General features: G+C 48.3%; 7 protein-coding genes across 11 annotated transcripts; 4 read left to right on the plus strand and 3 right to left on the minus strand.

Moving 5' to 3' along the window:
• The first annotated feature begins 9168 nt into the window (after nucleotides 1–9168).
• Nucleotides 9169–18174, plus strand: FANCE (FA complementation group E). Its single transcript, XM_040983238.1, has 10 exons — nucleotides 9169–9502; nucleotides 10690–11323; nucleotides 11860–11904; nucleotides 12287–12355; nucleotides 12602–12745; nucleotides 13034–13157; nucleotides 13357–13435; nucleotides 14862–14928; nucleotides 15623–15748; nucleotides 17720–18174. Exons 1-10 carry the CDS (start codon nucleotides 9255–9257, stop codon nucleotides 17819–17821), a joined length of 1638 nt encoding a protein of 545 aa, XP_040839172.1. The 5' UTR covers nucleotides 9169–9254; the 3' UTR covers nucleotides 17822–18174.
• A 907-nt stretch (nucleotides 18175–19081) lies between these two features.
• RPL10A (ribosomal protein L10a) lies at nucleotides 19082–20979 on the plus strand. Its single transcript, XM_040983241.1, has 6 exons — nucleotides 19082–19133; nucleotides 19322–19396; nucleotides 19535–19615; nucleotides 19932–20080; nucleotides 20502–20674; nucleotides 20781–20979. Exons 1-6 carry the CDS (start codon nucleotides 19129–19131, stop codon nucleotides 20949–20951), a joined length of 654 nt encoding a protein of 217 aa, XP_040839175.1. The 5' UTR covers nucleotides 19082–19128; the 3' UTR covers nucleotides 20952–20979.
• A 1313-nt stretch (nucleotides 20980–22292) lies between these two features.
• Nucleotides 22293–41550, minus strand: TEAD3 (TEA domain transcription factor 3). The gene is made up of 15 exons (XM_040983040.1): nucleotides 41492–41550; nucleotides 40600–40688; nucleotides 40193–40507; nucleotides 32435–32686; nucleotides 30976–31040; nucleotides 27573–27635; nucleotides 26670–26681; nucleotides 25820–25957; nucleotides 25651–25700; nucleotides 25198–25259; nucleotides 23613–23746; nucleotides 23328–23501; nucleotides 23066–23206; nucleotides 22822–22974; nucleotides 22293–22699 (listed from the first exon to the last, which is right to left on the minus strand). Exons 1-15 carry the CDS (start codon nucleotides 41548–41550, stop codon nucleotides 22586–22588), a joined length of 1821 nt encoding a protein of 606 aa, XP_040838974.1. The 3' UTR covers nucleotides 22293–22585.
• A 111-nt stretch (nucleotides 41551–41661) lies between these two features.
• Nucleotides 41662–55717, minus strand: TULP1 (TUB like protein 1). The gene is made up of 14 exons (XM_040983041.1): nucleotides 55671–55717; nucleotides 55495–55546; nucleotides 55014–55104; nucleotides 54652–54813; nucleotides 54161–54295; nucleotides 53447–53554; nucleotides 53246–53366; nucleotides 52973–53084; nucleotides 49903–50073; nucleotides 49691–49803; nucleotides 48769–48883; nucleotides 48576–48674; nucleotides 45646–45817; nucleotides 41662–41795 (listed from the first exon to the last, which is right to left on the minus strand). The coding sequence occupies exons 1-14, from the start codon at nucleotides 55715–55717 to the stop codon at nucleotides 41662–41664; spliced, it is 1632 nt and encodes a 543-aa protein (XP_040838975.1).
• Nucleotides 55718–86558: 30841 nt separating this feature from the next.
• FKBP5 (FKBP prolyl isomerase 5) lies at nucleotides 86559–204728 on the minus strand. 3 transcript variants are annotated; one of them, XM_040983242.1, is made up of 11 exons: nucleotides 204626–204728; nucleotides 153367–153492; nucleotides 145049–145193; nucleotides 126685–126827; nucleotides 125679–125793; nucleotides 109912–110068; nucleotides 104901–104991; nucleotides 102621–102704; nucleotides 93907–94092; nucleotides 90153–90392; nucleotides 86559–88894 (listed from the first exon to the last, which is right to left on the minus strand). In XM_040983242.1, the coding sequence occupies exons 2-11, from the start codon at nucleotides 153469–153471 to the stop codon at nucleotides 88787–88789; spliced, it is 1374 nt and encodes a 457-aa protein (XP_040839176.1). In that variant the 5' UTR covers nucleotides 153472–153492; nucleotides 204626–204728; the 3' UTR covers nucleotides 86559–88786. The 3 variants fall into 3 exon arrangements, with proteins under 3 accessions (XP_040839176.1, XP_040839178.1, XP_040839179.1); XM_040983244.1 differs by lacking the exon at nucleotides 204626–204728 and adding an exon at nucleotides 160595–160758; XM_040983245.1 differs by lacking the exon at nucleotides 204626–204728 and having other exon boundaries at nucleotides 145049–145170; nucleotides 153454–153492.
• Nucleotides 204729–240065: 35337 nt separating this feature from the next.
• ARMC12 (armadillo repeat containing 12) lies at nucleotides 240066–246323 on the plus strand. 3 transcript variants are annotated; one of them, XM_040982952.1, is made up of 6 exons: nucleotides 240066–240675; nucleotides 241238–241383; nucleotides 241531–241665; nucleotides 244363–244536; nucleotides 244657–244728; nucleotides 245955–246323. In XM_040982952.1, the coding sequence occupies exons 1-6, from the start codon at nucleotides 240432–240434 to the stop codon at nucleotides 246285–246287; spliced, it is 1104 nt and encodes a 367-aa protein (XP_040838886.1). In that variant the 5' UTR covers nucleotides 240066–240431; the 3' UTR covers nucleotides 246288–246323. The 3 variants fall into 3 exon arrangements, with proteins under 3 accessions (XP_040838886.1, XP_040838887.1, XP_040838888.1); XM_040982953.1 differs by having other exon boundaries at nucleotides 240066–240594; XM_040982954.1 differs by having other exon boundaries at nucleotides 240066–240594; nucleotides 245985–246323.
• Nucleotides 246324–249628: 3305 nt separating this feature from the next.
• Nucleotides 249629–251514, plus strand: CLPSL2 (colipase like 2). Its single transcript, XM_040983042.1, has 3 exons — nucleotides 249629–249694; nucleotides 250347–250469; nucleotides 251419–251514. Exons 1-3 carry the CDS (start codon nucleotides 249629–249631, stop codon nucleotides 251512–251514), a joined length of 285 nt encoding a protein of 94 aa, XP_040838976.1.
• The last annotated feature ends 21069 nt before the right edge of the window (nucleotides 251515–272583 follow it).

Here is a 272583-nt window from a genome sequence, read left to right on the forward strand (position 1 = left end):
TGACCATAATAGTATGTGTTCTTGCAACAAAAATATTCGTGAAACAAATTCAGTTTTTTTCTAGGCTTAATTATTAGTGTTACTCAATTGATCAAAGCAACTGAAATATATTGTACACATTAACACTTAATTTTTAAAAAAACAAAACGGTTTTTGAAGGGGCCAGCATTGTAGCATATCAGACTAACCCTCCACTTTTGGCACCAGTATCCTGTATGGGCACTGGTTGGTGTTCCAATTGCTCTACTTCTGATCCAGCTCCCTGCTAACTGCCAGGGAACATAGCGGAGGGTGGCCCCCACACACGTGGGAGACACTAATGAGGCTCCTGGCTTCAGATCAGCTCAGCTCTGACCATTGCAGCCGTCTGGGGTGTGAACCTGCAGATGGAAGATCTTTCTGTCTCTCCTTCTCTGTGTAACTGCTTTTTAAATAAAAATGGACAAATCACTTAAAAATGAATAGTTGTTTTTTTTTTTTAAGTTTTGTTTGGTGCTCTCCTGCTGAGCTGGGAGCCCTTCCTTTTCCCTTCAGTTCTGTATCCTGCGTAAACAGTACTTCCTCGCTGAGATCCCCCAGGTTTCATCTTTAGACGCCGCATGTGCTCAGATGGACGTGCACAGATGGACAGGAACGATTGATGTTCTGCTGCTGCAGGGTCACTCGCGCTTTTTAATTTCATCTGATAAATGCCCCCAAATAACATGGTGGTCTGTTGTCACAAATAGCTATTTGGTAATCCAATCCCTCAACGGTGGCACTAAAAATAACAATTACTGTCCCCCTAAGCACATCATTAGGAACTCTAATTGCACTCATGTTGAACACCATCTCAGCAGCTCTCCCTGCCTGGGGGAGGCTCCATGCCCTGCCTGGCACTCCGGAGCACTGCCACGGCCCATCCCTGCCTGGCTGCTCCTGCTTGGCTATGACCCATGCTGCACGGGGGAATCATGTGGATTGAATCCCCCCCCCCTTTTTCTTTCTTCCAAGTTTTTCTTTTTATTTGAAAGCCAGAATTACAGAGAGAAGAGAGCCAGAAAGAGATCTTCTATCCTCTAGGTTACTCCCCCACATGGCCAAACATCCAAAACTATGCTAATCCGAAAACAGGAGCTGCTTCTGGGTCTCCCACATGGGTGCAGGGGCCATCCTCCAGTGCTTTCCTAGGCCATTAACAGGGAGCTGGATTCCAAATGTAACAGCCGGGATTTGAACTGGTGCCCATTCGGGATGCCATAAGCCACAGGGGAGGCTACGCCATGTTTTGTTTTGCTTTGCTTTGTTATTCCCTGCCTGAGTTTTGGTCCTTTGAAATACTGTCCCATGATATTGTTTCTCTTGCATTCCTTAGCTTTTTGACATCCCCTGAAATTTCACATCCCTGGAAGAGTGCCTTGTTCACTGTTGACCTGGCACCGTCCTGGCTTCTTGGTTTAAGGCACTGGGCTCCCTCACCCAGGGGTGAACTCTATAGGCAGGTATCCTGCAGAACCACTAGGCAGTGGTTCCTATGAGAACCAACTGGCATCTTTGGCAGGAAAACTGAGACCAAGAGCAGACACTCATCACCAGCCTTTTCTTTCCTCTGTCTGCCTCTCTGTCAGTGCCTTGCCCCTGGAGAAGGAGCATGACCATTCCACAGCAGATCTTCGCTGTGGACTGGGATACAGCCTCCTCCCTCATCTGCTGCCCCAGCCACCTCCCATGTGGACGCCACGTGAACAGGGCAGGGCATGCCAAGAGCAGAGTTCCTCATACCTGCCCGAGAGCCATGCCCAGACTTGGACACGTAACAGACTCTGATAAGCACCTGCCAGGGTCACCTCTGCCCCCTTGCCCCCACCTCCCACGCTGACTCTTCAGAGCCACTGGACAGAGACAGTGATGAGCACAGCAATGACGACACCAGCTCATGTTAATTGCAGGCCTGCTGTGTGCCAGGCCCTCCCTGTGTCATGCCTCATCTAAGCGTGATGGAGCCTTACAGGGTAGGCATGTCATCATCCTCACAAACAAGGAAACTAAAGGCATGGAAAGGTTAAAGGTTTGTCCAAGTGCTCACTGCAAGAAGTAGAGTGGTGCCAGGCAGAACTGGCTGCAGAATCTGGGAACCCTGTGTGACTGTACAGGGCTAGACCCCTAAAAAAAAGCTTCATCTGGTGGCACCAGCATCCCAACTGCTCACTTAAGATCCAGCTCCCCTGCTTGTCTGCTCAGGAGAGCAGAAGAAGGTGGCCTAGAGGCTTGGGGTCCTGCAGCCATGTGGGAGACCCAAATGGAACTTTGGGCTTTAGCTTGAACCCCCCACTCTTCGCTACTTGAGGTCATTTGGGAAGTGAATCAGTAGATGGAAGACCTCTTTCTCCCTCTTTCTCATTCACTCTGCCTTTCAAATAAGCAAGATAAAACTCTCATTGTTGTTTTAAGATGTATTTATTTTGATTGGGAAGGCACATTTACAGAGAGGACAGACAGATCTTCCATCTGCTGCCTCACTCCCCATATGACCAAGATGGTCAGGACTGAGCCAAACAGAAGCCAAGAGCCAGAAACTCCATCTGAGTCTCCCACATTGTTGGTGTGGGTCCAAGTATTGGCCTATCTGCTGCTGCTTTCTGAGGTGTGTCAGCGAGGAGATGAATCAGAAGTGGAGCAGCCTGGACTCCAGGAGCACTCTATTCCAGGATGGCAGAGTTACATCATCTGTGGTGTCACAGCACCAGCCCCCTGAAATTAACTTTAATAATGTGGTTTGTTGACCCCAACACAAGTATGTAAAAATCATCTATTTGGGGATGGTGTTGTGGCAAATCATATTAAACTGCCACCTGCTGTGCCTGCATTCCCCACATGAAAGCCATTTGGAGGCCCAATTGCTCCACTTTGGATCCAGCTCCCGGCTGAATGCGTGCGACCCATAGTTCTACCAGAAGCTGAGCTCCCGAGGGAAGACTGCAATCCCCACTCCTTAGTCACTCCTTGGATGCCCCACAGCGGAATGAGCAGATCCATTTCCCCTACAGCTGCTGGCAAAGGTCGCGGCAACTCCCGAGGGTCCTGCCTGGAGACAGACCTTGACCAGCCGGTCAGGGTTCCACTTCCAAGCCCAGACCTTTAGATGCAGCAAGCAGCCGGGCATGGAGCTGGGCAGCAAAGGATGGCATGCAGCATGGATCTCTGCAAAGCCCTTTCCTGCTTGGGGGATGGGTGCAGGGGGAGGGCTCAGTAGCTCCCAGACAGCATTTAGGGTGGTAGTGAGGGTACCTGACCCCACCTGTGGCTGCAGGGACAGCCAAGATGTGATGTGTGGTGCCTGCATGGACAGAGTGTGGGTGGCACAAATTCTCGGTGGAGCAGGTCCTTGGCATTCTACTCTGTTGTACCCGCGCTCCCACCAGGGCAGCCCGCGATCTGGCAGCAGAACCAGAGGCCTTCGGGCTGGAGGCCATCAATGCAGTGTTTCAGGGACTGGCAGGCAGGAAGAGACATGACCTTGGGTGGCCTTGTGACTGTTCCTCCACCTGCCACGCACCCTACTGTTCAGAGACTGTTCCCAGTGCTGTTTGTTCAGTTGCATCGGCCCCCACAGGAGATTTAAGGTGGGTGAGGCTGGCTGGTGACGGAGGTGGGGAGGGAGGGGAGCCCCTTGCCCACTTTAGCTCCAGCCTGGGGTCCCTCAATTCCTGGATTCCAGAGCTGTTTTGTAAGGTGCCTATTCCATGAGCTTTCTGGAGACTCTTCAGATACATGGATTTCAGGTGTTTTTTTTGGCATTAACATAGAGTTTGTTTTTTATGTGTTTGCTTGTTTTATTCCAATATCAACTTTGTTTAACTCTATTTTCCGTGCACTTTCTGAGGCTGTACTGTAAGCACCATTTGCTTTGATGGTCTTTGCAAACACAGGATTACTGAGAAGGGGGTTGAAAGGCAGCCCCTCAAGATGAGGGATGGGCTGAGAAGGTTTTACTCTCTCGGGGAGGGCTGAAGATTAAAACTCTGGAATGAGCCAAAATTCCTTTTCTTTTTTTCCACCATCCCAATGGTGCTGTCTTGTGAGGGTGGGCCAAGTGTGGGGTTCTGTGGGCTCTCTGCACAGAAGAGGTCCTGGTCCCAGGCTTGGTTCAAGGGTGGCAGGGGAGGGTGTACAGAGTGATTGCCAGGCTTGGATGTTCAGTGGGCGCCTGCGTGCCCACAGCGGTCGTGGGAATGCCTCAGCTGCCTGCAGGAACAAGACAACTCAAAAAGGCGATTCACGTGCTTGCCACCCTTTCCTCCTGCTCATTCTCCAAGGAGAAAGATGATCTTACAGAAGCCAGACCCAAGTTATTCACCAACCTCTCCTGTAACAAACGTGTCTGGGGTCCAGCCCTTGGAGTGGGAAACTTTCAGCACATTCTTTTATCTTTTTAAATTCTTTTTATTGGAAAGGCAGGTTTATGAAGAGGAGAGGCAGAGAGAAAGATGTTCCATCTTCTGGACCATTTCCCATATGGCTGCAACAGCTGGAGCTGATCTGATCTAAAGTTAGGAACCAAGAGCTTCTCCCAGGTCTCCCATACGGGTGCAGGGTCCCAAGGCTTTAGGCTGACTTCAACTGCTTTCCCAGGTCACAAGCAGGGAGCTGCATGGGAAGTGGAGCAGCCGGGATATGAACTGGTGCCCATAGGGGATGCCTGTGCTTGCAGGCTGAAGATTAGCCAATCGAGCCATCACACTGACCCCCCACTGCATCAGTTCTTTAGCCCACCACAACCCAGCCACGAGGCCATCCTTCAGAACAGAGAGCATTGCTCTGATTTGGTTATGAAGCCACATTTTCAGGTGATCCACTAGCCACCTCCCTGGTGATACAGTGTTTAGACGCCTTCTGGGACACATGCATCCAAGGCTGGAGCCCCCAGGTTTGTGTCCTGGCTTCACCTGCAATTCCAGCTTCCTGCTACGGTGCAGCCTCAGAGGCATCAGGTCCATGCCACCTACCTGTGAGCCTGGATGAAATGTCCAGTGTCTGGCTTTGGCCTGGCACAAATCCTGGCAGTTGTGTGCGTCTGGGGAGCAAACCTTGTGTCTTTCTGTTTCTCTCTCGTCATATTTTTCTGCCTTTCAAATAAAATGAAAAGATAGGACCTGGCACTATAGCCTAGTGTCTAAAATCCTTGCCTTGCATATGCAAGGATACCATTCGGGTGCTGGTTCGTGTCCCAGCTGCTCCATTTCCCATCCAGCTCCCTGCTTGTGGCCTGGGAAAGCAATAGAGGATGGCCCAAAGCCTTAGGGCCCTGCACCTGCGTGGGGGACCTGGAAGAAGCTCCTGGCTCCTGGCTTCAGATTCAGCTCTGGTCATTGTGCCTATTGAGGGAGTAAATCACCAGTGGGTGGAAGATCTTTCTCTCTGTTTCTCCTCTCTGTAAATCTGACTTTCCAATTTAAAAAATTGGTAAGATAGATTTTTACGAATGAGTTGCAAGGAGGAAAGGAGGGTGCTTGGGTCACGGCTGTCCAGGTGGAGACCTCTGTAAGTTTTGGGTTTCCTTAAGGCACTTTACTGCCATCTGCTGGAAGATGGCGGAGAGCAATGTAGCCTCTACACTGGACCCGGCGCACTTGTACTGTGCACAACCTGCCCAAACTCAAGTCTCCTCGTTCCTGGAGTGACACGACTGTAAGGGGGGTGGTCTTCTCTTCTGGCCCCTCCTCTCCTAGCTGGATCTAATGCTGGTTCTTCACGTGGATGGTAGCCCTGCCCTCAAATCTGATTGCATCTACCCGCACCAGCATCCTGCTAAGACCCAGGCCTTGGCCCCCCCACCTGGCCCACGAGTATGCAGCTGACCTCCAGGAGCGGGGAGCAACAGCAGGGATAAGGGACACAGGAGGCCACTGGTCACGGCGGCCAATAAATGCTGTGATCAGTGTGGACCCTGCTATGATGCCTGTGTCAGCACTGCGTGGGGAGGCTGCAGCACCTTTGTGCCACTTGTAGCTCCCTTTTTTCTTAAAAACTTTTTTTTTAATTTGAAAGTCAAAGTTACACAGAGAAAAGGAGAGGCACAGAGAGATCTTTCATCCACTGATTCACTCCCCAGCTGGCCACAACAGCAGGACCTGAGCTGATCCAAAGCCAGGAGCCTCTTCTGGGTCTCCCACTTGGGCCATCCTCCATGGTTTTTCCAGGCCATTAACAGGGAGCTACATCAGAAGTGGAGCAGTTGGGACTTGAAGCGGAGCCTGTATGGGATGCTCTTGCTGCAGGTGGAGGCTTAGCATGCTATGCCATTACATCAGTCCCAAACTGCCCTCTTATATGTGAACCCTGGGTTTCCCTGCTCCTGGGGTTACTGGGCTTGAAGCTGACGGACATTCACTACTTCCCCTCCTCATCCCAGGTGCTAGGATTCTGCGGGAGCCCCAAGTCAGGAGATGATGTGTTCTGCATGGACTACGCCCTGACCAGGACTTTCTGGGGCTCAGAACTCCTGTTGGACTCAACAAAATTCTGCCGCAGTCAAGATCAGCTTGCACCGTCTCGGGGAAAGAGTGTTAAGCCATAGATTTTTCTTTGAGGAGGCTGAATGGGGAGCAGGAGTACTGGTCCTCCATCCCTGTGCCGTGCTGCAGAGACCGAGCTGGGGACCCGGGGTGGGTGGGAGGCCCCCACGAAGGAAGTATTCTTGCCACAGCCTTGACTGCTAGCGGTCCCCTTATGTACAAAGATGCTGATTGGTCCACCGTGTCCCTGGCCTGCCTGTGAGTGGTCAGCCATGCTGCGTCTTTTGGTGATGGCGAAGTAGGCTTCCGTCAACTGGGTGGTGGCCAGTTCACTCAGGACCTGGGGTCCCTGGAAGAATCCTCAAGACCAGACCCACATGACATGATGTCATCTTTTTGGGGCATGAAGGCCCTCGAGTGCCCCGAGGCCAAGGACCCTGCAGGGCAAGGAAGCTCTCTCAAGCTCCAAACCAGGGCAAGGAAACTTGGCAGAGAGACAGGGATCCTGGGGGAAATTAGGGTGTGTTAGCATCTGGCACCTGCATTAGAGGCACTGTAACGTGGGCTTGATCTCACCACCAGGACAGACCCTGGGAGGCAGTGGGGACTGGCCCAAGAAATTGGGTTCCTTCCACCCACAAGGAGACCTGGTTTGAGTTCCCAGGCATTGCAGGAGGTGTAGGGGTTTGAACCATCGGATGGGGGGGGGGGTGTTCTCTCAAATCATTTTTGATTTTTAAGATTTATTTAATTTTGGGGGCCTGGTAGCTTAAGTCCTCGCCTTGAATGTGCCAGGATCCTATATGGGCACTGTTTCTAATCCCAGCAGCCCTGCTTCCCATCCAGCTCCCTGCTTATAGCCTGAGAAAGCAGTCTAGGACGGTCCAAAGCCTTAGGACCCTGCACCTGCATGCGAGATCCGGAAGAAGCTCCTGGCTCCTGACTTTGGATTGGCTCAGTATTGCCCATTGCAGCTGCTTACGGCAGCTTGTGGAGTGAACCAGCAGACGCAAGATCTTGCTCTCTGTCTCCTTTTCTCTGTGTATCTGACCTTGCAATAAAAACAAAAGCTTTGGGCTGTTCTCCCAGACCACAAACAGGGAGCTAGATGGGAAGTGGAGTCAGATTTGCAGAGAGGGAGAGACAGAAGGATCTTCCATCCACTGGCTCATGCTCCAAGCGGCTTTAACAGTAGGAGCCAAGCCAATCCAGAGCAAGGAGCCAGGAGCCTCCTCTGGGTCTCCCACATGGGTGCAGGGTCTCAAGGCTTTTGGCTGTCCTCCACTGTTTACCCTGGAGCTGGTTGGGAAGCAAAGCAGCCAGGACATGAGCTAGCACCCATATGGGATCCTGGCGGATACAAGACAAGGACTTAGCCACTAGGCTACTAAGCTGGGCCTTTCTCTCAAAACTTTTAAAAAAGATTTCTTTATTTGGGAAGTCAAGAGTTGTAGAATGAGAGACAATCTTCTAACTGCTGGTTCACTCTCCAGATGGCTCAGAGGGGAAGCAAGGGATCAACAGCTTCATCCTCCATCCTATGTAAGTGGCAAGGGCCTGAACAGTTGGACCATCTTCTTCTGTCTCTCCACCCCCCAGGCCACCAGCAGGGAGCTGGACCGGAAATGGAGCAATAGGGACCTGAACCAGCATCCATATGGATGAGGGCTACCACGGTAACTGGAGAAGGGTGGAGTGTGCCTCCAACCAGACCCGGATGGCGGAATTCTGACAGATCCCTCAGGCGGTGAGACTACCGTTGCACCAATGAGGGACACAGACCTATACCCGGCACTGATAAGGGCCAGGGCGACCCCCGTTTTGGCTTCTGTGTCAAGGATAGTTTAAAAAGCACCTTCCCCTTCTCTTTCAGCTCTTCTTCCCCTGCAGCTCACTCCTTTGAGTCTCTTTCTGCTGCATGGGGAAGGGAAGCCCGTGTCCGTGGTTCCCTGAAATAAAAGCCATCTAAATTCCTTTCATGTATTTGGCTGAGTTATTGTTCCCTGTTGGCCCGCATGGAATCTGACAATGGGGATGCCAGCATTTCAGGCAGTGGCCATTTTAATTAAATAGCTTTGACCGTGTCAATGCCATTGAGCTTCCATTCTCTGGGATATCAGCACATCCAATAATATTTCCTAGGAAATGGAAACCCAAATGATGGCCTGCAGAAAGTTGAGCAGGCTGGTAAATCCGTGATTAAGTTTTATCACAAAGCCTACCATCTCCAGACAACCTGGGCGTTAGCTACAATTGAAATACAGTGACGACCCGTGACAGCCATTGGGTTTAGCACTTCAGGAAGTGAGGGACAAACACACTTAGGGTCAGACCCGGGGATCCGCCTCCACGAAGCCCCGCCCACTTCCGTCTCTGCAACCGAACCCCGCCCCCGACATGCCCTCCGCCCCAGCCCCGCCTCACCTTTTGGCCGGGATGGTCGTGATCCCGCCCCCGACACGCCCTACGTCATAGCCACGCCCACTCAGGTTTCTGAAGCCTGGCCCCGCCCCCGACACGCCCTCCGTCCTGGTCTCGGTTCACTCTTTGGCCGGGACGGTCTTTGACCCCGCCTTTTCCGGCCTGCCCTCGCGCCCCGCCCCCGCTCAGGCCCCGCCCCCTGCTGCCATTCATCCGTTCCCGGTAGCCGGCAGTGGCGGGTTGAGTCGTGCACCTTCCCCAGACTACTGCTCTCCCAGATCACAAGCAGGGAGCTAGGTGGGGAGTCCTTGAGGCCCTCAAAGCAGAGCGGTTTTCGGGATGGCGGCCCCACACGCGGAGGCCCCTCGGGCCGAGGGCGCGGAGTCGGCACCCTGGGCGCGCCTGGAGGCTCCCGAGCGTCTCCTGCTGCAGGCTCTGCAGGCGGGCCCCGAGGGGGCGCGGCGCGGCCTCGGGGTGCTGCGGGCGCTGGGCAGCCGCGGCCGGGAGCCCCTCTGCTGGGGCCGCTTTCTCGAGGCTCTGTGCCGGGAAGAGCCGGTGGTGCAAGGGCCTGACGGCCGCCTGGAAATGTAAGTGCCTCACGGCCTCGGGAGGCGGGGAGCGTGGCGCCCTCTGAGAGCCGCGGGGAGAGGAGGGCTTGGAGAGGGTGAGGAGGGGCCTGGAAGGATGAGGAGGGTCGAGGAGGGGTCTGGAGGGGTGAGGAGGGGCCTGGAGGGGTTGAGGAGGGGTCTGGAGGGGTGAGGAGGGTTTAGAGGGGCCTGGAGGGATGAGGGGGGCCTGGAGGGGTCTGGAGGGGCAAAGAGGGGCCTGGAGGGGTGAGGAGGGGCTAGGAGGGAGCATGAAGGACACCCAGCAGCCGCGGGAGGGAACACGGGGTTTCTGGAGATGACAGATGGATGGATCACGTGTTTCCTTCTCTAAAAAGGTGGTGCATCTACAGGTTAGCGTTTGTGCATGGTAAAATGCACAGAAATGGTTCAAACAGTTCAGTGGAATCAGCAGCTATGCAGGGTGGCTCCAACCAATCCCCTTTGAGATATAATTGCTTTAAGGCAAGATCACTTTCTTTAACAGGATGGAATCTCTAACTTCCAGTTTTCTGGATAATATTGATTTTTTAAAATGATTTACTTATTTTGAGATGTATTTATTTTTATTGGGAAGGCAGATTTACAGAAAGGAGAGACAGAAAGAGCCTCCACCCACTAGTTCACTTCCCAAATGGCTGCAATGGCTGTGGAGTTGCACCTGCACCTACCTAAAACCAGGAGCTTCTCCCTGGTCTCCCATGTGAGTGCAGGGTCCCAAGGACTTGGACCATTTTCCATTGCTTTCCCAGGTCACAAGCAAGGGAGCTGGATCCACAGTGGAGCAGCCAGGACATGAACCGGCACCCATATGGGATGCCGGCATTGCAGGCTGAAGCACAGCTTGCTATATACCACAATGCTGGTTCCTTGAGTTGTTTTTTTTTTTTTTTCCCTCCCCTAATACCTCTAGTGGGAACCAGCTGCTCCCACGAGCAGAAATGCTGCTTGACCACGTTCCCATAACTATTGTAGTTGAGGACAATACACAGAAAGTAGCAAAGGAGCAGATGAAACATGTCAGCAAGATGAGGGCTGGGTGGGTAATGGATGCCCAGGCCTCTTGATTAACACTGAAGCTGTCCTCAGGAGAGTCAGCCAGCACTGCCTGCCGGTCCCAGTGATCCCCCCCATGGCTTCTCGCTGCTTACTTTCCAACTGCTCCCCAGGAAACCACTGTTGCTGCGGTTGCCCCAATTATGCCAGAGGAACCTGCTGACCCTACTGCTGGCCATGAGACCAGTGCTGCCTGAAAGTGGACTTCTCTCGGTGCTGCAGATAGCTAGGCAAGCTTCGGGCTCAGAGTCTGATGCCTGGCTCAGGGCCCTGGGGGAACTGCTGCGGAGAGATGCCGGGCCACACCTCCAGGCAGTCTGCCCACTGTCTGAAAGATGCCAGCAACAGCTCCGAGGTCTGTGCAGGCGGCTGGGGCAAGGTGGCCGGGGGCTGAAGTTGCCCCGTGTGCCAGACCCTGAGCAGGGAGAAGTGGAAGAGGACGCGGGTTCCCAGCAGCCACGTGGGACACGCAGGAAGGAACCAGAGGGAGAGCCTTCCACAGCTAATGGGGAGAGGACCCTCAAAAGATTCCGGTGTTCAGAATGGGAAGACGAGGAAGAGGTGATGGTTCAGGAGGAGGAGAAAGGAGGTTCTGAACGGACGTCACCAGGATCCCTGGCAGATGCAGGAGCCACAGTGTCCACTGAGGATGACCGTGTTGTGGGAGTTGAGACCAATGAGGCTGGCCAGAGACTGGAGGCCACCCAGGGCCCTGCGGAGAGCTTAGAGTTGCCCAAAGCTATCCAGGTACTCCTGGGTGGTGGTAGTGGTGGGGGGTAGAGGCTGGGCTCAGAGGGACCCCTCAGAACTGGGGCAGTTGTTTCCCAGTGGGCTGAGTGGTCTGTGGATCCGAGGTAGGGACTGGGGGTGGAGGGCATCCAGCTGTTACTCCACACACGAAGGAGGAGTGAGGAAAGGGGCCATTAAGACTCACATCTGGATGACCTCTAACAGGGGTCTAAGTAAGGGGAGAAGTTCTGGAACTGGCCCCGCCACCCCATCCCAGAGGGGTGGAGGAATTGATGCCAGCACCCACCTGTCCTGCTGGCCCCAGGCCTGGCTCCTCCCCGTAATGGTTGGGCGCACAGAAGACACGCCCAGTCGGTCTTGCCTAGTTTGGATTCTTGGTCACGTTTTCAGACACAAGCTTCACGGTCTTGCTCTTTTGAATCGTCTTTGCCCACTGGCTCCCACCGACGGGTGGAGGGTGGCAGGGAAGGGAGACAGGCCTGGGGCATCATGCTAGGATAGGGGCTTGGCATTGACTGGGCTCTCCTCCACAGGACCAGCTTCCCAGGCTTCAACAGCTGCTCAAGACCCCTGGGAAGGTGACTGGCCCTGCCCTGCTCGTCGTTTGCTTCCTTCTGCTCCTGCCCAGGCCTCAGCTGTGCCCGCAGAGACCCGCCGCTGTGAGGCAGGGACTGGCCTGGGCAGAGGCAGGGTTGGAGGGCTATCGTCAGGCAAGGGCGTCATGGTATGACCATCCCACGTGGACCACACTCGGCTTCACTTGGCCCCTGGGCTGCATCTGATGCCATGAGAACGCTGTCGCAGGGGTGGCCCTGTTGGCACAACTTCTTTATGCAGCACGTGTCTTGTCACGTGTCACCTTCCGGGAACTCAACCACTGCCTTTACTAACAGAAGGGGTGGCCCCAGTGACTTGCCACCCAGGCCTCTGCCCACCCTGACATGAGATTTGCCTCCCTAGGGGTTGGAGGGGCTAGAAGACGCTCCCCCAGTGGAGCTGCAGCTGCTGCACGAATGCAGTCCCTGCCAGGTGAGTCCAGGAGGGCAGGCCAGCCCGAACTTAACACCATGCTTGCCTGCCTGTTCCCATTGACATTTCCTGACTTCATGGAAGATTTGGGGGCACGGGTTCAGGGAGGTGGTTCCTTTTGGGCTCAGGCCCTTCTCCCAGGGCAGGTAGCTCAGCCTTTGCCCTCCCTCAGTAGGGTACCCTTGCCTGGTCCCTTCTGTTGCCTGGTGTGCCAGGGACAGACACACCTTCCTCCCGCTGTTGCAGATGGAGCTGCTGTGTGCCCAGCTGCAGCTCCCCGAGCTCTCGGACACGGCCGTCCTGCGGCTCTGCAGCTGGCTGCTGGCCCTGTCACCGGATCTTAGCCTCAGCAATGCAACCGTGCTGACCCGGAGCCTCTTTCTGGGGAGGGTAGGTAGGCCAGGCACTCAGTGTGTCAGGGACCCTGGGGAGGGGGGTGGGTCTGTGCCCTCTGAAGGGAGTGTCAGGGAGCAGGGGTGCTGGGCAGTCTGTGGGAGAAAAAGGATACCCTGCTGCACTGCTGCCCACCTGGTACCTGACTTTTCCTGGAAGCTGACCAAGTTGCTTTTTGCCCCCGGGAGCTAGGGGTGGGTGGCACGTGTCTCTCCCGCCAGCTGGGTCCATGTGGTGAGGCCTACAGAGAAACCCTGAGCCCTTTCCCTTGCCTGTTGACTGCAGACCTTGGCCCTGACCTCCTCGGCCTCCCGCCTGCTCACAGCTGCCCTGACTGCCTTCTGTGCCAAGTACACCTACCCTTTCTGCAGAGCTCTCCTGGGCCCCATGCTCCAGGCCTCAGGCACAGGTAGTTCTGGGCCCAGCACCTGGTCTGCTGGCTCTTTCCTCTCTGCTCCCAGCTTTCACCCTGGGTTGGCCCTGGGAGGAGATCAGTGAGAGAAGATGCCCGTGGCTTCCCTGGTCCTGCCCCTCCATTCTGTCCCCCCACCCCATTTTCTCCTGCTGTCTCTTTCTCCAGTCTTCTCCCCTCTGCCCTCCTCCACCAGGTCTACCTCAAACAGAATTGCTGTGTTGTCTCATGAAGGACAAGTCCCTGGAGCCAGCCACGCGGGTGCTAATGCTGGAGTGAGTGCAAGCATAGCCTCCATTCTCATTTGACATTCTGGGGTTGGGGCTGGGCACCAGGCTTTGGCACAGCCCATGCATCCCTCACAGTTTCCTGGCTGGGCATTCCACCTGTGAGTCCAAGAGTTGCCGGTACATGCGCCTCTCAGAGTCCAGTTCTGTCTGCCTCAGCGGGGTGCAGGGGCTGGTAGACCCTGCTGTGCGGCTGTAAATGGCATGGCTGTCGACCACCTTGCAGTTGGACAGAAGCTCTTTTTTTCTGTTTTAATGTTTAACTTTTGCTTTTGACGATGTTTACATAGCTGATCAGGGTGGGAAGGATCAATGGTTACGGAAAAGTGTGTGTGATCATTGTTTTCAATTTTTCTATTTCTTTCTGTATCTGGGGGAGGGGAGAGACAAGAGGAAAAACCACACCCAGCCTCCCAGTTGCCCCAGTACCCGGGGATGGGGAACGGCCACCCATGGACCCAGGTTCCCAGTGTGATGTATGCTCCGAGGGTTCTGCCCAAATGGTTTATATAGTTTTGAAACGCTGCCGATCTTACCGATTGAAGGATGAGGGAACCCATGCAATGTCCATTGACTGACACAGTCGGCCTTAGAGCCTCCATTCACCCCAATTTTTGCTGTCATCGTTTGGCTGGGGTAGTGGACAGATGCACTTTGGCATCCCAGCCTTGCCAGCTGTGTAGTGAGCTCACACAGCTCACTGTCTCTCCCCGTGCCTCAGTTTTCTCATAAGGAATGAAAAGGAGCCTCACTTTTTTGATCCTTTTAGAGATTCAGTGCGCTAACATGTGGAATGCATGCACACTTCTTGGCGTCTAGTCAGTGCCGGAAAGCTGGTATTAAATTAGTGTTGAAATTGGGTGAAGACACAGCTACGTGAAACAGGATGATTCTGTTGAACACAGACGTGGAAAAGAACATGGGGCGTATGAGCTGGGAACAGCCTCTGAATTGTACTGGCCCCTGCTTATCCAGCACCTGCTCTGGGCTTTGGATTCTTAGTCTTCAAACCCTAGCCCACCCAGGAAGCCAGCGTCAGCACTGTGACACTCTGGCGTTTCCAGCAAGGTGACGCTGGGACATGCTCCTCCAGGAAAGACTCCTCTGCCCCCATGCTCCTCTCCTGGGTCTCCTTCTCACAACACAACTTCACCTCCTGGTCATCTTTAGGGGACTTTGTACCTCATTATCAAATCCTTCCTTGCCAGCCCCTGCGCTTCTTGGGGTTGCCATCTTTCTAGGCCACGCTCAGGCTCTGCAGCAGAGGCCACTTGCCTCCAGCACTAGGAGACCGTGACTATCCTGCTGCTGCTGTGGGGCAGCAGTGGGCTCCCCAGAAACCCCCTCTGTCGGGGGCAAGAGCAGTGGACGCCCACCAGGCTCAGGCTTCACTTCCCCGGCCTTTGGTCTGCAGGCACATGTTGGATCTGCCCTGGAAGGAGGAGACATTCTTGGTGCTGCAATCACTCTTAGAGCAACAGGTGAGCAGGTGGGGCCGCAGAGGCTCGGGGGCTCCTGGGTGTCTGAGCCCCTCAATGGTGATGGGGCGCCCTCTGGACTTGCCAGGGCGGTAGCTTAGAGCTGACTCCAGGGCCCATCAGGTGCCACTTTTAACTGCCAGGGCCCACCCAGTGCCACCTTTCACTGCTAGGGCTACCCAGTGCCACCTCTCACTGCCAGGCCCACCCAGTGCCACCTCTCACTGCCTGTGGATTTTACAGAGAGGAGAGAGAGAAAGATCTTCCATCTGCTAGTTCAGTCCCCAAGTAGCCACACTGACCAGAGCTGAGCTGATCTGGAGCCAGGAGCCAGGAGCTTCTTCTAGGTCTCCCATGTGGGTACAGGGTCCCAAGGCTTTGGGCTGTCCTCAACTCTTTTCCCAGGCCACAAGCAGGGAGCTGGATGGGGAGTAAAGTAGACAGGACATGAACCAGTGCCATATGGGATCCTGGTGCATGCAAGGAGAGGATTTAGCCAGTAAGCTATATCATGCCAGACCTGCATGTCAGGTTTTATGTGAATTATCTCATTTCTCCAGTCTGCAGGGTTAAGTTTTATCTGAGCTCCACTTTACAGATGTGGAAACTGAGGCCTAGCTTGAAAGTGGTATGTTGAGAATCTAGTCCTGGTGCTGGCAGGATGAACTCAGGTCCTTCTCGCCTCCCGATGTTGCAGGTGGAGCTGACCCCCGAGAAGTTCGATGTCTTGATGGAGAAGCTCTGTAAAGGGGGGCTGGTGGCCACTGCCTCCATGGCCTACGCCAAACTTGTGCTGACTGTGCTGACCAAGTACCAGGCCAGTGTGAGTGGGACAGGGGCTGCCCTGGGCTGGCCACGAGGGGCCACAGATCCTTCTGTCAGGCACAAAGCCCTTAGTTCTTCACCTGGAAAACCACACGTTCAAACCCAGACCTGGGGACTGGGCTGGCTTCTGAGTTCACCTCTCTGAGCCACGTGCTGTGTGCGGGACCATAGTGACAGAGCCCATAGTGCAAGGCCACTGCCCTTTGAGTGACCTGTCCCCCAGTGCTGGCCACTCAAGATGGACAGAGATGAATAGTAGACACCTGTGATGTCTAAAAGCCCAGTGGGAGGTGTACACAAGGGGTGTCCTGGCAAACAGAGGGGTCCTCCTGTTTGTGGGTGGGAGTTGGGATGGCTTCCTGACACTTGAAAGGGCCAGTGGCAGCCAAGAGCCAGAGATGGTGGCAGGGACACTGCAGGGAGTAGAGCTGTGGACATGAGTGGTCTGAGGGTAGTCGGTGGGGCAGGGTCTGAAATGGCAAGCGTGGATGGGGTAGGGGAAGAGGTCGGACTACCCGCTGCTAATGCTTCCATGGCTCCTGCTGGCTCAGGCAGGGTTGAGGCTCACATACGCCGACTTGCTCGTTTGTTCTGCATGTCAGTCCCAGGACAGACACTGTTATTCACTCCATGGCTTAGGAGGTTGAGGTTCAGAGACGTTAAAGGTACTTGCTGGGGCTGACACGGTAGCTCAACTGGCTAATCCTTAACCTGTAAGCACTGGCATCCCATATGGGCACCAGTTTCTTGGTCCCAGCTGCTGCACTTCCCATGCAGCAGCAGAGGGTGGTCCAAGGCTTTGGGACCCTGCACCCACATGAGAGACCCAGAGGAAGCTCCTGGCTCCTGGTTTCTGACCAGGTCGGCTCAGTTCCAGCCGTTGCGACCATCTGAGGAGTGAACCAGCGGATGGAAGATCTTTCTATTTTTCCTTCTCTCTGCAAATCTGGCTTTCCAATAAAAATAATTAAATCTTAAAAAAAAAAAAAAAAAACACTTGCCCAGGGCCACCCAGCTGGAGCTAGCAACAATTTACAAAGGGCTCTGTAGGTCATAGGTTCCAGTTTTGTTTGGGACTTGACCTTGAAGGCCAGGTGTTTTGGGCTATAGGCTTTTTACCCTTTATGTCTTTTAAACGTTTCTTTCAACATTTATTTGAGAAGCAGGCAGAGATCCTCCACCTGCTGGCCCACTCCCCCTCCCTCACACATCCACAACAGTTAGAGGCAGGGTTAGGCCAAAGCCCGGAGTTTGGAACTCATCCTGGGTCTCCCCTGTAGACCGCAGGGACCCAAGTAGTTGAGCCGTGAGCTGCTGCCCCCCAGGGTGCACATCAGCAGGCAGCTGGAGTTGGAAGTGGAGCTGAACCTGAACCCCCGGCACCCTGATGTGGGAAGTGGCTTTGTGGCTAGTGAACCCCAGGCTTGCTCCATTCATGCCCCTTTTTTCTTGGAGTAGGGATGGTGGGTGTCACACACCTAGATGATGCATTGCATCCACAAACATCAACACTGAACAAGCATGTGTTGCACAGGGGTTCTGGATGCTGGCAGGACCCTCTGCAGACCTTAGAAAGCAATCGGGCATCTCAGGGCCTTCAGCGGGGTAGGGACTTAGGCACAGCTACATGCAAAAGAGCCCCAGCTGTGTCAGGAGGCAGCTCAGTGCAGCACAGCTGTGTAGAATGGGTGGCTTGGCGAGGTGATGTGAGAGTGCTATGTGTGTGAGGAGGGCGGTGCTGTGAGCGGCGAGCACCTGCTGACTGGTGTCAGCTCTTAGCCATGAGGACTCCTGGTCCGTGTCCAGGGTGGGTTCCCTGAGAGGTGAGGAGATGAGGTGGCCTGTTGCCTCCTCTTTCCCCTCTCCTGGCCCTGGCACCCTGGCTTCCTCTGCCCCCCAAGCAGGTGGACAGATCGGGGACAGGGGTGTGTGTGGCAGGAGTTCTGACCTGCCTCTTCCTTCTTCCCAGATCACAGAGACCCAGAGGATGCGCCTGACCCCGGCCCTGGAATCCAACACCACCTTCCTGAAGAAGTCCTTGCAGGCCGCCCTGAGACATTTGGCCCCCTGAGCACCCTTGCCCTCTCCCGGAGGACGTGACTGCTGGCACCTCTCTGCTAGGAATGAAGGCTGAGCCTGGCCATCCCAGGGGCCAGCTGCCTCCCCACTTCAGGCTCCCGGGGAGTGAGAGAGAGCAGAGCCAGGGCTTGCTCACCGAGGGGCTGGATGAACCCTCCGTGCAGGGCTGCTCCCCCTGTCCACTCCTCACTGCTTCTCAGGCTGCGGGGGCAGAAACCCTCACAGGCCTAGGTGTGCCTGAGGCCGACCCAGGCTGGAGAGGCCACATGTCATTTCTCTGAACTCCTGTACGCTGTACATGACTTGAATAATTTATCAAATGGTACTTAATAAAAAGGAGGATATTCCTCAGTGTCCTGTTAGAAGCTATGCCTGCCCTACCATGAACTCAGTGTTTATTGCACCCTCAGCCCCTGCTCGACGACAGGGGCAGCTTTCTCAGAGCTTTCCAATAGTTGTCGAATTGTCTGCAATTCATCCAGTGTGTTATGACAGTCAGTGAGGGGTGGGGTGGAAATGGGGGAACTTAAATATGGGAGATTCTGGAGTTGGAGAGGGTTTGGGCACATGACACGGAGGGACCTGAAGGGCACTTGAAGGTGAGAGGAAGAGGGCCTGCTGGGCAGGGGAGAGGGGAGATTATGCTTATCATTTATATAGCTGAAAAATATGTATCTATTTGAAAGACTGTAAAGGCCCGAGCTGCACCCATGAGGAGCCAGGAGCTTCTTCCGGGTCTCCCACGCAGGTGCAGAGTCCCATGGCCTTGGGTTGTCCTCTGCCGCTTTCCCAGGACACAAACAGGGATCTGATAGGAAGCTGAGCAGCCAGGACATAAACCCGCGTCCCTATGGGATGCCATTGTTGCAGGTTGCAGGGAGTAGGGGAACTTTGCTGGCTGTGACCGCTCGGCTCTATGAACAGTGCCCAGCTCTGCCGCCCTGCAGGTGGTGAGGCGTCCCCGCTGGAGCAAGCAGCTGGTACGGAGGACACACGTGTGCAGACATCGGGGTGCAAGCATGCACGCTGTGGACGGCCATCTGGGTGCTGAGGCGGGCGCGGGGCGCTCCTGGCACCCCTTGCCTAGTGCCAGCCTGGGCAGGTCCCGGCTAGGACACCTGCAGGTCCCTGGGGTCGTCGCTCGGGCCTGGCGGCGCCCCCGCTGGCCGCAGGCGGCACTGCAGCCCCGGGCAGCCAGCCGGCCGCGTCACACGCACTTCTCGCGAGAGCCGCAGCGCTATTTGAGCGCATGCGCCGGCGACGAGGCCTTCTCTTCCGGTTACCGCGGCCCAAGCAGCCATGAGGTACGTGGAGCTGCGTGTTTATATCCGCGTCCATCTGCTTTCTCCCGGTGCGCTGCTGGGGCCGAGCGGAGTCGAGCGGGGTCCTCGCGCCTCCCTTTGTCGTGGTTCCGCTCTGGGCCCGAGTCAGCCGAGGGGTTTGGGGTGCCGGCGCCCCGGGTCCTGAGCGGGTCCTATTTGTGTCTTTACAGCAGCAAAGTTTCTCGCGACACCCTGTACGAGGCGGTGCGGGAGGTCCTGCACGGGAACCAGCGCAAGCGCCGCAAGTAAGGCGGGCAGGCGGCGGGGCCCGGGGGCGGAGGATGGCGGGGCTGCGGGCAGGGCAGCCGGGGGCCGCAGGTGGCGGGCAGAGGGCCGGGCGTCCGCGGGCCTCCGCTCACCTCGCCTGTCTTTCCCTTCCCTAGGTTCCTGGAGACGGTGGAGCTGCAGATCAGCCTCAAGAACTACGATCCCCAGAAGGACAAGCGTTTCTCTGGCACCGTCAGGTTGGCACCGCTTGCACCCCACCCTGCCCCCCATGAGCCGAGGCCCGGCACGCGCGGGCTGCTGCTGCGCCAGGGGAGTCCAGACGTGCCCCGGGCGGGCCTGGCTGGACGGACCCCCACCCTGGGTCGTAAAACATGAGGGGAGGCGTGGGGAGGCCTCGGCCGAGCCCGCCGGCCTAGCCCGGGAAGCCGGGCTTGGCTGTTCGTGACACTGGACGCTCTGGGTAAGATTCCCAGACCCTCCCTGACCCGCCTGCTCCACCGGGGGCAGCAGGACACCTGACACGTACGTCTCCCCTAAACCTGGCAACCGCAGGCTCAAGTCCACCCCGCGCCCCAAGTTCTCGGTGTGCGTCCTGGGCGACCAGCAGCACTGCGATGAGGCCAAGGCTGTGGATATCCCCCACATGGACATCGAGGCGCTCAAGAAGCTCAACAAAAATAAGAAACTCGTCAAGAAGCTTGGTGAGTGCTGTGGTGGAGGTCCCGGGCAGGGACCCGCTGACCCCACTGGCCTTTGAGGAGGGGTTTCTGCCTACACTGTGAGGTTTTCCTGGGGATACGCTGCGTGGCCAGCTGCTGGGGAGCCGTGGGTTAGGACTCTGTGCTTCCTGAGTTGGTTCACCTGTGGCGTTTGACATCTAGGGCCAGGTGTTCTGGGTTGTGAGATAGCCAGGGGTGTGAGCATGCAGGCTCTCTCCTACGTGGACTGCAGTGTTCATTGCGTTGCACGTGGGTGTGGGCCAGATGTCAGGATCACTGAGGTGGGAGCTTAGTATCAGGCAGAGCCGGGTTGGGGGGGGCAAGCAGGTGGGTCCCAGTGAGGCCTGGAGGGAGTTGGCCTCTGTGCATGGGTCCTGAGCACCCAGGGGCTTCTCATCACCAGCCAAGAAGTACGACGCCTTCCTGGCCTCGGAGTCCCTGATCAAACAGATCCCTCGGATCCTGGGCCCGGGCCTCAACAAGGCAGGCAAGTTCCCCTCCTTGCTGACACACAATGAGAACATGGTGGCCAAAGTCGACGAGGTCAAGTCTACCATCAAGTTCCAGATGAAGAAGGTAAGGTGCACACGTACAGTTTGACAGGGAAACGAGTTCCACATAGCCTTGTCCCTGAGGGAGGGCAGGGTGCCCATGGTCCGAGCTGGTCCTCTGCCTCCCCTAGGTGCTGTGTCTGGCTGTAGCTGTTGGCCATGTGAAGATGACAGACGATGAGCTTGTGTACAACATCCACCTAGCTGTCAACTTCCTGGTGTCGTTGCTCAAGAAGAACTGGCAGAATGTGCGGGCCTTGTACATAAAGAGCACCATGGGCAAACCTCAGCGCCTGTATTAGGCTGTCCAATAAACCTGTGTGTGTCTGACCTCCCTGCGAGTGACCGGCCCTTGGGGTGGGTGGGCAAGCAGGGTCCAAAGTACCTCAGAGAAGCTGGGGTCTTCACACTGATGGCTGGTGTCTGTGTCCAGAAAAGTGCCTGGCTGTGCTATTTAAATGTTGACAACATCTCTAGTTTTTAGCCTGGGTTTAAGCTAAGCAATGGATTGGGTAACTAAATATTCTACAACTGTACCTGATGTACCTAGGTAGAGTGCTTGCACTTCTCCCACCTTGCATTTCAGTCTGGGATGTGCTGGGCATGCCACCTGAGTGGTTCTCCAGGACTCCAAATGAATAGAACTTGAAGCTTGGCCTTCACAGTGAGTGAGGAGCACATTTAATCCTACCAACCTGCTGGTTGGGCCAGCATGGCAAAGGACAGGGCAGCTGCAGCCCTTTAACAGGGAGAGTTTGGTCTTTCCTAGACTGCCACAGCAGTTTGCCCTATACCAGTCCTGGTGTAGTAGAGGGGCCCCAGAGCTCAAACTGGGCAGCAGGAAGGTGGGAATTGGCCAGGTCTGCAGGGCTCTTGGCTGTGGCTCGGGGCCCTCCCTGGGCAAGAAGTGAGCACAGTGGGAATGACCAGATAGGAGCCTCATCTCAAGCTAACCAAAAACGTGGCACATGGCTGGTCATGTGACTGACCCACTGAGAAATAACTTTAATTTTTGGAGCAAGAGCTGGGTCTTCAGGACCAGTGCCCTAACCTAGAGTCGCATTTATGACAACCCATCACAGCCTGACTTAAAAAATACACAAAAATATAATATACATTATAAAACCTAGGTGGGGCTTGGAAGTGGCCTGAGCGATATGCAAACTGTGAGGGCCTTGGGGGGGGTTGGGTGGGGCACAGTACTTCATATGAGATAAATATCCAGAGGTGGCTGGTGGCAAGGGCTGGGAAACGTGGGAAAGGCCAGGAGGGAGCAGGGACCTTCCAGGGTTCAGCAACCCCAAGTCTGGCCGAGAAGAGTATCAACTGCTTGCACCTCACTGCAGGCTGGGGCCTGTCCTTGCACAGTGGCTCTTGGGGTGGGGAGCACCCAATAAGTTGAGTAGCTGCTGTAGAGCCCCCCTGCCACATAGGGGTGCTCTCCAGGCCCTTGGTGAGGCACCACACCCTGCCACAGGGAGGTAGTGTAAGACAGGGCTCTGTCGCTCCCCCTGGGGGCCTTAATGGACCCAAGCTTGCTGCAGGTTCTGAGGACAGCACCCTGAGGGGGACAGGGAAGGAGGGACCCCTCCTCATCCTGACCCCACCTTGCCATTCCTTCCCATTGCGCACCCCTAGGGTGGCCAATAGTCACTCCTGCAGGAGCCCAGAAGAGTCCTTCATCCCCAGCCCTCTGAAGTCATTCCAAGTTGAGCAGAGCTGTGTGGCAGTGGGCTTGCTGCCCATGGCAGAGCCTCCCTCCTCTTCTCCCACTTTAAAGCGCAGAACAGTGGCAGGGAGTGTGTGTGCTGGGCTTGGGTGGGGAGGCCGCCTGCGTCCTGAGCCTGAGGCTTCATGGGTGGATGGATGAATCCTCGATCCTGGGACCCCCCAGGGGTGCCAGTCCTGCATCCTTGTGATGGGCCCTGAGGGAACCCTAGTCTTTAACAAGCTTGTAGACGTGGTGCTGGGCCCCGTGCTCGCTGGTGGAGACTTCGAAGACAAAAGCAATGACTAGCAGGGTCTCCTGGGAGTCCCGGCTTGTGACCACCTGGAAGGCGGGCAGGAAGAGTTACAGTCAGGCGAACAGGGCTAGGGGACAGTGGCTGGTCCATATTCCAGTCTGGTCTCTCCCGGAAACCCGCCCCCAGGCCCGCTGCCCGCCTGCCGCACCTGCAAGATGGTGAAGTTCTCCAGGACGCTGTTCATCATATACTTCTCTGGCAGGTGCTTGAGCTTGTGGATGAAGTTGATCATGTACTCGCACATGGGCGACCGGTGGATGCGGTACACGAAACGCCCATTCTCCAACCTGGCATACTCGGTCTGCAGACAGCCACAGAGGAGCTGCCCTTTAAGCCTGGAACTTGCCCACTCCTCCTGGCCCTGCCACACCACCCTGGAGGCCCCCACTCACCTCCACCTTCTCCACCACCTGCTTGCCGAAGGAGCACACCTTGGTGGAGACGCTGATGGTCATGCTGTCGGCAGAGCTGTACTGGGAGCTGACCCCATAGAAGGCGCCGGGGCCCTCCTGGATGGTGCTGTTGAGGTCCGCCTGTGGGGGAGGAGGGCCTGTGAGGTCCCCGCCCCAGCACCTGCACACCCTACCCAAGGTCCCCAGCCTGGGCTGTCGTGAGAAGGTGGCCTGGTGAAAGGGCTGGTGGTGGGCGGCTTACCCAGAATTTGACGAGGAAGAAGGCATTGGGGGGCCCTTTTTCATAGAGCTCCTTCAGGCCTCCCTTCTTCTCAGGGAACTTGTCATAAATCTGTCGCACATCCACGGCCTCCAGGGGCGGGTCTGAGAAGGCGGGGTTGGTCTGGCCGATGTGCACAAACAGGTGTTTGCTGTACTGTGGGGAGGGGGACCCAGATGGGGTCAGGAGAGCAGGCCAGAGCCCCACCCAGTGGCCCTAAGCTGCAGTGGCACAAAGCCTCACCCCCACCCCCACAAAACACGTTACCGTGTCAGGGTCTTGCTGCACCTCCATGAAGGCTGAGTATTCGAGGAGCCGTAGCCGGGAGGAGGCGATGGTACGGTCCTGCCACACAGGCACAGAGGCAGCAGCCGGGGGCAGTGGGGCCAGGGGCTCGTAACCTGGCAGGGAGATGGAGCCTGGTGTGCACATGCGCAGGCTCTGGTTCTGCCCTATTCCATCCTAGCCCTTGTGCACATTGTGTAGGGACTTAGGTTCAATTTTGAGTCCCCTCCAGCTGTGCTTGCACAGTGAACAACCTGTATAACTGCCAGCGCTGGTCTCAATGGTAATCTTCAGGGACATTTTCCCAGGTTGAACATTGTGGTACAGAAGGTTAAGTGGCTGGCTGAGACATTCACAACCCATGCAGGAGTTGCCAGTTCTAGCCCGTTATCTGTGCTTCTGATTTGGCTTCCTGTTAATGTGCCTGGGAAGCAGCAGAGGATGACTCAAGTACTTAGATTCCTGCCACCCACCCCGTTCCTGATTCAGCTTAGCCTAGGCCTGGCTGTCACCAGAATTTGGCAAGTGATCAAATGGAAGACCTCTCTCTGTTGTTCTGCCTTATATACTTATATAACATATAATATAAATGATTTAGGGCCCAGAGCAGTAGTCTAGTGGCTAAATCCTCACCTGACATCAACCAGGATCCCATGTGGATGGCAGTTTGTATCCCGGCTGCTCAACTTCCCAATCAGCTCCCAGCTTATGACCTGGGAAAGCAGTCGAGGATGGCCCAAAGCCTTGGGACCCTGCACCCACGTGGGAGACCTGGAAGAAGCTCTGGCTCCTGGCTTTGGATCAGCTCAGCTCTGACTGTTATGGCCAGCTGGGGAGTGAACCAGTGGATGGAAGATTTTTCTGTTTCTCCTTCTCTCAGTATATCTGCCATTCCAGTAAAAAAAAAAAAAAAAAAAAAAAAACCCAAAACCAAAACAAAACCTTAAAAATATATATGTGTGTGATTTATTTTTATCAGCAAGGCATATTTACAGAGAGAAGGAGAGAGATCTCCCATTCACTGGTTCACTTCCTAAGTGGCTGCAATGACCATAGCTGAACTGATCTGAAGCCAAGCAGGAGCTGCTTCTCGGTCTCCCACGCAGGTGCAGGGTGCCAAGGCTTTGGGCCATTCTCTACTGCTTTCCCAGGCCACAAGCAGGGAGCTGGATGGCAAGTGAAGCAGCTAGGATATGAACTGGTGTTTATATGGAATCCCAGTGCTTGAGGGGGAAGATTGGCCTGTTGAGCCACCTGTGACACAGATTAATAGGAATACAGAACTCAGGAAGGAAGCAAAAAAGGAAAACAATGATTCCCAGAATCCCACCACTCAGAGAGGCCTTTTAAGGTTTCAGGGCACTTCCTACAGCAAGGCCATTTCTGACTCACAGAGCTATGAATGTGCTACACCCATAGTGGTGCATGGGCTGTGCAGGGTTCTGGAAGCCACACGGTGCAAGGTTAGAGGTGGTTCTAGGCCAGTCCCACCCCTCACCCCTGTTCTTACACACGCGCGCACACACACAGCTGCCCACTACCCCTCTCCTCTGACCGGGACACTTACTGCTGAGTGTTGGTGGCAGGGGTGGCTGGATGGGGTAGGCTGGCTGTGCAAAGGGCTTGATGCTGCAGACAGAGGCAGAGCAGGGTCAGAGGGCACTCCTTCTCCATCATCCGGGACCCCGGTGCATGGTCCCCATACCGCATACCAGCAGCTGCCTGCACAGTTCCACCTCCAGGAAAAGCTGCTGTGTCTCACAGGTGATATACAAATGGCATGTGTATACCACCCCGTCCCACTCCTCAGGGCACTGGGCCTGGGCCTCGTCTTGGAACTGAAGAAAAACGCAGCATCCAGGCCTGCCTGTAACATTACCTGAGGCACCGAGTGAGACACCCACACTCCTCCTGGGTCCCCTTCTCCTTGCTCTCCCCCGCTCTGCCTTGGAATATCAGCCTGGCTCAGCAGATGCCAGAACCTGGCTGAAAAGGGAGGAAGAATGAGCACCGTACTTACTCCTGAGAGGGTCCAGGCTGCTGTCCCAGGAGAGGGGGGCTGCTCCAGAACTGCAAGGGTGGGACAAGCCAGGGCCGTCAGTGTGCAGGAACCCAGCAGGCACACCCCCACCACAGTGACCTCCCACCTCGCCGCCGCCACCACCATGGCTACAGTCAGGCCCCTGTACCCGTGAGGAAGTGGAGAAGACGGCCTGGGGCAGAGGGGAGGGGGGGCTGAACTTGTTCTGCAGGACACTGGCGGAGACGATCTGGGCAGAGGACATGGACGCCATGCTCTGGAGGGCTTTGTCCTTGGAGACCTGGTCCTGGAGAAGAAGGGTGATGTGAGGCCAGGGGGTTCCAGGTTCTGGGGGTCCCAGACTGGACATTACCCCACTCACAGCAGAACCCAGTGTGCACAGGATTAACCCTAAACAAATCTCCCACACTCTTTGTTCTGGGTTAGGGTGGATCCAATGGCCCAGCCAGCATCAGAGAGGCCGAGGCCCGGGGCCCACACCTGTGCTGTGAGCCCCTCGGGATCTGGAGCACACACAGCTCTGGGAACTGACGAGTTCCCTTCATTTACATATATTATATATAGGGGCAGGTGCAGGCTGCACACTCAACAGGTTGAGCTGTACCTTGGGACTCTGGCATTCCATGTTGGAGTGCTGGTTTGAGTCCCTGCTTTCCCCCTTCAGATCCAGCTGGCTCCTTGTTAACCTGCTGGGAGGCGAGGCCAAGGGCTAAAGGACTTGGCTTCCTGCCACCCTCGCGGCGGGCCTAGAGTGCCTGACCCCTGGCTCCAGCCTGGTCCAGCCCTGACTTACTGCAGGCACTTGGGGAGTAAACCAGCAGCCGGAAGGGCTCACCCTCCCTCTCTTGTCACTCTGCCTTTCAAATAAATCTTAAAGTTTTAAAATAAACCAATAAAATTAAAAAGGTGCTTGCAAACTGTGAAAGCTGATTTCACAACCCTGTGTGACGCAGAGGCCCTCTCCTTGCCCTCCCTCCGGGGTGGGAAGTACTACTCACCAGGTTCATGGCCTGTGAAAAGAGAGGGAGGAGGATTCATCAGTGGGGCGGGGGACAGGGCTTCCGGCCTCCTGCCACCACTCCCACCCGGCTCCAGGCACGCCCACCTAGGGAACCTGAGGAAGCTTAGAGGCAGCTGTGGGCCAGCACCCCGCCCCCCCCCGAAGGGGCTGCCTACTCTGGGGCGTTGCCCTGGATGGTGGGCTACACTGGGGTGCTCAGGGGTCGCCTCTGTTCTCCGGTCCCGTGCTTGGGCAGTAGGGGAACGGGCGCTATGCCCCAACAAGGGACATGGCGAGAGATCAGGGCCGTCACATCCTCATCTGCCACAGCAGACACAGACACATGGGCTTGTCACAGCATGCCCCCCCCAACCTGCTCACAGCCCACTGGCCAGCACCCAGAAGCCCCTCGCCCTGCCTGCTAGAAGTCCCTGTGCAGTTGGCAAGCAGCGTTTAGGAGGAAAAGAAAAAAGAAAGCGTAGACAGGCAGAGGTGGGCCTTTTGGGGACGCTCAGACATCCTTCTACTACTAGGCTGGCAGCCCCCTGGTTCCTGCTGCCGCTTGCACTGTCCCCCTGACGGCATCTCAGCCCCAGGCCTGGGGCCAGAGAGGAGCTGGACCCAGTGGCAGGAGCCTCCCCACCCCCTACCTTCAGCTTGGACTGAATCTCCCGAGATTTCCGCCTGGCTAGAACCTGCAGGTGGCTAGAGACCTGCAGAGAAAGAGAGAGAAGAGAGAGAGAGAGAGCAGAGAGAATGGCAGGAGAGGCCAGGAAAGAGCTCCAGTCGCAGAGGAGGCAGAGTGGGGGCCCAGAGCGGCCCAGCCTGCAGACAACAGCAGAGGTGCTGTGGGGAAGGGCCCGAGGCGGGGCTGGACGCCCCGGGCACGTGCCCAACGTACCTTGATGCCAACCTGGTATTCGCGCACTTTCTTCCGAGCTAGAACCTGTATGTGGCTGGACACCTAGGGGCCGGCCCACGCCCCGCCAAAGAGGAAAACACAGACAGTGAGGAGGCACGCGTGGGGGCCGCGGGCACGGCGCACCCCAGCCCTCTGCTGCGCACAGCACCTGGCCAGGAGGGCGCCCGAGGACTGAAAGTCGGCCTGAGCTCTGCTAGCCAAACTACATGCCCGGGCACAGAGCTGGCCCTGGCCCAAGGACAGGAGTCTTTCCACCCGCTTCCTGTCCCCTTGGGAAGATAGGGCCGCCTCTTCTGACTGGCAATTTCAGGGATGTGGACTCTAACCAGCCAGTCATGGGCAACATGCACTTGCTGGCCAAGCTCTCCCCTGTGCACCACTGCCCAAGTTCCTTTCAACAGTCACTGGCCTAGATAAGCAGGCCTGCTCCTACTGCTGCTACATAGCAAACAGTGTCTCCCTGACACACCTGCGGACCCTCCACTCTACTATGGATGCACATGACAGGGACAGGGACACACGTTTGGACTCAAGAGGCACTTTCCTTGCAACCATCTCCTGGCACACCTGGGCTAAGCCCACTGTATATAGGCATGCCCCTGGTCTGGGGCACTGACTGGCACACAGACCCTTCCTTGCTGTGGGGGCTCTGACCCAGTGCATCTAAGAGCCTCATGGGTCCCTGCTTCCCCAGCAGTTTCCAGAATCCCTGGATCCTCTCGACTACAGCCCACAAAGAACACTCTCTTTTTCTTCTCCATCACAGCTTGGAAGCCAATGTTGTGTGAGGCTGGGCAGCCCTGAGGCCCTTTGGTTAGAGTGTAGGAAGGTGCTGCAAAATGACCGATGATATCACAGTGACATCAGAGATACTTCTAAGCACGCATGCCTCTGTGCTCCACGTCACACAGATGGGTTCAAATGCCCTTTATAGCCAACATCACGCACATGGTACGGACACATCCACTGTCCCTGACTTATAGGCGACAGAACTACTGAAGCATGAAGAGGGAAGGCAAGGCAGGCATGTCACACAGCCCGTGCGAGAGCTCGGACTCAGAGCCAGGTGGCCTTGGCTCAGAACCCCTTGAGGCTTCACCACCCAGCCACGCCAGCACCATGTGTCAGATACTTGAAGTCGGCGGGGATTTAGCTCCCAAGGGATCTGCTAGCAGCTTTGTCAGTACGGAGACACGTACTTGTTACAAACTGCTGCAGGGGTCTGGAAACAGCTCACGCTCTCTTTCTTTGCAAAAGTAAAATAAAAACTACCCCAGAGGTTGGTGCTTTGGTACAGTGGGTAAAGCTACTACCTACTTGCCAGCATCCTATATGGATACCTTTTAGGGTCCTAGCTGCTCCACTTCCCATCCAGTTTCCTGCTAATGACCTAGAAAACAGTGGAAGATAGCCTACATCCTTAGAACCCAGCACCCACATGGGAGACCTGGCTCCCAGGTTCAGGCCAGGTTCAGCTCTGACCATTGTGGCTATTTGGGCTGAACCAATATGAAAGTTGTCTCTCTTTCTCACTCTTTCTCTCTCTCTAATTCTGCCCTTCAAATCAATTGATCAATCTTTAAAAACCAAACCAAACATATGTTGTCGGTTACTCTGTATAATACATGGTGACTCCTCACAGCCATTGAACAGAGTACATAGAAGGAGTATTAAATATAAAATCCAGGATGTGAGGAAAGAACAGCTAGGAGAGCCTCATCCCAGCAAAATGGTCAAAATCAGTGTTTTTTCACATTCTGAACTTGCTGACAGCCGGCCTGGAAAAACTCATCATCTGGGATGCCTGCACAATGCTGCATGTGGAGTTAAGAGCCTGCTGAGGGCTGGCACTGTGGCTGGCTGGCAGCCCATCCAACCGCTGCTTCACTTCTCATCCAGCTTCCTGCTCATGTACCTGGGAAAGCAGTGGACGGCCCAAGGGCTTGGGCTCCTGCCACCCACGTAGGAGATCTGGGTGGAAGTTCTGACTCCTGGCTTCAGCCTGGCCCAGTCCCAGCCATGTGGTCATTTGGAAAGTGAACCAGTGGATGGAAGATCTCGCTCTTTCTCTAATTCTGCCTCACAAATAAACAAAAATAAATCTGAAAATAAGAAGATGGACTCGCCCCAGGCCTCAGTTCAAAGTGACAAAGCTTAATGATTACTTTGACAAGCAGGTCTCTGTGACCAGGGAGAGCTCCCCTCTGGAACAGCAGCCACAGCAGCGGTTCCTAGCCAGCCTCTTGGTCTTATTGACTCACCAAAAGCCCATGGAACCAAGGCTAGGCTGCAGTTCAGGTGGAATCTTCCAAGAAGCTCATGAAAAATGTGCATTACAAAAACACTAGGCATGGGTTTCTTATGGCATGGAACCCATGGACCAGTGTTGCTGGACCACTCTCTGGACCAGTGTTCCTGGCCACCAGGCCCCAGGGGACAGGATGCCGGGTGGGGCCACCCCCTTGATGTTTCTCTCCCTGTTGCCTGAAGCTCAGAGGTGGGGAGACGGGGTTTTGAAGATGAAGCCCAGGCTGGGCAAGGGAGGGGTAACTGAGGCTCCTACACGGGAGGGCAGGCAGACATTAGGCAGGGGCGTGAGCAGGTCACACCTGCCCTGTGCACAGTCACAGAGAGAAGTGGGGAGGGCAGAGGGCCAGCACTGATCTCTGTTCCCTCGCCCAGCCTCCCTCCTGCCCGCCGCCCACCAGTACCCCTCTAGGCTTCTAGCACCCTTTCCAGGATGGGAAACTGTCATCCCCTAGTGTGCCCAGTTCACCTTCACCTTCACCTGGCCCTTTTAGTTGCCTGCCCACCACCTCCACTCCCAGTATAGTACCCTTCTGATTGGGGGCACCCTCCTGCTGCTCCTGCTGCTCCTGCTGCCTGGAGCAGGGGAACTTGTCCCCTAGGGCTCTTGTAGCAGGGCCTCCACCCCTCAGCCCTATCCACTCACCTCTGCAGCCCTGGCTCTTTCCTGCCCCATGGGTTGGGTCCTGCCAGCCAAGTAGCTTTGAGGTAACTAACTTCCCTGGGTCATGATTTCCTTCTGTGCAACATGAGGATAATGACCTCAAAGGTGGATCTGCTCCCTTCCTTCAGCCTGGCAGACTCCCAACTTCTTAAAGACACCTCTGCTGGGAAGCCTTCCCAGCCTCCCCTGGCTTAGACTCTTGTATCTTGTTGGACCGTGCCCTGCTGCTCAGCCAGGCCTCCCTCCTCTGTACTTGTTCTCCATCTTGCTGGTTAACCAGTAAACCACCTGGGTCAGGCTTCCTGGGCAGAGTACCTGGGTCCCTGGCAGCTCTGAGGAGGGCAGTGGGGCAGCACGGCAGCTGAAAGGGCTGTGTGGGCAGAGGGGCTTCAACACAAACTGTCTCCCTACCTGCTTTCTCGTCCGAGTCTTCCCTGTCCTCAGTTTGATGTAGCGTGCGATCAGCTCATTTCGACCTACATTGTGGGAGGAGAGAAAAAACACAAAAAGTGGGCAAGGGAGGAGCTGGGGCTAGAGACACGCCCCTCCCTGCAGGAAACCCTGCAAGCAGGGTGGCAGAAAGCGGCAGCAGAGTCGGGGACCCAGGGGTACACAGAAGAGGGGGAAAGAAGGGCAGGACACTTGACAGGCCACCCTGTAGACAGACTGGGGCTGCAGGTTGCAGGACACTGGGCCCACCAGGGTCCAGGAAGACATCCCTTGCCCCCTGCACACCAATGAGACATGGACTGGGCTCCTGCTATGCAAGGAGACCCTGGAAGAAAGGTGTGGACAGCCTCCAGCGTGCCTCCTACGCTGACAGTCTGTGTCAAGATGTGTCACTGTGACCTTGCCTGTCACCCCATGTCACCGTCACCAGTTACCAGTGTCTGCTGCCCTGGGAGCCTGGGGCCAGGGGCTCCAGTCTGAACCATGCCTGAGGACCCAGCTCTGCAGGTACTGGGGCATGCAAACATGTAGCTGGGTTTCTGTCCACCTCTACCCCCAATTCAGGCTCCCTGTCCCCCAACTCCATGGTCTCCCCAGAACAGCCACATTCCCCAAATTCCTCTCCTATGACAGAACCAGCCAAGTTACTCCTCCAATCCCCCCCAACCCGTCCCCCCCGCCCCGCCCCCCCCCGCCCGCCGTGGACCCTGCCCTGCTGGGCCCCTCTCCCCCTTCCTCCACCCTGTCTAAAAATACCCCATGGGGCTGCCCCAGCCATTGGCACAGCAGTTGAGGGGGGCAGGTTCCCCTGCCCTCCTGAACATCTGCCTGCCCCCATCCCCCACCCCAAGTGGGCTCTAATGCTAAGAGCCAGCCCCTGGGGTCTCCACACCCGCTAAGGTCCTGGCTGCTGACAGGGTGGGCCTCCATCAGCCTGGCACTGCTGGGAAGACCTGGGGTACAGGATAGCAGGAACCAGCCTCAAGGTCAAGTCATCTCCAAAGTGCAAATCTGTCCACCCTCTGAGGGGCACCCTGCCCAAAAGGTGACTGTGTGACCTGCCAAGCCTTGCCCCTGGCCATCCTCCCTCACCTCCTTCCCCCCAGGGCAGGGACCCTCTTCCAGGCTTGGAGCAGACTGGACTGACTGACCCAGTTTCCTGGGCCCACTGAGTCACTCAGGCCAGCTCGGGGAGGAGCAGGCGGGCACGGGTGGGGGTGCAGATTGCACTGGATGGGGGTGGGGGGGCAGCCTTGTTTATGAGGAGGATCCGGACACACAGGCTCACACGCCCAGACTCGCCCCGTGGCGGGCTGGCGGCCTCCAGGTCTTCACCAAACCGGTTGGGTGAGGGGCTGGAGAGCAGGGGGAAGGGCGGGGAGGCCAGTGCAGTGTCCCCGCGTGCCTCCCGCGCACGCACCGTACATCTTGCCCTCGTCCGACAGGATGATCTTGCGCCTGCCACAGGGCGGGTAGATGGCCAGGGCCTCCTGGAAGCTCTGCTCGATGTCCGGGCTCCACACGCCCTCGGCATCGTTGTCCAGGCCCTTGTCCAGGCCCTCGGGCCCATCCTCCCGGGCCTCGCCGGGGCTGCTGCTGGCGTTCCAGCTGTTGGACGCTATTGTGCTGGTTGCTCCGGGCTCTGGGCCTGAGCCCACTGGGCTGCCTGAGCCTATGAGGGGTGACACAGAGGATGTTAAGAGCCTGGGGGTTCCCCGCCCCCGATTCTAGTTATTCTCCCATCCCATGCCCATCCAAGGGACAGGTGCTCCAGGTTGAGATGGAGGGAAGATAGGGCGTGGTTTATTCAGAGCAGTGTGACCTTAGACAAGTTTCTTCAGCTCTCTGAAAAATTAGAAGGTCTGTCTCTTTGAGGTCATGAGGGCTAAGATTTAAATGGCCACAGCCACAGCCCCTGGCATAGGACCAGAGGTGACCAATGGCAGGATTAACAGAGCCTAGCATCTCATGCTGGTTTGTTCTTCTCCATGCCATCAGGAAGCAAGCCGAGGGATGCCCAGAGGAGCCAGGAAAGAAGCAGCAGCAATGGCAGGGGCTCCCCCAGGAGTGCTCAGCCCCTCCTTCCAGCTGCCGGGTCCCCAGTAGGAAACTGCCCCAGTCTCAAGAGCCAGGTGTGGCTTCACCTTCCCCTGGATAAGCCATTGTGGAGAACCCTGACTGGGCAGAGTGGACTTAGGAGTTCCTGCAAGAAGGGAGGGCTGGCTGGCGATGGAGCAGCTGAGAAAAAGTGCCCGGTCAATAGCTTCTCAGTACAGCAGCTCCTCCACCCCACTTTCGGTGCCAGCACCTCCAGGCCCCGCAGCAGTAGTCTAAAATGCCTGAATGGCTGCCCCTACCTTGGCCCACACAGTGGATGGGCCTGGCTCTGTAAACTTGAGTTCCCTGACTGTCTCTGCCAGGCCAGGCAGGGGTTACTAATCCAGCACACATCCACACGCAGCCTGTGCCCCCAACACACTCACCCCAGCGCCCCCTACAGCAATACCCCCAGCCCCATTCTCAGTGTCCATCAGGACCCTGGGGGATGGCTAGACCCTGAAACTATTGGGAGAGGTGCAGGGTGGACAGGCGGGGGCTGTCACACCTGCAGGGAGTCCTGTTGGGTACGTAGGGTTGGGTTCCTGGGGAATGCCAGCTTCCTTGGGAGGGCCTTAGGGACAGGAGAGGGTACTGGGAGGGCCTAATCTCAGGTGTGGAGTTAGATTTCGCATCCCTACTACTAATACTTGCCCCGTGGCTGGTTCAGAGCCTGTGTCTGTACTGCCTCATTTTATCCTCGCAGTAACCCCACGGGCAAACGCTATTTCCACTTTACAAACACAGCAAGGAAACAGCTTGCCAAGGATACACAGTGTGCAGGGCTAGAGATGAATTCTGGACCTAGGGAGTCTGGCTTCAGTCTGTGACCCAAGAGGGACAAGGCAAGGCTGGGGTGGGGGTTGGAAGGAACTGGGGTGAATGGAGGCCTGGCTGCGAGGGCAACTACAGGGTGTCCAGACCCCTGCACCACAGCACACGGCACACCAGGGCCCTCCTCCTGAGACCCCTGCGGAGTCTCTCCCATGGCCCGTACTCAGTCTGGTGGGGAACTCTGGCACTGGACAATGTTGTGGGGGTAGAGGCTCGCCAGGTACCCATGGGACACTGCCAAGGGGCTGTCAGAAGGGGAGGAAAAGAAAGAAGAGCTGTGATGGGCTAAGACCACTCCCCTCCAGCCGGGCCCAGCGCCTGGGGGGGGCCTGGCAGCCCAGAAGACAACTTGCCTGCCTCCCCCGTAGCAGCACCCCCCCTCCGGGTGATGTCAGCCCCGCCCCGCCCCCCGCGGGAGCACTGTGGCCAAATATGGCGAACGCTGCTGCGCTTGGGAGCTGGGACAGAGAGGGGGGGCAGGGCGGGCGGCCCCTGGCTGGGACCGCTGGCAGCTGCTGAGGGGGAGGGGAGGCGGGGGCGGCCCACGGGTCAGGTCAGGGAGACTAGCGGGACCACCGTGCCTCTTGCTGGCTCCTAGGCACACGCCAGACCCACTGTCTAGAACAGTGGTGCCCACTGATGTGGCAGGCAGGTGGCACCCCCAATCCACAGCTGTGTATGGGTGTACACATGTGCAAATGTGTGTGTCTGTGTGTGCTTTGCACCCTCATGCAAGGCACACAGGTGGGCAGAGGCAGGCAGATAGCAGGCCCAGGGTCCCTGTGTGCAACCTCCACACAGCCTGGGCAGAAAAGAAAGGTCAGCTCTGCTGGGGATGAGGGCAAGCTCGCCCCACCCTCGCTAGATGCAGCCCCAGGTAGGGTGGGTACGGGTTCTCTGACAAGTGTGGGGCTCACCGTGAGCAAGCAGGAGGGTTTGAGGAGGGGTCAGGAAGGCAGCCAGGCAGGTGGAGAGGGCCAGGTTGCTGAGCCTCACCTGGCTGGGAGGAAGGAGTGGTGCAGCCAGTGGCCACAGAGCAGGCTATGGGAGAGAAGGCTGGCCTGGGATGGCAGGGGAGCGTGTGTGAAGTGGAAAGGCAAGACCACCAAGCCGGGGCTGGTGGGAGAGTCACTCAGAGGCTGGGGAGGTGGGTTGTGCCAGGGCCAGAGCAGGATAGAGGGAGACCAACCACACTCAGTCTGGGATGCCACGCTGGACTGGGGAAGAGAACAGAGAATGAATGCCTTCACGAGATCCAGAGACCCAGAGCTCTGAGCAGGGCCACAGGGACAGAAAAGAAAGGCCAATAAACTCAGACAGGACAGGCCCCAGCCAAGGAGGGGTGGCCAGGAAACCAGAGGCCAGAGCAGACCCAGCCAGAGGGAGTGACAAGGCTTGCGGGGGAGGGGGCGCATAGCTAGGACAGGAGTCAGCAGTCTGTCCCCCTGTCCCCCAGGCCCCTTGCTCTATACCTCACAGCCAGGCCCCCTGACCCCCTGCAAACCCACTCTCCTGGTGGGTTCTCTTCCTGCACCTCCATCTGACCAGCCCCACCTGCTTTCCCCATCCCCTGGCTGGGCCCTTTGGGGCTCACAATGTGCCTCACGGTGGGGGCAGGGAAAGGATGGGGGTTAGAAGGCTGGGTGAGCAGGCTTTGGGGCTTTCTGGGAGATAAGGGGCATGCTGCTGCCCACTCCCCAGCCCTGGGGCCAGATCTGCCGGAAGAACTGGCCAGACAGCTCCAGGGAGGAGGCCAGAGTCAGGGCAGCTGCTGAGGCCTGGACCCCTACCCCCATCACCCTGCACCAGGTCTCCAGGCCTCTTCAGGTGAGGAAGGAGGGTCAGACGGTCTGAGCTCCACAGCAGTGCTGCCCTGCTGGGGGGGGGGAGCCGGGACTAGGTGGGCTCCTCCCCACGGGAGCCCAGGCCTTGCTGGGTCTAGCAGGCAGCAGCTCTGGGAACTCCGGTCTCCAAGGGCTCTCCCTGAATGTGTTTGATGTCCTCTCTCAGAGAAGACTGGCCAAATCAGCAGTCCTCCCCGCCCCCCGCCCCCGCTGAGTGCCCCTGCTTGCCCAGGCCAGGCTGCACTACCCTCGACTCCCTCCACCCAGACCAGGGGGGCTGGGGATGGGAGGGCAGCAGAATAAGGCTCTCCACCCCCTCCCCGCTCCGCCCCCACCGCAGGCCAGCTGTTCTCCAGCTGCCAGAGGCTCCCACCCTACAAGTGGCTGGGGCTCTGCCTGGGACCCGGCTGGGGTAGAGGAGGGGAGGAGAGGGGGAGGCGTTAGCCATTCCCCCTTCCAGCCTGAGGACCCCAGAGGGACCGTGCCAAGTGAGCCACACCCCACCAGGCTGGGGAGGACTCTGCTCCCTGCAGTGGGGGCTTGAATCTTCCAGGAGGAAGCAATTTGCAGAGGCCAGGAGGAGGGAGTGGGGGCTGTCTCCTCCTTCTCCTCCCCCTCCCAGCCCGCCCGGTTTATTAATGTGCTTCTAATTTGGGAATCAAGACTGGGGGGCCCTCCTCTCCCACCACATGGGACAGGATGGCTTCTCAGGGTTTCCTTCCCTGCTCGGCGTTATCATGTCTGATGTAGAGAAGGGGCCCAGCTCCCAGACCCCCCACCTCATCTCCTCCTGGGACACCCCTCACCTACTCCTCCTTCCAGGGAGCTGGGGTGGGGTGGGGTGGGGAGTCTCAGGTAGCCAATGGAAAACAGGCTAAGGAAGTGGGGGGAGCGTCAGCTGCAGGTTTCCCAGCTCTCAATCATCCTGCCTTGCCCCTGGTCACCCCAGAAGCTGTCACCCTAAGAAGCTGTGTCCCTGGCGAAGACCAGCTGCTTGGTGCCGTTCCTCTTCAGCTCACAGTCATAACCTCACAACCACATCTGGAAGCTGCACTCCGCTCTTTTTCCAAAGATGGACCATGTTAGCCATTTTTACGGGCACAATTCAGTGGCATTAATCATTCTCCCAGCCTTCACGGTTACCTTTTCTAGAGTATTCCATGTCGTCACGTGCACTGGCGCCCAGGCCCTGTCTGGCACAGCTGCCCAGGGTGTCACCCACACACCACGCTCAGACAGTGACCACCCAAGCAGCCGTCTTGGGCCTTCCCTACGGTGTGGCCCTCACACAGAGCCCCCCACACCGGGTGGCTTCTGACACACAGCTGCCGTGACTTCTTCCTGACACACGTGCCCCTGTGTCCGGGGACACGGTCCGCCCGCATGTCGTGCCATGGTGAGCGGATCTTGTCATTTCACTTGTCACAGAGACAGACCTGTCATGAACTCGTCACACACACACAGGTCACATACACCACAGGATCAAGACACACACACACACGCACATCAGCACACAACGGTGGAACTGTTTATACCACCGGACACATCCTGTGTCACCAGGAGACACACGTGTGCAGTAACACACCGCAATGCTGGTGGCACACGCTGTGTGTCACAGCGACTCACACCTGTCTCAGCAGCACCCCCTCCTTGGCCTTCCCTGTTGTCCCCACACCCTTCCTCCACCCCCAGCCCCATGGTCCCCCTCATGCTCCCGTTGGCAGAGCTGCGCTCCTATTTCCCTCTATCGCTTCCTGTCCTCTCCGCTCTGGCAGGGAGCACAGGAAACAATCAGCACTCTAGGAAACCCCGAGGCCTGGGCTCTGGGGATGCCTCCCCAGCCACAGAGGGAGGTAGATGGGCAGGGGAGCCGGGCCCCAGGCCACGGAGGGAGGTAGAGTCCACACTCCTCTACCGCCTGCCCGGAGTGGGCCGCAGGCAGCTGTGGACAACGACCTCAGCTGGCAGGAGGGGCAGGCAAAGCCGTGGGGGGGGGAGGGGGGAGTGCCATGTGACCCACAACCCTCCCCAGCTTTGGCTGGGGGAGCTGCTGTTGCCCAGAGGCCCCCTGGGAGGCCTGGGCTTCTCAAGACCACCCCAGGGACCTACTATTTCTGCTGTCACAGGGAGCACCTCCCCGCTCCCTCCTAGGAAGCTGCAGCACTATGCCATGAGGGCTCCCAGCTCTCTGGGGCCTGGGACCACCAGCTCCCTGTCTCTGCTCGCCAAGCACTGACCCCTCTGCTCCTCCCTTCCAGAGCCCTGAGCTGGGGAGCCTGACAGCCTGGACCTCTACTCACCTACCACACAGAGCCCCTGGTGTGGGGGTGTCCCAGGAGAGGCTGGCAGTAGGACAGATACACAGACCATCTAAGTGGCCACTGCACAAGAGTCACCCCTGGGTCCTGCTGCCACATGAACAGCCATGTTCCCCCAGCGGCCCCAGGCCTCCCCATCCTTTGACACCTGCTTTCGGCAGCCTCTTCCGCCACATCCATCTGCTTTAGCCTGTCTTCAATCACCCCTGCCTCCTTCCCTGGGTCACCCCCGGATCCACCACCCACTCACCTCTCCAGAACACACTGCCTTTGGAGACAGAATCTCTGGGAGGCACTCAGAGATCCGGGGCCTGAGAAGTCATGTACTCCAAGCAGGGAGACTCTGAGATGGCCCGGCTTGACAGAGGACCAGACAGGAACACAGCCCTAATCCCCTGCCCTTCTCTGCTTGCTCTCCCTCCCTGTCCCAGCACCAGGGTCTGCAAACCCCAAGGCAGGGGGGGTGGAAGCACAGGACTACACACACACACACACACACACACACAAATGCAGCTCCCTCCTGCCAACCAACCACTGACCAATCCACTCAGCCATTCCCCAGCCCAAATGCACTCATTAGCATTAATTACGGTGCTCTCCCTAGGATGAGTGGAGGAAAGCAGGGGAACTGGAGACTCCTTTTGGATCCCGGCCCCTCTCTGAGGAGAGCCATCCATCCTGAAGCTACACTAACCAGAAAACCTATTCCTGAAGGAGACACCTGCTGCCCAGCCTTGGAAGAGCGGGGCAGGGACCCAGAAGAATAGGAAACCACATTCTTGCTTCTTCTTCTTCTTTTTTTTTTTTTTTTGGTAGGGGGATTAGGTCTAGGGGAGGGGGTCTTAGAGCAGGAGGCTGCAGGAGTTTGGAAGGGAGAGACATATAATTCCCTTCCCGCCACCCCCACCTCATGGACAGCAGAACTGTTCCTCTTTGCCCCAGGCTGCCCCCAGCATCCGGCCTAGCACCGAGGTTGGACGTGTGTTCCCAGAGCCGGCCGCAGCAGGCCCTGCTTACAGGCACCAGCCCCTCTGCGCCGTGTCCAGCCCCCACCCTCAGCCCCTGCCTCCTGGGCTGCAAGTCCAGGCCTGACACGGTTCTGCCTTTACCTGGAGAGCAAGGTGAGACACGGAAGGAAGGCAGGAGCCCCTGAAACACCCTCCCCAAAGGCTGCCTGCCCCCCACCCCACTTGGTCTAGACCTGCTCCGGCAGAGGGGGCAGAGTGGGGTCTCCATGACACTGTCCCCGGGGCCTGGCTGGCAAACAGAGGCAACGCAGTCTCCAATTCTCCCTCCCAGGCAGGAATAGAGGGTAGGACAGACAATGGAGGGGTCTGGAGTGGGCCTGGGAGTTGAGCCTCCTTCTAACTCTCTGAAGTTCAATCTGGACCCTGAGGACGTCGTGGGGCGTGGGTATAGGGGGAACCAAAACCCCAAAGCAGCCCTCTCCCGGAACTAGGCGCCCTGGAACCCCACTCGGAGGCAAGCGGCAGAGGCAGGGGGAAACCCAAGCCCCTGACTCTCGGAGGGGCACACACCCAGGGCACCCAACTTTACTTTTAGGCACCCTCCAGCCACCCAGCGCCGCCGCGGGACAGAGCGCGCAGGAACCGGCCTGGGCGCAGGCAGCCGGGCCCGAGGCCTGCGTGGAGCTGGGGCCCGGCGGGCTCCAGGAGTCCAAAGGGCGGCGGAGACCGGGACTGGGCGCCCCGGATGCGAGCTCCGGGCTGCCAGGCCCCGGCCAGCCCTGTGCCCCCACAGCCCGCACCCCTGGCGCGGCACGGTGGCGCCGGGGCATGGCACTGGGGGGACACGATCATCTGGCTTCCCTAACCTCCCCCGATCCACTCGTCCCGGGCGCGGGGCGGAGGGGTGGGGGGGGAGACGGACGGTGGGGAGGCGGGGCTTCCCGGAGAGTTCGTCTCCCCCTTTGCCTCCCAAACTTCCCGGCACCCACATCTGGGGCTCGCGTTCTGGCTGGACAATAGCTCGGGGATCCGGCCCCTCTCGAGAGCCCCCCATGCAGACCGACCAACCCACTCCCTCTCGCCAACAGGGCCTCCTGCCGGCGTCCGCCGGGCTTACCTGGTCCGAGCTCGGGGGGGCGCTCCGGCCGGGCCGCTCCGCCGGGCCCGAGAGGGGCTGAGGGAGGCGGGCCGGGGAAGGGGGGTCGTGGGGAGGGGGCCGGCCGGAATGTGCGGAATGAGCCGGGCTGGAGCGGGAGGCGCCGGGCGCGGAGGAGGGAGCGAGCGGGACGGAAAGTTTGTGTTGAGGAGCCGGGGCGGGGGGTGGGGGTTGCGGGAGAGGAGGCGGGGCGCGCGCGCGCGGGGGGCCGGGCCTTGGCCGGGAAGGCGGAGCCGCTCGGGGGGCCGCCCACTCCCTCGACCGCGGGACCCCGGGCTCCGGGCGGACCGGGCCCGGCCGGGACACCCCCTGCTTGCCTCCCGCCACAGCCACGCACCCCACCTAGCCTCGGCGCCCCGAGCCCCTACCACACCACTCCAAGCACTGAGCGGACACTTCGAGGCTCCGGCCCGGGGCGGGGTCCAGGGCGGAGCTCCCGCCTGGCGGGCCGGGCTGCCTGCGGTGCGGGGGCCGCGGGTGCCGCGTCACGAGCACCCCGGCGGAACCCTAGTGCACGGGCCGCCTCGGGGCTTGCCTGTCCCCCACCCCTCGCCACGTCCCGAGCTGCCCAGGCGGAGCGCCCCCTCTCGCTCGCCCGGCCGCCCGCCCGCCGCCCCCCAACTCCCGGGGGCCCCCCCAAGCCCGGCTCCGCCCTTGACGGCTGCGCCCGGCCTGCCCGGACCCGGTTTGTCTGGTTCTCCCCGAGAGGCTTGTTTCTCGAATTTCTGTCTGTCGCTCTCTTCCCGGACCTCCAGGGCCCTCCCTCTCAGCCCGGCTTCTTGGGGGCCCCAGCCGCGAGGGGGCGGGGGACAGGGGAGCAGGCGCGGCCCGACGCCGTGCGCCCGCCCGAGGCTCGGTGGGACCCGCGACGGGCGCGCCCGGGGCCTGGGCGGGAAGGTGGCGCGGAGCCGCCCCGGGATCTCGGCGCGCCCGCGCCCTCAGGAACCCCTCACTGCTCTCAGCCAGGAGCTCGGCTTTATTGGGGGACGCGGGCGTCTTGCCCTGGCCCGGTCACCCAGGCTCCCCTCCCACCAGCCCGTCCCGACTCCTCGGCCTCGTGTTGTCCAGGAGTAAGGGTGCGGAGGGGGAGGCGGGTTAAGACAACACCGACTACTGCTCCCGACAGGAAGTGACTGGGGCGCGGCGCAGGCGGACTCTGCGGCCAGATGTGCTGTGGCCACTCCAGATGTTCTTCGTCTCTGTCCGGGGAGACGGCCCGAGCCCCTCCTGCCGGGGGTTGTGCCAGGCTGGGGCGAGGACCGGAGGTCGCCAGGAGGCAGGGAGGGCTCAGCCCCCCTGGCCGAGGAGGGGTCTCCCATCGAGGCTGCAGTTGCAGGGGCCGTATGGGACTTCCCTTGAACCGGATCCCTCTCTCGCGCTGGCGGCTGGCGGGCCGGTGGGGGGTGGGGTGGCGCGCGGGGCGGCAGGGGTCACTCGCAGGCCAACTTCCCGTCGAAGCTGGAGAGAGCAATGGCGAAGGCCTGCAGGGCGCACAGTGGGTACCGGTAGTCGAGGGTGAAGGCGTCTTCCGCCACGCGGCCGAACTGTAGCACGATGTAGTCAGCTATGGAAGCCAAATGGGGAGCGACTGAGAACCCCCCTTATATCCCGGCCCTGGCAGGCAGAACCCTCAGAATTAAGGGGCGGGAAGAGCTTCTAAGCTTGCATTTGAGTCTTAACCTTCAGCCACCATCTCTGTACTCACCGCTCCCCCCTTATCTCACACAGCACCCCCATCTGTAGCTTTGCGGCTCCTCAGACCATAAGCCCCCAGGGCAGGGACCAGCTCTTACCACTCGTGCCCAGGGACATACCTCAAGCATGAAGCACTTTAGGACCCTGTCTAGGCTACCCAGGTTTTGTTCACACTGGAGATCTTGGACACAACTTACTAGCCCTCCTCCCCACTGCCCCCTTCCTGACTTCAGCGAGTGCTCCACTCCTATCCTGTCTCAGATCCAGGTTCCAAGTCCCAAACTCAACACCTCTCCCCTGCACCCCCATGGCAAGCTGCTGACCATACAACACCCCCAAACTACTGACCATAGGGCATCCCCAAACCCTGGGCTCCAGGACAGATGACAGCGGGGACCCATTCCTCGGGGGAAGTGTGGATGGCATGGCATGGACCCAACGCTATTAAGTCAGACCTAAGCCCTCACCTAGTGGGGACCCTCTTGTCCCAGATTACAACAGGGACGCTGCTGCTTAGTTGTGTTCTCTGTGTAGCTTGTTTCCCAAACTCCTTCAGGGTTGTCCTTTGGCCTTATTTGGGTAAAGATGGAGTTAGCCCTCAAGTGATTCCCTGCCATGGGTGCAGTGGGTTAAGCTGCAGCTTGGGGTTCCTCTTTTCCCATGCTGGAGTTCAGGTTTGGATCCCAGTCACTTCACTTTGGATCCAGTTCCCTGCCAAGGCAGCTGGCAGGGCAGCAGAGACTAGCCGGAGAGCTTCTCTCACTCTTGGCTTCTGCCTGGCCCAGCCCAGGTGTTTGTAGTATTTGGGGCCTGGAAGGTCTCTCTCATTCTTTCATCTTCTTTCAGATTAATTTTTTAAAAAAACTGTTATTTGCGGGCCCGGCGCGGTGGCGCAAGTGGTTAAAGGTCCTCGCCTTGCACGCCCGGGATCCCATATGGGCGCCGGTTCTAATCCCGGCAGCCCCGCTTCCCTTCCAGCTCCCTGCCTGTGGCCCAGGAAAGCAGTAGAGGACGGCCCAAAGCTTTGGGAACCTGCACCCGCGTGGGAGACCCGGAAGAGGCTCCTGGCTTCGGATCGGCATAGTATCGGCCCGTTGCGCTCACTTGGGGAGTGAATCATCGGACGGAAGATCTTCCTCTCTGTCTCTCCTCTCTGTATATCCGCCTTTCCAATAAAAAAAAAAAATAATAAAAACAAATCTTTAAAAAAAAAAAATAAAAAAAAAAAACTGTTATTTGAAAATCAGTTCTGAGGGGAGTGGAAGGACAGAAAGAGATCTTCCATTTCCTGGTTCACTCTCCAGATGACTGCAACAGCCTGTGGTGGTCTGGGCTAAAGCTAGGAGTTTCATCCAGGTCTCCCACATCCATAGCAGGGACCCAAAGACTTGGGGTGAGTTCTGCTGCTTTTTCTCAGGCCACTAGCAGGGAGCTGGATCAGAAAAGCTGCAGCCCAGACACGAACTGGTAACCATCTAGGATGCTGCCGTGGCAGGCAGTGGCCTTACTTGCTGCACCCACAATGCCACTCTTCAAATAAGAAATTTTTTTTTTTAAGATTTATTTTTTATTAGAAAGTCAGATTTACAGAGAGAAGGAGAGACAGAAGGATCTTTCATCCACTGGCTCATGCCCCAGTAGGAGCAGAGCCATTTCAGAGCAAGGAGCCATGAGCCTCCTCTGGGTCTCCCTTGCAGGTGCAGGGTCCCAAGTCTTTGGGCCGTCCTCCATTGCTTTCCCAGGCCACAAGCAGGGAGCTGGATGGAAAGTGGAGCTGCCGGAATTAGATAAATAAAAATAAATAAATAAAAATAAATAATAATAATAATAAAATAAAAATAAATAAATAAAAATAATAAATAAATAAATAAATAAATAAATAAAATAAAAATAAATAAATCTTTGCAAAAAAAAAAAAGACCCTCTCTGCTACAATTATGTTTATTTGTGGCCAGCATTGTGGCATGGTAGAAAGTCGCCTCCTGTGACGCTGGTATCTCACATGGATATCCACATCAAGTTTCGGCTGCTCCACTTCTGATCTAGCTCCTGACTAGTGGCTTGGGAAAAGCAACGGAGGATGATCCAAATGCTTAGGTTCCTGCACTCATGTGGGAGATCCAGAAGAGACTCCTGGCACCTGGCTTCAGAACAGTCAAGCTCCGGTCACTGCAGCCTTATGGGGAGTGAACCAATGGCTGGGAGATCTGTCTGTCTGTAACTCTGCTTTTCAAATGAATAAATAATAAATAAAAAGATTTACCTAGTTATTTGAAATCCAGAGTTAGAAAGGAGGGGAGAGAGAGATCTTTTCCACCACTGTTCATTTCCTAAATGGCTCCAATGGCCAGGTCAAAGCCAGGAGCTAAGCAGAGAATTGGATGGGAAGTGGAACAGGCACAGACTGGAAGCAGCTTAACCCATAGCACAACACCATAGCACTAGCCCTGACAATCATCTTTTTTTATATATAGATTTATTTTATTTTTATTGTAAACTCAGATATACAGAGAGGAAGATCTTCCATCTCTTCTGTCCCCAAGCAGCCGCAATGGCTGAATCTGTGCCTATCTGAAGCCAGGAGCCAAGAGCTTTTTCTGGGTCTCCTGAATGGGTGCAGGCTCCCAAGGCTTTGAGCGGTCCTTGATTGCTTTCCAGGCCACAAGCAGGGAGCTGGTTGGGAAGCAGGGCTGCTGGGATTAGAACCGGCGCCCATATGGGTTTCCGGCACATTCAAGGCGAGGATTTAGCTGCTAGGCCACCACACCAGGCCCCCTGACAATCATCTTAAGGAGTAGCTTTAAGAACCCAAGCACTAGGCCAGACAACCAGGATTCTAATCCCAGCTCTCCCTTTGACTAGCTGTGTGATTTTGAGGAGTTTACTCAGTCTCTCTGTGCCCTCCGTGTTTTGTTTTTTAAGCTGTAGAATGGGGATGGTAACAGCGACCCGCCACAGACTTGTGGGACAGGTTTAACACACTGAATGAGAGCAGTGCCTGGCAGCCGCGAAGCACTGTGTGTCTGCAGGTTATGTTCCAAGGGCCAGCACAGCTGCCTGGAGGAGCTGAGTGAGAGTACAGTCACCTCTGTACCATCTCCATCACCCTCCAGCACCATCTCACCCAGAATGCTCCAGGTTGCACTCCATGGTCTGACCAAATCAGGAAGCAGGTGTCATGGGTCCCAGGACACACACTTTGGGATGGACAGCTGAGGCTCCTGGGAACGGTGTCACAGCCAGAGAGGAGAAACTGACCCTAGACCCAGCACGGTAACCTGGTGGCTAAGGTCTTCGCCTTGCATGTGCCAGGATCCTATGTGGGCACTGGTTTGTGTCCTGGCTGCTCTGTTCCCTTTCGACTCCCTGCTTGTGTCCTGGGAAAGCAGTGGAGAGTGGCCCAAAGCCTTAGGATCCTGCACTCACATGGGAGATCTGGAGGAAGCTCCTGGCTTCACATCGGTTCAGCTCTGGCCATTGTGGCCACTTCGCGAGTGAGCCAGTGGATGGGGCATCTTTCTGTCTCTCCTCTCTGTAAATCTGACTTCCCAATAAAAATGAATAAATCTTTAAAAAAGAAGAATGTGACTTTGAGGTTAGGGTCAGGCTCATGAAAGAGAAAGAGGGGATGGTGGAAGCATGAGGGAAGGCCTGAGCCAGGGATAGAGTCCTGGGGTGGGGCAGAGGAGCAGCCCAAGCTGGGGCCCTTGGGTACTCACGGTCATCCGCATGGACGATCTGGAAGTTCTTGACGGAGGCTTGCGTGACGCGGCCTTGGAAGTTGAGTGTGTAGGAGCCGCTGTCTTCATTCCACACGGGTGGCTTGTTGTGTAGCTCAATGAGGCTCTCCAACGTCTTGTTCTGCCAGCGCACCAGCAGCCCATCACTGGCCTGGGGTCCCCCAACCGGGGGCGGGGAGATAGGGAGAGGACAGTCAGAGGCGGCCAGGGTGGCTCAGGACTGCCCACAGACCAGGCCTGGGCACCTGTGCACCTGTGCCCTGGCAGGTGTATGCAACCTGGGTCTGGATACCCATGAAGCACATGCCAGGGCGGCAGGCTGGCAACACACACATGTGTGAGTAGGGGGCTTGGTCTGCAGGATGCCAAGGTGGAGGGGTGGAAAATAGGCAAGGGACATCTGGCCCACAGCAGGCACTCACTGTTCCCCTTACTGAGTTGTTACTCTGCTGTCTGTTCCCTCCATTACAATGCCAACTTCAAGAGGTCAGGTCTTTGGGGTAGGCCTTGTGATGCAGTAGGGTAAGCTGCTGCTTGTGACACCAGCATCCCATGTCAGAGCAACAGTTCAGTCCCAACCACTCTGCCTTTGACTTGGCTCCCTGTTACTGTACCTGGAAGGCAGCAGAGGATGCTCCAAGTATCTGACCCCCTGCAACCCACTTGGGAGATCGGGGTGGAGTTTTGAGTTCTAGCTTCAGTCTGACCCAGACCCAGGTGATGCAAGCGTATGGGATGTGTGGAAAATAAACCAGCTAGTGGAAGATTCTCTCTCTCTCTCACTTTCTCTTTTAAGATTTATTTATTTTTATTGGAAACTCAGACTTACAGAGAGAAGAAGAGATAGAAAGATTTTCTGTTGGCTGGCTCACTCCCCAAGTGGCTGTAATGGCCAGAGCTGAGCCAATCTGAAGCCAGGAGCTTCTTTGGTCTCCCACCTGGGTGCAGAGTTTTGGGCCATATTCCACTGCTTTCCCAGGTCATAAGCAGGGAGCTGGATGGGAAGTGGATGATAGGAACTGGCACCCACATGGAATCCCAATGCTTACAAAGGGAGAATTAACCAGTTGAGCCATCATGCTGCTTTCCCCCACCCCAACTAAATATACCTTTAAAGGAATTTAAAAAGATGGCAGATCTCTGTTCTGTCCTGTATATCCTGTGGGTGCTGGAATAATACTTGGTGCTCAGCATGTGTCTATTCAGCCCATGGCACCATAGGCACCCAGGAGACCCTGGGGGATGGCCACAGGCTGGCCCTGGTCATGGGGATGCTCCAGTCCTCCTGGGAGCCCCAAGGCGCTCATGGTTGATCTTGGGCAGGTGGACAGGTAAGTGATGGTGAAAATATGCTGGAAGGAGAGCTTCTGAGAGGAAGGGGCCGGGTCTGCGGGGAGGTGGGAGAGTGGGGGCTGTCTTGTTTCCAACTCTCACTGATGGCTGAAAATGAAGTCTGTCACGGTCACCTCCCGCAGGGCTTTGGGGCCCCACAGCTGGTTGGGATGTCTCCACCTTGAGCTTGTGGGAGCCTGGATCTTCCCACCTCTCCCACTGCACTGACATGGACAGAAGGAGATTTGTATCCATGCAGCTGTGCCTCAGTTTCTCTGCATGGGGCATCGTGGGGTTCCCTAAGTTCATGGCACATGCAGTGTTATGTCAAGCGGGTCCTGCTATTACTGTGATGACCAGGGTGTTGTTCTCAGCCCCTACTGCAGAATCCTTGCATCATAAATGAACGTGACAGAAGGCGCCGTTGGCTGATGGCAAAACCCAAAGTGGCATTGGGCGCTTCTTGTCACGCCCAGCTGGGCAGGTGATGCTGGTTTCAGAGGACTTGTGTGTGCTTTTCCAGGCATGGAAAGAGCAGATGAGGGACCTACAGGCAGGGCAAACCTTCCAGGTCAGCCTGGCCTCTGATGGCGGTGTGACTTTCCAGTGGGAAGGATGTGTGATCAGCTGACAGGCGTATTATTTTTCATTTTTAAATGAGTAAAGTGACATCAGTCTGCTATGAGCACAGGGCGTGCAGTCATTACCTCTCAGAACTCCCGGGCCCACTCCACCTGCCGTGTCCGGGAGCAGAGTGCCATGGCAGGGGGCGGGCATGGCTATGACCACAGCCACACACAGTGTGGCCACACCCTGTCTACCTCTGCACTTGACACACATACAATGTTTGCCTTTAAAAGTCCTTCATGCCACTCCCTTGCTCAAGATTCTGTTGTGGCTTCCCATCTCTCAGGGAGTAAAAAGTAGCTGGTAGATGGCCCTGTCTACCCCTGGCTTCCTTCTGACCTCGCCTTCCTGCAGCCACACCTTGCTCCTCAAGCCCACCGGTCTCCCTTCTGCCTTTGCAATGGCTATGCCTGCCACCCTGCCAGGTCCAGGCAGGCTCACTCCCTCCCCATCAAGACTTCATTGCATCTCCCCATGTCTCCCTTCTCGTACACCCAGTGTGAGCACTGACGACTTCTCTCCTGCTCTGCACCTCCCCAGCCCCCACAGGGACTGTCTTGTTGTGTCCCACTGATGGGTTTCAGGTGCCTGGAAGTAATGAATGCTCAGTACATGTGTGTTCAATGAGTGCATGAATGGTTGACTTGATTCAAGCGTGTGAAAACCAAAAATCCTATTGTGGCTATTTGAGCAAATTCAGTGACAAAAGTTCAGGCTGTTCCACCAAGAGCCAGAAAGCACTGTGGTACAGGGATGCGCTGGGTGGGGTGTGTGTACGCGTGTGTAGTATGTAGAGGGTCAATGTGCAGGGATGTGTGTGTGTGTGTGTGTGTGTGTGCATGTGCATGTAGGGGCTGAGCACACTGTTGTCTCTGGGGAGTGCAGCCCTCACCCCCTGCCTCCCTGCAGTGGGCCACACAGAGCACAGGACCCTCAGGGGTGGGGCTCACGTTTCGGGGCCGGATCGGGACCCTCTCGTTGTCCATATTCATGCCTGGAATGATCACTGTCATGCGTCGGGGACCGCGGAATCCCAGCACGTTAGTTTCCTGGAAAGGAGGGGCTTGTTAGGGAGAGGGGCTGCTGTGCAGGCGGGCAGGGGACAGCAGAGCTGGGGGCACGGGGAACAGGAGGGGGCCTCACGTAGATGACGGCTGCCAGCTCCTGCCGAAGGCTCGCTACGTCTGCACTGCTGCCTCCACGCTGCGGGTTCCGCCCATTGTCAAAGACGGTAAAGCGATTCCCCAGGAGGTTTGACCTGCAGGCAAGGGGAGGGAGACTAGAGGCCAAGCAGGCTGTGAGCTCCTGTGTCAAGGGTGAGACCTGAGCAGTGAACATCCCATACCCTAAGGGACAGCATTCAAATCCTAGTCCCGGCCCCTACAAGCTGTGTGACTTTCAGTGAGTAACCCCAACTCATGGAGCCTTGACTTCACCATCTATCAAATGGGTACAGCAACAACATTTCTCTCATTTGAGTGGTAAAAGGATTAAGTGAATTCATATTTGCAAGTTGGGGTGGGTGATATGCCACGGTAGTTAAGTCGCCTACATGCCATATCCGAGTGCTGGCTGGAGTCCAGTACTCCACTTCTGATCCAGCTCCCTGCTCACGTGCACCCTGGGAGGCAATGGAAGTGGCCCAAGTGCTCAGGCCCCTGCAGCTATGCGGGAAACCAGGATGGAGTCCCAGGCTCCAGATTTCAGTCTGGCCCAGCCCCAGCTATCGCAGGCTTAGAACTCTGCCTGACACAAGCAGGCGCTGTCACTTGCATGAACAACAGAGGGACGTAGCTCGGGCACCTTCCCCCTGTGCCTCTGCCGGGATGACTGGATGACAGCTGTGCTGAGGGGCTTCTTGATTACCTACTGTGTGCTAGGCACTAGGCAGTCGACCATGAGCCAAACAGGTGTGGACTCCTCCCTCATGGATGGAGCTTATGCCCAGTTGCCGGCGAGGTTCCTGGGTCAGCCACGTGGGCCTCCCCCTCATGGTCCTCCCCCAGGTGCTGGCCCTTTTGCTGACCCCCCCGCCCCCCGCTTCATTCCTCCTAGTCTGGCCCACCTCAGCTTCCCGATGAAATTCTCCCCTCCTCGAGACAGATTGGTGGGGTCGCTGGAGATGAGGTAGTTGGCGGTCTTGCTCCGTTTCCGTTTCCTGCCAGCCAAGAGGAACACCTGGAGAGAAAGAGAGGCAGGTAAGAAAGACAGCATGAGAACATGGGGTGAGGGGCTGGTGGGGGGCAGGTGCACTTCCCCAGCCACCTCTCTGCCTACCTTCTTCTCCGTGTCCAGGTGCAGAAAGTAGGAGGGGTACATGCCCCGATCCATGCCCTTCTTGTCCCTGGTCAGCCGGCAGCGCACTGTCCGGCCCTGGGGTGCGGGGCGTAGCACAAACTCCTGAGGGTCATCCACCTCCACGGGGGGAGACACGGGCCTCTCTTCCTTCTGTGTAGAGCAAGGGGTGAGTTAGCCTGGAGCACTGGCTTCCCCGCCCCAGCAGGTCATGTGCTGGGACACAGGTAGGGCAGGACCATTCACTACCTTCTATGTGCAGGGATCCCCTCTGCCCCCCACCTCTCCCAGCAGCCCAGCACGCCCCTTCTGGGGCTCATTGGAGCTTTGCTCTGTGCTTCAGCTCATGGGCAAAGGCCCGAGCTCTGGAGCCCGTCTGGGTTCCAAATCTGGTCCTGCCACCACCTGTCCTATTTCCATCTTAACCACACTGTGACTCAGTTTTGTTCCTCTCAGAAATGCATATGGTAAGGCTGGCAGCCTGGGACAGGCCTCCCTGAGTTTCAGATTGTCGCCAACATTCCTGAAAACCTCACAGATGTGGCCCATGGCTCTAAGTACTTTCCAAGTTTCATCCTTTTTCAGGCCCGGCAATACGATTTTTCCCACTGTTCAAGCGAGGCAGTTAAAGCTCAGAGGAGTAAAGTGGCTGGCCTAAGCTCACACAGGTGGCACAAGGCAGAGCTGCGCTTAGTGCTGTCCAGCGTATCAGAGCCAAAGCCTTCCTTCTCTGGGGACACCTCTGTGCTCCCAGCGTACAACAAGCCCATAAAAGTCTTGCTTATGTCTATGATTCTTATTTTTAAATTTTATTTTGATTTGAAAGGTAGAGTTTCAGATACAGAAACAGAGAGAAAGAGAGAGAGAAAGAGAGAGATCTTCCATCTTCTGGTTTATTCCTCCAACGGCCACAACAGCCAGAGTTGGGCTATTCTGAAGCCAGGAGCCAAGAGCTCCTTCCGAGTCTCCCATGTGGGTGCAGGGGCCCAAGGCCTTGAGTCATCCTCCACTGCTTTCCTATGCAATCACCCGGGGAACTGGACTGGAAGTAGAGCAGCCAGGATATGAACTGGTGCCCATAGGGGATGCTGGCATTGTAGGCAGAGGATTAGCCTGATATGCCACAGCACTGGTTCATTTCCCCCAAAAGCTGCAATAACAGGAGCTGGGCCAGCCTTAAGCCAGGAGACAGGAGCTTCTTCAGGGTTTCTTACTTCAACCCTGCTTTCCCAGGAGCATTAACAAGGAGCTTCATGGGAACTGGAACCAACACCTGTATGGGATACCAACATCACAGGTAGAGACTTAACGAGCTATACCACAGAACCGGCATGACTCTGAATCTTAGCATGCAGCAAACACCCAAGGACTGTGGGGGCCAGCTTTCCCTGATCATTTCTGCTTCTGGAGGTTTCTCCACCCAATCCCAGTCTGTGGGCTCTGGTGAGGTCCCTTTTCATACCATATCAGGCCTGGCACTTCAAGGCTGCATCATAATGGGTGCAGCTTCTGCCTGGCTCTGTGTTCCAGGTCCCGAAGCCATTGGCTGCCATGCCCAATGGTGGGAAGGAACCGAGACCTGCAGCCAACAGCTGGGGCGGTGAGACAGTCCCTCCATTTCCAGTCATTCCCAAGATGACAACAGCAGCCTTGCTGACCTCACGTGAACAACTCGAGCCAGAACTACCCTGCTCAGCTGCTCCCAGAGGCCCAAGTGGGGGCTGGAGTGGTAGCAGAGAGGGTAAGCTGCAGCCTGTGATGCTGGGCTGGCATCCCACATCCGATCCTGCTCAGCCCTGACTGTTGAGGCTGTTTGGGGTGTGAACCAGCAGATGGAAGATTCTGTTTCTCCCTCTCTCTGGTAACTCTGCTGTTCAAATAAACATAAATCTCAAAAGAAAAAAAAAAGGTGCAGAGATGAACTGTTTGCTGTGGACAGACCCTAAGCTTGGGGGTGCTTTGTTATATGGCCAGGCATAGCGAGTACATGAATGAATAAGTACTCTTCCTTTTGCTTTTACAGACAGCTCAGTAACACCACTGGCCGCCCTGGTAACGCCCCTTGGGCTCTCAGCCCAGCTCTCCCCACAGGGGCCAGCATGCCCTGCAGCCCGGGCCTGGCCTTTCAAAGTCAGATGCTATTTATGAACCACGGGCAGCCCTGGGGTGCGCGTGAGAGAGGGGAGGCCGGTGTGGACAGCAGGGCTCTTGGCCCTGGGGGCAGGCGAGACCATCTCTTCTCCAGCCCAGGCTGCTCCAGAAGAAACTTGGGAAACACACAGCTATGCTTGGAATGTGACCTGAGGAAAGCTAGAACTGATCCCAAAGCTGCGGCAGCTGGGCAGCTCAAGGCCTGTGGGTCTGCAGGCGGCCCTGCAGCTACAAGCCCCTCCATCTCCTCCCTGGGGTGGGGGATTATCAAATGGACTTTCCGTTTGCACATACATTAGCACCCGGTGAACTCAGTTAATGTGAGTCAGTCCTGCTCCTGTACAGACCAGCCAACCCCTAGAGTGGAGACCCTAGTCCTGCCCCGTGGTAGCCTCTCTCTCCTGCTCGCCCCTGCTCCTATGGGCAGGGCCCACAAATTTCCAAGATCCAACAACCTCTTCCGAAACTTAGGGGATGCCCAGTGGGCTCCAGGTAGAGCCAGGAGGGTTCCGACAGCCAGAGCTGAACCCCTTGGTTGCTGGGTGGGGGCGGAGGGTTTGAGTGGGAAGCTCAGGACAGTAGCACAACGTGCCTAAAGGTGCCTTGGTCTGCATGCTCCACTTTCCGTGCGTTGGTAGGGACCTCTTTGGGTGTGTGTGTCATGGGGTGACAGGGGCATCTGTGTCTGTGTCTGGTGATTACCCACACAGGGGAGTCCTCAGACACCTACCGAGGTGGCCAGCTCTAGCTGGTGACCCCACAAACGCCTCTCCTGATCTCCCGAGGCTGGTGGTTTGTCCTCACAGCCTGTCACAGAGGCCAGTCCCACTCCCAGGGCCTCGGGCCCCTCCGCCAGCCCCCGGGGCACTCAGGCCCTGGTCCCACGGCCCTCACCCCCCACAGCCCTCACCTTTTTGCCTTTTCCTTTGGCTCTACCCTTCTGATTGCTGTTCTTGGTTGCCACAGCCGCAGCCTCCTCGTCCTCACTGTCTTCCTCCTCCTCCTCTTCCGGGCTCTTGGGCATATCTGGGCATGGAGGGAGAACCAGGGCTGTGGTCCTTCTGCATGCCCATGACAGGTCACCTACACCCACGCTGGGGGGCGTGGTCACACATCTACCTACCTATGTGAGACCCAGGCAGCCCGGGAGTTTCCCCTAGAGGCACCCCAGCACCCACCTTTCTTCTTTCCAGCTCTCTCAGTGGAGCCACTCTCTCCGACCAGAAACAAGGCCGCAGGGCTCTTCTTCATGGCTGCCGGGCTGGCTGGGGGGTCCTTGTCAGCCTCCCCGGACCCTGCAGATGTAGGAGTGACAGGCCACTTTCTCCCCTTCCCCGGCATCCCCAAGGTCCTGCTTCCCTCAGGTCCAGCTCACCTTTCTTCTTGGTCTTTCTCATTTTCGTCCCCTCCCCGGCTGAGGCTTCCTTCTTCTTAGCACGAAGAGGTTTCTTTTTGGTCACCAGCTCAGGGCTTTTTGTGTCTCCTGGACAGGGAGGACGGGGTGGGGCAGGACCAAGAAGGAACCTATGGTGGCTCATCCTCTGATTCCCGGGGTCACCTAGGGCCTCATCAAGGCTCTGGACCAGCCAGGAGCTGAACCAGCTGCTACCCAATGGGTGAAGGAGAATGAACAGACACCAGGCTTTCTCTGCCTCCTGTCCCCCACACAAGGACCTGCTGTGGAGATGGCACTCTCCCCTCCACCCTAGGCCCAGGTTCCCCGGGGGCTCGTGTAGACTCCAAGCAGAGTGACTGGGGGTACCTGGGGGTGCTAAGCTGGCTTTGGGGAGGGTGTCAGACGGTGGCCCAAGTCCTTGGGTTCCTGCCAGCTCTAGGAAAAACCCGGATGCAGGTCTAGGTTACTGCTGTGACCCGGCCCAGTCCGGATTGCTGCTGGCATTTGAGGCAGTGGGTGGAAGGTGTCTCCTCATCTCTTTGTCTCTGTCTCTCCATATTTCAGAATGAAAATATTTCCTTGCTCCTAGCCCTGGGTGACCTCAGGGGGTCCCTGCCTGTGCACTAGCAAGGACAGGGGCTGTGCTGGCTGCCAGGGGGTCCCCGCTGTGCACCCCACACCCAGTGCGGCTACCCTGGGCCTTAGCCTTCCTCTCCTTGGGTGCCGCAGAAGTCTTCTCCCTGGGGGGCCTCTTGGGAGGTTGCTCCTCATCAGCATTCCCGTTGTCATCTTCTTCCTTCTCCTCTTCCTCCTGCTCCTCCTCCTTCTCTGCTGTAGATAGAAACCCTTCATAATGGGGGACAGGGCTTGGGTGGCCACCCTCCTTTTCAGGAAGCCCAGTCCCTCCAGATTGTTGGGAAGTGGGAGTACCTGGGGCAAGACAGGGAGCACTGGCACCTTGCTGGCACCCTGGGGAGGAACCCCTCCACCTGCCACCTGCCCCATCTCACTGCACCCACTTGGCTTCTCCTGCCCACCTCTAACTTTCCATGCTTCAGCTTCCCCATCTGTAAAATGGAGAAGGCGCCAAGCGACTCCACCAAGTTCCTAAACTTGGTCCTTCGCATTGCCCCTGCTCCAATGCCTCTCTGGGTGGCTTGCCAGCCCCCCTCTCAGCCTCTCACCGTCTTTGGCACCTGGAGCCCGGGCTACCAGGAAGGTTTCCCGGGGGTCCCGCTTCTTGGCCTCGGGGTCTCGGAGGAATTTAGTGTAGATGCTCCGCTGGGGCCCACCGGGCTGCGCGGGGTCGGGAGCAGGTTCCTCCCGCAGACGCCCACTCCGCCCCGCTGAGTCGATGCGTGCATGGAGGAGGGGGTTCAGGTGGGGCCCCCGGGGTCGGTGTGAGGGTGGTGGAGACAGCCCAGGATGCAGCGCTCGCTCGGTTCCTCCCTCTGCCCCCCAGGGGTGCTCGGATTCTCCCGGGGGTCCCATACCCTGTGCCCCCCCACCCCTCTCTCCTTCGCGTTCCTACCACCTCCCCGCCCACCTCCAGCTCTCCGAGGCTTGGGTCCCTGGGCGCCGGGGGATCTAGGAGCCTCGCTCCTCTTCTTCTTCAGCTTCTGCCCAGCTGCGGGTCGCTGCAGGATGGCGGTCAAGGAGGAAAGGGGGGCTCCGAGGGCTGCCCGCCACCCTCTAATCCCTTGAGCCGCCAGAAATAACCGCAGCTTATCCGGAGGGCGCCTACAGCCCCCTCTTCCTTTGCACTAACAGGACTCCCATTCCTCGGTTGTCCTCCTGGCCCCAGAGCCCCGATTCCTTCCACGGAGCCTCATGCCTGTAAACATCGCCTCCTCCATGCCCGCCACCCACCCGGGAAAAAAAAAAAAAAAAACACCTCGAGTCACACAATTGCCGGACTCCTGGCGCGTGCGCCCTCACCCAGCATCCCTCCCCTTCCCCGGCGTCCTGAGGGATTGAGGGGCGTAGGGGGGGGACCTCGTTCTGCCTCTCCCAAGGGAGTGACAAACCTGCTTGGGGCGCCGCTCAGCCTCCGGACTGGGACCTTCCTCCTCGTGCCCACTAAGAGTGGAGAAGAAGTGACCTGCCTCTCTCCCCGCTCGTCCTTCCAACCCCGCGCCCTGGGTTATTCCTGGGGTCCGGGGGCGGGTGGCGGGGAAGGAAGGCTGGAGAGTGGGGGTCCCACCTGTCCGAAGCCCACACCTCCCGGAGGGCGTCGTCGTGCAGCGGCATCGTGCCGTCGCCTGGGGCACCGCGGCTATGGCCATCGGTCTGGCCAGCGCCCCAGCTAATCCCGGCTCAACGCTGGCTGCCCCGCCTCACCCCGTCCTGGCCGCCTGCGGGGCTGCCGCCGCCCCCCTCAAGCCGGGGCCAACCTAGGGCCGCACGAAGGGGCCTTCTGCTGTCACAGAGGCAAGGGGAGAAAAGAGGTTGTCGGCCGTGGGAGGGGAGTTGAGTTGATGGAAAAAGTTCACGAATGAACATGCATGAAGTTCAAATTTTCTTGGGCCAAAATGCAGGTATTTTTAAATTCTAGTTTCCACTACCTTGGTGTTGAGTCTGTGACTGAAAGATGTTATGTGCAAGTAATTCATAAACAAATAGGCCTGTGGGTCCTGCATGATGGCTTAGTGGCTAAATCCTTGTCCTGCCTGTGCCGGCATTCCATATGGACTCCGGTATCCCATACGGGCTCCGGTTCATATCTCGGCTGTTCCACTTCCCATCCAGCTCCCTGCTTGTGGCCTGGGAAAGCAGTCGAGGATGGTCCAAAACCCTGGGACCCTGCACCTGCGTGGGAGACCCAGAGGAGGCTCCTGGCTCCTGGTTTGGGATCGACTCAGCTCTGGCAGTTGTAGTCACTTGAGGAATGAAAGAGCAGATAGAGGATCTTTCTGTCTCTCCTTCTCTCAGTATATCTACCTTTCTAGTAAAAATAAAATAAACTGAAAAAAGAAAAAATAGCCCTGTTCCAAGGGGGGGGGGTGGTTTGCTGGATAAGGGGTCCTGCAGGTTTTGGCATGGGCTTGGAGACCAGTGAGATCATGTCTGGCGGTTGATGTCACCAGGAGCAGGTGCCCAATCAGGGGTCCTGGGAGCTTCTGGAAGTTGGCTTTTAAGCTGAGTAGAACCCTCAGGGGAGGAGCAGAGTAGGGAGAGAGATGATTAGCTCCCAGGAAAAGGCTTGGGGTGGGTCTGGGGAGATGAATGCCCTTGGTAGCTTGCGCAGCCTCTCTGTTTAGGAGCAGGTTTGAGTGTGAGGTCGGTGGTGTCCTACAGACTGTGCACACACAGTAAGCACTCAGTGAAGTGTCACCCTGCGTCCCCTGCTGCCATGCCTCTGTCTGCCCAGCGGAGAGGACCAGACTGTTGGTTGGGGCTCCGTTTTTGGGTGAATGCGTTCTTGGTCTTGGGAGTCCAGTGGGGCAGGCTGGGCAGAGATGCTGTCAGCTCCGTTTTGTAGGAGGTGATGTTCAGGCCCTGGGAATGGATGCGACCTGCTCCGTGGCAAGTGGGGCACAGTTGCTGGGTCCAAGCTTAACCTGAATCTATCTCCTGTCAGAGTGCTTGCTTCTCATCTCTTGGTTTATTTTAAAAAAGATTTATTTATTAAAAAATATTGATCCAGGGCCCGGTGCGGTGGCACAAGTGGTTAAAGGTCCTCGCCTTGCATGCCCGGGATCCCATATGGGCGCCGGTTCTAATCCCGGCAGCCCCGCTTCCCTTCCAGCTCCCTGCCTGTGGCCTGGGAAAGCAGTGGAGGACGGCCCAAAGCTTTGGGACCCTGCACCCATGTGGGAGACCCGTAAGAGGCTCCTGGCTTCGGATCGGCATAGTATCGGCCCGTTGCGCTCACTTGGGGAGTGAATCATCGGATGGAAGATCTTCCTCTCTGCCTCTCTCTCTCTCCTCTCTGTATATCCACCTTTCCAATGAAAAAATAATAAAAATAAATCTTTAAAAAAAATATTGATCCATTTTTATTGGAAAGGCAGATTTATGGAGAGAAGGAAAGAAAAAAAGCTTTCATCCACTGCTTCACTCTCCAAGTAGCCACAACAGCTGGAACTGAGCCAATCTGAAGCCAAGAATCAGGAGGGTCTTCTGGGTCTCCCATGTGGGTACAAGGCCCCAAGGCTTTGGCCCATCCTCTACTGCTTTCCCAGGTCACAAGCAGGGAACTGGATGGGAAGTGGAGCAGCTGGGACATGAACTGGCACCCATGCAAGATGCCAATAGCTGAAGAATTAGTCAGTTGAGCCCTCACATGGCCCCTCCTGGCTCATTTTGTAGAGATGCTGGATCACGGAAATGAAAGTTGAAGGAAGCAGTCATATTTTTATTATTTAAAAAATGTTTTTACAGTGGGAGGACAGAGACAAAGATCTCTGTCTGCCTCATTTCCCAAACTCCTGTAACAGCCCCAGAGCTGGGCCAGGCTGAAGTCCAGAGCCTGCAACTCCATCAGGCTTCCCGTGGCAGTGGCAGAGAACCAAGCGCTGGAGCTGCCACCTGCTGCTTCTCGGGGTGGGCGTTAGCAGGAAGGTAATCAGAAGCAGAGTTGCCGGGATCCAGACCCAGCACTGCAATTAGGGAGTCCCAAACAGCATCCTACACCACTGGCCAGATGCCTGATTCAGCAGCCAGACTGCACCTCTCTTTACTTCCTTGGTCTGCCTGATACAAATTTGCCATAATCAACCTTTTTTTTTTCTTTTTTTAAAAAAGATTTACTTATTTATTTATTTATTTTGTTGGAAAGTCAGATATACAGAGAGAAGGAGACAGAGAGGAAGATCTTGCATCTGATGGTTCACTCCCCAAGATGCCACCACAGCTAGAGCTGAGCCAATCCAAAGCCAGGAGCCAGGAGCCTCTTCCAGGTCTCCCATGTGGGTGCAGGGTCCCAAGGCTTTGGACCATCCTCGACTGCTTTCCCAGGCCACAAGCAGGGAGCTGGATGGGAAGTGGGGCTGCCAGGATTAGAACCAGCGCCCATATGGGATTCTGGCATGTTTAAGGCAAGGGCTTTAGTCGTTAGGCCACCGTGCCAGGCCCCTTTCTTTTCTTTTTTAAAGATTTATTTATTTTTATTGTAAAGGCAGATTTATGGAGAGAAGAAAATACAGAGAGAAAAATCTTCCATCTGCTAGTTCACTCCCCAAGTGGCTGGAGCTGGGCCCATCTAGAGACATGAGCCAGGAGCTTCTTCCAGGTCTCCCACATGGCACAGGGTCCCAAGGCTTTGAGCCATCCTCTGTTACTTTCCCAATCCATAAGCAAGAAGCTGGATGGGAAGTGGGGCAGCCAGGACATGAACTGGTGCCTATAAGGGAAACTGGTGCTTTAAGGTGGAGGATTAGCCTGTGAGCCATTACGCTGGCCCCCATAATTAACCCTTTACAACATTACTTCTGTTACCTCCTTTGCTCAAAAGCATTCATTGGCTCTAAATATTATAGAAAAACCAAGTTTAAGCATATTGGCTTGAAATTCAAGGCTATCTGCAATTTGGCCCCATCTATCTTTCTAGTAATTAATTTTATTGGAGAGACAGAGAGAGATCTCCCATCCACCCTAATGGCTGGGACTGAGTTGGTGAGTAGGGTGGACCCTTTAAAACACTAGCAGGAGGGGGCCCGGCGCGGTGGCGCAAGTGGTTAAGGTCCTCACCTTGCACGCCCAGGATCCCATATGGGCGCCGGTTCTATCCCGGCAGCCCCGCTTCCCTTCCAGCTCCCTGCCTGTCGCCCGGGAAAGCAGTTGAGGACGGCCCAAAGCTTTGGGAACCTGCACCCGCATGGGAGACCCGGAAGAGGCTCCTGGCTTCGGATTGGCATAGCATCGGCCATTGCGCTCACTTGGGGAGTGAATCATCGGATGGAAGATCTTCCTCTCTGTCTCTCCTCTTTGTATATCCGCCTTTCCAATAAAAAATAATAAAAATAAATCTTTAAAAAAAAAACACTAGCAGGAGGCTGAAGTCTGATGCCCAAGCCTGGTGTGGAGGCCAGGCATGCTGACGTGGGCTTCTCACCCATGTCCTAACCCTGATGCTAGAGGCAGACCCTGCTCTCCACCAGCCAGGGGCTTCCTGGCCCCTGGGCACTCTCCCTGCTCCTCCTCCACACCTCTGCTCAAGCTGGTGCCTCCTGCTCGCCCTTGCTGTCCTACAACACTGTTCAGCATGAGCCATCATCCAGTCCCTGCCTCCAAGAGCCCTCAGTCCTCCCCTGCCTCTGAATGTACAACATGAATAACTTCTATTTTTGAAAACGTGTAATTGTTTTCATCTACCTGAGGGTTACAGCAAGAGATGGGGACGAGGAGAGAGATCTTCCAACTTCCAAATATTCACAATAGGTAACGGTGGGCCGGGTGAGATCAGGTGCTAGGACCTCCCTCTAGGCTTTCCATGTGCATAGCAAGGCGCCCAAGAACATGAGCCATCATCTGCTGCCTTCCAGATACACAAGCAGGAAGCAGAACAGCTAGGACTGGACCTGGCACTGTGATACACAGTGTGGGCATCCCAAGATAGCTTAGCTCAGTGCTGACCACGTGCTGTAAGCCAGGCACCTTGTGCCTAGACAGTGATGCTGATTTAAAGGTAAGGAAGCTGGCAGCTTGAGGGAGTCAGCTGCAGGAGTCTCCTTGAACGTCACCCTGTGCCAATCACGGAGGCAGGCACTGTGGCGTAAGGTGACGGACCCAAGGACGTGGCCCTGCGGCAGCTGGTGGAGGCAGAACTGTGCAACCCGATTACGGTGACGTCGTCGCCCTTCACTGTGATAAATGGATGGGGCTCCCGTGGCACACCAAGTGGGGTGCAGTTGGATTTAGAGATGGGGCGAAGCTGTCTGAGGAGGGTAGTTTAAAACAGATGGGAGACAGTGGATGTTATGCTGTTGCAGGCACATCTCGGCCTCTGGGAACTGTTGCTGGCAGCGAAGAACCTGATCCTCTGGTGCAAGACCACCCATTGGAGCAAGGCAAGCGAGGCCCTGCCCGAGCCCAGCACTGCAGACCACAGGCGGCTGCTGCCCATCCTGGTCTACGGTTTCATAGGCCCCGCAGGCAGCCCCAGTCCAGGAACAAGCACCCCCAGGGCTGAAGCTGTGTACCTGCATGCGGTGAGATCTCGTGCAGTGTGAGCCACCACTGCCTCCAGGGTGCCCATGCCCTACCTACGCCTGTCTGCTGTCATGCAGGAGTCTGGAGTTCAGTCTGTGCCTTGCGTGTGACTGGCAGGGACCCAAGGACTTGAGCCTCTCAGGGTGTTAGAGAGCAGGGGAAGCAGAGACGGAGAATCTTCCATCTGCTGGTTCACTCCCCAAATGGCTGCAATGGCCAGGACTGGGACAAAGCCAAGAGCTTCATCTCGGGGCATGTGAGGGACAGGCAAACAAGTCCTTAGTCTGTAGTTCTGCTGCTTTTCCAGGTGCAATAGCAGGGAGCTGGATCAGACGCAGAGCAGCTGGAGTGCAAACTGGAACCAAAATGGGACATGGACACTGCAGGTGAGAACAGTAACTGTTCCACCACAACGCTGGCCCCCTGCCTTTTAATTTTAATAGATAATTTTGAGGAAAGTCATTTTTTGAAGGGATAGGTGAAAAAAAATTTTTGTTTGTATTTGCTTTTCAAGAGAGTATGTGCAAATTTGTACTTTGAGTGCAACTGCATTTGTTTGAATCCCTTGAAACTTACTACAGATGGAGAGCATGCAAAAAAAAAAAATCAACATGGACCTCAGAGGAACAGATAAATGAGCTTTGAGTTTTGGGTTTTGGTGAGGCTAGCATGATGAGCACGTGAGGGAATCTAGGGGCAGTATGCAAGCTCAGATTTGGGTCAGGGGTGAGGTTAGAATTACAAGATGTCAGTTACATCGAGGGGCAGGCATCCGGCCTAGAGGTTAAGTCACTGCTTGTGATGCCTGCTTCTGATAGAAGAGCACCTGGGTGGTTTAGGCTCCACTCCCACTTCTAGCTTCCTGCTCATGGGGCCCCGGGTGGAGGCAGCCCATGAGGCATCAGGTGCTTGGGGTCCCTGCCATCCACATGGGGACCTGGATTGACTTTCTGGCTTGTGACTTTGGGCTGCCCTTGCTGGAGTTCAGAGAGTAAGAGCTGTGTCTGGTTGTCTGTCTTGTTGATGGAAAGAAATGGGCTCTGTAAAAACATCCACCTAACCCAGGTTTATTCAGGGCAGTGTGTGAGTTGACACAGGCTGTGGAGACCCAAACTGGTGATTTCCACGGAGTTTTGGGCTAGGTCCCACAGTGATGACGCTGTAGGCAGTTTCCACTTCGTAATGAGCTTGCCCTGGTCCAGCCCCATGAGGTAGGCATAGGTAAGGTTGGGGTGTGTGTGTGCGTAATTCTTGCAGGCTAGAGATGATATTTTCAGAGCACGATTGGGTCCAGACATTGTCTATGAAAAGAGGCTCCTGATGCATTTGGAGAAGGGCCTTGCTGGGAAGAGATAAGGGCTGGACAGATAAAGGACAAAAGATTGCGCAAATTCCCTCCGGAGGCTGCGATGAAACCAACCCCACCTGCTTGGCAGTCCCGTGGAACTCACCTGCAGGTGAGGGCCCAGCCCTGGGCAGGCTCCACGGGCTGTGCTCTGCCGGGTTGCTCCTGAAGGCTTAATAAAGGCCATGGGCTGCCAGGCTCCCAGACGAATTAACAACAGCTTCACAGACTGTGGCTAATAGGACAGCTCAGTGTAGGAACATAGTTCAGATCTCACTCTGTGACCCCATAGGAGTGCTCAGAGATGGAAGGTCCTATAATCACACCTGGTTTTGGTTTGAAAGCGACATTCCTCATCTTGGTCACTGGCCTTCATGACTTGACTCAGTGTCACATGAATACTAGCTGTTCTTGCTAATTAAAATGCACCTTGCCATGAAGTAGCAAGTTGAGTCACCTCCTGCGATGCCCAAGAACCTGGGCTCCTGCCACCCACAGGGAGACCTGGCTGGAGTTCCTGGTTCCTGGCTTCTTGCTGGAACTTTCTGTCCAAGCCACAACCACTGCCACCGTGGCCATTTGGGGAATGAACCAGTGGATGATGGATACATCTCCCTGTCTCTCCCCTTCTCTCTGGCATTCTGCCTTCCAAATGAAATGGATCTTTTCAAATGAATTGTACTTTCAGAGAGAAAGATTTGCTACCAGTAACTTTGGAGCCACAGATCAGAAAAGCAACTCACCCAGGGTGCTGGCTAGAGGCCAGCCACTGACCGACACCTACTGTGCGCCTGGGGTTTCCTTGTGCTACTTGCAGTCTCCATGCAAGCTCTGAAAGCCCAGTGGGCCCCGAATTCATTTCTCTGGATCTGCCTTGGGTTTTCCAATGGGTAAAACAACGGCCGAACCTCCTGGAAGCCATCGTAACAGTTACACAGCAGGTGCACATTCCAGGCACCAAGCTTTGGCTGGTATGGCACACAGGTGGGAGAAGGGGAAGCTCTGGATGTGGTGGCATCAGCTGGTGCTTTGGACCAGGAACCTGCTGTGTCAGACCGCAGCCAGAGCACTGGAGGCTGACTCCTTTCCTGCTGGCTTCTCAGGCTGGCGCTGGTCAAGGGTTCTGTGTCTCCACTCAGGAGTGCCCTGCTCACCCCCCGAGGGTTCCTGCAGCAGACAGTGCAGGTTTGAGCTTGGAGTCGGCAGGTCCTGACGGCTTGAGCGTGTGGTTGTATTATACACTTCTGATGGACTGGGTAGCCCTCTTGGTGAACCCCAGGGCTTCGTCTCAGCCTCGTCGCCTCCCAGAGAGCTTGTCCCTGTCTGGGGTCTGGCAGGTGGGCAGGGAGGGAACAGGATCCAGAGCCGGGACTTCATGGTGGCTGTGTGAATACAGCCTGGGTGACTGCTGACCAGTGACCCACTGCAGGTGGGTGGAGCCTGGTGTCCACCTTCCTGGGGCTCACAGCCTGGGAGGTGAGAGCCGGCTGCTGGATGACGGGGACAGAGAACAAGGGGGCATTCACATCCTCTCAGGAAAGGTGGATGGGAGGAGGGCATTTGGCACAGCGGATGAGGCTCTGCTGGGAGCGCCCTCTGCCTTAGGTTTGAGTCCTGGCTCAGCTTCCTGCTGATGCAGGAGGTGGCAGGTGATGGCCCAAGGACTCAGGTCCCCGCCGGCCCTCATGGGAGACCTGGATGGAGTTTTGAGCTCCTGGGTTTGACCTGGTCCAGTCCCGGTTCTGGCTGGTCACTCTCTTTGTCTCTTGCAAAGTAAAGTAATTGGATGAGTGAATGGAGAAATACATAAAAGCAAGTTAAACATAGCAAGTGATGCTGTTGGGGGAGTCCGCAGTTTTTACAGAAGTCAGTGAGTCTGACCTCCGGGGGCTGGGGGTCCCCATGCAACATACACATAACATACATGCACCATGTTCCCCCGTGTTTACACCTCCAGCCCTGCACTCACTGCTTCTTTTCTTCTTCTTCTTTTTTTAAAAAAGATTTATTTATTTTTATTGCAAAGTTGGATGTACAGAGAGGAGGAGAGACAGAGAAAGATCCTCCATCCGATGGTTCACTCCCCAAGTGAGCCGCAACGGCTGGTACTGAGCCGATCTAAAGCCAGGAGCCTGGAACTTCCTCCAGGTCTCCCACGTGGGTGCAGGTTCCCAAGGCTTTGGGCTGTCCTCGATTGCTTTCCCAGGCCACAAGCAGGGAGCTGCTGGGATTAGAACTGGTGCCCATATGGGATCCCTGTGCGTTCAAGGCGAGGACTTTAGCCGCTAGGCCACGGCGCCGGGCCCACTTACTGCCTCTTGAAGCTGCATGCTGCCAGGCACTGCAGCAGGGGCTCTCTGTCTCTGGGAAGCCTCCCTGCCTTGGGGGGCCTACCCTGCCCAGAGGCACTGACATACTCTGAGTTCACCCAGGGATGGGCCTCGTCCTTCTAGCTCCCAGGGACCCAGGTTGCAAACAGCATGAGCTTCTGATCTTGAGCCCCGGGGCTTATGGGAATGAGGCCCAGAGCTGCTGCCAAGCCGGGGAAAGGAGGAGCCTTGAGGGCAGAGCCAGTTGCCCTGGCACAGGACAAGGCTCTCTGGGTCATCGACGGCAAGTCCTCCTGTGTGCCAGGCATTGCCAGGCAGGCAGCCCTCAGTGGGGTGTGGGACAGAGAGAAGGCCTTGTAGGCTGACATTCTAAGTGACCCTGTGGCTTGTCAGAAGGTGATCCCATTGTGCAGAGGAAGGAATAGGAAAAAGGGAAGGTTGCAAGTTGGAGCCGGGCACTGCTTGTCCGCTATGGAGGATAAGCAAGGGAGCCAGTGCCACTGGGGCCTGGTGAGTGAGCCCAGGTACAAGGAGCAGCTGGGCAGCGAGGGTGAGGACCCTGAGGGATGCAGGGCGTGGCAAGCTTTAACCAGGCCACCCTGGCTTTTGTGCAGTTTTTGGGGAGGCCCCTGCTGATTTCCAGGTGGAGACAACGGGCTGTGCTGGCCCACTGGGGGGGCATGAGGGAAGTTCGGGGTGACTTGAGACTTGGGCCTGAGCCACTCTGCGGAGTGACTCCCTTAACCAGCTCTAGGAGGACTGTGGGAGTTGGGGAGGGACAGTGCCAATCTTTAACATTTGAGAGGCAGAAACTGGCCCAGGGAGAAGCCAGCAACCAGGAACTCCACCCGTGTCACCCATGTGGCGGTAGAGCCTAAAGGTCCATCCTCACTGCTTTGCAGGTTCATGAGCAGGGAGCTGGACCAGAAGTGGAACAGCCAGGATTCGAACCTGGTGCTCTGATAGGGGATGTTGGTACTGCAGCTGGCAGCTCAACGTGCCATGCCACCACACCAGCTCCGGCTGTGGGAGCCTTAACTAGAGCTTTCCCACTGGGTCAAACGCCCATGCAGGATGCACGGGACGTGGAGTCTACATGCTGTACTGTGAGACACCCCGGTGGGGGAGCCACACAGGCAGTTAGACACGAGGAGGAAGGAAGGCCCCCAAGGGGGTAGTGAGAGCCAAGTCCCTGAATGAAATGGCTGAGGGTAGGTGTGACGGCGGGGACAGAGAGGGGATCCAGGGCTGTGTGGGGGTCCGGGCATGTGGAGGGGCAGCCAAGGATTCTGGGAAATTGCAGGGGCAAATTGCAGGAGCCCACCCTGGCTGATGGGAGGATGCAGGCAGTTGTGTTGGAGGCTTGCTGTCCTGTGGAAGAGCAGGAGGGGCAGTGTTTGTCCCATAGCTGTGCCCAGGGCGGTCCAGGGAGGCCTGCCTGAGTCCTGCCCACACGGGCCTCGGAGTGCCCTGAAGTTTGCCGGTGGCCCCCCCTCGGGAGAACAAGAGGAGAGTGGGTGGGGTTTTTCCTGGGCTCCAGGGAAGCTTGGTCCATGCTGAGCTGGTTTAGGGCAGTGGTGCCTACCATGGGGGTGCACGGGCCATGGGAAGGCTGGCAGCATCCTGGGCCTACTCCAAGAGGCCTGAATCTCTCACTTTTTATTCTGGATTTAAAAAAAAAAAATTCCGTTGAGAGAGGAACAGAAAGAGACGAAGTTTCCAGGGGTTGGGTCCCCAGATGCCTGCCAGGCCACAGCAGAAGCTAGGAATACAGTCCAGGTGTTCAGGTGAGTGCCATGGGCCCAGCGACTGGCGCCATCTGGCTGCTTCAAGAACGTGGAGTGAGAAAGGAAGCTGCACCCAGGAGCGGGCACCGGGACTTGAACCCGGCATTGGGACAGGTCCCAGCTGCTCGCCCTCTCACTTCTCGGTTCTCAAACGGAGGGGTTTAGTTCAGTCACAGGGCACCCCTCGGGGACACAGAAAGAAACATGCATGATGGGACCACGCAAGTACTTCTAGGGTGGCCCAGCCAACACGCTCAAGGTGGCGGGGCCCAGGAATGCCCGGCCGGCTCTGCACTATGCACCCAGCTCCAAGGGTGCTGCCAGCTATGCCGGAGTCTCTGCCTCCCCTGCCCACAGCTGGCCCCTCACCCCTCCGCCAGAACAGGTACATGTCCCTTGCTCACTGCTGACGGACCTGGTGGCAGGGTCAGGACTGTGCAGGGATACCCAGGGCAGGGCAGTGTCAACCACGCAGCATGCGTGGGATGAGGCTGCCAGGTGGAAATCTGACCAGGCCTTCACACCTTGTGCTTGGCCGCAGGGAAGGAGTGTGTGTGTGTGTGTGTGTGTGTGTGTGTGTGTGTGTGTGTGTGTGTGTGTGTGTGTGTGTGTGTGTGTGTGTGTGTGTGTGTGTGTGTGTGTGTGTGTGTGTGTGTGGCCGTGTGGCCGTGTGATGCACCGACACAGCCTCACCACCAGGTGGCGACACAAAACCGGCCATAGGAAGGACAGCGGGTGGTGGCGGCCTCTCCTGTCCTAGGGGCCTGATTGGGTTTTTGTGGGTGTGTGCCAAAGCCTTTCTTTTCCTTGCACTTACTCCATGCAATTGCCCTGTGGCAGCAGCCTCCCCTCTTCCCCGCCTCCCGCTCCCACTTGCCAGGGCCTGAGCAGACTGTGGCGGTAGTGGTGGTGGTGGTCACGGCCCTGGGCTGGTGGTCATCGGAGGCAGGTCGACAGTGATGGGAAGCAGGGCTTGAAGATGGCACCCGAGTTCACAGCAGGAAGGTGGGTGTAGGCATAATGGGCAGGATGCCGCTCCCAAGGCCTGCCTGCCTCCCACGTCCTGCTGCCAGGGTTCGAGTCCCAACTCTGCTAGCAATTCCAGCTTCCAGCAAGCACCCTGAGGGGCAGCAGGCCGTGGCGCGGGGTCCTTGGGTCCCTGCCACCTATGTGGAAAACCTGGGTTGAACTCACTCTCCTGGCTTTGACCTGGCCGGGCCCCGGGGGGCTGCTAGAGGGTATTTGAGGAGGGAGCCAGTGGGTGAAAGACCTACCCTCTTTCTCTCTGCTTTCCAAATAAATCAATCTCAAAAATAACTAAAAGTAAATACATCTTTTAAAAAGAGAGATGTACTAATTTTTATTGGAAAGGCAGATTTAAGGAGAGACAGAAAGTTCCCCCATCTGCTCTTTCACTCCCTAAGTGGCTGCAATGTCTGAAGCTGAGCTGATCTGAAGCCAGGAGCCAGGAGCTCCCTCTGGGTCTCCCATGTGGGTACAGGGTTCCAAGGCTTTGGGCTGTCCTCGACTGCTTTCCTGGACCAAAGCAGGGAGCTGGCTGGGACATGAACTGGCACCCTATGGGATTCCAGCATTGTGCCAGGCCCTTTTGAATGATTTTTTTATACTGATTTTTGAATCACTTTCACATCATCTCAAAGCTGACAAATTTTAAGTCAGAAACTGTGTTCATCAGAGGTTCTTTGATGAATCTGTTATATTTGAAAGGCAGAGAGAAATCAAGAGATCTGCCACCTGCCGGTTCACTCCCCAGAGAGCCGCAGCAGTGGGGGCTGGGCCAGGAATGCGAGTACCTGGCCATTACTTGCTGCTGACTGATGTGGCACACATCAGCAGGAGCGGATGGGGAGAGGAGCGAGCCCCAGGAACTTGGGATGGGATGCCAGCCTTCTAAGGCAGCGTCAGAACCGTTGCTGAAAGCCTGTCCCCTCCCGCCCCGCCTCTCGTGGGAAGCACTTTGCGAGTGTGAGTGGAGAGTGAGATGATGGGGGTAGGTTTGGATAGCAGCTAAAATGCTGCTTGGAATTCCCGCATCCCCTAGCCCAGAGCCCAGGTCCCCATCCCGGTTCTGCTCTCGGCTCCAGCTCCCTGCTGAAGCACCCAGACAGGCAGCAGGTGCCAGCTCAGGCACTGGGAGCCCTGGATGGAGATCCACCTGGACTAGCCCGACTGTTGTGGGTCTTTGGGGACAACCAATGGATGGAAGATCTGTTCGCCTTTCAAATTTAAAAAAAAAGTATAAATGATTTTTTCCCCATTACTCTAGGTGACTGTCATTCTGGATGCATTCCAGGAGAATCCCTGGGACTTGGGCCTGACTGGAGCCCCACCCTGGTTCAGGAAGACGTGGGCCCGGGGCTCCCAGACACGTCCTGGCTCTGCGACAGCGCGGCCACCCACTGCCCCGGCCACGCCTGTGCCCTGTCATCACCTGTAAGCACCCCACCCCTGTGATTAGGGAAGTGAGCATCCATCCCACAGGGCTGGCCCCTCCCACCCCCTCCTTCTCCACCACACCTTGGCCTTGACCCCGTTGGGACTGGCGGCCCACGGGTCCCCAGGTGCCCCAAGCATCTTCCCTCTGTCCTTTTGGAAACAGCACCCAGCCTCTTCCCTTTCAGGAAGACACGCAGCTTCTCTGTGTGAATAATACAATTTGTCCAGGGTTGGGGAGCTGCTTCTGGCTCCCCCAGCTCTCGGCCGGCTCAGGGCCACCCCTGGACAGACACTGGTCAAGGTTGAGGGGCTGGCACTCGGGCTGGTCCAAGCAGAAGCCAACCACAGAACCGCAGGTGGACTTGGGAGAGGAGAGCTTCGTCTTGGTGCTCTGTGTCTCTGCGGGCGTGTCCAGGCCTCAGAAACCACAGGAGACCACCGGTGTCCGTCCAGCCCTTCGAGCCATCCGTTCCCGCAATGGCCTTGGATTTTCAGATGTGTCAAATCACTGTTGGAAACCCGTGTCTCAGGGCCATTTTCTGTTATTGGAGACAGAACTATCATCGGGCGTCTGGCGTGGTAGCTTAGCAGCTAAAGTCCTCACCTTGAACATGCCAGGGTCCCTTATGGGTGCCGGTTCTAATCCCGGCAGCTCCCCACTTCCCATCCAGCTTCCTGCTTGTGGCCTGGGAAAGCAGTCGAGGACGACCCAAAGCCTTGGGACCCTGCACCCACATGGAAGACCTGGAGGAAGCTCCTGGCTTCAGATCAGATCAGATCAGCTCCAGCCATTGTGGCCATCTGGGGAGTAAACCAGCAAACAGAAGATTTTTTTCTCTGCTTCTCTCTGTAAATCTGACTTTCCAATAAAATAAAATAAATCGTAAAGAAAAAATAAAAAGAAAAACCCGTATGTAGGGGCAAAATGGTGATGCAGTGGGTTAAACTGCCTGTTGGGATGCCCACATCCCAGCCTGGGGTTGAGTTCTGGCTCTGCTTCTGCTCCAGCTCCCTGCCGCTGTGTACCCTGGGAAGCAGCAGGTGAAGGCTCAGCTACTTGGATCCCTTCAACCCCGATGGGAGACCAAGCTGGTGCTGTGGACCCTCAGCTTGAGGTCCAACCCTGGCTGTGTGGGCATTATGGGCATGATCTCTCTCTCTCTCTAGCTGTCTTTCAAATAAATGTAAATAAATAACCTTACAAAAAATAAAAGAGGGCCAACATTGTAGCTCAGAGAGTTAAGCCTTTTTTGTGACCAGGGCATCCTGTTGAGTGCCAGTTCGAACCTCAGATGCTCTACTTCTGATTCCGCTTCCTGCTAATGCCCCCAAGAGCAACAGATCCAGTCCAAGGATTTGGAAGACCCAGGTGGAAGATTTATTTATTATTATTATTTTTTATTGCAAAGTCAGATATATACAGAGTAGGAGAGACAGAGAGGAAGATCTTCTGTCTGATGATTCACTCCCTAAGTGGCTGCAATGGCCGATGCTGTGCCAATCCAAAGCCAGGAGCCAGGAACTTCTTTCTGGGTCTCCCACGTGGGTACAGGGGCTCAATGCTCTGGGTCATCCTCTACTGCTTTCCCAGGCCACAAGCAGGGAGCTGGATGGGAAGCAGGGCCGCCGGGATTCGAACTGGCACCCATATGGGATCCCGGTGCGTGCAAGGTGAGGACTCTAGCCGCTAGGCCACGGCGCCGGGCCAAATACATCTTTAAAATAACATTAGACAAAGAATAGCCACGCGCAGAAAGAACATAAAGCATTAACCTACAGATTCCTGCATTGCCCAGGCCGGGAGCTCTGGCCACGCCCCTCCCTTCCCAGGAGCCACCTTGCCCCTCCCACCCCTCTCCCGTGGGCAGCTGTCATTTCCAGCTTCCTGGCGGTCCCAGTGCTTTTCCCTAAACACCAGGGCTCAGTCCCGCCCGCTTGAGGCTGTGACGTCAATGGGGTCGCACGTTCATCTTTAAGATCAGTTTTCTGAGTCATGAGAAGAAATCGGTCACCACCCTGTAGCTTGCATCCTAGAGTTGCTCTGCATTTCCTTTTGTTAAACTAGATATATATTTATTTATTTGGAAGGCAGAGTGACAGAGAGGGAGAGGCAGAGAGAAAGAGAGGAAGGGCGAGAGGGAGAGCGTCCATCCCCTTGTTCGCTTCTGAGCTTCCCACAACAGCTGGAGCTGGGCCGGCCCAGGCAGGAGCCAGGAACTCGTGGTCAGCCACGAGGGTGACAGGTATCCGACACGTGGTCAGCAGCTGCGACCTCCCAGGGGGTGCGTTGGCAGAAGCTGGACCCGAGGCAGGACTTCATCCCAGGCAGTGTCCACGGGAGGCAGGTGTCCCAGAAGCTGCTATACCGGCTGAGTGGACACCTCCACTCGTGTTTGTTTGCTTTCTGGGGGTTCTATTGCTCTGTTCATGGTGAGGCTTCCCAGCCAGCTGGAGTGCATCTGTTTAGGGCGTGAGGGAAGCCTCAGGTCCTGTCTTCCCACACATCAACACCCAAGCCATGTAACCCCTCCCTGCTCCCCACGGGGTTCCTGAGTATCACTCAGGTCCCACGCCACAGCATGGCCACGTCCATCTGCCTGGCACACTCCTGTCTGTACCCCTGCAGATACCATGATGCCCTCGCCACTCCTTTGCCTCCCTTAGGGTCTCTACTCATTGCCTTTCTCTCTTTTTAAGATTTATTTTTGTTTGAAAGGCAAATTTACAGACACTCCAAGATCTTCCATTTGCTGGTTCATTCTCCAAATGACCTTAACGGGCAGAGCTGGACAGGAGCAAAACCAGCAGCCTGGAGCTTCTCCAAGGATTCCCATGTGGGTGCAGGGGCCCAAGGACCTGGGCCATCTTCCATTGCTTTCCCAAACCACATGAACAGAGTCAGATTCCCCACTTCTGTGGGGAAACCAGGCATACATATGGGATGCCAGCGCTACTGGACGCAGCTAAACCCGCTCTGCCACAGTGCCAGTCCCCACAATATATATTTTTAAGACTATAGAAAACCATTTATTCCAGATTAAAAAAAATTTTTTTGTCCTTATTTGTTTCAAACTGAATTTCCCCATGCTTGAATATAATCTATTTTCGCCTCAACATTCTACTTTTCCAGGCAGTGTTATAAACAGCAAAATACATAAAGTGAATTTTTAAAATTCTCAACAAATGTTACACCTCAAATCACAAGCAAGCAAATGCACCTCAAATTCCTGTTAAATTATTTAAGTGAAACCAGTTGGTGTGCTCGCTGCGTGCTCAGCTCTGCCACGTGGAGACAAGTGTGCTGTGAGAGCAGCAGTCTAATTGGGATTAATACTTAGAACCAACTCGGAGTTCTCAATTCTCAATTCCACAGTATTTTTGATATAAATAAACATGTCTACCTTTGCTTTTACAGCTTGTGGCTCTCTGGTTTTAATTGAAACCATCTTGAAGAAGAACAGAAATAGCTCATCTGTAGTCTTCATGACTGTGGCTAGAAGGAGGGACCAGGTCCCTGCTAAGCGACATTTAGGATTCAGTGGGCCATCCTGTCCCTAGCCTATCCCACTGCTGTCATGTGCTACCTCAGATCTCAGGGGTCTCGGTCCATCTCTCCCCATATTCCTGCCCAGACCGGAAGGGTGGTGACCCCTCTTGCTCTGTGTGGCTCCTGCAGCCAGTCACCCCACGACCTGGCCGCAGGGCAAGGTTAATCTCATCATCTCATTATCCCTGTTTATAGACCAGGCCCCAGCTCTCCAGCTCCCCACGCATAATCCCAGTCTGGCTCTGCTTCCCAACCCTGCCAACCACTGACGGCCCCTGCTCTGTCCCCAGCGGGCAGGGGGGAGCCTGATGCCTCCTCCAGTGGACGCTTGTTTCCCAGGATCACTCCTGTCCTCCCTCCTACCGCCAGGAGGTGGGGGTCTGCGCCCACCTTGCCCGCGTCCAGAAGTGTCCTCTCCCACACCTCCCCACCACCTGCTTCGAATCTCCTGAGATTTGACAAAAGCACCCACTGCAATATTCCCATGGTCCCGGAGCCAGGCCTTAACCTTGGCCGTGAATGGCACCAGCCTTCCCCTCAGCACTGGGCCATGCGGTCAGCTCCAGGCAGTGCCCATGCCATAGATGGGCCTCTCCCCTTAAGGGGAGACCTTTTGGGGTCTGTGTTTCTAGGTGCCGCCTTCACCCACTTTGTTGTAGAGTGTGAGTCCCTCGCTCCAGCAATAACTTTTCTGTCCCTGCATCTGATTTGTCCCATGGAGGCAGTTGGGCCAGGGGCCGTGGGATGAGTGCCCAGGGCTGGGACCACACAGAACTTGGTGCAAAACAATTATCATTTCAAACTACAACCTGCAAGGCGGGGTGATACATAGAAGCCTTGTGTCCACTAGGCTACTCCCGGAATGGGTACCACAGCTGGAGCTGGTCCATGCTGAAGCCAGTAGCAGGGAACTCCATCTGAGCTTCCTGCATGGGTGGGTGGCAAGTACTTGGCCAACACCTGCTGCCTCCTGCAACACACTAGCAGGAAGTTGGAGACAGGAGCCAGAACTAGGACTCGAACCTGGGCCCTATGATGTGAGACCAAGCTGTCTTTGCTGGAAGCTTAACTCAAATGCCCACCCGGGTGCTTTGCAGTTTTTAACCAGAATTTTGTTTACCAGCACGTATTTTTTTTTTCTTTCTCCATCCCACCTTCCTTTTTTGCCTTCAGGTAATCAATCTTGGCTCCCCATCACATTCAGCTCTTCCAATCACCCGCGCTGGGCAGGGCGGGGCTAACCTCAGGTAGGAGACACATGTACTGTTTGCAGGTTTTCTATGTGGCTCCATGTTTTGCTTCTCTCTCTTTTTTGTATGTCTCTCTGTTGCTCCCTTCCTTCCTTATTTGTGTCACAGCATTTGGGGTGGGTGCTGAGGGGCAACGCGCTAAGCCGACCCTGGAGCAGAGAGCCCGCTTGGCCTAGCTACTCCGTGTTTCTGATTCAGCTCCTGATTCATGGGCCTGGAAGTAACGGATGAGCCCCTGCCACCCACGGGGGAGGCCCTGATGGAGCTCCTGGCTCCTGGCCTCAGGTGGCCCAGCCCCAGCTGGGGAGTGAATGGGCAAATGAAAGGATCTCTCTCTCTCTCTCTCTGTAATTCTACCCTTCAAACAAAATGCATACAGGTTTTAAATTTCAAAAGTAATCACAAAAACGACTGCAAAATGACCCAAGCTGTGTGTCATCACTGTGTCATCATTTTTATTTTTCTAAAAGTGTATTTGTTTTTATTGGAAAGGCAGATTTACAGACAGAAGGAGAGACAGAGAAGAGACAGAGCTGGAGAGCTTCCTTTTGCTGGTTAACTCTCCAGAGCCAGGAGCCAGGAGCCTCTTCTGGGTCTCCCACAGAGTGCAGGGCCCCAAGGCTTTGGGCCATCCTCCTCTGTTTTGCCATGCCAGAAGTAGGGAGCTGGATGGGAAGTAGAGTAGCCGGGACATGAACCAGTGCCTGTGTGGGATGCTGGCACTTGCAGGAGGATTAGCCAATTGAGCATTACACTGATTGCCCCACTCCATTCCACTGAGTTTATTTTACTGTGTGAAATGTGGGACTGTTTATGACTCAGAGCTGGGGACAGCTCCTGCAAGCAACTCCTGGAAGACCATGTGTAGCTGACATACCTTTAAGGCCCCCTCCTCCCAGGAGACTCCCAGGTGGCCAGCGAGGAGGGCTAGTTTGTCCTCCACTCGGTTCCACCCTCTCTATCCTGAGGATTTGCTGTTCTCTTGAACTTGATAGAATTCAGATTTCATCCATTTTCTCATGGGTTTCGTGAGAAGCTTTTCTTTTCCTTCCTGAAGTTCTGCAAGATCTCTTGTGACATCTTGCAGTATCTCCAGAAGGAGTGGTCGGCCTGTGCCTTCTCTGTAAGCCTCCTTCCTGCCCTCCTGCCTCGGTTTCCCCAGTCACACACCAATGTCCTTACTCTTACGTGCAGGTCTTCCGAGACCCTCTCCCTTGAGCGATCCCTGCCTTCCACAGACATCGCCACAGGGTTGTGATTTTTTCCCCTGCAGGGTCATCCTTGACAGAACTTGAGCTCTCAGAACCTGATGTTCAGCCACTGAGCTCTTGCCCAGAACATGTCCCGACTCTCAGGAAGGGGTACTGATGGACGCGGGCTCCAGGGGTACTCGTGACTTTAGGGATCCCCGCCCACTGCACCATCGGCTGTGTTTGGAGGCACTGGTGTCCTTGAGCTTATGAGACAAGCCCCACCCAGCCCCATTTCTCTGGGAGATGTCCAGGTCACAACCCTCCTGTCCTCAGTGGATTTGGCTCCGGTCCCGGAGCCTTCCAGGGTCTGGTGCTTGAACCACTCAAGGCCCCCCCCATACCTTCCCTGGGCATTGACTCCAAGTAGAAGATCACCCCCCTTACCTCCCAACAACCGGAGCTGCCAGGGGAGGGAGTTAGGGTCAGGCGAGAAGGCTTGGCGAAGCCCTGGGGTCCAGGCCTAACATAGGTGTGAGGTGAGCAGGGAACAGGTGCCAAGGACCCAGCTGCCTCCCACAGGTGTTGCAGCCATCCGGCAGGCCCACACAGCCACCACCCACCCCAAGGTGCTTCCCTTCCTTTCTACAGCAGGGCATGGCTATGCAGCCCACTCTGGCCCTGCTTATTTTTAAAGATTTATTTATTTATTTGAAAGTCAGACAGAGAGAGAGACCTTCCACCCACTGGCTCTCTTCCGAAATGACTGAAACAGCCCTGGTTGGATCTGGCTGAAATCAGGAGCCAAGAATCTCTCCCAGGTCTCCCAAGTGGCTGCAGGGGACTCAAAGGCTTGGGCCATCTTCTTCTTTCCCAAGCACATAAGCAGGGAGCTGAATCAGAAGTGAGGCAGCTGGGGCTTTAACCAGCATTTATATGGGATACTGGGGGTAGCAGGTGGTGGCTGAATATACCATGTCATGACACTGACCTCAGGCCAGCCTTGTGTGTGACTCCATCTGTTCTCCTCCCAGGGTGGGCAAGGTGTGTCCAGTCAGGGGGCACCAGTCCTCTCCTCTACAGTCCCTGTGCCTCCCACCCTCACTCCATCCTCCCTGCTAATGCCATATCCTGTCTCAGCCATCTGAGTCTTTTAAGCAAAACCAATTGGCTTGCTTGGTTTGCACTGGCTTTCCTAAAAATGGCTGAGACAACATGTCTGTCTTCTCAGGTCTTTTGTTAGGATCTAACCAAAGTCAACTTTGGAGTCAGCATGGTGGCGCGTGGGCTATTGTAGCCTGAGAAGGTGGTGTCGCACATCAGACTGGCTTGAGTCATAGCTGCTCTGCTTCTGGACCAGCTCCCTGCTAATGTGCCTGGGAAACTAATAGAAGATGACCCAAGTGCTTGGACCCCTGCACCCATGGAAGATCTGGGTGGCCCAGATCCTGCCATTGTACTCATTTGGGGAGTGAACCAACAGGTGGAAGATCTCTCTGACTCTCCCCTTCTCTCTGCCTTTCACATAAATAATAACTCATTTTGGCGGGTCTCGCCCCGTGTCTTGCAAACCCAAGTGATTGCTCTGGCTGTGGTTGAGCGCCCTCTATTGGTAGGCGTCTGATCAGCACCCTTTGGTTCCCAGCCCAGTGTGTTCTGCCCAGAAGCTGAGGACTCCCAGCCAACCCTCGCATACACTGCTACACATGGTCTTCCAGGAGTTGCTTGCAGGAGCTGTCCCCAGCTCTGAGTCATAAACAGTCCCACATTTCACACAGTAAAATAAACTCAGTGGAATGGAGTGGGGCAATCAGTGTAATGCTCAATTGGCTAATCCTCCTGCAAGTGCCAGCATCCCACACAGGCTTCATGTCCCGGCTACTCTACTTGGGTCATTTTGCAGTCGTTTCTGTGATTACTTTTGAAATTTAAAACCTGTATGCATTTTGTTTGAAGGGTAGAATTACAGAGAGAGAGAGAGAGAGATCCTTTCATTTGCCCATTCACTCCCCATCTGGGGCTGGGCCACCTGAGGCCAGGAGCCAGGAGCTCCATCAGGGCCTCCCCCGTGGGTGGCAGGGGCTCATCCGTTACTTCCAGGCCCATGAATCAGGAGCTGAATCAGAAACACGGAGTAGCTGGGCCAAGCGGGCTCTCTGCTCCAGGGTCGGCTTAGCGCGTTGCCCCTCAGCACCCACCCCAAATGCTGTGACACAAATAAGGAAGGAAGGGAGCAACAGAGAGACATACAAAAAAGAGAGAGAAGCAAAACATGGAGCCACATAGAAAATCTGCAAACAGTACATGTGTCTCCTACCTAATGATGGTGTTTAAATATAAATGGGTTAAACATGAAAATGGGCAGTGAATTGAAAAAATATTCCATCTATGTATTGTCTAATAAGAGCACATTTTTAGATTCAAGTATATACTATAAAATGGTAACTAACAGACGTTGAGTGGCTAAATTAATATAAAATTTAAAACACCTTTAGATAAAAATCATTACTCTAGACCAGAAAATTTTGTAGACAGAAGCAACAAATACAAGGGTTGGGGAATGAATGTGTAACCTTGTGGCTAAGCTGCCTAACTTCCATCTTCTGTATTTGAGTGCCTGGGTTTGGGTCCCAGCCCCAGCTCCTGGCTCCAGCTTCCTGTGATAATGCACATACTGGGAGAGAGTGGTGATGGCTCACGTGACCCTCGTGGGAAACCTGCCAGAGACCTGGAGGTGTCCCTGCTCCCAGCCCTGACCTTAGCCCAGCCCTGGACACTGTGCCTATCTGGGGAGTGAACCACTAGCTGGGGGAGTTTTGTTTCTCTCTCTCAGTTGACTTCAGCAGCACTGTGAGCCCAGCAGACCCACAGGACGTTCATCACACCGTCTGTCCAGGTTTCTTTCAAGCGTAAGTGAAGTGTTGCCCAGGACAGGCAGGCTGGGCCACCAGACAAATTTCCCATGGATGTACAAAGAGCCACATGAAGTATGCTAACCACAGTGGAATGAAACTGGAAATTAGCAATGAGGAAGCCTGGAAATTTTACAAATATGTGGAAATTAAACAACATGTTCCCAAATAACCTATGATTCAAAGGGGGAAGTCACCAGGGAAATTAGAGAACACTTTTGAGGTAAATGAAAACAAAAGTGTGGGAAGCAGAGGCAGCAGCACTCAGAGGGGCTCTCTGGGGGTGCACGCTGGGCTCCCCCAGGAAAAACCTTCCACCCCAAGAAAACAGAAAGTCCCAAGCAAGCCGAAGAAGCGAAGCAGCAAAGACTGGAGTGGAAATAAAAACAAGGCTGCAAAATTAAAACCAGTAGAGCCAAAGTTGCATTTTGGGATGGTAGTGGGTTTTAATTAATTTATTTTGAAACAGAGAGAAAGAATCTCCCATTCACTGGCTGTCTTTTCAAATGCCTGTCATAGCCAGGGCTGGTTCAAGCTGCAGCCAGCAGCTGGGTACTCAATCTGGGTCTTGCTTATGGATGGCAGGATCCCAAGTACTTTAGTCATTGCTATTGTCTCCCAGGGTAAATAAGGGCAGGAAACTGGAATGGGAAGCAGACTGGAACCCAAACCCAGGCACCCCAATCTGTGTCCTATTTGACACCTGAACTGTTAGTTCAAATGTCTGTCCCAAGAGCTGGCCTTTGAAATTGTCAACAAACTTGAGAATGTAAAGCTGCTTTTCTCACATCATAGCTCTATTTCCAAAAATGCATTATTTCTGTTATCTATTGTTGCATGACCAATCACCCCAAAACTTGGTGCTTTAAAATAACAGACTATGTATTTGCTCAAACCTCTGTGTTGGTAAGCAGTGCTTGCTTTAAATGCTCGGAACAACGCAACTCTGCCGCCATGTGGTGATGTCTGGGATTGCAGCAGCTCAGAGGCTTCCCTGGTGGAAATTCCAAGCTGATGTTCTTCAGGGGTGAACGTCAGCTGGTATAGACCGAGCTGGGGTCACGGCACACCTGAACGTGGGTCTTTCCTTGTGCCACCATGGCATACGGGGCATAGCATGGCAACGGGGCTCCAGGGAGGACCGTTCCAGTGGTGAAAAGTGCAGGGGGGCCGGCCCTGAAAGTCATGGCGTGTCCCTTCTGACACGTATCATTGATCAGAGCGTGTCACAGAGTTGGTCCCTGCCAAGGAGGGAAGACAACCTCCACTCTTTAAGGTGAGGAGAGCGGGAAGATTGCGCCACCTCCTGCCTGTCACTGACGGCTCTGCCGGAGGACTCTGAATCGATGCACCCTCTGTTCTTGGAGCCAAGCAGATCTAGGCACGTCCCCGCCAGTAGCTGCATCTGCTCATTGCTGCCAGTGAGGGGCTTTGCTTTTGCACATGCTAGAGTGCTTCTCACATGTATGTGTATGTGAGCGAGGACATCCATGTGCTTGTATGTGTGCATGTGGGCGTATGCACACACATGTGCATGTGTGTATATGTTTATGTGTGTGTGCATGTACAGAGAGAACTTTCAAGCATCACTTTACTCCCCCAAATGATGTGACAGCTGGAGCTGAGCCGATCTGAAGCCGGAAGCTTCTTACAGGTCTCTGACAAGCAGGTGTAGGCACCCATCCTCTGCTGCCTTCCCAGGTCATAAGCAGGGAGCTGGATGGGAACTAGAGCAGCTGGGACAGGAACCAGTGCCTGTAATTGGACACCGGTGCCACAGGCGGAGGCTTAGCTTACCTCGTCACGCCACTGGCCCAGAAATAACGTCTGATGCTGGCATCGTGGCACAGCAGTTTCAGCTTCTGTCAGTCACAGTGGTATTGCATCTGAGTAGTTGTTGCAGGGTCAGCTGCTCTGTTTTTGATCTAGCTTCTTGGTAAGAACGCATCTGAAAAGGCAGTGGAGGAGGAAGGCCTCTGTGCCTGGGCCCCTGCCACCCATGTGGGGGACCTGGAGGAAGTTCCTGGCTCCTGGCTTTGACCTGGTGTAGCCATCTATGGGGAGAGAAAGACTTCCCTCTGTCTCCTTCCTTGCTTTGCCTTTCAAATAAATGAGTGAAATGAAGTTCCTAATTTCAACTGAAAAAAAAAAAAAGCGCCAACAAAGCAGAAATTGGCGCCAGGTGGCTCAGGTCTCTGCAGGTGCCTCCTTATGTCACTGCTCCAAGGTGAGTCACCCTGAGACCACCAGAGGAGGTGAACAGCCTGGCTGGCAAGGACCCACCTGTGGCAAGGGCACCTGCTGGTGGCTGGCAGAGATGCTCAACTGCACCTGGGCATTGAGTGTGGTGCCTGAGACCCCGTGGGAACCACCTGCCGTGACTTCCTACACAGTCTCCGGTTTGGACCATCAGAGACAAAGACAGAAGACAGAACAAGAATCCAGGAAAAACATGGACATTCTTGTTGAAAAAGTTTTGTTCTGGCACTGATCCTACCGTGCTGGCACAACCAAACTGCTGAGTCTGTTTTTGTGAGTCCGAGAGACCTGGAAGAAGCTCCTGTCTCCTGGCTTCAGATTGGCTCAGCTCTGGCCATTGTGACTACATGGGGAGTGAATCAGCAGACAGAAGATTTTTCTCTTAGTCTCTTCTCTGTAAATCTGCTTTTCCAATTAAAACATAAAAAATATAAAATAAAATCTTTTAAAAACTGCAGGTGGGGCTCTGTATGGACATGAAGATCCTTCACTGCTAGGCCCGATGGCTGCTCCCCGTTTATAGTTTTTAGTCACAGGAAAGCAGGTTCTTATCTTACTGTCCATATAAATGTTCAGCAAACATTGAAGCCACGAGTTGAAAAGGACACCAAATCATTAGCCTGTCAGGGATATGTGTCTTAGTTTGGTTCTGAGCAGACTTTCTGCTGTACAATATGAGCTTAACATATATTAGCTATGAGGCTGGTGCTGTGGCATAGTGAGTTAAGCTGCTGCCTGTGGTGCTGGCATTCCATTTGGGTACCAGTTTGAGTCCCAACTGTTCCAGTGCCCATCCAGTTCCCTGTAAACAGCCTCGAAAACTGGAGAATGGCCCAACTGCTTGGGCCCCTGTAAATATGTGGGAGACCTGGAGGAAGCTCCTGGCTCTTGGCTTCAGCCTGGCCCTGGCTGTTCTAGTCATCTGGGGAGTGGACTACTGGGTGGAGGATCTCTATCTCTCCTTTTTTCCTCTCCTTCTCTCTCTGTAATTCTGCCTTTCAAATAAAAATAAATAAAAATAAATTTAAAATCAATACTATTACTATTTAACAGCAGAATCAATAATAGCAGCAAATGGAGGGCCAGTGTTGTAGCACAGAGCATTAAACAACTGCCTGTGATGCCAGCATCCCATCTGAGTGCCGGTTCATATCCCAGCTGCTCCACTTTAGAACCAGCTTCCTGTTACTACATCTGGGAAAGTACCAGTGGGTACCCCGTGCATTCCATTCAGAAAAGTTCCAAGTTCTTGGCCTCTGCCTGGCCCAGTCTCAGGTGTTATGGCCATCTGGGGAGTGAACCAGTCAGTGGAAGGTTTCTCTCTGTTTCTCTCTCTTGTTCTGTAATTCTGACTGTTAAGTAAATAAATAAATCTTTAAAAATAACCTGAAAAAATTGCCTGGATAAAAAGTGGGTAAAAGGTATGGAACTGCCATCACTTACAGGTAAAGGAACCAACAACAGTCTGGGCAGGTCAAGGCAGCAACACCAAATGTGCATCCTAAAACAGGACTTGGGGTATGCCGAGCTGCAACTGGAAGGGGGCAGACTGGGCAGGGCTGAGTAAACCTCAACTCACAAGGAAGAACAGAAATCAGGATGGAGCACAGTTCATGCCAAGCTAGGCTCTTACACCGACTGGTCTGCATGAGCCAGGGATACTAGGCCACAGCATCAAAGGCAAAGGGTAAGACAGGTGAGGGGTTCAGCCAACTGGGTCAGAGCAACCACTGGCACGTGAGTAATCTAGGGCTAGGAAAAGGCCCAATTGGGAAACTGTGAAAGTACACCCTTGCTGGGTTGGGGTTCTGACTGTTAAGGGCAAGGCCCAGAGTGGGGGCTGCATTCTGGTCTGGATATGGCTGCAATCTCCCTTGGCACAAGTGTAAACTGGGGCTGGGCTCACCTAACTGGGCTAGAGTCCAGCACCATCTGGTGCTCTGGAGGACCAGGGTAGATGTAGGATGGACTAGGCTGGGTCTCTGCCCCTACTGAGCCATGTGTGAGCAGTGTCTGGGTATGGATGAGCCTTAACTGGGATGAAATATCCAATAGTAAGAACCAGAATGGATTGAAGGCCAGCAAGGAAAGGCCACTGTTAATTCTAGGATAGGAGGTGGACTAAGTTGGACTGGCCCATGGGCCCACTGGTATGTGTAAGATCTGGCATAGGGAGAGATTCTGATGGAGGAACTTGGAAAACTCGTCTGTCGGGACACAGTCCCAGTAAGTGACTGCAAGAACCACACTAGGGAGCAACCCAGACAAGGCCAGAGAAAGCTACTCACCAGCATACATTTGGTATAGGTCAGTGGCAGACTAGGCTGAATCAGTTCATATCACCCATAGGCAAATTCGAGTACCAGAACAGAGTGTGGGTTGGGCCAGGTTTGGTCGCAACACATACCAGTGCACATTACGGAAAGCCAAGGTGAGGTGAGCCATACCAGATGTGGCTGCAGCATCAAAGCAGCACATGTGAAAACCAGGGAGGGAGGGGGCAAAGCCAGCGGGGGAATGTGGGCTCCCCTCCTGGATAGCCACTCCCACTGGAGAGCTTCAGTTGGGATGGGGGCAGACCAGACGAGGCAGGGCTACAACACCTGTGGGCCTCATGTAAGCTAGATCAGGGAAAAGCCAGGCTGGGCTGTTTCCTGGTGCAAGCATAAATCAGAGTGGGTGAGGGTTGGTTGGGCTTTGCTGTAGCATCAGCTGGTAGAGGATGGCTCTGGGGGCTAAATCTGTCAAGTTAAACTCCAGAACCACCTGGAAAGGGCATAATCCAGGAATAGGAGTGGCCTAGGAGGGAAATAGTGGGCACCTCCCTCTTGGGTTGCACTCCCACTGGAGAGCATGAAATCCAGGATAGGGGCAAGGGTGGCTAGACAGAAAGGCACCCGCCAGTATGTGTGTGGGCTGGATAGTCTGGCTGGTTGGGTTGAACTAGGCTTCAATGCCCAATGACATGTATGAGAGCTAAATGGGATGTGGGACAGACTGAACAAGTCTGCAGTGCATAGTGGCAACCCTGGGAATCAGGGTAGGGGGCAGGCTTGCGGGGGAGTCACCCCAACTAGGCTACAGCTCCCACTGGCTTGCGTGAGGGCCGAGTATGAAGTGGGTAGGATCAGGCTAGACTGCTCGCGTGGAAGACGGGGCTGGAAACAGAACTGACTCAGCAATTGCAACTACCAGCATGTGCATAAGCTGATTGGGGAGACAGATTGTGCCGGATCCTGTACTGGCAAGCACACACAATAATCAGGTCTGGGATCACCTCAGACAAAGATTCTTTTTTTTTTTTTTCAAGACGAAGTTTCTTTGGAGATCCCTCCAACTGAACTGCTGATCTCAGAACCCCAACCAAGAAGAGACTATGTCAGCCAGTGGATTCTGAAGAGATTTCATAGTGCTTGGAATGGCGAGATTGGCAGGAATTTAGAACTGTTGAACTATAAAAACTGCATGAGCAGGTCCCTTAGAGCATACCCCACATCAGGTACCTGGGATGGGTGGGAGGCTGGGTGGGGCTTCTCCCTTTGTTTCTTCCCTGACCCCAGATACAGAAAAAAAAAAAAAAAAGGTGTTAGTGTGGAAACAATGGTCTTACCCACTTTCCTGTAACCCTTGACTCTTTGTGCCCTAATCAACTATGTAAGATTATATATTTAAAAAAGTGGGTAAAGGTGCTTGCTTCAGCAGCAGCCTATAGACTAAAATGTGGGCCAAGGTCTTGAACAGACTTTGCTTCGGAGATGACCAATAGACCTACTTCGTCGGGGAGAGCAATCAAAACGCGTGGAGACACAGCCTCATACCCAGAGAAAGGTAACTACTGAATCCAGCCACAGGGGTGGGCACTGGACCTGGCAGCCGAGGTGCCTGCCTTCCACGTTGGCATGCTTACACTGGAGTCCTGGCTCTTGCTTGGCCCCAGCTTCTTGCTGATGGGCACCCTAGGAGACAGGAAGTGATGGGAGACTTGGATGGAGCTCTGGGTGTTTGGTTTCGCTTCCTCCTGGCCCAGCATCAGTTGCTATGGGTCCATCTGGGGAGTCAACCACCAATGGGAGTGCTCCTATCTGTTTTCCTTTCACAGAAAAATAAATACATAAAATAAATATAGCTTAGAAGACCTCAACAGCACGAAATTGACAAGGACTCATGACAGGGTGCTGAGATCGGAGCCCTTGTGCACCAGCAGCAGTGGAGGGGTCGGGGATATGCCAGAATGTAGCTGCCTTGGAAATCCTCTCATGGCCCCTCAAAATGTAAACCGTGACACATGAGAAGGGACTCAGCAGTTCTTTTGTGGACACACGGATGTCCACAAAGGGTGGGGAGCAGGGCCTCACAGGAATACCTGTATCATGCTGATGACCATGCAGCACTGCCCAGTAGCCACAGGGTTAACCAGCATGAGATCTGCTGACAGACAGGTGTGAAGGCCAACGGTGACAGTCAGACAAATGATGGTGGTTGGATGGGGAGGTAGCTATAGATGTGTGCGAGATAGGTAGATGATCCAAGCAGATGCTGGATGCTGGATTCGGTTCTGGATTGCTCACAGGTAGATGAGACATACGAACACACAGGTGACAGGCAGATGAGAGCCACAGGTGAGGGATGACGTAGATTTAGATGCTAGAGGATACGTGATGATGCAGACGCGACACAGGTAGCTGTAGGTGGTTGGGGAGATGACAGGTTTGTAGACGTAAGGAAGTTCTGACAGCACCACAACCCGGAGTGTCTGGTCATCACCCTGCTGAGATGGCCCAGTCTGAGACAGGTCCTGTGTGGCAGTGCGTTCATGGGGGAATCAGAGGAGAGTGCTGCGGCGGTTGCAGGGGCTCAGGGGAGAGGGAAGTGGGGACCTTTGTGAGCTGGGGAAGGTGGCCGGGACCATGGCTCTACTCAGTGCCCACGTGTGCAGGTTCCAATGGCTAGCATGGCAGGTTCTGTTAATTTTTTCCATAACTAAAAATTTTTGAAAACCTAAAATAAATGTTGGCAATTATTATTTTATAGACGAAGAGGCAGGTCCCAGGAGGGAGGAAATGAATGAACTAAATTACTTCCTGTCCACAGGGAGCCACACCTGACCTAGGCCTCCGGGCAGCTCACGTGGGCGTGGTGTGGAGGCACCAGGATGCCAGAGGCAGGCAGAGACGCCAGCGACCTGCCCACAAGCAGCTTTCTTTGTTGGTTGGCTGGCCAGGCCTGTGGGGAACAGCCATGTTTGGAGCACATGGCATCTACAGGTCTCATTTAAAAAATTAAAATTTATTTGAAAGACACACACACACACACACACACACACACACTCTTTCATCCACTGGTTCACTCCCCTGCAATAATAGCCAGGCCTGGGCCAGGCTGAAGCCCAGAGCCTGGAACTCCAGCTGGGTCTCCCAAGTGGGTGGCTGGGATGCGAGTGCTTGGGCCGTCCTCTGCTGTGTTGCAGGCACATTAGTGGAGCTGGGTAAGTGTAGAACAGCAGGGACTTGAACTGGTTCTCCCATGTGGAATGTTGGCCTAACACAGTGCACCACTCATGCCTGCCCATGTTTAGGCAGACTTTGGTATGCACAAGTGGTTTATGTTTTTTTTTTTTTTACTTATTTTTATTACAAAGTCAGATGTACAGAGAAGAGGAGAGACAGAGAGGATCTTCTGTCCGATGATTCACTCCTCAAGTGACTGCAACAACCAGTGCTGTGCCGATCTGAAGCTGGGAACCAGGAACCTCTTTCGGGTCTCCCACGCGGGCGCAGGGTCCCAAAGCTTTGGACTGTCCTCGACTGCTTTCCCAGGTTACAAGCAGGGAGCTGGATGGGAAGTGGAGCTGCCGGGATTAGAACCGGCATCCATATGGGATCCCGGCATGTTCAAGGCGAGGACTTATAGCCGCTAGGCCATGGCACTGGACCCAGTTTGTTTTTAAACTGAAAATATTGGGTGTCTCCAGTGTGGCCATGTGGTTGTGAGCACATAGAATGCATGATCATGGAGTCACGCACTTTGTCAATATGCTCCCCGAATCTTCATTGCTGACCACAGAGAGAGGTAGATGAGAGAGCTTCCATTGCGGGTTCACTCCCCAGATGGCCACAGTGGTCAAAGCTGGGACAGTCTGAAGCCAGGAGCTTCCTTTGGGTTTCCCACATGGGTGCAGGGGTCCAAGCATTTGAGCCATCCCCTGCTGTTTTGCCAGGCACATCAGCAGGGAGCAGCTGAGACTTGAATTGGCATCCATGTGGGATACTGACATGGTGGAAGGTGGTTTTTTCTGCTATGCTACAGCACTGGCCCTTAGAGAATGTCTCCTCCCTTTTTTGTTCTGGGCTAACACAGCCAGGTTGAGATCTGTTGTTCTGAAGATGTTGTTCTAGGCACATTCTGTTAGTGACTGCTGCCCAAATGTATAAGCAGCCAGTTGATGGAAAAAATACTCCTTTTTCAAGTCCTCAGTTCCCAGATGATGGCCACACTAAAAAGGGTCATGGCCACATACAGCCTATCCGTGGCACACTGTACTCTACGCGTTCCCAAAGACAAGGCCATCACAGAGTTCATCACTGGGCCCTGCATGATGACTCAACCGGCCAATCCTCCACCTCTGAGTGCTGGGATCTCATATGGGCACCGATTCATGTCCCGACTGCTCTACTTCCCATCCAGCTACCTGCTTATGGCCTGGGAAAGTAGCGAAGGATGGCTTAAAGCCTTGGGACCCTGCACCCGAACGGGAGACCCGGAAGAAGGTGCTGGCTTGTGGCTTTGGATTAGCTCAGCTCAGGCCATTGCGGCCACTTGGGAAGTGAACCAGCGCATGAAAGATCTTTCCATCTCTCCTTTCTGTATAATCTGCCTTTCCAATAAAATAACTGCAAACCACTCTTGCTTTTCTGTTGATCTGGTTTACTCTAATGAACACACTACCAGACTGCCTTCAAGCTGCTACTGACTTCGGGTGACACACCCTGTCCCGCTGATTTGGGGGTGTCATCAGGACAGAGCAGACTGATGCCGGCTCCAGCCAGTTTTCTCACATCTCACTTCTTCAAGTTGGCCCCCACCACTGTTTTCCAGCCCAAAATAACTTTTCCTGAAGACCGTTTAAGCAAAACCAAGAACAATGGGGGATCATGTTTTGTTTTTCTGGATTTACTTAAGGAACACACACAGAAAAATGCGTGTAAATGATTTTGAACAAAAAAATGTTCTGAATTCATCATTGGCTGATTCACCTCTCCGTGGGCAGTCTGGAAGCTGACTCATGCATCTGGCGGTCTCTATAGATATGTTTGTGATTCCAGATTTGCTCTAGGAATAGATGACCCTTCTTTCCTTGGGTGGTGACAAGTTCCTGGTCCTCCTCTGCCCCAAGCCATGCATGCCCTCTTGGGAGACAAGGGGATGGGGCCTGGACTGGTCTAATATTTGCAATTATTTTCTTATAACCTGCAGAAGGCTAACTTCCCGTCTTGGTCTCACTGGAGTTTGGCACTGTTGCAAATCCTGAACAGTTAAGCAAAACCCATTTTGGCTTTTCCATGTTTCTAAGACAAGACTGGGCCTTTTGAAGAAATCACCGCATGAGAGAAAGTGTAGGTGGCATCAAAGGCAGAAACTCAGAATTTAATCTGATTTGTTATGGAGAACTGTCTGTATAAAAGGAAATGACTTTGAATTTTGGGGTGAAGATTGGTCCTAACCTAACAATGGGTGTTTTGTTAAAAACTGCCATAAAAATAAATGCTACTCTAAAATGCAAATGCCAGTGTTCTTTAGGACTGAATGGTGTGAGCTGCTCCAGGCTTATGCAAATATTTCCTTGGCCAAATGCACCCCTAGTGAGGGCTTCTCAGACTGGGTGGGGATCGGTTCACCTGTGAGGACTGAAGCTCCACCACAGGCGGGGTGGGCTGCTGACTTCCCTGAGAGCAACGCCTGAGAACTTCCTAAGACGCACCAGCCTGGGAAGCTGCTGCAGACCTTCCTTCAACCCACCAGGATGGAGACACCATCAGAATGGGCAGATCCAGCATCAGTGTCTCTACAAGCCGCAGGTAAAACCCACAGGAGAGTAGCTGCTGCCTTCTTGACCCCCACATATTTTGTTTTTCAAAGTTTAAAGCCACTTAGTAACCTCTGCTTAGGAGCCAGTGACTGAAGAGACAGAAGGTGCCGCCAAGGTCCCAGTGTGATTCCGTCCCCTCCAGGCCAACCCACGGCAGAACAGGAGTCCAAGGCACCAACAGCCAGGATGAGAACCGAGGAAGAGAAGCCGGGGCAGGAGTGGGATGGCAGGAAGGACCTGACAGAAATGGAGGAGCAAGCAAAAGCATGATCTGGAGGCTCTTCACGCACGGCCCGCCACCTCAGGACCCCAGAACTGCTCGTAACGCTGACTGAAGGGGGGCCTGGGATGGACGGAACTAACCTCGCCTGTGAGGGGAGGCAGGCTGAGAGGGGGCTGAGCTGGCAGCCAGCGAGTGGCTGCTTCCAGGTCTGTGACACTGCTGCGGGGTGAAGGAAATCCCCCTGTGCCTTAGGGTACCAGCATGGCAGGTGGCATCCACTGTACCTCAGTCTTTTAGAAACCGAGACCCCACTCCCTGCCCCCATGTATAGAAAAGACAAAGTTCAGCGAGTCTCTCTCTCTCTTTTTTTTTTTTTAAGATTAAATTTCGTTGTAAAACCAAACGGTCCTAAATGGTTAGGATTATCATAAGGGACCCTACATCAGCTATGGAAAACGGACGTAAGCTGCGATGGGCTGGACGTGGGCTGCTGCCTCAATCTCCATACCAGCAGCCACTGCCGTTCTCTTCCTCCGGGAGTGGTCCCACACCACCTCTCAGGGGACCCACGGGGCAGCCGCAGGATGGCTCTGTGTGTGTGTGTGTGTTTGGGGGTGGGGGGAGGTGAAGGGTGTGGAGAAGCTACTGGTTTTCCATGTGCTCCCAGAATCACATAGACTAAAGCAAATTTGACATTAAACACTGTTTAGTCCTGAGTTGGGTGACCGTCATGGAGGAGGGGCCGAGTTCACTAGGACTCTTTGCCCTCCTTGGCGCGGCGTCATACATGGCCTGTGGGTTTCTCTTCTCCCATCACTTGACTTCCGGCTGCTCTTTCGCTGGCGGCCCCTTCTGAAGTCTTCTTGCCCATTGCTCTGTTGGCCTCTTCCTGAGGAAGAAATCAGAAACCATGAGGGCCCGAGCAGAAAGCAGTGAAATAAACTGTTCATCGAGTCCCAGGTGAAAGGGTATGGCAAAGATCTATGGGCTACCTCGTTGGGTGGGTTGGAGACAAGCCCCTGACGCTGGTATTGAGCAAGTGCTTGTCTTTGGGTGAACTGACTAGCCTGCTAGGACAAGCGTTTGGCTTGCACCCATCACTGGCGAGGCTGGGTTCCACGCTTGCCTCTGGCTCTGGACTCGTGCCTCTCACTCTGAAGAGCCTGAGACCGCAGTGACGAGTTAGGTGACTAGGGCTCTGCCACCCACTTTGGGGGGAACCTGGACTGAGTTCCTAGCTGCTGGCCCCGGCCCTGTCCCAGCCCTGGCCCCTTATGCACATCTGGAGAGTGAACTAGCAGACGGGAGCTCTCTTTCTGTCTCAACCAAAAATTATTATTATTATTATTATTATTATTTTACTAAAATGACTAGCTTGTTGGTCCCAGCAGGATGGCTCAATGATTAAATCATTACCTGCAAGTGCTGGGATCTAATATGGATGCCAGTTTGTGTCCCAGCTGCTCTACTTCCTTTCTATCTCCCTGTTTGTGGCCTGGGAAAGCAGTTGAGGATGGCCTAAAGCCTTTGGGACCCTGCACCCCTGTGGGAGACCCAGATGAAGCTCCTGGATCCTGGCCTTGGATCGACTAAGCTCCAGCCATTACAGCTATTTGGGGAGTGAACCAGTGGATGGAAGATCTTTCTCTGTTTCTCCTTTTCTCTGTAAATCTGCTCTGCCTTTCCAATAAAAAGAAATAAATCTTTAAAATGACTAGCTTGCTAAGTGGAACTCATTGATGAAGCACGAAGCGGCTCAGACCAGGGAAGAAGGTCCTGCAGGGAGGCCAACTCCTCCTGTAGGCTCGCCGCCCCTGTCATGCTTGCCCTCGACGCAGGGAGAACAAGGGAGTACTACGATCTTTCAGGTGAGACAGTCTGAAGAGTTTTTAAGCAGCACAAGCTTTGGTAGGGAGAGTGCTTCCTCTGTGACCTGCGTGGACCTGCCAGGACCTCCCATCCTGTAACTTTGCAAAGTGGCGTGCTGTCCCTCAACCTCCGGTTCTGCACCAGCCTCTAGTAGATGGGATGTGAACTGACCCTGCTCCTGTGCCTCTCTGGTCGTCTGCCCATCTCCATCTCCCATCCTGAACTTTCTCAGAGCACACACCGAAGGGGCAGGGAGTGCTCCCGATTCCCACACACACCTTGGCGTCCTGCTCTGCGAACTTCTTGAACATGTTGGCGTAGATCCTGCGGTCCCGCTCGTTGTGCTCCTTCGCCTTCCGCTGGCACGTGGAGATCTGCAGCCGTGCAGCCTTGTTCTGGGGGTTCACCTCCAGCACTTTCTCAAAGTCACCCTTGGCTGACTCAAATTCATTCATGAGTAGCTGGGCTTCACCCCTCCTGTACAAGCCTTTCTCGTTGGCACTGTCCAGTCCGAGGGCCTGGGAACAGAAAGCGCATATTTTAGAAGGGCTGAAGGTAACCCTTCGTGTTGGTAGGAATCTTAAAAAGGAATTCAATAGTTCTCTGGCCAAAAGAATTAGGCAAGATGAAAAAAACGGCCTCAAGATAATTGTATATCACTGATTAAAAAATGGATGTAGTTACTTTCTGCCTTGAATGCAGTTTTTAGAAAAATTGCAAAGATGTTTGGAAAAAAAGAAAAAGAAAATGATTAAATCCTTACCTGCAAGTGCTGGGATCTAATATGGATGGCAGTTTGTGTCCCAGCTGCTCTACTTCCTTTCTATCTCCCTGCTTGTGGCCTGGGAAAGCAGTCGAGAATGGCCCAAAGCCTTGGGATCCTGAACCCATGTGGGAGACCCAGATGAAGCTCCTGGATCCTGGCCTTGGGAGAACTTTTTGTTTCTCCTTTTCTCTGTAAATCTGCTCTGCCTTTCCAATAAAAAGAAATAAATCTTTAAAATGACTAGCTTGCTAAGTGGAACTCATTGATGAAGCACGAAGCGGCTCAGACCAGGGAACAAGGTCCTGCAGGGAGGCCAACTCCTCCTGTAGGCTCGCCGCCCCTGTCGTGCTTGCCCGACGCAGGGAGGACAAGGGAGTACTACTACTTCTACCACAGGACAAAAGTAAACTGTGAAATGACAGAAACTTAACTTGCTCAATGTAGATGTAAATAAAACTAGCAAGTACTCAGGCTGCAATGTCAATCACTGGGGAAAGGACGAGTTCAACAGTGGCTAGTCATGATGGGACAGAAGAACTAAATTCTTGGGGCCAGAGCTGTGGCGCAGGAGGTTAAGCTCTGCCTGTGGTGCCAGCATCCCATGTGGGTGCCAGATTGTGTCCCAGCTGCTCTACTAGCTCCCTGCTTATGGCCTGGAAAGGCAGTGGGGGATGGCTTAAGGTCTTGCCTCAAGTACCCACATGGGAGACGTGAAGGAAGCTCCTGGCTTTAGATAGGCTCAGCTCTGGCTGTTATGACCCATGGGGGAGTGAACCAGCAGACGGAAGATTCTCTCTCTTTTTCCTTCTGTCTGTGTTTCTCTGCCTTTTAAATAAAAATAAATCTTTTTAAAAAAGAGATACATTCTTACTTCACATCATAAACACCAAAATTAATTCCAGACCAATTATATTTACATGTTAACAAGGGTTTTTAAAATTTAATTTAAATTGTATTTGAAAGACAGAGAGATAGTAATAGAGACAGAAAGATCTTTAACCTGTTGGTTCAATTGTAAACACCCACAAAACCAGGTTTAGATCAGCACAAAACCAGGAGCCAGGAACTCAAGCTGGGTCTCCCATGTAGGGTAGGAATTCAAGTACTTGGGCCACCAGCTGCTGCCTTCCAGGGCGCCCATTAGCAGCAGACTAGATTGGAAGTAGAGTGACCAGGATTCAAACCAGGCCCTCTGACAGGGTGTCCCAAGCAGTGCCATAACTTCTGTGCCATGTCTGTAACAGGGATAGCATAGGGAAGACTTTTTCAATTAGAACGGAAAGGACAGACTTATTATGCAAACAGTAAAACATTCTTTACTGAAAAAGGTACAGTCGCAAAGTTCAATAAGAGAGTGCGGGCTCCCCATTGCAGATGAAAAGGTAAGAGTGTTAACGGACAACCACCTCACACACCAAGGGAGACAACTGCCTCACACAAGAAGCTGCTCAGTTCACGGGAGACATACAAATGACTAAGAGGAAGATGTGATTCAGTTGCTGGGTGGTGCATCCCATCTCATATCAAAGCGCACGGATGGGAGTTCTGGCCTTGTTTCCAACTCAGCTTTCCGCTAACGCACACCCTGGGAGGCAGGCGGTGATGGCTGTAACGCGTGGCTCACTGCCACCTACATGGGAGTTCCCAATTCAGTTTCATTTGGTCCAGCCCTGGATGTTGTGGGCTATTGGGAAGTGAACCAAGTAACTGGAAGCTTTCTCTTTCTTTTCACCTTTCAAATAAATAACTAACAACAATAACAACAGAATTTTTTTTAAAGAAAAGATTTGCAACCTTACTAGTAGCCAAGACATAAAAAATGAATGTAAGAATGTTTTTTGTGGCCATTAACACCAACAAAAAGGAAAACCAGTGATATTCAATAATAACATATATTAAACATTTTAATGTTTATGTCTTTTGAACAAGCGTGTCCACTTGGAGAAATTTATCCTATGAAAACAATCCCAAGAGTAAGCAAAGAGGATGCTCTGTGATGGCAATATTAGAAGCCTGTCAAGCTACCAAGGGGATGGGCTAAACAACTTATGACAAATGCTTAGAATTCATTAGGAACCTAAAGACAATGAGGGGAGCTGGATAAGACTGGTCAGGTGCAGAAAGATGTTGTTTCTTTCTCTCTTTCTCTTTTATTAAATATTTGTTTTTATTGGAAAGGCAGATAAGATTTACAGAAAGGAGAGACAGAAAAAACATCTTCTATCCACTGTCTCACTCCCCAAATAGCTGCAACAGCCAGAGCTGAGCTGATCCCAAGCCAGGAGCTTCTTCTGGGTCTCCCACAGGAGTGCAGGGTCCCAAGGCTTTGGACTGTCTCCTGCTGCTTTCCCAGGCCACAGGCAGGAAGTTTGACTGGAAGTGGAGCAGCTGGGACATGAACTGTCACCCACGTGGGATCCTGGACATGCACACAGGAGTCCGAGGACCCAAGCTGTTCTCTGCTGCTTTCCCAGGACATAAACAGAACACTAGATCAGAAATGGAGCAGCTGGGACAAAAACCATGGCCCACATGGGAAGCTGGCACTGTAGGCAGAGGCCTAGTCTACTGCACTACAGCACTGGCAAAGACTTATACATATTCTTAATTAGTGAATTAAATACTATAATAATAAAAAGCTAACCTGCATCAATCTTTTAAATGAGCAGTTGCATTTTGCCGTGTGAAAGACAGGCACCTGCCCCTTTATCAAGACTTATTCCTGGGCCCGGCGCGATAGCGTAATGGTTAAGGTCCTTGCCTTGAATGTGCCGGGATCCCATACGGGTGCCGGTTCTAATCCTGGCAACGCCACTTTCCATCCAGCTCCCTGCTTGTGGACTGGGAAAGCAGTTGAAGACAGCCCAAAGCCTTGGGACCCTGCATCTGTGTGGGGGACCTGGAAAGAAGTTCTTGGCTCCTGGCTTCAGATTGGCACAGCACCGGTTGTTGCAGCCACTTGAGGAGTGAATCATCAGACGGAAGCTCTGTCTCTCCTCCTCTCTGTACATCTGCCTTTCCAATAAAACAAATAAGTCTTAAAAAAAAGAGACTTATTCCTAATACATTATGATAGTCTGAGTACCAGCAAAGTCAGTACTACAAGTCTTTCTGGATTTCCCAATTGATAGTGAAAAACAATTCCAAACTGACCAACAAATAAAGCAAAATGGAAACCTTCCCAACAACTGGCTAAGAGGATGGGGAAGATCATCACTTAAAAAGCCAGGGGGTCTAAAGCCCATTCCCATCTTTCCGCTCCTTACCTTATCGCAACACTCGACAGCTTTGGTGTACTCTCTCAGCTTCAGGTAGCACATGGCCAGGTTCAGAAAGGCGGCCAGCAGAAACGATTCTGAAGCTTTGGATTCCTTTTCTGATAAGCCATATTCCATCTCTAGCCAGGACACTATCTTTCCATACTGGATCACCGCCTGCAGGTACTTGCCTCCCTAGGAGAAAAAAGCTGTTAAGTTCTTTCTGTGTTGCACTCTGGAGTGGTGCAACCATGGCCTTGAGTCAGTAAACCATACCCTCCAATCAACACCATCCCTCCAGTAAGCCCTGGAACGGGTGCTTCTTTCTGCCCCTTCCCTACCTCTCAGAAGCTCCAGCGGCCCACTTCTTGCCCTGGCGCTGCCCAGTGTGGGCTCTTGGAGGGCCACGCCGTCCAGGCAGCAGTAGGCCCTAAGCTTTTGGGCTACCAGCTTCGGTGCTAACATGTGTCAGTCTTTATAAAGGAGGGTGACACTCCCAGGCCCCACCTCTGGTGTGGATGGTGGGGATGGCACTTCTCTCTTTGCCCCTGCCTTTAAACAGCATAAGGTAAATACTACATTGTGGCAAGTTCCAGTCCCAAACACAGTAACCCTCAGTTACTGAAATCGGTGTCAGCCGCAAACACTGAGTTCTGTCACTTGTAGACCGAAAGCCTCTCCAGGCAGCGTACAGAAAGGGGTGTGGCTGGACCTGCAAGCACTTCACTGAGGCAGGGAAGTAGTGTGTGGTGGAGGCTTCCTTTCATGGTAAGAGCAATCCGAGTGGCAAAACGGGGAGTACAGGTGGAGGCTCCGTTTCAGGTAGGCAAACCCCAATGAACAGGCGGTAGAGAAGAGCCACATATGTCAGGACATCGAGGTCAGCGTTTATGTGATGGGTACTGTGAACCAGGAGGGTAGTCTTCATCACAAAGCACTGACCACACCTCGACCCCACACACTGCAGCCCTCACCCAGAGATGGAGCAGCAAGGACAAGGACATACAGCAGGTCTAGAAGAGTATTCCCGGGACACAGGCTAAGCCTGCAGGATGGAAGCCCTGAGGATGGTTTCTGGTGAGGATGGAGCAGACGTGCTTCGCAGAGGGCCTGGGTCTGTGCTAAGGCACGTGGTCAGGAAGGGGAAGATTCTCTCAGCCCATTAGTGTGGCTTCAGGCAGGCACGAGGAGGGCAGCCATGCCATCAGCCGATTATCCTCTCTGTCTCAGAAATGTGACATCAATGATTTCTAAGACTATGAAACCACGGGTTGGGGTTGTGGTGCAGCACATTAAGTTGCGACCTGCAAAGCTGGCATTCCACAATGCAGTGCTGGTTTCAGCCCTGGATGCTCTGCTTTTTTTTTTTCCTTCTTTCTTTGGATACTCCACTTCCCATCCAGCTTCCTGTTAATGAGCCTGGGAAAGCAATGGATGATGGCCTAAGGACTTGAAACCCTGCACCCATGTAGGAGACCAGGACAGACTTGGCTCTGGTTTGGTCCAACCCTGACTGCTGAGGTCAATAGGGAATAAATCAGCAAACAGAAAACGATCTCTTACTCTCTGCTATTTTTTTTTTAAACAAAGAAAAAAAAAACCTAGAAAAAAAATCAAAAGTTCTCTTTTATAGAAACAGTACATGCACATGGGTGAGTGTGTTAAGCCATGATTTGCCACACTGGCATTCTGTCCAAGTACCAGCTCAAGTCCTGGTTGGTCTATGCTTCCTCTCCAGCTCCCTGCTGATGGGAAGGCAGTGGGTGATGGCCCAAATACTTACGCCCCGCCTCCCAGCTTTTATTGGAAAGGCAGAGTTACAGAAAGGAGAGACAGAGATCTTTCATTTGTTGGTTTGCTCCCCAAGTGGCCACAACAGTCAGAGCTGAGCTGATCTGAAGCTTCTTCTGGGTCTCCCATGTGGTACATGCTGGGTCCCAAGGACTTGGACCATTCTCTGTTGTTTTCCGTTAAGCAGGGAGCTGGATGGGAAGTGGAACAGCTGGGACATGAACTGGTGTCCATCTGTGCAGCTGGTGCTGGCCACCACACTGGCCCTGTATTTCAGACTTTGGTTTGACCCAGACCTGGTGTTGAGGCCAGTGAGCAAGCAGACAGATCTTTCTCCTTTTCAAGTAAATAAACAAATCCTCAAAATATATATATATATGTAAAACCAGACCCAAAATGCCAAAATTTTTGGGAAAAGTTCACCTGCTATGGGTGAATTGCGTTAGTCACCCTGATTTCACATCTTGCAGCCCTAACTCCAGATATCATGCATGGTATTTGGAGATGGGCTTTTAGGTGGCAATTAAGTTATTTTAAATTTTTATTTACTTATTTGAAAAATACTCCCCAAATGCCTGCAACAGTGGGGTTGGACTATGCCAAGCTGGGAGTTTCTTTCCAGGTCTCCCATGTGAACCACAGAGACCCACGTCCTTCAGTCATCACCTCTGCCCCCAGGGCGGTCATTAGCAGGAGGCTAAAACCAGGAGAGTTGAGATGCAAACCCAGGCAGTTCCATTTGGGATGCAGACACCAAAATGGGGGGAACTGATCCAGGCAGGATCCAGCATTCCCCCTGGGGAATGCTGGCATTTCAGGCTGCGGTTTTACCTGCTGTGCCAGGGTGCCGGTCCCCCATCATGGCCGTCTGATCTTGGATTCTGAGTTTCGGAATCGAGAGAAGCTGTTTTAGCTACGCAGTCTACGGCAGTTTGTATAACTGGTCGGACACTGAGCTGAGGCCCGTTTCCTCACAGCCTCAGGCCTACCACTCCTTCTGCAGTAACCCCAAACAGAAGAATGAAACCCTCCGCAGGATTTCACCTCTTTGCGAGTTGAGCATTTTCTTCTTGCCGCTGCCTTGTCCCACTGGATCGTGACTCTCCTGGGCTGTGCAGCCTGTCCTACACTTTCTGGTCTACGCGTGGCATTCTCTAAAGTCACAGGGTAAGCACTGAGGTCAAGGAGACCATAACGATGCAATCGAAACAACGCCGGTGCAGGTGGAAAGGAAGGGCGCCAGGCACGGTCTGCCTCTCCCCTCTCCTTCCATGTGTCGTGGTCCCTCGGGCTGCCCTCCCAGGGAGGATGGGGCTGAGATCTCACGCCTCCCTCCTGAGGAAAGAACAGTCCCAGACCTCTCACAGCTTCTTTGCACCCACAGAACATCTGGATTTTTAAAAAGCCCTTTCACTCACATAAGTTTTATTTAGCTTGTTATTGAGAAAGACTTTTTCAGGATCTCTGCTTTTGAGTTTCTGCAATTGTAGTTTTCAGTTGTAGGTGACTTTTGGACTCCCTTGAGGGCAGTTGGCCACGCTGGGAGATCTTTCACAGTCATCACCCCTGGGGTGTGGAGGAGCTGGGAAGCAGTCAAGCAGGCTACTGCACACAGGACAGTCCCGTGACAAAGGATTCCCTGACCCTGAAGGTCAACAGTGTTAAGGTTGAAAATCCTGTACTGAAAGAAAGGAAGGAGGAAAAAAACAAAACAAAAACAAAAACACAGAGGGAGTAGGTTTTGTTTACGAGCTTTTTAAAAGCCCAGTGCCTAGAGTCAGAGAATGACTTGTTTCCAAACTGCATGACTGGTATCCTGGATCTAATCGGGGCCAAGTCTGGTTTGTCTGAAAAGGGTTGGGTGGCTGAGTCATGTCTAACAACGTGGTTTTAGGAATGCTGTCCCCCCAGAGCAGCACAAGGGGGCGCACCAAACCCACACCCCGACCGCGTCCCTGGGGCTCTTCCTGCTGCACTAAGCAGGTGTGACAGCTAAGGCTGCTCCGCTCCCTGCCCCTTTCAGTCCTGCGGATACTGTCAACTCTGAGGGCAAAAATCAATGTCTGTTTAACCGGCTTGCACAATGCCTGGCAGGGTATCATGTTATTACCTGCTCTTAATTATTCTGAGTCAAATGGAAGGCAGTCCTCTCTTCTTTTTCTTCTCAGTGTTCAGAGGTTGAAATGAAGACTTTGCAATCTAAACAGCACAATCGCTTCCACTTAGAAGCTGAGTTCTCTTACCAGGGGAGGGAGGGAGGGAGGGATGGATCCCTTAAACACCACGGTGACAGGCCAATGGAAAAGCTCCAACGTGCAAACGGCACAAAATGTAGATTTCTGTTTTCAGTTCTCACCCACACATCTGGACTCTGTGCGTGTGCACAATGTGCCAAGTCAAATACCCTGGAAAGCTGAGGCCCAGGAGGGCAGTATGGCAGATTGGAACCTGCCCTGAGGTTGGAAACTGAAGGAAATGTGGGTACAGGAAACAATATACCAACCAACTTGAAGTTTTAGAGCAAAGGCTGGGATCTTTCACCTACAGTGAGGACGGTGCCCCCGGGGAAGCTTGTCGTAGGAACACAATGTTCAGAGAGTTCTGGGAGAAAAGGCTTAGGTCCGTGGTTTTGAATCTTTTGTGAATTTTTTCTCCCCCGATGGACTCATGTTTTGAAAGATTTCTTCTATCAAATTGCATGTTAAAGATAATTTGTTCCATATGTGTGACTGCTGATCCAGGCTTTATCCCCAGATCAGGAACTTGAAGACGGCTCAAGCGATGTTAGGAAAGGCACCCGGCATGACTGCCTTGGGACGTTATGAAGCCACAAGGCTGAGGAGCGTGCAGAGACCTAAGCACTGCATTGTGCTACTGATCAAACGATGGACCGTGAATTGTGGTCCTCTTTCCATGTGTATTCAGGACACGGGCATTGTCACACATGGGCTGGGGACATGACTTTTGCTACCATAATGTTCTCTATACCATCAGCGACCAATGAGAGCTTCTGGGAAGCTGTGCTATGTTACTGTACTGAGCCGATAAAGTGTTAGTCAAAAACCTCGAACCTCCCAAAATGCTTCAGAAGTTTCAGGAAACATAAAATATGGTCATGCATTGAGCACTGATGAGGAGATGTTTTGAGAAATGTGTTAGGTGATTTTCTACTGTGGGAAATAAGTGTATTTCCAGGAACCTAACTGGTGGAGTCTACCACTTACCTAGATGATACAACCAATCTGTACGGAGCCCAGACTCCAAACTTGACAGTGAGTTACTAGGCTGTAGCCTAGTAGGGCAATGTAAGTATTTGTGTTTCTAGCATGTCTAAGTACAGAAAAGCCCCAGTAAAAACGCAGCAAAAAAGATAAGCAGTGGCACCTGCCTAGGGCACTTATCCTGAATGGAGTTTGCAGGGCTCGTAGTGGTGAGTTACTGTGAAGGACAAGGACACCGAGCTGGACTGTGGACACGCTGGACGCTCAGGCTGAATTAAATACATACGAGGATTTTTCTTTCTTCAGTAATAAATTAACTTTAGCTGGGTATAGTTTTTTTTTTTTTTACTTTATAAGCATAAAAATTATAAAACATTTTGACTCTTTTGTAATAACATTTTGATTAAAACAGGATAGCAGTATAAAAACTCTGTACATCCTGACTTTATCAGCTTTTTCTATTTTACTTATTTTTTTAAAAAAGATTTATTTATTTATTACAAAGTCAGATATACAGAGAAGAGGAGAGACAGAGAAGAAGATCTTTCGTCCGATGATTCACTCCCCAAGTGAGCGCAAAGGCCGATGCTATGCCGATCTGAAGCCAGGAGCCTCTTCTGGGTCTCCCACGCGGGTGCAGGGTCCCAAAGCTTTGGGCCGTCCTCAACTGCTTTCCCAGGCCACAAGCAGGGAGCTGGATGGGAAGCGGAGCTGCCGGGATTAGAACCGGCACCCATATGGGATCCCGGTGCATTCAAGGCGAGGACTTTAGCTGCTAGGCCACGGCACCAGGCCCTATTTTACTTATTTTTATCTTTTTTTTTTTTTTTTTTGCTTTTGCTTGGAAACTAAAACACATGAGTTGGGCACAAGGCTCAACTGGCTAACCCTCTGCCTGAAGTTTTGGTATTCCCTTTGGGCATCAGGTTGTGACCTGGTTGCTCCACTTCCCATCCAGCTATGTTAGTGGCCTGGGAAAGCAGTGGAGGATGGCTCAAAGACTTGGGATCGTGCACCAGTGTGAGAGACCTGGAAGAAGCTCCTGCCTTTGCAGGGCTCAGCTCTAACTGATGTGGCCATGGAGGGAGTGAAGCAGCAGAGTGAAGATCTTTCTGTCTCTCCATCTCTCTGTAAATCTGCCTTTCCAATAAAAAACAAATAAATTCTAAACAACAACAACAATGACAAAACTAAGTCAAACACACAGGCTTTAGTCTAGGCCTACACAGAGTCGGGACCAGGACTACCACATCCCGGCCCAGCAAGGTTTTCAGGGGCAGTACACATGTGCAGCTGTCATTCATGACAACACAACCTCTTCCCCTCTTCCCAAGGAACCTGCCTGAGTTTGTTCTACAGTAAATGCTTTTTTTTTTTAAAGTAGAAGGAGTGTATGCTGAAAGTGATCATAAAAGGATAGCTCAGCAAATACATAAGCCAGTAACATCGTTATTTTTACTATCAAGTAAGTGCCCTACACTCAGTGGTTGGCAAACACCACGGGAAAAGTGCTGCACTATAAATTCATAAAGACTGTAGGAATCGCTTGGCTCCATCACAGCTTAGGGTACCACTGACACAGATATTGTTATATAGATTGTGGCTCCAGACCTGCAGGAGACATGGTCAGGACCCAAGGTCTTAAGGGATTTGATAGGGGGAGTTTCTTTTTTTTATTGTTTATATCAGTGTCTTGTGCATTTGGGTACACAAATAATCCATTTGGGACGTTATTTGAGTAGTTTAGAGTACTACTTCATTGAGAATTTTTTTTTTTTTAAAACAAGACTTGCTCTTATGAGTTTGGAAATTTAAGAGAAATTGAAAACTGGAAAGAAACTTGGGGATTATCTAGTGTAATTCCTTCACTTTTGATGTGAAAATATAACCTCGTTGGACCCTTTTCAATTATTTTAAATCATCTAAATAGCCTTTGGCCCAGTTTTCCAAAATTCCCCAAGGTTTCTGGTCATCGTTATTTTAGCATATTGTAAAGAAGCAAATATAAAAGCATAAATTATTCTATATTATTTTAAACTTGTGGGTTTAAGATGTTTGACTACAACCTACAGAAAGGAATGTTTTACATTGCAACCCAATACCCACTCATACTCAATAAGCCAAGGTTTTATGCAGAAAAAACTTACTATGTATTTCCCCAAATTAATTTTACATCCTAAAGTGGGGCTCGGTGTGAAGTCTGAAAGAAACCACACGCTTTGCTTGCCCTGCCTAGGTTCTCTTTGCACTGATGATGGTCTCGCGTTAACTCTGTCCTGGGTTAATGCTGCTTCCACTCCCTCAGCTGAGGCCATGAACCACACAGATGCTTGCTCAGGTTTGTGTGTCGTGGCCTCGCACTGCGAAAACCAGCACCTAACGGAAAGAGGCCTTGACAGAACTCTGTGTGTTCATGTGTTGTTTTTTTTTTTTTTTTTTCTTTTGCGGGGGGAGGAGGGTAGGGAAACACTGTGTAGGGCACTCTAGGCAGAATCACATAAAATGCTTTTTCCTTTTTTTCTTGTACCCAGGGGTTTAAAATCTAAGTGAGAAAGTCCTGCCTTCCCACATACTGGATGGGCTTTTAGCTCAGAGGCTCACACACTGCTGAGGACATCCACACCCCTACTGGAGTGCCTGGCTTGAGTCCTGGCTACTCTGCACCTGCAGAGGCAACAGGTGATATAGCTAAAGTCCTGGGTCCCTGTTGCTCCCACGGGAACGAGATAAGACTTCCTCTCTCTTGGCTTCAGCTGACCCAGCCTTAGTGTGGGCATTTGGGTAATGAAACAGAAGATTCACTGTCTTTTAAATTAAGATTCGCTGTCTTTTAAATTAAGATGAAAGTAAGTAAAGAAAAAAGGAATGCTGTTTAAGATATATTTAATTGAGAGGGAGGGAGAAAAAGAGAGAGAAAGTGAGCGAGTAGTTCATTTAGTGGTTCATTTTTCAAATGCCTACAATGAATGCTTGGGACTGGGCCAAGGCTGCAGCCAAGAGCAGAAAATATAATGCAGGTTTCCCATATGTATATCAGAAACCCAATCACTTGAGCCATGACTACTGCCTCCTAACTCTGCATTAGTGGGAAATTGGGAATCGGAGCTAAGAATTGAACCCAGGCACTCCGGTGTGTGACACGGGTGTCTTAACTGCTGGGCTACACATCCTCTTTGAAAGAGAGTTCTTCAGAAGCAATCTACGATGAAGATCATCCAGGACCTCCTACGGGCTACTTACATGGGTTGTCTTTAATCGTTATTTTTCTCTGGAAATCTGTGCATATTCTCTTTACATTCATCAGGTGCCCTAGTGTTACCAAAGTGGTGGAAAGAGCAACGGTGTGAAACTTACCCCAGGGTGAGTTCTATTTCTTGCTAACAATTATTCTATGCATTCTTCTCTGATTCCACACGTTTGCTGAGTGATAGCTAAGATGGCAACCAAGATGCTCTAGGCTCCAAGTGCTACAGCGTAAGGAGGGAGGTTACAAGCCAGAAGAGAATGTGTAAAACATATTTGTCTTCTCTTCTTCACATTACTATTATTGTTATTTTAACCCATTTCTTACACTGGAAATGACAGACTTTTAAAATCTCAAGCTTATTGTTCTAAGGAGATGTCAATCAAATTCAGAGTAGGGAGTTATCAGCACAACTCATTGATGGGTGAATTCTTTTGATGAACAGGATTATACAGGGGCTCACACACCTTGAAGTACACAGTTCCCTTCTCTTTGACAATGGCAGCTTGCTCCAATTTTTCTTTGGTATCCATCTCCCAAGATTCTTTGGCCTGCGTGTAAATTGGGGACAATGGTTAGAGGAACACAGAAGGAAAAGCATCAGGTGATTCCAGCAAGAACAAACAGCAGCTACTTGCGCAGGGTATGCCCACAACGTGAACCTCGCTGGCTGGTGACTTCAGGTGCCCTTGCCAGTTTACTGCCATGTGAGTGCTCCTGCTACTGTTTTCAGAACACACTCTGCTGACCCAATGTCACCCAGGAGGTTGGAGCAGGCAAAACCACAGTGAGGAACCGGCTGAAGAGGCCAGTGAGGCCATTTCAGGAAAGCCCTGCTACCATCACCTGACAAGCAAGTTGTTTCCTTCAGGCCTCAGGTTATCAGTTCTAGGGTTGGAGTACTAACCAGAGTGTATCACCAGCTGTTTGGTCCTGTAGAATCTTTAGAAGGTCAGGTTAAGTCTCTGAGCTCTGAGACAACCAGACATACATGAAAGACTGAAAATGTATCAGTCCACAGATGTATACTTGGGAGATTTCAAGAAAAATGTAATTAGGAGAGAAAGGTTCATGCAAACATGTCACTTTAGGGCCGTGGGAAAGTGACTTTGCCATTGTCTGCTTGCGTGTGCTATTACTCGTCACCTTCATGGATATAATCCAGAAACAACTGAACTGTCCACGTGAATGGCTGGATTTAAAGGATCATAAAAAGTCAACAGAATGATCTGTAGTCCTCAGGAAAAGTGACAATGGACAAGGCCGGTGCCAGTTACCGCATGCACGTCGCTGGGTTTAAGAAGAGAACTGCAAAATGTTCTCTGTTTAGCAATTAAGCGTTTGTTCTTGATGTTACAGCTAGCCCATCTTCTACTCTTTTTAAATGATGATACTGCTTTCTGGAGATCCATGTTGCTTTCTGAACAATATTGATCAATTATTTTAAAAACCCAGTGAACAGGGGCCCTCTGCAGGATTTTTTTTAACTTCAATTTTTATTAGTCCTACAAGGCAGAGAAGCAAACCACACTGCCCCATACACTATCCCACCCCTTGCACGTGGTTTCACACATCAGTCTAGTCAAGCAGTGATGACTGACAACAGCTTGCTGGGACAACCAACCAACCCCCCAATCCTGCCCGCTGGGGAGAATCTGCAAAATCAGCAGCCATGCCCAGGTCAGGGGAGGGAAGGAGGTTATCTGCACAGATGGAAACAGCGGAGCTCAAAGGCTGAGTGGTCATATGTTACAGGGCTGTGGGGACAGCGCTGGGCCTCCAGAGGACAAGACAGACATGACAGTTGCTGGTTGATTGTGGCAGGAGCGTGTTGCTTGTTTGGGGGAATGGGAAGCAACAAGATATTAAGAAGGCCCTTCCCTTACTTTCTTAGCCACAGGACGAGAGTAGCCTAATGAACCACATACCATCACAAGTGCCTTTTAATAGCTTTCTGTCCACACCGTGGAGGTAGCCCTGTGTTGGATTTAACAAAGGAATCCAGAAGGCTGCCCTTGTGGCATTAGCTGTGTGTTGTAGGGGGAGGCTTTGGCCCAGCTTGGGGAGGCAGCTAGGATGGCCCCACAGCTCACTGTGGCACCCACAGTGTGCGTGCCCAGGTAATCTGCTCTTGGCAAGCCTCCAGCGATGGGCTTGAGAATGGAAGCAATGTTCTAGGAGGTTTCTGGAGCCCAAAGCATTTGAAAAATTCTCTTTTATCTTCACAAAGGAGGTATAAAAAGGTCTGTGGTTACTGGGCTTCTCTCCTCGGGTCCTGGTCACATGGCCTGGTGGTCCTCAAGGCCTTGCAATTGGGCTGAAAACAGAGCCACAGTGCACGCCTCTTGGTGACTCCTGGGAAGGTACAATGCGTTCAGCACTGAAAAGCTGCACCCGGTCCCACAAGGAACTGCTTGGCAGAACGTGAACCTTTTTGTCCTCAACCCAGGAAAGAAAAGTACAAAAAGAACAAGTCTAGGAACAAATAAGGGAACAAGTCTTGGATTCTACCCAAAAAAAAAAAAAAAAAAGGGCTGACACATAGGAACAAAATAACAACACTTAGCTCCTCGGGTTGTATATCAGCTGTGCTATGTCAGCTGGCCCCAACTCCAGCGGCAGCAGCAGCGCTGCAGCCAAGAGACAGAGTGATCAGGGGAAGCACAATACAGAAACAAACACCATCTCTCTGCTCGGCCTGTAGCACACTGATTTATAGGAGGTGGGTAGAGGAGAAATTTTCTCACCTTTTCGAAGCTCTTAAGTGTAACTTCATATATAAGCTCAGCATTAGGTTCAATGCCAAATTTAGGCTTCCCTGCCTCTCCAAAACCATATCTGAAATGGAGAGTAAAAAAAAAAATGTATATATATATATGTAACTTTAAAAGAAATTGGTGTATTTCCAGGCACTTCCTTCTGTAGTTCAAGGCATTATAGTAGCATACAGCTATCGTTTGCGAGCTCCAAACAGGAGAGACCCTAACTACAAACCAGATGTTGCTCAGCAGACACTGTGCCGGGTACCACTACTGTGCATTCCTCAGAAAACCGGCTTGATTTGGTTCCCTTCTCTCCTACATGGTCACACGTAACCCAACACCTGTCTTCTCTAAGAGAGCTCACTAGATCTGATTTTAAATGTCACTGCCCTTTTCAATCTGCCATTTTACCTCTAGTTCTTGTCATAAAACGGCTATTATTTGGCTATTAGCACAGTTCCCTTAGCTTTATCAGCAGGAAGGACAGAGAACACGCAGGCACTGGAACTGTTTACATGGGATTCATCAGAGATGTTTTTAATAAGCTTTCACTAGCAGCAGGCTGCCATGTCTGACACCACCACCTCTGGCCCCAACAATGGTGGGGACTCGGGGTGGGAAGGCTCACACTTCAGGAAAGACATACAGCCTCCCAGCATTTCTTTCAGATTTTTAAAAAAGCATACGAGGGAATGCAAAGAATTTACCAAACATGACATAAAACATAGCACTAGCAAGCTCCAACCCCTCATCAGAAGACCCACTCTTAGAGCTTTGTCGCTATCACATAGTAAAACTCCACAACCAACTTGAGAAGAAAAATAATTACTGGGAAGATGTAAAATGTGTGGTTGAAGATCATTGGAGATGGTGAGAAAATTCAAGCCTACACCTGCCGGACCGGAAGCTCTAGAGGAGTTGCGTGCCTGGTTCAGGGGTTTGCGGCATCAAGAGCAACGCGCAGCACACAAGGGAAGTATGCACTGGGAGATTCCCTGTTGGAGCTGCTGCAAGCCCACCTGCCCTTTAATACACACAATGGTCTTACAATTTAGGGAAGCTAGCCCTCAGGCTGTGGGATGAAGGACTCAGCCTCAGGTCGGTTGAGGCTAACTTCTCCTCATCTTCTCTGGGACAAAAGGCTCAGCGTGGCTTGCACTACTTTCTTTCTTCACCCTTTGCCTGAATCTTCAGGAATAAAAAATGCTTACTCACTCACCTCCACTGTTACACAAGAAAATGGAAGTTACAGCCAGAGGGAGGCATAGAGATACAATGGGAGTTGGTAAGAATGGGGTGTGGAGGTTGTAATAGCAGGGCAAAGGGTATCTTCAACAACAACAACAAAAAAATTAAAAAACCCTGTAATTACCCATGGCTGGATTTGTGAAGCGGTGCCTTTAGTTTTGAGCTCTTAGACCTGTGTGTCTTTTATTTTGTTTCGGGCTTCGGTTAGATAAACAGAATTCCTTAACTCCTGGAAACCAGGTAGGAAGGTGAGTCCTTACCAAGTGCATGTTTACTTAAAGTATGTTTTATTTGGAATCTGTGCTAGGCAGGTATAAATGCAACCGACAATCTGGCACTTGCCTTGGGCCAGTGTTCTCAATTGAGGTTGACATTTGGCAATACCCAGAGACATTTTGGGTTGTTACAACCTGGAGGGTGCCACTGGTGTTTCGTGGGCGGAGGCCAGGAACACGGCTGAACATCTTCCAATGCACATGTTGCCCCTACAACCAAGAATTACCTGGCAAAAAATGTCAATAATGCCAAAGATGAGAAAACCTGTTTCTGAGTAATTCCTGGATAGAGGCTCCATCGTTAGAGGTGGGGTGCGTGTTGGGGGAGAGGAAAGTGAGAAGGTTGGGTATAGGGCGGCACCGGGAACTTCCTGGCTGTTACCAATGAGATTATAGAACACTAAGAAGGTGTTATTCCTATAACCCTCTCCTGGGCCAAGCTGTATGTAGAGCTCATCATCTTAGAAAGGCATGCGTTCACAACAGCCTGTTGTCGGGGGGCCATCTAGCTTGGCTTCTGTTTTATACAGAGTTGTCTTACTCATTTTGGATCAGCCTAGACAAAGACAGATGCAAGGCCGATAATTTATCAGACTGGAAAATAAAACCCTACAAACAGAATTCAAAGACTTAACCAGAAGGAAAGCTCAGCTACAGTAACAGAAGGAATTCAGCGTTCATGCCTAAAGCTGCCTCCAGAGAGTGCAGATACAAGGAACCGCCACTGATGACCATGAAAGCTTAAATGGAGAAGCACTTGTCCTGTACTTTCCCAACCAACTGCTTCCTTTTCACATTCAGGAGACAGGCCAAGAAGGGGGCGGGGGAGGGGAGGGAAAGAGGGAGAGGGGGACGGGAAAGAGAGAGAGAGAGAGATAGATTGATGGATTCCTGAGAAATCAACAAAGATACAAAGACACAGTGGCCGGGATTTAACTCAAGATTCTTTGTCTCCAGAACATTGTTTTTTGATCCATACAACCTCCTAATTTGACACTAACGCTTTTGGCAGCCTGTGTTGATGCAAAAGGGAAATATAAGGAAGGGAAGGAAAAGATTAAAAGGTAAAACTATTCACGTTTTACCTAGACCAAAACAAGACAAACCAATCCACAGTATTTAAAACAACAGTAAAAAGGGAAGCTACTGTCCCAATGAGAAAGGAGAAAAAATAATGGATTTCTTATTATAAAAATATTCTGCCAAGAATTCTATCAAAGGGAAAGGAATGCTTTGGAAACCTTCTGGAGAATGAAATGCAGACGATGCTAAGAACATATGTTTCCAACAGTCGTGTTTATAGCAACATTCAGATGTAATGTTCTAGGGCAAGTGGGAATCTGGATAAAATTCACTCATTGCATGCACTGAAAACACACTTGCTTTGCAGGGCTTTTCTCCATCCACGCACAGTGTGGTGCAATGCATGTGCTGACAGCCTCATGGCTTCTCAACATGGAGGGAGACACCACGCACAGAAAGCAACACGTTCCTTTCAACCTATGCTAACTTATATCCCTAATACACACGAAAAAAAAAAGTTACATCCAGAAATTTATTTCTGAAAAGATCTGAAAAATCTATCATATGTTCACACACATACAGGACTACTTTTTTCTTGTGTCCTGGGGATGACATGGGAGAGAAAGCGAGGACAGCACTCACGCGGGTTGCTGTCCTGAGGGCTGCTAAGTGCTTCCTGCACATTATTTCATTTAGTTTTGTGAGGTAGACACTGTTATCCCCAAGACACCGGACAGCCAAGTGCCCAAGTGCACACAGCTCTGGTAAGCTGCAGAGCAGAGCTTTAACACTGACAAGGGCTGAACAATGACCTGTTTAAACCTGTAAGGAACTAGCTGCATTTATACCTATGCAGATAATCTGTTTCTCCTTGACATTAAACAGAGACATCTGTCCCACAACTGCCTTGTCACACAGGTTGCAATGCAGTGAATGGATCAATTTTAGATTATGTTGACACTAGAGAGACCTTATCCCTGAGGAGTTTATGTCTGAGAAAACACATCAGACAGAAATCCTACTTTCTATCAGTTTAACAGAGCTGGGTAACATCTAGTCGGTGGGCAACAGGAGGCCTGAGAAATCGTCTGGCCTGGTTCTGCCCATGTAACCACAGACGGAATTCAAAAACTTGATAAATTTACAGTAGGATAGTTTTTAAGTCGATAATTTTGTATGGCCTGAGAATTATGCTATAAATACACAAATGGCCTTTGGCAGAAAAAAAGACACCCCACCCCTGATTTAGAATGATGATAATTTTGGAATGCTAGATTAGAAGTAATTAGAGATCACCCAGATATGGGGAGACAGCAATCTCGTTGATCCACTTTATTAAAGGAAGTTCCTTCTGGAAACAGAAACGGCTTCACTAAAGAAAGGCAATGTACACATAAAGAAAACACACTAGAGTGAGACTACTATGGTAGCAGAGAAAGGAATATGCTAGAAAAGAGAGAGAAAGTATTCAGTAAAGGACACGTAGCAAAAGCCAAAGAGTTCAAGGTAGAACATTCTGGAAGGATTTTCCTGTGGGTAGTGGCATGGCTAAAACGTTATCTGAGAAACACCGATTATGAATCAAGGACCAGGGCAAAGGCATACACACCTCTGCATGGCTAGAGGCTGCACGAGGGTAAACTACAGAAGGACTGGCAGGACCTACTGGAAAGAGTAGGTCATCAAGATTCTCGGAAAATCAGAAGCCTACCATCTGAAATACGTGGAACCAGAGTAGGGACAAACTAAACAAGCAGATGCACTTTCCTGCAAACAGAAGCAAGGCATGCTGGTTTCTCTCAGGAGTCCATTTCTCAAGATGGAAGGATTAGATTCACTATATAATTTTAGACCTAAAAATACTACTGAATGCGTTTTCGTAAGACAGTCAGTGTCTGATAGCTCTAAGCGTGGAAGTATTAATGGATCATTCTTATAATAGGAAAAAGTTAGGGAAAGATGAGTCATATTCCCTGTCTTTAGGTCCAGAAAGAAACTTTTTTTTCCCCTCTAAAAATTCAGGGGCTCGCTATAAGAACAAATGGCAAAAATTCAAGTGGTTGTAAATCATCTAAATGCTTCTTATGTGCCCCAACACCCACATGCTTTACTGCCTTCTGTCCCTAACTCAAAGAAAAGACAGCAAGTGAATGACATGTGAGAAGAGTTAATACTTCCGTGTCACGGCAACGTGGCAGACAAAACAAGGAAGAAAATCTGCCTGTTGGTCCTACCCTTAACTCGTTTCGATCAAGTAAACATGCTTACAAACCATTTTGATATTAAAAGGCCCATTAATTTTTTTCGATGACTAACTTATAAGCTGATTTAATGAACTGTTTCCAGTTTTGTATTAACTTCACTGAAATACCAAAACACTAGACGAAAAAGCAAGAATATCCTTGTTCTTTAGATAACCTTCACGTGTATTGAATGGGTATGCTCCTTACCGTGGTCCAAGGTACAAAATACACTGTTCTTCCCGCTGCATTTTCTCCAGGGCTTTGTCAATTCCGATGGGAATGTCATGATCTTCTCCTTCGCCCACAACAAAGACCACATCTCTGCAGTCAAACATCCTTCCACCACAGCAGCCTTCCAGGTGGACTGCGGGAGAGGCCAGGACAGTTAACAAAGGGGCTTCTTCAGACTGGCTAACTTGGCAGAGTGACAAGAATGGTAACAATGAGGCCAATACCACTTCTCCTTTTTCATTGCATCACATTTTGTCGGAGTTCAGTTCACCTATACGGAAAGTTTAAGAGCAACCATCTTGCTTTCTGTCTTTGTTAAACTTGCAATTATTAGTGATTGTAATTATTGGATCAGCAAGATAATTCAGTGGGCATTAGAACAAACTAGGAACACAGGTTTAATCTAAGCCAAGGCAGGTGGAGTATCCCTCACCCAGAAAAGCTCAGGACTGGAAGTGTTTTGAGGTTTTGGAGCTTTTGATTTTTGAAATATTTATGTAGCTGTTATTAGCTGAGGACTCCTAACTGAAATCTGGAACCTAGACACTACCTTTTGGAGAATTCTGAATTTTTGGATTACGGACACTTGACCTTTATGGATGTGAAGGCATTTCAAAAAGTCCCTAGAAAAATGGAGTTAAAATGAATTTTAAGTTTTTTGAAACCCATGCATAGTTTTTTTTCATAATATGCAAATTTCCCATAATCTTTTCTGAAGATCCTTTAGTGTCACAGAGGTAGCCTCACCTGTAACAAAGGGGCAAGAATATTCTGGATTATTTAATAGGCAGTTGTCAAAACCTTTAAACATTTAAAGTCAACTGTATAATGGTTTCAACATCTGCAACTGCATATTGGCTTCGGGCACTTGGGCAAAACAAACAATTGAGAGGTTTGTTCCCCATGACACACACAAAGGTTAACTGAGTACAAAGAGTTCTAATCTCATTTAAATATGGTTGAATAAAGCGAACATCCAAAGGCAGTGGCATTAATAACCATGTTCCTTAATGAAAGCAACAAGTGTAAAGTAGGAAGAACCAACAGTCTAGTGCAACTTCATAAATCAAATGCTTAATCACGTTCCCTGAAATGTTCAGTGAGAAATGTTGATTTCCTGGGGCTTATTTCCTATTGAGCTCCCACCCACTCAGTTTATTCCCAGAGTATTTTCATTTTAGATAACTGGCTTTTATCTTACTAAGATGCAACAGACAAAACACATTCATAGACATTTTTCTTATCAGCTAGACTCTTGTTTTTTTTCTAGGAATAACTCCCTGAAACTTTTCATGTTTAATATTAAGAATATTTATGTCTTTTCAGTTAAATATTTGATGTAATACAAAAACTGGATAGCTTTTATGACAGCATAACAGTCAACAAGTAACATAATTTGTCTTTCATTAGAAAACTTGTTTTTACCTCTATAATTTATGTATAATGGCCTACACTGAACTCTAAAACACTTTTTTAAAAGACTACTTTATCTGTGCTTTAAAGAGATTAGAAAAGTTTTACAAGACTACAGTCATCTCATGCCCTGTAAGATATTTGTTATTTTCTAAACATAAATTCAGTCTCAACTTGCTCTACTTTTGAACTATATGATCTCAAAGCTCCCTTGAAGCTCTAAAATTCTGACTCAGGAATAGAATCAGTTTCAAAGTCAATTCTTGTAGTTAATAATTTTGTTGGATTACCTGTGGCCCAGGCCTGAGAAATTAAACTCCGAAGAGTAAACAGTGATGGGGTAAACATTAGGAGCCAACATGTAACATGGACATTTATGCTTTGAAGCCCTCTGTCCCTATCTAGTTCACTAGGGTACATACCATCCTGATTTGAACAAACACATAGGATGGAGTCCAGGAAACTGGAGCCAGATTGGATTATTGGGTGAGGTCCTCCAAACAAGGGTTAGAGCTGGACTTGGCTCTCAGGACAGAGCTGGCACACGACATTGTGTTTCACATCTCATACCCATGAATGTGTAGATTATTCCCTCTTTATTACGTACTCTTTGGGGATGGATGCTCTATATTAAATACAACTGAATTAACTTGCAGTAAACTGAAGGTTCTAAAAAGCAAAAAATTTTTTCAAAATCTTTTTTATGGAGAAGGGGTTGTGCACATGTGCACGGGAGAGTGTGAGAGGGAGAGAGAGAGAGTGTGAGACGGAGAGAGAGAGTGTGAGAGCTTGAGAAACAGAGCTCCTAATCCCTGATTCACTCCCCCAAATGTCCAGGGTTGGGTGGGAAAGCCAGGTGCTGGGAGCTCAATCCATGTCTCTCACATGAGGGACTGACCCTAATTACTTGAATCATCACTGTTGCATCTCAGGGTTGGCATTAGCAGGAAACTGCAGTTGAGAAGTAGCACCAGGAACTGAACCCAGATACTTCACTATGGTATTTGAATGATTTAACTGCTTTGGCTAAATGGCCACCCCTGAAAAATATTTTAAAGCAAATTCAGTTTTATTATTTTCAAATACATGCATACTAAAGAGGCCCTGTAGGGAGCCTAGGAGTGGAGAGATTTTTACAAGAGTAAAACATGATGTTTCTTAAAAGGCTGAGAATTCTTAGAAGTTTGTGCTTCCAAGTATTTTTAAATGTGCCCAAGAAGCTTAATTAAGACGAATGGGTGCTACTTTTCATGAAAAAAGATTTGTTGAGGAAAATGAGTTTCAGCCCACATTCTGTGGATTATCTCAAGTACTGAGATTTATTACCCTTAGTAGCAGCTTACAACCTAGTCAACAGATCTCTCTGTCTGAGGTTTTTGTTAGAAGTATCATCTTCCTCCTGAAGGAGAGTGCATTTAGTGGGGGAAGGAAATTATCAGAACATTTGTTATGGCTTTTGGTTGATCAGGTTTGAATGTGTTTCCAAAACAGGAAATTCAGACTCTGCAAAGGACTCCTGCCTGTGTGTCAGTTTCCTAGGCTGTTTTTCAGTTTGTAATGTACTTGCTACTAATAAAGCAATGAATGGGAAAGCAATGAAGTAAATAAATAAAGTATAATGAAAGCATAATTATGAGAGCAAAACATTCACTGCATTTAGTTTCTCTTAGATAACAAAGGACAGCACCAGTATTTGTGGCTACCTTACAGGAAGGAAAGATTTGCAACAGCTCTTATACTTACCCCTACATAGATGGACAAATCCTTTCTTCTGGCATTGTCTTAGCCCTTAGTGATTGGACCTGATTAAGCACTACTTCTAGTAACACAAAATCTTACAATGACAGCTGCACGGATGAGTACATATGTGAGCGCACACCCACTGTCAGTGGTGTGTGTAAAACCACCACCTTGTAATACTGACTGTATCTGGAATGTCAAGGCAAGAGGAGGTATAACTGCCCCAGGGCATATGCAGTCCAAGACTTTTTACATCTACAAATAGTGAAGGCTATCACTTGTGGGTTAACTGGTTTTTAAACTTGGATCACTGGTGGGACAAGTTCTGCAAGATGGTTGACAAGAACTCACACACCACTTGGAATCATGTGGCTTGCTCCTACAGATCCTACTACTATTCTTATTATTTTCTATTAGTTTAACAATTGCTACTAAAGAGAGCCTTAGTAGCTCTGGCTGTGGAAGACCTGTGGTTGCTTTTGACTTTGCATTTTTTAGTGCAAATACTAACTTAATAAATATTTAATAATAACCACCATGACTCACTTGGGAGCTCAGCCTCTGGGGCTCAGGAGGTCTGCTGCTAATCCCAACCAGCATGATTTACGGGAAGTCAGTGATCTGTGACGTTCCAAAGAGAATAAAAGGACATACAGGATGCTTCTACTTAGGGCTTTCTTGGTAGTAAAAGAAATAAACAAATTAGAAAGAGTCAGCCTTTTCTCTTGACTTGAAGTCTATGTATTGTAAAGGGAGGGAGGTCCTCCCCCAACTTCACAAAGTCAAACCAAACCAAATTACTCAAGCTTAGCTGCGCAATCCGAGTGTAACCACATCAAGTGAGCCTGGCCCGATGCAAAACATCATTTAAACTGGAGCTCTGACTTATTGTTCTCTTACTGCCCTAGAGCAATTTTGTTTTGAAGAGCACAGAACACCCTGTTCTGAATGTGGCTGGCACATGAACTCGATGTGCTGACAGCAATTTGTACTCCGATTAAAATGGGGGGGGGGGGAAGGAAAGAGAGCACACAGCAGTAACAAAAACTGGAATGCAAGAACCCAAAAACTGTACAGTTTGTATTTTAGGAAGCAAAACTGAGAAAGAGGCTCCATAACTTTAAAAAAAAAGTGCTGTAAACGCTCCAGCCTAAAGACGCTAGCTCTGGTAAGTGTCTGTTTTTCCCTTTTCTAATTATAGCAGTTGGTGTCTGATAGCTTTGCACTCATTCCCCAAACAATTACTGGGTCATGGGGATCTGAATGGGAATGTTGTAATGGCATTACTACTAGACAAGACTGGCCATTTGGCCAGGGAAAACCAGGTTGGGACAGGTTACTCCCACTGGGCAAGGATTTTCTCTGCTGCCTGACTCATGCCAAAGAGTTTTTTTTTCTGCCTATGTCTCTTGCTCAATAGTACAGAGCATCCCAAACGAGTGGGGTCTCTAGTAACCTCCGGAACAGGCAGGCAGAGATGGATTTCTAGAAGCATATTCATCACCGATGATAAAAATATGGTTCTATCAGGCATGGTGGTCAAATTTCCCCCAACTGCCTCCTCTGTCTTCACTGGTTTGCATCACTGGACATGAACAAACACTACTGCTGAGAAGCCTTACAGGACTGCGGGCAGGAGTGGGAGCTAGCTCTTGCAGCAGCATGCCATTTATGTAAATGACTTTGATTTCATAGTCTAAACAGGAAGTACATACTCAGCAATAATACATTCTCTACCAACAGAAACCTTTATCACCATTCCTTTTACATCAGGGGAGCCAGACCTGGATTCTAGTCTCATTTTGTCACTCAACAATCCTGGCTCATTTAAATGCTTTAAGTTCAGTTTCTTTGTCCACAGAAGAGGAATCAGAGTACGAGCTGAATTAAAAAGCTTTTAGATCACTATTTGACATTCACTCACTCAAATGTTGGGATGTCTGCTATGTGAAAACACGGTGTTAAGTATTCGAAGACGAACTCGGTGAATGTTAGCTATGATTATTTTCCTGTGTTTGTGGTGTGTTAACAAGATTGAACATGTTTTGGAACTCTACACAAGAAGGCACTTGGTGATTCCACATGGAATCCTGTTGACCTATGAATAAAATTCCTAGGCGGTAAAAGCAATGACTTATATGTCTTCTGGACCTCAGAGTGACCAGCACACAGAAAGTAAATATTTACTTAATGACTTGCTAATCTGAAGACAGGGTATGAAGAGTGGTGATTGTCACTAATTTATAGGAATTTTCCTTTTTTCAATCTATGAGTCATCGCTTCTATTTAAGCAAATTCCAGGAGGTTGTTCACATTTTTACTGATCTGAAGTTTTGTTTTTAAAAACATTATTATAAAATAAATGAACCATTGATTGTATTTTTTTAATTAATAAAAAAAAAAAGAGGTGAGCATTTGGTTGAAGTGAAGACACCAGAAGCCTGCATCCCTTAACAGAGTGGGTGGTTTAACCCCGGCTCCTCTACTCCTGCTGGAAGTGTGCCATGGGAAACGGCAGGTGATGGTTCAAACGGTTGGGTCTTTGCCACCTGTGTGAAAGATCTGGATTAACTTCTGGCGTTGTGACTTGCGCCTGGCTCAGCCCTGGCTGTTGTGAGCACTGGGCAGTAAACCAGTGAATAGAAGGTCTCTATCTGTGCCTGTCTTTCCAACAAAATGAAAATAAGTGAGAAACATTTTTTCAAAAATCAAGTAATTATTTTTACTATGATTTTACTATATGAGCAGACTTATACAAGAAAGGAGCTGAATAAATTCAAAATATTTGAAAGAACAATGTCTGTTTTAGACCAAATGTCATAATATATTATTCAGTGAAAACATATAATGAAAGGATTTCAAGAAATTGCCTTCTTTTGCTTGCCAGACCATTCATAAATATTTGAAAAGTATGTGAAAAACAAACAAAATCCAAAAGCCTCACAGCTTGATCAGATCTCAACATGTACATACACAGAACCTTTCCTCTAATTTCAATTTTTAGTGCCTTTTTCCTTTTAATGCTGCACTTCTACAAAAAATATAGCTAGATGTTTCTGTTGTCACAATTTTTACGCCATGAGCCCTTTTGTCTTTAATAGGAAACTTTTTATCTCATCTATAATATTTGTAATCAGTGATTTGAGTGGTTTTATCCTTGTACCAATTTCCTATACAGTTGAACTTGTTTTACTTGTTGTTGTTGTTACTTATTTCTGATGAACTGAAAAGTTTTCTTTGTTCTTCTTGCTCCTCGTTCCACATTTGGTGATTTCCAAGTTTTACGTGCCATTCTTTAATTAAATAATTATTGAAAGGCAAAGAGAAAGAAAGAGATGGAGAGCTCTTCCTTCTACCTGGTATCTGTATCTGGTATCTCTGAATATCTGTAACTTTCAGAGCCAGTTGAGGCTCAGCCCAGGAACCAGGAATCAATTTACACTCTCCCACGGTGGCTGGGTCCCCACCCAACCGAACTATCACCACTGCCTTCCTAGGTATACATTAGCAAGAACGGAAGCTAGAGTCTAAAGTGGAGCCCAGACTTGAACCCAGACACTTTGATTTGGCATGTGAGCAGGCATCCCAAACAGTGTCCCAACTACTATGACAGACATTTTCCTTTTTTTAAAAAACAATTTTAAAAAATCATTTTGAAGAGGCAAGAAGAGACACACAGCCAGGCAGAGTTTCAAGATGTTCACAACAGTCAAGGCTTGAGTTGAGGCTCCAGCCAGGAAACAGAACCTCAGTTCAGGTCCCCTAAATTGGTGTCAGGAACCTAATTATCTTTTTTTCCCTTTTGTTCTTTCTTTCCTTTTCTGTTGATCTTTCTAAGACTTATATGTTTGAAAGAGAGTGACAGAGAAAGAGAGGTCTTCCATTTGCCAGTTCACTCCCCCAATATGCCTGCAGCAGCTGGGGCTGTGCCAGGCCGAAGCCGTGAGCTCAGAACTCTGTTTGGATCCTCCACATGGGTAACAGGGGCTTATGCAATTTGGCCGAGAACACAATTCTAGGCTCCAAAGCTCATAGCTACAGATAATGCCCTAAGTGCTGTCTTTAGTATTTATCTTTTAATAAACTCATTCTTAATTTATTCATTAGATAGAAAAACAGACAGCAAATTCTTTTCTGCTGGTTCATTCCCCTGATGCTCACAATGGCTGTTGACCAAGGTCAGGTCTCTCATGTGGGTGGCAGGAATCCCACGATGTGAGCCGTTACTGCTGCCTTCCAAGATCCACATCAGCAGGAAGCTAGAGTCAGGAGCTAGAGTGAGGAATGGACTCCAGGTACTTACCTATGGGACAGGGAATTCTTAACCATTAGGCCAAACATCCACCTATCTTTAATATTTCCCTCATGAGTAAGACTTCGATTCTTCTGCCCAGAGCTTGCTCCTCTCTGGAAGAGCTAAGAGTTTTTCTTTTGAAGCTACATGCTCAATTTCACCAGGATGTACTGAGGTGAGAAACCACTTTTGTTTGATACTATCAATGTTAAAATTTTCTATCTTCACTAGGAAATTTTCTATTACACGTTAGATTAGAGGTGCATTGTCTCTCCTGAATTTTTCATCAGAGGAATCTTCAAATTTGTCTTTTAGCCTTTCACCTTGCGGTTTTCCCTCTGTTTGGCGATAACCTTGACCAGCCTTCAGATCAGCAAGTCAAGACTTCAGGAACTTCTCATTTTGATCTTCAGTCCTTCTTCTGAGTTTTAATTTTGGGAGTCACTCTTAATCTCTGAAAACTTTCTTATCCTCCCTTTCCTTTTTCAAGAGAAGTTTAAAATCCTATTAGCCATCTCTAAAGAGAATCTTTGGTATTCTTCAAGTTCTCTTCTATTATTTATGCTAGTTCACCTTAGTGCTTCTTTCTCTTGGTGTCTGCTTAAGATTCTTGGCGGTCTGAACAAACTGCAGAGGAAGAACTTCGAGTAACCAAATGATTTGGTTACCTGGCACCTTTTCTCCAAGTAGTTGAATGTGTTTTCATGGTAGAGCTTATCCCAGAAGACTTGGCTGCCTTTGGGGATCCAGGAGAATATTTTACAGATATTTATTGGAGGTGATGTGGATAGCAAGGCCAGGAATACCCCTCTCTCCTCTGCTGATATGTGCAATAGTGTTACTTAAGATGTAGAATACTTCAGCATTATTTATTATGGAAGAGAGTTAACTTTTCACACAAATCTGTTTCAAACATTCAAATAAACTTTATGTATTGTCTTTCCCTAGCATGTGAAGTCTTCTGAGGCAGATCCCTTTTTATTTTAGAGCCTGATCTGAGTGGCTTTAACTTAAAAGCAGTTTGTGTAGTTTCAAGCCTTGGCTACAAACCAGAATCACCTGGGTAGTTTTGTGCCTGGAATTCCATCCTTTGAGATTTGAGATTCTTACATAATTGGTCTGAGATCTGAGCATCAGGATTCATTTTTTTAAAAAAGACTTTATTGATTCGAAAGACAAAGTTAGAGAGGAGACACACACACACACACGTACAGAGAGAGAGACTCTTCCATTTATTGGCTCACTCCCCAAATGGCCACAACGATCAAGGCTAGGCCAGGCTGAAGCCAGGAGCCAGAAGCTTCTTCTAGTTCTACCACATGGGTTCAGGGGCCCGAGTGCTTAAGCCATCCTCTGATGCTTTCCCAGGCACATTAATAGGGAGCTAGATTGGATGTAGGGCAGCTGCATCTTGAACCAGCACCCATATGGGGTGCTGGTACTGCAGGTCACAGTTTAACTCACTATGCCATAACGCTGGCCTCTGATTTTTAAAAAACATTTATTTTCATTTCTATTTGAAAGGCACAGAGACAGAGAGCGATCATTCATCCACTCGTTTGCTCTCCAAATCCCCATGGACAGTTAGGAGCCCAGAGCTCAACCTGGGTCTCTCATATGTGGGAGGGACCCAAGTCCTTGAGCTACCATCCTCTGCTCCCAAGTGTGCATTAACAGGAAGCTGGGTCAAAAAGAGTGGAGTCACCGGGACTTGAACCAGGCACTCAGATATGCAATGCACGAGTCCCAAGTGGCATATTAATCTTCGTGTCAATGCTTACTCCACCATTAGAATTTTTTTTAGAAGCTCCCAGATCATTCTAAATTTGGCCAAAGCTGAGCACGCCTGCCCTGGAGGTTCTCTGGCCCAGTTGTTCAGTACTATTTTACTACAACTCTGATGATTACCCCATAGCCTGCCCTGGCTCCCTGCATTGGCCAATTGTGAGCTTGGCGTTCTTCCTGAAATTTTCAGAACAGTGTGTACCTCAGTAGAGGTCTGCTTTACACCTGTTTTGGGTTGGTTTTACAGAGCCTAGTCTCCATCAGGCCAATTTTTATCTACTTTACATAGTCCAGAAATTTTTCAAAATTCATGATTCACTTTTTGTATTCTTCCATTGTCCAGTATTACTACTGACTTTTGGCCTCTTTTTTTTTTTTTTTTTTTGATGGTTCCCCCTCCTCCCTCTCAATCATGGGTTTGGAGGTGAATGGAAAAGGACGCATTTCAACAGATCACTCTGTTGAAATTCTCTCATTAAAAAATACTGCATGGTGGGGGAGGACAGGTGGTGTGGTGCTGTGGGCTAAGCTTAGAACACCTGCAGCCCGTATGAGACTGCCTGAGAACAAGTCTTTCCACTGCTTCTGAACTAGCTTCCTGCTAATGTGCCTGGGAGGTAGCAGATGATGGCCAAAGTCTTTGGGGTTCCTGCCACCCACATGGCAAACATAAATGGAGTTCCTAGCTCTTGGTTTCAGCCTGGCCCAGAGTTGGCTGTTTTAGGCACTTGGAAAGTGAACTAATAAATGGAAAATTTTTCTTTCTGTTTCTTTGCCTTTAAATAAGTACTGCTGACTGCCCAGTCTCTGAATTTCAATATGGGTGAAAGCAACTGAGGCAAGAAGAGACAGCACCACTGACAGCCAGCATTCTGGTGGACCTGATCCAACTAGAGGCTGATAAATCAATCAGGAGCTGTGAGAGACAGAGAACTGGTAGCTGCTTAGAGGCTTATGTCAGTCAGATTGAATTTTCTAAGAAAGTAAAGCTTGTCGGGTACTACCGGTGATTAAAGTTCGATGACTAAAGTATCAGTCATCGTAATCATGTCAGTTAGAGTTACCTTAGAACACGGCGCCTTTTATGTTTTTAAATGGAAACTGACAAAACTAAATAAAAATTATGGGGCAGTCATCTTAACTGACAGTTAAAAATGCGCAAGCATGGGAGACTGAAACCTGACTTGTAAACAAGAGGGTCCTGATGCAGAGCGAAAACAAAATACATTTTTTGAGAAAGAATACATTCTGTCAAACAAACCTAAATTCTCTCTCCCACCTAGAGGCAAATTAGGAAATGGAAGCACAGGATCACAATTAAGTAAAAGCCTTGGTAGATGCACAATTAGTTTGAGGATTGCTACTAGAGTTAAATTAACCCTGGGTTCTATCAGCCCTGGCAGAATCTGAAGCACTTGCTGCAGGTTTGCACATAGGAGATAAAAGAAGTGTTAAAGATTTCTATCCTCAAGCCTGCTTAAACAATATAGAAACAGAGACACCAGATTTAGGAAAAAAGAAATGCCCACTGTGTGCTAAGCATCTTTCTTCATAGTCATAAAGATAACAATTATCCGTGGGGATAACAATTATTCCCATTTTATAGATGAGAAAACTGGAGGCTCAAGGTGGTTAAACAAACTGTCTAAAGTCACAGAAACATCAGGAGGTAATTCTAGGATTGAAAATTCTGAAGTCCATCCTCCCAAAGCCTGAGTGCCCCACCTGCACGCTTCATGGCATCCCCACCTGGAAATGACAGACTCACTATTTCTTCTGTGTCTACACTGACTTTGACACAGATGGTCCCTTCTTTGCTCTTTCGTTCTAGAACGAGTTTTCCTTCCAGGTTTACAGCCGGTTTTGAATCTAAGAGTAGGAGTGACACGACACAGAAAAAGGCGAGAGTCACTTCAGAGACCTCGGGAACAAGGCGGTCTTTGTTTTGAACGGCAACTACCGTTAAGGCAACCTCCTCCTCTCTCTCCCACACAGGAGCTAACCCGTTTAAGAGGGAAGGCAGGACACCTTAGCCCCGGTAACCAAAAAAATCACCACAATAAATTTCTATAAAATTGATTTGTTCCAAAAAGCCAAAAAGACCTTTGGGAGAAAAAGTAAAAATAAACCTACAATTTCCTGGGAAAGTACATTCTAACAAGATGAGAGATAAAGAATAATTATTGCCCTTTCTTAATACATTTGGGAGCAGCAAAACAGAAAGTTGCATAAAGGATTATTTTAAAAGTTTCATACATATTATGCTGTCCTTCATGAAAAAAAGGGGGATTATAATCAGAAAAAAAAAAAAAGCCAACCATGTATCTGCTAAGTTCTGAAAGAGAAAGATAGGAAGAAAAAACTGGGAATGGATGAGATTGGCTACGCACAAGGGTAGGAGGAACAGGATGCAAATGGAGAAATGGCGACAGTCTGGTAGAGATAGAGGGGGAATAACATCTCCAAATGCATCTTTTTTTTTTCTTTCCACAAGCCCAAAACATAAGTAATCAACAGTGTGAGGGGGGACTCCAAAACCAGGATACCTAGCAACAAACACAGACAATATATTACAAACGCGTAATGGTTGAGGGCAGAGAGGAAGCAAGAACTTGGGCAAATGGTCTTTTGAATGTGCGCTACACAGTTAACAACCAAAGAAACTATACACAAACATGTCCCAGTTAAGGTATTTGTTTTCCACAGAGGTGCCAGTCTGCGATTCTGAGCACCTCATGTAGACATTAGGACTGTGTAAATAGGTACATGCATGGAAGATAACAAAGCCAGGCCTCTCACTGCTGGAAGAAGCTTCAGATGAGCAAAGGGAGAAGAGGCCTGAGCTAGCTGGCTGAAACCAGCATTCAGGGTGGTCTCCCGGCCTTCAGTACGCATGCAGGCTGACCGAGTTGTGTGCTTCCATGCTGAGGCATGCCCACTACTCCCACTAGCTCAAAGGGAGCAGTGCCAGCCTCCAGCACAGCACTAGCACCCAGACACTAACTTTTTAATACAAGGTTTCAATAAAAGGAATCAGAGTTCCTGAACTGGTTGATTCCTGGCTGGGGAGAGGAAAAATTTTGAGATGAGCCCAGAGCATTTTTATGATTCCAGCAAGTAAGTGAAAAACAAAACAAGGCAAAACAAACAGAAAAAAAAAAGGAAGATGGTGTGTTGAAAAGACATGAGAGCCAATCTGAAGTGTCCAATGGTTAAATCTTGACAATTTGAACAACAAAATAAGTCAGAATACTACGGGTAATAGTTTATAGAAAAAATAATATGAATGGGTCCACAGATACAAAATAAACAACTATATAAATATATAAGGTGGTGGGGTGGGGGCAGGGAAGGACACAGCATTGTGGTGTGGCAGGTTAGAGCTGTATGCTGGCTCCTTGTATCAGAGTGCTGGTTTAAGCCTGGCAGCTCTGCTTCCAGCTAAACTCTTTGCTCTTGTTTCTGGGAAAGCAGCAGATGAGTCTCTGCCACCCATGTGGGATATCCTGATAGAGTTCCTGGCTCCTGGCTTTGGCCTGGCCTACTCCTGGCCGTTTTGGTCACTTGGGAAGTAAACTAGCAGATGGAAGATCTCTCCTTTTCACTCTGTTTTTCTGCCTTCCAAATAAATGAGTAAATCTTAAAAAAAAAAAAAAAGAGAGAGAGAGAGAAGAGAAGCCCTTTATTACAGAATAACTCCAACTAATAAGTATGGAAGAAATAATGGAAACACAAAAATCGCCATTAGTCACATAACAACATGCATGTAAAAAACATTAACGAATGCTAAAATGAGTGTCATGTGATGTAAAACAGGACGTTTACATCGTCTCCTCCTATTTCCCTCTAATGAAGTATTTAGTAATTTAGGAATGCAGAGGAGAAGCATGGCAAAACTCACTTCCACACAGCGGCCTGAGTCAATATCACCAGTAATGATACGCCAATATCAAGTAGCTCTTGATAATGATGAACAGAGAAAGGCCTAATATCAGTTATGTGGTATTCTCCCCAAAATACTTAACCTCAATCGAATTCTGAATTCCTCAAATTGAGGAATATTCTACAGAATTTCCAGTCGGCAAATGTCAGAGCCATAATAAACAGAAGCTGGAAGATTTATTACACATTGAGGTGGACATGATAACTAAACACGATGCTGAGGCCAGAACTTGCCCCTGATGATGACAGCTAGCATGTGTAATCCTCTGGAGATGATTACCATGTTCTGCCCTGTTTAGTCACTTAATAATCTTGGACAATATATGTTACATCTTTGAACTCTTTTTTCACTCAGGATAATAAATCTTATCTCATAAGGTTATTGCATGAAATAAATGAATAAATATGTGAGACAGTCAATGAATTTGTTGACACACCAAGGAGTTCATTGACTAAGGATTCTTCAATGAATGGAACTGTTTTTTTTTTTATTCACTTAAAAAATATTGTTTGTTTTCATTTTATCTGAAAGAGTGACAGACAACATTGGGAGTTTCCATCTGTAGGTTCACTTCCAACATGACTGTAAGTAGGACTGAGCCATGGCATTAAGAGCCTGGAATTGGATCCATGTCTCCCATGTATATGGAAGAGACCCAGTGCTTCAGCCATTCCCTACTGAATCCCCTCCCAGGCTACTGAATCTGGACGGGAAGTGGAGCCTGGACTCTGGAAAGGACTGTGGGCATTCTAGTCCCACATTCTTAATCATTGTGCTAAATGACTGTCTGATTTTATTCATTCCAAGTTTGTAAGTACTGGTAGGGTGCCTGGCACATATACATTGAGCTAATATTTACTGCTAAGTAAAGTCAATATTAGATAAATTGTGAATCTAAAATTATTTTTAGTATATATTCAATGAAAAAAAAAAAGATTCACGGCTGGTGCTGTGGTGTGGCAAGCTAATCGTCTGCCTGTGGCGCCAGCATCCTGCATGGGCACTGGCCTGTGTCCAATCTGGTTCCCTGCTTGTGGCCTGGGAAAGCAGGGACGGATTGCTCAGGTCCTTGGATCCCTGCACCCCTGTGGAAGACATGGAGTAGACTCCTTGTTCCTGGCTTCGGACTGGCCCAGCCTGTGGCTGTTGCAGCCTTTGGGGAGAAAACCAGCAGGTGGATGGCATCTCTGTCTCTCCTCCTCTATGTAACTATTTCAAACAAAAACAACATATTTTTTTTATTGACTACATTGCATTATGTGACACAGTTTTATAGGCACTGGGTTCCCCCCCCCGCAACCCCCCCCCAAGGTAGATTCCTCCACCTTGCTGCATTACCACAGTTCAAATTTAGTTGAGATTCTTTCATTGCAAGCCTCTACCAAGCATAAAGTCAGTATCTTATTGTCCAGATAAGTTCAACGGTTTCTTGGGGAGACCATCTCTGGTCTGAAGGTAGAGCTAGCAGAGTATCATCCCCATCAATTAAAAGCCCCGACATTACATCACTAACAATTTATAACGTTATGGAATTTGTTGACATGGTATTGAGTAATCAATATGTTAAAAGAGAAAAAAAAAAAGAACGCAAGTTCGAACCACATCCTGTAACTTTTACATTGACATTTTAATGATTAGTTTATATACAACCAGGTTCTATACACCTTAAAATGGCTATAGATTACTATTCAGCTGTTTCATGTCTATTTTAGTTTTAGCATTTAGCAGTTTACAGCGTTGAAGCATGATTTTTCTGAACTGGGCTAAAAACAACATATTTTTTACACTGATTTGTAAGGTAGTTTTGTTTTTTTTTTTTTTAATTGGAAAGCAGACATACAGATTCATTCCCCAAGCGGCCACAACAGCTGGAACCGTGCCAATACAGAGCAAGGAGCCTGGAGTCTTTTCTGGGTCTCCTGCATGGGTGCAGGGTCCCAAAGTTTTGCGCTGTCCTCGACTGCTTTCCTAAGCCATAAGCAGGGAGCTGGATGGGAAGCGGGGCTGCCGGGATTATAACTGGCGCCCATATGGGATACCAGCGTGTGCGAGGCAAGGACTTTGGCCACTAAGCTATCACGCCGCGCCCTATAAGGTAGTTTTCAAAAATAAAGTTTTTAATATTTAAGTAAAAGGTTCCTGAGCCTTTAAAATTTGTAATAAAGGCAGTTTTAAAGAATAACATTTTGAATAACTAAAATTTGAAAGAGTTACAGAGAGAGGGAGAAACAGAAAAAACTTGCACCTACTGGTTCACTCCCTAGAGAGCCACCAACAGCCTTGGCTGGGTCAGGCCAAAGCCAGGTCCCCCACACGGGAGCAGCAGCCCGCACTTGTGCCATCTCTTTCTGCTTCCCCCAGGCAGTTAACAGAGAATTAGATTAGAAGAGGAGTAGCTGGGAACCAAATAAGCACCCATATGGGGTGCAGGCATTACCCTCTATGCTGCAGTGCTAGCCCTATTCAGGATGTTAATTTTTAAATATAGAGTTTACAATTTCCCCCACTTCATGCACGTAAATGGAACCCCACTGTTAAGGTCTAGTTCTCTCTTACAGCAATACTTACTTTCTACAGTTGCTCCTTCATTTGGGTTTGAATATCCCTCTCCTTTCCGTTTGATTCTCCGGATAATACCCGCATCTTCAAACAAATCCTCTCCTTTGAAATCAAGGAGTTCAACCTAGGAATGGGGGAAAAAAATTGGCTGAGGAAAGACCAATGCCACTGGAACCTTTTTTCACTTTATGAAATAAAACTCTGTTTTACAAAAATATACTCACAATTGCATCTTAGTTATTGAAAAAGTAGGGGGCAAAAGGACACGAGGCTTTTTTCAAATACGCAGAAAAAACGTCATGTAATGACAATGTCTAGCACTAGTCCTGCGGGGCCGCAGTGCGAAGGCAGACAGGAAATACTAGCAACACTGTCTTGTAGGCAAATGGCCAGAACTGCGAGGCGCTGGCACAGGGCTATGTTGTCTGACTTGAGGCCACCGCTTTTCCACCCAGTTTATGGCGTTGCCTTTGTAAAGTGGAAGAATAAACCTCATGCGTCTGGCTGACAACCACTGAAGGTGTGTGTTACCTGGTTAGGGTGGCTTTTAAAAATAGGTTTTGCTAAACATGTATGCAGTTCAGCACAAGATGAATAAAAACTCCACCCACTGCTGCTTCCTTTGACGGAGATCTGTGATATTAATAAACCTTGATAAGAGGAAAATATCTTACAGCTGCATATTTCTACATTCGTCTCCGACGTTTCCGTCCTATCTTCTGGTCACCTCCGAGTAGGTTATACTCAAACAACTAGCCAGAGCCTTTATTTCCAAGTCAAGCGTCTTTTGTTTATTTGGATATGACCTTTCTGTGCCAGAGACACGTTTCTAAGAAAGCACTGGCACACACTCCTTGGGTTTGTGGGAAACAATTCAAGAAGGCAGGCTCCAAAATAAATAACTTGGATCTGATTCCCAATCGCAAGCTTCGCTCCTTGTTCCACTGCCTGTTGCTTCAAAGAGAGCCCTAGAATAGAGCAGATGCTGATGAGGCAACCTCACGCACATACTTGCCTCAAAAAAGAGAGTCGCATTTGGGGGAATTTTAGGGAGACTGCCAGCTGAGCCATATGCATATTCTGGCCTGCATAATAAATGGCAGATCTCTCCTTTCTTCATGGTGGCCACTCCAATGTCCCACGCCTTGATAACTTGGCCTGAGAAAGAAAAATACAGTTAAAAAATCAAACAGCCCATATTTTAAAACATTTAGTTTGCATGAAACAAAAGTCCAAAACAGATTTCCAATCCTTCACAATATGTACTCAGCTAGAAAATATGGCCTACAAGATGGCAAAATTCAGCCAAAATTATATACAAAGAAATAAATCATGATTTTCTTTCCTCTTTTTTGGGGGAAGACTATCAGAGAAGATTCTCTGCTGGTTAAGATAAATGCAGTATCAATTCCTAAATTAAGTCTTTCAAAAGTAGCAGTAACAAAATCCAGAAAATGTGGCTGTGTTGCAATTGTGGCTTAATTTATCATTTCAGCTATAATAATAAACGCATGTTTTCTAGGCAAAGATGGAGCAAGACGAGTATAGAAACTGGACTTTATCCTAAAGAAGCTACAATTTAGTTGAGTAGACAAAAATAAGAATGGTCAGAAAAGCATGAGTTGTATCACAGCATCCACAAAACAAATTTATTCTCTGAATTTATAATCAGAAAAATGTTCCTTCAAACAAAATGAATGCGTTCTTTTGCCAATTCACAATTACAGGAGAATGAAGATGGTGGAAGAGGGTAAAGACATGCTTGAACAGACGTTGAATCATTAGCTGCTGGGGTCCGTGCAGTAGGTATGGATGACACGAAGGTGTGAAGAGAACAGCTCCCTGCTTGGCAGGGCCTGGGGAGCTTCCAGCTGTTTGGCAGGGCCCGGCGATTTCTCTCTGACCATCTTGACGCAGTCTCACCCCCTGTTTGCATGGACACTCAAGCACCCCACTAAGAATTCTGTAATCTATTGAGGCATTGTTTGCCCCTGTGAGATGGCTTTGGCAACTACTGTGAGCTTAAGAGTTAATGTTATTGATAATGTCTTAGTGAGTGGGCCTTTAACTGCACACAGGAGTACAATTAAAGCCATGCCATTTCTGGACACCTTATTGTGTACCTACCCATTGCCCTGAAATCGGGCCCAGACATATAGCATGCCTTCTGGGAAATGGCTTAACAAGAATCTTACAAACTAATGGAGGTGATGGGAGTAAGAGCTGAAACTGCTATGGCAAAAATATAGTTGCTGTGACCTTAAAGGTTAACCTGTCCTTGCAACTCTTTAGAGCATAGAAAATGTAGCTGCTTTAGCCGCTTTCATAATCTTTTAACTAGAGGAAATATAGGATGATTCTATTAACATCACAGAGATATACTTTTGATTATTGTTTGACTGCTTCTGAGGCTGTAGAGCCTGCAGTCGTAGGGGGATTTAATGTTTGAAACTTTTTGTCTTAGATCCTTATATTTTTTCTCTTTTGATGTATTTCTCCCATTATGTGATAGATAAAGTTGTGAAAATAAAATGTAGTAAGAATGTTTTACTAATTAGTAGGTAACCATCTGTGCCTTGGCCTTGGAGTTCTGGCTGTCACCTAGTGGCCACTTCTGAAGAATGAATAACGGCTTGCTTTAAAGAAACTGATTATAGTAACTTACAGAATTATCTTTAAGAGCACCTGGTTGACCATGAAGTAAAAATTAATTGAACATCTGTGCATGCTGTCTTAGTTCTAAAGTAAAAGATAAAAAAATCAAACGTTTGTGGAGCTGGACTCCGGCAATTAGCCAGGGTGAAGCAGAGAGGGCACATTCCAGGAAACAGGGGAGGAAAGGCTGACGGCAGAGGGGCACCTGGAGACTGACAGACACGGGAAAACAGCAGCTATGACAGTGTAGCGTCGCAGTTATCAGATACTCCCGTGGCAGTCAGCAAGCAGCGAGCTGAGTTCCATCAGTGGCTGGAGGAGCTCCACCAGCAGCCAGGTGGGAAGGAGGGTTCACCGGGAGCTCGGCAGGTGAACCCAGGCAAAGAACTGCCCACCCTGCTGATCTGTTTGATTTGACTAGGAGGAGAGACAGAACATCGTTTCTTCAAAAACAGTTTTCTTTTTTGCTCAAATTCTTCACTGACTCATACAGCATACAGTAGTATCATTTTCTTCAAGAATGTTCTTGGTTTTCTTTTTCATTTCCTCAGTGACACATTAGTCATGTTACTTAACTGCATGGCATTGTAAATTTCTATTTTTCTTCCTGTTGTTGACTTTGTTTTGTGCCTTTTCATTTAAGGGGGCGTATAGTAATTGTCTAATTGAGCCTATTATATTCAGATGTAAGGATACAATGCTGTGTACATTTCTATTTCCAGATCAAAGATGGACTCCCCAAAATTGTTTAATTTATCATGACAATAGGATGCTGACTCTGCCATTGTTTGTGCCTACAATGATGGACTTATGACTATTTATGAAGAATGATACTATTTTAGTAATATAAGGTAAATCAGTAGGGGGAGGGGATTTAGGGAACAGGAAAGGGAAATCCCAGAGCATATGGAACTGTATCATAAAAATATTAATAATAAAAAAGAAAAAAAATCACAATTACAGAATCAGAATATTTTATTTTTTGCCAGTTCAAGGTAACCACTGCTTAACTGTAGAACTGTATTAGGGTATATAATTATAATCCTAACATAAACAATTTCTATCATGTCCATCATTTATCTCTGGGAAACAGAAAATGTAGTCTGTTTCAAAGCACAAAATGCCAAGTTGAGGGTATAAGCCAGTCAAAATATTAAATATTTCAAGCGAAGTCAGATAGGCAAAGATACCCAGATGAAGCCAATTTTGAAATGAGCTGTTGGGCTGGGTTGAGAGAGAGAGCAGAGAATGGAAAGTTAGGGTAAGAGGAGAACTACACAGCAGCATTTTAGTGAGGTTGGAAAACATGCATTTGTTATTCAAGATTTCAGCTTAGTCTTCATTAAGCAGTACAACTTTAAAAACATCAGCTCCACTTACTTGAGTGAAAAATTTACATAAACACTTGCCATCATTAAAAGACACAGGAAAAATGTGAAGCAAAAGGTAGAAGGTCATCCACTACCTCTGAAGCCACTATCATGCTGTGTTTAAAAATGTACAGCATGGGGCTAGTGTTGTGCTTCAGCGTGTAAAAGCTGCCACTTGCTACACCAGTATCCTATATAGGTGCAAGTTTGAGTCCTGGCAGCTCCACTTCCAATCCAGCTCCTTGTTGATATGCCTGGGAAAGCAGCAGAAGATGACCCAAGTGCTTTGGTACTCAAACTTCAACGGGAAACCTGGAAGATGTTCCTAGTTCCTGGCTTTGAATTGGCTCAGTTCTGGCTGTGGCAGTCATTTGGGCAGTGAACGAGCAGACAGAAAATTCTTTCATTCCTTCTCCTCTATCCCTCTATCTCTGATTTTCAAAAAAAAAATAATCTTTTTTTTTTTTAAGTAAAAGACAAATAATAGCATCTTACATTTTTGGGAATGGATTGGTTTTTCATTTACTATGTATCTTGATCTTTCTCCAGTATAACCAAGAATGTGCATTTTAGAAGTTAAAAGTCAGCCTACTGTAACCTCCAACTCACCTCAACTGAAGTATCAGGTCTGCTCTTTACTACCTGCGCAAATTATTTAACTTTCTGTGACTCAACTTTGTCATCTGCGAAATGTTGATGGTAATACTAGTCTGCCATCGAGTTGTGATAGAATTAGTAAATAAAATGTCAAATACATGGCAAGGTTCCTGGCATAAAAATATATACTGAATCAAGAAAAGTCACCATCACAGTGACCATAACACAAATCGATTTATCTCATTCTCTTTTTTTAAATTGTGTTTATTTGAAAGCTTCTGTACAACAAAGGAAACAATTAAAGTGAAGAAGCAACCAACAAAATGGGAGAAAATCTTTGTACACTACACAAATGATAGGGGAGTAATATCCAGGATTTATAAACAGCTTCAGAAACCCAGGGACAGTAAAAAATAACATCCCTGTGAAGAAATGGGCAAAGGAAATGGACAGACATTTTTCAAAAGAACAGATTCAAATGGATAACAAATGAAAAGATGCTCAGGCTCCCATGGTAACAGAAAGATATAAATGAAAAAGACGTTGAGGTAGCACCTAACTCCAGTGAGGCTGGCTTATATTCAGAACTCTACTAACAACACCTGCTAGTTTGGATGTGGGGAGAAAGGTACCCTCCTTCGCTGCTGGCGGGAGTGCAGGTTAGTACAACCACTATGGAAATCAGTATGGAGAGTGCTTAGAGAATTGCAAAAATACACAGAAAAGTGTTTAATTGAAAGACAAATAGAGACAGAGGGAAAAGACAGATTTTCATTCATTGGTTCATTCCCCAGATGGCTGCAACAGCCAAGTGGAAGCTAAGAAGAAGGATCTCCATCTAGGTCTCCCAAGTAGCTGGGCCATCATCTGCTGTTTTCCAGGCACACTGGCAGGAAGCGGGATTGGAAGCAGAGGCTGGACTTGATCCCAGGCATACTGATACGGGATGTGGCTGTCCCAAGTGGTGGGTTGACTGCCTCTGTCACAATACCCATCGCTCAGTCTATATCACTTTTAATGGTTGTGTAATACTATACTCTCCTACAGTGACATAAATTGCCAATAGTGAGGAAACTTAACCATATGCTTGCCTACTGTATACAAGGGCATTTGGAGGGCAAATGCCCAGAAGTGCATGATGGTATGCATTTGACATTTTATATCTGTTGCCCAATTACTTTTTCAAAATGGCTTCCTCAGTGTTAGGCCCACCCCACTTGGCTCTACTGTGAACAGGCCAGAATTTTTCGAATACTCCAGGTCTGCTGTTGACAGGCTGCTTCCTGTCAGTCTGTGACAGACTGTGCTGCTGTATTGCCAGAATTTTTCTTTATTATTATTTTTTAAATGATCAATTTGACCATCTTTGGACAATTGCCTGACTCACTCTTTCAGGAAATGTGCATGTTGAGCAGGTGCCATTATACCTGTGCTCAAGATACTCAGTCAATTACTGAAGAGCAAAGGGCTCTATGGGCACCAACAACAGCAGGCTAGGTCACCCCCTTCTTCCCTTCTATGAACACGCAACATGTGGAGGAGAAAGATACACAATTTTTGTTTCTTATTTTAAACAAAAGTGATAAGCACCAAAAGAGAGTCCAAACCAGGGCAGAGACGAGAGGGGACTATTCTGTTTGGGGTAAGGGTGGGGACAGTCAGCATGGGCTGAATGCTAAGCTACTATTTAAGCCAGGTCTGAGGAACTAGAAACACAGCCCTGTTGATTAAATCCAAAGGAACTCAGGCTAAGTAAATCATGCATGTGCCTCTGCTTTTTCTTTTTTGGAACATGGAAGAACGCTGGGAACACTGGAGGCTCTTTGTCACTGAGCTTCAGACACTAAGCAGGGAGGTGACAGGAACGTTCAAATCTCCTTCCATCCTTGGGACTCTTTCTCAAAATATAGCATATCCCTCTGATTTTAAAAACATAACATACAATCACCAAGATCCCTAAAAATCTAAGATCTTTCATTTGTTCTGCTCATCAGGCAATAATTTATGACCTATCAGTTGTAGTAAAGGGGAGACATATGAGGAGTCTTGAAAAAGTTAATGGAACAAGAATATAATTTATGGAATAGCTACAAACGCCCTTTAAATATCAGGATATATTTTCAGAAGGTGTTTACATAACTATTATGTTATTACAACTTTATCATCTCTCCAAATGAAATAAATGCAAATTTTGAGATACTGTAAATTGTATATTAAGAAAAAACTATACATATATTCAAAAAAGTTTTTTTGCACCAAATACATTTACCTTTAAGTTAATTTCCCATGGGAAGAAAAAAACATATAATATACACTCAAAATATTTGGAAAGCCTAGAAAAGCACAGAGAATACATCTTTTTAAAAGCCTCTGAAATCTTAGTGTGACAATTGTTGATTTGTCTCATTTCCTTCCAATTATGTAGCTATACTTTGTGTTTTAAATTTTCACATACACATTCTTAAAATTGGAGCTGTACACAGCTGGCATTGTCGTGCAGCAAGCTAAGCCTCCCCAAAGTGCTGGTTTAGTACTGGCTGCTCTACATCTGATCCAGCTCCCTGCTGATGCCCCTGGTGAGACATTGGATGATGGCCCACGTACTTGGGATTCTGTCAACCACGCAGGAGACCAGGACGGAGTCCCTGACTCCTAGCTTTGGCCTGGTTACACCTTGTTGTGAACCAGCAGATGGAAGATCTCTTTTTTTCCCTGTCACTCTTATTTTCAAATAAATAAATAAATCTTAAAATAAAAAAAAAAAGCACCTCCTGTACAACAAGGTGGTTTTAAGTGGCGGGAAGGCCAAGACAATGTTTCTGAGTGGGGCTGCAGCAGGGAGTTCTTCAACCACATCTGTGACAAAGCACTCACAAAAAGCAGAAGGCAAGGCCGTGACCGGTACACACTCCTAGTAAAAAGGGTTGTGAACAGCTTATTTATTTCACCTAGATTTTACCCACTACTAAATCAAGAGCCATCTTAAATTACTTTTAGCATTTCACCTTAATTCTTTCCAACCTGGTCTTCATGGAAATAGTTCTTTCATTTTACCATAACTGTAAAGCTTTGTATATAACATCTAATGGAATTCCCACTGGCCTTTAGAAGGACTCTGAGAAAACAGGCAGCCCCAGACACTAGAAATCGTGTGGACACTGACAGCCAAGCCTTGGAGTTGTCTGAAGCTTGCCTGGGCTCACTATGAGGCCCTGTTATTCTCCTTCAGGCAAAACAACTTAAAAAAATTAACATCAGATGAGGTCACTCTGAGACAATGATAAAGTGAGACAAAAAAAAAAAAATCAAAATATTGTCAAAAAAAATTTGTCAAAAAATTCCAAAATCCCAGATATGATGAACCCTACAAAATACCAAAAGTCCCCTTTCCTGGTTAATATGAGTGGATACTGCTTCTCTACTAGTTTCAATTTTATTATTTAATTATGGCAAAATGTGCATAAATTTTATAACATGTTAGGGACCGGCACAGTGGTGTAGTGAGCTAATCTTCTACTTGTAGTGCCAAAATCCCTATCGTTGCTTGCTCCACTTCTGCTCCAGCTATCTGCGAATGGTCTGAGAAAGCAGGAAAGCAGCAGAGGCTGGCCCATGGCTTTTGGACCCTGCATACATCTGGGAAACCTGGAAAAAGCTCCTGGCTCCTGACTTTGGACAGGCCCAACAATTCGGGGTTATTTGGGGGTAAAGCAGCAGATGGGAGATCTCTCTGTCTCTTGCTCGTTTTTTTTTGTTTGTTTGTTTGTTTTTTTTGTTGTTGTTGTTTTAACACAGAGAGAAGGCGAGTCAGAAGGTCATCTATCTGCTGGTTCACTACCCAAATGACCACAATGGCCAGAGATGAACCTATGTGAATCTGGGAGCCAGGAGCTTCCTCTAGATCTCCCTTCTGGATTTAGGGACCCAAGAATTTATGCTATCTTCACATCAGAGTGGGATCATACAGTATGTATATTTCTGTGACTAGATCACTTCACTTAACATAGCATATTCAAGGTTCATCAATGCTGCACCAAATATTAAAATTTCCTTCTTGTTTAAGACTGAATAATATTCCACTGTAGTTACAATGCATGGTGTTTATTGTTTTGTTGGTAAGCACTTAGAATGCTGACACCTTTTGGTTATTGTGAATACAACCACTAGGAACATGAATGTACAAAGATCTGGAGATGCTGCTTTCAATTCTTTTGGATGATCACTCAGAAAAAATTGTAAGTCATATGGAAATACTATTCATAATTTTTGAGGAACAACCATTTTACTTTTCAGTGACTGTCTCATTTTTCAATCCTATGAACAGTTCACAAAGTTTCCCATTTCTCTTTCATGTACACTCTCAACAATTTGTCTGTATTTTTTAAAGTATCCATCTTAACAGGTGTGAAGGACACTGCATTGTGGTTTTGATTTGCATTTCCCTAAATTAGTAGTGATGCTGAGCACATTTGCCTGTGCTGTTGGTTAATTGTATACCCTCATTAGAGATATGTTTATTCAAGTCCTTGCCCTATTTATAAATCATATTATTTTGTTGTTGTTTTCATTAAGAGTTCTTTGCATCTTCTGGACATTAATCTCTGACCAGGTATATAATTTGTAAATATTTCTCTCCTAGATTTTAGAATACTTTCCATTATGTTGTATTCTTTCATGTATAAAGTTTTGAATTCTGACATAGCTCAAAATATCTTTTATTTTTATTATCTGTGCTTTTGGTGGGTCATATTGATGAAATCACTGCCAGATCCAGTGTTATGAAGCTTTCTCTCTGTTTTCTTCTAGGTGGTTTATAGTTTCAGGTCCTTAGATCTAGTTTGAGCTAATTTTTGCATGAGATGTAAGGTAAGTGTCCAAATTCAACTGTTAACATGTTGGGTAGCAAGTTTTCCCAATATCATATATTGAAAAGACTCTTTTTCTCTCCACTGAGAAACAGAATTAGGTCCACAATATCAATAATAGCAATAATTTTGCTTCTCATATATCATTTGTTGAAATCTACTATTCCTGTAAAAAAATGCCTGGGGTTCAGCAGGCATTCAGCAAACACTGCTGGTTAGGACCCACTTTGGTTTTGTATGTGATTGGGGCTAATGTATTTTATTTATTTATTTATTTTTGAATTAATTGACACGGTATTGAGTAACCAATATGTTTAAAAAAGTACAAGTTCTTAACCACATCCTGTGACTACTTCATTGACATTTCAATTTTAGTTTATATACAACCAGCTACTATACACCTTAAAATGGCTATAGGGTACTATTCAGCTGTCTCGTGTCTATTTTCATTTTAGTTTTTAGCAGTTTATAGTGTTGAAGCATAATTTTGCTGAACTTGACAGATTTTACGATAGTCTAAACTGGCTTATAACTCTAACAAGGCATATGTTAACAGTTGAGGTGCAGAACAGTTTTGGGGGGGTGTGCAGAGAAATCTTCAATACCCTGGTGAGGAGTAATTAATCTTTGTGTCCTACCTAGTAAGTTATATGTGAATCCACGCTGACCATTTCCTGTCTGATTCTAAGCTTTCCTTGTTGTTCTCTGTCTACCTACTGAATTATTTTTTGTTTGCTTTTTTTTGGGGGGAGGGGGCGGCCCTCCGGAACGACCCTGATGGTCATTGCAAGAGAGGGTGGGGATCCAAAGTTGGAACTAAGTAAGGACCAGAGAAAGCTCCTCTACCTAGTCCCAAAGTAAGCTTACTGTTCTTTTGTTTCTGCAGACTGCTCAGGGCTCCTGGTTGTTGTTCGATGACCTTGGATCCTGAGAGGAAGGATTTGGGCTTCTTGCATCCCATGTGGTAGATCCAAACGGAGGTGGGTGACCTCAGAGTTCTCGGCCTCTGAAGGCACTCTAATTCCCTATGGCTCCTTGGCAGTTGGGATGTTGTCCTTGGTGCCCATATTGATAGTCCTAAGTGAGGATCCGGGAGTCTGCAGGGTTGGGATACAAGCCTCCTCCTGTCCACCTGCTCCACTCTGGGGCCCCCCCTCTGCTCTGTGCATATGACCTCCTGTTAAGAGGTTGTCAGGATCGCTCTTGATCCCCCCTACATGTCTTTGTAGTTTTACTATTGTCTAATGCTGATTCGAGTCTGTTGTCTATAAGTTACCTGTTATGTTCCTCAGAGGTTATATTCTCACACATTCTAAGGAGATGGAAGATTTCTTTGCTCTCCCGCCCCATTTCCGAGTAACTTAGGGTCTTAACAGTATATTAGGTTTTACAATTCTTTGATGTAGATCATAAGCAGTCTGACTCACACTGATTGTTCGTTTATTGGTTACATCACAATATCTTATTGCATGAGATACAGGCTGTTTGGGGTTGGAATAATATTACAGTTTACAGGTACTATTTTTTCGGATTGACATCATTTCATCTTAAATTAAGGCAAACATGTGGTATCTAACCTTTTGGGATTGGCTCATTTTTCTTAGCATAATGGTTTCCAGTTGAGCCTATTTGGCCACAGAAAACTGCATTTTGTTTTTTTAAATAGCTGAGTAGTATTCCATGGAGTAAATGAACCATAGCTTTCTTATCCAGTCTTCTGCTGATGGGCATTTCAGTTGCTTCCAAGTTTTTGCAATTATTGATTGTGCTGCTATGAACATAGGGGTGCATGTTGGCTTCTTGTGTAACAGGTGTTTTGGATATATTCCTAGGAGTGCTATTGCTGGATCATATGGTATGCAGATTTTCAGTTGTTTGAGTATTCTCTATATTGATTTCCAGATATGTTGTACAAGTCTGCAGTCCCACCAGCAGTGGAGTAGGGTTCCCTTTTCCCCACATCCTCACCAGCAAGTGTTGTTGGTGGTTTTTTGTATGTGAGCCATTCTTACTGGCGTTAGGTGGTACCTCATTGTTATCTTAATTTGGATTTCCCTTATTGCCAGGGAACTGGAGCATTTTTTCATTTGTTTGTTTGCCATTTGGGTTTATTCCTTTTTGAAATGTTTGTCCATTTCCCGTGCCCATTTCTTGAGTGGTTTGTTTGTTTTGTTTTGGTGTTTTGGTTGTTCTGGAAATCTTGGTATATTCTGGAGATTGGGCTAATGTATTTTAAAAAAGAGTGCTTGGGACTGAATCCTGGCTCTGCCAGTTACTGTATATCTTTGGGCAGATTTCTGCACTTTAGCCTGCTCACATGTAGACAAAACCAAAATGACACCAAAATAAAAACGATGAATTTTAACAAGTACTAAACCATAAAAGAAAAAGTTGGAAGCAGGAATTTAGTGTAGCAGTGGTGCCCACATACCAAATCAAAGTGTTTGGGCTCAAGCCTCAGCTCCACCCTGGCTTCTAGCTTTCTTGTTTATCAGCATCCTGAGATGCAGCAGGTGATGGCTCAAGCAGTCAGGTTCCTGTCACCTTCTTGGGAAACCTGGAATGAGCCTCTGGCTCAGACTCTTGGACTAAACCTGGCCCAGCCCTGGCTGTAGTATGAATCTGGGGAGCAAACCAGTGGATGGGAGCTCTGTGTCTGTTAGTCTCTCTGTCCCCCCCAAACAAATAATTAAGTAGAAAAAAATTAAAAAAGAAATGAAAAGGTAAGGCAGAAAGTGGGAGGACATATTTGTCAAACTTATCTGTAAAAGTACTTTCTTGTTAAATACAATTCAGTAAGACAAAGCATTCTTTTAAGTGGGGAAAAAACTGAACAAATATTTCACACACACAAAAATACACATAAATGCACACTGAGCACAAGGAAATACCCTCAGTGTCACTAGACATTAGGGGAATGCAAACAAAAGCCAAAAAAGAGATGCCACTTCATATCTACTGGAAGAGTACAGTTAAAAAAAAAAGACCAAGTGTTGGTGATGCTGTGAGAAATGTAACTCTCCTGCCTTGTTGGCAAGAAAGAAAAATGTTACTGCTACTTTGAAAATGAGTAAATCAGTATCTTAAAAGATCAAATGTACACTCAGTAAATGAATAGCAAGTCTACTTCCAGATATTCACCCCAAATAAGTGAAAACATAAATTCACAAAGGGACATGCAGATGAATGTTCATCACAATGTGATTCATAACAGTCTCAAATATATCAACCCAAATGACGAATGTTTGAATAGATGAGTAAGTTGTGGAATTTCCATAATGTAGAGTACTACTCAGCAATTCAATGTGCACAAGTCTCAGAATCATTGTTGCTAAGTGAACAAAGCCAAACACCAATGACAACATATGATTCCATTTAGAGGAAATCCTTGAGCAGTCAAATCTAAAGTAACAGAAACCAGATTAGTGATTGCCTGGGCCCCAGAGTCCAGGAAGGAAAGTGACTAAAAAAGAGTTCAAGATAACTTTTCAGAGTGAGGAGAAAGATTGTGGTAGTTACAGAACTATCGTTAAACTTCACCCAACTATATGTTTGAAATGATGACTTTTCTTATATGGAAATATCACTTCAATTAAAAACTTGAAAGATGCTTAGGCAGAAACATTAATATCACTAAACTATACTTAACAAATGGTACAAAAATCTTAAAAAGCAAAAATTAGGATCGATGTGAAGATTAAATGGCATAATCCACTTAAGGCTCCTGGCCTGGCATAGGGAGTATTTAAAATCCCCTCCAACTCCTCTTTTTCCCACCTTATTAATGGCTGAATAAATAAACAGGTATTTTTACTAATGGTTATGGATCATAATGTAATGAGACATCACTACCATTTACTCCAAGATGCTTTAGTTTTAATAATAACAGGAAACTACAGGTATGTCAAGAATCTGGAGCTAGTAGTTTATCTCTCTTCTCAAACCTGAGGGAGGAATATAATAGATAGGATGTTTATCTTCATCATTCCCAGCCATATTAGTCACACTCCAAGAGCGTCAAAAGGGATGTCAGCACAGCAGCCCGCCTCAGAGCAGCAGCTCTCTTCCCCAGGGCTGTGTGTGAGTGTGGAAGGGCTGCGGTCTCAGTGCTTTTGGACTGACTGTATGAGAACAGGGGTAGAAACAATTCTTCATCCCCCAAATCTACTTCCCTCCCTTCATTTTGGTGAGTATGTGTTTCTTGGGCATACAGATAAGAAAAAAAACCACTCCTATTATTGAAATATATATATACATATATATACACATGGAAGTATGTATTATATACATACATAATATATATAAAACCCAATGTTTATGTATTTTTATATATAACCCTATATATATATATATATATATATATATATAAAAATCCCAAGTTATTCTTACTTTAACTCCTTTTTAAATGGGTTATAGACACTGTTCTAGGAATTTAGAACATGCGATGTCCTGTTACAAGACCTATTGAGGGAAACCATCTTTTTGCTCTCATTTGGAAATACAGTGGTGATAATCAGCTCTCTCAGATTGGCTCCGTTGTCATTCCCGACTTACTAGTACTAAAAAGATGCTTAGGCACTGTTTTAAAAGGCCTGTAACCATGAAAAGTAAATATCTGTAGATGGTGTTAGGACACAAACTGCTGAAACACTGTTGTTACAATTCCATTCTAGAGCTAATTAACAATCCTGGCACTGTAATAGCACTAATAAATACCGAGTGCCATTGTGTGTTAGGCCAAATGTGAAACACTAGCTGTGTTACTTATTCCTCAACATAACACTAATACTGCTCTACATACATAATAGCATAACATAAACATGCAACTGTATATGCCATGCTCATCATCATTTTGGATGAAGAAAGTAAGCTGGTGCAGAAAAAAAATCAATGGATACATATAATGTGCATGTGGAACACTCAAATTGCACATCTCCTTATCATAACATATGTGCATTTTTTTCAGCGCAATATTTATGGCTAGACTCTTAAAATTTTATTTCAAATATAGCATTTCAACATTACCAGGACTTTTCAATGAAATATTTCTATTTGTTCACTTGAGAGAGGTAAAGTACAAGGGGTCAGGAGAGTTCAATGGACAATATTTATGTTACGACTCATTCAATTTTTTTTTAAAATTTTGATGCAATAGTTACTGCCATAAAATAGAAGAATGAAACTATACACTGTCTTGCCGATGATCCTTGTTTCACAGGCAACTGAACATATTCCATTAGAAAGTTCTAGCAGAAATGCAGTGCCATATTCTTTAAAAAGAGATTTATTTATTTGAAATGAAGAGTTACAGAGTGAGAGAGACAGGGAGAAGTAGAGCTTCCATCTGCTGGTTTATTCCCTAAATGGTCATTAAGGTCAGAGGTGGGTCAGGCTAAAGCCAGGAGCTTGGAATTTCATCCAGGTCTTGTGCAAGTACTTGGGCCATCTTGTGCTGTTTTCCCAGGCACATTAGCATAGAGCTGGACTGGAAGGGGAGTATGCTAACACTGCTGATGGTTATGGCACTCCTCCATAACCTAATATTCTAATTATCATTGAATGGGGTTTCTAAGGATCTATGTAATCATGTTTGTTGTGTTCTTTTTATGGTTCATGCTTGCATTCTTTTTTTTTTAAGATTTATTTTTATTTTTTATTGGAAAGGCAGATATACAGAGAGGAGAGACAGAGAGGAAGATCTTCCGTCCGATGATTCACTCCCCAAGTGAGTGCAACGGCCAATGCTATGCCGATCCGAAGCCAGGAGCCTCTTCTGGGTCTCCCACGCGGGTGCAGGGTCCCAAAGCTTTGGGCCGTCCTCAACTGCTTTCCCTGGCCACAGGCAGGGAATTGGATTGGAAGTGGGGCTGCCAGGATTAGAACCGGCGCCCATATGGGATCCCGGGCGTGCAAGGCGAGGACCTTAACCACTTGCGCCATCGCGCCGGGCCCCGTGCTTGCATTCTTTACAGAAGGCACAAGAATGGACTCAGGACTAAAACCTTAATACCCTTTAGATTCCAGTTTCATAAAGGAGAAGGAAAAAGTACTCATGCTGACGGACTCTCGGGAATAGTGAGCACAGGAACCCTGGCATTCTGACACCCAGAGAGATGCTCTTTGCATGAGACCATGCTGTCTTTAAACAGTTATGTCCTAGGTAGGGAATCAACTCAAAGTGTCTCTGTTCTCTTCCAACTGGCACTTTTTAGAGAAAGGACTCAGGAAATGTTTTCACTTGATTCAAAATTCTAGGAAACATGACACACTCATTCTCGATAGTGTTATACCAAGAAAATCAGTGTAGCCAAAGTAGCAGTATAAAATTCTCAGCAACTCTTAATTCCACTTGCCAAGAAAACTGCTGAGATGACCTGTTACATTAAATGTACCAACTTTTCCAAGACAAAAAAAATTTTAAGGATAGAATAAGAGTTTCTGGGACAATGGGAATAAGGTAGTCTGATGATAATTACTCTGAAATTATTTGGTTTAGATCATGAAGTAACCTGAAGTCATTGTGGTAGCCCTAAAAACTCATAACTCTAAATCAACACAGTAACTGTCATCATTATCTGCTACATTAAAGGACACTACTCTTTGTTTTGTTTTTAAAGGTTTTATTTGTTTATTTATTTGAAAGGCAAAGTTACAGATAGAAAAAAAAGAGGAGAGAGACAGAGAAAAGGGCCTTCTATCCACTGGTTCACTCCCCAAACGGCCAGGATTGAGCCAGGCCAAAGCCACGATCCAGGAGCTTCTTTCAGGTCTCCCACATTGCTGCAGGGGCCCTAGCATGTGGGCCACTCTGAGCTGTTTTCCTAGGTGTATTAACAGAGAGTCAGATCAGAACCGGAGCAGCCAGGACCTGAACCAATGTTCATATGGTACTAGTGCTATATGCAGTGGCTTAACTTGCTGTGAAACAGCACAGGTTGCAAGAGACACTACTTAACTGAGTTTGTTGCTTTTTCAAGAAAAAAAAAAAATCAATGTCACATGTGCCATTAACTCATTAAGGACCAGAAGGAGAAGCAAACAGTAGCACAGCCAGGAATAGAGCTTGGAAAGAGCACAGCTGGACAGAAAATCAGACAGATGTCACCACAGCACACAAGTGACTTCTCTGGTTCATCACTTGCTGCTTCCTTTCCCACATCTAAGCTTAGGTAACAATTCCACCATGTGAAGAGTCAGAATAAAGAAAGTCTTATAGTCAAAAGTGAGGAGTGTTGAAGGACCTCTTGTTCCACACACTTAATCTAGGAATGAGTTAGAACTGATTATTATATCTGTGGAAGACAAAAATTAAAACCAAAATCATAACTCGGCTTTTAACTTCTGACAAGTCACATAGTCCACCAAGTTCAACTTAATGCATGGGGTATAATTTTATCAAGATTTAAAAAAAAAAAAAAAGGAATACTACACTGTGATGTTCTGATGTAGTAGATTAAGCTGCCACTTGTGACACTGGCATTCCATATGGGTACTGGTTCAAGTCCCAGCTGCTCCACTTCCAATCCAATTCCCTGCTAATGAGCCTGGGAAAGCAGTGGAAGATAGCCCAAGTGATTTGGCCCTTGTACCCATATGACAGATCCAGATAGAGTTCCAGGCTACTGGCTCTGGTCTGGCCCAGCTTTGACTATTGCAGCCATGCGATGAGTAAGCCAGCAGACAGAAGATTAATCTTTCTCTCCCTTTTTCTCTATATTATTCTCCCTTTCAAATACATCAATGTTGTTTAAAAAATAAGAATACTAAAATAACTAAAGACACTTAACAACACTAAAAAAATAGCAAAATTGTACTGAGTACTTGAAAATTAGTTCTTCGCTTTTTTTTTTTTTGGCAGGATCTCTTTATACATTAAAAATTGAAGCCTTGGGGGCAGGCATCTGACTTAGCAGTCAAGATGTCAACAGGGGCACCTTCAGTCCATGTTAGAGGGCCTGGTTTGAGTCTTGGCTGCTTCACTTCTAATCCAGTTTCCTGCTAATGCACACCCTGGGAGTTAGCAGTGATGGCTCAATTACTTGGGTCTCTGCCACCTGTATGGGACAGCTGGATAGAGATCCAGGCTCCTGCCTTTGGCCTGGCCCAGTCCTCCTGTTGCAGGCATTTGGAAAGTACGACAGCAGATAGAAGCTTTCTCCATCTGTCTCTGCCTCTCCCCTCTGCCTTTCCAAATAAAAAATAAAAACTAAACGGCAACCTTTTAAAAAGTTGTCATTTGATAATTATTGTTAGAACAAGCCCCAGGTTAACATAAATAATTAAAAAGTCACATTTTTCAAAACAAAGAATTAGTGAAAAGCATGGCCTTATTTTACAGTTTTACAAACGTAAAATGTCTGACTTAAGACAACTGAGTTCTCATCTACTTGTGCATTCACCTGTTGTAACTGGTTATAATACATGGAAAAATTTCAAACCCACAAAGAGAAGAGGGTTGGAAAAAGCTGGAGAGCTTCAGCAGTCCTTTCAGATGATTGTGAATAAAATTATCTTACACTTGGACCTGGTGTAGTAGCCTAGTGCCTAAATCTTCACCTTGCACGTGCCAGGATCCCATATGGGCACTGGTTTGTGTCCCAGTTGCTCCACTTCCTTTCTAGCTCCCTGTTTGTGGCTTGGGAAAGCAGTAGAGAATGGCCCAAAGCTTGAGACCTTATATAGGAGATCCTGAGGAAGTTCCTGGCTCCTAGCTTCAGATCAGCTCAGCTTTGGCTGTTGCAGCCATTTGGAGAGTGAACCAGCAGACGGAAGATCTTTCTCTCTGTTTCTCCTTCTCTCTTTTTTTCCAGTAAATAAATAAATAAATAAATATTTTAAAAGAATCAAACCTGGACAAATGGCAGCTTTCTAAGGCTAGTTGCAATTTGGAATTTGAAAGTGCACCAGTCGACTTTTCATGTTGTATTACATTCAAATCCACTCGTCTGGTGTGTACTTAGAATAGAATCTCATTCTGCATGGTCAACATTCTGTGTCAACATTCACTGGCAAGATACTGGTTCAATGAGTTATCTGAGATCTTCCAAATGTTAATAATTTCATAGCACAGTATTTTCAAATCACATTCATTAATCCCAACTCGCCTAGCAAAGTCTTTTGAGCTGTGAGAGGCTGTCAAGCTCACAGTGACAAATCCATATTTCCCAAAATTTTTATTTTCACTTGAAAACTCAATGGTGACCAGCATCGTTGGTTGTTTTCTCTGAAGTGACAGGTTCCATTCATTCACCCTCACCTGCCAAATACTGAATAATCAGAGTTTTTCCTTTCAAGCAAAAAACATTTCACGGAAACAGCACAGCTAGGTCAGTCCCCAACCAAAGCACATGCCCGAGAGCTTCTTCCAGAGACAACACGGGCAAGTACACCTGCACTTGGCCAGCTTCCCTTTCTGTCACAGGAGAGCAAAGTAATGGGAAACTCAATACTGTGTTTTAATAAGATTGACTGCTTTTATCGTTTTATCAAGGACATTCTTAAATGAAACTAGTCCTCCCCCTGCTGTCCCTCCCCGCTTACATACACTGTGGGTGAGGGGCAATGAAAAACACCATGACTACTGGAAAGTTGGGTATCATTATCCTGACTCTTGTTAAGAAAACTGCAGCTTAAACAACAACAACTGCAGTAACTTTTGTGCCACCCACGCAAATGCCAACATAGTCAAAAGGCAGATCAGGTTATAACACTGCTATTAAAATAATTGGCTCGTGGGTCCCTGGGAGGATTCGAGACCCCAAAGGAACTGAGGACTTCAGTTTGAATATGACTGCTTTGAAACAGCTTCATTTCAAGCAAAGCGTCACTGTTCCTACGTAACACAAATAGCAATAAAATTTGAGCAAAAATACAATTCAAACAACCCTCTTACCTTTGCTAAGACTGAAAACAAATGGTTCATTTCTATCATGACTGGAATCAAATTTCTTTCCATTTGACAATTTCCCTTTGTAATGGACATAAACTCTGTCTCCGATCATCGGCATTTCCTCACTATTGCCAGCTCTTTTGACAATCTAGAAAAGACAAACATCAACATGGAGTGGAACTTTTTACTCACAGTCAGGGAATGAAGTCAAATAGTCCATTCCAAGTTATCCAGGCAGATTTGCTAATACAGTACCGGTGCTTTTGAAGACTTCCTTCATAGTACTTTCAATAACCCTCACTGTCACAAAACTACCTTACTGATCTGTTTGTGTTTAATTTTATTGCTAGTAATACTAACTGTTACCTCAAAAGAATGAACCCATAAATCTGCAATATTGATTTAATGCCTCATATTTTGACACTAAAATCCCTCAAAACACAGATTTGTAAGATAGTCTACAAGTTAGAAAGGATCAGTAGCTTTTTTTTTAAGATTTATTTTGCTTTTATTGCAAAGTCAGATATATACAGAGAAGAGGAGAGACAGAGAGGAAAATCTTCCATCCATTGATTCACTCCCCATGCGGCCGCAATGGCTGGAGCTGTGCAAATCTGAAGCCAGAAGCCAGGAGCTTCCTTCGGGTCTCCCACATGGGTGCAGTGTACCAAAGCTTTGGGCTGTTCATGACTGCTTTCCCAGGCCACAAGCAAGGAGCTGGATAGGAAGTGGAGCTGCTGGAATTAGAACCGACACCCATATGAGATTCAAGCGCGTGAAACGAAAGGACTTTAGTAGCCGCTAGGTTGCCATGCCAGGCCCATCAGTAGATTAAAAAAAAAAAAAATCAAAGAAAAGTCTATAGCAGTTTCAAAGGTATGATTTTATGTACTGTACTCCTTTGCTAATAACATATAGTTTTTGACTAGTACTGTTTCATTTATTCCAGACAATCAAGTACCCTGGTATAAAGGTTCTACTTTCTATTATTTAAAAAACATTGAGGGCCCAGCGCCATGGCCTAACAGCTAAAGTCCTTGCCTTGAACTCACTAGGATCCCATATGGACTCTGGCTCTAATCCCAGCAGCTCCACTTCCCATCCAGCTCCCTGCTTGTGGCCTGGGAAAGCAGTCGTGAACAGCCCAAAGCTTTGGGGACCCTGCACTCATGTGGTAGATCTGGAGGAGCTCCTGGCTCCTGGCTTCAGACTCCTGCAGCACCAGCCGTTGTGGTCACTTAGGGAGTGAATCATTGGATGGAAGATCTTCCTCTCTGTCTCTCCTCCTCTCTCTATATATCTGACTTTGCAATAAAAATAAAATAAATCTTAAAAAAATTTAGTCTGTAAAATACGTTAGTATCACTATGCAATTTGATTCAATAATGAATATCTTGTTCTGTAGTAAAGAAAATGCCAAAAAAAAAACCCCTCCAAACTGAAAAGTATTTAACTTTCATAAAATCTAGTGTATTTATTTTGTTCTTGGCAGAGCAAACCACTAATGCAGTTGGTCAGTTCCTGGAAAAAGAAATCAAATCCAGGCGCGTGGTGGTGTAATTTATTCTGTCAATCATCCATGCCAAACTAATTGTTTTTAGTAGGTAACCCAGGATGGTAGCTAACATTCAATGAACATCTTTTAGGAGAAAAAGTTGAAATTTTTTATTTAAACTATTTGAATATAACTTTTTTTTTGTAATTAAAAGGCATAATGTGTGTGTGGGACAGAGAAATATTTCATCTGCTGGTTCATTCACCAAATGGTCATAAAAGCCAGGGCTGAACCAGGTGAAAGCCATGAACCAGGAACTCCATTTGGGCCTCCCACATGGGAGGCAAGGACTCATCAGCAGCCTTCGAGGGTGTACCTTAGCAGCAAGCTGGACCAGAAGTGACGGTAAGACTTAATCCCAGGCACTCCGACATGGAGTGTGGGCATCCCAAGCAGCAGCTTAAGGTGCTATGCCACAATGCCTGCCCAGAATCTAGTTTTTGAGATGTGCCTCCACCCTGCAAATGCAACCACAAACTTAGGTTTCACAACTTTCTTAGCTCAGAACCCACATGTTCTTTAAAGGAAAAGAAATGTTACTGCCCTTCTTAGATATCCAAATTTAAAAAGTTTCAAAACATCAGTTTAAAGGAAATCACATGATGGGGCAGACGTTTAGCATAGTTCTGGTCTCCCCTTCTCCCTGCTGTGGCAGGCATTTGGGGAGTGAGTCAAGAGATGAGAGTTCAGATATGTAAATACATTTAAAAATAGTTTTAAAAAGCACACCTATATATTCTAAAACGTAAACCCAGATTTTTTCTGCTTTATATAGGCACTGGTTTTCCAAACTTGCCTTGCTCTTTTTTTTCTTTTTAGTATATGAGGATACTTTTTAAAAAAGTGTTTATGCAAAATGGAATTAAGAGATGTTTGGTGCAAAATGGTTTTGAAAATTATGTATTTAAAGGGCCTTAAAAACAATCACAGAAATGTGTATTACAAAAAAATCCATTCATGAATTTAAAAATATTTTGCACCCAAACAAACCTTACCTGTGGATTCATTTTCCACAAACTCTTTGAAGTACTCTCATATAATAGTTAAAAATTACCCTAGGAAGGCACTATGCTTAATTTCACAAGCAAATTGACCAAATTATCCCAGGACTCAGGTACTAGATTTATATAATCTTAACCAAAAGCCCCACAGTGAAGGATAAATTATATGATTTAAAAGGTTTCTGATTGCCAGTATTTCTGTAAATATGTAAGTCTTATCAGATTTACTCCCTGAAGTAAAGTAAGGCATTACTGATTAGTTTGATTAGTCTCTCCCGTGTGAAACTCACACTGAAATGCACTGTTTTGTGGCAGTGTTGGAAGGAGGGTTGTAAGAGGTGATGAGTTCATTGAGAAGGATTAATATTACTGCTCTGCCTTTGTTGAGGGTCTGGGTGAGCTGTGGCTAGGGTGGCTTGTAACAAAGCTGATACATTTCTCATCTGTTGTCTTCCTCACACTCCTGCTTGGTCTTCTGCCTTCCCAAGTGGAAGCTGCACAAGGCCCTCAGCAGAAGCTGAAGAGAGGTGAGAGCCTTGCTCTTGGTCTCCCCAACCTCTGGAACTGGGAGCCAAGAGGAACCTCCGTTATGCGTAAGTCATCAAGTCTCAGATGTTGTATTGCAACAACATGGAACTGACCGAAACATGGGTCTGAAATAAGCTGGAGACCATGCTGCTGTGTGTGGATGGCAAAAAGATAGAAAAGCTTAATCACAAGTAGGGAGAGGTGGGGGACAGCTTGCAGGATCTCCACGGTCTCCAGGAGCATGCTGCCGTGTGGGAAGAGTAACCTTAGCTTCAAGGCTGACAAGCCCACGGAAGGAGGTATCATGCGGTAGAAGTACAAACCTCTCATTCCATAGCTGCAATTTTTCCAAAGCTGGCTTGGCACACAGCAAGTTCATAGGAGCACATGTGTCCTCAGGAAAGGGCAGGGCACAGAAAGAAGGCTTTATGCAAGCTACATGATGCCAAATGGACTCAAAAATTCTCATCTGTTGCTGCTGATGTGGGAGGTATTGAAACTCTAGATAAGTAGTATTACAATATATGAGATGAACTTTTCAGGAAAAAAACAAATTTAACTGTACAAAACTTGTATGCATAATGGAACTGAAGAGACAGCTACTTAAAGTGACCAAAGCTATTTAACTTCTCTCAGCTTAAGTTTAGTTACTTATATGCGTATGATCAAGAGATACAGGTTGGGCCTGGCGCAATGGCGTAGTGGTTAAGGTCCTCGCCTTGCATGCCCAGGATCCCATATGGGCGCCGGTTCTAATCCCGGCAGCCCCGCTTCCCTTCCAGCTCCCTGCCTGTGGCCGGGGAAAGCAGTTGAGGACGGCCCAAAGCTTTGGGACCCTGCACCCGCGTGGGAGACCCAGAAGAGGCTCCTGGCTTCGGATCGGCATAGCATTGGCCGTTGCGCTCACTTGGGGAGTGAATCATCGGACGGAAGATCTTCCTCTCTGTCTCTCCTCTCTGTATATCTGCCTTTCCAATAAAAACAAAAAATAAATCTTTTAAAAAAAAAGATACATGTTGATTGGCTCTGTGTTGTGATGTATATTTTTAAAATGAAAAATCACTAACTATAGAGTAAAAAAAAAGATATAGTACTTTATAAGTAGGAAAGCTAATTTGAAAGTAACACACACTTTGATGAAATCCCAAAAGATACAAGCACTGCCTGCATGACCACTATTTGTATATAAAAAATAAATTTTTGAACTTGAAAAGCAGGCTAACTTTCTTTTTTTTTTTTTTTTTTAACAATCTTTACATGGTTAATTTGTGCATAAAGGGTCAAGGGCTACAGGAAAGTGGGTAAGACTATTATTTCCATATGGTTTCCTTATATATCTGTGTAGGGGGGATATTGAGGGGAGAAGCCCGCTGATTTCCCACCCACCCAAGTCCGCATGTGGGGGCATGCTCCGAGATATTGTTTGAAGTGGTTTCAATAGGTCACCAGTTTGAAATGCTGCCAATCTTTTGCCTCTTCCAAACAGTATGAGGTTGTTGAAAAATCCTTAATTGACATTGTCCATCCATAGCGTCTCTATTTGCCGGTATTTGTTGCCTGAGGTGGTGATTAACTTGTTCCATCTTCTGTCCCTCATGGTTGTGTTGAGTCTGCATTCAATTGGGCAGATCACCCAAGAAACTTTTGAAGGTGTTCCCAGGCCGATACTCATATGCATCAGCAAGTCACCGGCCCCAGCACGTCATCACCCGGTAGCTGTTAGGTTGCAAGTGCTAGTAGGTTAGCTTTGTTTTCAGCCCCCCCTTCTACTGGAACAATGGCGTCTGTTGCAGTCCAGCTGGTTCTGTACAGCACATACTGGTCATCACCTAAAACAGTGGGAGCTGCATCCTGATGAGAGCAGCCCACAATAACCCCCACCAGGCCAACCCCTACCTGGTTTGCCAATATGTGTGGGCAGACAGTCAATCTGACCCACATCCCCTGGTTCTCGTACATGGCAAATGGCTTGAAGCTTGGATCCATTACCCCGCTCAACAGTCCATCTTCAGGGTGTGTTGGTGCCTCTCCTGTTTCTAGCTACCATGCCCCCTGTCTAGTTCTCGTGCCTTCGTGGCAGTGGTAAACCCAAGAAAAGTGGGGGAACCCACTATTTCCTCCCAAGTCTCTCCACTCCCGGATTGTGCACTTCCAGGTGGATCAGCAGTTAAATTGACAGGATTAGCCCCCAAGTGCAGTTTCTGCCAGCTGATGCTAGTGCTATGCCCAAACAGCCCTCTCCATTCAATTGTAGGTTGCACCCAAGGAACAATCAAACCATCCTGGCTTTTCCCTGAGTCTAGTTCCACATGGGCGCCTGGTGTTGTAGCCCTGCTTAGTTCTGGTCTGCCCCCATCCCAGTTCATGCTCCTCCAGTGGGGTAGGCTGTCCAAGCAGGGGAACCTCCCTTTATTCCCCGCTCGCTCTGTCCCCTCCCCCTCCTGTTTCCCGTGTATCTGTGCTGGATGGGCACTGCAGTCACAGTCGGCACCAGTCACCCTCCTCTGGCATTTCTGTAGGTGGACTGGTTTTTTTCGCAACCAAACTGGTTCGACCATTACTCTATTCTGGTGCTCGGATTTGCTTCTTACCAGTGATGATGGTTAATGATTTGCTGAACTGCCCCAATCCTTGCCTAATGTTTGCCAGTGGAAATTCTTGTGGCCTCTCTGGGCTGTTTCCATTCATGCTTCTTGCGTTACCAGTGGGGTCAGTGTCCTGCAGAGGAGTTGCCAGGTCCTCCATCAGAACCTCTCCCAGTGCGGATTTTGCGCATGCCAGTGGGTCATGAGCCAGCCCTAGCCCAGTTCCTGGACTAGCTTTTGACCAATCTGGTTCTTGTTGTTGGAAAGTTCAGCCCAGCCATGGTCGACCAGTCCATTCCCCACATACGCTCACACATGTTCATTAGGGGTTTGCGACTAGCCTAATCCGCCCCACTTCTATCCTGGTCCTCAGGAGCACCTGACAGTACTGGGAGGTCTGGTCAGCCTGGAGCGTCCGTCAAGTCCACACTTGTGCTAGGGGGATTTCACTGTTACCGGAGCGACTCAGCCCCCATTCAGCCCACGTGAGCTCCTTGGCGGTAGCTTAATCCAGTTAGTGTGTCTAATGGACAAGACAATGCCAAAGCTTTAGCATGAACTGGTATTTGTGGTCAGCATTGCTAAGTTGGTACCCTTCTTTAAAGGAAGAGACACTAGTATTGGGAAATTTGGATGTATTCAACTTCCAACTGACAGAAACCACATCGGGTTCAACGTGGAGTGACAAAGCTGAATTCAAAACCACCAAAATCCCAGGGCTCCCTGACGGGCGGCACGGGAGGCAAAGCCTGGCACCAAGTGGCGCTGGCCGCCAAGCCCGGTCCACCATGTGCCCCCTGATGGCGGGCATATAGGACTCGACATGGACGCCTGTCATGGCGACCCACCCGCTTGCCGAGAGGCATTGGGAGGTGCAAGCTCCAGGCGCAAAGGTCGCGCCCAGCCAATACCGTCCGCGCCAATTGAGAGCGTAGGGTGGGCCTTGCTAGCCCGGTCCGAGACCTCCCCCCCTCGGTCGGTGCACTCACCCAAGGAAGGAAGCAGCCTGGAAATCGGAGGGCAGGCCCAAGCCCGGTTCACCATGTGCCCATGATGGCGGGCATATAGGATCCGGACATGAGACGCCCTGTCCCGGGACCCACCCGCTGCCGAGAGGCAATCAGGCTAACTTTCTTTTAAAAGATTCTCTAAATTTGTAGTTAACTACCGCTAATATACTAAAATGATGTATTAAAATACTCATTTGTATCCTCTGAGAATAGAGACACATATCTTTGGGAGTCAGATATATAATATTGGACAAATTAATTTACCCAGCTTAGCCTCAATTTTACCAATCACAGTCTGGGATTAAAAATTAAAACAAACAATTGCAACCACCAGCTGATTGGGGCGATGAACTTGCAAGTACACACAAGAATCTGGTCTGGGATCACCTCAGACAAAGTTTCTTTGGGGATCCCCCAATCAAACTGCTGGACTCAGAACCCTAACCAAGAAAAGACAGAGGACAGAACAAGTCAGTCAACTAACCCAGCCATATGTTGGCAGTGAAAAACTGGGCAAACGGAGACTCTTAGATGGACTATATCAATTAGTGGATTCTTCGGTGACCTCATTGTGCTTGGAATGGAGAAACTGGCAGCAACGCATAATTGTTGAACTATGAAAACCATTTGAGCAAGACCCTCAGAGCATGCCCCACATCAGGGACCTGGGGTGGGTGGGAGACTGGGTGAGGCTTCTTCTCCCTTTATCTCCCCCTTTACCTCAGATACATGACAAAAACAATGTGGAAATAATAGTCTTACCCACTTTCCTGTAGCCCTTGAACCTTTCTGCCCTAATTAACTATGTAAAGTTGTCAAAAATAAAGGGAGAAAAAATTAAAACAGAGTTGCTGCCATGGCATAGTAGACCAAGCCTCCACTTGTGACACTGACATCTGATTAGGTACTGGTTTGGTTTGCGTCCCAGTTGCTCTACTTTCAATTCAGCTCTCTTTACAGCCTACAGCGGAGGATGGCTCAAGCCCTTGGGCCCCTGCACCCACATGTGAGACCCAGAAGAAGCTCCTGGTTCCTGTCTCTCCTTCTCATTCTGTAACTCTGCCTTTCAAGCAAAAATAAATCTTTAAAAATACACATTATCTCAAAAAAATTTTTTTAAAAGGAGGAAGAGAGGTTGGGAGAAAGATAAGAAGGAGGGCCCGGCAGCATGGCCTAGCGGCTAGAGTTCTCGCCTTGAATGCGCCAGGATTCCATATGGGCGCCACCAATTCTGGTCCCGGCAGCCCCACTTCCCATCCAGCTCCCTACTTGTGGCCTGGGAAAGCAGTAGAGGACGGCCCAAAGCCCTGGGTCTCTGCACCCGTGTGGGAGACCTGGAGGAGATTCCTGGCTCCTGGCTTTGGATCGGCTTAGCATCAGCCATTGTGCCTCACTTACAGGGTGAATCATTGGACGGAGGATCTTCCTCTCTGTCTCTCCTCCTCTCTGTATATCTGACTTTCCAATAAAAATAAAATAAATCTTAAAAAAAAAAAAGAAAGGTAAGGAGAAAGGGAATATCATTATATTCCTAGAATTGTGTCTATTATCTGACCAATTCCCCATCTCCACAGAATAGTTTGTACACACAATCTTTCAGGGAACAGGATTCCCTGCATGCCACTCATCCTTGCAGACTCACCTTTAACACTCCTCTGTCTTGTTTGGGGGTGATATCCTCACCCTGCTCAGCAACCGTGGTTGCTGGATTTTCCCCATTGTTCTTCACACCTTCATCAGTAGTCATTGTCTTTTATAATTTGAAAACCTGCCAGGAAGAAACATATTTCAATTAGGAAAAACAGAATTTTCTTATTCATCTTTTCCATCCCCTGGAATCTGTATCACTCCACCTAAGATTTACTGAGAGGTAATAAGGTTAGATACTGAAAATGAAAACAAAAGCAGTGCTGTGACCATGCATACTTCATCCAGTTCTTCAATTTCCACCTAATTCTGGCACCAAATTAGGAAGTGCTGCAAATGAGACTTGGTAGTGATTTTACTCCTTAACATGATTACACAGTGAGAAACAGTTCTCTTAAAACTTTGAAAATGTCCTTTTCTTGGAGCCCATTTTTAACAGAGAATTAAGAATTCATTAGGTGATTTATACACACGAACCAGGTCTGGGATCACCTCAGATGACATTTCTTTGGGAATCCCTCCAACTGAAGTGCTGATTTCAGAACCCTAATCGTGAAGAGAACTGCAGGTTCCATGGTCTGATCATGGAATGCATGTGTCAAAGCTGAGCCTCCTCAGAGTATCAGACAGAGCAGTGGACAGAATATCCAAGTGCACATGGAGGAAATGGCGGTCCTTTGGAGCCTGCAGAGGACGCCTGGTACCACACAGAGGATGGAGGACAGAACAAATCGATCATCTACTCCAGCCATGTATTGGCAGTGAAGATCTGGGCAAACGGAGACTCTAAGGTGAACTATGTCAGCCAGTGGATTCTGGAGACATTTCATCATGCTTGGAATGGTGAGATTGGCAGCAGTTCAGAACTGCTGAACTATCAAAACCACTTGAGCAGTGCCCTTGGAGCATGCCCCACATTGGGGACCTGGGATGGGTGAGAGGCTGGGTGGGGCTTCTCCCTTTTACTGTGTCCCCTTACCCCAGATACAGGAAAAAAAAAAAAAAACCAATAATAATGATGTGGAAACAATGGTCTTTCACACTTTCCCATAGCCCTTGACCCTGTGTGCCCTAATTAACTATGTAAAGATTGTCAAAATAAAATAATTAAAAAAAAAAAAAAGAATTCATTAGGTGATTTGATAGAAGTGACATGGGCTAGAGTCATGACGCAGCAGGTAGAGCCCTTGCCCGCGACATTGGGATCCCATATGGGTAAACTTGTGATCTGTCGGTTCCACTTCCTATCCAGCTCCCTGCTAATGGTCTGGGTAAAGCAGTAGAAGACAGCTCCAGAGTTTGGGACCCTGCAATCCATGTGCCAGATGAAGCTTCTGGCTTAGGCCTGACCCAGTGTTGGTTATTGTGGTCATTTAAAGAATGAACCAGCACATGCAAGATTCTCTGTCTCTTCCTCTCCCTACATAACTCTTTCAAATAAAAATAAGTAATTTTTTAAAACAAGTGACGATATATCACAGTGGAAAACAAAACAGGCTTTAGAAAATCTGACAGAACCAAGCTGAAATCCTAGTTCCTTCTGTTGAGGTTTGCAACTGACTTACATTCCCTGAGCTTTAGTCTCTCATCTGTGAAACACAGATGGGATTACAGCAGTGCCTTACTGAGATCATCACTCACATCATAAAAATCTAAGCGCTTATCATCACTATCGGGACACACTCTCCATCTACTCAAAACACCTACAGAGTGAGTTCTTCACTATTGCATTCAAGGCCCCTCGAAATCTGAATTTACTCTATCTTTTGGGTCTTGATTCTCTTGCTTTCTTTCACACAGCTCATGCTCCAGCTACACTAGATCAGTTCTTTTATAACAAGCCCTGTGCTTCTCTATATTCATATTTTTGGTCACTCTTTTTTCTTCCCCAAACATTCTTTTTCTTTTTAAAGATTCATTTATTTTTACTTATTTGAAAGGCAGATTTATGAAGAGAGGAGGAAAGAGAGAGAGAGAATGCTTCTATCCTTTGGTTCATTCCCCAAATGATCACAACAGCCAAGGCTGGGCTAGGCTGAAGCCAGTAGCCTGGAACTTCTTCCACGTCTTCTACATGGGTGGGTGTAGGTGCCCAAACACTTCAGGTTCTCTTCCACTGCTTTCCCAGGCACATTAGCAGGAAGCTGGATGGAAAATTGAGTGGTTGGGTCTTGAATTAGCACCCATATGGGCTGCTGGCCCCCATCTGAGAGACCAGCCTGGAGTTTCTGGCTCCTGGCTCTGGCTTGAATCAGGTGTTGGCCGTTTGGGGAGTGACTGAGAGGATGAAAGATGCTTCTTTCTCTTGGTCTGCCTTTCTAATTAATTATTATTATTTTTAAGATGTGTATTAGTTCAGTTTAAAAGTTCTTGAGAGCAAGGGCCATTCTTTGTCCATATTTAGATTCCCCAGAAGACCTCACTCAACCTTTTAAAACACCAAGACAAAAAGAACAAGGAATTTGGAACTGGGGACTCTTCAATTCCTCACAAGCTATTTGAAAACTGGGTGTTTTAACTTCTTTAAGCCTTTTCCTGTGTAAGCAGAATAAAAATATCTACTTTCACAGAGTGACCTTCTAGGTTAAGTGGTATCATACATATTTTAAAGGAAACTAAAAGAGTTCTTAAAAAAGTTCATAGATTATGAAATTAAAAGGTAAGTTTATTTTAGGGCATAAATTTTTGAAATCCACATATAACATTTTAAAAAACATTTCTTTCATGAACTTACTGAAAATTTTTATATTCAAATGTTAACTTTCATTGTTATTTCCAGTTGTTTTACACTTTTTCATTCCAGGTCAGTCAATGCTACCATTAGGTTAATCAACAGACTAAACAAAATACACCTGGCCACTGCTGTGCTTAACCCCACAATGCTCCCTGACTGAACAGGGAAAACCAAGTTAACTGCTTCTAAAGACATTTTGTGTTAGGCTAATAATGGACTAAAGACTTCCCTCTTGTCCACAAAGTCAGACAGAGCCATTCTGCACTGGGGAAAGTGTCTTACTGCTATAACTAATAATTAGACAACTAAAACATACAGTGTCATGTTTTGATTTGTTTCCAAGTGACCTAAGTTTATCTCACTGTCAACAGAGACACAAAGCAAACTGCTGTGCCCAAGTGTCTTCAAAGAGAACACCAAAAACCAGGGGCTAAACCCCTTTGCTTTATTTTCTAGTACAGTTTATACCAGATACAAAAGATCCAAATGTTTGGCTCAGGATAAGTGAACGGCTAGAACAAATTGTTCTCCAACAAATAACAAAAAATTAAGTGCCTTGCTGTCCATGATGCTGAGCTAGATGATCAGGAGTCTAAGATGAACATGATTACTTTCCAGCTTCTAAAAACCCACTTATAACACACACATCTGTTGAGGTGTAGACAACACCTCAACAACATAGGGAAGAGATTCTGAAATACTCCAGGGGTCACGAACTGTATCCCTGGGAAGTTACCTAGGGCATCACAGGTACACAGACACCCATCAACAGACCTCTGGGAAACCTTAGTTTAAAGCATCAAATAAATTAAAACCAACAGGTCAATGGTTATTGGAAAAGGACAACCACACAACCACCCCATAGGTTATATAGTAGTTCTACCTTTCCCAAAAGGTTACTTTCTAAAACCCCAGTGGATAACTGAAACCACAGAAAATACCAGACCCTATACATGCTATACTTTTTCCTACACATGCCTATCACAAGTATATATAACAGACTCAGTGAGAGATTAACAATACAAACAATAAAATAGAACATTTATTATAAAATATTATTGTAAATTATGTGACCCCTCAACTTTTTTTAATAATTAAAATGATTTATCTATTTATTTCTTTGAAGGGTAGTGTGCACTAAAGACAATGAGCGAGAGAGAGGAAGAGAAACAGAGAGAGATCTTCCATCTGCTGGTTGCATTCGCCACGGGCCATAACAGCCAGGTCTGGGTCAGGCTGAAGGCAGGAATCAGGAGCCGCATCCTGGTCTCACACATGAGTGACAACAAGTGCTTGAGCCAGTGCCTGCTGCCTCCCAGGAATAGGAGCAAGAAGCTTGATCAGAAGTGGAACAGAAGGGACTCAAACTGGAATTCCAATAGAGGATGTCCGCATCACAAATGACTATTGAACCCACTGCAGCACAATGTCAACCTCTCTCAAAACTTTTTTATTGTTCTGGGGCCAGGACTGTGGGACATTGGGTTAAAGTGCCACTTTAGATGTGGGCATTCCCTACTGGAGTGCCATTGGAGTCCCAGCTGTTTCAGTTCCCATCCAACTTGGTGCTAATGTGCCTGAGAAGACAACAAAACACAGTCCAATTATTTGGGCCCCTGCCACTGTGTTGAAGACCCAGACAGAGTTCGTGGCTCCTGGCTTCAGCCTGGCTCAGCCCTGGGGCAGAAAACTGTCCTTGTTTTCCTCTCTCTCCCTCACTCTCTCTGTTGCTCTGCCTTTCAAATAAATAAACCAGTCCTTAAAATGTAGTATTGTCGGGCCCGGCGCGGTGGCGCAAGTGGTTAAAGGTCCTCGCCTTGCACGCCCAGGATCCCATATGGGCACCGGTTCTAATCCCAGCAGCCCCGCTTCCCTTCCAGCTCCCTGCCTGTGGCCTGGGAAAGCAGTCGAGGACAGCCCAAAGCTTTGGGAACCTGCACCCGCGTGGGAGACCCGGAAGAGGCTCCTGGCTTCGGATCGGCATAGTATCGGCCCGTTGCGCTCACTTGGGGAGTGAATCATCGGAAGGAAGATCTTCCTCTCTGTCTCTCCTCTCTGTATATCCGCCTTTCCAATAAAAAAATAATAAAAATAAATCTTTAAAAAAAATGTAGTATTGTATTTTCAACTTTTCACTTAGAGGAAGCACATCATGGTCCATCTGTGGCATATCCAATGGCTAGCATAATTGTATTGCACTTTAGGGCCATGCTTGGGGCAAGCAGAAGTTACTTGAGCACATGTGCCGGGTTATTACAGCAGTTAACATAACTGATACAGATACGAGGTGATTGATGGTGGGTGGCACATAGGGCATGAAAATACTGGAGAAAGGGAGGATTCACATTTGGGGCTATAAGATGCAGGGTGGTGAGAAATTTCACCACTCAGAATGGATTGTACCATGAAATATTAATTGTGTATTTCTAAGTACTTTCCAGTTAATATTTTTGGATCACAGTTGACTATAGCTAACTGAAATCTACAGAAAGTGAGATTACAGATAAGGGAGGCATGACTGTAATTATTAAAAAAGGGAGAGAGGGGCTTTCGAACGAAGTGATTGGACCGATAGCCCATGAACAACGATCTGTACCACCCATCTTGAAACAAACTGTTACGCAATATTCTTATCAAAAACACTGACTAGACTGTGGAGCAGTCTACAAGACAAGTGGCCAGGATCACCCAAAACTGCTATTGATATAAAGAATTCAGAGAAAATGAAAGAGAGAGATATAGAAGACAGGAGGCCTGTTTGGAACTAAAGAGACCTGACAACCCAACGCAGTGAATGATCCTTGGCTGGTGTACGAACTGAAGAGAACAGAAGACTGCATATTAGCTTGCTACTAAGTGATATTACTTTTCTAGAGCATGACACAGTGTTGTGGTCTTGCAGACAGTAACATTTCTGTTCCCACAGGACACATAATGAATGCCTGCTACTTTATTTGAGGTCATTAAAAGTGAGTGAATGCACAAATGCCAGAAGAAAATCAAAAAGAAAGCATAGAAAAAAACATGCCTACAACTCATGGGAAAGCAACACAATTCTTTTCAAAGCTCGTTATTTAAAGTTGAACTATATTTTTAAAATTAAAAATTCTGTCAATGAGAAACATTTTTGCTCGGTTCTAACCCTGTTGATTTGGCAACAAGGGTTACTAAAATTCAAATAAACAGAGAATGTTTACATGTAAGTTGACCTGTTCGGTTTGTAATTTTCACAGGAGAAAGGAACTTCATTTTTGGTACTGACACTTCAAGGGATGCAAGTAATTTTAGCGACCTCAGAGGACTGTGAACTACAATACAGAAATAAGAATATGAACTTTCTTGAATATTCAAGGGCAAGTAAATGTGGTAAAATAAAGAAATAAACTGAATATTTGAAGTTCTTTCCCTTTATTACAGTTAAGTCCCTAGAAGTATAGGTTTTTTGCAAGCAAACAAAACAATTTAAAAAGTCTTTTTTTTTTTTTTTAAATTCAGGGCTATTTGAAAAATAACAGCAAGAACAATTTCTAGAAACCTTTAAGACACACTGAAAACATTCCACTGTTTTCATAAGACAGACTTTCCTTTTTCTCCCAACCCCAGGTTTATTCTGGACTTAATACTCACTGTGTAGCTATGGATATTAATCTATAAAGCTTACTGTGCTGAACTGTCCAAAGGGGGAAGTGTTATCCAGCACATCAGCAAGGGAACACACAGTTCCTTCTGCTATAGACGTGCCAGATAAGCACGCCCTCTCCGGAACGCTCGTCAGCAAGTACCTGAGACATAACAGAAAAACGAGGAGACGTTTAGAATTTCATCAATGACATGCTGAAGACTTCAGCTCTCATAACTAAATTAATTGATCCCCCAAATGAGAAGTTAGGATAGGAAGCCCTATTCACTAATCCTCCATGTATATTATGTAATATTATGTTGTTCTCTTCATTAGAAGATAGATTAAGTTACTGCCTAACAGGAGAGTTTTCCAGAAAAACGACAAGAACATTGTAACTGGCTACTTTGGGAGATGCACTGAAAATGACAGCAACATCCTTTTCCAAAAATCACTGACATGTGGGATGGCTGATCCCATCTAAGCTTTCCAGTTTCCTAGAATTAGAATACAGAAGAAAGACAGAACACACACGGGAGGAGGAACACTTAGGACTCAGAATGGAACGCAATGTAAGTTTACAAGTATTTGTATAAGGATGAACTGGAAAGCCCTCAAGTAAATCTCAACCCCAGACCGCTCTCAAATATTGAAGTTCTGTTACAAAGGAGTCCCCGAGAAGTTCTCTATTTGTAGACAGGACACAGATAATATAAAAGATAAATCCATATGCAGAGGAAACAAGATCCTATAAGATAATATAACCACATAAAACCGTGTTTATTCAATTGCCTGCTCCAGGAAATTTCTTTGCCTCACACCAGAGTGGGGGATGGGAAGATAAAGAACAATACTGATGTACATACTCACACTTAATTTTTTTACTTTTGTAAAGAAACTCAGGCTGGCTGTTGGGTGTCGTGGTTAGAGTCCCTGATCGGGATGTTTCTGTCTCATTTTGGAGTGTCTGGTTTGAGTTCCGGCAACTCCAGTTCTGATCCAGCTTCTTGTTATTGTGCAGGTTGAGAGGAAACAGATGTTAGATCCCTGCTACCCATGTGGGAGAACCAGGTGGAGTTCCAGCCTCTTAGCTCTGGCCTGGCCCACCTGGCCATTTTGGGCTTTGGGGAGGTGAACCAGTGGATCGAAGATCTCTTTCTGCCTCTCAATGTTTCTCAAATAAAATAAAAATAATTTAAAAAAACACAAGATATTTAATAAATGCCAAGACACACATGAAAAGCTACTCAACATATTAATGAATAGGAAGATGCAAAGTAAAACAACCATGCGCTATTACTTCACACCCAGTAGGATGACTATCACCGAAAAAATGGAGAAATAATAAGTTTTGTTAAGAAAACAGACCATTAGGATGTAAAGTGGTGTAGACTTTGCAGGAAATAGTGTGGTAGTTCCTCAAAATGCTCATGACCCAACTGCTCCACTCCGAGGTACATGTTCTAGAGAACTGACGGCAGGGACTGAAACAGACGGTGCTTGTTCACCAGCGTTCACAGCAGCATTTCACAACAGCCAGCTGGGGAAACCACCAAGTGTCCATCACCAGATGACTGCACAGCCATCTGTGCATAAGCACGTAAGTACACCAGGGTTGGTTGTCTTTTAAGACAAGTTTTTTTCATATGAAAAATGTTGAAATTCATGCATTTTTTTCTGCATAATTTGCATTTTCCACAAACTTCGTAAAGACCCCTCATATCATCAAGCCATAAAAAGGAATGAAATTATGCTACATGCTCTAATGTTGATAAATCTTGAAAACATTATCCTAAAAGTTAAATAAGTCAGACATTAAAGAATAAATGCTGTGTGATTCTAAAATGTTGACCTTTTAGAATAGGCAAATTCACAGAGACAGAAAGTGGAAGAGAGGTTACCAGGGGCTGAAGGGACAGCAGCCAAGGGAAGCTGTTGTTTAATGGTACAGAGTGTCTGTTAGGAATGACAAGTTCTGGATGTAATGGTGATAGTTACACATTAGGAATGTACTCAATGCCACTAAACTGTACACTTAAAATGGCATATTTAGGGTCTGGCGCAGTGGCCTAGAGGCTAAAGTCCTCACCTTGAATGTGCCAGGATCCCATATGGGCTCTGGTTCTAATCCCGGCAACTCCACTTCCCATCCAGCTTCCTGCCTGTGGCCTGGAAAGCAATCAAGGACAGCCCAAAGCCTTGGGACCCTACACCCGCTTGGGAGACCTGGAGGAGGTTCCTGGCTCCTGGCTTCAGATCGGCACAGCACCGGCTGTTGCAGTCACTTGGGGAGTGAATCATCAGACAAAAGATCTTCCTCTCTGTCTCTCTTCCTTTCAAATATCTGACTTTGTAATGAGAATAAAATAAATCTTTAAAAAATGGCATATTTAATACTGTGCATGTCTTATCATAGTTAGGAAAATAAACAATCCTATAGCTAGAAAATACAGAAATGAAGAGTCAGTCAGACTCAACTTCTCTCCCATCTTAATCCTGCCCACCTTCCTCTCCCCTCATTGAATCTCAAAGTTCCAAGTCAAGCCTCTGGTTCTGATGGCATCAGTTTTTCCTGGACCAAAGCTCAGAAAGACAGAAAGAAAAGAAAATCCCAAATAGAATTACCACCCTTGAGCTACAGATTCTTTTCTCCCTTATTGTGTATCTTGAACACATAAAATATTTGGGTAACTCAGTTTTATTCTCAATACCAGTAACTATAAAGTAGTCACGCACCAACCTGGCTTTGTCTATGAACTGCTTAGTTGAATAGGTTGCTTTTTTTTTTTAAGGAGGTAAGGCATTATACTAGTACTGACACAAAAAGTCTAGAAAATATCAGCCTATCCAAATATTAATGTTATATAATTAAAAAAATGAATCTGAATACAGCTTTCCCCTCCCCCAACATGGTGTTGGCCTAATTTGGATTCAAAAAGGTTGAAAGATAGTGCTAAGTCATCAACTTTCTCCCAAATGACACTGGAATGACAACAAAACATAGAAAGGGTGTGTGTGTGTGTGTGATGGAACTAGAACCTTGCGGGGATTCTTGGAAGCTAGAAAGCAGATGGGATCACACTGATGAGAACAAGGCAAAGTCAACTGTCTTCAAACAGAAAAACAGCTCTTCCCGAGAGAGCCTTGAGAAGCCCGAGAGCGGCCAAGGAAGCTTAAAAAACCGTGTCTGGGGAAAAGAGCAGTTACGCCAGGTGTGCTTCTCTCTATCCAGAAAGGGCACAGGTGGCTGGGCTCGCGTCCTCTCTGGAAGACACAAGAATGTGGATCAATCACAAAGCCACATGGAGAGCTTGTTCTCTCCTTAAATCCCCAGGGGCTGACATACTGACCCTTAGCCACTGAACCCGAGTCTTTGTGAATCTGTTGGAATTTTCTACGGTTATCTATTTTGCCTTCAACATCCCCATGCTCTACTTCCAAAGTCTTATTAGATGGTTTCCGTATGTTTTGAGTTTATTCTTCAGATTTCCTGAACACTTTTCCAAACCTGGGCTAACTATCAGAATCACCTGGGCAGCTTTAAAGAAGCTGGTGAAGCTGATGCTGGATGCTCAATTCTGTGAACCTGTACCAAAATGGCTTGCAGTGGAGCCAGGGCATCTGTGTGCTTAAAAGGCACACAGGGCAATTCTAATGTCCAGCTAGATGTGGTCTTGAGAACCCCTGGGCTTTTCTCCTATGTTCCACTCTCAGCTCTCTAGTCTATATTCCAGAAGAGATTCAATCAAATTCTTAAATAATCTGATAACCAGCTGTGTTCAAAATATTATTTAGTATGTTCAGGGATTTTACAAAACTTGGGGGAATAGACTTAACCACTATCTACCACTCTGGCATCCCATTTGGGCACTAGGTCACGTCCCTGCTTCTCCACTTCCAATCCAGTTCTCTGCTGATGGCCTGGGAAAAGCAGCAAAAGATGGCCCAACTATTTGGACCCCTGCTGCCCATATGGGAGACTGGATAGAGCTCCTGGCCCTTTGCAGCCATGAGAGTAGTGAACCAGCAGATGGAAGATCTCTCTCTCTCCCTCTGTCTATATAACTTAGTTTTCAAATAAATAAATACATAAATAAATCTTTAACAAATCTTGGTAATGCTGTTTCTTATTTCTATATACTTTTATTATCTGCACATTTTTCTCAGTATTGCGTTTGTGGATGCAGCTACCTCTCAAATTTGGAGACAAAATTTAGAGTAAGATGGGATGCTTCCTAGGAACAAGGTAGATTTACAGAGGAGAGACAAAAACATCTTTCATCTTCTGGTTCACTCCCCAAGTGGCCTCAAGGGCTGGAGGTGAGCTGTTCTGAAGCCAGGGGCCAGAACCTTCCTCTGGTCTCCCACGTGGGTGCAGGGTTCCAAGGATATCCTCCACTGCTCTCTCAGGCCATAAACAGGGAGCTGGATGGGAAACACAGTAGCTGGTGCCCATATGGGATCCTGGAGCTTGCAGGGGGAGTATTAACCAACTGAGCTACTGTGCTGTACCCTGGTTAAAAAAAAAAAAGTTAGAAGCAAGAGCAAGGTAGCAGAAAAGCTAACTAATGACAGAAATATAAAGATAAAAGAATAACAGAAGCGTGAAACTTGTGCTAGGGGATGTAAGAGGCAAAAAATGAGATGCTATGGGTGAAATCAAAGTGCACAGCAAAGAATTAAAAGAAAGAACTAAAGATAAGGTTAGGCATAGAAGAATGAGTTATGGGGAAGTGGAAGGGTGATTCAAGCGTAGAAGGGGCACAGCCCAGATCTATTCATTTACAAGCTGATGAAGTCATCGTCAGTATCTGCTAATTAAGCCATTGTATGACTAAACAAAATACTTCAGTTTTTCTTCAACAGGGTAGTCATCAGAATGCTAAATAAAATTTGGCAAATATATACTATGAAAATGTTAGCCTGTTTCTGAAATGGATCAGATAGACCTATATGATAGGTCTCTTTAGCTAAGAGTCTACATACTAACAATACCAAAATAGGTGAATTGGGAAAGAATTTTATAAATGTCCATCTATCTAAAAAGAAAACTATTATAATACATAAAGTTTACTATTAGGGTGTACCAATGATAACTCTGCCACTAAACCTTTAAAAAAAAAATTCAGGAGTGAACATCTGACCTGGTGGTTAAGATGCTGGCTAGGAACCTAGCAACAATTCACGTAGGATTACTGGATTTAATTCCTGACTTTTGATTCCACATTCCTACTATTGCAGACCCTGGGAGGCAACAGTGGTGGCTCAAATAAATGAGTTTCTGCGATCCACATGGGAAACCTGGACTGAGTTCCCAGCTCTTGACTTTGGCCTAACCTGTCCCTGATCATCACAGCATTTGAGGAGTGAACCAGCAGACAGGAGTTCTGTTTACTTACCCTCAGATAAAATAAACAAACAAATAAAAATAAAGCAGAAAGCAGAGAATGACCTTTTAAAATTTGTAAAACAGACAAAACATGTCACGGTCCCACTTGTCAGGAATTTTTGCCATTCTCCAATTTAATTGAAACATTTGGACTGCCTTCCTTACAGAGAGCAAGAACACTGGCTGCAGCAAGCCAGAGGTATTTGTGAGCTCTTCAGAAGGCAATCACGGGCAGGGCCTGAACTTAGGAGAGTTGTGTGGGTTCCAGTTACATGAGGGAAGCCACGGGATTCTAGGTCGCAATTAAAACAAAAAGATTGCTGCAATTACGCCTAAGCAAGTAACACGGTGGCTCTCCAACTTCTAATGCCCAAGTCTCACTTCTGATCAGCAGTACTTTTGGCAGCACAAACAGTTCTGAAAACTCAAAATCATCAAAGAAATCAGCAATGTGCTGTGATGGATTAAGAAGATCTCTAGCACTTGGCATCTGAAGTGGCTGCACTGTTTGTTTTGCTGTCCTTCAATACCACACTATTCTTGAAATGAAACCCTTTGCTGTACTTTGATCTCCCAAGGCAAGCATCTGAATCAGTCTCTGGTATTTTTTTGATGCACTGCCTCTTCACAAGCAGTATCCAGGTCTATACCAGGTCATTAGGACTCCAGAGCTCAAACATATGTTTGAAAGACATCACTGTCCAAGTTGTGTTGGTGAAGGCTATCCTTGTCTTCATTTCTTCCTTGCAGTAAAACCTTTACTTTTAAACTGGTACATAAAGATTCCCACAATAAAGTCCTCCCTTGCAGCATAGTGTGGCCATGTGCCTAAATTCTGGCCAATGGAATAGAGGCCAAAATATCCCGAAAGTCTCAAGGGGTTGAGAAGTATATAGTAGGAGTTGTCACCATTCACAAATATCTAATGAGCACCTACTATGTGCTAGGGTTATCCCAGAGGAAAAAACAGTAAACCACACACAAGTTCTATCTCCCCAAAACTCACACTATTACTATTTTTAATTTGAAAGGCAAAGTTCTGGAGAGAAAAGGAAAGACAGAGAGATCTTCTATCTGCTGGTTTACTCCCTAAGTGACCACAACAGTCAGAGCTGAGTTGATCTCAAGCCAGGAGTTTCTTCCGGGTCTCCATGTGGTTGTAGGAGCCCAAGGACTTTAATCATCCTCTGCTGGTTTCCCAGCACATTGGCAGGGAAGTAGATGGTCTTGAACTGGTGCTAAAATGGGATGCTGGCACCACAGATGGAGGCTTACCATGGCACTAGCTCCCAATGTTCTATTCTGACAGTAAAGTAATATTTAATGTTTAAGATGTATATAATTCTGTAAGTTCCTTGGAGTTTGAAAATATACTTGCCTTTTCAGTTTCGTATCAAGTTATAAGTGTAAGTAAACTTGATTATACATAATGTGCATTTTACTACTATGTTAAAATCACTCACTTAATGAAAAATTATTTTTTTAAAAGAAATAAGTCTCTATGTGATCCTGAAACACATGCAGCATGCTTATAAATAATGAAAACACAAGTGTTTTTTCTTTTTGTTTTTAAACCTATTTATCCAAAAGACAGAGAGGAACAGACACATAACTCTTTTATCTGCTGGTTTACTCTACAAATGGCTACAACAGCCAAACCGGGGCCAGGCCTAAGCCAGGAGCTTGAAACTCCATCCAGGTCTCCCAGGTGGGTGGCTGGCAAAAATCCAAGTACTTGGGCTATCACCCGTTGCCTCCAGGAACATTAGTCAGGAACTGGTGTGGAAATAGGAAAGTTAGGACTTGAGCCAGGGCTCCAGTATGATGTGGGCACATCCCAAACAGCTTAATTTACTATACCACCATGCCTACTCCTTTTTTTTTCTTTAAGGTTTTGTACGGTATAATTAACCTATAATACGCTACACATATTTATGTACACCATTTGGTAGATCATGACATAGGATATACAAAGTTTCTTTTAAAAGTTTAATCATGAATTGTAAAATTAAAGATAAATCTATTTTTTGTGTAAGAAATTTTGAAATCCATGCATACATACATAGTCATACACACATGTAGTCATTACCACACTTAGGATAATGAATATTCTCATATCTATCACTAACAAACTCTTCCTGTGTTCCTTAGTGTATGTCTATCCAGCTCAGGACTCCAGACAATTTCTAATCTGCTTTCTGACTAGTTCATATTTTTCAGAATTCCATTGGAGTCACACATGCCCTTTCTTCTGAGAAATATGTTGTAGGTATCACCGTATTTGTTGCTGAACACTATTTTCAATGTATGGATACTCTACAGATTTATTTGTTGTTGCACATCTGGATTATTTTCAATTCTGATCTAATACAACTAGAGCTGTACATATCTTCATATGATCATATAAGCAGGTTTCTTTCATAAATGCTTAAAAGTGGAAATGTCATGTCACATGACAGATATCTATTTCACATCCTTAAGCGTCAAATTTATTTTACCTTCCCACCTTCAATGCACAAGTTTGATCTACTCACTTCCTTACCAATACTTGGTGTCATCTCTTTATTTTTTAGAATTACTTTTATTTATTTAAAAGGTAGATTTACAGAGAGAGGGAGAGACAGAGACATCTTCCATCTGCTGGTTCACTCCTAAAGACAGGAGCTGGGAGCTTCATCATTCTCATACATGGGTTCAAGGACCAAAGCACTTGGAGCATCTTCTGCTACTTTGCTAGGAGCATCAGCAGGGAGCTGGATCAGAAGTGGAGCAGCTGGGACTCAACCAATGGGATGATGGGGTTGGGGTGGCATCGGCCTTTCCACCAGTCTCTTTAACTGAGGTCACTCTAACATGTGGTTTAATCTGCATATCCCCAACATGTAATGCTGCCAGTCACCTTTCCATGTGCTGATTTATCACCCAAGTGTCTTCTTGGATGAGGCATCTGTTCAAATCTTTTGACCGGCATTTAAAACTAGGTTTGTGTTATTGAGTTAGGAGTTTCTTATAGATTCTATTAATTTTTATCAATACACAATTTGAAAATATCTTCTCCAAGTCTATGACTTGTCCTTTTTATTTCCTTGGCAATGAATTTCAAAAAGATATTCCTAATATTCTTAACGAAATGTTGTACCTAAGAATTTTTACCATACCTAGTCTCATAAAAACTTCTTTTAGAAACTTTAGATTTGAGCTTTTTAGATTTAGGTCTATGATCAATTTTTTAAGATTTATTTCATTTTTATTGGAAAGTCAGTCATACAGAGAGGAGGAGAGAGGAAGATCTTCTGTCTTTTGTTTCACTCCCAAGCGGCTGCGATGGCTGGAACTGAGCCTAACTGAAGCCAGGAACCAGTTTCCTCTGGGTCTCCCACACAGGTGCAGGGTTCCAAGGCTCTGGACAGCCCTCTACTGCTTTCCCAGGCCACAAGCAGGGAGCTGGATGGGAAGCGTGGTTGCAGGAATTAGAAAAGGTGCCCATATGGGATCCTGGTCCATTAAGGCGAAGACTTTAGCCACTAGGTTAGTGCACCGAATCCCTATGATCAATTTTGAGTTAATATGCACATATGATGAAAAGTATGGATCAAAACATTTATTATTTTATCTGAAAGGCAGAGTTACAGAGTGAGGGACAGAGATGTTCCATTTGCTGGTTCACTCCCCAAATAGTATCAGAATGAAGCCGGGAGCATGGAACTCTACCCAGGTTTCCCAGGGTGGGAACAGGAACCCTAGAACTTGGGATACTTTTGATGCTTTCCCAGGTACATTAGCAGAGAGCTGGATCAGAAGTAGATCATCCGGGGCTCAAACTCCTGCCTGTTTGGGATGCTAGCATCAGACAGTAGCTTTACCTGCTGCACCACAATGATAGCTCCAAGGCTCATTTTTAACATATGAAAGTGATGCTGCTTCAAAGACCTTTTGTTTTTTAAAAAGATCATCCATTTTCCCTCTAATGATCATTTTTCTTAGATTTTATTGTTTCATGGATTGACTTGTTTATACCAATTATCACAAATACCACATATTTTAAAAAATATTTATTTCAAAGGCACATTAACAGAGAGGGGAAGACAGAGAAGAGTGGGATCTTCAATCTGCTGGTTCTTTTTCCAAATGCCTGCAACAGCCAGGGTTGGGTCAGGTCAAAGCCAGGAATTAAGCACTTCATCTGTGCTTCTGATGAGATAGCAGGACCACAAGTTCTTGCATCATCATATGCTGCCTCCCAGGCATATTAGCAGGCAACTACATCAGAAATAGAACAGCCAACACTTGAACCAGAAACTCTGATATGGGATGAGGGCATCATCCTAACCAAGTTAACCCCTTTGCCACAGGACCCATCTCAGAACCACATACTGCTTACTGTACATACAATACATTTTGGGAACTAAACAGTGTTAAATCCTCCATCTCTGTTCTTTTAAAAACATTTTTTTGGCTATTCTAAGTCCATTGTATTTTGATATACCTTTTAGTACAAGGTTGCTAATTTCTACAAATTATTATCAGGAATTTTTAATTGTAATGAGTCTAAAAGTTGGGAGATAAAACAGCAATATCATCTCCCAATCCATTTATTTAGGTTTTCTTCAATTTGTCTCAGCAATGTTTCACAGCTTTCAATATGGAGGCCTGCACATTTGGTGCTCAATATTTTAATTTTATCAGGGGCAGGGAACCTTTTATTCTACCAAAGACCATTTGAATATTCAGAACATCATTCACAGGGTCATGCAAAACTGTCAACTTAAAAATTAGCCAGCTTTAGATTTATTGATTATGACTCCCACGTGTGGTTGCCTTGGCAGGCCCAGACTAAATGATGTCATGAGTTACAGGGCCAATGGATCATACGTTCCCACAGGTTCAAACATAAATGACATTGTTTTTAAATTTCAATTTCCAACTATTCATGTTGGTATATACAAATACAATTGACTTTTCTATCTTCACCTTGTATCCAACTTTACTAACTGTACTTCATTATTCTAACAGCATTTTTGTAAATATAAGCAATCATGCCATCTGTGAATAAAGTTTCACCTCTTCCTCTCCAGTCTGGATGTCTTCTGTCTCACTGTCTTGTCTGACTGTACTGACCGTACCCTCCTCTACCCTGAATAGAAGTTGTGACAGCAGACATACACTCTTGCTCCTGATTGTGGAGAAAAAAAAATTTAATGTTAAAGCATTACATATCAGTACATATTGGCTTTTGCATGAACATCCCCTCTCCTTTAAATTTTTTTTTTTTTTTAGAGAGAACTAGGTCTTCCGTCCACTGGTTCACTCCTCCTCAAATGACTGAAATGGCCAGGCTGGACCAGGCATTAGTCAGGAGTCAAAAGCTTCTTCTGGGCTTTCTGTGTGGGTGCAAGAGCCCAAGCACTTGAGCCTCTCTGTTGCTTTCCTAGGAGCATTAGCAGGGAGCAAGATCAGCAGTAGAGGAGCGAGACCTCGAGCCAGAGATGCCAGCACTGCAGGGAGTGGCTTAAACACTACACCACAGTGCTGGTCCCAGCCACTGGCTTTTCATAGATGAATTTTATTTATCACATAGAGGGAGTTTCTTTTCCTAGTTTGTGAAACTTTTATCAGCAATTTATACTTAATTTTGTTTACGGTTTCTTTTGTATCTGTTGAGATGATCATTCAGTTTTTCTTGTTTCACTTTGTAAATAGGGTACATGACACTGGTTCTCAGCTATTAAATCAAATTTGCATCTCTGGGATAAATCCCATTGCATCACTGCATTTTGTTGGTTTCATATATTATTGGATTCAATTTTCTAAAATTCTGTTAAGAATTTTTCAAGCATGTTCATGAAAGATATGAATCTATACTTTTCTTCTCTGGCAGTGTATTTGTCTGGTTTTAATATCAGAGTAATGCCAGTGTCACAAAATGAGTTAAGAAATAGTCCCTTGATATTGTAACTGCTTAAAATGTTGGCTGGAATTCATCACTAAAGCCATGAGTGCTTAAGATTGTTCTTTGTGGAAATTCAGTTTCTTCATTAGATACAGGACTTTGCAGTTAGTTGTTTCTTCTCAAATGGATTCTGATGTCTTACGAGACTTAGTATCATATGAGAAATTTCTATTTCAACTACGTGTCTAATGCATTGGCAGAAATTAACTCATATTTTCCTCTCACTTTGTCTTGTCAATAATTATAAAAGTGTACCCCTTTCTCCTTCCTAATGTTGGTTATTTTTGTCTTTGCCTCTCCTGGTCAGGCTAAACGTTGATCAATTTTATTGGTAACCTTAAAGAGGTAACCTTTTAATTTGCTTGATTTTCTCTACTATTTTTCCATTTTCTATGCCATTGATTTTAACTTTTGACTTTAAGCAATTTTTTTTATTAACCGTGGATTTGTTTTTCTTCTTTTTCTAGTTTACAGCAGAAAGAAGCTGAAGAGATTGACTTGTAATTTTGTTTCTTTAATATAGAAGGCTCTGAAGTTTCCTGTGAGCAGTCATTTTACCTGAAACCCACACATTTTGACATCATTTTAATTCAATACAAAATGCTTTCTTTTCTTTAAAAAAAAATATTTGAAAGAGTTACAGAGAAAGAGGGAGAGACAAACGGAGAGATTCCATCAGCAGATACTTTATCTGCTGGTTCACTCCCCAAGTAGCTGCAACAGCCAGGGCTGGGCCACACCAAAGCCAAGAGTCAGAAACTTCATTGAGGTCTCCTATGTGGCTGCCAGAGATCCACGCACTTGGGCTATCCTTTACTGCCTTCCCAGGCCATTAGCAGGGAGGTGGATTAGGAAGTAGAACAGCTGAGACATGAACTGACACCCATACCGGATGCAAGTTTTCAGGGAGTGGTTTGTCCACTACACCACAACACTGACCCAGTACTAAATATAAATTTTTTTTTTCTGTGACCATGGGTTTCTTTTAAAAAAAGTTAGTTTTAAATATATAGTTTTCCAAGTTCATTTTTTTTTATATTTATTTATTTGAAGTATGGGAAGAGAGAGAGACAGAGACATGGAAAAAATCTCCCATCCATTGGGTCCTTATTCAAATGCCCACAGTACAGGCTAGTTAGGCCAAAGTCAAGAGTCAGGAATTACACACATGTTGGCCATGTTGGTGGCAGAAACTCAAGTACTTGGGCTGTCATCTGCAACCTCCCGGGCACATTAGCAGGCAGCAGAGCCAGGACTAGATCCCAGGCACTGCAATATGGGATGTGGCTGTCCTAAGCAGCAGCTCAATCCACTGCACAAAAACACCTGTTCATAAAAAAAAAAAGTCCCAACTGATTATATAAGTCTATTTCTCCTTTCAGTTCTATTAGCTTCTGATTCAAGTATATTAAAACAATATTAGATACAAAAGTATTGAGCATTAATTTCACGTGATAAGCTTTTTATCTAAGATTTATTACTGATAATGTGTTTTGCTCTATATTCTAATTTGCTAACATTACTGTAGCGATTCCAGCTTTCTTTTGATTAGTATTAGCATGATGTAATCTTTTTTCAATCTTCTACTTGTAGTCTATTTGTAGCTTTAGATGTACAAGTTTTTGGACTGGAAGCCAAATCTGATTTTTATCTTAGTAAGTGTTCGATACTTTTTTTTAAGGTTTATTTTATTTTTATTGGAAAGTCAGATATACAGAGAGGAGGAAAGACAGGAATATCTTCTGTTCATTGATTCACTATCCAAGTGGTCACAATGGCCTGAGCTGAGCCAATGTGAAGCCAGGAGCCAGGAGTCTCTTCCAGGTCTCCCATGCAGGGGCAGGGTCCCAAGATTATGGGCCACCCTCAACTGTTTTCCCAGGCCATAGGCAGGGAGCTAGATGGGAAGCAGGGCTGCAGGATTAGTTCTGGTCCCCATATGGAATCCTGATGCGTGCAAAGTAAGAACTTTAGCCACTAGGCTATTGCGCTGGGCTCCTTAACACTTTTCTATTCTTATAATCTTCGTCTTGGGACGCAGTTATTTGGGAGCAAGGTAAACCTTTCAAGACCCACTTTTACGGTTTGCTGCGGTTTCACTGCTATATCTGCCTCAGGACCAAAGCAAATCCTTCCGAGAACTCTACCACAGGTTCTCTGACTCAGGACGTTTTCTCATCTGATTGGTGGGAACAAAAACTATTTTTGAGCCTGAGAAAGAACTGGGAGTTGTTCCCTGTTGTCCTTCAGGAGAGTTGTCTGGATGTGGAGAGATGCCACACATTCAGTGAGGAGTAATCATCTAGGGACTTCAGGGGACCCTTTTACAGACCCTTAAAGCTCTCTGTTTGCACAGCTCCCTTGTCTCCAAACTCCAGCTGCCTTGATTTCCCTGGACTCTTGAGTCTTCCCAAGTCATGGTGAGTGGAACTGTGTGAGATTCCCTTGCAACCTGAACCGTCCCCAGGCAGTATGCTAGCAACTTAGTAGGTGACTCCTCATTTGCTTCTGCTTCTCCAGGATCATTATTCTGTTTTGTAGACTGTTTGGTGTTTGAAACTCGCCTCATATATTTGGTCTGGGGCTTCTGAATGTTTACTTGTTTTCTGATTACAGCCAGGAAAGCAAATCTAATCTCTGTTATTCTATCTTGACCAGAAGCACAAGTCCATCAGTACACTTTTAAACGGGAACCAGAAAGACACGGTAAAAAGACACAGGTATCCAGAGTGGAGAGTCAATAGAGGGAAAATGTCTCATAAAATAAATACTGCTTGAACAAATAAGGATAGTCTAAATTTGAAGGGTATAACTTTTCCATGATGCTACAAAAGCCAAAATTTGTAACTCATAACAGAAAAAAAAAAAAAACACCTTTCCTAAAATGGCAGGTAATTTATTTTAAAAACAGCAGTCAAAATTATGGTTTTGTACATATTTCTGGGGCTCAGAATAATTATAGCATATTCCACTGCTTCTTTAATTCATATAAGAAATAAAAACTATTGGGCCTGAGTTGTGGATTAAGCCACCACCTGCAACGACAGCACCCTGTATGGATAACAGTTTGTGTTTCAGCTACTTCACTTCTGATCTAGCACCCTGCTAACAACCTAGGAAAACCAGTGGAAGGTGGCCTAAGTGCATGGACTCCACCACCATGTGAGGGACCCAGTCGAAGCTGCTGTTTTCAGTCTGGCTGACCTCTGGCCATTTCAGCTATCTGAAGACTGAATCAGTGGATGGAAATCTCGCTCTCCCCCTCTCTCTCTGCAACTCACTCAAATATATGAAGATCTTTTTTTTAAAAAAAAAGTTATGTTCAATTTTACAAAGAAACAAGAATGAAAATTATGATCCAACATTTCAAAAGGTCATTAATAATGAAAAGAATATTTCAAAAAGTTCTTGGAAAATAAAATCTTTAAATATTTATTGGGGTGAAGATTTTAAAAATCCATGTACACAAAAGATCCTTAAAAGGTTCGTAAAAACTATATACATAGATTTCAAATTTTTTGTACCAAAGTCTCCAAATAATTTTAATGTTGGGGGACCAGCATGGTGGCTCACAGGCTAATCCTCTACCTGTAGCACCAGCATCCCATATGGGTGATGGTTCATACAGAGGCAGCTCCTCCTTCTGATCCAGCTCCCTGCTAATGGCCTGGAAACGTGTAGAGAATGGCCAGACGCCTGCACCCACATGGCAGATACAGAGGAAGCTCCTGGCTCCTGGTTTCAGACTGCCCCAGCTCTGCCTGATGTGATCATTTGAGGAGTGAACCAGTGGATGGAAGATCTCTCTCTGTATCTGCCTCACTCTTCCTGTAATTCTTTTGAGCAAAATAAAGAAGTCTTTTAAAAAATAGTTTACAGAGGCAGAAAATACAGGGAAAGAAAGAGAGCTCTCTTCTGTTGGTTCACTCAGCAAACATTCCCAGTGGCCAGCTACATCTCTCCCTCGGGTGCAGCAACCTAACAGCTTGAGCCATCACAGCCTTCTCCCATGGTTTACATCAAGAGGAAACTGGAAGCAAGGGCTGGAGCTGGGAAATGAGCCCACACATTCTGATATGGGACATCTAACTCTTGTCCATCTGCTTGAATAAATGCCTGTCCCTGAACTTATCTTTACAGTATTTTTTAAAGTCTCTCAGCACCTACTTACTGTTGTCCTCATAACCATAATCTTAGATGACCACATATATCCTACTGAAGTCCTCCCATCACCCCAACACACACACACCAGCAATGAAGTACTTGCCAATGGCTGCACTGCCTTTAACACAGAAGTCAAGCTGATTCGAAAGTTTAGGATCTGCCTAGGAATGTAAAGCATCCAAAACAGCCAAACCAACACTTGAAAGAACGAAGCTGTAGGATTCCTTGTTCATGGTTTCAAAAAGCTACAATAATCAAGAATGTATGCTAAAGGCATTGGGGACAGACATAGATCAACGGGATGGAAATGAGAGTCAAGAAACATATTCATATTTATTTCATCTCCACAACTGATGTCAGAACAATTCAAAGAAGAGTCTTCAGAATTGGCATAGGGACAACTGCATCGCCATATGGAAAAGATTGCAAACACTCATCTCTTACCACATATAAAAATAACTCAAAAATGAGTCAACAACCTAAATGTATGATATGAAAGTATAAAACTCTTGGAGTAAAACATAAGAGTAAATCTTTATTGATCCTGGATTAGGCAATAGTTTCTTACATGAAACTGAAGGGTTGAGCAATTAAACAGGGATAAATTAGGGGCCTGGCATAGTAGCGTAATGGCTAAAAGTCCTTGCATTGCATGCAGGGAGATCCCATACGGGCGCTGGTTCTAATTCTGACAGCCCTGCTTCCCATCCAGCTCCCTGCTTGTGGCCTGGGAAAGCAGTGGAGGATGGTGCAAAACCTTGGGACCTTGCACCCGTGTGGGAGACCCAGAAGGAACTCTTGGCTTCAGATTGGCTTAGCTCAGGCCATTGTGGCTGGTTGGGGAGTGAACCAACAAATGGAAGATCTTCCTCTCTGTCTCTTTTGGGCCCATGCAAACATATGGGAGACCCAGAGCAAGTTCCAGGCTCCTGACTCTGGATCAGCTCAGCTGCTATTTAGGGGGTGAAGCAGTGAATGGAGGACCTCCCTCTGTCTCTCCTCTCTGTAAATCTGTTTTTCAAATAAAATAAATCTTGGGCCCAGCATAGCTAAAGTCCTTGCCTTCTGTGTGCTGGGATCCCAAATGGGTGCCAGTTCTAATCCCAGTGGCTCCACTTCCCCTCCAGCTTAGACAGGCTCAGATCCAGCCATTATGGCCATCTGGGGAGTAAATCATCAAATGGAACATCTTCCTCTCTGTCTTTCCTTCTCTCTGTATATCTGACTTTCCAATAAAAATAAATAAATCTTAAAAAAAATAAATCTTTAATGTTCTGAGGTGCAATAGTGGTAACTGGTGCACAATTATGCTACAATACTAGAAGCCACTGCATTAGAGAAGGGTGAATACTATAATATGGGAATTTTACCAAAGCTAAGCTATTACAAAAAGTATTCTATTGTTGTGGGCACTGTGGCACAGTGGGTGAAGCTGCTGCTTGGTTCCAGCTGGTTCTGGCCTCTGGTCCTCTGCTTTCAATCCAGCTTCTTGTTGATACAACCTGGGAGGCAGTAGATAATGGCTCAGATGACAGTAAGTTTCTTGGACCACTGCCTCCAGCATAAGAGACCTGCTGGAAGTCTGAGCTCCTGGCTTTTCCTGACCCAGCCCTTGCTGCTGCAGGTATCTGGCGAATGAACAGTGAACTAAAGATAGAAGATCTCTCCCTTTCTTTGTTCTTCCCTCACTCTGCCTTTTGAGTAGTTGATAATAACACAAATTTTTTTTTAAAAATCTAAATTATCTTCTTGAGAGGATGGGCTCTATTTCATGATATACAGCATCTCCATTTTATTCTTACTACGTAACACTAATGTGAACATTTCTGTGCTTAAGCTTTTATAATACTGTATAATACAATGTAAGAGTTCTTGAATCAGTCTGTATGTATGAGAATCTTGTCTTGAAAACATAAAAACTATATGATCTTAGGCAAGTCACTTAACTTCTCCATGCCTCGCATTCCCCACCTAAAACAAAAGGTTAACAATATTAACACTTTATGGGATTAAGTAACATTAAATTACACTGAGGCTTTGTGTCCTTGTCTACCACATGGTGATCTCTGAACATTAGTAGTAGTAACTGCTACAACTATCATTCCAGTTTGTATTGCTTTCTTAAGACGATTTCCAGAGTTAGCATGACAGGGTCAAACACCAAAAACATTGATCTGATAAACCACATCTCAAATAGGTACTCTATCTGTGCCAGTAATAAGTATATGAGAGGGGCCTGGTGCGGTGGCCTAGTGGCTAAAGTCCTCGCCTTGAACATGCCGGGATCCCATATGGCCGCCGGTTCTAATCCCAGCAGTTCCACTTCCCAACCAGCTCCCTGCTTGTGGCCTGGAAGACAGCAGAGGATGGCCCAAAGCCTTGGGACCCTGCACCCACATGGGAGACTCGGAAAGAAGTTCTTGGCTCCTGGCTTTGGATCCGCTGGGGAGCGGCTACTTTGTTGCGGCCACTTGGGGAGTGAATCATCCGATGGAAGATCTTCCTCTCTGTCTCTCCTCCTCTCTGTATATCTGCCTTTCCAAGAAAAAATAAATAAATGTTAAAAAAAAGAAAATATGGGGTACGTGTTTTTGTGTGCTTGGCTTATTTCACATGATGATCTCTAATTTCATTTTGTTGCAAAACAATCGGCATACTTTCAACTGGCAAGGGGTGGCAAAAATACAAATCAATGTTGGTAGAATACAGTCCATCTTAGGACCATGTGGCTTGAATACAAAACACCTGGGGAGGGAATGGTGAGACCATAAGGGCAGAGACAACTGAGCCAGAGACCCTATGAGTTGGAGTGAAGTCTTTTCACTGATAGAACAGTGTGCAGAAAGACAGGAAGACATAAGTCATCCTGCCCATTTAGGAAACTGCATATGCTCCAACTGGCTGAAAGAGGCAGATGATGCTAAATAAACCAGCAGAGGCCTCCCTGTGAAGGCCCTAGTGCGCCAGAATAAAGCATCTGAGCTTTATTCTAAAGGAAATGGAGGAACCAAAGCATTTTTAAGAAAAGAAGTGACAATCAGACTGGCTTTAAAAAAAAAAAGTTGCTCTGACGACACACAAAATCAAATCTAAAACGCCCCTTACACTTAACGCCCTCCACGTCAATCCCCGATTCTCTCTGAAAGTGTTTCTTGTTAACTCTCCCCCCACAGCCCTGCTTCAGCTGCACTTTGTATTTGCTCTCGCATCTCCCCGGACTTCCTCCCCTATAGAGCCGCGCCGCTCATGTCCTCACTTCCCTGGGTCTCTGTTGGTTTTCTTATCAGAAGTTTCCCTTTCTCTGATGTAAAGGAGCAAGAAATCATCGCAAACAGTCCCACTCTTGCTTCCTTCACTCACTACCTGACACGTATCTTCATTGTTCCACAGCCCTTCTCTCCTTACAAGAATGTAAACTCTGTGATAAACACGTCTAATAATTCTATGATGTTGTAATTGGTATTTCTGGAAAGCGAACTCAAGAGATAAAGAGGTTAAAGAATTCCTACATATTGATGTATTGCTAGTGAACAGTGGAACTGGCGAGGATGAGTGTGCCTGCAGTGTAACTGTTTCACACACTGACTCCTTCATAGTGCCATAGCTACCTGATTCTGATTTGAGAATTTCTTCTGATCAAGCTCAATGCTGACAAGCTTTAAGACAGCAATCTGAATTCATACTATGTCTTCATAAAAATATACAGGCTCAGACTTGGCATGATAGTCTAGTGACTAAATCCTGGCTTTGTATGAGCCAGGATTCCCTCTGGGCCAGAGTTCGTGGCCTGGCTGCCCCACTTCCCATCCAGCTCCCTGCTTGTGGCCTGGAAAAGCAGTCGAGGATGGCCCAAAGCCTTGGGACCCTGCACCTGAATGGGAGACCCAGAGGAGGATCCTGGCTCCTGTCTTTGGATTGGCTTAGAAAACAAATCTCCATTTCTCACATCAGCACTCAGGCCTTCTACTTTTGCAGGATGTCACTAATAAATGTTTATCTTCAAACTTCCAAGAAAATAGAAACCTAGAAAATCAACATCCTGACATCCAGAGCCTTCACATCTAAATTAATGCAATCCACACCTCGGGTCTGTAAAGGACACAGCAAACATCTTCACTTAACTCAAACCTATTACATCAGGCGATGGAAAGGTATTACTTAGCTTTTCATCTTCTAAACATCTCCAACTACCGTGACAGGATTTCAGTTTCAAAAGTTTAACCATCCCAATCCAAAAGAAAGAAAATAGGTATAGTTAAGCAGAAAATAAAACATTTCTATTGAGTGTGTAAATTGGTACAGTATTTTAAGGGCAAATTTGACAATATACATAAAAGTTTAAGTGCAACGAACAACATAGTGGCATAGTAAGTTAAGCTTCCATTAGTCAATACCAGCATCCCATAAGGGCACCGATTTGAGAACCAACTGCTCCACTTCACAATCAGCTCCCTGGTAACGCATCTAGGAGGTGGAGGATGGCCCAGATGATTGGGTCCTTATACCCACATGGGAAACTTAGAAGTTCTAGGCTCCTGGCTTTAGCCTGGCATAACTCTGGCCAATGTTGCCATCTGGGGAGTGAATCAGCAGATGAAAGCCTCCCCACCCCCTCTGTAACCCTGCCTTTCAAATAAATTCTGGAAAAAAAAAGTAGTTTAAGTGCAAATATCATTTAGTCCACAGCATGACATCCAGGAAATTAGAATTTAGCTGAAGATATTCTTACAGAAGAGAATAAAAATATGGGCAGAATGCTATTAAACACAACAATGATGTAATAGTAAATAGTAAAAATGATATTGGGAAATTTCTTTAGTGGACTATTTTTATATATCTCTGTAATGGAAAATGAGAGCAGTTAAAAATAAAGCAGTTGGGGGGGGGCCAACATGATGGTTCAACTGGCTAATCCTCCTCCTTCAAGTGTTAGCATCCCTTTTGCATGCCACTTTGTGTCCCAGCTGCTCTACTTCCCATCCAGCTCCCTGTTTGTAACTTGGGAAAGCAGTAGAACATGGCCCAAAGCCTTGGCACCCTGCACCTGTGTGGGAGACCCAGATGAAGCTGCTGACTCCTGGCTTCAATTAGGCTCAGCTCTTGCCATTGCAGCTATTTGAGGAGTGAACCAGCAGATGGAAAATTTTTTTCCTTCTCTCCTTTTTTTCTGTAAATCTGGCTTTCCAATAAAAATAAATTAACATTTTTTTAAAAAAGATAGCAATGCATGAACTGACATGAAAACATGTTTAAGAATTGGGAAGACGCTGTGAGGCAGTATACTGCCACTTGGGACACCTGCATCCCATATCAGAGGACCTGGTAACAGCTCCATCTTGCTTCTATCTTCTGGGCAGTGACAGAAGGATCAAGTATCAGGTCCCCCAAATCCCCGTAGGAGATCTGAATGGAGATCCCGATTCCTGGCTTCAGCCCGTTCAAACCCTGGCTGTACAAACATCTGGGGAATGAATCAGCCAATGCAAAAATGGATTTCTTTCTTTCTTCCCACTGTTTTCCAAGTAAATAAATATATCTTTAAAAGAAAACAATGGCAAGAAAGGAAGAAAAGCAACTTATAGAATGTAAACATTGCATTTGAAAAAGGAAATTGCATGTGCATTTCTATATACAGAGAAACTACCTAGAAAGAAATACTTGTATGTTAACCCACTAATAGTAGCTAATTCTAGAGAGTGGCATTCAAGGGAAGAAATAAAGTTAAATAAAGTTATATAAAGTTAAATAAACAGGTGTTAAACTTAGATGAATATAGTTGATTTTGATTACACACAGTGCAGGAAATAGGGACTACAAACAGTGCTTCATGAGAAACACACCATTCCTTCACCTACTTTTCGAACACTCACTGTGTGTCCAGCATGGTGCCTGATGCTATTGACCAAGATGCTAAGCAAGAAAGACGTACTCTGTTCCCTTAGAGCTTTCAAAAACACCTTTTTAAGGCTCCATTTTTTTCATTTCCTCTGTAAGAACTACCCTTGACACACAAGATTATACTCTCATTGTATCTACTATGCCCTATCATCAAACAGACATTGTTAATAGGGTCAATATATCAAATAAAAATAAAGGCAGATTTCAGCCTTGCAGTTAAGGTGCAGGTTAAACTATCTCCTTTATTCAGCATTGTGTGGAGCATAATTCACTTTCTTTGCCATGTCTTCTCACAAGACCTTCAGAATCAAGAGATCCTCTGCTATCAGCAAAAACAAAATCAACTCACTCCCTACTAGATTCAGATGAAAACTGGTAACAAAATCAGGTGCAACTCCAAGGAGACACAGGAGAAATAAGGAATTCCATAAGGCATTACATATGAGGAGGCACATATATTTATGCTATATCATAGTTACCACCATCTTAACCACATCAAACTAAGATGTCACTATTGTCTAGACAGTTTTATATATTTAATTTGGAATGTGACTTTCCATTTGTTTCCTTTAAAAAAAAACATATTATTTTTATTTGAAAGGCAGATTTCCTGAAGAGAAAGTCAGAGTAGGAGCAAGAGAGATCTTCCATCTGCTGGTTCACTTCCCAAATAGCTGCAATGATCAGTGCTGGGCCAGTCCAAAGCCAGGAACCTGGAGCTTTTTCCAGGTCTCCCATGTAGGCGCAGGGTTCAAGGCTCTGGGCCTTTCTTGACTGCTTTCCTTGACTGGTCCTTAGCTATCTTTTGCTGCTTTCCTGGCTGGGCCCACTGGCAGAGAGCTGGATCAGAAGTGGAGCAGCCAGGACTCAAACTGGCACTGACATACCAAGACTCAAAATGCTGGCATCCTATATGGGTGGATGCTTAACCTACTACACCATGGTACTGGTTCCTCCATTTGTTTCTATGTTCTGCACTAGTGGGTGGTCCAGTAATAAATATATGAAATGTTTTGTTTTGGGCGGGTGGAAGACACAGACTAAGATGCCTGTATTCCACATGCACATGAACCTGTTCAACTGGCTGCTCCAGTTCTTAACTCCATTTCCGACAATACTGACCATAAGAGGGAACAGAGATAGCGCGAGGAACAGTTCCTGCCACTGCATGGAGGACATGGATTAAGCTAAGTAGGGACTTGAGCCTCTGCAAGGGACCACTGAGGGCACTTGGAAATGAGCCAGTGGCTGGCAGTGCTCTCTTGAATGCTTCCGCTGTGTGTCTGCCTCTCTTTCTCTCAAATAAGTAAACTTTTTAAAATTCTGTAAAGCTTTGAAAAAAATTACAAATCTATTTCCTTAACAATTTTAAAAACGATTGCAAGCCCTACTTGTAGAATGAACAATTCAACACCCACCTTTCCAGATAAAGAAAAATAACCTTAAGGAGGTGTGAGTGTTTGGCATAGAGGTTAAAAAGCTGCTAGGGGCCTGGCACAATGGCTCAACTGCTCAATCCTCACCTTGCAAGCACTGGAATCCCATATGGACACTGGTTCATATCCTAGATGCTCCACTTCCCCTTCAGCTCCTTCCCTGTGGCCTATGAAAGCAGTTGAGGATGGTCCAAAGCCTTGGCACCGTGTGCTTGCAAGGGAGACCCGGAACAAGCTCCTCGCTCCTGGCTTCGGATCAGCTCAGCTCTGGCCATTGCAGCTATTTGGGGAATGAATCAGCAGGTGAAGAGCTTTCTCTCTGTATTTCCTTTCCTCTGTAAATCTAATCTGCCTTTCCAATAAAAATAAACAAGTCTTTATAAATAAATAAATCTTTTTTTCTTTTTTAAGAAGCTTCTCGGGACACATACATTCCATATTCACAGTGCCTGTTTCAGTCCCGGTTCCTCAGCTTCCAATACAGGTTCCCACCATTGCACACACTGGAAGGCAGTCCATGGTGGCCCAAGTGCTTGGATTCTTGCTGCTCATGTGGGAGACCCGCTCTGAGTGCTGCATTCCTGGCTTCAGCCTGGCCCACGCAGCTATTACAGGCATTTGGGAAGTGAACCAATGGATGGAAGATCTGTCTATGTCTATCTCTCACTCTCTAACTTTGAAAAAGATGAAACACAAATTAAAAAAAAAAAACTAAATCCAGATGATAATGAAGTTTAAGAAAATTAGCTAACTACATTTAAAAAGAAAAAAGGTTATAGAAAATTTTCTTGACTGATTTACTCATGCATACTGAATCTTCCTATAATGAATGTATAAAGTAATTAGAAAGTAAAGGTTACTCTTGAAAAGAAGTCTCTGCAGCAACAGACAGCTCCTGCATGAAGCTCAGCTCCTCTACCCAGGACACCAGGTTCTTTCTAGGCTGACTTATCTGGAGACTCCTTGCTTTGGTCAACACCCAATGCCCACGGGCCTTTCTGCTGGAGACGGAATGCTGGCACTCTCCTGTAGGAAACCACGGCTCCTCACCGCCTAACCTGCAGCCCACACGGGCCAGCACAGCCCTGCACCATCACAGAGCTCACAGGTGAACCCATGATCCAAGAGATCTGAATCAAAATCAATTCTGTGAAGAGACGAGTCTTAATGATACTATTAAAATCATAATTGCTGACATATAATAGAGCTAAAATTCCTAGAATCTACTTGGTAACAAATAGAATTTTCACTTAATATAGCCCCTAAAGGTTTTGTGTGACTATAATTTCAAATCATGAAACTGGCATTCCGTCTTGGCACTTCTTTTGTTTAAAAAATATACAGTAATGAAGAAACCACAGAAATACAAATCACAAATTTCCATTTCTGAGAAACTTGAACATTATGTTTGTCTCAAAGAATAAGATGGCTAAAGCCATAAAATCACATCGGGCTACAATAGGTTAGTGTAGAAATGGTAAGAATACAGCTTTAGCAGCCACATATGTTAACAACATTTCTGACAGAAACTTTTTATAACTCTAAAAGTAAATGCTCCTATAGGTTATATTTTATGCAAAAATTAAAATATCACAATATCTGAGAAAAAATTTAGCATATCTAGCTTTTCAAAGAATTTTGATCAACTGGTCATTTCTTCTTAGTCCACAAAAAGAGAGAGAGAAAGAGAAATAGAAAGAATATGAGCAAATTGCAGGAAAACAAAGTTCAACTTAAAAACACTTTCTGAGAGTGAGTGAAATGAGCTATCTTGTACAACAGGGACCTCCTTTTCCTTGGAACTAAACTAAAATTAAAACTATGCAGTTCTCTGAAAATAAAACATCCTTGAAGAATTCAACTGATGTGCCAGATGTTTTGCTTCTTGAAAGAATATAGCTGAACACATAGAATAATCTGTTACATTTTTTTCCCTAGCATTGCACAATGTTCCTGGCTCACAATACACACACGGTAACTATTATCATATTTAAAGATCTGACAGTATTGTTTTACAAATCACTAAATATTCATCTTTAGCTAAATACATTAATAAAATTTTCAATTTTCACATAGTCACAGATTTCAGTAGTTAAGTATCATATATATTTTTTTTTCCACACGGTCTAAATACAATACATTTCCTGAACTTTTAGCTTTCAGTTTCCTGTTCGTCAATGTTAATACATAAACACACCCCAGTCACGGTATTTCCACTTCTGACAACAGAAGACAAAAACTTCATATGACCAAACATAATTACAGTGCATATAACATTTAGCAGTTAAGACAGCAATGGCAGAAATTTAATAATTCATAAAAAGGGAAATACAAATTATATTCCTTGGGTAACAATTCACAACACACTTCCTTTACAAGTTAAAACTCAGAAAAAGTTTCTTTCTTCTGAAAAACTGATAAGCTTTTTTTAAAATCAGACAATAAGTATGAAACCCATCCTGTTTCCTTTTTTCTCTTGCTTGCCAGGATGCTCAGAGCTAAATTTAATGTTGAAATACCGAAACTGTCTTGCCTTACATTAATGGTGTAAAGACTTCTACCTCTCTCATCCTCACCATCTTCCCATGTGATGTATGCTCATTTTCCAATGCAGCTTTTAATGGGCTCTGTCTTTTTTGTTTTAAACTATCAAACAGTTTTCAATAAAAACATGAATGTAAGTTGTAAGTTAAAATAAATTTAACAGCTTAAGAAGTATATCTTATCTCATTGCATAACTCAATTTACATAAAATGTAGGTTTTTACATATTTTCCACTTTAAAGCTTTTTTAAAATCCAGTGACTTTAAAAAAAGATATTTAAAAAAAAAATGACACAGAACAAAACAAGCTGCTTAGGAACACTGGTTATGAGGATTTGAAATTTTTAAATATCTTTAACTTATTAACAAAATTGGCTTAGCAAAGCTAATCATAAAAATAACTTATAATTTAAAAATATTACATAAAATATAAAACATATGAAGTATTAAGTTCTCACTAAATTAAAGTATACATAACATATTAACTTCTCATGTACTGTTAATCAGCATCCTTACATATAAAATAGACTATAAGTTTAAAAATATTTAAAGTCTAGGAATCCAAGAAAACTGGGGAAAAGTCAGTCACACCTGTTTATAAATTATACAAACACATGAAAATATTCAGTATATGTTAACACCAAAAGGGTTGTTAGAGATAAAAGTAAAGTGTTATTTAAATCAACAAACACAATTTCAAAAAACTACAAACTAAACCAACAATTATAGTCAAAAAGTAAAAAAGGATACTATGAACTAAACAAAGGAAATCTAGAATACAGTCATATTAAAACAGAAGAAAAATGGATAAATTTTATCATCAGAGACATCAGTGAAAGGATGAGTAAGTTAATATTAAAGTTTGTCATTTTTAGGAAACAAATATAAACTAGAAAAATGGTAATAAATCAAAGGAGCAATATAGATAAATAATATACATAAAATGAAAGTGATAAAAAATCCACTGTCCCTCCTTACAGTATGAGAATTACAAGATTACTGAAAGAGGTTGAATTACAATGAAATGAAAAGTCTAATAACCAACAGAACAGCTAAATTTGTTACTACTAAAATTTTGAAGAAAAAGCCAGCAATCACAAATATGTGGCTTAAGAGGTTTTTCTTTCCAAACAACAAGCAATTCAACATAAAAACCATTTTAAATGCAGAGCAAAGGTTTTTATTTCATAAAGGGCTAAGACATATATACACAAATTCTCCAAAAAATCCAAATCTAATTTTGAACCATTTTTCCTTGCTTTTAACTGCATAATTAAAAAACAAAATGTGTTATAAAAGATAACTACCCATGTACAAGCCACAGGGATGGGTGGTCAGGAAAAATCTCCCTTCCCTTCAGAAAGATGAAGACAAGAAAAAGAAACCAAACCAGGAGAAATATAAGTAACTGAACTAATGCAAGGTAGTGAAGATATGGGGAAAAATCTTATTCTATGCAGATATTTGTGGATTATGGAATTCAATCTTCCAGTGTCTAAAAATGACATAGAAAAAGTTAGTATTTTAGAAAAAAAATGAATCTGGTCCAGAAACATTTTTTTAGTTTTGTTTTATTTGGGGGAAAATAATGTGTCAGAATTTGTAGAGGTCTTGGGGCATCGTTTTGCAACCCAGACCATTGTTCCTTTCCTTAATCATCGTATATATAGAACACACACACAGACACACAAATCACTGCAAAATGTTTTAATAATAAATTATTCACGTAGTAGTAAAAAGCATGTGTACGCCACACAGATGTTCCAAGGACAGATAAGGCAGCTTCCACACTTACTTCACTGCAAGGAAAGAAGCAGAAGTGGTATGATACTGGATTGGTGTTTGACAACTAACATTATTTGTACATAAGGAAAAAATTACCTGTTCCATAAAAAGGGAAGGAAACCATTTATTACTAAACAGCTGTTGTGCGCTGACGCTAAGCTTACACACACACACATTTATGTATAAATATATATATATATATATTTTCTATCATACTACATCTAAGCAGGAAATCAATGTAGGAAAAAACAATGCTAAAATAAGGTTCCCAGAATCACAAGTGTGCTACTAAAAGACAGCTGAGCTATGTTTAGGGACCATGCAACAGAAGTGCAGAGTCAAGTCTACAAGGTAAAAAAACTATGATTCCCAACTTTTCCTGCTAACATCATTATTCTATCAAATAGCTCTGTACAGGAACCTATGTTTCAACATGACAGAAAAAAAAAAGCAAGTTCACTTTTTTTGAGGATGATATTTTGTTTGCATACTATCAAAATTTACAACTCTTAACAACCAGAGAAATTCTTTCCTTCTCGAAACAGATTTTGGAGTCTTGGTTTTAAAACATATTTAGGGGCCCGGCGCGGTGGCATAGTGGTTAAGTCCTCACCTTGCACGCCCAGGATCCCATCTATCCCAGCAGCCCCGCTTCCCATCCAGCTCCCTGCCTGTGGCCCAGGAAAGCAGTCCAGGACGGCCCAAAGCTTTGGAACCCTGCACCCGCGCGGGAGACCCGGAAGAGGCTCCTGGCTTCGGATCGGCATAGCATTGGCCGTTGCGCTCACTTGGGGAGTGAATCATCAGATAGAAGATCTTCCTCTCTGTCTCTCCTCTCTGTATATCCACCTTTCCAATAAAAACATAATAAAAATAAATCTTTAAAAAAAAACATATTTAGAATAGTGATGTTCATTCAAGAAATATAATCATGGGCTTCTCACATCACTAAGGATGAATTATTATCACAGTGTTTTAGAGTAAAAAGTATTTCCTTTATCTAAATGTTCAATAGCTAGAACAGCAAAGTTGATAGTAATTCCATAATTCCTACCCAGAAAGCTGACACTCACACTATGACACAGCAGTAGCAGTGTGAGGCAAACCCCAAAGAGGCAGGCCTGATCAGTGTTTTAGCTGTAGATCTTCGGCATGCAGCTGTAGTTCCTTGGTGTGTCAACATCCCTGTCTATAGACCCACAGAACTAAAGGACATTTCCCACCCCCCCCCGCCTCCTTCCTTTTTCTTTTCCCTTCCTTGGTTCCTTTCTACTTATAGCTTTTAATTTTTTTAGATGTATTTATTTTTATTGGGATGTCAGATTTACAGAGAAAAGGAGAGACAAAAAGAGAGATCTTTCATCCGCTGGTTCACTCCTCAAGTGGCCACAATGGCCTGAGCTGAGCCAGTCCGAAGCCAGGGACCAGGAGCTTCTTCCAGGTCCCTCATGTGGGTGCAGGGTACCAAGGCTTTGGACCATCCTCTATAGCTTTCCCAGGCCACAAGCAGGGAGTTGGAAGGGAAGTAAAACAGTCGGGACATGAACTGGTATCCATATGGGATCCCAGCACATTCAAGGCAAGGGTTTTAATCACTAGCCCATTACTTACAGCTTTGTGATTCAGGTTCTAACCTGGAATTTTTTTTTTTTTTTTAAGATTTTTTTCATTGGAAAAGTCAAAGTTACAGAGAGGAGAGACAGAGAGCTAACCTGGGATTTTGAGAACAGGGAGGAAAACCGTAGCAGATACTACCTGCACTTTGGAGAGAAGGAATAAGGATTATTCCCCAAACACAATTACAAAAATAAATGTACAGATTAAACAGCCACAATGGTTCAGGAAAGACGATCATGAGCTTCCCTGTCAAAATCTGAAAGTTACAATTACTTCAAGATAGTGAGAAATGCTGGATGCAGACTTAGAAATGTGATCTGTGACACTCAAGAGCCTTGGACAAATAAGATTTTCCAAGTTCCCTCAGCAAATGTGGGAAAGATGTCCTCCTCCCCGGCCTAATCATTCATCAGTCCACCCCTACATGATCGTCACTGATTCTCCAACAGATTACTGCTGACCACTCCGGCTTAATCATTTCAAACACACCTGGGCTATCTTCCCTTCATGATCACGGAATCCCTGAGTATCTCAAATGCATTCCCTCTTCTCTCAACTTTTACAAATAATCAAGCTATAACAACGCTGGGAGCACTATTCTAAGTGTTTTACATGTGTGAACTTTAATTCTTTCAGCAATCTTAGGAGGGAGGTTAAAGAACTTGTTTACTAAAATTACACAGTAGCAGAGGTGGGATCTAATACAGTCTGGCTAATGACTCCTTCCGAGTTCAGGTCAAGTTCCCTCATCTTCCTGAGGCTCTTCTCTGCCTAGCAATTACTGCTGCCTCTGGATCCCTGAAGAAACCACTCATTTGCCACTTACCATGGATGTACTGTTACCAATCCTTTGTACACATGCTCTATCTTCTCTGAGAGCAACGCAGCGGTTTATTTATTTTGTGACACTACTTTAGAACCTGATAGAATTTAATAATGTCATAAATAGCTAGAACACAGCAATGCTTATCAATGAAACTATGAGAGCATTTAGTGTGTGCGGAAGAGATACAAATGTGGAGCGAAATGCTTCACGTTTCATTTAATGCTCACAACAAAACTGAAGCAGATATTAATTTTTTTCCTTCTCCAAATCAGAAACAAGGAAACTGAGGCTTAAAGAAATTAAGTATCTTGTTAGTGATAAGTGTTAGTGATCGTATGGAAACCCTAATAGTCTTGCTTCATCAGAGTGTATACCATACTCTCAATCCCCAGATTACTAGCAGACATCCCGAAGGAAAAAAATCAGCCTTGACCATCCACCTTGCACCTCCTTAGCAGCAGACTTTGGCATTACTACATCCTGAAGTTGGAGTACAGAGACACAGCTGTTGCCTTCAAGAAATGTACACTCCCTTAAGCCCTCAGGACCAAACTTTGCTGCCATGGCACAGACCTCATCATCAAAACTTAACGATCCTTGCAAATGATCTTCCTCGCCATCCCCCCTCCCTTCACACTTGCCCATAGCCATTTCATAAGGTCTGTCCCTCAAACTGCTGGGTTACAGAACAGTCCCAATAGTCTGAACAATCACTGGAGCATCTGAATTTAGAGATAACGTGGCCACTTTAGTTACATACTCATAGTGAAATACAGGTACAGGAAAGGCATGTGGAAAGGAAGCAGCAGCAAGAAACAGCAGACTTTAAAGTTACGCGGCAGACTTGGAAAAAGTACGAAGGTAAGAAAAAGGAGGAAAAGCAAGGAGCAGATACAGACAGAAGGCGAAAGGCAGAGTTCAGAGTGAATTCATGGACAGCTATTTTATGAATGCCAACTCCTTGAAATGCTTCTTTTCCTAATCTCTATAGGATGTAGAAAAGTATATGAAACACCACTGAAAATAACTAGGAACCTCATACAAATTAGGAGTTATTTCAGAGCTGCTTTTTACTATTTTATAATTAAGGCATGGAATGGTTAAATAACACTGCTGAAATCTCACTGCAGTATTTAGTCCTATCACAACAGGCCTTCTAGGTATGGCGAATGTGTCTCCTTTTTTCTACCCTTGGTAACCACTGGGTTAATTTCACCATCAACTCACATCCAAAATCCCCATATTTACTTGTAAATGTTTACATATGCACTTAGAAGAAATTAATTAGCTATTCTATAATATGTAGAACAATATAATAGGTCCTCTCTTAGTCCCAAAGTCATCTTAAATTTTGTCCTGATAGAAAAAAAATTCAAACATCCCCCAGAAGAGTGGAGTAAGAAAGAGCTCCATAAACTGATTAAAAACAAGATCAGTTGATAAACCGCAACTTATTTGGAAAAGAATTAGGCCCAAAGTCCCTGAGACCAAACAACTGCTGGTGGGCAGCACAACGAATGCATAACTCGTTTCTCCCTTTGCGTGCTAGACGCTCCCAACTAAGCTCAGGCTCCTATCTCAGACAAGCTTCAATTCCAGCAACCTGTCAGGAATACGCAAGCTAGCAGAATAGAGTATCCTGTTAAGTATCATGTGAAGCAACAAGATTTATAACAGGAACCATCTCATCAAGAAATATGGGATAGAAGAATCTTCATGTAAACCAGTGGTGGGGATATCTGACCTATGGGATATACATGACCTGCAAAATCACACGGTCTATCCCTGCCAAGGCGACTGCAGGCAGGATGTGAAATTCAACAAATTTGTAACAGGCTGATTTTTAAATTAATTTATTTTTCTATTGGAAAGTCAGGTACACAGAATGGAGAAAAGACAGAGAGGAAGATCTTCCGTCCATTGATTCACTCCCCAAGTGGCCACAACAGCCAAGAGCTGAGCTGATCCAAAGTCAGGAGCCAGGAGTTTCTTCCGGGTCTACCACATGGGTGCAGGGTCCCAAGGCTTTGGGCCGTTCTCAACTGTTTTCCCAGGCCACAAGCAGGGAGCTGGATGGGAAGTGGGGCCGCCAGGATTAGAACTGCTGCCCATATAGGATTTCGGTGCTTGCAAGGCAAGGACCTCAGCCGCTAGGCAGCGTGAGGCCCAACAGGCTAATTTTTAATCTGATAATTCTGTATGACCTATAAATGATGCTATAAATATCCAAATGGTGCTTGGGAGAAAAAAAGGTCCCCTAACTCTGAACCAACAGACCTGTATGCACTTTAGTCATAAAAACACTATGAGTGTTGGTTCTATTCCTGGTGGTCCTGCTTCCCAACCAGCTCCCTGCTGGTAGCCTGAGAGCAACTGAAGATGGCTGAAAGCCTTGGGACACTGCACCCACATGGGAGACCTGGAAGAGGCTCCTAAATCCTGGCTTCAGATTGGTGCAGCTCTGGCCACTGCAGCCACTTGGGGAGAGAATGAATGGACACAAGATCTTCCTCTCTCTCTTCTTCTCTGTAAATCTTTCCAATAAAAATAAAATAAATCTTTGAAAAAAATTAGGCAGTCCAGAACATGTGTTAAATACACTCAGTTCCATCATCTTACTGCAAAGCAGGTACAGATATTCTGCATCAAGAAGAAATTATCCTGGTCACATCTTAGTCTGCTGCTCAAACCTCATGATAAATTATGGACCCCCACCAACTGCAATCCATCAGGGTATTTGAGCTGAGAGATATGGCAATCTTCCATATCAACCTGATTTAAATTTAAATATAATTACTATCTTGACCTTAAAGAGTATGTCTGTCCTGTAAGTCTGACTGAGCCTTCTCTGGAAGGAAGGAAATGTCTCACTTTACTTAGGGAACCTATCTTCATTTTGGTATGTCTGTAGTTCATTGCAAATTAGGGATAACTTCCTGCTTTGATATGTTAACAAAATTAGGCCAAGTGTGGTGGAAATGAAAGACACAAAAAGATCAAACGAGGCAGTATAAAGCTAGAAACAAAGAGATTTCGTGAGTCAAAAGCTTAACAAGTCAAAAATGACCAGTGAGAAGAAAGAAGCCATTCATGCTAGAGGGAAGTCAGGAAGAAGCACTTTGGCGGGAGAAGGCAGAGGGGACGTGGGCTGATACACAGCTACTACAGAAATAGTACTTAAAAATATGGTCTTAAGTCACAGACCTCAAGTTAGGAAGGTGTTACAGATGTGGAGTTCTAAAAGGGGTGGCAGTTAAACTCCAACAAGGACAGCTTTTAGAGAAAGAAAACAACATTTCAACAGCTGTATCCTTCAGACACTATACTTTGGAAACAAACCTAACTTAGATGAACAGCAACTTACTCTACAGATGTATCATGCTTGGACTAATTTATTCTACCTAATAGCCACAAAATTAATCTTTCTTTTTCAGGCTATAAGGTGACAAAAAGAGACTGAGGCAAAAAAAAAAAAAAAGTATCCTAATTAACATTTTTGTAAGTCAAATATTTGAGCTAAGATACAGCTATCAGATTTTATAATAAAACATTTGAAACAAATAAGATAAAAATTTGGTACACAAATGCTACCACTATTTTATATTCATGAGAATCTGAGTTTTTGAAAGCCACATTAACTGGGGCTACTGTTGTTACACAGCAGGTAAATCCACTTTCAGTGATGCCAGCAGCCAGGCTGCTTCATTTCTGATCCTGAGGAACCAGTGGGAGACGGTCCAAGTGTCTGGGCCCCTGTCACTTGGGAGACTCAGATGAAGCTCCTGGTTTCAGCCTCTGGAGGTGAACCAACAGTTAAAAGAAATCTCTCTAACTCTTTCAAATAAATAAATCTTAAATACACACACACATATTAACCAAAATGTTAATGATTAATGAATTTGAGAAAATCTGGAGAGTGGGTACATTGATGTTCATTATACTGTTCTCTTTAAGATTTATTTATTTTTTTATTGGAAAGGCAGATTTGCAGACAGAAGGAGAGACAGAGAGAAATGTCTTCCATCCATTGATTCATCCCCCCCAAACAGCTGCAATGGCCAGAACTGAATTGATCCAAAGTTAGGAGCCAGGAGCTTCTTCTGGGTCTCCTATGCAGGTGCAGGGTACGAAGGCTTTGGGCCATTCTTGATTGCTTTCCCAGGCCACAAGTAGAGGACTTCAGCTACTGTCCCACTGCACCAGGTCTTACTGTTCTCTTTATTTCTGTAGATGTGTGAAACTTTCATAATAGAGATATTATCTCACTTAGAGATACCAACAGTATCTTTAAAATACTATCTTCAGTTGAGGCTGACAACTCAAAACAGATAAATACTTTTCAAGTAATGTGTTTTTCACTTCCAATAAACCAATGAAAGAAAAGTGTAAACAAAGAAAAAAAAAGGCTTTGCATTTCACTTCAGAAAATTGTTAAGTTCATTAAGTGGAAAAAGGCAGTCATCAATGACAGCTGATACTTTGCATCTGCTGTTTTTCTTTCAATGAACTTATGCTTTTGTTGAAAAATATATAAGCCATATAAATGTACAGTTTTTATTAGTAAAGGCAAAATAAGTACCAATGAATAATTTGTAAAGCATGTGGTTAGCCCTTCAGTTACTTCTAACATTTTTTACACTACTAACTAAACAAACAACACACTCAAGATACATACAAAAAATATTTGAAAAATGAACCAATATTCATAAAATACATAATCCTAAATTATAAAGAACATAAATTTAAGAGTGTAAAAGCAATAAGTATAGGGAGAAAGTTGAATTTTTTAAAAGCAATTATCATTGTCTAAGCTATGGTATAAAAATACAACTCCTATTATTGGGGCTAGGAGACACTGGACTCAGCAGAGTAGCTGCCTGACCGTCTCTCACTTGCTGATGACATGGAAAGCTCAAGACTTGCCAGCACAAACCTTTCCTCATATGACAAACAGCACCGCCCCAACACACCAACCAGATGCCTGATTTCTCTTCTTTGGTACATTCCAGGACAGGGAAGACTGTACAAGTCTACGCACAATCTAGCATGTTGTACGTGCGCAGCTTTGTTAAGAATCACCACCACCTTCCCTTCCCAGAAGGCTGCTGCCATCTCCTCACTGACACCCAGAGGACCATGAAATAAAGCCGGCTCTCTCGCTGGCAATTCTGCTTTGAGTCATTTTCAGGTTTCTGTTTCTTCTAACAAAAACAAGTTGTCCTGAAACTTCCGTGAGAAGCAGAATACACACAAGGGTATTTTAGAAAATCCAAGAAAAAAATGGAACTAAAAGACAATTGTATTTCAGTGCAAAAACACACCCAAAACTCAGGTGCAGCCTTTTCATACGTATTTCCACACACACTCTGAAGACCTTGTACAGGTACAGAAAAAAGTCAGTCAATGCCGCTTTTTTCCACCATTATTAGAACACCACTTAATTCCCTTTTTTTTTTTTTTTTTTTTTTTTTTTTTTTTTGCAAAATCAGATATACAGAGAGAAGGTCATACAGAGAGGAAGATCTTCTGTCCGATGATTCACTTCCCAAGTGACTACAATGGCCAGTGCTGTGCTGATCCAAAGCCAGGAGCCAGGAACCTCTTCCAGGTCTCCCACATGGGTGCAGAGTTCCAAGATTTTGGGCCGTCCTCGACTGCTCTCCCACGCCACAAGCAGGGAGATGGATGGGAAGCGAGGCTGCTGGGATTAGAACTCGTGCCCATATGGGATTCTGTCATGTTCAAGGCAAGGACTTTAGCCTCTAGGCCACCACACCTGGCCCAAGTATTTCACTTTTTTTTTTTCCCCCAAATAAGATCATCTCATTTTTTAACACTTTTTAACAACATTTTTCTTGGTGGCCTAGTGGTTAAGGTCCTCGCCTTGCACACCAGGGATCCCATATGGGCGCCAGTTCTAATCCCGGCAGCCCCGCCCGGGAAAGCAGTCGAGGACGGCCCAAGGCTTTGGGACCCTGCACCCACATGGGAGACCTGGAAGAGGCTCCTGGCTTCGGATCGGCATAGCATCAGCCGTTGTGCTCACTTGGAGAGTGAATCATCGGCCGGAAGATCTTCCTCTCTGTCTCTCCTCTCTGTATATCTGCCTTTCCAATAAAAATAAAATAAATCTTTAAAAAAGAAAAAAGAAACATTTTTCTCCTTTTAAGGAAAATGTATACAACATAAAATGCACAGATCTCAAATATTCAGCTCAGTAAATGTGAACAAATGTATATAACAGTAAAGCTGGACGAAGATGTTCCTTTACTAGACTTGCAACTTCGAATCAGCAACTGCATGAAAATAGGAGGTGTGCTTGTTGTAACAGTTAGGATGTTGCCTGGAGGCCTACACCCAGGTCACTGCTCCAGGGGGTTAGAGACTCAGCTCTCTTCTGGTGCATCCCAGCAGGCAGCAGGTGGTGGCTTAAAGACTCCGCTTCCAGTCATCCACACAAAAAAGCCTACACTGAGTTCCTGGCTCCTGCCTTCGGCCTGGCCAGGTACAGCCCGGTTGTTGTGGGCACCTGGGTAACAAACCACCAAGTAGAAGATCTCTGACTGCCTGTCTTTGTCTCTACCCATCAAATAAGCTAAAAATTATTTGTTAAAGAAAAAAGGTATCTAAAAAGTGTCCAGTTCCATTTTCAAACACCTGACTCAAACCACAGAATAAATCTATTACTCCAGAAAGTTCTCTCGTGCTCCTCTGCAGTAATCCACAGCCCCTATCCAATGGTAAAAATGGTCCTGATTTTTATCACCATACCTGAGTCTTGTCTGTCCTTGTATTTTTCATAAATGACATCATGTAGCACATACTCCTTTCTTCTTAGCCTCTACTGTTCTAAATATTTTGAAATGTAGCTATATTGTTTGTGTGAATCTGCAATTCAATCTATTGTGGAAAAAAGCTGTAATTATGAACATTATGTACCAACTTTTTTTCCAGACGTGCAATTTATTCTTCCTGGTACAGTAAGATTTCATAGGAAAAAAGAGAGAGAGAGAGGAGGTGGTTTCACAGACATATAAGCCTGGAAAATAAGGAAGTACACAGAGCTATATACACACATGTACATATAAGCATTACATATATATTGTATGCAATATAAAAATAAGTGATACTTATATATATGTGTGTATCTCATATACATTCAAATAATTCTAAAACATAAACCTAGAAGCAATAGATAATCTCAAACAACTTAAAAAGGTAGATTCATAGTGAAAATAAACTTGAGAAACATGACATACCAATTTTTCTTAATAAAGAATTTTATTTATGCTATTTATTATTTGTAACTTATTTAACCTAAGAAAAAGAAATTTATCTCCATGTAATCTACCCTGTTATGCTTCAATGAAATCCCTTCTTATAACAAATATCCCATCCAAAACTGGAATTTCAAAGTATTTGATACTACCATCTACCACTACATCATAATTTCTCATTCTAGGAACAAAACCCAAAATATGTGCTAAGATGACAGGATTTTCGGGCCCAGTGCGGTAGCCTGGAGGCTGGAGTCCTTGTTTTGCACACTCTGGGATCCTATATGCGCACTGATTCTAATCCTGGCGGCTCCACTTCCCATTCACCTGCCTGATTGTGGCCTGGAAAAGCAGTAGAGGACGGCCCAAAGCTTTGAGACCCTGCACCCACATGGGGGACCCAGAAGAAGCTCCTGGCTCCTGGCTCTGAATTGGCTCAGATCCAGCCACTGCAGCCACTTGGGGAGTGAACTAGCAGACAGAAGATCTTTGTCTCTTCTTCTCTTTGTAGATCTAATCTTTGAAAGAAAAAAAAGCCTGTGGCTTTTTAGCATCCAATTTAAAAATAAATAAATAAAAAGAACAGAAATAATTTCACTGGATAATATTTAACATGATTAGGAATTGGTGCCACGTCAGGTAGGGCTCTACCTGCAGTGCTGGCATGCCGTATGTACAGTGTTCATGTCCTGGCTGCCCTACTCCAATCTAGCTCCCTGCTAACGTGTCCAGTAAAGCAAAGAAGATGGTCCAAGTACTTGGGTTCACACATCCATGTGGGCGAAACGGATGAGGCTCTGGCTTCCGGCTTTGGACTGGTCCAGCTCTGGTCATTGTGACCATCTGGGAAGTGAAAACAGTGGATAGAAAATTCTCTGTCTCTCTAATCTCACTTTTTTTTCTTTGCAAATCTGCCTTTCAAATTAAAAAAATCTTTAAAAATATTGAACATGATTAAAGAATATCTCAGGCTCATTCAAAATGTATTCTGATAAAGATTCAATATATACGATGCTTTCTCTATTCCAAAATGTAACTTTGTGCAAATTAAGTCTGTGATACATTTTTACTTGCATATTCTACTATGTAACATTCAGCCAACAACAGACAAAGTCTTTTAATTTCTAAAGGAAGGGACATTAAGAAACACACAAGTGTAATTTTTTTAAAAGATTAATTTGAAATTCCCAATCATGCTTTCGATAATGATTTCCAAGGGGATTCTTCACTGAACATCTATGAAGTGTTAAGACTGGGAACTGGCCGCAGCTCTCACTAGTTTATGTGAGGGCCGAGTATGTGCTGAGCGGAACCAGGCTGGACTGCAACACCCACTGGTTCCAGTGGAAGTTGGGGTTGAAAACAGAACCAACTCAGCAATTGCAACCACCAGTTGATCCGGGTGATGGACTGTGCCGGGTCCTGTGCTTACTAGTACATACAAGAATCTGGTCTGGGAACACCTCAAAGTTTCTTTGGGGATCTCCCCAATCAAACTGCTGGACTCAGAACCCTAACCAAGAAAAGACAGAAGGCAGAACAAGTCAATCAACTACCTCAGCTATATGTTGGCAGTGAAATACAGGGCAAACAGAGACTCTATGATGGACTATGTCAACGACCTCATTGTGCTTGGAGTGGCGAGACTGGTAGCGATTCATAACTGGTGAACTATCGAAACCACTTGAGCAAGTATCTCAGAGCATGCCCTACATCCGGGACTTGGGGTGGGTGAGAAACGGGGTGGGGCTTCTCCCTCAATATCCCCCTTTACCTCAGATACATGAAGGAAACAATATGGAAATAATAGTGTTACCCACTTTCCTATAGCCCTTGAACCTTTTTACCCTAATTAACTGTGCAAAAATGGTCAAAAATATAATAAAAACGAAAAAAAAAAAAAAGATTGGGAGCTGGTGTTGTGGTGCAAGGGGTTAAGCCACCATACAGGTGATGCTGGCATTCCACATGAACACCAGTTCAGATCCTAGCTGTTCCATTTCTGATTCAGTTCCCTGTTAATGCTCCTGGGGAAGCAGCAGCAAATGACCCCAATATCTGCTCCGCTACTCCTTACCTACGTGGCAAGACCCAGGCTATTGGTCTCGGCCTGGCCCAGCCCCAGTCACTGCAGCCATTTGGGGAATGAACCAGTAGACAGAACATTGTCTTAGCTTCGTCCTCTCTGATTCCTTCAAACAAAATAATAAACAGATGTTTATTAAAAACTACCAAGATTAAAGCAGTGTGCTATAAATGGTTCTAGAAATTCACCTTTGCCTATCTTAGGAACAATTTGCAAATACAAAAGGGAAAAAACAATCCATTCTTTCCAGTCTTTGATCTTTGTCTTTTATTCCCCCTTCCAAAAAATGAGCAATTCCAAAAACACAAAAATCAAACGTAGTATATTTTTAACTTTAAAAATGTTTTGGCAACTGGATGTTCCTTAACTTTCACAGATGTATGATTATTTACTAAAAAGCCATTATTTTAACTGAAAATACATCATTTTCATTTTTCTAATAATTATACCTTTCTCTAGAAGAAAAACAGCCTTGATCAAGACTTGATTTTTGATTACAAAAATAATAGCAACTCCAAATAGCCAAAGTCACCAACTTCCAGGAGTTTTTGCCAATTGTTTTCAGAGAACTACAATAAAATTTTATTCATATTTTAAGTGTTTTACTTCCATATCAAGGGTACAAAACAAGTGCACCAAATATGCAGACCCCACAACTCCTCTGGAGGTCCTGCACTTTCATGAATCACATTTTCTAAACAAAAAAAAAAAAAAAAAAAAAAACTACAATATTGATAAAATGTAGTTCAATTCCCATAAACTCGAATAAGCGTTTGTACAAGTCGAGGCAGGTGTCATGCTGCAGAGTGGGGTGGGATGCTGTCTGTTTGGAATGTCCACATCCGTTGGAACTGGAGCACCTAGTTCAAGTTCCTCTGGCTATTCCACGCTTCAGATCCAGCTTCCTGCTAATGCACCTGGGAGGCTTGGGTTCTTGCCACGCATATCAGAAAACCTGAACGAGGTTCCTCGGTCCTGGCTTTGGCCTAACCTAGCCCCAGCTACTTCAGGAATCTGCAAGTGAACTGGCAGATGGAAGGTCTCTCTCTCTGTCACTCTGCCTTTCAAACAAACAAATAAGAAATTTAACAAAGCACAAACTGCTTTGACTATCGAAATTCTAGTGTTCTAAATGTTCCTTAAAATATCTTTGGTATTCTAATAACAACTTGCTAGCTGTATGAAATATTTGTATTATATAGTCCTACTATACAATAGCTATATAAAATACTATTTGTATTATAACAGTTCTACAAATAATTTTAATTTACCTCATTTGGCTGATTTTTTCTGCAGTAATTAAAGGCCTCACTTGCAAAAATTAAATCACACTATTTAAGCAACTCTTTTAACTCAATAGTTATGTGATTTATATATATCATCCACCCAATCTTTGGCATGGGTAGGTCGCATTTTCTTTACACTTTTAAGGAAGTAATTTCAGAATTTCATTTATTTACTTAAAAATATATTTATTTTTATTACAAATGTAGATTTTACGAAGAATAGAGAGAGAATGTCTTCCATCCACTGGTTCATTCCCCAAAGGCCAGAACTAGGCTGATCCAAGCTGGGAGCCAGGAGATTCTTCCGGGTCTCCCACGCAGGTGCAGGGTCCCAAGGCTTTGGGCCGTCCTCTGCTGCTTTCCCAGGCCACAAGCAGGGAGCTGGATGGGAAGTGGAGCAGCTGGGACATGAAGTGGCACCCATATGGAATGTAGATAACACAGAGAGGAGGATTAACCTGATGTGTCTGGCCCGGTGTGATTGCACAGTGGTCAAAGTCCTCGCCTTGAACATGACAGGATCCCATATGAGCACCGGTTCTAATCCCAGCGTCCCACTTCCCATTCAGCTCCCTGCTTGTGGCCTGGGAAAGCAGTCAAGGACGGCCCAAAGCCTTGGGACCCTGCACCCGTATGGGAGACCTGTAAGAAGATCCTGGTTCCCGGCTTCGGATCGGCACAGCACCGGCCGTTGCGGCTCACTTGGGGAGTGAATCATTGGACCGAAGATCTTCCTCTCTGTCTCTCCTCCTATCTGTATATCTGACTTTGTAATAAAAAATAAATAAATGTTTAAAAAAATAATTAAAAAATAAATTAAAAAAAAAACACAGTAAAATGTACTACAGAGACATTCCTAAGCATAAAATATTGGAAAAAAAAAAAAAACAAAATCTAATAACTAGTCTGGTATGAAAGTTCAGATATTTCAGACTGATAAAACAGATATTTAATTGTTCGTCGTAAATTAATCACAGAATTGTGTGTCAGAATATATGCAACGGGGCACGTATTTGACCTAGAAGTTAAGACACCAGGGCTCCATATCACAGCACCTAGATTCAACACCTGGCCCTGACTCCATACTCGGCTTCCCAATCATGCAAGTCCTGGGAAGCAGCATTTATGACCCAGTGATTGGATTCCTGTCACCCAAATGATGCACCTGGATTGAGCTCTGGGCTCCCCACTTGAGCAAGGCCAGTCCACACCAGGTCGGCACTTAGAGAGTCATCCAGCAAGCGAGAACTCCTGTTCTCTCTCACAAAAACACCTACAATACGTATTCTTCTTTAGCAATTGTGGAAAAGTGTACTACAATTCCATAGAGGTCATCTTTCTTTTTAGGGTCTATTTTTTTTATTTCCAAAGCAGAGCTACAAAGAGATCTTAAGTCCGCTGGTTCATTTCCCAAACAGCTGCAATGGCCAGGGCTGGACCACTCAGGAACCAGAAGCTTTTTCCAGGTCTCCCACGTGGATATAGGAGCCCAACTACACATGCCATGTTCTGCTGCTTTCCATAACAAATTAGCAGGGAGCTGGATCAGAAGCAGAGAAGCTAGGATTCAAACCAGAGCCCACGTGTGATGCCGTTATCTCAGGCGAGGGCTTTAGCAGCTATGCCACAACGCTGGTCCCCAAGGGCATTCTTAACAGCAGGTACAAAGTGCACGCTGATATTAATTAAAGCAGCATTAATGTATATGCTGTGCTGTTCACTCTATCTTTGGATTCAGCTATCACAATATGAGTTCTTAGTTTTGGCAGTGTTCTTCATTTAAAACTATTTACCACCAGCACACCTCCCCAACCCAAAAGGAGTCCTACTTGAAGGTCACTGCCAAAAAAACCCTCTGAGTGTTGATTGTGAGAATTCAACTTATGCTTAATTTTGAAACCAAAATGTGGTTGATAACTTTACATGGTCTACCACAAAAATCCAGTTAAAACACATAAAAACTAAATTTTACAATATTTTTTAAAGGCACTTTTATAAGTACCTAAGATATACTTTTATGTAAATAAATCCATGAGACATAAGTTTATGATATTTGGTATATATAAACACCGTCATTGGATAAGGATTATAAACCCTTTAACAGCACAGCACTTGAACTCATGTATTACTTTACACTAAAGAGCAATCAAAGAAATCATCACAAACAACGAAAGCCAAAGGCTTATAAAATCCTTTACAACTTTATAAAAACCAAACCCATTATATATGAGGACAAGTCAGCATTTTATCTATTCCTTCCCAAGCAGCAAAAAGACAACTCAGCTTTCACAGCGGTAACTTCTACAGGTTCATGAAGTGGTTGTTTTCTTCTCCGGACTAATTCATTCTAAACGGAGACATCTTCAGGAAATGCCTGAAACGTGACTTCTTTCTCCAGTTCAAGAATCAACAGAAAATTAAAGTTTAATGAACTGCCTAACTCATTATTTGTTCATGAATTGATAAAAATCTTTAAAAACAAATCCACCCAAATTTCCAATAAACTAAAAAAATAAATTTCTAAAACATTCTTTTCACTAAATGCTGAAAAGACAAAACCCTGACAACATATGTGGGAAATTCAAAAAGCTCATGGAAACGTGGAATTAAAGCACAGATTTATCTTAGTGCAAAAAAAAAAAAATCTGAAATCCATGCATATTTTTTCCATCATCATATGCACTTTCTGAGAACTTATATAAGTTTATTGGTTTACAAAAATAAGTTTTTGAAGATCATCTTTTTTTAATCTGAAGTAATAACTATTGTCAAGAGCTCACTTTCAATGGCAAATTCTTATTAACTATTACATACCTTTAGTTAGGATAAATAAGTGATCATTCAATAAAACAGTAGTGAAATTAACAATCAAATCAAGGTTAGCAACTTTGTTGCTTAGAAGTTAGTGGAATATAAATCATATCAAGTATGAAAAATGAACAAGATGCTTAACAAAACAAAAGCTGGAGTAAATTGAATCGAGCACTTCTCACAAATGACCTCATTTTAAAAAATACATGTGTATAGAATCCCTAACCTGCCAGAGCCATTACTGCAGCAGTGATAAGCAGAGGTCAGCTGAGAGACAAACTGACAATGGTAAGTGAAAGCTGGACGTAATAAAAAAAAATAAGGATTTTTCCCCCTCAACTCAACCCTTGAATTTTGACTCAAATACCAAGAGAAGCAACTACAATAATTCTCTAAAATAAAAACCCTGACAGGGGGTTGAGGAGTTGGGAATGTAACTCCCACAGACTACAGATCCTTACTCCCCAACTCACCATCTAACAAAATGGGGAAGACAATGACAAGAAACTCTTGTCAGCCAGCAAAGAAAGCTCCCATTCAGTGCTAAGCCTCCTGCCCCTGGAAAACACACTCCTGGAAGCGAACCCAAAACCACGAGCTCCAACTGCTCCGTGCCGAACGGCCTGAGCGGCGGCCAAACGCCGTACACGCTGTCCCGAGCCGCACGGAAGGGCATGCGGAGTTCTGCATTCTCCCCTTACAACTTGTACCTTGCCGAGCTTTCGCCACCACTGCGGAAACCCATTTATGCCACGAGGCCGTGATGTCCCCACCCTGGCTCGCTGCACCCAGAGAGAGCAACCCGCTGCACCCTAACCTCTCCTCGACCCCTCTCCCGCCTTGCCCGTCTCCCCAAAGGACTTCTTCTGCAATCCCGAGTGTCGGCTCCCTCTCTGCATCGCCGGGGCACCTCTAGGGACGGCGCAGTGCCAAGTGTCTGTCCCGGGCAGGCACCCGAGCAGCGACCCCTAACACCCACTCCCAGCCGGCTTCCACTGGCACCGCAAGAATCCAGATCACCTGTGTGGGACCAGGCGAGCAGGGAGGGGTCCAAGGCGCTGGCTTGCCCACCCCGGGTGGGAGCGCCCAGGAGGCAGGTGACGGCGGCGAGCGCCCGTCCACACCCATGGGGCGGCCACCCCGCGCGCGCGCGCGGCAGGCGCCACCGGCGGCGGGACGCTCCGTTATCCTCGCCCTCCGCCGGCCCGCCAGGTGAGCGAGTCTCCATCGCGCCCCACGGCGGCTCGGGGCTCGCCCTCCTCGGACTCGTCCAAGTCCTCCGGCCGCCCGGGTCCCGGAAGGCCAAGTTTTCGCTCCCGCCCCGCGGTTGGCGACTTGCTCCGGGCGCCACCCGGCTCTCGGAGAGGGGGGGTCCCGTCGCCTGCTCGGGGTGGGGGAGAGCCGGAGCGGGACCTGTCACCCCCCCACACACACACACACACACCTTGGGCGGGAAACAAAAGCCGAGTGAGAGGGGGCGAGCGGGCGCGACCCGCGTCTCGCCTCCGCCGAGGAGGACCGTGTGGCGGGAAGGTGGAGAGCCGCTCCCGCTCCGCGCCCCTCAGCCGGGCGCACCCGGCCGGGCGGCCACGGCGGGCGGCGGCGCGGCCAGAGGGCTTCCCCGCCACCGGGAGGTTTGGAAAGGGGGAGCCCTCCGGCGCGCACGCCTCGAGGACTCCCAATCCCCGCGCCCCGACGCGCCGCTCCCTCCCCGGGGGCTGAGGAGAGGAGGGGGAACGGCGGGCGGCCTCCGCAGGACCGGGAACCAGGGGAACTGGGCTCACAGGACCCCCGCGGCCGCCCACCTCAGCCCTGCGGCCATGGCGCCGGTACCTGTCGCCACGGTGCCTGGCCAGCTCCTTCTCGCTCCTTCTCGCTCGCCCGCCCGCGCGCCGCCGCCGCTCGCCCCTCAGCCCGCCCAGCAGGCAGCCCGCGCGCCGGACACCGCAGCCCGAGACTGGCAGCGCCCGCGAGCCGGCCCGAATCCCCCGGGCAGCGCCCGGCACGGTCCCGCCCCCGCCGGCCGCAGGACCCGCCTTCTATAGGGCCGCGGGGCTGTCAGTCCGCCCCCAAAAGGCGCGCGGGCTGTCGCTCGGCTGATCCGGATTGGTGGCCGCGCGCGGTCCATGCAAATGAGGCCCCGCCCACGCGCATTTGCATCTCCGCCTCCCCACACCAGCAGCCCACGTGTCTCTCTGGCCCTTGCCCTTTGTGAGGGCTGGAGACAAGGGATGGTGGAAACTGACCGACGCCCCCTCGCATCATCCCTTACCTCCACAGAAACGAACGCCCAAGCCGGCTGGTTGACTTCACATCTCTGGAACCCGTGTCTCTTCCCGTCTGGCCGGCGGGCCTGCCCAGAGAATGGAGAAGGGGGCAGGCAGGCCTGTTTGTGTTAGGTGAAGTAGTCCAGGTTGGCTCCCAAGAAACAACGCCTTAAAGCTGGGGGTGCTCAGGCCAGGGCCCGAGGAAAATCCCTCCTCAGGAGCCAGGTCCCTTTGGGTGCCCAGAGACACCCACCCCTTGGCCCGCAAGCCCCTGCAGGCCTTTCAAATCCACTATTATCAAGACAAAAGCAGGCCTGGAAAAGCGTCTGTATTCACCTTCAGCCTTCAAGCTTCCATCTCCTGAGCGCTGGTACCCCTGGGATGGGATGATTATCTCTGGAAATACAACGTCCCGTGGACAGCTTTACAACACCTGGCTCCTGGCTCTGACTCTGCTCCTGGCACACCATCCCATTCAACTCAAAGCCCTTGGTAAATCCATCAGCCATCGTGCTGTCTGGTGCCTTCGTCAGGATTTGGAGGGGTCAGGCGGTAGGAGGTTAGTGGCATTTGGCTAAGAGGCTAAAACACCAGGTCTTACTTGGGGTGCTGGGCCCCATCCCTGGCTGGGGCTCCCGGTTCCAGCTCTTTGCTCATACAGGCCTGGGGAGGCAGCAGTGATGTCTTAAGGCTGATGTGAAAGACGTGGTAGTTCCAGTTCCTGGCCCACAGTTCCTCTCACTAGCTCTGTCTCCCCTCAACCCCTTGTCCTTTCAAATAAAAAAGGAAAAAAAGGTGGTATATGTTGGTTTTTTTTTTTTTTTAAGGCCAGTAGAGCCAGCACTGAGACCTTCTTGGGGTCCCTGTCTCTTTTTTTGCCACCTGCTGTATAATTTCCACCAGATCAGATACAGTTACTCCCAATTCACCAGTCATCAACTGGGCTCAAATACCAACAGGTACAAAGCACCGTGCCATGTGCAAGGTAGGCCTCATCTCTCAAGGACTTGAGAGCAGTACACAGGGGCGTGCATGTACCTGACATTTCAGTGTCTCTCCCCTTACACAGATTGAGATGGTGTCTGCAAAGGGCAGAGCACAGGGCTCCAAGGACGCAGGGAGCAGCTTTGGCTGAGAGAGGCAGAGAAGTACTCACTGAAGAGGTGACATTAAAAACTGAGGCTGGGGCCCAGTGCAATAGCTTAGTGGCTAAATCCTCACCTTGTATCCACCAGGATCCCTTGTGGGCACTAGTTCGTGTCCCAGCTGCTCCACTTCCCATCTAGTTCCCTGCTACGACCTAGGGAAACAGCAGCGAATGGCCCAAATCTTTGGGACCCTGTACTTGCATGGGAGACCTGGAAGAAGTTCCTGGCTCCTGGCTTCAGACAGGCTCAGATCTGGCCATTGCAGCCACTTGGGGAATGAACCAGCAGATGGAAGATCTCTCTCTCTCTCTCTCCAAATCTGCCTTTCCAATTAAAAAAATAAATTAGTAAATCTTAAAAGGAAAAATCAGGCTGGCCAGACAGAGGGGTCCCTGTGGTGGGGGTAGGGTGCGCAGACGCTTGGCATGAACAAAGCATGCAGCTCCATGAGTGAAGGCCGAGCGAGGAGCAGTGGGCAGCTCCGCTGGGTCGTGTGGACAGGTCACATGCTGGAAGACAGAAGCACCCATGTATGCAGCTGCCAGGCTATGTTGTAACTCACCACGGCAAATAACAACAGGCCCTGTAGATACAGCTGCAGGTTTTTTTTTTTTTTTTTTTTTTTTTTTCTCTCTCTCTCTCTCTCCCTAGGCGGGAATCTGTGGAGAAGAACAGGCAGTCCCGCAGTTATGGGACTAGCTGTTACGGGACTGGCTAGCTCCACCCACTCCCCTAGGAAATCATCCTAGTCCCTGCACTTGCCCTGCCTGGCATTTGAAAACATTCGTGTTTGCATTTGTCCTAAATGTGGCTACCCTGCAGAATTCAAGGATGACATGGTGGGCTATGGTGGAGTCCAGCTCTACAGGCCCTGTTGTGAGTGACATCAGCGGTGTGTGACCTGTGTGGTCAAAAGGGCCCACAATTTAGGAAGTACCTGTGCTTGGATTAATGCTCTGCATCTGCTCTCTTGAAATTCTCAGTGTTATTTTTTAAGATTTTTAAAAATTTTTATTAGTAAGTGCAGATCAGATTTATAGAGAGAAGGAGAGACAGAAAGATCTTCTTCCATCCACCATTTTACTCCCAACTAGCCCCAATAGCCGAAGCTGAGCCAATCTGAAGCCAGGAGCCAGGAACCTCTTCTAGATGTCTTCCACGTGGGTGCAGGATTCCAAGGCTTTGGGCCATCCCAGGTCACAAGCAGGGAGTTGAATGGGAAGTGGAGCAGCCGGGACATGAGCCAGCGCCCGTATGGGATCGCAGCGTGTGCAAAGTGAGGATGTAGCCATTGAGCCATTGGACCTCTTAGTGATGTTTAAACAAAGGCCCTGCAGGTTTTATTTACCCCGAGTCCTGCAGGCGTTGTGTTCAGTTGTATCCATCAAGATCAACCGCCCCTGGCATGCTCATCCTTGCTGTTCAGACCACATCTCATTTTAAAGCACTTGGCAGGGCTGCCTGCCTCGTGTCACTTGCTTGTCATGATGGCAATGTAGGGATGATGGCCATGCCTTTTTATTCTCAATGCTGGAGAGCACTGTAGTTTGGTGGCCATCTCCAGGGACAGTTCAGGAAGCGGCAGCATCTGTACCTGAACTCAGCCTGCTGGAGCCCTGCCCACAGGGAAGTTATCTCTAATTTGCCTTCAGCAGCCTTTCAAAGGCAGCAGGGTGTGGTAAGGGCGGGACACATGGCAGAGTGGGCATGTGTCATTTCGCAGCTACCCAGCACCTTTTGAGTAGTTTCGCACTGGTTTGGAACACTCTTCAGCTATTATGTATTCAAATACTGCTTTTGTTCCTTTTCCTCTCTCTTTCGGGCTCCTATTGAAACACGTGTAAGCCACACTTCCTTCCTTTCTTTCGTGTTTTCTATCTTTCGTCCTTCCATGCTTTGTTCTAACAGGTTTCTTCCTTTTTTTTTTTTTTTTCAATTCACTAGACTTCTCTTTTCAGCTTAAAAAAAAAATGTTTTTAAAGTCACCCATTCAGCTCCATTTGGTTATTCTGGATTTTTCATTCCAGAATTTCCATTTGGTTCTTAGATCTGCTTTGCTTCCCCGTATCCTGTGTGTCCTGCTCTGGTTTCTAAGCTCACTCTTCTTCGACAGGGTCACTATCCTTGTCTTACTGTCTGCCTCTGATCTTTCCAGGCTGGATTCTGCTTCCATGGCGGTTTTGTCACAGGTTTTGCCTCATGTCTCGGCTCATGTGTCTGATTATGTCCTGGACTTCGTATCTGAAAGTCATTTGATGTACTCAGGTCACTTCAGATTGTGTTTAGGACATCATATTTGAAAAATCACTCAATGATAATTTCTTCCTCTGCCAAGAATTTCCAATTGCTTCCGCCAGACATCTGGGGGCATTACAAGGCTGGGATCCTCTCCCCCCACGTTAAGGCCCCAGATTTCTCACCTGCCCAGATGACCTGAAGCTGATCATAGTCTGTAGGAAGGTTTATTTCTTAATGGTTTTCCCCCCTTACCCAACAATGTGCTCCTGGAGGTCCCCAAAACTGAGTTCTTTAAGTGATACATTGCCCCATAGCAAACTATTCTAGTGGTTTAAAATAGATGTGAATAAATTTGTTCTTGCAGGGCCTGACAGTATTTTGGGCTTACAAAGGCAAAGCAGCCATAGACAATGCATAAACAAGCAGTATAGCTGTGTTCTAATAAATCTTCATTTACCAAAGCAGGTAGCCATGCTCAGCCTGATAAAGAACATCTGCGGAAAGCCCCCGGCTAATGTCGTACTTAACAGTAAAAGACCGAATGCTTTCCCTAGGAAACAAGATAAGGACGTCTACTCTAACCACTCCTACTTGATACTGCCCTGGCAGTTCTGTCCAGGGTAATTAGGCAAGAAGAACAAATAAAAGTCATTCAGGTTGGAAAGAAAGAAATAAAACTATGTTTTCACAGACACCTGGTCTTGTTTATTGAGAATCCAAAGGACTTTATTAGAAAGCTATGAGAACTAATATAGTCAACACGCTTGTAGGATTCAAGATCAATAGCAAAAAATTAATTCCATATTTAAAGACTTGCAAGCTGAAAATAAAATTAAGGAAAATGTTCCATTTATGAAATTTACGGAATGAAAGATGATAAGATGATAATAGTCCCCAAAGTGGTTGTCACATTCAATACAGTCCACATCAGAATCCCTAAAGACAAGCTGACTGCAACACTCAAACAACCGTAAGGGACCCAGAGTCACCCATGACAATCATTAAAAAGAAAAAGGACATGGGGCTCAGATTTCCTTTTTTCAGAACTTACTGCAAAGCCGCAGTCGTCAACACAGTGTAGTATTGACACAGATATAGGCACGGGTCCATGAGGTAGAATGGAGAAGCCAAAAATAATCCCACACATCTATTGGCGACTGATTTTCCACAAAGGTGTTGGTAAGTATGTGGAGAAGTTGGGAGTTCTCCTGTTACTGGCAGAATGATGTAGCCACTGTGGAAAACAGTTTGGCAGTTTCTGAAATGTTAAATATGGAATTACCATATGTTCCAGCAATTCCACACCCAGTTCCTTAATACTCAAAAAAAAAAAAAACCTTAAAATTGAGACTGAAACATATAAGTATACTAGCACACCAATCATATAAAAATTATTCACAATAACCAAAAGGTGGAAACTACTTAATGTCCATAAGTTAATGAGCAAATAAAGAAAAGATAGCATGTCTACAAAACACAAAAATATTTGGCCATAGAAAGTGAAGCCATAATAGATGCTACAGTATGGATGAAACTTAAAAACCATATACTAGATGAAAAAAGATAATCACACACACGCACACACACAGAGATATGTAATTACCTTCATATGAAATATCCAGAACAGGGAAGACAGAGATTAACAAGAAGGCTAGGGGTTGCTGCAGGCTGGGGTGGAATGGTGGGTGGGGAGGGACGTGGGTAGAAGAAGGGAGGACAGAATTTCATTTTGAGAAGATAGAAATGTTTTAATGTTGACTGTGCTATTGGTTGCCCATGGCTATGAATATACTGAAAACAACTGAGTTTCATGCTTTAAACAGTGTAAAATTGCATTGCATGTAAATTATATCTCAATAGGGCCCGGCGCTGTGGCCTAGTGGCTAAAGTCCTCGCCTCGAACGCACCGGGATCCCATATGGGTGCCGGTTCTGGTCCCGGCAGCTCCACTTCCCATTCAGCTCCCTGCTTGTGGCCTGGGAAAGCAGTCGAGGATGGCCCAAAGCTTTGGGACCTTGTACCCGTGTGGGAGACCTGGAAGAAGGTCCTGGATCCCGGCTTCAGATCAGCATAGCATCGACCATTGATGTCACTTGGGGAGTGAATCATTGGATGGAAGATCTTCCTCTCTGTCTCCTCCTCTCTGTATATCTGACTTTCCAATAAATAAATAAATCTTTTTAAAAAATTATATCTCAATAAAACTGTTCACCAAAAAACAGCAAGTAGCCAGCCATGGCTCTAGTTTATTTACTGATTATTTGGAGCAACAATTGCTGTGTTCATTTGCTTGTATTTCTGCTTTTTGAACAGAAGAGACAGAGTCAGATCTCCCATATGTTGATTCGCTCCCCAAGTGGCCACAATGACTGGAGCTGAGCCAATCTGAGCCAGGAGCCAGGAACTTCTTCTGGGTCTCCCACACGGAGGCAGGGTCCAAGGCTTTGGGCCATCCTTGACTGTTTTCCCAGGTCACAGGCAGGGAGCTGGAGGCGGAGTGGAGCAGGCCGGATACAAACCAGCGCCCATATGGGATCTCAGTGCATGCAAGGTGAGGACTAGACTACCATGCTGGCCCTAGACAACCTAGTTCTCCATTTTAAACATTTATTTCTTTTTATTGGAAATTCAGATTTACAGAGAGGAGGAGAAACAGAGAGGAAGATCTTTCATTCACTGATTCACTCCCCAAGTCACCACAATGGCCAGGGTTGAGGCAACCTGAAGCCAGGAGTCAGGAGCTTTCTCCAGGTCTCCCACATGGGTGCAGGGTCCCAAGGCCCTGGGCCTTCCCCAGCTGCCTTCCCAGGCCACACTTTGGGAGTTGGACGGTAAGTGGAGCAGCTGGGATTAGAACCAGCTTCCATATGGGATCCCAGCAGATGTAAGGCTAGGATTTTAGCCACTTGGCTACCTCACTGAGCCCTAGACAATCCACTTCTAAGGTGACCCTACTCACGTGGAGTGAACACAGACTTAAACTGAGATGGTGGTTAGTTCTTCTGCTTGGTTCTCACTGTCAAGGAACACGTTGGGTTTCTCCCAGCCTGCTGCTCCCCAGGTAGCTGGACTTCTGAAGATGAAGTGGCTGACTTCTCCCAGAGGGCAAATATGCAAATAGCCAGACTTTCATGAGGCTTAGGCTTATATTTGGCATGACTTCTCCTGGCTTCTATCTACTACAGAGGGCACGGTGCAGTCCAGGTTTAAGGAGAAGGAACTAGCGATGGGTGTGGATTTTCATATATACACTGGGGTCCACCAAACCTCAAGTCCACTTCGTCTCTTAATGACTCCTTTGCTCTCACACACAAAATACACTCACTGCTGCTGAAAACTTCAAAAGTCTTTTCCTCATGACTGTACCAGGATGGAGCCCGAACTCTATAATTTCCTCTATAATTTCCTCATCTAAATCATCTCAGTGAGGCTCCTGTTGACCTAAACACCTTTGAACAAAAGAGGTAAATTGGGTCTGGTGTGGTAGCCTAACGGCTAAAGCCCTCGCCTTGAATGCGTGGGATCCTATATGGGCACCAGTTCTAATCCCTGTGACCCCACTTCCCATCCAGCTCCCCACTTGTGGCTTGGGAAAGCAATCTAGGACAGCCTGAAGTCTTGGGACCTGGCACCCGTGTGGGAGACCCCAAGAGGCTCTTGGCTCCCAGCTTTGGATCGGCTCAACTTTCGCCATTGCAGCCGCTTGGGGAGTGAATCATTGGATGAATTCTGTCTCTGTCTCTCTGTCTCTCCTTCTCTCTGTATATTTGACTTTGCAGTATAAATAAAAAAAAAAAAAAGAGGTAAGTTATCTGTGGGACTGCTATGATTGCTCAACAGACTAATACTCTGCCTGCAGGTACTGGTATCACATATTGGCACTTTGGTTTGTGTCCCGGCTGCTCCACTTTCAATCCAGCTCCCTATTTATTCTGCAAAAGCAGCAGAGGATGGCCCAATTTGGGACCCTGCACCCACATAGGAGACCCAGAAGAAGCTCCTGGCTCTTGGCTTTGGTTTGTCTCAGCTCCAGCTGCTGTGGCCATTTGGGAAGTAAACCAGCAGATGAAAATCTGTCTTCCTCTGTCTGTAAATCTGACTTTCCAAAAAAATAAATAAATAAATAAATTTTTAAAAATTGTGCTCCCCATGTGTGATTGTGTGATGGTGAGGCAGGGAAAGAAAAAGCGCAATGGAGACTCACCCTAAAAAGGGGGAGGAAATGGCAATCAGGCAGCAGCCACAGGTCCAGGGCAGTTCTGAAACCCAATCAGGTCTGAGTCTCCAATTCCTTAATTATAATCCCCTCCCCATGCCCCCAGTTCCCAGGCAAGGGTGCTTGCTTTCCCCAGAGCCAAAATATAGGCTCACCCTAGACCTAGCATGTCATCTCCTCCCTCTTCTACGGATTAATGCAAGTCACAGGGACAGCCCAGAATCAGGGCGAGCACACGGGACGTAAACATCCTTTGGGGCCATGGGTGTGTCTTGTCTCTTCCTGGGGTTGTTGGCCAGGGTCTCTCCAGCCTGCGCAGGCCCTGGGCTCTCACTGTGTAACGTGAGTTCCCAGCAGCTTTGCAAAGCACAGCTGGGCAGCCTCTCAGAGGGTTCCTTCGGATTGGCACATACCTCAGGGCAAAGGAAGTCCCAAGTTCTGGCCTTACATCTCTGGTGGAACTGCCAGATTTAACAAATAAAAATACAAGGCTTGCAGTTGCAGCTGCATTTCAGATTAGCAACAAATGCTTTTTTTTTTTTTTTAGTACTGTATAAGTCCCAAATATTGCATACTTATGGTAAAAATAATTTATTGTTTGTCTGAAATGCAAATTTAACTAGAGCATATGCTAAAAAAACATCAATCTGCTTATCTGACTCAGATAAGAATCTAGCTGGGAGTATTGTGTATCTGGTAACTCTAGCCCCTTGGGATTACCGTGTTTTCCTCTGTCTCAGTCTACCAAGTCATCACTACTTTATGAGATTTTTGGTGCTTTTAAGATTTAAAAATATTTGTCTTTGGCAGAAAGATGGAGCTGAATTCTAGATTTCTTTCTACACCTGGAGAAATTCTCTTATTACGAGTTTTGCCCATCAACCTAGAAATCAGAACTCAGATTCTTGGTTTCCCTTGAAACCAGAACATACACACATGTCACAACCCTACCAACCACACACCCGAGGGAGACGCAGGAGTTTGGGTGGGGATCACAATGGCAGTTGAAGAGGTTTCTTAGGAGTTGCAAGGTCCAGGTCCTGAAGCAAAACGGGGCCAAAATGGCCACTGTCAAGTTCTAGTTCAGCAATACGGGCCATTGTTTTTCCTACAATGTGGTTTTAGGCGTTGCCCCGAACACTTAGCCTGGTCTCTGTTTTTCCTCACTTCTCCCAGTGATTCTGCCAGTGGCCTCCGAACCTGAAATAAGCCCTTTTTCTGTTCAATTTAGTCAGAAAAGATTCAGTTGTTTGCAACCAAGATGCGCTAATTACACACCTACATTCTAATCTCTCACCATAGAAACTGTGAAAACTTGAGAAAATCCTTCCCTTCCTTTGTACCTGTTCCCACATCTGCCGAGTGGGGAGAGAACGCGTAGACAGAAGCCATCTAGCTAAGTCATCCAGGCTTCACCGTCTCCAACCCTAGGGCCAGTGCCTGCCTGTCTCCCGTGGTCTCCCGGGTGACCACTGAGCATCTGAAAGTACTTCTTTCTCTTCTTCCTGAGGTGCTCAGCTGTAACCTAGCACCTGTTGATTTTCACTTCACTGTGCTGTCCCCGAGCAGGTGGTGATGCCCCAAGAGGAAAGAAGAGTTTCCCTTTTCATCAAGAAGAAAACTTCAACATAGCCGAGGGACTGGATTTAGCTCCTGAGACAGCTTCCCAATTGCAGAACCTGTTTTCTGTTTTGAAATTCCAAGATTATTGAGAGCCTTAGGGAAGGTGACTGATAACTTTGCAGCTTTCATGTATAAGCCTTTGTTTTGGAGCTATATATATATATATATTTTTTAAGATTTGGTTATGTATTTATTTGAAAGACAAAATGACTGAGAGAGAAAGAGAGAGAGAGATCTTCCAACTTCTGGTTCAGTCCCCAAATGACCACAGCAACCAAGCCTGAGCTGTATTGAAGACAAGAACCAGGACATCGTCATGAGCCTCCCACGTGGGTGGCATGGAGCTACTGGGACTTGAACTGGTGTTCCAGTGTGGGATGCCAGCACCACAAGCAGCAGCTTAAACCACTACACCACAATGACAGCCCCAGGCACTATGTGGTTTTGTAGTCTGAGGAATAATAACATTTGCTGTGTGCAAACCCAATGGGAATATGGTTTTGTGACATGACAAATTGATTTTAAAATCCATTTGGGCAACTTAAGATATAAATATTATAGGGAAAACTCTGAAAAGAAGAGCGGTGCAACTCTACCAGACATTAAAACAGGCTATGAAACCACATTCTCTAAACCAAGTGAAATATAAGCATTTTCAGTGAAATTACATATATGAAATAAAACTAAGAACTTGTGTAGAAACAGTCCTAACTACCTTTAGACATTTTAGAGTAGGGGTAAACATTTGCATAATTATTAAATAACATTGAGAAAATGAACTAGCTATTTGGATTGCTACTTTGCTTCTCATTCCAAAAGTTACTTCAAATGCATCTAAGATAAAAGGCTAAAGATGAAACTATCAAGATAATACAGAAAACATGAGGGTGGTGTTTGGCTCAGTGGCTAAGACACAGCTTGGGACACCTGAATCCCATTTCAGAGTGCTAGATTCAAGTACTGGCTCCACTTCCCATTTCAGCTTTCTGCCTACACACACCTTAGGGGGCAGCAGGGGATGGCTCAAGTGAATGGGTCCCCGCTACCCGTGTGAGACCCCAGTTGAGTTCTTGGCTCCTGTCTTTTTTTATTTAAAGATATATTTCATTGAAAGTCAGGGTTACACATAAAGAAAAGGGGGAGTTAGAGAGTGAGGAAGAAAGATTCAACCTCAGGCTCACTACCCCGATATCCACAACAGCCAGAGCTAGGTCATACAAAGCCAGAAGCCGCGAGTTTCATTGAGTCTTCCAACATGAATATCAGGGGTCTAAGCACTCGGATCATCTTCCACTGCTCGTCCAACCCATTCATTAGCAGAGAGCTGAATGGGAAGTGGAACACCAGGAACATGAGCTGGTGCTCATATTTTGGGATGCCAAAGTCACAGGTGTTAGCATAGTTCACAGTGCTACAATGCTGGCCCCTTGGCTACAGGCTTTGGCCTGGCTTGTCCTGTCTTAATCATTTAGGGTGTGGATCAGCTGATGGGAGGTCTCTCTTTGTCCCTCCAAGTTAAAAACATTTTTCTAATGAAAAAAATTGAAACAAAAACATGGGTGAGATTACTTCTAACATCTTGTAGTAAGAAAGGCTTTCATAACCAAGAAATAAGAGGCCAATGAGAAAAGTTTGATTCAGGAGGATTTCTAAAAATGTGGGAACCAGTGTTGTGGTGTAGTGGCTTACAATGCCAACATCCCATATGGGCTCTGGCTAATGTCCCGGCTGTTCTGCTTCCAGTCCAACTCTCTGCTTATGTGCTTGGGAAAGCGGCTCAAGATGGCCCAGGTGTTTAGATCCCTGCAACTCATGTGAGACCTACAAGAAGCTCCTGGCTCTAGCTTCAGACCCAGCACTGAATGTTGTGACCAGCTGGGGAGCGAACCAACCAATGGAAGATCTCCCTCTAAGTCTGAATTACATTCATAATTTAAGTCACTGCTGGGTATGAAAATACAATTGTAACGACACAAATGCAAGCAGAAACCATTTTATGTTTATGAGAAAGTGATATCATCTCTCCCAAATAAATAAATAAATAAAGTCTTTAAAAATAAAACAGAAAATTGACACAACAAAAAGTCAAAAAAGACAAATCACAGTCTTGGAGAATATGTGTAGCATAGATGATAAAGTTACTCACTATAAAAACAGCTGGAGTCTGATGCAGGCTAAAGTTCTTGCCTTGAACATGATCCAGGATCCCATATGGCCACCAGTTCTAATCCCTGCAGCCCTGCTTCCCACCCAGCTCCCTGCCTGTGGCCTGGGAAAAACAGTCGAGGATCTCCCTGCACCCACACGGGAGACCCGAAGAGGCTCCTGGCTCCTAGCTTTGGATCAGTTCAGCTTTGGCAGTTGCGGCCACTTAAGGAGTGAATCATTAGACAGAAGATCTTCCTCTGTTTCTCCTCCTCTCTGTATATATCTGCCTTTCCAATACAAATAAATAAATCTTTTTAAAAATATACATATAAAAAGAACTCTTACTAACCCAAAAGAAAAGGTCAATAATTGAGAAGAAAACGGGAAGAGAATATGAATAAGTATCCCCAGAAAGGAAAGAAAATGTGGTTTAAAGAATTCATAAAAGGAGCTTTAGCCCCAGTCATAATAAAATAATGCAACTTAATATGGTGATAATACCATTTAAATGTCTTTAATTAGTTAAAGTTTGATAATATACAATATAGATAATGATGTGGGAAATAGAGTGTAATGATTTTCGATTGTGAGATCAAATATTGTATAACCTCTTTGGCAGGCAACTCAGCAGTTATCAAATTTTAAAATCCATGTACCCAATAGCCCAATATGGTACTTCTAGGAACTTATTCCAAGGCAATACTCCTACAAGTTGGCAGAGCTATGCAGGAAAGAACGTCGTGTTTGCGGGAGCCAGAGACTAATGCCGTTACATTATCACCAGTAGGAAGCAGCCTTGCTAAATGACGGCTTTTCCTTACAACAACCCACGGAACAAAATACATACACTGACATGGAAAGACCTATAAACTACAATGGATATTCTCACTTCTTTTAAAAAATGGATTTTAGATAGTTTTAAAAGATTTATTCATTTAAATTGGAAAGGTAGATATACAGAGAGAAGGAGATACAGAGAGAAAGATCTTCCATTCTTTGGTTCACTCTCCAAGTGGCCACAATGGCCTGAGCTGAGCTGATCCAAAGCCAGGAGCCCGGAGCCTCTTCCTTGTATTCCATGCGGGCACAGCATCCCAAGGCTTTGGGCCATACTTGATTGCTTTCCCAGGCCACAGGCAGGGAGCTGGATGGGAAGTGGGGCTGCCAGGACACAAATTGGTACCCATATGGGATTCCAGCACATGCAAGGTTAAGATTTAGCCACTAGGTTATCGCACTAGGCCCATATATATATTTTAATTACATATATTTTAATGGAAATGTATGGAAAGATCTACAAAAACCTGTTTTTTCAGAAAAAAAAAGATTTATTGATTTTTATTTGAAAGGCAGATTTACAGAGAGAAGAAGAGATGCCAAGAGAGATATTCCTGGCTCACTTTCTGAATTATCACTACAGTGAGAGCTGGGCTGGTCTGAGTCAGAGTTACATAGAGAAGGAGAGACAAAGAACTCTTCCATCTGCTGGTTTGCTCCCCGAATGGCCTCAACAGCCAGAGCTGAAGTGATCCCACATGGAACTCCAGTGGAGTTCCAGGCCCCAAAGACCTGGACTATCTTCCTCTACTCTCCCAGACCGCAAACAGGGAGCTGGATCACAAGAAGCCAGGGCTGGAAGCGGTGCCCATATGGGATGAGGGCACCGCAGTCTAAGGCTTAGCTAGCTCTATCATTGTGCTGGTCCCCGGCCCCCGGCTCACCCCAACGCCTCTTAATTGTCATTACTCTGTAAAGAGATGGGATCAGGTAGGGCAAAGGACTAGGTTTCATTGTATTCCTTTGTTTACTGTTTGAATGTTTCATTTGAATTACATTCATAGCTTAAGTCACGGCTGGATATGAAAATACACTTATAATGACAGGAATACAAGCAGAAACCATTTTATGTTGTTGGAGAAAGTGATATTACTCTCTCCCTAAGAGACTGCTGAAACTTTAGAACACAAGAAGTTGGTCAAGGTATAAGAAAAATTACTATAGGAAAAAGCACAAATTGGCAAAATATCTTCAGAAGGAAATTTGGCAAAAACGAACCCAGTCTCTGGCCCAGCCGACCCACTTCTCAGGTTATACCTCACAGTTACTGCCATATATACCAAGGGCAGGTGTAAAGATGGAGTTCAATGCAGCATCATTTATGATGATTAGAAATCACTGACTCATGGTACACTTGTACTACAGAACTCTAGGTAGTATTTAAAAAAAATTTTTTTTTAATTAAAAACATATTTTTGAGGCCAATCTATACACACAGTTGAAAAGCTGGCCAAGAGATCTTCATGGTGGTATAGCAGACTAATACTCTGCCTGCAATACCAGCATATAGGTACTTATTTGAGTCTCTCCCTCTGACTTTCAAGTAAAATAAATAAACCTTTTTTTTTTTAAAGCTGACTAATACATCTTGCTGCTTACCTTCAGACTTTGTTACAAAGAGAAATCAATGCCTAATTTTTCAAGATATCAGCATTTTGAGTTTTCTGTTACTTGCATCTCTCTCTCTCTCTCTCTCTCTCTATCTCTCTCTTTCTCTCTCTCTCTGGATCCTGGATTTGGCTTGGCCTAGTTCCAGCTGTTGCAGATATCTGGGAAGTGAACCAGCAGATGAAAGATCACCCACTCTCTGTGTCACTTATTTCCTAAGAAATAAAAAAAGCCCTTGACAGAGAGATTTATTTTTATTCATCTGAGTGACACAAATCAGATAGATAGATAGATAGATAGATAGATCATCCAGCCACTGATTCATTCCCCAAATGGCCACAACACTGTGGGGATGGTCCATACCAATGACAGGAGTCTGGAGCTCCATCCAGGTCTCCCAAGTGGAAGGCAAGGGCGCAAGCACTTGGGCCACCATCTGGTGCTTTCCCAGGTGCATCAGTAGGAAGCTGGATCAGAAATGGAGGAGCTAGGACTCAAAATGGCATACCTATGGGATGCCCAGCATCATCAGCCACAGCCAATCTGCTTTGCCACAACACTGGCCCCAGAAATGATTTCTATCTTAAGCTATAACAATTTGAAAAAGCTGTGGTTGTATTTCATCTTCTTTCCAGTGTTCTGTATTTTTTTTTTAAAGATTTAAAATTTTTTTATTTGAAAGACAGATTTGATTTACAGAGAGAAGGAGAAACAGAAAGGTCTTCCATCCACTGGTTCACTTCCCAAGTGGCTGCAACTACTGGAGCTGAGCAGATCTGAAACTAGGAACCAGGACCCTCTTTTTTTTTTTTTAAAGATTTATTTTTATTATTTTTTTGATTGGAAAGGCAGATATACAGAGAGGAGAGACAGAGAGGAAGATCTTCCTTCCGATGATTCACTCCCCAAGTGAGCGCAACGGCCGATGCTATGCCGATCCGAAGCCAGGAGCCTCTTCTGGGTCTCCTGTGCAGGTGCAGGGACCCAAAGCCTTGGGCCGTCCTCGTCCTTGACTGCTTTCCCAGGCCACAGGCAGGGAGCTGGAAGGGAAGCGGGGCTGCCGGGATAGAATCGCCGCCCATATGGGATCCCGGGCGTGCAAGGTGAGGACCTTAACCACTTGCGTCACCGCGCCAGGCCCAGAACCAGGACCCTCTTACAGGTCTCCCATGCAGATGCAGGGTCCCAAGGCTTTGGGCTGTCCTCTACTGCTTTCCCAGGACACAAGCAGGGAGCTGGATGGGAAATGGAGTAGCCCGGACACAAACCAACAGCCATATGGGATCCTGGCGCATGTAAGGTAAGGACTTAGTCACTAAGCTATTGCACTGGCAACAGTGCTCTGTATTTTTAAGTGCAGAGGTATATGCATGCCAAATAGAACAGCCCCCAGACAATATGGGGGCTTTATGTGCTTTATGGGATGGGTATTGCGGCACAGTGCGTTAAGTCATTGCTTGGGATGCTCACATCCCATATTGGAGGGCAGCATCCCTTTCAGTCTAGATCCCTGCTGATGTGCCTGGGAGGCAGCAGATGATGACTTAAATACTTGAGTCGCTGGTAACTCACAGGGGAGACCCCAGGGAAGTCCCAGGCTCCTGACTTGACTTCATCCTGACCCAGACCTGACTGCTACGGTCATTTGAGGAGTGAACCAGTGGATGAAAGATCTCACTTTCTCTTTCAGTTGCTCTGTCTCTGTCACTCTGATATTGAAGGAAGTAAATATTTTAAAAATATGTGTATCTGTATTGATTGATATGCATGCCTTAAATGACTTATGTGTTTATTTATTTTCATTTTATTTGAAAGGCAGAGAGGAAGCCGAGAAAAAAACTCTCCCATATACCCAAACCAAAAAAATACCTGCAACAGCTGATACTGGGCCAGGGTGAGGCCAGTTTGCCAGAATTCAATGTGTGTTTTTCACAAGGGGAACAGGCCCGAGTGCTTCAGTTATCTATCACCTGCTGCCGTTAGGATGTACCTTAGCAAACAGCTCAGTCAGAAACAGGGCCGGGACTCAAACCAGGCATTCCAATAGGGGATATGTGTGTCCCCACAGCATCTTTTAATTAGTTGATTAGTTAATTATTTTTATTTGAAAGGCAAATTTTACAAAGAGAAGGGGAAAGAGAAAGTTCTTCCATCTACTGGTTCACTCTCCAAATAGCCGCAACAGCCAGAGCTGAGGCAATCTGAAGCCAGGAGCTTCACCAAAGTCTACCACATGGATGATAGCATTTTGGGTGTCTCCTCTTTTCCCAGGTGCAATAGCAGGGAGCTGGTTTGGAAGTATAGCAACCATGACTCCAACTGGTGCTCCTATGGAATGCCAGGATCATGGCCCTGGCACCTGGTAATTCTGTGAGAAGTGAAACACATACACCGAATTCAACAATTCTTCTTCCAAGAGAAATAAAAATGCATGCCCAGGGCCAGTATTGTGGCACAGTAGTTAGCACTACCTACAAAGCCAGCATCCAACATGGGCACCAGTTCGAATCTTGGTTGTTCCACTTTCTAATCCAGCTCCCAGCTAACGTGCCTAGGAAAGCAGTGGAAGATGGCCCAAGTGCCTGCGCTCCTGCACCGACAGGGGAGACCCTAGTGAATCTCCGGGCTGTTATATTCAGACTGTCCCAGTTCCAGCTACTGTGGCCATTTCGGGAGTGGACCAGTGAGTGGAAGGTCTCTCTCTTTGTCTCTCTCTCTCTCTCTCTCTGTAACTCTACCTTTCAAATAAAGCATTCTTCTAAAAAAGAATTTGCCAACATAAAGTTGTACAGATAATTCCTAGCAACTATAGTGAGTGTTGATAAGAGGATGGAGAAACTGTGATGCCACTGGACAAACACAGCAATAAGAGGGAACAAAGTCCTAACATGTGCCGAAACATGGGCAAGCTTCAAAAGCATTATGTCAAGCCAAAGAAATCAGATAAGAAAGAGTACATGGTGTGTGATTCCACGTATCTGAAATTCTAGGAAATGCAAATCTAAATTCACAGTGACGGAAAGAAGATTAGAGCCAAGTGGAGGCTTAATTTTTTTTTTTTTTTTGAGAGGCAGAGAAACAAAGAACTGCTACCTACCCACTACCCTCTGAACTACTGCATGTGCCTACAGCAATGGAGAGCGCTCCTGCCTGGCATACAGGAATCCTCCTGAGGCTTGCAGGGGTGGAAAGCTGGAGTTAGGGGCTGGAGCTGGGAACAGGACCTAAGCATTCCAACACGGGACCCATGATTGATAGGTTCAGTACCTTCTCTCCCAGGCAGGGACTGCCTGGGAAATAGAGTGAGGAAACAAGAGAACTGATTAGTAGTGTGACAGATGACACAAACACATTTGCCAAAGTTCATTAAACTGCAATCCGAAATGGATTCATTGTTTTGTACACAAATAATGCCTCATTAAAGCTGAGACAAAGCATACATGATGTGTGTGTGTGTGTGGTGTTGCTATTACAAAACTCTGCATGCTAAGTAATGAACCAAAAAAAAAAAAAAAGAGTTTTGTTTGGTTCACAATCCATGTGGCCCAAGGTCCAAACATCCTAACACCTGTGCCCTAGCAAGGACATCCTGGCTGTGTCACAACATGATGGAGAACCGGAGAGGGAAGTGGTGTGTGTAGGGGGCCACAGGCAGGGGCTTGCTTTATGATGCCCTGCTTCTGTTTGAGCTCCCTTCTAAAGGTGGAAGCCCCTGCTTAACTCACCTGGCGAAGGTGCCACAGCCTCCACACAAGCACACAGAGGACCAAATTTCCCGCACCTGAGCTTCAAGGGGGACAAACCAGCAGGTGCTTACTTGTCAGACTGATGCATGAGTTAAGCTTATGCCCAGAATTCTGGACTTCTGAAGCTGGTTTGGTCATCTCAGCCCCTGCTCAAGAAATGTTGGTCTCCACGTTGCAGAGGAGTGAGAGAGTGGCTACTGCAGAGCGGAGGGTGTGCATCCATAGCAAAGTTGGCTCTTAAGTCATTCTTGTAACATGTGCTCTAATGAAGATTGAAAAGGTCCCCAACTCCACCCCAGCCTGGAAAGACTGCAAAGTCCTTGCTAGGTAACAGAGAGAAGGGCTCACCAGGAAGCTCTGAGGTGCACCCCAGCTGGGGGCGCTGGCCAGGAGTTGTCCACTGACTGTGCCACGCAGGATGCTAGGAGCTCCATCCTGAAGGTAATGGAGCCAGCGAAGGGCTCTGAATGACAGGTGAGCTGTGCACTTCAGGCAGCCATCCCAGCAGCAGTGTGGAGGAGGGAGAGCGGAAAACAGCAGAAGCCTGCAGGTCAGAGTCCCTCTCTCCCTCCTCTCCTCTAGGGAGGAGGTGGGAGAGGCCAAGGTACTGGCAGCCAGGCCTGAAGGGAGTGGCTGAATGGAAGAGACGGAACGAACAAGAGCATCCATACAACACAAAAACGGATCAAGTCAGATTAGAATTGGGCTGCAGGATCTGGGGTGGCCCTCAGGATGCCACATGGCATTAGTATCCAAACAGGAAGGTCAGGTAGGTGGAAAAGAGGAGGGATGGGCAGTGATGAGGCTTGGGTAAGCATCAGGCAGCCAGGGGGCATGTGAGCTCCACTGGGAGGGGGTTGCTGCTCTCTGGATAATGTTCCCTAGGCCCCACCCAAGACACACCGGGGCTCTTGAGAGACAGCTGCTGCTGTTTCTTATTCATCTCTGTCCCCATACCCTTCCTGTCCCTGTCATAGTCCACCCCAGGCTCTGAGCTCAGTGACTACTGCAGGGCACTTGGGTGAACATAATCCCAGTGTTGTCTCTGCACAACCTTGACCACTGGCCACGGCTATTTGGCTCTGTCTGGGTCATGGCTGGGTTACCTGGAGGATTTCAAGTCAAGCCATCTACAGGGGTGTTGCCTGCTGGCTCCACATCCTGCCTGGTCCACCCACTCCCAGTATCAGTCTCAGAGCTGCCACATCATCTTGGGGACAGGACCCGCTACTGAGCCTTCCCACAGTCCTATAGGCCAGAGTAGCCATGGGAATGGGGGTAAGACAGAGTGAGGCAAGCAGAGCAGAAAGAACAGCCCCTTTGTTCACCAGGCCCAAACACCACAGCTCCATGTTCCCATTTCTGTCTGCCACTCAGGCAGAGGTGCTACCCCCGGAGTTGTAGGGAGAATTACAGCTCTGTAATTCCCACAAGGAATTACAATGAGGAAAAGCCAGACAAGAGAGCCAGGGGCAGCCATAGGAAGGTGCCATACATGTGAGAATTTGATGCTATCCTGGGAGAGCTTGGGCGAGTAGAGGGGTGTAGAAACAGCCTCCCAGGTGCACACGCACCTGTGTTTGTGAGTGCGCAAGCGTACACTGTGCATGGACGTTTGACACTACACACTGTTGCCTGTGCTACTGCATCCACTGTGCCAGCCAGCAGGTGCCATGTTCTTATCCATATGTGCACCAAGTGGGACATGCCAAGGGGAGGGGCGGGGAGCAGTGGGGCATTATAAGCACTTCCTGTCTGTGGGTGGATAGATAACATGAGCTTGGGCACACCGGTGGCAGCCGCAGCCCTGTGCTTGCAGGGAGGGGGATTTCCAGCCAGGTGTTTATGAGCAAGGAGCATGGTGCAGGCAGGGTGGGACAGCCACCTTGCTGGTCCTCATCCATGCAGAGATGCCCTTCTCCCAAAGTGCCCATGCTCTGACTTGAGCCAGCCTGCCCACTAGGGAAGCACAAGTTCTCCAAAGTGAAACAGAGGCTGCTGAAGGGGTGAGAGCAAGAACTCATCTCAACCCCTCCCACTGAACAGACAAAACAGACTCTGTTGCTGCAAAATGGGAGGAGGCTTTGTCCACCCTGATGGGATTGGGAGAGAACTGGGGGATGCCACTCAGAGGACTGAGGGGCCTCCAGGACCAGCCTCTGAATGAGGTTGTGCATGATTGGGAACATCAGAGGAAGAGAGCAGGAAAGACAAGAAGTGAGAAAAGGCACTGAGGCAGAAAATGTAGTCTACATCAGAGAAAGTGCTAAAGGGTGCTAACAAGCCCCTCCAAGGGTCTCTGAAGGCTACCATCTTCATGGTCACAGCAGAAAACTGACACCCAGAGAGAGGAGATGCCTCTAAGAAAGAACTAGGTTGGTGTCTTGGTGCAATGGGCTAAGATACTGCCCAGCTACTCAGCATTCCATAGGAGCACCATGGTCGCTCCACTTCCAATCCACCTTCCTGCAAACATGCAAGGGAAAGTAGCAGAAGGAGGCCCATGTGCTTGAGCTCCTGCCACCCACATGGGAGATCCAGATGGAGTTCCAGGCTCCAGGCTCCAGGTTCCAGGCTCCTGGGTAGGCCCAGCCCTACCCAGCCCAGCACCAGCTGAGCTGACACAGCCCTTTGGGGAGTGAACTAGAGGGAGAAATATCTCTTCTTCACTCCCACTGTAATTCCTTGTTTCATACAAATAAACATTAAAAAGTGAGGAGGGTGGTAGCTCTAACTCAGTGCACTTTCTGCTGCCCTTGGAGGCCTGAGAGGGAGAAAGCCATGCCACCAGGCTCTAATCCAGCTTGCTTCACCACATAGGCAAATTCTAGCTCTTTGCCTTCCTTTCCAAACAGCTGGCTATGTGATGTAAGTTACAACACTTCTCTTGGCTCCTCATCTCCAACAGGAAGGCCACGTTACAACTCTGCTTCACTTGGGAATGCAAACTCAAGACTCCATCATGAATTGAACATGGTCCCTGAACCCCAGGACCCGGCAGAAACTACCATCCAGTGCAGGGGCTCAACTAAGGGTTTTGGAAAGAAAGAGGGAGAGGGAATGAAGGAGAGAGGAAGGAAGAAAAGCAAGGAAAGAGGGAAGCTGGGAGGATGGAGGGAGAGAATGGAGGAAAGGAGAGAGGAAGGAAGGAAGTCGGGAGGGAAGGGAGGAGTTCTTCAACTCTCCCCTACCATTTTGCCAAGCAGTCCTCAGCCTCTCCCCTTTCCAGCAGGACAAAAGGTGAAGCAGGCCCAGAATCATAAAGACCTGGAAGGCTGGAAGGTGACGGCAGGCAAGACAAATACTCCAGTGTGCAGGGCCCCTGACTTCGCCCTGTCTCTGGGTGGATGTCCTTGAGGGCGCCCTTCCTTGCAGCCTTGGCCTTGCTGGAGGCCGGTGAGAGCCTGGAGGAGGGACAGTGACCCGCACAGGGCAGGAGCATCCGTCGCCCTCCTCCATCTCCCCAGCTGGCCCCGCTGCCCACCCCTCGGTTTCCTGCAGTCTCAGGAGCTCCCCCTCTCCTGTTTCTGGAGGCCCCCTCTCTGGTTCAGGATTTCACCACTCACTTTCCTGTTCTGTGACAGCAGCAATATTTCTCTTAACTGTGAGGTGCATGTGTACACATACACATGAGAAACCTTCTGGGGTAGGGACGCCTGGGAGGAGGAGCACAAGAACTTGGGGGTGACAAAAACGTACCGAAGCTTGACCTAGGCAAAGGTCAAGCCAGTACGTATGGCTGTCAGCATCCATCAAGTTGCATGCTTAAAGAGATGGGTGTGTTCCTGTGGGAGGAATTTCCCCAGATGTCATCTCAGTAAAGACCCGCCAGCATAGAAAAGCCATGTAAGAAAAACATGCAGAAGGAACACACAGCCAGCGCGCCTGCGACAACTCCTCCCACCGCTCCTGGTGCCCCAGGGGTCCAACGTTCGCCACTCTGTCCCTCAGACATACCATCTCATGCTAAGCCATCACCAGCCTCTTGCACCCTAGATTTTTGCGGATAAAGCCCAGGAGTGGGGCTTGCGACCCTAAGATTGCCCACCACTATGGCGGCCCCAGGTTTGCCTGCAACTCCTGGTGAGTTGAAGGAACAGAAAACACACCAGTTTCCCCTTTCTGGGAGGGGCTTTCCGTGCCCTGCCAGCTTTAGGGTGGGGGACAAGCGGTGGGGAAACAGGGCTTGGGAGGGGAAGGGAGCTGAGGTCGTCCTTAGTGAAGTGCAAGAGAACTGAGACTTCTTGGCACTTTTGTTTAAAAAAAAAAAAAAAAAAAAAAAAAAAGCCCTGGAAGCTCTGCGGTCCCCAGCGGCAGGAAGGACTAAGCTGGGTTTGCTTTAAATCTGGAAGCGGCTCCGCAGCTGGGGGCGATGGAGGGCTGCTGTGTCCCCCCACCCTCCAACCACATCTGGTCCTCCAGGGCTGCCTGGGACGGATGTGCCACAGGGCCTGCGGCGGCAAAGCAGGAAGCTGGGGACGGCCTGTGGATGGTGGGGAGGGGTCTCTGTGCTGCTAGCTGCAGCGCGCAGCTGGTGGAGCAGAAGTCGGTCACGTACTCCACGGGGTCCGAGCGGCCTCCGCAGTCGCTGCCGCCCTGCAGGGAGGGGTTACCGTCCCGCCGCGGGGTCGCCCTCCCCCGGTGGCGGTGATGGAGGTAGGGGGCTGTCTCATGACACACAGGAGGTTGCGGATTGCAGCGTCGTTGTCCCCCATGGCTGTCTGGCTTCCGCTCCGCTAGGAGCCACTGGGAGGTCCTCAAGGGCGGGTGTGGTCGGGTGCTAAGGAATTTCCCGGGAAATGGCAAGTACAAGATGTGTCCATGTGGGATTCCCGCAGAGAGCAGGGCTGAGTAAAGGGAAGGGAAGAGCACCTCCGGGGGTGGGGGAGGGGCTTGCCCTGCCCTGCCCTACCCTCCTGCCCTCCTGCCTAGCTCAGGCAGCATGTGGATGGCTCTCACCTTATCAGTTTCCTTCAGCACGGGGCTTGGGTTCCTAATCACAGGGATCGGGGCAGCCCGTGTTTGGCCTGTTTTCCAAGGTCCCCATAAAGAAGAATGTTCATCCAACGTGCATTGCTGTGTTTGGTTGGGGGACCCGAGGCTGACCCTTGGTGGATGATTTCATTCAATGCCCTCAGCAAGCCTATGACAGTGGAATATTATTACTACCTTCCCAATTTGCAGAGGAGAAAACTAAGGGTGGCAGGGGTGGGATACTAGCTTAGAATCCTTCTGGAAGAACAGGACAAAGACTGGGCTTGAAGGCATTGCTTGGAACTACAGAGAATGGCCAAGGTGACTGGACTGGTCCAGAGGACAAGGAGATCGAGGGCCAGAAGTCAGACTCCCTAGATGGTTTAGGACACATGGTTGCTACACTTGGTGCAGTGGCTTTAGAACCAAATGTGTGTCACTTGTTGTGGTCTGACCGAGGAACTGAGAGCTCTCTCCAGCCTGGATTTCCCACCTCTACAAAATGGACATGCTAATCCTAGAACAGAATTGCTGGGGACCAATGGATTGTTAAAGAAAGATTTATTTATTTTTATTGAAAGCAAAGTTTCAGAGAAAGAGGGAGAGACAGAAACAGAAAATCTTCCACGAGCTGGTTCACTCCCCCATAGGTGGCCACAAAAGACAGGGCTGGGCCAAGGTCAACTCCAATGGCCAGGAACTTCTTCAATGTCTTCCACGTGAGTGAAGGGACCCAGCATTGGGCCATCCTCCTCTCACTCCCCAGAGCATTATCAGGGAGATGGACCGGAAGAGGAACAGTCTGGAACAAATCAGTGCCCATACAGGATGGCAGGGTCTCAAGTGGAGATTTAACTCATTGTGCCATGACGCCAGGTCTTTTAGTAGTTTTACCCAAATCTGGAAAATGCTTTCACGCAGGGCGGACCTTGCAGGAGCTGTTTTATCTGGAATCCTCAGCTGCTCACATTACTGCTACCATCCTTTCTTCCCAAGGCAACCCTAAGCTCTCTGTCAAAGCCACCTCTGGCCCACTCCATGACTTCACTGTTCTCTTTCCTCCTTTGTGTGTGCCACCATCTGAAATCACTTTGCTAACTTACATATGTCTCCTTCGCAGTCCACTCCCTTCCTCACCTGCCACGGAGGTAAGTCACTGGCGAGCAGCGACCTGTGTGGGGTTTGACAACCTGTTCCTGATACTCAGTGTGTGGGTGACAAACATCAGAGCCTTGCTAAGAACGAAGAAGCAAGGGAAGAAGGCAGGAACGTGCTTGGGAAAGAGCCTTATATTTAAGTGTTTGACTTTCTCTGCTGCTTCCCCCAACTCCCTATAAGCCTGGTTGAGCAAAAGGGCAGTTAAATGTGGGCTAATGGAGGCTCGGCAGAGGACAGTTCTTTGGGTCTGGGCCAGGCCTAGCTCTGAACCTCCCAGACTGCAGGGAGCCGCTGCCTTGGGCTTCTGGCTGCTCCAGGAGAAAGGTCAGTCCTTTCACTGGAACACGAGGTCCTGCACCATCTGGACCTGCCTGCCTCTGGCCTTCTCTCCCCAGGCTCCCCAACCTGCACTCCAGGTCCAGCCAGACCAAACAACTCCAAGTGGCCGGCAGAGAACACGGGCTGCTTCACGCCTGTATGCCTTTTTTTATACACACTGTTCCTCGTACCTGGAACACCCTGAACCTTCCTGGCTCTGCCTGGCCAGCTCCTCTCAGATTTGAATCCCTGCAGCCTCCTCCTCCTCTGAGCCCTTGGCTGGGGCCACTTGGCAGGGCATTAGGGAAGATCTGACTGGGTGAGCCCAGGAGGTACTGAGGGTGACAGCCAGCTTTTGTGTCCCTAGGTGGAAACACACAGTAGGTACATTAATTAGCCTCAGGGTCCCAGGAAACTAACACAGTTCCTAGGGGCAGGGGACACACACACACACACACACACACACACACACACACACACACAGAGTGTGTCAAGTAGATGCTAAGTGCAGAAGCCCAGAGCAGGTGCTTCCTTGGAAACAAGATGGGGTCAGAGGGAGGAAAGCAGAGGGCACCTTGGGGAACTTTCCAGGAGATTAGAGGCACAAAAAGTAAAATCAAAAGTAGACACCGATGTATGAAACTGGATTCAGCAAGTACAACGAAAGGAGGAAGGAGCAGAGGAAGAGGCTGGGAGGGGACTTCATGTGTCCTGGGCAGCCTTGAAGGGCAGGAAGCCAGAGACCAGGTGGGGCTGACTAAATACAGAATGTTTGGAGCCCTGGCCTCCTGGCTCGGTGCTGTGGTCTCCTCCTAAGGGTGACAAGCCACACATTTCAGGACATCTTGGGAAGTTCTTTCTGTCCTAGCTCAGGGACAGGAAACACAGTCCCAGACAGCAGCCACAGCCCTAGTTCCTTACCATCAGGTGAGTACCTCAGCGGCTCTCGCCTCAGTCTTCCCAGCAGGACAGTGGGTACCAGTCCTCTCCCTGTAAGGTAATTCTGGGTTAGGGCAGGTGAATTACCTGCACACAGTCTGAGACAATCACTGAGGGTGACATAATGGTGTGATGTCTCCCAGAGTGCTCTGGGAAAGGGTCCCCAGGTCCCTGGGAGCCACCAGCCAATCTGAATTCAGAGGCCCACCACTTGAGCTGAGCCCCTGGTTTTTGGATTGTAGGGACAAACCATTGCAGTGAGGCAGCTTATTCCTGGTTAAGGGTGGAGGTAGCAGGCATGAACACAAGCTGAGCCCATGGCCTGCAGGCTGATCCATCCAGCTCCACAGCCAATGGTGGATTCTGGGCCTCACCAGCCTCCAGGGTTCAGCCTGTCAAACGGACTGGAAATCCATCTTTAAGTTGTTACATCCTATGTCAGGGCAGGCATGGGGTTTCAAGGAGGCAGGGCTCCTGGTGTCATTGAGGGAAGGAAGGAAGGGGTCATTTGGGTGGGCAAGGCTTGAGAAATGGGGGCTTGGATTCAGGCATGAGATCTGGGCACTCCAACCTTCCGCTCAAAGGTGCTGGCTTTGATGCCGGATGAACCCTAGCTGTCGCCTCTTTGTGCCTCAGTTTCCTGAATCGTCATGGGAGCTAGCAACAGCACTCAGTTCCCAGAGGCGTTGCTGAAAGCTAATGAGCTGTATAGAGATCCCTGACCCCAAACCTGCTCCTCCCCCACCACCACACCTTGGGTTCTGAACTCTTGTAGGAGCCCAGGGTGGGTGGGGTGCAGAGAGCACCTTCCACAGAAGCCACTAGTCTCAGCTATGCTCCTGATGAATAAAATCAGATGCTTCTGGGCGAGGGAGGTTGGATCGTAAATGTCTTCGCCTCTGAATATTGAAGGCACTTGGAGGAAGGGGGACTGACCACATCTCTGCAAAACAGCCGGAAATCACCAAGAGTCAACGTGCAATCTGCAGGTCATGTGTGGCTCTGGGGGCTGTGCAGTGGGAGACTGCCTCGTTCCCCGCTGCCCTCTGTCTTCGTGGCTGCTGAGCTGGGGTGGAGGGAATCACTGATGACCCAGCCTGCTCAGCCTCTTCAGCATCTTGCACAGGTTCTCACTAGTCCAGCTGGGCTCAGAACACTGGCGGGGTTCCCCAGGGGGCAAACAGGGAGTGGTGGGGACAGTGGGAAGACCCAGAGAAGCTTCCGATTCAGCATTGGGTTGGGGGATGGGGAGAGAGAACAGGCCACTCTCTCATCCTTCTGGAATCCAACTTTTGCTTCCCACCCCTCTTGGTGAAGGAGCAGTGTATATCCCATCCTTCCCTCTGTGGGCGGGCGTGGGGGGGTGGGCGCAGTGGTAGGAGTCATGGGGAGTGCATGGGGCCCAGGAGCAGAAGGGCAGAGGAGAGCAGGGTGACTGACAGCAGGATGCCCCGGCTGGAGAAGGAAGTATAAATATAAAGCGGCCAGTGTAGGACTGGACAGAGGCCACATGAAACACACGGAACATTCCGGCCCCGGCGTAACAAACTGTACCAGCCTTTTTCAAAGCAGGGAGCGCTGAGGAGGGCAGGGGAGGGAGTAGAGGATCCTGGGGGTTGGCCCCAGCCCCACCCCTCCCCCACTTCTCCCACAGTTCGGGCACCGCAGGGAAAGTCCCCGTGTTCCTTTTGCAACCACAGGAAGCCTGAATCCTTGCTCGTTCTCTGTACTCAATGTTCCTCTGCAGCTCCAGATTGTGCAGCTCCAGATGGGGGGAGGAGTCGGGAGGGGGCTGGCTGGGTAAAGGTGCACAGCCCAGGTGACTCGGAGCTGAGGGTAAGGGTGGGGCTGGAGCATCACTCAGACACTGACTCACAGTGTCCCGGCCTGCGAGGGCTCCCAGGAGCCCACAGAAGGCGGAAGGGAGCGCCTTCCCAAGGACACACGGCCAGTTGTTAGCCAGAGTTGGGACCTGAGAGCATCCAGCCCCAGGCAGTGCTGGGCAGCTCCGTGGGGCGTAGCAGGTAGGAGTGGCAAGCCAGGGAACAGGCAGTGCTCAGGACCCAGGGTGGGGAGCCCAGATCTGAGGCTGCCTCTGTGTTCTGGTTGGCTCGGGGTGCGCCTGGCATGGGCACTGACCCCTCCAGCCCGCCCAACCCCAAGCTTCCCCCCTTGCCTTTGCCCTGCCCAGGGGAGATAATGCAGGCGACGTGCCCTGCAGGAAGGCGGTGACGTCACCCAGCACGCGTCCCCTCCACCCTCTCCTCTCTTCCACTGCACACAGTTCAAGGCCTGCACCCTCCCGGGATCTTCCTCCGGTACCAGCACCTTCTTACTGAGAACCTGTGGCTGGGACACCACACACACGGGGCTGGTACTCACCACCTGCCGGCTTGGGTTATTGTTTAACCTCACACGCTGCGTGTTTGTCTCTTCAGACCGCCTGCAAACTGCCGGAAGGCAGGAAATCACTTCAATACACCCGTGTTTATTGAACGGCAACTCCCGGGTGCCCAGGCAGGGTCCCCCGCGGGAGATGAGTTGGAGCTGACGGGGTGGGGCCCTGGGCAGGGAGGGCTGGGGGAGGAGGCAGACTTTGTTTGGTCTCAAGGACTTTCTAATCTGGCGAGAACAGGATTGGTAAACAGATCACTAGAACAGGAGACAGGCTACATGCTGTGCCGTGAGAAAGGTACAAGCCCAGAGGAGGGGCCGGCTGCTGCGCGCCAGGGAAGCCGCGCTAAGAGGACGGACGCGGCAAGAGAGAGACAAGACTTGAGGAACCGTGCCTAGAAGTGTGCACAGCAGGACCCGCGCCTTCCGTGGGGTGTAGAGAGCCTCCGTGTCCCCTTCTGGGGGTGGAGAGGGTGGGGCGTTCAGAGCAAGGAGAAAAACGTGGCTCTGGCTAAACCTGGGCGGCGCCAGGGCCTGACAAAGGTACCGGGCTCGGGCGCCAGGTGCAGCTGTGGGGTGGTCTTCCTCCACGCTGCCATTCACCGCCGCCCACAGTGTCGCGGCTCTCCCGAAGCCCAGCAGCCTGCCAGGGGTTTCCCAAGCTGCTCCAAAGGGTTGGGCTTGCTTCGTCAAGCCCCGGGAATCCCGGGAGTCTCCGTGCCCCAGGATTCAGTGAAGGGGGCGGGGAGGCTCCTCCTAGGGATCGCTCGGCTTACCCTCCCACCCCCACCCCAACACCAGCTTCCACGTGAGCGCAGCACAGGGCTCACAAGCCCGGGACCCGGCGTGCTCCCAGCCATCCTCTTCCCGGCACCTGCACGGGCGCGGCACGGGCGTCTCCTTCTCCCAGTAGGGTCGCCCCCATGCAATCTATAGCCCTCTGCACTGTTCAGCCAGTCCCACACAAGCCGGGGTTCCGGAGGCGAGGGGATTGACGGGAGCAGTGGGGTGGGGGAGAGAGTTGGGAGGTAGGTGTGGGGGGACGCGGACAAGTAGGTACGGCCGCCGCGCGCGTCCCCGAGGTGATGCGCCCGCAGCCCCTGCCCTAACGCGCGCGCAGCCGTAGGGCCGAGGCAGCAGCGACGGCGGGGAGCTTGCGCGCTGAGCGCAAGCCGCGAGCACAAACAGGGCGAGGAGGCTGGGGTGAGCGCCTGGGCCCGCTGCCAGCGCGCCGGGGCTGGAACACAATGTCCCGAGCGAGCGGCGGGCGAGCGCGAGCAGAACAGCCTGACTCAGCAGCTGGGTAAGTGGGTGTGCTAGCTCACCACCAGATCAACCGCTCTCGCAGCCTGCGGTCGCAGCCGACCCGACACCCGGCCCGGGCGCGCCGCCCCACGTGGCCCTGCCGCGCGAGCCTCTGCCCTCTCCCGACTTCCCCATCCTGACTGGCGCTTCCCAGGGCCCCTGCCGGAGTGCTGCTGGCTTCGGCCACCTTGGGGGGGGGGGGGCGCGACGCGCCCTTCACCCCATCCTACAGGTGCGGCCGAGCCCTGATACCCCCACCCCATCCATCCCGCCTCGAACCGCACCACTCTGGGCCACCTCTAGAAGTCCTGGTGTCTTATAGGAGGTCAGGGGCAAGGGTCCTAGAGAAATGGGATACAAGGAACAAGATCTCCTATGTCTTTGTCCTCAGCTGACCCAGAGTTCAGCGTCTCTTCCTGTCCCCTCCCCTCAAAACCACTAGGCCCCCGAAAATTTCCTCCGGAGGGAGGGGGGAGAAGCAGGTGGTGTGCTGCTCTGAGCTCTAAGCCCGCGAGCCCCATCCTCCTGCCTGACCCACCCTGCCCCCAAGCCACAGCAAACACCCACGAAGCCTTGCCACCCGGCCACAAGGTTCCTTCCTTCCCCAGTGCCCACTGTCTGCTGGGGGCGACAGCAACTCTGCCTCCAAGGTGCCCCGAGGGACACGCTGTGCCTGGAGAGTGCCAGGGCAGACGGGGAGGGAGGGGCTCTGCCCTCTGCCGGCTTCCAGGAACGGCTCTGGCAGGCAGCACCAGGCCCAGGCTCCCCAGCTCCTTCCAGGGTGGAGCTGAGGGCGAGCCCCAGGCTGCTGAAGTCTTCCCCAAGGCTGCAGGCTCCCAAGTAAGTCAGACTATAACTAGAAGGCAGACAGTAGCACAGGCCTGAGCCGGACCACCTGTCCACACCCACGTGGGCTCCCTTAGCTGTTTCCTCGGGGTGGGAGTGGGGAGGGATGGCACCTTTGTTGTCACCTGTGCCACCCTTCTATGCTGATGCATGCCATCTGTTCATGGTATCCCAAGCCTGCAGCTCTAAGAGGGACACTCACAAGGCAGCCTACTCACTGCCCTCCTGGACTTGGCCTGGGTCAGCTCCATTCACAGGAGACCGAAGGCTTCTTCGGTGACTCACACCGCTCTGACCCGTTGCCCAAGGCCATCTCTTTCAGACCCTCTAAACTTACCAGGTGCGTGGGTTAATTTTTTTTAAAAGATTTTAATTTTTATTTGAAAGGCAGCATACAGAGAAAAGCAGAGAGGAGAGGAGAGAGATCTTCCTTCCATTCCCTAAATAGCCACAATGACCAAAGCTGAGCTGATCAGGAGCCAGGAGCTTCCTCCAGGTCTCTCACCTGAGTGTAGGCTTCCAAATACTTGAACCATCATTTGCTACTTCCCCAGGCTATCAGCAGGGAGCTGGATCAGCAATGGCGCATCTGAGACTCTGGTGCTCATAAGGGACGCTGGCAGTGTAGGCAGTGGCTTAAATACTATACCACTACATTGGCTCCTTAATTTTTTAAATTTAAGATTCATTTATTTTATTGGAAAGGTAGATTTACAAAGAGAATGAGCTTCCATCTGCTGGTGCACTCCCCAAGTGGCTGCAACAGCTGGAGCTGAGCCAGTTCAAAGTGATCTGAAGCCAGGAGCTTCCTCCAGGTCTCCCACGTGAGTGCAGGGTCCCAAGGCTTTGGGCCGTCCTCCACTGCTTTCCCAGGCCACAAGCAGGGAGCTGGATGGGAAGTGGGCCTCTGGGATTAGAACTGGTGCCCATATGGGATGCCTATGTGTGCATATAAGGCGAGGACTTTACCCACTAGGCTACCGCACTGTGCCTGGCTCCTTAATTAAAAAGAAATTTTTTTTTAACCAATGATTTATTTGAAAGAGAGCAGCGAGACATAGATTTTCCATTGGCTGGTTCATCCCCTAAGAGGCCCAAGGCCCTCTGGGCTGTGTCAGACAAAGACAAGAGGAGCCCAAAACTCCATTCAGGTCTCTTATGTGGGTGACAGAGACCTAAAGAGTTGAATTATTGGGCCCAGGCTTTGAATTTTGGATCGGCACAGCTCCGGCTGTTGCAGCCACTTGGGGAGTGAATCAAGGGACTGAAGATCTTCCTTTCTGTCTCTCCTTCTCTCTGTATATCTGCCTTTCCAATAAAAAAGAAATAATAATCTTAAAAAAAAAAAAAGAAAGAAGCTGGATTAGGAGTAGGCAAGACTCAGACCAGGCACTCTCAAGTGTCCCAACAGCATCTTAACCTGCTGTGCCCTCCTCCCCCGCCACACACACCTGTAACTTTCATTTCAAATTGTCTTGTTTTCTCATTCATTTTCTCACTCAGCCCTTCCTTTCTGGCACCATCGATGCCACCTTTGGCCCCTATTCCCACACTAGCTGCCACACTGCCCTTTCTGACCCAGGCTCTTCCTTCCTCCTACACACCCTGCTGGAACAAGCTTTCTCAAACACCATTTATGGTGTCTGTTATCAACTTCAGAGTCCTCAGCCAGGCACACCAGCTGTACTGTGTGTTCCCTGCAAAGGTACCTGGTGTCCCATCAGCAAGAGAGTGACCCGTGCACTGCAGATCGCCGGCTCACCTGGGGGCACACAATGGCCTGGAAGCTCCTGACACTGGCCCACTGGGGCCCTTTGTTCTGAGTGCCCACTGCTTGCCAGTCCCTCAGCATCTGTAGAGGGGTGTAGTGAAGCCAGAAACTCCCATCTCAGGAAGTCTGTGCCAAATGCCAGCTGGGAGAAACTTGGGTGCAGAGTGGAGAGAGCATGGCTGCCTCCTGAGGATCTCTGCTCCAGTAAGACACGGAACCCCAGAGAATGGCAGAGGGTGCTGGGCCTTGGCTCTGTTGGCCCCCCAGGAGAGCCCAGCCCCAGGCAGCAATGCATCCCTGGTCCACTGCATCAGTTTGATCTCTCTCTCTCTCTCTCTCTCTCTCTCTCTCTCTCTCTCTCTCACACACACACACACACACACACACACACACACACACACACACGGATCCTGACCCCACCTGACCCATGACTGGGCTGGAAGTCTCCCTCCTGCAATGAGTCTGACAGGTCCCACTCACAGTGGTCAGTCTGCCACCACGACCCCTGTGGGCCACGTGAGCTGCCTTCAGTGTGCCCTGCTTCGTTGCCCACCCACCCACATCCCTTGGTATCTGCAGACCCCCTCTCACCCAGGTGAAGAACTCCCTGCCTCTCAGGGCCTCTGACTATTTGCAGAAGGAAGCCTGAGGCAGGGTCCTGGGGCTGTGTGGTGCTGGCTGAATCTCCTCCGTCTCTGAGCTTCTCTTCAGGACTCTCTAGGAATACCCGCCTTGCCGCAGGAGGGCCAAAGAATGCCTAGGGTCTGTGCTTGGCGGCACGAAGCACTGTGCTCATCCAAGCGTGAAAAGGGGACCCCCCCCCCACTAGTCATCGCTGTTTGACTCTTTCACCACTGCAGCAAGGACGTGCCCCGGGATGCGAGGCCACCCAGCCTAGCACCGACACCGGGAAAAGCTTGCTGAATGCTTGCTGAGCCAAATTAGGCAACACAAGCTGCCCCTCCCTCAGCTTTTTGGACGTCCAGGAAAGTAGCAGGGATGAAAAGTCCGCCCCCGCCGGGTCCCTTAGCATCCGGCTGCTTCGGGTCCCTAAGGTCTCCCCTTCTCCAGCCCACGTCTCCGCCCTTGGTCGCCTTGGAAACAGTGACGTGCGCTGGGGGAGGGGGTGTGGCCTCTCGGCATCCTCTGGCCGCTGCCCCGGTGGCCCCTGTTTATCCAAACCTGGAGAGAGCACGAGGCTGGCGCCCCTCGGTCCCAGCCTCTCCCCGCAGGTTCGGTACTAATTTCGGCCACTTGGCCGCCCGGGCAGCCCCACCCCGCCCTGGTGAGCTGGTGGAGGGATCCGTCCCTGTGAGCCCTCTTCACTGGTCCAGCCCCCGACGGGCCGGCGCTCCTCCCGGGCTGCTTTCTGGCTCGCGCAGCGTCCCGAGCGCTGGCGACGAAGGCCAGGCCCCGGGCGGCGCGGCGGCGAGGGAGTTAAGCAAGGTGCCGGCGCCGGGCGCGGCGGGGGGGAAGGGAGTGGAGAGAAAGTGAGAGCGGGGGCGGGGGTGGGGGGGCAGAGAGGAAAGAACATCCTGTGCCCGCCGCCGGATGCGCGCGCGAGCCGGGGAGGGGCGCGGCCTCCGCCCGCCCCCGTGCGCGCCCGCCCCCGCGCGCGCCCCGCCCCGCCGCTGCGCGTGCCGTCCCCCGGGTGTTCTCCCGGCCCCGTGCCTTGGCCCGAGTCACGAGCTCCCCGGACGCTCCTGGACCTGGTTCCTCGGCCAGAGTGAGCGCCCGCTGGGGACGGGATGTCTCGAGAGCGTGGGCTCCACGGGTGGCTCGGCTGTCGGCTCTGGGCGAGCGAAGCGCCCCGGTGTTGTGTGGAGCATCCCCGGTGCGCCCGAAGGAGCAGCACGCACTCCCCCTGCAGCAGGTGAAGGTTGCAGAGTCGTCCTCTGAGGCTCGAATTTGTGGACTGTCCAGCCCCACACTGCTGGGATTTGAACCTCAGCTGGCGGGCTTTCCACTGGAGTCCAGAGCAGGTTAACCACTTTTCTGGCACACTGGTGCTGCCCGCTGCACTGTCTTCCCTAGGGAACTCCAAGGGCACCTGGAGCTTTTTTTGATCAACCAGGCTGACCACTCCCCCACCCCCATGGAGAGTGGTTCCGTGGTCTTTAAGAACAACAAGGGAGGGGTTGGGCTGGGTTTTGGGTGTTTACCGGAGTCACTCCAAGTAGTTTCTTGGACAGCCTGTAGAGAATGGGGGTGACAGGTGGTGGGTGTCTCCACTGAAAGATTGGCATTTCCCGCTGGGAGGCACCCAGGCTTTCCCACAGGGCATTCCTGTGGAAGTGAATCTTGCTCACTCCCCAAGTGACACATTAAATCAAATCCACTGTCCATTTTTTTTTAAAGTCACAAACAATATCTCATACTACCCAGAAACTGAATTAATGTACCACCGATGGAACTCTAATTCTGAAACTGTTAAATCTATCTTGACAATAGGATGATGGACTCAGCACTGTCCATCTCTACACTGTCGGGATACACTTAAATAGCAGAATGACGGACTTGGGTCTAAATCACACCCACTGTCTGTTATCGCCATCCAAGAAAATGCGTTTTAATTCTCCAAGTAGGAGTGGCAGCATCTGAATTGAAACTGGTCATTCCCGAGAAAGGACAGTCATGAAAGGACACCACTGGCAGATGCCTCTGAGTCTTTTTAATTTTCTGTACACTGGGTCACTCCCCAAGTGGTCACAACGGCCAGAGCCAAGCAAATAAAATAAATCTTTAAAACATGAACCTCATGTTTGCTTCTCTTAGGACATTAAGGCTCCCCACTACATGGACGAGTAATTTTGGGTCCTGGCTGTAGCCTTGGAACCTACTGTGACAGTCCGCCTCTGGCAGCCATTGCCTCCTGTCTGGAGTTCCTGAACTGGGGCAGGCTGGGTGGTTCCACTCTCCAGGGGAGAAGCCCATTTTTCTCATGGCTGGGTACAGTGCCTGGAGGCATGGGGGTTGACAGAGCCGGGAAGAGATGCCAGATCAGGAACTTCCATTAGCCCCTATGGCCACAGCATCCTTTGGCAGGAGGTGGGAGGTGCAAGCAGTTGGGGTGAAGGGGTTGGAGACTATCTCTGCTTTCCCACCTCCCTCCAACACTGGGCACAGCCCAGCATCCAGGGCCTTCTGCCCCAGCTCAGAGGCAGGTGAGGAAGCTGCGAACTGGCACAGCCATCCACAGTAGCACCTGCTGCCTGCTGCCGGCTTGTCACTTCCCTGTTAGTGCCAGAAGAGGAGGGGAGAGGGGGAGGGGAAATCCAGTCTCACCTGTTGATGGCAGAGGTTGGAGCCTAACTCCAACCTGACTCCATTCCCACTGGTGTGCAGGGTGCGAGGTGAGGTTCCCATACTGGGAGCCCTGTAACCCAAAGATCCAGACCCACCCACCGCACTTTTTTTTTTTTTTAATTCCAGAACCAAGACCCCAGTAAGGGCAGATCCTTTCTCCTTTGGGGTTAGGATTAGATGGGCCCAGAGCCTCACTGGTTCTGCCCCCTACAGTTCTTCAAGGTGTGGCTGGACATCTCTTAATCCTGGTCAAGTGTGGAAGTGCCTGCTGGACCTCGGCCACTGGACAGACTCCCACGTAGATGCTGTGTGTGGGGCTCTCTGAGTTGCTCCTCTCCTTTGCGCTCTCTGATGAGTGGAGGTGGAGTAGGAAGATCAAGGACTAGGGGGCCACGGAAGGGAAGGGAGGCGCTGCTCTCTGCAGGCTGCACACTCCACACACCCCTTGCTGAAATGCCGGAAGGCCTCAAGCACAGAGGTGGGCCTCTGCTTCCCCCTACTGGGAGAAGGCAGCCACTGGCACTGTCAGCTGGGTCTCCACCAACCTGGCTCCCCGTGACAGGGCAACGCCCGAAGTGTGGGCAGGTCCAAAGCTGCACCTGAACATCCTTCCAGGCACCTCTGGCTGCCACGTTGCTTGACTGCCTCCCCCCACATTGGCGTCTCCCCAGTTTCCTTTGTTGCCTGGGTTCCGATTGTGGGATCCTTAGTTGGCTGTCAAGAATTCTGGTTCCGGAAGCCTCCTCCCAGGTGCATCGGGCTTAGCTCCCACCCAAGCACAAGGCAGCACGGAGGACATGGGCAAGAGCATCCCCCGGTACCTGGCACTACTGGACATCCGCAAAAGTGTAGTGAGCCTGGCCACAGGTGCCGGGGCCATCTACCTGCTCTACAAGGCCATCAGGGCCGGCATAAAATGCCAATCACCCCTATGCACCAACTCGCCCATCTGTATCGCCCGTGAGTGTGCGGGCCCTGGGGAGAGGGCTCTGCCTCAGGAGGCACCTGCTCCCGAGGCCTCCCCTGTGGGAAGGCCCAAAGGTGACTCCTCCAAGTTCTTTGTCTCCTTCCTCTTTCTCTTCTGTCTTCCTTGAACCCACCCTGCAGTTAACTGCCCGCCCCCCCCCCCATAGGATGAGAGGTGCTGGAGCATACAGGGTGCCCAGCAGTCCACTCCCTCCTACAGTGGCTTCAAAACTCACCTGGCAAATACTCCATTCACTCTATCCCCTACAGTTCTGTTTCTTAGAAACTGAGGCAGCTGCCACTGTCCCCATCCTTGTTGTCTCAAGAACAGAAGACTGATGCCTGAAGCTTTCATGAACCCACGTGGTACTCTTGTGTATCAAGCAGAAAACAGTGCCCCTTCTGCCAGATGCTTGCTTGGTTGCCTTCTGCTGGCAGCAATTTGGCTGTAGGGTGGGTATCAGGAAGGGGCTTGTTCCGGTGTCAGGGTAGGATATGGCAATAGGACAGCATAGCCCCTGCCTAGCAAGGCTACCGTGTCCCCGGAGCTCTCGTTCCCTGCTTCTGTACCCTTTCTGTCCTTGCTTGTGAGTCCACCGGCTGAACTGGGCTGGGGTGGGGGTGGGGTGCCATCTAGGCCTGGCGATTGAGCGCGAGCGGCACGGGCGGGACTCGGGCGAGCTCCGGAGGCTGTTCAAGTCCTTGGAATGCAAGCAGGACGAGTACAGCAAGAGCATGATCCTGCACAGCATCACTCGCTGTGTGTACTTGCTGGAGGCCGAGGTGAGGGAGGCATCCCTGCCCCTTGGTGGGACTGGAGCCTGTCCGGCTGATGGTGGGAGGGGTATGCCAAGGGTTCTTGGTGATGGGATGGGATGATTCCAGGACACTTGGCCTAGTGCGTCTTCCATCTCTCCTTATACACCCCAGGCCTCCTCTTGTACAACGGATGACATCAGGTTGGTGGGCGACATGTTGGATGACAAGGATAATAGTGTCAAAATCCAAGCTCTGAACACCCTGAAAGCATTCTCCGGCATCAGAAAATTCAGGCTCAAAATCCAGGTGAGCCCAGAGGCAGGTGGCAGTGGGGCAGAGCAACATGGGCTGTTAATCTTGCAGTCCTTGGCTCAGCACAGGATCAGTGGTCCTGTCCCAGAAGTTGCTTCAGTCTGAGTTTGTCATCCAAAAATGAGTGGAAGGATGAAGCTCTCCATGTCAGTGTGGTGGCGACCCCAGGCATGTGGGTGCCTAGCTTACAGGTTAAGTCTCCCCAGGACTGCTCCCTGTTGACATACCAGGCACAGGTGTGGCTTCTGCCCACCCACATGTACATCTGGGAAGTTCCTATTGGTTTGAAAATTCTCTGCAGTGACTCAGTGGAACTCAGGAAAACATACGTTTACCAGCTAGTTATACCATACTCTGCTCTGGAAGACAGTAACTGGATGGGCAGAAGGGTGGAGCTTCCCTGATTTCTTCCAGGCACACCCCCAGCCAGGACCCTCCCTGCTTCTCCAAACCCCACTGGTTACGCTCCTCCCTCCCGCCCGCCCGCCCTCCCTCCCTCCCTCCCTCCCCTTTTTCCTTTCCTTCCTTCCAAGATTCATTTATTTTTATTGGAAAATCAGATTTATAGAGAGAAGGGGAAATAGTGAAAAAAAATCTTCCTTCCACTGATTCACTCCCGAAATGGCCAGAGCTCAGCGATTCAAAGCCAGGAGGAGACAGGAGCTTCTTCCAGCTCTCCCAAGGCTTTGGGCCATCCTCCACTGCTTTCCCAGTCCACAAGCATGGAGCTAGATGGGAAATGGAGCAACTGGGACACAAACTGGCATCCATATGGGATGCTGCACTTGGAAGTGGAGGATTAGCCAGTTAAGCCATTGAGCCTGCCCTGATTTCTTAAAAAGATAAAATAATAATAAAAAAAAAGGTGTGTGTTTGAAATGAATAGAGAGAGAAACTACATTTTTATTCACTGATTCACTCCCCAGATGCCCACAACAGCTGGGGCTGTACTCGGCAGGGCTAAAGCAGAAACTGGGGACCAATCCAGGTCTCTCCCAGGTGGGGTGGCCAGAAGCAGCATGAACAGAAAGCTGAAACCAAGAGTGGGAACCAGGAATTTAATCCTTGGAGGCTGATGTGCAAGGCAGGCATCTTAATCCCTAGGCTAAACAAAGAAGAATGTGGATAGCAGCAACCAAGGCACTCAGGCCAGTTTCTGCTGCCTTCCCAGGCTGGATTGGAAGTGGAGCAGCCAAGACAAACTGGCAACCATATGGGGTGTCAGCATGGCAGGTAGTGGCTTAACCTACTATGCCACAATGCCAGCCCCCAAGATCCCTTTATTCAAACAGCAGCAACAACAACAACAACAAAAACCCCTATATTGTGCAATTGCACTAAAGCATTGTTCTAGGATTTATTGTGCTTGAAAGAAAGAAGAGACAGAGATCTTCTATCCACTGGTTTACTTCCCAAATGGCCACAAGAGGCAGAGCTGAGCTGATCAGAAGCCAGGAGCCAGGAGCTTCTTCAGGGTTTCCCACATGCATGAAGGGGCTCAAGGCCTTGGTCCATTTTCCACTGCTTTCTCAGGCCAACAGCAGGGAGCTGGATTGGAAGTAGAGCCTTTGGGACTTGAACCAGCATCCACGTGTGGTGCAGACAACAGAGGGTTGGCATGCCACATCACCGTACCAGCCTGCAAACAAAGACACTGGAGAAAAAGCACTTAACAGAATAGGGAAAATCTTGTCCTTGTAGAACTTGTATTCTAACAGAGCAAGGCAAGCAATACAAAGATGAGTGAAATATGTAGTATGTTCTGTGTAGTAAGTGTCACACAGGAAAACAGGTTGGAGCAGGTAAGGAAGGCGGGGTGGGGTGGCACTTCAATGATAAAGGAGACAACCTCTCAGGACCTCAGGAGCAGTGTTGAGATTTGGCACCAAAAGTATAACCTAGAAAAGAAAAATGAGTAAATTGGACCTCATTAAAATTTAACATATTTGGGTCTGGCACCATGCAACAGCAGGTTAAATAACCAGATATTGGACCACTGGTTGGAATCCTGGCTGCCCTGCTTCCCAGCTCTCTGCTAATGTGCCTGGGAAGGCAGCAGATTGATGGCCCAAGAGCTTGGACCCCTGTGCCCACTGGGGGACCTGGATGGCTTCTGGCTTTGGGCTGGCTCAGTCCTGGCTGTTGTGTTCATTTGGGAAGTGAGTCAGTGGATGGAGATCTCTGTCTCTCTCGCTCTCTCTTTATTTGCCTTTTGATTGAATGAACACATCTTAATTAAAAAGACACGCGTCGAGGGTTCCACAAGCTTTAGGCCCAGCAGCCAGAGAGTCAGCATAGTCAAGAGCCAAATCGGGAAGGGTGAGAAAGGAGCAGGTCTGCAGCAGAGCAAGTGTTCACTCTGAAGTCTGCTAGGCATTCAGCAGGAATAGCAGAATTGGCTGCTGGACTTCGGAGAGAGAAGGGCTGATCTGGAGACATGAATTTGCAAATCATTAGCATTTGGATTGTACTGAATCCTGTGAGGGTGGCAGCCGTCAGGGCAGGCCGTAGATCCAGGTGGCTGGGTAGGAGGATGGAGAATTTCTGTTGGACAACTTGGTCAAAGGATGGCGAGCCTTGAAGAATTGTCTGATTCAGGAGGTTTTTGGGGGAAGAGTGAAGTCAGAGGCAGGGAGAGTGGTGGAGATCATCCCGTGAAATCTGACCCAGCTTTCTCCATCCATGTGCCAGGAACACGCCATCAAGGTCCTGGAGCTGATCTCCACCATCTGGGACACAGAGCTGCATGTGGCAGGCCTCAGACTGCTCAACAACCTTCCGCTGCCCGACTACGTGCATCCGCAGCTGCGACGCGTGATGCCTGCCCTGATGGAGATCCTGCAGTCAGACTATATCCTGTCCCAGGTGCCTGGGGCTTGTGGTCAAGGCCTTGCTCTCCCGCCGAGCCCAACGCAGTCCCGCACTAGTGGCTTCCCTGCCCAGGGGCAGACTCACCTGCCTTCTGCTGCTTTTCTCCCTCTGCAGGTGCAGGTCGTACGACTGCTGAGCCACCTGGCCCAGAAGAACGACCTCCTTTATGACATTCTCAACTGCCAGGTGAGAAAAGGGGACTTACAGAGAGGCTGGGGTGTGTCAGCTCAGGTGTCGGGGAGGGAAGAAGGATGGCTTCACTGCTGATGGATGGCCTTCACCTTCCTCTTGCCTCCACACCAGGTGTCTTGAAAGCCATCTCCTCCTCCATTCCTCCCAATAGGATGGGAGTCTTATTTTTGTGGGAGGAATATTCTTTGAAAGGGAATTTGAACTCTGAGAGTTAGAAGAACTGGTGATCAAGCAAAAGTGAATGGAAGTATTTTAGTACAGGGGAAACACATGACAAAAAGCATTGCTAGGGACAGGGAGTGTTCCTTTGTAATCATCAGTGTTTTAGCTCATCAGAAAGCCAAAACAACTCTAAACTTGTATGCATCTGATAACATAATTTCAAAACACACATGGCAAAACTTGATGAAATTATAAGGAGACATTAACAAATCTACTACCACAGTGGGATATTTGGAAGAATCTAACTACTCTATCAGCAATTAGTAGATAAAAAGCAAAATAACATACTTGTTGTGTGTATTACCAATAAGCTTGGAGGTTTTAGACATACCTAGAGCACCCCATAGTTATCAAATGAACATTTCTTTCAAGCATGCATGCAATATTTATGAAAATTAATCATGTCTACCGCAGTGGTATAGTAGGCTAATCCTCCATCTGTAAGTGCCAGCCACCCATTATAGGTCCTGACTGCTCCACTTCTGATCCAGCTCTCTGCTTGTGGCCTGGGAAGGCAGTGGAGGATAGTCCAAGGCCTTGGATTCTTGCACCCATATGGGGGGCCAGGAAGAAGCTCCTGGGTGTCCTGGCTTTGAGTTGGCTCAGCTCCTGCCATTGTTGTTGTTTAAGGAGTAAGCCAGCAGATGGAAGATCTTTCTCTCTGTATCTCCTTCTCTCTGCAGCTTTGTCTTTTAAATACAGACATAGATCTTTAAAAAAATAAAAGGAAGAAGAAGAAAAGAAAGAAATAAACTTCACTACACACTAAATCTTAAATTTTGTCTCAACAAATTTCCTGGAATCAATACTATGATATCACTCATGTTTAGGACCATGAGGCAGTTAAGTTAGAGTATGGTCATGAAAGAAAAAACTGGAAAATCGATTGAGTTTGCAACGTAGGCATATCAGGGCGCTGAGGCCACAGGAGGATGAAAGAATAAAAGTTTTGGAACTTGCTGGGATTCATTCCTCTTCTTGTGCCGTGCCCACTGCAGGTGCACCCTGATTTCCTGAAGCTGTTCCAGTCATCACAGCCAGGGAGTCTGCTGTTTGAGGTGTTGGTGTTTGCCGAACGACTGAGTGAGGGCCGGAATTCGCCGCACTACCGTGCTGTGAAATGGCATTACAACGAGCAGTCCCTGCACGAAGCCCTGTTTGGGAATGAGTCACGCCTGGCAGACCGGCTGCTGGCCCTGGTCATCCACCCTGAGGAGGAGGTCCAGATCCAGGCCTGCAAGGTCATTGTCAGCCTGCAATGCCCCCAGGACTTGGGAGCCCGGTCCTCCTCCTGCCATCCTAGTCATTCATACTTCAAAAGCACGGAATAAAATTAAGGAGATCCAATAAATGACTATGAGAGACAAGGCTGAGCAGTTATGGGATGCTCCACCAGCTGTGGCCTGTAAGACTCCAAGGGGATTCCATTCATTGTGACCTCCGTTCCCAGCACACCCTGCTTCCATGTCTGTGTGTCGGGAGCGGGGAGTATGGATCCCTTTCCTCTCCTGTGGCTGTGTAAATCTGAAGGTGGAGCCGGTATTTCCAGGGAGCTGGGAGAAGGCAGGCTTGGGCACAGAGGTCAGAGATAACCCACAGTGGCAGGTTGGCATCCGACTCGTTGCCATGAGCTGGGCTGTAGCACAGTAACCATCCCCCAACCTCAGCAAAACGACACAGGTTTTTTCCCATTCGCACCGTGTGCTAGTTGGCTAGTTGGCTGGGGGCAGATACCTATGCTCCAGCATCCTTTCTCAGGGCCCGTAGCTGAGGGAGGCACCTTCCCCTTGCTTCTGCCACTATTAGAGAAGGTCAAGGAAGTGGGACGGTGATAACTGAATCTTAAATTCCACTGTGGGTGGGAAGAGTGCTGTGGTACTATGGCATAGTGGGTAAAACAACTGCCTGCATCCCATAGCGATGCTTGTTCAAGTCCTCTCTGTTCCACTTCCAATATGTCTCTCTTTGGTGGCCTGGGAAACAGTGGGTAACATCCCAATAACTTGGGCCCTGGCCACCTGGTGGGAGACCTGAATGGAATTGAGAGCTTCTGGCTTCAGCCTGGACCAGCTTCCATGGTTTGGTAATTTGGAGAGTGAAGCAGTAGATGGATGATGTCCTCTCTTCCTCTCTCTCTCCTTTCTCTCTCCTCTCGTGTCACTCTGCCATTCAAATAAATACATTTTTAAAAAGTTCTTTTAGAGAGGGCAGCTTGGTGGTATAATAAACTAAGCCTCTGCGCCACCAGCATCCCATGTGGGCACTGTTCCTGTCCCAGCTGCTCCACTTTCAATCCAGATCCTTGATTATGGCCTGGGAAAACAGAAAAGGCTGGTCCAAGTCCTCAGGTCCCTGTACCCACATGGGCTCCATGGGCTAACATAGTCTGCTCCCCAACTCCATTAACCATTTAAAAAATTAATTTCAAAAAGAAGGGAGATGCTCTGGAGGGCTCTGCAAAGAGAGGTGACCCCCAACCCCCAGAGAGGAAGTGGGGCCTCCAGGAAGGCCAAGGTGAGGACAGAGACAGCCAGTGTAACTGTGTGTCATGGGACCCCAGAAGCCCTTGGGCTTTGTTGGGTTAATTGGTTGTTTTTATCAAGTACACTAGTTTGGGGGCTGATGTAATGGCTCAACTGGCTAATCCTCCACCTTCCAATATCTCCTACGGATGCTGGTTTGTGCGCCAGCTGCTGCATTTCCCATCTAACTCTCTGCTCAGGGCCTGGGAAAGCAGCTGAGGATGGTCCAAAGCCTTGGTTCCCTGCACCCACATGGGGGGTAGGGAGGGGAAACGGGGAGGGAAGAAACGGAAATTCCTGAGTCTGTGGAACTGTGTCATGAAAAATAAGATTAAAAATTAAAAAAGAAAGAAAGAAAGAAAAAGACTAGTTTTTGGGTCAGGAGTTGTGGCTCAGCCCATGAATCTACCACTTGGGACACTATATCCCATATAAGAGTGCCAGTTCATAAGTGCAGTTTATGTGAGTCATTCGATTTCTTCCTAATGCACTGGACTGCAGGTGCAGGTACTTGGGCCCTGGCTGCTGACTGGGGAGGGCTGGCCTGTCTTCGGCCTGATCTGGTCCCAGCTGCCACAAGCATTGTCCTCTGTATCTTTCAAGTCGATATTCAGTGAAATAAAATGTGTGTTTGACTTGAATTTCATTCACTTACAGCCACAGGAGTGGAGATTGCCTCACGGCTCTGGGGGTGGAGCCAGGGGCCTGCCCTGCCAAAGCCACTGGGTGGGTTCCTCCTTCAGGGAACAGAAGGAAGAGGCTTGGTCAGCAGGTGTCGTGAGCCTGTGTGTCCACTGGAGGAAGGCAGTGTAGGCAGGAACCAGGGTTGGCCCTGCTCGTTGTGGGGCCCTGAAGCTGCCCAGAGCCCCGGAGGCCTGTGCTGCATGAACAGTGACATGTGGATACCGTCAGGAGCACTCAGCCCTGCTGAGCTAAGTCCTCGTCACAGGCTAGCCTGTCACAGCCTAGTCTCGGTGCCCTCCAGTGGGCTCTGCGGAGCTGACAGCCCCTTCCCTAGGACCAGCCTGGCCCAGCAGGAGGGGACATAGAACCCTGTGTCTTGAGCTGGTGCTGGTTCACGGGGCAGCTGTGGGTAAGGTAGACTAGGAACTGGGGCTTTGGGGGAGTGGCTCTGCTGGCTGCCCCCCGCCCCCCGTTGGGAGACTGTGGCTCCACCCTACTCCCTGGGTTCATAGGCTGAGGGTGAACTCCTCTACCACCCTGACTCCACTGAGCAGCTGGGCCACTCCCACTCCCAGTCCCAACCTCTGCTCCGATGCCCCCTGGCTATCCCTCTGCCATTGGAAGCTCTCTCCCTGCAGGGCCCTCCCCTGGCTCCACTCCTCACCACCGCCCAAACCCATTTCTGTCTCTTAGTTCCTGCTGTCTCTGTGTCATCCTCTTGAAAGCTCAGCACGGTACCCATCTCCTGGGGCCAGGAACTCAGTGCCTCTTCACCCCCCAATGTCCCTCATTTTTCCCACCATGTTTTTTTCACTTTTGGGGGAACAACTTGAGGCCCAGGCAGGGGCAGCCTGCTGGGAAGAGGCCTGCCAAAGGTCCATCCCGTGCCCCAGCTCCCCAATGGCTGTAAGCAGCTCCCCTGGACTCCTGCCCCTCCATTCCCTCTTCTCCCTAACTGCTTCCTCTATCAGACAATTCCCCCAGCGATAAAGAAAGCCTCTAGGCTTGGCACATCACCTTGTCCCACTTCCTGTTCCTCACAGAGGGAAGCCTGAGGGGTCCGGGAGGTGTATGCATCACAGGGCAATGCTGGGTTTGCCAGAAGGTGGCTGAGTGACTTGGTACCCTATGGTCCCCATCAGAACAGCAAGGGGGCAGCTAGTCTAATGTCCACGTATTCCTGTAGGGGGATTATTAGAGTTTTATTTGCAGTTTTGTTTACAGTGTGTACTTGGAGGCAAGCCTGCCTGTCTGTCTGTATTCGGTGCCTTCCCCTCCCACGGCTGCTGAGGCTGAGTTGGGCAGCACAGTCCGTGCCCATTATCTCTTGCCCTCTCTTGCCTCTTCTTTCTACAAGGGTGACCGGGCAAGTGCCAGGTCACGGCAGGGAGGCGGGAACAAAGAGAGAGGAGGCCAGGGGCTGAGGAGACAGGCAGACTGCCCCCTGGCCATCCAGGCCCATGGCCATGGCCCTGGTAATCCTGTTGGGTATGCTGCTGCCAGGGTGCTCTGAGCTCTCCAAGTCGAAAAAGGTGAGAGGAGTGTATAGCTCCGTCTGCCGGGAGCTCTGGAGGGAGAACAGGCACCACAGGAGCCTTCCTCAGGTTGGGGATCTATCACAAACTTGGGGGCAGGGGCTCCCAAAGGGATGTCAAATCTCTGGGTTACCCGCTGGCCCTGGAAGGAAGGGAGGGAGATGGTTCTTAGGCCTGACATCACCCATGCACCCCCTCCTGGCTCTCTCAGTCCTGGGCTAACTTCCTCTCCCACAGATACCTTCTGGCAACATGCCATCCAACACCTGTTAGGTTCTTCTCCCTGCACCTGACCCTCCCCACTGCCTTGTGGTCCTTCCAGTACAGAGACCCCTTCTTCCCCTTTCTCTCCCTCCCTGTCTGCCCCTCCCATCAAAGTGTGATCCAGAATATCTGTCCTGCTCCTCCAACCTCTGTCTGAATACCCTTTGGCAGTCGCAGAGATGAGGAAACCCTAAGAAAGAAGGGGCAGAGGGAAGGTGCTAGCCCTGGTTGTAGCTCTCCCCTGCTTCCTGCCGGGGGTCCTCGGGCAGGGGGAGACTTCCTCAAGGCACTTGGGTTCTCTGTCAATGCCCAGAGCCTTCCTGGCCAGAGAGCTGGTGGCCCAGAAGTCCTCCCAGCCTGGTGGACACCCTGCCTGTCCCTGCAGGGCTACGGAGTCAAGTGCTCACACCACAATGAGTGTTTCAGCAACTGCTGCCTCATGGACTTGGACTCTAGCCGAAACTTCTGTGCCCACAAAGCCAGATTCAACAAGGTGTGCCTGCCCCAGGTGAGAAGCGGCAGGGGTGGGGAGTGTTCATGTGAATGCTATCCCTCCTAAGCCTTTTCTCCCTTTTCCACCATGCTGGTCCTGCAGGGCAGCTTTGGACCGCCTCCTCTGGGTGGTCCACCTCCTCTAGATGAACCCACTGTGGGTTCGTCCTCACAGCAGGAGTGACACATCTGTACCCACAGAGGAGCGCTGGTTCATGAGCCTAAGCTATTCCACTTGCAACTCAGCTTCCTACATGTGCTTCCCTCCCCTACCTGGTTCCACAAAAGCAGAGATGGCCTCATATTCCCTCAGGAGAGTCCTGCTTCCAGCTTGGCGCCTGCAAACAGCAGGTGTTCACTGCAGGCACATCTCCAGCAAGGTGGACAGCAGAAGGCCCAGGCCTCTGTCCCCTCCCAGCCATAATGACCTGCAGAGGCGGGGGGGGGCACAGTTTGGAGCTTTAAATCCAGGCTTTTGGACTCCCTAACTTTATGGCTGCAACCTCCGTTCCCTGACCCATTATGTGAGGCTAAAGCACCTACCTGGCCTGGGCCTTGGAGGGGGAGCATGTGACCAAGCACAGCTATCAATAGCCGAGACAGCGCAGGGAGCAGAATGTCTTGTTCCAGATCACTTGGCCCCAAGCCCAAACCTTTTGTGGGAGGATGGGGAGCTGCCAGGACCTTCAGAAACTAGGTGGGTTCCTGCCCAGGCTAAGCCTACAGCAGGGGTAACAGGTGCACTGTTTTTTGGAGTCCACTTTATGTCCTGCAGTCCTCACAACGGGTTGCTGCTATCCCCATGTGAGAGATGTGGATGGAAACTGAGCTAGAGAGAGGTTGTTTACTGTGCCTCGGGTCACACAGGCAGAAGCTGTAAGATTCGGCTTCTTGCAGAAAGCCTTTGCCGCCCCTCCCCTCCCCGCTGCACCCCTGTGACTTCTCTCTCCTGCCTACCCCTGCAGACCAAAGGAGCCTACAATCTCATCTGCCCTTGCCAAGTGGGCTTGAACTGCATATCCAGGGACCCGATGTGTCCACGCCGGTGCCAAATCATTTAGAGAAGGACACCAGCTACTCATTGACCACGCCTCTCCCTTCTGGGGCCAGAGGCCCCAGGCTCCCCCAGCTTGCTCAAAATCCAAGTCCAGACACAGTAAAGTCACTTCTAGATTCAGGCCTTTGTGTCTGTGCTTTATGGGCAAGGGTCCTTGGTGTAGATGGGTCCAATGTGGGTGTGAGGAGACGGGTGGGGAGCTGTAGAGCGGGGTTGCAGCAAGGAAAGGGGGCACGGCTGAGGGATGTGCCTGGTTCCTGAGGATGTGTGTGTTAGGAGGACTGGACTGTGGGTTCTTTTGAGGAAGCCACAGGAGGAGGATGGTTGGGAGTGCGGAGAAGGTGCACAAGTGCATGTGCTGTGCTGGGCAGGGACGCGGTGCCCCGATGGCGCTCTCTGCTCTCTCACCTGCTATTGGCGCCATCAGACGGATAAAGGAGCCACCTGGCTTGTCTCAGTTCTGCCCAGCAAGGACTCTTGCCACTGCAGGTGTCTGAAGTGCTCACCCACACTAGTCTTGAGGAAGAAGTAAGTTATGGTGGTAAGAAGTCAAAGTCTCAGGCAAGGCAGGCCTCCTGGGGGTGATTCCACAGTCCTCGGGCTAACTGCTTCCTAGCAGCTGTGATAATTCCAGGCCGAGGCCAAGAATCTCTGTGAAGGTTTACTGGGCACTTGCTGCAGTCCCAACACTTTGCGAAGTGCTTTCTCTCTTGGCTGTCTTTACTCATTGTCTCCCCAAGCTTAGAGCAAGTTCTACGATCATGCCTACTTTAGAGTGAGGGGGGCCCTGGGCTTCCCAGAGCAAGAGGTGGAGCTGGGAATCACAGGGGCTTAACTACAAACCCCTGACCACATCCTCCAGAGAAAGCAAGCATCTGTGTTCCCCAGTTCTCAGTGCACATCCTAAGACAGGTCCTGATGGGGCTGGCTGAGTCTTCCCACCCCAGTCATAATAGTGACATTTGCTGATCAGCCTAAGCTCGTTACCATGAAGGACAGGAACATGCCAAGTGAAGGGTGTGCTCAGGTCATGCCTGGTGTTCCTGCTGTCAGGGATAGTTCCAGCAGAGGCGGGACTCAGACCCCTGCTTCTCGACCCTACCAGAACCGGTGGAAGATGTCTGTCCTCAGCGTTCACATCTGAACCTCTTCTTGCTGGACAGTTTGCTACCCTGAGTTTGGTGTGCCGTGGGAACTACCTTTTCTGCACCCCCTCACCATCTGTCTTAGTCTGTTTCGTGTTGTTATGGCAGAATACAGCAGACCAGATAGTTGATAAAGGAAAGAGATTTTTTTGGCTCCTGGCAAGTTCAAGAGCATGGCCCTGACATCTGCTCAGGATCCAGTGAGGATCTTTCGGCTGCATCATGCCATGGTAGAAGGTGGACGGGCAAGAGAGTAAGCGGGCAGAGCCTGGGTCTGTATGAATCCCACCCCACAGTGACAACTCACTTTTAAGCCTGTGACTTTGTTCCATTCCTGAGGGCAAAGTGACCCCCTTTTCGGCCACACCTTGCAGGGCTGTTGCGTTGAGCACCAGGACTTTGGGGAACACCTTCAATCTACAACATGACCCGTCAGCTGATGTGACTCAGACAGCCTTTGTCTCACATGCAAATTAAGGCTTGCTTCCCTCCCTTTTCTCCCAAAGCATTTCCAAAAACAAGAATGACTACTCAGTTATTAACACATATGTGGGCCATATTTCCCTCCAGGGAGGTCTTAGGGTCATTTCCAAATCCTAACTATCTCTATTCTTTAGGAAACAAAATGCCAGGCTAACTACGGTTTGAGCAAGGCCAAGTCTGGAGGACTGCCTGTGTGCCTGTGTGTGTAGAGGGTAAGTGAGTGAGGTGTGAGAGAATGGGGGCAGGGGATGGGCCGGGTGTATCTCAGCTCTTGCTACCCGCGGGGAGACTCATGTGGAGTTCCAAGTTTCTGGCGTCAGCTGGCTCATCTGCTGCCATCATAGATGCATCAGCAGGGAGCTGGATTGAAAGTGCAGCAACCTGAACTCAAACTGGCACCCATGTATGTAGGATGCCGGCTCTACAGGCCAGAGTTTAACTCACTATGCCACGGTGCTCACCTCTCTTGTGCTATTATTCTAATAAGTAAGAGAAGCATGGAGCCAAGGACAGAAAACAGGGCTAAGTTGGGTGGCTGTTTCACGACCTGCGCCTCTGAAAGGCTGTGGACTGTCTGATGGGACCACAGAGCCAGGGAGCAAAAGTGGGAGGAGAGCACTTGGCCCTCAACTTCCCAGCAAGCCTTGTGGACGAGTTCAAGTGGACACAGTGGGAAAACACGGTGAACTTGCACACAGAGAGCAGCTCCCGACACCTAGACCCATGGTCAACCACTTGGCTTTGTTTACTCTAAAAGGTAAAGTCAGCAACTTTTCTGTGAAGATGAAGCATTTTTGCAAAAGGAAAATCACGGGATTCCATTCATAGACCAGAGTGTCTCTGCACCCCAAACATGGACATGATGCTATTATTCCGTGGGGTTCAGTCTGCAGCGGTGTGACTCCCTCTGCAAGGTGAGGGCTGAGCTAGGTTTGAGGGATAGGAGAGGGTCTGAGGGGAGGAACCAGAACACTGACTCCTCCCAGCTGACTTCTCCCAGCCCCTGCGGGATTGGCAGGGCGCTGCGCCAGTCATCCATCGGCTCTGTTCTTTATCCCTGTTTCCCAGACTTCTTTGCTGTGTGACTTCTAGGTCTGGCTGAAGATAGGAGGAAGGGCAAGGGTGAGGCCAGGTGTTTCTTCCCTCCCCTCCTCCTGCAGCTGATGATGTCAGGGACCTCCTGTTCTCTCCCTTGGCAACCACTCGTTTAAGACAGCCCCAAACATGCAGCCCTGCGATCGCCACTCATCACATTGCTGATGGAACATGGGGTTTTCTGTAGCTGCTAAGCTCCCGGCTGCTTCACCATCCGCCCTTACCTGTGTGGTCATTTCCTGACATTAAATTCCATCGGTTCTGAATACCTTGAGTAGTTTCTTGTCTGCACACTGACTGCTAGTGCACCAAAGTGCAGAAAACACAACGGAATCCCTCGAGATAGATAGAATTCACTCAACACATAATTGCACTAAGATCTCAGACCCAGCACGGTAGCCTAGTCACTAAAGTCCTTGCCTTGCCTGTGCCGGGATCCCATAAGGGGACCAGTTTGTGTTCCAGAGGCCACGCTTCCTGTCCAGCTCCCTGCTTGTGGCCCGGGAAGGCAGTCAAGGACAGCCTTGGAACCCAGCACCCACGTGGGAGATCCAGAAGCTCCTGGCTTTGGGTAGGCTCAGCTCCAGCCATTACAGCTGCTTGGAGAGTGAGTCAACAGATGGAAGATCTTCCTCTCTGTCTCTTCTCTCTGTATATCTGACTTTCCAATAAAAATAAATAAATCTTTTTTTAAAAAAAGAGCTCAAGTTGTTAGCAAAGTACAAAATCCTTTTTTTTTTTCTTTTTCTTTCTTTTTTAAGATTTTTTAAATTGGAAAGTCAGAGAGGAGAGACAGAGAGAAAAATCTTCCAACCACTCTAGACTATCCAAAATCAGAAGTCAGGAGCTTCTTCTGGGTCTCCCACATGGGTGTAGGGTCCTAAGGCTTTGGGCCGTCCTCAACTGCTTTCCCAGGCCACAAGCAAGGAGCTGGATGGGAAGTAGAGCAACCAGGACATGAACCGGGGCCCAATGGGATCACAGAGCATGTAAGGTGAGGACTTTAGCCATTAGGCTACTGTGCTGGGCCTTCTTTTTAAAATCTTTATTGGAAAGTCAGATGTATAGAGAGGAGAGACAGAAAGATCTTCCATTCACTGATTCACTCCTTAAGTGGTCACAACAGCCGGAGCTGAGCTGATCCAGAGCCAGGAGCCAGGAGCTCCTTCTAGTCTCCCACGTGGGTGCAGGGTCCAAGCACCTGGGCCATCCTCCACTGCTTTCTCAGGCCATAAATCTGGAGTTGGATGGGAAGTAGAGCAGCCGGAATTCCAGCTGGTGCCTGTATGGGATGCTCATGGCTTCACTTAGTATGCCAAAGAACTGGTCCCTGAAAGATTTATACGTAGTTTCATATCTATAAATTTGAAACTAACAAAAACTGAATATACTACATAGAATTATTCCAGGGACTTTTGCATGGCTTTAAGTTAGATATAATTCTAGGTTCCCTGTAAATTCTCATTGTCTATATCCTTTCCCGATTTTATATGCCAAAGACTCTCTCTTTCATGTAATCCTGAATTCCTTTTCAGGATGCTTCCCTCTTTCCTTCTCCCTCTCTCACTGCCTGAACTAAAGTCACTGGGGGTGGGGAGAGTGCTCCTGGCTTCAACCCAGCTCAGCTCTGGTCTTTGTGGCCATTTAAGAAGTGAACCAGTAGATGAAATATTTTTCTTTTTGTCTTTTCTTCTCTCCATAGATCTGTCTTTCCAATAAAAATAAATGGGTCTTACAAGACAAAACAAAAAAACCTCCCTGAGGTGAGATAGCTTCCCCCCCCGCCCCCGGACTTAAACACTGGCTGTGGTTGTTGGCAGCCATCTCATCATCATGTGGACCCAAAGTGGTGCCGACAGAGAGAGGGGAGTGGAGCTTGGTAATAGCATCTTCAACTTTGTCTCAGAACATGCTATGCCTTAGCCAGCTGGTTCTACCCCCCTTCGACTTTCAGGTAAAATAAACCACTTGAGTTCAGGGTTTTTTTTGTTTGTTTTTTGTTTTTGTTTTTGTTTTTTTCCCCTTTGGTGAGTTTCTATGACTCACCAACAAGGAAGTTCTGGCTAATTCTCAGGCCATAGAAGTAGAGAAACTTTTCAGTCTCCCTTTCCTGCTAGAGTAAGAGGTTCCTGTTTCTGTCCATTGCTTTATGGGAATCAACATGCTTGGTGTTTCTGGAGCTGGACATGTCAGCATCAGTGTCTTGCTCACTTGCAGACAGCAGAGAAGTGGAATCATCTTGATAAAAGTCAAAGGTCTGCGCTCCTTCATTTAACTTGACTTTTCTCCTCCCGTGTGGAAAAGCATGAGTTCTGCCCAGGCACTCCGAAGGAATAAAGTGGATTTCTACCCTTTAGCTTTCTGCTGTGTTCCCCAATGTCAGGCAAAGGCAGTGCTGTGAATCTGCCCAGCCCCCTGTCATGTTTTTCTTCATCCACTATGTGAATGGTGGAAGGGACAGGTGGAGCTTCTGAGACAAAGCAGAGGAGGCTCTGTGACGCAACCAAGTGTGAAGTGCGACGAAACAAACAAGACTCCAGTTTAGATGTGAGGCCAATGGCTGCTTTTCAGCCTCTGCATTGTCCCCTTGTCCCCTCTCTAGGAAAATCACACACTCCCCCTCTCAGTACTGAAGGGAAGTTCAAAGCACACACACACACACACACACACACACACCCCACGGGGACTCTGATCCAGCCCCACTTCCTGGCCACAGTCCCTTTGCCTCACCACCCAGACTGTTTTGTAGGTATTAGTCAACTTCTCATCACATCAACTGAAATAACTGGGAGGAGCTTCTTGGGAAAGAAAAGGTGCTTACTTTGGCTTCCAGTTTGGAGGTTTGTGATTCAGGATGGGGCAATCCCATGAGCCTGGCATCTGGGAGAGGCTGGCCAGGGCATGACAGGTGTGGAGGAATGATCACTTGTTGAGCCAGCAAAGGCAAACACAGGAAGCACACCAAGCTCACGTAGCCAACCCACTCACAACACCCACCTCTGAGGGCACGCCCCCAGTGGGCAAAGCTCCCACTGGGCCCACCTACCCGAAACTAGAGTTAGACATAAACCCGTCACCAGAAAACTGTGGGTTTCATTTACTTTTATTTTTAATGCTGTCCTAGAGGTCTGCATCTGCTTTCTTTTTCTTTCAAAGGTTTTTAAAAAATTATTATTATTATTAATTGCATTGCATTATGTGACACAGTGTTATAGGCACTGGGATACCCCCACCCCTCCCTGAGCCCTCCCCCCCCATGGTGGATTTCTCCACCTTGCTGCATCACCACAGTTCAAATTCAGTTGAGATTCTTTCATTGGAAGTATTTACCAAGCATAAAGTCCAGCATCTTATTATCCCAGTGAGTTCAATGATTTCTTGGTGAGACCATCTCTGGTCTGAAGGTAAAGCCAGCAAAGTATCATCCCAATCAATTAAAAGCCCCAACATAACATCAACAACAATTTACAACATTGTGGCTTTAATTGACATGGTATTGATTAACCAGTATGTTAATAGGAAAATGTAGGTTCTTATCCACATCCTGTGACTTCTTCATAGACATTTCAATTTTGATTTATATTCAACCGGGTTCTATACACCTCAAAATGGCTATAGATTACTATTCAGGTGTCTCGTGTCTATTTTCATTTTAGTATTTAGCTGTTTATAGTGTTGAAGTTTGATTTTGCTGAACTTGGTTGTTTTTCAGGTGGTCTGAACGGGCTTATAACTCTAGCAAGACATGTGTCATCAGTTTAGGTATAGAACATTTTTTTTTAGGAGGGGTGTGGAGAGAAATCCCCAACACCCCAGTGAGGCATAACTAATCTTTGTGTCCCACCTAGTGAGGTATGAGAGAATCCATGCTGGCCACTTCCTGTCTGATTCTAAGCTTTCCTTGTTGTTGTCTGTCTATTCTAGGTTTTTTGTTTGTTTGTATGTTTGTTTGTTTGTTTTGAGGGGTTTCTGGAGCAACCCTAATGGTTATCGAAGGAGAGAGGGTGGGGACCCAGAGCCGGAGCTAGGCGAGGACCAGAGAAAGCTCACCTCCCTAGTCCCGAAGGATGTTTATTGTTCTTCTGTTTCTGCAGACCGCTCAGGGCTCCTGGTTGTCGTTCCGATGACGCTGGTTTCTGCAAGGCAGAGTTTGGTCTTCTTCGATCCCCTTCTTCCATCCAGATGGGGGTGGGTGACCTCAAAGTTCTTGGTCTCCGAATGCACTCCTATTCCCTGTGGTCTCCTTGGCAGTTGGGATGTAGTCCTTGGGGTCCATACTGATAGTCTTTGGTGAGGATCTGGGATTGGGATACGAGCCCAATTGGGATACGAGGATCTTCAGGGTTGGGATACGAGCCTCCTCCTGTCCACCTGCTCCACTCTTGGGTTCCCCCCCTACTCCCTACGCATGACCTTTTGTTAAGAGGCTGTCAGGATCGCTCTTGATTCCCCCCTTATGCCTGCATAGCTTTACTATTGTCTAGTGCTGACTCGAGTCTGTTGTCTATAAGTTACCAGACATGATCCTGATAGGCTATATTTCATGTCTTCCTCACACTTTTAAGGGAGATGGAAGATTTCTCTGCATTTCCTCCCCATTATGGAATAACATAAGGTATTAAGAGTGTTTTAGGTTTTACATTTCTTTGATGTAGATCATGAGCAGTCTGACTCACATTGATTGTTTTTTATAGATACAACACATTATCTTATTGCATTGGATACAGGCTGTCAGAGATTGCAATAATATTACAATATACAGGTACTATTTTCCAGATTGACATCTTTTCATTGCAAATTAAGGTAAACATGTGGTATCTAACCTTTTGGGATTGGTTCATTTCTCTTAGCATAATGGATTCCAGTTGAGCCTATTTGGCCACAGAAAACTGCATTTTGTTTTTTTAAATAGCTGAGTAGTATTCCATGGAGTAGATGAACCATAGCTTTCTTATCCAGTCTTCTGCTGATGGGCATTTCAGTTGCTTCCAAGTTTCTGCAATTATTGATTGTGCTGCTATGAACATAGGGGTGCATGTTGGCTTCTTGTGTAACAGGTGTTTTGGATATATTCCTAGGAGTGCTATTGTTGGATCATATGATATGCTGATTTTCAGTTATTTGAGTATTCTCCATACTGATTTCCATAGAGGCTGTACAAGTTTGCAGTCCCAGCAGCAGTGGAGTAGGGTTCCCTTTTCTCTACATCCTCACCAGCAAGTGTTGTTGGTGGTTTTTTGTATGTGAGCCATTCTTGCTGGCATTAGGTGGTACCTCATTGTTGTCTTAATTTGGATTTCCCTTATTGCCAGGGAACTGGAGCATTTTTTCATATGTTAGTTTGCCATTTAGGTTTGTTCTTTTGTGAAACATCTGCCCATTTCCCATGTCCATTTCTTGAGTGGTTTGTTTGTTTTGGTATTTTGGTTTCTCTGGAGATATTTGTATATTCTGGAGATTAGCCCCCTATCACCTATGTAGTGTGCAAAGATCTTCTCCCATTCTGTGGGTTGCTTTTTTACTTTGTTGATTGTTTCCCTTGCTGCACAGAAGCTTCTTAGTTTGATGAAGTCCCATTTGTTTATTTTGGTTTTGATTGCTAGTGCTTTTGGTGTCCTTTTTAGGAAGTCAGGGCCTACACCTAAATCTTGCAGTGCGTTTCCAACATTTTCTTCCAAAAGTTTGAAGGTTTCTGGGTGTAGGTTTAAGTCTTTTATCCATTTAGATTTGATCTTAGTGTATGGTGAGAGGTATGGGTCTATCTTCTTGTTTCTACAGGCTATCAGCCAGTTGTCCCAACAGCATTTATTGAAGAGACCTTCCCATTTGCTTGGGTTGTTGTTGTTTGTCTTGTTGTCAAAGATTAATTGGCAGTATCTATGTGGGTTTCTTTCTGTCCTTTCTATTCTGTTCCATTGATCCTCCTCTCTATCTTTGTGCCCGTACCAGGCTGTTTTGACAACCACTGCCCTATAGTATGTCCACAGGTCTGGGACTGTGATTCCCCCTATTAAGTTCCTATTCTTCAGAAGGGTTCCTGCTATTCGTGGTTTTTTTGTGTTTCCAGATGAAACCTTTGTATCATTTTTTTCCAGTTCAATGAAGAATGTTTTGGGTAATTTGATTGGTATTGCATTGAAAGTATATATGGCTTTTGGTAGTATAGACATTTTAATGATATTAATTTTGCCTATCCAGGAGCATGGGATGTTGCTCTATCTTTTGAGGTCTTGTTCAATTTGTTTTTTAAGTGTTTTGTAATTTTCTTCAAAAAGGTCTCCTATGCTTTTGGTTAAATTTATTCCTAGATACTTCATACTTTTCTCTGTTATCTTGAATGGTAACTTGCTGGTTAGATCTTCTTCCATCTTGTGGCTGTTTGCATACACTATGGCTTTTGATTTTTGTTCATTAATTTTGTACCCTGTTACTCTTACAAATTCTCGTATGGGGCCTGGCAGCGTGGCCTAGTGGCTAAAGTCCTCACCTTGAACACGCCGGGATCCCATATGGGTGCCGGTTCTACTCCTGGCAGCTCCACTTCCCATCCAGCTCCCTGCTTGTGGCCTGGGAAAGCAGTCAAGGATGGCCCAAAGCCTTGGGACCCTGGGATATCTGGAAGAAGTTCCTGGATCCTGGCTTCAGTTTGGAGAAGCACAAACCGTTGCGCTCACTTGGGGAGTGAATCATTGGACGGAAGATCTTCCTCTCGGTCTCTCCTCCTCTCTGTATATCTGACTTTCCAATAATTACATAAATCTTTACAAAAAAAAAAAAAGCCCAATTCTCGTATGAGTTCTAGGAGTCTCTGTATTGAGTCTCTTGGTTTTTCTATGTAAAGGATCATGTCATCTGTGAATAGTGAAAGCTTGACTTCTTCATTTCCCATTTGAATTCCTTTGATTTCTTTGTCTTGTCTTATGGCCTTTGCGAGTACCTCTAGGACTATGTTGAATAGCAGTGGAGATAGCGGGCATCCTTGTCTTGTTCCAGATCTCAGTGGAAAGGGTTCTAGTTTTTCTCCATTTAGTATGATACTGTCGTTGGGTTTTTCATATATTGCTTTGATTATGTTGTGGATTGTTCCTTCCATGCCTACCCTGGTTAGGGTTTTTAACATAAAGTGATGCTGGATTTTGTCGAAGGCTTTTTCTGCATCTATTGATACTATTATATGGTTTATGTTCTTCAGTTTTTGGATGTGGTGTATCACATTTATGGATTTCTGTATGTTGAACCATCCCTGCATCACCTGGATGAATCCTACTTGATCTGGATGAATGATCTGTCTGATGTTTTTTTGAATTCTATTGGCTAGGATTTTATTGAGAATCTTAGCACCAATGTTCATCAGGGAGAGTGGTCTGTAGTTCTCCTTCTCTGTTAATTCTCTATTTGGTTTTGGGATTAAGGTGATGTAGACTTCATAGAATGAGTTTGGAAGGGTTGCTTCCTTTTCTATTGTTTTGAAAAGCTTGTAGAAGATTGGGGTTAGCTCTGTTTGGAATGTTTTGTGGAATTCTGCAGTAAAGCCATCTGGGCCTGGGCTTTTCTTTGTTGGTAGATCTTTAATCACTGACTCTATCTCTGATTTGGTTATGGGTTTATTTGGGTCTTCTGTTGCTTCTGAGGTGAGTTTTGGTAAGTGGTGGGAGTCTAGGAACCTTTTCATTTCCAAGTGGTTATCTGATTTGTTGGAGTACAGTTCTTTGTAATAATTTCTAATTATTTTCTTAATGGTTGCAGTGTCTGTTGTTATGTTGCCTTTTTCATCTTTGATGCTGCTAATTCTCGCTTTCTCTTTGTTAATCGGGCCAGTGGGGTGTCTATTTTATTTATCTTCTCAAGAAACCAGCTTTTTGATTCATTGATTTTGTGTATAGTTTTTTTTTTATTTCTATTTGATTTATTTGCTCCCTTGTTTTGATAAGTTTTTGTTTCCTATTGTTTGTGGGGTCATTCTGCTGCTGTTTCCCCAATTCCTGGAGGTGTGTGTTTAATTCCTGTATTTGATGCCTTTCTTGGGCCTTGACATGAGCACTAATTGCAATAAGCTTACCACATAACATTGCTTTAGTGGTATCCCACAAGTTTTGGACTGTTGTATCTGAATTTTCATTGGTTTCTATATTTTTTTTAATCTCGCCCTTAGTTTCTTCTCTAACCCATTGTTCGTTTAATAGCATATTGTTCAACCTCCAAGAGTTTACGTATTTCCTGGGGCATTTTGAATTGCTGATTTCCAGCTTCATTCCATGATGGTCTGAGAAGGTACATGGTATGATTCTGATTTTTTTGTAATTAGTTAAACTTGCTTTGTGTCCTATTATGTGGTCTATGGTGGAGAAGGTGCCATGCACTGCTAAAAAGAATGTATAATCTGTGGCCTTAGGATGAAATATTCTATAGATGTCTACCAAGTCCAGTTGTTCTATTGTTTGTGTGAGCTCTGTAGCTTCTCTGTAGAGCTTTTGTCTCTTTGACCTATCTAATGGAGTTAATGGAGTATTCAGATCTCCAAGAATTATCGTGTGTTCATCTATATCTCCCTTTAAGTCCATAAGTAGTTGTTTCATGTAGCTGGGTGCATCTGGACTTGGAGCATAAATGTTAAGAAGGGTAATTTCTTCCTGATGGATCTTGCCTTTCAACAATATATAACGCCCTTCTCTGTCCTTTTTGATGCTTGTCACGTTGAAGTCTATAACATGTGAAATTAGGACCACTACACCAGCCTTTTTTTCTTGTCCATTGGCGTGAAATATCTTTTTCCATCCCTTCACTTTCAGTTTCTTAGAGTCCTTTCTGGTTAGATGCGTCTCTTGTAGGCAGCAAATAGTTGGGTCCTGTTTGTTAATCTGGTCTGTTACTCTGTGTTTTTTGACTGATGAATTAAGGCCATTTGTGTTAAGGGTTGTTACTGAGAGGTTGCGATTTTGTCCTGCCATGCGTGTGTGTCTTTGAGGTTGTTGGTATCTGAGTGTCTTTCCTTGCGTGAGCTTTAATGTGGTGGTCTTCCCACTTGCCATCCTTGCTTATGGTTTGCTTCCTTTTTCTCTGGAAGTAGTGCGTTTCTGAGGAGGTTTTGTACAGCTGGTTTTGTGCTGGCATATTCTTCTAATTTCTCCTTGCTATAGAAGTATCTAATTTCATTCTCAAATACAAATGAGATCTTTGCTGGGTACAATATTCTTAGTTGACAGTTGTTCTGTTTCAGTATTTTAAAGATTTTATTCCATTCATTTCTTGCCTGGAGTGTCTGTTCTGCGAAGTCAGTGGTGATTCTGATGGACCTGCTCCTGAATGTAAGTTTGTCCTTGCTTCTTGTTAGCCTCAGGATTCTTTCTTTGTATTCGTTGGAGGGGAGCTTGATTATCACGTGTCTGGGGGAAGTTCTTTTTGGGTCAAACCTGTGGGGGTGTTCTCTGGCCTTCCTGGATTTGGACTGGGCTCATGTTCCAAGCATTTTGGAAGTTCTCCTGTATAATTTCATCAAGCACCGGTTGTATGCCTGTCTCTCTTTCCAGTCCTTCTGGGAGCCCCATGATTCTGATATTTGACTTCTCGATGTTGTCGTTCATCTCCTGGATCGTCTTGGACACCTTGTGAAATTGTGTCTCCAGTTGGTTAATGATCTGCCTGCTTTCATTCTGGGAATCTTCCAATTCAGATAGCCTATCTTCTGCTGCAATAATTCTGTTGGCTAAGCTCTCAACTCTGTGCTTGAGGTCGAGGAGCTCATTTTTCAGTAATTTTGTTTCTGTGATTATGTGGTTTTTTTAATTCCTTAAGTTCCTCCCATCGTTTTTCATTGTCTCTGAAGTTTCATAATTATTTTTCTGAACTCCTTATCTGATATGTCACCAATTTCTTCATCTGTAATCTCTGCGATTGACCAGGCCTTTTGGTGACTTTTTAGGGTGGCACTGGCTCCTTCCTCTGACTCATTTATTTTCCTGTGACTTCGCCCCATGCTTATGTGATGTAAGGGATTGCTGGCTTCACACCCTTGACCTCTGCTGCCACCTAGAGGTTGTCCTGAGGCCTTGCTGACCTAGATTTTAAATTTTTATTTATTTATTTATTTTCTTTGTGACCTCTGGCCAGTCTGCCCAGATCCAAGCCTGTTTAGATCCGAGTCAATAGTTCAGGCACCTTTTTTTTTTTTTGTCTCAAGTTCCTCCTGCTAAGGACGTGCCCTTGTGCCCTTCCCTGTGCTGGCGACTCCCGGGGTTCGCTTCCCGAATTGCGCTAGCCCAATTTCATTAGCCCGATTTTGCCTCCTGCTAATGGCGGGCTTTTCCCCTTTGTTTGCATTTCACCGAGGTTCGGTTCCCGACTGCTTGCCCAGTTTCACCGCCTGCTAAGGGTGGGCACTTTCCTGCTTTAGTGGTTCACCAAGTCTCGCTCCCCAAATTTCACTTGCTAAGGGCGGGTTCTCCCCTGTGTTAGTGACTCACCGAAGTTTTGCTCGGGTCTCTGCAGTCCAGGGCTCCCTCTTTGTCCTTCTCAGGTTGCTGATCCCAATATTTCACGATTGTTTTACTGCCGTGTGCCGTTTTTCTCAGTCCTGGCGGGACTGGGGAATTTCCCAGTGTTCCCTGTGGTTTTTTTCCTCTGGGGCTCACTTCAGACTGCTCCCATCCCTGTCTTTTAGGACCCTCGGTTACATCAGTCTAACTCCGTCGGCCATCTTGACTCAATCTTTCAAAGGTTTTTAGTTACTTTTATTCGAAGGGCAGATTTACAGAAAGAAGGAGACACAAAGAGAAAGCTCTTCCATCCACTAGTTAACTCCCCAAATGGCCTCAATGGCAATGCTGAACTGATCCGAAGCCAGAAGCCAGGAGCGTCTTCCAGGTCTCCAGGTCTCTCATGTGGGTGCAGGGTCCCAAGGCTTTGGACCATCCTCTACTGCTTTCCCAGGCCACAAGCAGGGAGCTGGATGGGAAGTGAAGCAGCCATGCCATGAACCAGCACCCATATGGGATTCTGACACTTGTAAGGTGAGGATTTAGACACTGAGCCATCACACTGGGCCCACTTCATTTGCTTTTTTATAAAATGTATTTATTTATTTGAAAGGCAGAATTGTAGGGTGAAAGGGGGAGACAAAGAAAATTTTCTATTTGCTGGCTCACTCCAAAAATAATTGTAATTGGGCCCGGCGGCGAGGCCTAGCGGCTCCTGGATCCTGGCTTTGGATCGGCATAGCACTGCCGTTGCATTCACTTGGGGAGTGAATCATCGGACGGAGGATCTTCCTCTCTATTTCTCCTCCTCTCTATATATCTGACTTTGCAATAAAAATAAATAAATCTTAAAAAAACTAATTGCAATGGCTAGGGCAAAGTCAGGAAGCATGGCCTGCGTGTGGGTCTTAGGGCTTGAGCTCTTGCGCTGTCTTTCCCAGGTGCATTAGCAGGGAGCTGGATTGGAAGTGGAACATCATGGACTTGAACAAGTGCCTAGATGGGATGCAAGTATTGCAGGTAGCAGCCTATTGTGCTGTCCCACAGCACTGGGCCCCAAACCTTGGGGTTTAAATAGCTTCATGAGTTGTGGGACCCAAGTTGTTTTTAATCTGTACCGTTGCACCTGCCATACCGTCTCTGGGAAGTCCCACCATGTGCTTAATAAATCTCACTCATTCTCAGTATGTGTAACCTCATCAGTCTCAACAGCCAAGTCCATTTTGGGCTAAGGCGGAACTTCCCCTCTGCCAGACATCAGGAAAACTTGATTCTCCAAGTCTTTTCCTTGGCCATGGCCAGGGAACACTCACATGAGAGATGTCTGGGTCAGCATGCCACCATGCCGGGGATGGCTGTCCTGGACTCACGGCCCCTGTGGCATGAGTCAGACTCCCACGGTGCTTGTGCGCAGCCCTTGCAGTTGTTCCTGTAGCATTGCCTAGCCAACCCTGAGAAATGTGCCTCTTGTTGTTCTCTCTGCTGCAACACCACCCCTCGCTGCTTTCAACACTCAGTCCCTCTGTCCTGGGTCTCTGCCAGCCCAGCCTACTCATTGCTGGTACATGCTGGGCTGGTGGCTCTTGTGCATGTCCGACAGGCCTAGCGACATGCAGGCAGGGTAGTGTTTCCAAGATGTCACCTCCTGACATGTCTGTCACCGTTTTGAACATCACCATCATCTTATGCTCATCTGGAAGCCTTTAAGATAACCCTCTGAAGGTCATTCCGATCTTTACCAAAGGGCAAGCTTCTCCATTATGATGATCTGGGGAGAAGGCACAGTGATGTAGCAAGCTAATTCCCTCTTCTGCTAGCACTGGCATCCCATATGGGTGTTAATTCAAATCCCAGTGGCTCCATTTCTGATCTATCTTCCTGCTTACAGCCTGGAAAAGCAGCAGAGGATGGTCCAAAGCCTTGGGAACCTTGCACCCATGTGGGAGATCTGGAAGAAGCTTCTGGCTCCTGGATTTGAACCATCCCAGCTCTGGCCATTGTGGACATTTGGGAAGTGAACCAGAGGATGGGGGGTGGAAGCGCTCTCTCTCTCTCTTTTTCCCTCTCTCTCTCCCTGTCAGTCTCTTCTTCTCTCTCTGTAAATGTCTACCTTCAAACAAAAATAAACAAATCTTGTAAAATGGACTCAGGGCTTGTCCCTGATATCTCCCATTTTGGTGGCAGCATTCTAAGTAACCGAGACATTAATGGCCACCTCCCGAGATGTGCATTAGCAGGAAGCTGCAACTGGACACAGAACCAGGACTGGAACCCTTGTACTCTGATATGGGAGGCAGGCATCCAGCATGGCATTCTAACCTCTGCTACCCACTTGTCTGTGAACATGGCTCTTTCAAGGGCCAGACCCACAGTACCCAGAATGGCCAGCAGCAGACTAAACACAGCCAGTGGCCTGGGAAGAAGCAGCGTCCACAGGCACTGGCGTTGCTTGCTTGTTCCTTTGGGCTGCGAGCTGGGACTTCCTGCTTTCCCTGTTTACACCTCATTGCCTCCCCTCTGGGCCTGGGTCATATGGCATCTCCTAGCAGGTGCCGGGCATTCAGCTGGCCCCAAGACAAGCTGCCACCACCTCCAGGCCCGACACGATGTGGTTGTGGCTGTTGCTGACCCTCCTCTCCCCCTTCTTCCTCCTCACCTTTTGGATCTTATCAGCCTCTGCTTCCTCCTCCTTTGGAATGTTGCAGGCCAAAAGCTTGGTAAGTTGGAGAAGTGGAGGTGAAAGAGGGGAGGAAGCCAGGGGAAGCCATCATCGCCAACCCAATCCTCCTTCCTGGCTTTATTTTCTTTATAGCATTAAGCAAATGGAATAAACATATAAGGCACCCAAATCTCAAGTCTTTCATGAAAGTCACTGACATCATGCAGTCTCCTAACCACTGCTAACACAAGGCATAGTGCATTTCCATCACCACAACAGCTCATTCAGGCTGCTGCCTGGCCCTCTACCCCCAGTCAGTAGCCCCAGAGGGAACTTCTGTCATGTTAAGTGACTTCATTTTGAGAGGCAGAGTTACAGAGAAACACAGAAAGAGAAAGATCTTCCATCTGCTGGTTCACTCCTCCAAATGACCTCAATGGCCAAAGCTGGGACCTCTGAAGGCACGAGCCAGGAGCTTCTTCTGGATCTCCCACGTAGGTGCAGAGGCCCAAGCACCCAGACCATCTTCCAGTGCTTTTTCACGTGCATTATCAGGGAGCTGGATGGGAAGTGGAGCAGCTGGGACTCCATCAGTCCTTACACGGATGCTGCTGCTGCAGGCCCGGGGCCTAACTCTTGCTTCCACAGCACCAGCCCCTTTGAACTGGCTTCTTTTACTAGGCCTTCTTTCTGGGCCACCCTACTTTTTTTGTGCCTTTCTTCTCTCCCTGGAGCTAGGCTTGTCCAACAGTGTAGGCACTAGCCATTCATGTGAATTGAATTAAAATCCGGCAGCACTTGAAATTCAGCTCCGGAGAGAAGCACCAGCTGCTATTCCCGACCCGCGTGGGTAACAGGTGGGGATCGGATCACACAGTTCCAGCTGTAGAGATGATGATCCTCGTCCTGCTTGGGCCCCGGACCACTCGGTAACGCAGCTGCAGCGGCGCACTCTTTCCTCCAGCCAGTACCGCCCCACCTCGGCTGCTTCCACCCCCACCCCAGTGCCTGGAGCAATGCCAGCCACACAACAGGTGCGCAGTACTTGCTGGCTGGCTGGCCAGTCAGCCTTGGTGTGCCGGGACTTCTGGGTCAGAAGGCAGCGTCGCAGCAAGTGCAGGAGCTAAGACCCGTGTCAGGTCCCCCCCACCCAGGCCTGGGGCGCGCAGAAGGAACCTGCAGAGCAGGTTGGGGCAGAACTAGGTCGCTTGGTCTCCCACCAGGAGCTCGGGCAGAACTGCCTTCAGAGCTGGAAATGCAGGAGTGGAGGTAGGCCGATGGATGACCAAGCGTGACCCAGAGCCAGGACGGCTCTGCGAGTTCTTTTGGGGTTGCCTGTGGGACTTGGGGTCCCGGTTGCACGTGGTTCCCCCAACACGGTACTGCTCCAGCCTGGGGATGCCTGGGTAGCTTAGCAAACAGGCCCAGGTGGCCTTCTGGGCTGTCACAAGTCCCCCTTACTGGGAGGGCCCTGCGTGGCTGCACGTGATCCCAGCTGGGTGAGCTGTGTGCAGAGGCATGCCTCATGTGGGGCTTCTTCGAGTTGGGAATGAAGATGGGAACAAAGATGCAGGGAGACGTTCTTGGAGTCAGGTTGGAGAGGTGACCAGGACGAATATCCACTCGGAGCACCTGGGCAAGGGACCGTCATGGCCCTTTGTCCGCAAGCTCCTCACTGTGGGCAAGCAGATGGGCCCAGGAACTGGTGGGGTGGGGGTTGATGAGGGTACACAGGGTCAGTCCTCATGGGACAGTCAAGTTCACAGTGCTGTGATTGCTTAGATCTTCTTAGGCCTCCACAACGAGTGCCCCTGCCAACCCAACCTGACTTGCATATTTCTGGAAAAGCAAAAATTCTTTCATAGCAGCTACGGTCGCTATGAGAAGCCAGAAAAAAGGAAACAAACTAAGAAAACAATCTTTTAACACTCCACCTTCCATCCAGCCTGTCCGGAAGTGCCAGTTCCTGTTCTTGGCTCGGGAGCCTCTGCCAACCATGGTGTACTGTCACTGAAAAGAGGAGTTCTTGGGGGGAGGAAGGGTGAGGGGCCGCTGCCCAGGTGAGAGACTGCCCAGCAGACGAATCCTCCACCTTGCAACACCAGCATCCCATATGGGCACTGGTTCGTGTCCCGGCTGTTCCACTTCCCATCCAGCTCTCTGCTCATGACCTGGGAAAGCAGTGGAGATGGCCCAAGTCTTCGGGACCTTGCCGCTACGTGAGCGACCCAGAAGAAGCTCCTGGCTTCTGGCTTTGGATCAGATCAGCTCTGGCCATCGTGACTATTTGGGGAATGAACCAGCGGATGGAAGACCTCTCTCTGTCTCTCCTTCTCTCTGTAAAATCTGCCTTTCAAATAAAAACATTCTTTAAAAATAAGTACATAAAAATTAAAGAGTTTTCCATGTTTGCTGCCCACTGGCTGGGGTCCAGGGGAGTTGCATTGGGCTGGGCATGGTACAGGGTGCTGGGAGCAGGGGGCTGGAAGGCTGAGGGGCTGGGGGGCTGGGGAGCTGGAGGGCTGAAGGGCTGGGGGGGCTGGAGGGCTGGGTGGCTGGGGAGCTGGGGAGCTGGGGGGCTAGGGGAAAAAACAAGATGGACAAGCTGGTTTGGCTTGGGATCTTTCTCTCACTGGGTGTATATGCAAGTCCCCCAGAGGAGCCCTGGGCCAAGTCTACTTCCGGCTTCAACCCACATCATCACCCCCCTGTGAGAGCCCAGGCTACAACCTGCCTCTTGGCTTCCCTGATCACAAATTTCAGAAATATGCCAGGAGATCATGACTGTGAAGAAGTGCCGATGCTGCCCGGGCTCCGTGCCTTAGGTTAGTGCCCTCATTCCACACTGTAAGGGCTGTGTGCGCCGAGCTTTTCTGAGTCAGCTGCCAGGGCACTTGTTCCTGGGGAGCACCTGCTGAACACAGGCTAGCCTGGAGGTGTCCAGGTTGCATTTTTGTACTTTTCTCTCTCTCTCTCTCGCTCTCTATGTATATATAATACATATGAAATATATATAAATATATAAACTTTCAACCTATATATTACACATATTTTTCAAAGTTAATTTATGGGACCCAGCGCAGTAGCTTAGTAGCCAAAGTCCTCACCTTTCACCCACTGGGATCCCACATGGGCACCGGTTTGTATCCTGATGGCCCACTTCCCATCTTGCTCCCTGCTTGTGGTCTGGGAAAGCAGTCGAGGACGGTCCAAAGCCTTGGGACCCTGCATCCATGTGGGGGACCCAGATGAGGCTCTGGGCTCCTGGCTTCAGATCTGTGCAGCTCCAGCCATTGTGGCCACTTGGGGAGTGAATCAGTGAATGGAAGATCTTCCTCTATGTTTTTTTTTTTTCCTTTCTGTATATCTGACTTTCCAATAAAATGGATACATAAATAAATTTTTAAAAAAGAGTGCAGATCCTTCCACCCCTAGCCCGGGGCTGGATCTGAACACCAAAGTACCAGGGCACTTCGGAAAGCTCATGGCAGAACAGAATGAAAATGCCGGTTATTTTGATGCAAAAGAATGTTTACTTTCCGGCACACAAGGACTCCTCAAAAAGTTGGTAGAAAATGCATATGAGGAAAAGCTATATAAAAGTTTGAACATTTCTTGCATGTATTTTTTTCCTGTGAGGTTTTTTGACTTTGCCTTGTATGCCCAGTCATGCCTCCAGAACCCAGACAACCCCTGCTAGGTCAAGGTATTGCGGCCTCCTGTGTGGCAAACGCTGCCCCCCACCACCACTCCACTTCCTTGCTAGCTAGACCCCACTGCTGCTGGGGCAGTCCCCTGCCCATGCGCACAGGGCTCATGCTGTCACAGCCTGTGGTGTCATCTGACTCCCTTGGCTTCCCCAGCCTCGCTTGCGGCTGAAGTGGGGAGGTGACCAGGTCTAGCCAGCTGAGATAGGGAGAAGTGTGCCTGGGAGAAGGAAGAGGAAGATGTGCAAGGAGGAACGCTCCACTCTTGATTCCCCAGCCTCCCAGCCCCACTCCGCTCACCCAGGCCCTGCCCAGTGCCCACTCCAAGCTCCTGTGTTAGAACACGGTGAGAACATGGGATATGCCAGCAGGAGCTGCCAAGGCGTCGGGCCTCTGTGAGGGTAAGGGCGAGGGTCCTGCAGGACTAGACTGTCAACATTTCCTGTCAGTAGACTTCTGGGATCCTGACAAGTTTACATACCTACTTGTTTCAGTATAGCTTCTTTGGTTTGCTGCTGCTTCCCGCTGACAGCAGTCCTAACCCGTCAACCTATGGTTACCACAGTGGCTCACTGCTCACACAGCCCGGGCCCTGGGGTGGGACGGCAAGTGGGCGTCAGCCGATCTCCCAGCCCTGTTCCTATGTGCATCTCCACCTCAGCGTCCCCACTGAGCGGTCAGCAGACCTCTCCTGCACACGGTAGTAGCGACCTCAGTACTGTCCAGGGGAGCCCCCTTTTTGATGGCCACAGAGGACATACAAACTGTATGTAAGCCCCCGATTAACTTTCCTACCCTTGCCATCCATTTCCCTTTGTGTGAATAATTGGGAAAGAGGAGAGAACCTTGTGAGGAGCAGGACTTAGGCTGAGATGGATGTAGTGCCAACTTTTTCTTTAAGGTTTATTCTATTTATTTGAAAGGGAGAGCTAGAGAGAGAGAGAGAGAGAGAACTTCCATCTGCTGGCTCATTCACCCAAATGACCACAAATACTGGGACTGGGTTGGGCTGAAGCCAGATACTTGGACTTCCATCCAGGTCTCCCACCTGGGTGTAGCGGCCCAAGCACCTGGACCATCTTCTGCTGCTCTCCCTGGATACAAGTGGAATGCTCAAACTGGTGCTCGTAGGAGATGCTGATGGTTCAGATGGCCACTGACCTGGCTTAGCCACAGCTCCACCCTTGAGTTTTTCTAATTTTGTAGTGTAGACAGGTTCCTTTCCTGTCTGAAATTTAGACTCTATAAAATGGACATGGTGAATTCCCTCTCCGGGGATCATTGTGAAGATGCCCGCTGAGTGAGTGACCCTGCAGTGATTGTCAGTGAATGATATGACGCCTCCCCCCCCATACTTAGGCTGGGTCGACTGTGTCCCCTCCGAGAGTGGGGGCCAGCAAAGAAGAGAGAGTCCAGGACAGGGCCCTGGTGAGCTCCGATGTGGAGCAGTAAATATGGCCACTGTTCCTCCATGACGACAGAGGGTATGTGTGAGTATGCGTGTGTGTGTGT

This window comes from Ochotona curzoniae, unplaced genomic scaffold, assembly GCF_017591425.1.
Source record: "Ochotona curzoniae isolate NIBS_2020 unplaced genomic scaffold, NIBS_Ocur_1.0 contig_3819, whole genome shotgun sequence".
NCBI classification, from domain to species: Eukaryota; Metazoa; Chordata; class Mammalia; order Lagomorpha; family Ochotonidae; genus Ochotona; species Ochotona curzoniae.

Bases quoted from the DNA above. Each gene is read 5' to 3' on its own strand.
- FANCE (XM_040983238.1), top strand. From the start codon at position 9,255: ATGGCGGCCCCACACGCGGAGGCCCCTCGGGCCGAGGGCGCGGAGTCG. The intron at 11,324-11,859 runs GTACTCCTGGGT...TCTCCTCCACAG, and splicing joins AGTTGCCCAAAGCTATCCAG to GACCAGCTTCCCAGGCTTCA. The intron at 12,356-12,601 runs GTGAGTCCAGGA...CCGCTGTTGCAG, and splicing joins ACGAATGCAGTCCCTGCCAG to ATGGAGCTGCTGTGTGCCCA.
- RPL10A (XM_040983241.1), top strand. The intron at 19,397-19,534 runs GTAAGGCGGGCA...TCCCTTCCCTAG, and splicing joins AACCAGCGCAAGCGCCGCAA to GTTCCTGGAGACGGTGGAGC. The intron at 19,616-19,931 runs GTTGGCACCGCT...TGGCAACCGCAG, and splicing joins CGTTTCTCTGGCACCGTCAG to GCTCAAGTCCACCCCGCGCC.
- TEAD3 (XM_040983040.1), bottom strand. From the start codon at position 41,550: ATGGGAGACCCCTCCTCGGCCAGGGGGGCTGAGCCCTCCCTGCCTCCT. The intron at 25,260-25,650 runs GTAAGTACGGTG...CTCTGTCTGCAG, and splicing joins CAGCCTGGACCCTCTCAGGA to CATCAAGCCCTTTGCACAGC. The intron at 23,747-25,197 runs GTAAGTGTCCCG...TCTCCCTGCCAG, and splicing joins CCTGCCACCAACACTCAGCA to GTTACGAGCCCCTGGCCCCA.
- TULP1 (XM_040983041.1), bottom strand. From the start codon at position 55,717: ATGCCGCTGCACGACGACGCCCTCCGGGAGGTGTGGGCTTCGGACAG. The intron at 48,884-49,690 runs GTGGGCCAGACT...CCTTGCCTGCAG, and splicing joins AATTTCATCGGGAAGCTGAG to GTCAAACCTCCTGGGGAATC. The intron at 45,818-48,575 runs GTGAGCCCCACC...GGGGGACCCCAG, and splicing joins TCCCGATCCGGCCCCGAAAC to GCCAGTGATGGGCTGCTGGT.
- FKBP5 (XM_040983242.1), bottom strand. From the start codon at position 153,471: ATGACTACTGATGAAGGTGTGAAGAACAATGGGGAAAATCCAGCAACC. The intron at 125,794-126,684 runs GCAAGTATGTGC...CCCCATTCCTAG, and splicing joins ATGCGACTCTCTTTTTTGAG to GTTGAACTCCTTGATTTCAA. The intron at 94,093-102,620 runs GTGTGTGAGCCC...TTTTTCTCCTAG, and splicing joins AGGGAACTGTGTACTTCAAG to GGAGGCAAGTACCTGCAGGC.
- ARMC12 (XM_040982952.1), top strand. From the start codon at position 240,432: ATGGGCAAGAGCATCCCCCGGTACCTGGCACTACTGGACATCCGCAAA. The intron at 240,676-241,237 runs GTGACTCCTCCA...GGTGCCATCTAG, and splicing joins CCCTGTGGGAAGGCCCAAAG to GCCTGGCGATTGAGCGCGAG. The intron at 244,729-245,954 runs GTGAGAAAAGGG...TGCCCACTGCAG, and splicing joins ATGACATTCTCAACTGCCAG to GTGCACCCTGATTTCCTGAA.
- CLPSL2 (XM_040983042.1), top strand. From the start codon at position 249,629: ATGGCCCTGGTAATCCTGTTGGGTATGCTGCTGCCAGGGTGCTCTGAG. The intron at 249,695-250,346 runs GTGAGAGGAGTG...CTGTCCCTGCAG, and splicing joins AGCTCTCCAAGTCGAAAAAG to GGCTACGGAGTCAAGTGCTC. The intron at 250,470-251,418 runs GTGAGAAGCGGC...CTACCCCTGCAG, and splicing joins ACAAGGTGTGCCTGCCCCAG to ACCAAAGGAGCCTACAATCT.